Source organism: Lutra lutra, chromosome 2 (genome assembly GCF_902655055.1).
Source record: "Lutra lutra chromosome 2, mLutLut1.2, whole genome shotgun sequence".
Taxonomy (NCBI): domain Eukaryota; kingdom Metazoa; phylum Chordata; class Mammalia; order Carnivora; family Mustelidae; genus Lutra; species Lutra lutra.
In genome coordinates, this window is record NC_062279.1 from 137,978,946 (window position 1) to 138,247,300 (window position 268,355).

At 42.4% G+C, this 268,355-nt stretch overlaps 4 protein-coding genes and 1 non-coding gene across 12 annotated transcripts; 1 reads left to right on the forward strand and 4 right to left on the reverse strand.

The window, feature by feature from the left end:
- Positions 1-11,606: 11,606 nt before the first annotated feature.
- LOC125094139 (potassium/sodium hyperpolarization-activated cyclic nucleotide-gated channel 4-like) lies at positions 11,607-12,917 on the reverse strand. The gene is made up of 2 exons (XM_047719846.1): positions 12,881-12,917; positions 11,607-12,755 (listed from the first exon to the last, which is right to left on the reverse strand). Exons 1-2 carry the CDS (start codon positions 12,915-12,917, stop codon positions 12,217-12,219), a joined length of 576 nt encoding a protein of 191 aa, XP_047575802.1. The 3' UTR covers positions 11,607-12,216.
- ELMOD2 (ELMO domain containing 2) lies at positions 12,307-43,348 on the forward strand. 6 transcript variants are annotated; one of them, XM_047718503.1, is made up of 10 exons: positions 12,307-12,458; positions 13,613-13,765; positions 15,674-15,702; positions 25,106-25,203; positions 25,457-25,586; positions 27,800-27,933; positions 31,703-31,771; positions 32,546-32,679; positions 39,156-39,272; positions 42,678-43,348. In XM_047718503.1, exons 2-10 carry the CDS (start codon positions 13,624-13,626, stop codon positions 42,734-42,736), a joined length of 912 nt encoding a protein of 303 aa, XP_047574459.1. In that variant the 5' UTR covers positions 12,307-12,458; positions 13,613-13,623; the 3' UTR covers positions 42,737-43,348. The 6 variants fall into 6 exon arrangements, with proteins under 6 accessions (XP_047574459.1, XP_047574463.1, XP_047574462.1 ...); XM_047718505.1 differs by lacking the exon at positions 12,307-12,458 and adding an exon at positions 12,529-12,802; XM_047718504.1 differs by lacking the exon at positions 12,307-12,458 and adding an exon at positions 12,816-13,354.
- Positions 43,349-47,353: 4,005 nt separating this feature from the next.
- On the reverse strand, positions 47,354-56,750 carry UCP1 (uncoupling protein 1). Of its 2 annotated transcripts, XM_047718509.1 has the most exons (6): positions 56,625-56,750; positions 55,782-55,980; positions 51,841-52,041; positions 51,435-51,536; positions 50,488-50,668; positions 47,354-47,549 (listed from the first exon to the last, which is right to left on the reverse strand). In XM_047718509.1, exons 1-6 carry the CDS (start codon positions 56,748-56,750, stop codon positions 47,435-47,437), a joined length of 924 nt encoding a protein of 307 aa, XP_047574465.1. In that variant the 3' UTR covers positions 47,354-47,434. The 2 variants fall into 2 exon arrangements, with proteins under 2 accessions (XP_047574465.1, XP_047574466.1); XM_047718510.1 differs by lacking the exon at positions 51,841-52,041.
- A 22,817-nt stretch (positions 56,751-79,567) lies between these two features.
- TBC1D9 (TBC1 domain family member 9) lies at positions 79,568-202,728 on the reverse strand. 2 transcript variants are annotated; one of them, XM_047718511.1, is made up of 21 exons: positions 202,327-202,728; positions 150,962-151,072; positions 136,808-136,926; positions 129,254-129,482; positions 128,567-128,828; positions 126,671-126,878; positions 121,223-121,429; positions 120,178-120,348; positions 119,110-119,260; positions 116,189-116,403; positions 113,629-113,746; positions 111,879-112,164; positions 111,245-111,374; positions 97,571-97,669; positions 97,356-97,424; positions 92,606-92,846; positions 86,958-87,023; positions 86,069-86,155; positions 82,985-83,059; positions 82,787-82,890; positions 79,568-81,710 (listed from the first exon to the last, which is right to left on the reverse strand). In XM_047718511.1, the coding sequence occupies exons 1-21, from the start codon at positions 202,454-202,456 to the stop codon at positions 80,988-80,990; spliced, it is 3,801 nt and encodes a 1,266-aa protein (XP_047574467.1). In that variant the 5' UTR covers positions 202,457-202,728; the 3' UTR covers positions 79,568-80,987. The 2 variants fall into 2 exon arrangements, with proteins under 2 accessions (XP_047574467.1, XP_047574468.1); XM_047718512.1 differs by lacking the exon at positions 202,327-202,728 and adding an exon at positions 186,149-186,182.
- LOC125094549 (U6 spliceosomal RNA) lies at positions 115,330-115,433 on the reverse strand. The gene has a single exon (XR_007125570.1). It is a non-coding gene; the product is annotated as a U6 spliceosomal RNA (small nuclear RNA).
- Positions 202,729-268,355: the final 65,627 nt, after the last annotated feature.

Consider the following 268,355-nt stretch of genomic DNA (forward strand, 5'->3'; position numbering starts at 1 on the left):
CTATGCCAAGTTCAAGGTATCCGTTTCTCAGCCCCTTAAAAACTAAGCCTGGGAAATACTAGGAGAAAATCAGGGGGTGCATGGGTGGCTCAGTGGGTTAATCCTCTGCCTTTGGCTCAGGTCATGATCTCAGAGTCCTGTGCATCTGGCTCTCTGCTCAGCAGGGAGCCTGTTTCCCCCTTTCTCTCCCTGCCTTTCTGCCTACTTGCGATATCTCTCTGTCAAATAAAATCTTTAAAAAAAAAAAAGAAAGAAAGAAAATCAGTAGGTTGAGACTCTCTTTGGGGTCCTTGAACTGTGTTTTGCTATTTAGGTTCTCCCCACTGATCAATCTTCTTACTGGCCGGGTCTGGTAAAAAGTGTTCTTCAAACCAGCACTACACCACTGGCTGAGTTAGTTTCTGACTCCTCGAAAGAGAAAAAAGATTTGAACACATGCCAACCTGAGAATGCCTTTATAAGCTGTGTTTTCTCCTGTGCTGATGGCAGGAGTTGTGACCTTCCGTTGAGCAGTCACCCAGCCAGATCCCAGGATTGGGAGCCAATCCTCAACTCTATTCTCCCTCATCCCATTGGCTAAGCTCCTCTGGAAGCCACAGGGCCAGAAGTTCTCTAGTGTACTAGACCTTCCGACCTGTCTGCGGGGGAGGGGAGCGTGGAGCTGGGTGGAGAAAGACTAACCTGGGGGAAGAAGCTCTTCAGCACAGGAATCTCCAAATTCAGTATCTCACAGTCCTTTTACTTGGTCTCCAGTTTCACACTTTTAGCTTTGTGTTGAAAAACAACATCAGAATCCACTAGCAGTATACAGGGAAAGTTTTTAATCCTTTTTAAAGTAGGGGTCTTCAACAAAAAGATGACATGAAAAATACCTGTTCTAGGTTGCTGAGTTAAATAGCGCGTTCAAAGCCAATTCGCATATTCCTTGTCATTATGTAACACTCAATACATTTTGGTTCTCTGCTGTTGCTCATCAGAAACAGTATTAATTTTCTCACTAATTCTAATTATTTTTCCCCCACAAAGCAGTGGAGAACTGTCCCATAGTTTATGGCATTTAACTACCATTAATTATTTTTTTCTCTATTATTATTTTGAGCAGACCGCCTGCTCAAAAATCCTCCAGCAACTCTGTTAAAAGTGAAAAGTGTTGGGACGCCTGGGTGGCTCAGTTGGTTAAGCGGCTGCCTTCGGCTCAGGTCATGATCCCAGCGTCCTGGGATCGAGTCCCACATCGGGCTCCTTGCTGGGCAGGGAACCTGCTTCTCCCTCTGCCTCTGCCTGCCTCTCTGTCTGCCTGTGCTCGCTCGCTCTCACTCCCTCTGTCCCTGACAAATAAACTAAAAAAAAAAAAAAAAAAGTGAAAAGTGTTGGCGTGGAGTCCAGACCCTTGCACAGTCTGATTCCATCTACCTTTCCAGCTATCTTCCCTATTCCAGCTATGTACTTGCCTCTAATGTAGTACTCACAAGGTCTACTCCACTCAAACTCACCAAATACCATGTTTTCAAGATTCAGAAAAGCACTTTGCTCTCACATCTTAATGTTTTAGAAATCAGCATGTGTCTTCTAATTTTTCCATTTTGTATAATTATTTTTTTCCTTTTGTCTCTTTTCCAAAGAAAGGAAAAACCAAAATCTTGATAATCAGGAGTGCCTGGGTGGCTCAGTCAGTTAAGCATCTGCCTTTGGCTCAGGTCATGATCCTGGGGTCCTAGGATAGAGTCCTGCGTCCCCTCAGCAGGAAGTCCGATTCTCCCTCTCCCTCTGCCCTTTCCCCCCTGCTCTCTCTAGCTCAAATAAATAAATAAAATCTTTAAAAAACCCCATGATATGGGGCGCCTGGGTGGCTCAGTGGGTTAAGCCTTTGCCTTCAGCTCAGGTCATGATCTCAGAGTCTTGGGATTGAGCCCCACATTGGAATCTCTGCTCAGCAGGGAGCCTGCTTCCCCCTCTCTCTCTGCCTGCCTCTCTGCCTACTTGTGATCTCTGTCAAATAAATAAAATAAAATCTTTTTTTTTTTAAAACCCATGATAACTGGAAGAGACCATGCTGAGTGAAATAAGTCAAGCAGAGAGAGTCAATTATCATATGGTTTCACTTATTTGTGGACCATAACAAATAACATGGAGGACATGGGGAGATGGAGGGGAGAAGGGAGTTGAGGGAAATTGGAAGGGGAGGTGAACCATGAGAGACTATGGACTCTGAAAAACAACCTGAGGGTTTTGAAGGGGCGGGGGTGGGAGGTTGGGGGAACCAGGTGGTGGGTATTATGGAGGGTACGCATAGCATGGAGCACTAGGTGTGGTGCAAAAACAATGAATTCTGTTACACTGAAAAGAAATTAAAAAAAAAAAGTAAAACAAACAAACAAACGCGATAATCAGTCAATGGTTTGTCTATGAGTCAGAACACATGATTGTCACTCAACATCTCCTCTGTGCCGGTCACTGAACTAGGTACTGGAGATACAAATGGTCCCCTGCTGGTTCTGGGCTCTGCCTTCTTCATGCTCAAACATGGATGCACCACACACGCTCATGTCCCTACCTTCCAAAAGTGTTCAAGACTCAGCTGAAACGACACTACCTGAAGACTTAATTGACTATCCGTGTGTACAGAAATCTCTATCCTCTTTGAAAACTTGTAGCACTTAGGTCCTCTCTCAGGACACTCGACGTGCACCATATTTATTTGTTATGCACATATTTTCTTTCTTTTACCACGCTTTGAGTCCTTACAAGAGAAAGTTTGTGTCTTAATATTTCCATATCCTACTCCATATTGTACCTCACATATTTCCATATCCTACTCCCCCTTGTGGATTCCAGGGTGTCTTACAGATCAAAAGTAGTGATTGAAACACAAGCCTGTAGTACAACTGAGCGGTCTTCTCAACAAACTACCTGCAGTTGCTAGCTCCTTATGGTTCATGCCTACAATAAACACCACTCCAGGAAATCCAATGGATAAAGAATGCAGTAGCGTTCTCAAGGACCGTCAGACTTCCCTTTTGCGATTTGCTTTCTAAAATTAGTGGCACATTCAGACCATGGGAAGTAGAGAATTGCCAGGGCAAATAATGCTCAATATGTATAGGAATATTTATGGGAATAACAATGGGAATGGGGAGAGTATTCTCTGGGGGTATGACCAGCCTTAAAGCCATCAGGGCTTCTTGAGTTAAATTCGGTCTGAATGGTGGTCTCACGACTGTTAGGAGCAAAGAAAAATAAACTTAGTGGGGACGGATGTTTCTAGTTCTGTATATGTACGGGATATACAGGTGGAAAGAATCTGAAAGATAATAACTTGATAAAATGCCAGTTGTCCTGGCCCTGTTGTCTGTTTCATGTTATTTAGAAATAAGTCATCTGTACCCACCTGAGTGCCATCTGTTTGGCGCAATTCAGGAAAATGACAGCACTGAAAGGAACTTTTAAGGATCATCTATGACAGCCATTCTTCTTAAATAACAATCACTTGGAGGGATGCCTGGGCAGCTCAGTCAGTTAAGCGTCTGCCTTTGGCTCAGGTCAGGATCCCAGGATCTTGTGATCGAGTCCCCCTTAGGGGTCTCTGCTCAGTGGGGAGCCTGCTTTTCCCTCTCCCTCTTCCTCTGCCTGCTGCTCCCCTTGCTTATATGTGCGGGTGCTCCCTCTCCCCCTCTCTGACAAATAAATAAACTCTTTAAAAAAAAAAAAAAAGGAATCACCTGGAAACCTTGTTAGACAGTTCTGGGCACACCTTCAGTTTTGATTCAGTGGGGTAAGGCTGGGACCCCAGAAGGGGCGTTTCTAACAAGTCCCCGATGATACTGACAGTCCAAGGGATGACTCTTTTGGGAATCACTGCACAGCAGCCCTTTATAGAATCATAGGTTGGATTTGGGAAAAAGTATAGATTACCTAGCTTATTCTCTTTGCTCAAATCATTCCAAAATACCTATGTAATAAAGACACTACATTCTCTGCCATCAGTGTGTGTGTGGGGGGGGCGGGGTTCCATGATGTGCCCTGGTCGTTATATTCTAGATGTTAAATTTGTCTCATATCCCTGAATGTACCAAGACAAGCCTGATTAGGGGGGAAAAGGCTTCAAGTGTCTAGAATTGTCCCCTGAATTGAAAGACTATAGTCCTACCAAAGAGGCCTGCCTAGGTGAAGGCTGAGAACGGCGCATGCTCCAGCTGCACTCTGGTGCGGAACTGTTCAGAGCAAGGAAGGCATCTCATATTCATTCATACAAAAGCATCATGTAGGCTTCCGGAAGCTTCAACCAGGCATAGTTCTGGTCTTAACAAAAATGAGGAGGCCACCTAGATGACCACATCAGGTACCTAGAAAAGCAGCAGAAAAACCAGCACAGCTCATACGTCACAACCCAGATGATAGTACCAGTCTTCTACCATTGGGGCAGGAGCTCAGGGGTCCTGGGTCGCGGTTTTCTCCAGAAACTCCTGGCGGAGTTTACAGGCCAAACATGTGAATCTGCTTCAATCTAGTTTTCAGGGACAACAGATCTGAGGCCTGATCCTGTCATCAACCATGATGTGGCTTGTATGAGAAATCACTATAATAAGTGTTATTCTCTTACTACCAGACACTCTCTCTCTTTTAAGATTTTATTTATTTATTTGAGAGAGAGAAAGAGAGAGCACAAGTAAGGGGAGAGGGAGAAGCAGGCCCCCAGCTGAGCAGGGAGTTCGACATGGGGCTTGATCCCAGGACCCTGGGATCATGTCCTGAGCCTAAGGCAGATGCTCAACAGACTGAGTTTCCCAGGTGCCCCTACTATCAGTCACTCTAGAGGACTAAGTAACAGTCTCTTTCCCCAGCACCATCATTTACTTGTTCTCCTTCTTTTAACATTTCATCTTTTTTCCATTTATCACCTGTCAGAATATAGACTTAGTCTCCCCAGGCAAGGGCCTCTGGTTCAGCCACACTCTCAACCCACAAGGAGAGCAGCAGTTGGAAACTTGCCAGGGCCTCCCCTTTGTCCATTCCCAGGAGGAAGGGGTAGGATTGTCTCAGTCAAGTACAACAAAGTATATTCCCACTCTCTGAGGTCACTGGGAGAAACATATAGCCAATCCTTGCTTGGCTACATGATGTAAAGTCACTATCTAACACAGGAGGGTTCCTTAAAAATATGCACATTTATGTAGAAAGGAACGGAAATTGTGTCTTGGGCAGCAATTCTCCCTTCTCTGTCTTCCAAGTGAAATGTTGGACCCTAAAGCATGAGGTCCAGTAAAATAAGTGTGTACAATGGGAAAGAGAGAGTTCTCACCATCCCCCACCCCCTCATCCCCATGGCCATATTGTGATTTCTAATAAGAAATATATATTGTGTCTTTAGCCAGTCCTGGCACAGAGCTCCTAAGACCCTTGAAATTTCCTGAGAGAGAGTGATAAAAGTGATTTTTGTTAGGTTAATGAAGTCACTTTTGGAAAGCATGTAAGGCAGGGGTGTGAGGGGTGTTGAACATTCAGTCCTATCCCACCCCTGACCTCCGGGGATGGGAGAGGGGCAGGAGATTGAGTAAAATCACCAAGGGTGCCAGAGATTTAATCAATCATGCCTATGTAATAAAGCCTCCATAAACACCAGAATGGGTGGAATTAGGAGAGCTTCTGGGTTGGGGACCATGTGGAGACTGGGGGGAAATGGGGTGCTCAGAGAGTGTAGAAGCTTCGTGCCTCTTTCTCCACACACTGTCCTACGGATCTCTTCCATTTGGCTGTCCCTGAGTTAGATTCCCTTATAATAAAGGGACAAAACACACATTCACCTAACTGATGCACCCAGCCCTCTGTATCTTTACATTGTATTTTCAATACCAGCTCTAGTTTCAGTTTAACAGCTACTTTATAGACTGAGAAGAATCTGATGTGTCCCTATGTTAGGATTGGAGGGGCCGTTTTCTGCACACTGGAATGTAGAAGGCATTCTTTGGTCCAGAGTGTGGAGCAAGGTGAAAGCGCCCACAGTGACCACCATCAAGCCGAGTGCAAACAGGCTCTTTAAGTGACCCACCTGGAAATAGCTACAGGCCCTAAATGACCAATTCAACAAGGTAGGCACAGTTCGTAAGATTACCAAAAATAAATAAATAAATAAAAGGAAAATTCTGCACATCCCCGTACTCCCTCTCCCCCGCCCTATTACTAGGGCCCCTCACCATCACCTCCAGGCCTCTTCACCTCAGTCTCTCCTTTCTGCCCTGCCTGCCTGCTCCCTTGCAGTGTAGTCAAGAAACTTCTCTTTTCTGTTTTTTTAAAAAAATAGAATATTTTTTTAAAAAATTATATATTTTTTAAAAATATTTTATTTTTTTAGAGAGCACAAGCAGAAGCAGCAGCAGGCAGAGGGAGAGGAGAAGTAGACTCCTTGCTGAGCGGGGAGCCTGATGCAGGACTTGATCCCAGGACCCTGGGATTATGACCTGAGCTGAAGGCAGCCACTTAAGTGACTGAGCCACCCAGGCGTTCCAACTTTTATCTCTTTTGTTCTGCTTTGGATGAATCCTTTCACTGCCCGTGCCGCCCACGTTTGGTGTCCCCTCGTCCGAGCAGGACTCCCCACACAAAGGGAACCAAATAGCCCTGGACAGTGTTTGGGCTTTAGTCCAGGACAGAATAAATGTCAAACTCATTTGGATCCTACAGGGACTGCAAATAGTAATCCTGTATCCTCACTGGCTTTTATGCTTGGAGTCTTTTGCCCAGGAGATTTTCCTGAATGCCATCTTTAAATGGCTAATTTTGTTGTTGTCATTAGCAGTCAACAGTCTCCTACCACATTAGTGGCACAGGTGAGAGACAAGTGGAATAATACCATTATTCTTCCCGCTCTTGTCTCACTTTGGCACCACTGTACCCACATTATTACCCACATAGCTACTTCAAGAAATCGGCAGGGCATCACTTAGGCATTCCATTCCCCTGCTGAACCAACTCACTTCTTGTCGTAGGCATTTCTTTTATTTTCTTTAAAGATTTTATTTATTTATTAGAGAGAGAGAGACAGCAAGAGAGGGAACACAAGCAAGGGGAATGGGAGAGAGAGAAGCAGGCTTCTTGTTGAGCTGGGAGCCAGATCCGGGGCTCGATCCCAGGATACCGGGATCGTGACCTGAGCTGAAGGCAGACGCTTAACGACTGAGCCACCCAGGCACCCTGTCGTAGGCGTTCTATGATCCACTAAAATCCTCCTTGGGAAGCCTTGTGAGGCTTCCACAATTTTATCACCTACCCTGGGAGTATTCTTATATAAAGTTCCCTCACCGAGATTCTCATTTGGTGACTGGCCCACTACTCTTTGAACATGCGGACATTGCCCTGAGGTAGAAAAGAATTCTCCCCCCACTGTCAAGGATTCCGCCCTCATGGTGGCCCCTTGCCTGCACTTACCTTTGCCTTATTTCACTGGGTGTTTACCGCTTGTAGAGCAGATGGTGGCTGACTTTTACACTGCAGTTGTTACGGTACAGGACCCCTCATGGATAAACCAAGAAACTGGTTTTATTTTGGTGAAAGGAAAGTCATGAAGTTTAAACTGGTCAGCCAGAGAAGTGGACTATGAATTCATCTGAAAGCACAGATGCTATGCTCATGGGTCATGGGTGTGTTATAACTCCTCAGAGAACCCTCTCATGACACAAATTCCATTTTATTTGAGAACTTGTGCAGTTTCCTCTTTATCACAACTTCTTCCTGATATCACATATATCATATCACAGGTCGTTCAGGTCTTGATATTAATTTGCTCCTCTTAAGTTATGGGGAACTGTTTTCATTAGAGCCCAACAGTGTGCTGGTAAACCGGCTCTCTAGCGCCATCATCAGGAACTTTTGAGTAAAAAAATCCCAGTGGTCGCCACAAGGCGGCAGTATTATCTTATTCAAAGCCTCCAAACTGCTTGTATTCTGTGTCAGACTCTTGGAAAATTATGTGTGAATGTATAAGAATCAGAGGGTGTCGGAGCATACATGGACCATTGCCCGTTATATATTTTTCATAGCTTTCCAAATAGTTCATAAAGGGATTGTGCCTTCTTTTTATTGATAGAGTTCTGGAGAGAGAGTTATGTATTTATTTAGTGTTCATAGAATACCTCTGGTTGTCCAAAGTGATCTTTAGAAATTTCAAAGATTGCATTAAGTTCTAAATTTTATCTGGATTGATGAACCATTTGGTTAGTTATATTTGCCACTACATATCTCATATCTTCTGAGTTTCTTCCTTCAAAGGGGAAATGATCATAATGTTATCAATACAATGAATTAACTTAATTTTGATGGTAATCATATCTAAACTCAATCTCACCAATTGTGGCAGTGAGTTGGAGAGGTCAGATATCTTGGGGGAAGGACCATGAACAAATACTGCATTCCTTCTCGTGTACAAGAAAATGGTGCTTGAGTTCTGAGAGTGGGATCGAGAAGACAGCATTTACTGAAATGATCACAAAAATCCCAGTCCCAGTTGGCATACTGAACCTCTTCTAGTTTTTACAATGCCTGGAATAACAGACACTTGTTTAAATCATGGAAACTACTTTGGTTAAATCATAACGTTAACATGTTATTTTTAAGAGCCTTCTTTTTTCTTTTTCTTATTTCTTTCTTTCTTAGGCCACAGGATTAATGCAAACCATTAGTGGAGATTAGCTCTTCGGCTCCTGTGTTTCCTTAATGAAAGGTGAGATTTTCTGTGTCCTTCCAGAATCTGACACTGCCTTATATTTACTATAAAGGAAGGTTTGGGCAATTCTTAGGTCTTCTATTTTGCGTGTCCAATTAAAGCTACATGAAGGGCAGACTTCTCTGTCTCTTAAAAACATTTGGCTTTAAGCTGGTAGCGACAAGAATTATCCTCACATCGATTCTAATTATATATTCTGCTAAAGTCAAGAACTGGAAGTTCTTTCTTATTCTCCATCTCATTCTTCATCATTTTCTCATTCTTCCTCTTCCTCTTCAGCTTCATGGTGATCCCGGCGCTACCAAACTTGAATTTTCATACCTCAATATGGTCCTTCCATTCTTCAGCTGGTATTGCGCTACATTTTGCATCATCATTCACTAATCCCTAAAAGGTATTTCACTACCCTCTGCCACTCAAAATTAACTTCATCAAACAATGAAGGGTGCCTGGGTGGCTCAGTGGGTTAAGCTGCTGCCTTCAGCTCAGGTCATGATCTCAGGGTCCTGGGATCGAATCCCACATTGCTCTCTGCTCAGCAGGGAGCCTGCTTCCCTCTCTCTCTCTCTCTCTCTCTGCCTGCCTCTCTGTCTACTTGTGATCTCTTTCTGTCAAATAAATAAATAAAATCTTAAAAAAAAAAAAAAAAACTTGGACCTCCTACCAGGGATCAAATGAAGATTTATTGACCCTCCAGTTAATCGTCCTTTTCTCCCACAACCTTAATGGATGAATCAAAATCACCATCTTGTGCTAAACACTCTTTACCTCCCTATTTCCCTTTGGTATCATTGGCTTGAAACTCTCCCAGGCTGGGAAAACTGGAACAAATCTGACAGGTTAGCTTAGGTGAGGTGGATGAGGAGCTGGAGTAGGTGTCCCTCCTCTCAACTATTGCTATCAAATGTGCTACCAAGCCCCTGGAAGGTCATCCAATTTCCTGCTTCTCTCTTCCCTCTCACTCTCCCTTCTTTTTTTAAGCAATCATAGAAATCATTTAACCTGATTCAATATTTATTTCCTTTGTCCTGGTTACCTTTTTCACCCCAGTCCATTAGCTTAATTCTGAATAGTTTCAACTTTCTTTTCTTTCTTTTTTTTTTTTTTTAAAGATTTTTATTTTTTATTTATTATCTTGACAGAGAGAGAGAGATCACAAGTAGGCAGAGAGGCAGGCAGAGAGAGAGAGAGAGGAGGAAGCAGGCTTCATGCTGAGCAGAGAGCCCGATGCGGGGCTCGATCCCAGGACCCTGGGATCATGACCTGAGCTGAAGGCAGAGGCTTAACCCACTGAGCCACCCAGGCGCCCCTCAACTTTCTTTTCATCAGTAAAGCTCGGTACTAGGAGCTATGAGAATCAATCTGCTTTGGCATTCTGTATATTTCCTCTTCTCCCACTAAAAGAACCAAATGGGGAACCATATACTTATGAGGTGGTCCCCCTAATTACAGTGTATAAAATTTAAAATAGATTTAGAGAAGTATAGCACAAATCATCATACAAACAATCAGTGTTGCCACTGTCCTTAATATTTTTTGTCCTTCATATTTTTAATACTTCCACAGGAGAGAATCCATGTCACTGTTAATGAAAGGAGTATACAATTCTCCTTCTCACTATAAATTTGCTGCATTCCAGACCTCACACACTCCAAAAGGGGGCATTGATACTTAATTTGATTCCTCTATGGATCAAATGCTGAACATTGCAATGAGCTATTGATTAAGTCATGCCAAACAACCTTTCCATTAAGCAATTTCTAAAATCAACAGTGCTTGATTGTTTAGTCTAAGAATCTAAGAACACAAAGATTCCTTAGTACTATTGAAAAATATAACCAGACACCATTACACCATAAGCTTTGTTTTCCATTTAGGTTATTTGACAGAACCAGGTAAAAGCACACAGATTAGTTCAGAGACCTAAGTGGGGTCTCACCTTCTCCTTGAAGCCAGAATTCTAATCTTGAGTTAACCATCAGTTAGCCGGCCACATGGAAGAAGAAAACCAAAGAGAATGAGAGAGAAAGAGAGAAGGACGATCTTCCCTGAGAGACAAGAAGTGCTTAATATATTTGCCAGCTACATGCAAATGAATTAGTGAAAATAGAAGAGGCAATCATATGCACATGACATTTTTAAAATATATTTTTTTTAATTTGAGAAGAGCTTGTGGTCATTGTTGGGTCTCCTGGCTGGGGCACATGACATCTAATGTACAGTGACTTTGCTTCCAATAAAGTCAGTTCAATCAACTTTTCAGGTTCTAACCAAACAGGTTACCATTACTTTCTCTTGGAGGAAAACATAGATAGAAGTGGACCAACTAGGCAGCATGGAGACAAGAAGACAGCTTTTCTTTATACTCTGTACTCTCAGCATAGCAAATTTTAAAAGTAGAAGGATTAAGTAATGGTACTACAGGACTATCTCACTTTCAATTATACAAAGCACTTGTGTAATAATTGAAAGACCCTTAAATAGAAGTTTGTTTCCACTTCTTAATTTGCCAAATTGGCTGTATACTTTGCTTTTTTGAGTCTTTTCATGTACAACAAAAAATATTCAATGAGATCTTTGTTTCCTTCAAGATCTAAGATTCTATGATTCTATTATTATAGTACATGTCCAGTTTTCATGACCACGTTGGTTGTTGGTTGCTTCCATGGGGCTTCGGTGTCTAATGTTTTACAATTAGCACCTTTTGAAAAAATGCTGAAGTGTGGAAAAGTGTGTATTGCTGCTGCTATGTGTGTTAACACATAAGGGGATGCGGGAATTATACAAGCACACACTTGCATAAAATATTCCTGGAGGTATGAACAAGAAACTAATGCTGGTTGCTTTTGAGAAATGGGACTGAGGGCTCAGGAGTTGTGGGTGGGTGGGGGTAGGTTATTTCTCCACGGAAGCTGTCCTTTGTACTTAGATTTACTCTCCCCTTATCCTTTGCTTCTCCAGCTACACTGGCCTTCGTGCTCTTTCTCCCATTTATGAAGAATGCTCCTTCGCACTTGTGGTTTTCGTGCCTGGAAAGCACTTCCTCCAGATACTCTTGGGTTTTGGACAAAGTCCCAACTTCTTTACTCAACATAGCAGAGTTTTTGGTGTTTTTTTGTTTTGTTTTGTTTTTGTTTTTGTTTTGCCATGTATTAGCCATGGTCAAGTCATTAAACATAAATGCCGTTTCCTCATCCATAAAGTAGGGCTATTAATAAATACTTCGCAGAATTAATATTAAATGTAGGTGAAAGTGCTTTTGCAACCTTGGCGCTATGAAGGTTACCAAAAGTACGCTGTTTCTCCGTGAGTTCTTGGAGTTTAGGAGTAGCACACAATTCCAGACCGCGCAAACGACCTGAGGTTTAAGGCGAGAAGTACGGCCAGAGCGGCGCTTTTGACACACTAACCTTTGGCGCGGGGCGTGCCTCCAGGCAGTCGTTGCCAGGGAAACCGTTGGGCGTCCCTAGAATCCGAGCACGCGCGCCAGCGACTCAGAGCTACCTCCTTTTGGCGTTAGCAATTGGTGGAGCTCGGGCCAATCGGAGTGGCGGGAAGGGCGGGGCGGGGGCGGGCAGTGTCCCGGGGAGGGCGTTCCCGCGGCCTCCCCCCCCCCCGACTTCCGGGTCGCGGTGCTTGCAGGGAGTGTTCCGCGGGTAGCGTCGTTTCCGTTGCCGGCTGTTTGCAGTTGGGGAAACCGAGGCAGCTCCAGCTTCCCCCCTAGTTCTTCCGCTCCTGTGAGGTGGCTGCTGTTTCTTTTCCTCTCGGCCGGCGCTGCTTTGGCGCGGCTGTGCTGAGGGCGCGCGGGCTGGTTGAGCCCCTCGGTGTCTTAAGGAAAACCGTGGGGTGCCCAGGCCGGCGGGGCTTTGTGCGAGCCGTACTTTCCCACTCGCGGGCAGCGCGCGACCTGGGCTCGGCCAGGCTTCGGAAGGGGGGCTCCGCGCAGCGACTCCCCGAGGTTCGGGGAGGTCAGGCGCCTCGAGGCTGGCGTTCCCCGCGCTCGGCAGTTCTCGCTTCTTTTGTCCTATTGAGCGCGGACCTAGATGGATTCATTTTAAAGTCGCAGTTCTGCCCCCATATCTGACGGTGGGCGTTGCTTCTGCACTGACCTGCGGGGATTTCAAATTTGACAGTCCCTCGGGCCGGAGTCGAGAGACGATGTACCTGTGGGAATGTTGAAGGCAGGAAGGAGATAAAGCATTTTTATTTTAAAGTAACTTCTCACTGGTATTCCCCCTACCCCACCTCCCACCCCCCGCTTCATTGAGAAGTTCAAGATTTTTCTAATGGCGTCAAGATTCCGCTTTGTCGAGGGTGTAGTTTATTACTCTTCATTAGTATTTCTGCCCTTCACCTCTTAAATGGAAAATCAACAATTAGTCGGGGTGTGATCTACTCTGGGTTCAACTTATATACTTCAGTTTGTAAGCCATGTGTTGTGGTTTTATTCGCTGGAATCTCCTGACTGTAGGACAGATGTAACTGGAATTACACATCGGCTCAAAGAGCTCTTCGTTATACAAACCATTCAGATGTATGGCATATTTGATTTAATTGTATCTAAGTTGTGTCCCTTTTGTTCTTGAACTGTTGAGCCCCATTCTCAGAGAATATAGGGAACTGAGAAGTTGAAGCTAAGTAAGTAGTTTGATTTTTACAGTTAATTCCTAAAAAGTGAAAAATTGACTATTTGACCATCCATTATTTAACTGATCTAAATGGTATTTATTACATCTGTCATTGTTTTCTTACATGCCTAACTACTACTGGAAAGTAGACCCAGTGGAATAACATGATAGATACAATTTGGGATTTGATAAGTCGAAATAACTATTTTTTTTCCACTTTTAAATCTAATTTAAGGTCATTAAATCTGTCATATATTTCCTTCTCCAGGATTAAAAAAAATGTTTATTTCTTTGTGGGAGTTCTTCTATGGGCACTTTTTTCGCTTTTGGATGAAATGGCTCTTACGACAGATGACTGGAAAATGTGAATTGCAGCGAATTTTTGATACCTATGTAGGTGCACAAAGGACACACAGGATAGGTAATGTTATCTGAAAAAGAATAAATCAATTTTAACTCTGAATCAATATTTTTTCTCAATATTGTTAGTGACAGATGCACTCATTGTGTATCCTGATCAAGAATCTTCAATTTAGTTTTTTAGTCTTTGAAATCTAGCTTTGAATGATTCCAGTTCTAAAACTATGATTTGATAGAAAAGGAATCATAATTTCATTCCACATCTGTGCAAAAAATGATCTTCTCTGGCTCCTAAAATTCATCAGTTGTACCTTAGATTATAGCTACAACCTATTTTCCAGAGAAAAATCTCTATATTTCTATATCCTTGGAAATTTTCACTTACATGATGGGGAAGAGTGTCTGAATCTAGACCAGTTTTATATTCAGCACTCTTATCCGTCTTTTAGTCTTTTACGTAATTAGTGAAAGAACAATAATAGGTATCTAGTGATCCCTGATGAAGATTATTACAGTCAGAGTCTGTACTGTCCAGTGTTGTAGCCAGTAGCCACATGTGGCTATTGAGCACTTGAAATGTGATTAGTCTGAATTGAGATGTGCATAAAATGCACCCTGGATTTCAAAGACTCTATATGAAAAAGGAATATAGAAATACCTCATTAATAATTGTATATTCAGGATATGGTGAAATAATAATATTTTTGATGTATTGGGTTAAATATATAAATTTTATGTGTTTCTTTTATTGTGATGTGGCTACTAGAAAATTTTAAAGTACAAACATGGCTCACACTTCGGCTTGTGTTGTATTTCTTTTGCACAGTGGTGTTCTGTTACCTTCTAAAGTTCATCAGCTTTCAACGCTTAATTGAAAATATTGCTTTAAATTAGAACACAGAGGAGTGAGAAATGTGGTTGAGGTGATTACTCTTTGACCAGAGTAAGGAAGACCAGGGATTGGCTACAGTTCATGTTCATTATATTAAATGGAAAATCATGACTTAACTAAATCCTCCTTTTTGTTGAACAAGTGTACTTTAACTAAGAAATCCACCCCTGTGAGATCTGGGGAGTGGGCGTTGGTATCCAAGGCAACTTGGGAAGAATGAGAGCTATAAGGAGGGAGTAAACCTCAGGGCAGCTGGATGATTGAAGTTTCATTACTTCCCTAGTTTTTTTTTTTCACAACTTCGTGGCTGACTTCAGTTACTGCCTGTAGTTCTGATTTGCCCTTTTGGCTGCTCTAAGAACAAAGTACCTCTTGATAAGAAATCTTAGCAGTCATGGTTTATGTTTTGTACTATGGGGGAAGAACATAGGCACTAATTTGGCAAAACTGTTTTGCTTGAATTTTTCAAATTGCTGAGAATAAAGATACTTAGTAAATATGCCAAGAAAAAATGTTTAAATAGTCTAGTAGAAATGTTATAGTCATTCTTGAAACAGAAGACAAGAATGGAGAAGCTGCTTTTCTATCTCTATTCAGAAGATAGTTGGCCATATAATCTGAGTCATTACATGTTTGCCCTTTTGTTGTAAATCAGTCACTGGCTCCTCAAATCTAAATGCTTACTTCATAAGGCCAACAGATGAAGAAAATGTAGTAAAGCGCACTTTCCTTGTATGTTCTTTAGATGAGTTTCTGGGACCTAAGCTATTGTGAGGCAGCTATGAATGAATTTGCATTGGTTAGTAGACACCGGGGGTTTGCACAGAAACCTTGGGGAATTTAGAATGGTCTCAACTCTTTGGCTCTGGTGTTGTATTGGGTTGAGGATCTTGGAATCATATCTAGTTCTCTATACTGTGAGGATAACATTTAAAAATGTTTACTGTGTTATACAGGTAGAAATCACATTTTCTAGAACTATTAACTTATTACTGGCTTGATATTTATATTATTTGTTTATGGAGTAATTCACAAACAGCTTTTAAGTGGTAACATTCTTTTTTCTTTTTATTTCAGAAAATTCCTTGACATACTCCAAGAATAAGGTAGGATTATATCAAGGTGGTAATTCTAGAAAACTCAACCTGGAGATTCTTTTTCTTTAAAAGAATGCCTCAGGAAAAAAAAAGAATGCCTCAGTTTTAGCATTATTTTTAATGTGCTACTAGAAGAGTCTTTGCTGTAGAGTATTATGAAATTTCCCACTTTGAAAGTATTATTTTATTTTTAAAACATTTTCTGTGTGTGTGTGTGTGTGTGTGTGTGTGTGTGTGTGTGTTAGTGTGCTACTCATGCATAGAGAAGGTATTTGAATAATTTGTCCTTATCTGAGGTTTTGTTTGTTTATTTTGCCTCAACGCTTGACAGCCTTTGGGAAAGCATCTTCTTAAGGAAAAAAAAATCTCAGAAACTGTGTCCTTCAGATAGATTCTTATGTGAGATAAAAACAATTTTGGATAGTTACAAAAAAAAAAAAAACAACCAAAAACCCTGCATCACATGCCTTTTGATCCAAAATAAGTCCTACTTCATGCTGTTTATTAGTTAGCTTTTGCTGTGTTACAAACTTATAAAATCTCAGGGGCATATATAACAATACATTGTTTATTTCTTGCCCATGGCCTTCAGGCCAACTGGAGAGATTCTTCTTCAAGTAGGTCCCTAATTCAGGTTTGTTGCAATTGTGTTATTATTGCAACCCAGGTTGAAAATGTAGTGAGTACTTTGAGAATGTTCTCACAGTAGATCATTGAATGTCCAACCACAGAGACATATTTTTTAAGTTTCCTTCTGTCATGTCCATTAACATCCCATTGGGTAAAGTAAGTTGCATAGCCAGTCCAAGTCAAGAAGTGGACAAATACACTGTGCCCACTACGAAGCCATGGTAAGCATGTGAGTATATAATTTAATTGTAGGGGAGTGAAAAATTGGGACAAATGATTCAATCTGCTACATGCTGTACTTCTCTATAGTAGTTCACAATTTTTTCTCTTTCTATATATAGATAGATTTCTATATATATATAAAATTTGGTATGGGAAAGGTAGAGTATGGGTCATCTAGATCATTGTTTAAAATCCCATAGTAGGTCACAGCCAGCATTAAACAAAACAAAAGAAATAGAATACAAGATAATCATTGTTTATAAAAATTGTTTATAAAAATATTGTTTTATTAAATTTTAATTTTAGTTATCTGTGTGCATCTATTGATATTCTAGATATCTATAGGTGTGTTTGTACTTGGTCATGATCTACAATGTGGGTAAAAAATAGAATGAAAAACTGTTGACTTGTTATTATCTAGTGATACCAATAGGAGTTACTAATTCATGCCAGAAAGAAAATGGGCACTGTTGAATGTTGCAAGCATATCAGTTACATTCTGGGGAGTGACCTATAAAATAAGTGCCTTTACTGATTTAGTTACAGTCTTTTTTATGAATGGTCAAGGTAAGAATAACTCTTACATGAATATATATTGGGAACAGGAATCTGGAGTCTGACTCTTGTTTGGAATCCTAGAGAGTGATTAATATTCTTGTTCTTTTTAAAATAAGAATGTAGGGATCGAAAAGGTAACAAGTTGCTGTTTCTAAAAAAATTTTTTTTTTTAAAGATTTTATTTATTTGACAGAGAGAGATCACAAGTAGACGGAGAGGCAGGCAGAGAGAGAGAGAGAGAGGGAAGCAGGCTTCCTGCTGAGCAGAGAGCCCGATGTGGGACTCGATCCCAGGACCCTGAGATCATGACCTGAGCCGAAGGCAGCGGCTTAACCCACTGAGCCACCCAGGCGCCCCTGTTTCTAAAAATTTATCCACCCATATAGTTCTTCCATTAATTGAAACTTAAAGATGTGGGTGCCTGGGTGGCTCAATGGGTTAAGCCGCTGCCTTCGGCTCAGGTCATGATCTTAGGGTCCTGGAATCGAGTACCGCGTTGGGCTCTCTGCTTAGCAGGGAGTCTGCTTCCTCCTCTCTCTCTCTGCCTGCCTCTCTGCCTACTTGTGATCTTGCTCTGTCAAATAAATAAATAAAATCTTAAAAAAGCAAAAAACAAAAAACTTAAGATGCAGTGTCACAAAGTAACAATATCATAAACTGTGGGAGAACCTCTAGAGAAGTTCTGAAACTAGCAGCTCAGTGTCATAGCTGTCTGTGTAACTATTGTTACTACAACTGATTGTAACAACAGTTTTGGTCACAGATTTTACTAATGAGATTTTATATGTGGTATAATAATGCCAAACTTAAGTGGGACCGTACATAAGATCTTGCTTTTTAAGAACTTCAGTGCCTTGGTCAAATCCTTGATCAAAAATTTGAATGGTGCCATATGTTCAACAGGATCTTCGGGTCTTTGGGATATACAAAAGAAATAAAGAGCAGTGTTGAATGTAATTATGAATAAGCATTTAGAGAAGGTATAGGTAAACTTTACTGGGAACTTCAAGGTCATGGTAATGAGTTAAAGAAAAATACAGTGTTTATTCTTTTTTATCTGATTTACTGACTATGAAAAGCCCACTTGAAAAGTAAACATTAACATTGTATTGTTAACAGTTTTATTGGGACACCTAGATGGCTCAGTCCGATAAGTGCTGCCTTGGGCTGGGGTCATGGGGCTCGGGTCATGATTCCGGGTTCTTGGGGTCAAGTCCTGCATGGAGCTCCTTGCTCATCAGGGAATCTGCTTCTTCCTCTGACTGCTGCCCCCCACTGCTTGTGCACGCTCTCTCGCTCTCTCTGACAAATAAAATCTTTAAAAACAAACAAAAACCCCAACAATTTTTATTATTAAAAAGTGTAGATTGCTAATGGTATTTTGTAGGGCATACTGAAAAAAAGGATAGTCAGCGAATGGGTAGTTCCTTACTAAATTAAATCACAGAAGCTGGTTTTCTTGAAGTTTTAGATCTAAGGTAAACTTGTTAAACAAATGGAGGAAGCCTCATCAATTTAAACATACCATCTCTGGTATGTATTACATCTCACTTGTATATTTCCATTTACTTTGTGGAGTAAAATCAAATTTCAATTTTGTGATATATTTCTATTAATTTGATCTACTTTTTTATCAGTATGAGAAAAGTCCAAGTTCAAATCCTGATTTCATCACTTGCTCGTGGTTTGACTTACGTTGCAGGGTACTTATTTTCTCATCATAAAAGGAGGTGTTAATATCCACGTGATTGTTTTAGGATTGTAAATATTAATATGAAAGCAGTCTAAGAGAATACATAGTACATGATAGGTATATGACAAATAGTAGTTGTTAGTAATATTAATGATAATGATATTAAACCAATATATACTAGAAGATTTTTAGAAGTTTAAATATTCATGAACCCTTGTTAGGTATTTAAACACTTAACCGTGCTGATAATTGCTGTGAATAAAAGTGATTTTAGTCTATTAAGGCCACTTTATTCCTTAAAGCAGTGATAGTATGTTCCTACTGGGTTGTGAACTATTTCAGTGGAAATTCTTTGATTGTTAAAAATTGAGTCTCATTTGCTTATATTTTAGGCTAAGGACTACTTATTAATTGTATATTAAGGGTTACTAAACTTTAGGATTTATAAGCGAAAACGAAAACCTTATTGGAATTTGAGCAGTCTAATTCAGTATTGTTCTAACAAGTCTGGCTGCCATGCAGTGTACGGTAATGTTGCAAAACTCAACTGTACTAATGCATATACAGGCATTGGAAAAATTTGAAATTGAAAGAAAGAACACTTTGTCAGTCTAATAGTGTTTTTGACTGGCTGTGCTTTTCAATCATAGCTGCTATCTTGGCTTTTAAATAATAATGACAACATTCTCGCTGTTGAATGATAAATCAGTTTTATGGCATCAGTTCAGTTGTCTGTGGGTCGATGGTGTGGTCCAGTGATGGCGCTGTGGTTCACAAATGAAATGCTCATACTCTGTATATATAATCTCCCCGAATTTACTTGCATAGTGAAACTCACTGTTGATATTTGCTGCCTGGAAATATGTGTTAATCATGTAGTTTGTAACCTATTGTCAAGATAGGTGCAATAAAAAAGACCGTTTCACTTTTACGTTCATCAGATGCTGTTTAATAATAAAATCATACACAAAGCATATGTAATTTTCTTACAAAATATATGATAAGTGATTCATATTTGTTGTTTTCTTATTCTTTATTATCACTTACTTTTTCTTTAGTAAAAGTAAACAATATTGGGAAAATTGTGTTTGGGTGTGTACATGGCTCAAGCCAGGTTAAAAAAGAAAGTTTTGGAATTACTGATTTCAGAAATTCTGTCAGGACTATATATTCCAGTATTGAATATACCTTCAAATTGAACATAGAAAATGTTGTAATGGTTTATATTTATCCTCCATCCAGGCTGCTATTTTATTTTTGATGAGGAAACAAAGACCTACCCAAAAGTTAGAGAATAAGCCAGAGATTGACAGATGGATAAAAAAGTAAGACTCAATTAACTGAATGTTGTTTCAAAAAATATACTCTAAACATAAGGACACAAGTAGCAAAAAGATATGCCATGCAAACAAGCATGAAAAAGCTGTTGTGTCTTTGTTTCAGAAAATATAAACTTGGAATATTATCAGTGACTGAATTGTTTTTGTAATGATAACAGGGTTTATTTATTAAGAAAATGCAACAACATTAAAAGTACGTGCGCTTATTAACAAAGCTGCCAAATACTTGAAGGAAAAATGGACTCAACTAAAAGGAGAAATACATGAATCCACAGTTGTAGTTGGAAATTTTAATACATTTTTCTCAATAATTGACAGTACAAAAAGACCCACCCCCCCAAAAAAAAATCAGAAGGGGTGTATACCATTTGAACAATACTTTAAACAATACTTTTACAATACTTTCTTTTGACCTAAATGACATTTTTACAATGCTATACCCAATAAGTGTATAATATACATTCTCAAGTACATGTGGAATATTCATACAGGTACATCAATATATGGGTCTTTAAATAAGTCTCAATACATTTCAAAGGCTTGAACTTAAACAGAGTATGTTTTCTGTCCTCTATAGTACTAACTTAGAGAAGTGTGACATCTAGAAAATCCGCAAATATCTAGAAATTAAAAATTGAACTCTTGGATCAGAAAAGAACTCACAAGGGAAGTTTTTTAAAAAATTGAATTAAGTGATCTTTAAGGCCTCAAATATATGATTTGTGCTTACACCTTAAACCAGAAGAGAGCAAATTAAACCCAAAGTAAGTAAAAGAAAAGATATAAAAAGAAGATGAATTAGCAAAATGGTAAACAGACAAAAATAGGAAATAACAAACTCAAAAGTTGATTGTTTGAAAAGATTTGATTCTTTTTTTTTTTTTAAAGACTTTATTTGAGAGAGAGGCAGTGAGAGAGAACATGAGCGAGGAGAAGGTCAGAGGGAGAAGCAGACTCCCCATGGAGCTGGGAGCCCGATGCGGGATCGATCCCGGGACTCCGGGATCATGACCTGAGCCGAAGGCAGTCGTCCAACCAACTGAGCCACCCAGGCGTCCCGAAAAGATTTGATTCTTAGCAATATTAATAACCCTCTAGTAACACTGATCAAGAGAGAGAAAACCCAAATTACCAATATCAGGAATGATAGAAGAGACATCAGACTACAAATTAAAAAGTATTAGGGGATACTATGAATAATTTTATGCCAATAAATTCTGTAGCATAGATGAAAGGGACAAAGTCCTGGAAAAATACAATTTATCAAAATGAGTACATAACAAAATTTAAAAATATAAATAGCCACACACCTAATAAGCGGAATTTGTAATCTAAAAATTTTGCACCAAAAAACCCTCCTTTATTTTTTTTTTGTTGTATTGTTAGTCACCGTAAAATACATCATTAGTTTTTGATGCAGTATTCCAAGATTCATTAAAATCCTCCTTTACTAGTGAACTCTTATCAAACATTAGGAAGAAATAATACCACTATTATAAACTCCTAGAAAATCAAGTAGAGGGGCACCTGCGTGGCTCAGTCGTTGGGTGTCTTCTTTCAGCTCAGGTCAGGATCCTGGGGTCCTGGGATTGAGCCCTGCATTGGGCTCCCTGCTTGGCGGGAAGCCTGCTTTCTCCCTCTCCCACTAACCCTGCTTGTGTTCCCTCTCTGGCTGTGTCTCTCTCTGTCAAATAAATAAATAAAATCTTTGGGGGAAAAAAAAAGTCAAGTTAAAAAAACACACACACCCCCTGGGGATAAAAATATATGTTTAAAAAAAATAAAAAATAACAACAAAAAAAACCACACACACATTTTGTGAAGCCACTAAAACCCCGATACTAAAACCAGACAAGGACAGTGTAATACATGAAAATTAGTAAGCTGTATTCTTCATGTGCACAGATGCAAAAGTTCCTTATTAGCAAATTGATTCCAGTAATCTATAAAAAGGGTAATGTATCACAGTGGAGTTTTCAAAGTCAATGAATGTAACTCACCACATTGACAAAGTAAATGAGAAAAATAAAATCCTTTCAATAGATACTGAAAAACTATTTTGACAGAACTCAATACCCATTCATGATTAAAAACTCAACTAGGAATAGAAGGAACTTCATCCTAATAAAGCCATCAGTGAAAAAATGGAACTAACATGATATATAATACTGAAATATTGAATGCTCCCACATTGAATTGGGAACAAGGTAAAGAGGGTTGCTCTCTGAATTTTTTCAGCATTATGCTAGAGATCCTAGGTAGTCCAATAAGGAAAAGAAATCTAAAACAATGATGGAAAAGAAAACTGTTCATTAACACATGACATAGTTTGTGAGTGCAGAGAACCCTAAGAAGTCTACAAAAACTACTCACATTATCAATATAGGAGTTTAGCAATGTCTCAAGGCACAGTGTGCTTCTATAATTTAGCAACAAACTTGGAAAACAGGATAAAAAAACAGTCCCACTTACAGGAGCATTCAGAAATATAAAATATTTTATGACTAATGAAAGCTATACAACCCTTCTTCACTAAAACTCCTTTTCCTAAGAAAAGTTAAAAGTGGAAAGATACCGGATGGTCATCAATTGGAAGACTCGTGTTGTTAAGATGTTAATTCCCAGGGGCGCCTGTGTGGCTCCGTGGGTTAAGCCTCTGCCTTTGGCTCAGATCATGATACCAGGGTCCTGGGATGGAACCCCACATGGGCTCTCTGCCCATCGGGGAGCCTGCTTCTCCCTCTTCCTCTGCCTGCCTCTCTGCCTACTTGTGATCTTTCTCTGTCAGATAAATAAATAAAATCTTTAAAAAAAAAAAAGGTGTTAATTCCCAAATTGACCTATGGATTCGATGTAATTCCAGTCGAAATCCCAGCAAGCTATTTTTGGAGAAAATGACAAGATCATTCTGAAGTTGTTTTTTTTTTTTAAGACTTTATTTCTTTGTTTGACAGAGGGAGATCACAAGTAGACAGAGAGGCAGGCAGAGAGAGAAGGGGAAGCAGGCTCCCTGCTGAGCAGAGAGCCCGATGCGGGCTCGATCCCAGAACTCTGAGACCATGACCTGAGCCGAAGGCAGAGGCTTTAACCCACTGAGCCACCCAGGCACTCTGCATTCTGAAGTTTATACAGAAATGTAAGTTTCCTAGTATAGCCCTCATAATCTTAAGAGAATGAAGTTGGGGCTCCTGAGTGGTTCAGTCAGTGAAGCATCTGCCTTTGGCATAGGTCATGATCCCAGGGTCCTGGGATCGAGTCCCACATCAGGTTCCCTGCTCATTGGGGAGTCTGTTTCTCCCTCTTCTTCTGTCCCCCATGCCAGCCTGCTTGTGCTCTCTCTTGCGGGCATGACCTCTCAAATAAAATCTTACGAATAAATTTTTAAAAAGTCATAGAAGAGTGTCTACAGGAAAAGTATTTGCTGAGAGACTAGACATTATTTCTAATATGAAATCTGTCTCTAAGTTTATGTAGGCCTTGGGCAAGTTCATTTAATCAGTTATTCATTCCTTCATAATGTAAGAGCATGTAAGAGAGACAAAGGCCAGTGGCAAATCTGTAAAAGTAAGCAAATATATTGTCATAAGTACTCTTTCAGTGAGTATGAGCATGAAAGGGAGTAGCTAACTCCAGGGCTGAGGAAGTCCTTACAAAAGCAGGTGATATTTGACTAGGTTTTTCATGTTTCAGGAAGCAAAAGGTTTCTATCCATGGTAAAGACAACCCTTTAATTACCACTGGGGTGTAAGGTTCAAGTCATTTCCTGTAGCCATATTACCTCAGGGTTTGACCAATTAGACCTTGTTGACCATATGTGTTTCCTTACCAACTGTTAGTCTGATCATTTTCCTTCTCACTTTTTCATTTACTTTGAGGAGTCTTCTTTTTGTTTCCTTTTCTTCCTTTTTAAAAATAATCATATGCATTGCTGTGTCTTTTAGTGAAACAGTTGCCGTTCTTAAGGTTTTTATCTGCTAAATATCTCCGTTTAACAGTTATTTGGTCACTTATCTTTTACATGCAGGATAGGAAAAGAGGAGCTAGATACAATCTCTGTGCTTAAAGAATTTTCCACTTAATATACAAAAAGTAACTAATTTAGAAAGTAGAAAGCATCATAAAAAGGTTATAGATAAATCACTTTGGGGATTCCAAGAGAGGAGAGGTTAATTCCCCTTGAATAAAATCAGGGAAAACTTCTTGGGCCTGGTACATGAGCTCACTTAAAAATGGGCAGTGTTGATATGTTTAGTGATTGGGAAGGAACATTCCAGAAGAAAGGTCCAGGAGATGCAGAGGCATAACTTCAGCTATGATGAGAATATTTTGCCTGGGGTTATAAGGGATACCAGAGAGAATTTTGTTGGTAGTTTACAGAGTGATAAGAGTTAAACTTTTTAAAGATTAAAAAAGTCCTGAACTTGCCTATTTGTTAAAAGAAGGATCCAGTGGACATTTATAGGACATATGTAAGAAATCTGTTTAACGTGAATAGAAAAAAGACTAAGGATACCGGTTACCAGTGACTGTCTCTAGTGGTAGCAGATTAATTACAAGAATATTTGAGTTCTCTTCTTTTTGCTCTTCTGCATTTAAAAGGTTTTCTGACTTCTACATTAAAATTTTTGTACACATACATGTAATTTAAAAATTTTATAAGAAGTATCTTCACATACCCAGTATGGTGGCAGCTCGTATGTTAAGAACTTAACGGTTGAGAACCTATTGGTTTTCAGTTGAGGAAACCTTCATCACATCCTGCTGCTTCTGTTTTATGTATGTATGTATGTAGGCATGCTTGCATGTATGTATGTGGGTATGTATGTATGATTTTAGCCCTGGGGGAACAAATTTTGTTTCATTTTGCATTTTAATATATGCATTGTATGTTGACTAAATATCCCAAAACTCACTGTAGTGTTTCAGCTCTAAGAGATTTTCCTCATTCAGCTTTCTTTCACATAAACAGGTTTTGCAGAAAGCGACTCTTGTTGTCCAGAGTGAAGTGGACAAATGTGTAGAGGATATAATGAAGGAAAAGAATATTAACCCTGAGAAGGATACCAGGTATGTTGTTTTCATGGTGTTCTCTTTTATTATATACTTCTATTGTGAGGTGTGGAGATGACACACAGTCAATTGTAAAACATTGGAGCTGAAGGGGTTGTAGAGTTCATCCAGTTCAACCCTGTCACGCCAGTAGATGAGGCCTTGAAGAAATGCTTTCTAGATCAACATGTAACACACAAGCTGTGGAAGGCATTACTTTAGTGTGGTAAGAAGGAACGATTTTTAGAAATAATAATTTTCTCATTTTCAGTTTTAAAATCTGTATGAAGGCATGCTTACTGCAGATATCGGGTTATAAACAGCTCTATTTGGATGTAGAAAGTGTGAGGAAAAGGCCGTATGACTCTGATAACCTCCAACATGAAAAGTTGCTTCTCAAGGTAAATTTCTGTTTTCTCTATCTAAGCCAGTAAATTCTGTGTGCAGATTCTAGAGGCAAGTATTTGAATTTTCCTATTTCTTATTTCTAAAGTATAAATACATAAGGCCAGTGAGAGGACAAAAGTAGAGATTACTAAACCTGGAATAAGCTTTCCAGATCATCTAGCCTATCAGCTTCATTCTAATTTTAGGGATGAGGATTCTAAGGCTGGAGGAGATGAAGTAATTTGCTTTGGGGCCAATTTCATTTTTAAAGGGATAAAGTAAAGAACATAGCACATTGTACTTGGAGTTAGGAATTTGTTGTATCTAAAAGTGCTATGGAAAGAGACATTGATAATATCTAAGTAACAGATAATATCTAAGTAAACAGACAAGTTTTTTAAAAAAAAAACTTTTTTTCCTGAGAAAGTATAAACATACACTTCACCTAAAATTAAAAATAAATCTTGAGGGGCGCCTGGGTGGCTCAGTGGGTTAAGCCGCTGCCTTCGGCTCAGGTCATGATCCCAGGTCCTGGGTTCGAGCCCCACATCGGGCTTTCTGCTCAGCAGGGAGCCTGCTTCCTCCTCTCTCTCTCTGCCTGCCTCTCTGCTTACTTGTGATTTCTCTCTGTCAAATAAATAAATAAAATCTTTAAAAAAAAAAAAAAAAAAAAAAAATAAATCTTGATTTTGTAAAATGAGGATAATGAAAATACACACCTCAAAGGGCTGTTGGTGTAGACTGAACCTTTATATTTAACTGGAGGTTGGCCACCATTTATATCTTCATTGTTTTCATTATTCCCTTAATTTCTGACCTTTTCTACACAATACCTTCCCTTTAGAAGGGGTCAGATACACATCCTAGCATCTTGGTTCAAGGGAATTTTTATCTTGTTGATTCATTATGAGACTCCATTTTCAAGGTAGAGAGCCAGTTGCTGGCGGTGAATACTGTGCATACTCCACCGTGTTCGTGGGGAAAGAGCTAAGTAGGTACATGTTTCCTTAATCTGTAGTTTAAGGACCACCTTCACGAAAATTAACCAGCGTCTTATATTTACAGTGTAAGATTTCACATTTGCCCCATGAAATCAGAATCTCCAGGGGTAGAACCCAGAAATTTGATATTTGTGCATATTTAACTTGACTGTTACTGGTTTTCTTGTGTCTCTCCCCACATCACTGAGGCTTTATCACTGGCATAATCAAACCCCTTGCCGAACTCGTGGAGAGACACTGATGTGTTAGTAGAAAGAGAAGGGACCAGAGAAAAACCCAGTCTAATGATTGGATTAGCTTCAGGGCCAGAGTCCTGACCCTGTCTTAAAGTAAGGTCACAAGTCTTCACATTTTATTTTAGGTGACAGGATACTCCTTTCATTAGGAGTCCTTTACTCAACAATGCCTGAAATGGTAGTGAAATGGAAAAAAAATGCAAGTATTTCTGTTCTGCAAATATTTACACACTTTTTAATCAATTTTTGTAAGTCTGTTTTGTTTGATGACTTGTGGTGTTGAATTTAGAAAATGATTAAATTTTTTAAACTTTGTTTTACATTGGTTAGTCAGTTGCTAATCTGTGATTGCTGTTTTTAAATGCTCCGTGTTAAGGAACATATTTACTTAAAACCAAGCCATATTATTTTTTCTTTTAAAATTCTGAAAATTTGTAAAATAATAATTGTACGGATTCAAATGCTGTCAGTCTTACTTCTTTGTGATTCCCTCTGTTTCCCTTTTTCCGTTCAGGGACTAATCGCCCACCATTAGAGTAGAGCCTATTTAAGTATGTAGTATTTGAGTGAAGGGCCAAGTACCTAACACTGCTTTGTTTTGTTTTTTCTTAAGGAGGCAGTTTGCCAAGCCTGGTGTATATCTATCTATCTATCTATCTATCTATCTATATATATATATATATCTTTATTTGCTAAGTAATATATATATAGTAAATAAAGGTATCTCATTGTTTTAGATTTCTATATACTTGTCACTTTTTAAAATCTATTCTTAATATCAGTCTTTTAAGTTGGAATAAGTATGCTGCATTTTTAAGGGTAACTGAAAAGTTCTCTAAATATAGTCTTTGTTGAACTCCTATGATTTGTCTACTAAAGCTGTTTAATTGAAAGCATTCAGCTTACTTGTAAGTCAGCTGTGAGAAGAAAAATGTCTTAGTAAATTAAGAACATCACTATTATTTGTAATATGGAAGTATGTTTGTGCAGCTTTGGAATCTTCTAATGCCCACGAAAAAGCTGAAGGCTAGAATCTCCAAGCAGTGGGCTGATATTGGTTTCCAGGGTGATGATCCCAAAACAGACTTCAGAGGCATGGGGATACTTGGATTAATCAACCTTGTGTAAGTGAAATACATTCTTTCTTCTCTGAAATGACGCATAACCTCCAATATTGTTAAATTCTAATAAGAATTGATCTAGTTGTTTCATACAATCTCTGAATTTTAATACCTACAGTGCTTAAAGTATTTTCTCATGTCCTGGCAACAACATGAAGACATTGGAAACATTTTGTGTGTGTGTGATTTCTTTACTTACTGATATCTTTCTTCTTCCTTTCTCTTTCCTCCTCCTTTCTGATACCTCTTAAGGAAGCATGTATACTCTTATTCATTTTATCTTCTTGCCACTTCTCTCTTGGCTCTCCAGTTCCATTTTGGAAATATAGCTTGATACTAATAAAGTCTCTTCACATATACTCTTCACCATCTGTGATCAGTGATCTAAAGCCCTGACTTTTCAGAGCCTATATGAACTCTCTTTTTTTTTCCTCCCTTAATACTTATGCTTGGTCATACATATGAAATCCCCAAATATGTCATTAAAATCAGAATAGATGGCCAAAACTATTCTAGAAAGTAAACTGGAAGATTAGTATGGATGTGGATATGCAAATTAAGATTCCACTCTTAATGTCTGTCCTTGAATTGTGATCTATAGACCATAAAATGCCTAGAATGGAAAACCTAACCATTAGCATAGTTTGGATAATTGTTACTATGAAAAAATTAGTCCTGAAACTGTGCTAATATTATTAATAGGTCTGTATAGATAAAGCTATTTTGGGGGAAAATAGAAGACACAGTAGGGTTTTAATATCTATAATTTTTCCAGTCATAAAAGTATTTAATTTTCTGTAATACCTAAATTTTATAAGTATAAAGATTATAAAGATTCCCTATAAGTATACCTGCCAAAGATAAAACACAATACAAAAATAATAATTACACAGGCACTTGGGTGGCTCAGTCGGTTAAGGATCCAATTTCGGCTCAGGTTGAGATCCCAGGGTCCTGGGGTCAAGCCCTGCATTGGGCTCAGCGGGGAGCCTGCTTCTCCCTTTGCCCCTCCCCTCACTGTGCACTCTCTTTCTCTCTCAAATAAATAAATATAGTCTTTTAAAAAATTACAAAGTAATAATTTAAAAAATGAGATTGCCAGTTTTCTGCTTTGATAAACAAACTTGCAGTTGGAATTGAAGTAGAATAAATGCAGTTTGTTTCCAGTTGGAAAAATTATAGAATATTTTAAAATTCATTGTTTTTCAGAACACATGGATTCTTTGTTCATAGCCTTTAAAGACCATCTTTCTTCTTGGAACTTGTAAACTACACAGATATTTGAACCTCAGTTAATCAGACAATATTCTGGTGTTTCTGTTTTTTTCAAAGAGAGGGTGCATTTGGAGGGGGATGGGCGGGCAGCAGAGGGAGAGGGAGAAAGAATCATAAGCATGTGGAGTCCAACACAGGGTCAGTCTCACAACCCTGATACCATGACCTGAGTCGAAATCAAGAGTTGGATGATTGACTGAGTCACCCAGGCACCCCATAGTGTTTCCTTTCTTTTTATGAGTAACCTTGCTTCTAAGAAATCAAGATTTTTCAGCATTTGCCAGAGAAAGAATTTAATGTAGCTTAAAATTTAAGTGAGTAGGATTTGATTCAAGATTGTGGCAAGAGATTCTGATAGACCTTTAAGTGGTTTACAGATACTTATATTTAGAGTTGGTATCTACTGATTTAAAAAATGACAAAGACGACATTTATTAGTAATTACTTGATTGCCAGTGATGTACTCGAGATGGTTGAAAACATGAAAAATCCATTCTGATTCCCCCAGAATCATGTTTGTCATCCTGTGCATGGAGCTATGAGTCTTCAGGATGGAAGTAAAGATACAGTCAAGAACCAGACAAGCTGTTCAAACACCCTTGTGTGATTTATTTTTTAACTTTCTTGGCCTTTGTCATCTAATCTCCTGAGATATTTTGTTGCTTTAAAGGATAGCTGGTAGTTTGATGATGATACTTAGGTAAATGAATGTTGAGGCAGGTGTAGAAGAAAGGATATTGTACAGAAAATGAATCCAGGAGAGACTGAAGAAAGCGGAATAGATGAGGAAATAGAAGCAGCTAAGTTGAATATACTAATTAAGGCCAAATGTATGTAGGAAAGGAGAAGGAAGGAAAAGGAAGGCAGGCAGGCAAGAGGTGAGAGGGAAGGAGGGAAGCAGGGAAGGGGGGACGGAACTCTACAGATTATTGTAAGGAATAGTTTTCCTATTGCATAGATGTTCATTTTGTATAGATGCTGCTAAGGTAGGGGTTGACTAATTCATTAAGGAAATTAAAAGTTGTTCTGTGTTACAGATTGAATACTTTAGGAGTAGTTTGGTTATAAAAATATTAATACTGAATTGTATTAGTATCATGACAAGAAATGAAAGATAATTTAGTAAGGGCATCCTTAGAGTCAACCTAGGGATAAAGGAGAAAAATTAGTATATGTAAGGAAAGCATTGCACTAAAACAGGACTGTTTCCTGTTTGGGGAATTACATATCCCTTTGAGAATCTGGTGAAAGTTTTATATATTCTCTTCCCAGGAAATGTACACACAGAAAAATTTATGCATAATTTAAGGTGGTTCATGGATACCCCTTCATTCATGAATGATCCTTCATTCATGGAGTTCTAAATTAACAACCCTTTTTTTAATGGGTTGAAAATTAGTAAAGAAAAATAGAAGTCTACAGTATTAATCTATAGAAGGAAACTGTGAAAACTTGGTTAGAAATTTGTATGCTGTGTGAAAATTTCAGTGCTTGTGCCTTCTAAAATTTAAATGAGCCACTGAAAGTGGAAAGCCACTTTTTATTCTACTTTTTTTTAAAGATTTTTAAATTTTATTTTATTTATTTATTTGACAGAGAGAGAGCACAAGTAGGGGAGCAGCAAGCAGAGGAAGAGGGAGAAGCAGGCTCCCGCTGAGCAGGGAACCGATGTGGGGCTCTACCCCAGGACCCTGGGATCATAACCTGAGCCAAAGGCAGATACTTAACCGACTGAGCCACCCAGGCGCCCCTCTGTTTATTCTACTTCTTACCCTCATACAAACATCCAGTCAGTCATCATACATGTGTATGTGCATGAGTACCAGTGCGTCATGAGGTGACCCAGGAGGCTGAACAGAAGATTTAGTCCCGCTCTCGAAGAATCCAAAGAAGTTGCATTAGTGTAAGACAACAGGATGTATGAGCCTATGAATAGGTAGCTTCATATATTTCTCCATTGTACCTGCTAATACTTGAGTTTTATGGCCAGCATTTTAGTTATACCACTGATCAAGGAGGGCTTTTTTAGTGCAAAAGAAAGGTTATTGCCTTTCCTCTGTTTGCACAGAAAATGGCATTAAACAGTACAGACTCCAGTTGCAATAGAAAGCGTTAGCCTAGGAGAAAGGATGAATGTCCGTCCTAATAGGTACACACGCACTATTTTATAGAAAATTTAAAATAACAACAACAAAAAAGGACTTAGATTTTTTTTTTAAAGGTAGGTAGAAAGTCTCTTGTTAAATCATTTCTTTTTAAAATACTTCAAAGCGTTGCCAAGGGCCCGTGTCCTGTACTAACTAGATAGGCCTGATCCCTCAGAATTAAATGTTGATTCACAAGCATTTCCGAGTCACAGAAGGGATTTGAGATGGAGATTGGGATGATTGTGGCAGTCCTGGGACTATCCTGTTGACATTAGCTTTTTAAATTTCTTCTGGATATCTTCAATTTGAATAATGTGTTAATTTTATGGTTTTTCTTCAACTTTTTAAAGGTATTTCAGTGAAAATTATACCAGTGAAGCTCACCAGATTCTTTCCCGTTCAAATCATCCCAAATTAGGGTAAGCTGGATACCTCAAAGAAATTGTAAATTCTTGAATTTTAAAATGTTGATTAGATTATCTGAATTTGAAAGTATTTCATGGTATTTTTAAAAGTGAGATTATTTTTATTAATAAGAACTTCATAAAGATAGTACATGATCCATTATTTTTAAGGTGAAATGTGATCGCACACCAATTTTGTATTATTTCAATATATTTTTGTCACAAGATAGAGTTTGTCTAGAAAATGGAGGTAAGGAACTTTTTGAAAGTTTCTTGAGGAATAGATTTGAAAATAAAAATGCGAAATAGCTTTGATGGAGATACAGGAAAATGAGAAATAGCTTTGAAAATCGTAAAGTGAAATGCAGTTGAGGTCCGATTATCAGCTTAATCACAATTATTTTGTTTTTATATTCCAGTGATACCTACCTTTGAAAAAACATTATAACAATATTATATCATAAAAATAAATACCCTGATAATGGAGGAGAAAATGTCAGATTACCCAGTGTGTTTTAGAAACCAATGAGAGTGTACTCTTTTTAATTTTTTTTAAGGCTTTAAAAGGTTTTTGGTATTTGCATGACTAAAGTTTCATTATTACTTTTTAGATTATATCCAGAAAACCAAAGGCCTCTAAAAAAAAATAAAAATCTTTTATCTATTCATAAAACCAATACTGTATTAGAAATGCACCAAAGTAATTTTTCACTAATTTCTTGCATAATTTTAAATTTATCTCATGAGCTATTTGGCTAGCTGGTGTAACTGGTAATGTCTCTGATATAGGTACTCTTATGCAATAGTTGGAATCAACCTTACCGAGATGGCTTATAGCTTGCTGAAGAGTGAAGCTTTGAAGTTTCATCTCTACAACTTTGTTCCTGGTATACCAACGATGGAACACTTTCATCAGTTTTATTGTGCGTATTAAAATGAGTCAAAACTAGGGGCGCCTGGGTGGCCCATTGGGTTAAGCCGCTGCCTTCGGCTCAGGTCATGATCTCAGGGTCCTGGGATCGAGTCCCGCATCGGGCTCTCTGCTTAGCAGGGAGCCTGCTTCCCTCCCTCTCTCTCTCTCTCTCTCTCTCTGCCTGCCTCTCTGTCTACTTGTGATCTCTCTCTGTCGAATAAATAAATAAAAATCTTTAAAAAATAAAATAAAATAAAATGAGTCAAAACTAGATATTTCTAGACATATTTCTACTAAATATGTAATTTACGCTTGACATTTTATTTTATTAAGTTCTTTGAAAAACAGGGAAATAAGGAAGGGGCGCCTGGATGGCTCAGTCAGTTAAGTGTCTGACCCTTCATTGTAGCTCAGATCATGATATCAGGGTCGTGAGACTGAGCCCCATGTCGGGTCCATGCTGGGTGGGGAGTCTGCTTAAGATTCTCTCCCCCAGGGGTGCCTGGGTGGCTCAGTGGGTTAAAGCCTCTGCCTTTGGCTCAGGTCGTGATCCCAGAGTCCTGGGATTGAGCCCCGCATCGGGCTCTCTGCTCTGCAGGGAGCCTGCTTCCTCCCCTCTCTTTCTCTGCCTGCCTCTCTGCCTACTTGTGATCTCTCTCTCTCTCTGTCAAATAAATAAAATCTTAAAAAAAAAAAAAAAAAGATTCTCTCCCCCATCTCCCTCTGTTCCTCCCTGCTCATGTTCTTGCTCTCTCTCAAATAAATAAATCAACCTTAAGAAAAAAGAAAAGAAGGAAATAATGGAAAATGAGTCCCCAAGAATATTTCATCATCAGTGTCTATATTTGCTGAATAAAAAAATTCAGCAAGGTCATTTTTTCACATATATGTTAATTTAGGATTTATGCAGTTTACCTGTAGACATCCATTTTCCAGTCAACTATAAAATGAATTTTCCCTCTTGAAAACTTGTTAGCGAATGCTGTTGAGTCAAGGACAATCCATTTGCAGATTATTTTGTTGGTCTTATAAGGAAATCAAATTTATTTATTTATTTATTTTTTAAAGATTTTATTTATTTATTTGACAGAGAGAGATCACAAGTAGGCAGAGAGGCAGGCAGAGAGAGAGGGAGGAAGCAGGCTCCCTGCCGAGCAGAGAGCCCGATTCAGGGCTCGATCCCAGGACCCTGGGATCATGACCTGAGCCAAAGGCAGAGGCTTAACCCACTGAGCCACCCAGGCGCCCCAGGAAATCAAATTTAAAGGAACATTCTCCCCCATCCCCCACTTCAAGGCCAGGTTTTCTTGTGTTAGGTTGGGGGTACTTACTAACTGGTTCCCAATGCAGTCATTATTATCACTGTTCCATTAAGTTTTCTTGTGATTTGCACACTAAAGGTTTAATTAAATGAATTTATCTTGTGAAGCTATTGCTCAGAAGCAAAGACTTTAAACCTAGCTTCGTTTCACTTCTACTTTTCTTGATCTCTTTGTGTCTTTAGTATGCCATTTGCATGTTGGCAGAATGTAGGAAACTAATTGGTAATAAACGGCCAAATCATAACTTCTTCATCTCCACGTTGAAGGCATCATCCAAGTCTCTCCTTCCCACAGCCTCCTCTGCCTTCACTTAATCCCTTGTCCCAGGTTTGTCAGGTGCTGAATATCTCTTGCCTTTCTTTACTTTTTCCCATCCCCACTGTAACTGCACAGCACAAGGCCTTTTGTTAATGGGTTACTGTGACAGCTTTTTGAGTAGTCTCTCTGTGATGACCTTCTTCCAGTTCTTCTCCATGTTGCAGATAGAATGACTTCAAATGAAAATCAAATCATTTTGCTCCACCGCCTACAATTGTTGAAAAGGTTCCACTACAAGGCCTTTCATAATCCATACCTTGGTAACCTCTCCAGATTCATTCTCTTGCCAGACACCAACTCCCCACAGTCTGCAGTGTGGGCATCTGGCCTTTTAGTTGTGCAAATGTATTACGCTCTCTTTTGACTCTCGACCTCTCACTCGGCCTGGAACACCCTTTCTGCTTCTTCTTTCTGTCCAGGTGACACCTGCGCATCTTGCAAATCTCAGTTTAGACATGACCTTCTCTGGGAAGTCTTACCAGAGACTTTGTTCCTTCGGTTATCCATTTCTGCATTATTCTTCTTTCCTTCTCTTTTGGAGCATCCCTGTCAGACTACAGAATTCCATACCTCGCAATCAGGCATTCACGTACTTGGTGCCAGCTGCTGTTCGAGACACTGCGGAGAGAGCAGAAATGAGCCCAAAGTCTTAGCAGTTTTAAAGCTTTCATTTTCAAGACCAAACAATCCCTTCATGCAGCACTCACCTCCAGATACCACTCCAGTAATTCACTCATTTTAAGTATACGGTTCACCGAGTTTGGGTCAATTTGCTGAGTTACACAACCAACATCATAATCCAATTTTAGAACATTTTTGTTACCCCACAAGGCCCCTCAGGCCAGTTTACAGTCAATCCCTATTCCTGTGGTTCCCTTTGTGTGTGTGTGTGTGTGTGTGTGTGTGTGTGTGTGTGTGTGTGTGTGTGTGTTTGTTTTTTTTGAGATTTATTTACTTGAGAGAGAGAGAGCAAACAAGAGAGCACAAGCAGAGGGAGCAGCAGAGGGAGGAGGAGAAGCAGGCTTACTGCTGAGCACTGAGCCTGATGTGGGGCTTGATCCCAGGACCCCAGGTCCATGACCTGAGGCAAAGGAGCTGCTTAACCAACTGAGCCACCCAGGCACCCCTGGTTCCCTTATTTTTAACCCCTGTTGGAAAATATCCAGAGCCCCTGTGGCTTTGGTTAGAGACAGTAAAAGCACACAGGGAATTTTAAGGTTAGAAGTTTTGTGTGGGATTTCCATTGAGGCTAGTGTTTAAACCTCCTAGAGTCAAGAGGAAAATAGATGTGCTTTGTGGAAACAACTCTTTTCCATTCTTTCCCGCAAGGATTTCAGAGTCTATGTCATGTAAGGCCCTGCCAGCTAGCTTCCTATAATTTTGGTGTCATCTCCTGCAGTGTCTTGATGTCTCATCAACTTAGCCATTACAGTCTCAGGACCTTAAGCAGGTCTTTCTCTGAGACCAATTTACATTATAGACCAATAACCCAGCTCTGAAGCAAGAAATTTCTAGTACTTTATAATTGAGCAGCTTGTTCCAGACCTAAGTAATCATTTGCTGAGGACAGTAATGAAAAGCAGTTTTGGGATGCCTGGGTGGCTAAATTGGTTAAGCTCAGGTCTTGATCTCATGGTCATGAGTTCAAGCCCTGCATTGGGGTCCATGCCTAGTGTGGAACCCACATTAAAAAAAAAAAGCAATCTAAAGGACTTATAGGAATGGTAAATAGCTAAAACTCAATAGCCAAAAATACTAAAACAAAAATACCATAAAGTTTAGATAGATGTCTTATTTTTCATACTACCCAGATTATTAATCTCTAAATTTTTTATTGTACATACCTATTAATGTGATGGGAGTAGGGGTGGGGGGAGAGCAAAGATTCAATTTATACACGAATATATAATTTCTTTAGATGTACTATTGTTCCGCTATATACACAAGCTAAATTTTGAATGAAATAAAGATTAAAAATATACTTAAAAATAATTACAAGATTACCATTCTCAGTTTGTCTTTTGGGAATGAGAAGGAAGTAGCATCCCTCTGCCCAACGAGGCCTTATTCTTCACTTTTCTAACATATCCTAGTTAACAAAAATCTATTTTATCATATCAAGAGATTAATCTGAAATATTTTCTTAAATTGGTCTTCTTAGATATTTCAGTGTTGAAATGTCATGGTTCTTAACTGTTAATGTTTGCTTTATTTATGACTGATGTTCTAAAATAGAATTTACTTTGTTTTCATATTAAGTGATTATGATAGTCTTGCCACACTTTTATGCAGTCACTGTCTTTCCCTGCTCCATTTATCTGAAATAGGTCACTTCTGGGGCACCTGGGTGGCTCAGTGGGTTAAGCATCTGCCTTTGGCTCAGATCTCAGAGTTCTGGAATTGAGTCCCATATTGGGCTTCTTGCTCAGTGGCGAGTCTTCTTCTCTCTCTGCCCTGCTGCTCCCCCTGCTTGTGCTCTCTTTCTCTCTCTCTGTCAAATTAAAAAAAAAAAAAAAAAAATCACTTCTATCCCTTCTTAAAAGTCCTTTCAGAAGAGGAAATGAGATTCTGGTGGAAACAAAGTCTAACTTAGAACATAATAGAGACCACTTGTAAACTATGTGATTTGGACAAGTTATTTAAGCTCTGTGGGCACCTGGCTAGCTCAGTCAGTAGAGCATGCAACTCTTGATCTAAGGGTCGTGAGTTCTAGTCCCACACCGAGCACAGAAATTTCTTGGGGAAAAAAAAAGTAAACGCTCTCTGCACACTCCATTTCCTCTTCAGTAAAATGGGGATAAGGTAGTACTATGTCATAGGATTGCCGTGAGAGTACATCTGCACATGAGTACATGGCGACCACTATGATAATACTTGTTAAATAATATTAAATATATTTGGTTGAATCCAAGTACAGTTTAGGAATGGTTTTAAATTAATGTTTTTTCATTGTAAATATATCTATATGCATATTTATTAAGTATCGTTAACATTTTGATGGTTTATTTGGCTACTTTTATGAAGATACTGCAAAACAAAAATGTTAAGCCTACTATCTAGAATGCATATATATTTTTTTAACATTTTATTTATTTGAGAGAGAGAGAGAGTGCCCAAGCTGGTCGGGGTTGGAGGGGTGGTGCAGATGGATCCGAGGGACAGGCAGACTCCATGCTGAGCACAGAGCCCGATGTGGGGAGATCATGACCTGAGTCAAAATTAAGAGTCAGACGCTTAAACAATTGAGCCACCCAAGTGCCCCCCATATATTCTTTTTTAAAAAAATGAAGGTGTTGATTAATTTATTGAGGAAAACAGAAATAATTCTTAGATTTATAATGAAGTAGACTTCATTAAACTTTATGCTTATCTAATGTTTTAATGTACTTTATGCTTTCAATGTTTTCTCATTACTTTCATATTTGTGTTTCAGGGATCTCTGGGGATAACTTTTTCCTATCCCCAAGGTATTTTTTTGATAGTACTGTATCTCTTTACATTTGAGGGATTTTATTGACGTTTGAGACAAACGGTAGATATACTAAATATTTTATTGAAATTCCGGCTTATTTTGAACATACCAAAATATTCCTTTTTTTAAAAAGGTTTTTCCAGGTTTCTAGTAGGTTGTTTTTTTTTTTAAGATTTTATTTATTTGTTAAAGAGAGAGTACAAGCAGAAGGAGCAGCAGGCAGAGCGGAAAGCAGACTCCCCGCTGAGCAGAGAGCCCGATATGGGACTCACTCCCAGGACCCTGGGATCATAACCTGAGCCGAAGGCATGTACTTCACCAACTGAGTCACCCAGGCATCTCTCTAGTAGTTTATTAATATGATTTCTGATTATTATATCTTTTTAAAATTTTTTTATTTAAATTCGGTTTAGTTAACATACAGTGTAAAATTGGTTTCAGGGGTAGAATTTAGTGATTCATCAGTTGCTTCTAACACCTAGTACCCATTACATCAAGTGCCCTCCTTAATGCCCATCACCCAATTATCTGATCCTCCCACCCCCATCCCTTCCAGCAGCCCTCAGTTTGTTTCTCATAGTTAAGAGTCTCTTATGGTTTGCCTCCCTCTCTGTTTTCATCTTACTTCATTTTTCATTCCCTTCCCTTATGTTCATCTGTCTTGTTTCTTGAATTCCCCATTTGAGTGAAATCATATAGTATTTGTCTTTCTCTGACTTATTTCCCTTAGCATACTACCCTCTAGTTCCACTTGTGTTGTTGCAAATGGAAAGGTTTCATTCTTTTTGATGGCTATGTAATAGTCCATTTTATACACGCACACACGCGCATGCGCGCACGCACACACACACACACACACACACACACACACACACCTCTTCTTTATTCATTCACCTGTCAGTGGGTCAGTGGACATCTGGACTCTTTCCATAGTTTGGCGATTGTGGACATCGCTGCAATAAACATTGGGTGCAGATGCCTCTTCAGATCACTATTTTTGTATCCTTTGGATAAATACCTAGTAGTGCAAATGCTGGGTCATAGGGTCTGATTATATCTTATTATATCTTCATGTGGAATTTAAAGGAGGGTTCTGCATTTTTTTAAAAGATTTTATTAATTTATTTGACAGAGAGAGATCACAAGTAGGCAGAGAGGCAGGCAGGGGAGAGGGGGAAGCAGGTTCCCTGCTGTGCAGAGAGCCCAATGTGGGGCTCAATCCCAGGACCCCGAGATCATGACCTGAGCTGAAGGCAGAGGCTTTAAAACCCACTGAGCCACCCAGGCGCCCCTGGTTCTGCACTTTAAAATGAGATGCTTTGTTTGTGATTTCCTTTACTGAGCACTGTATTTATATTTTATTTTTCACTGCAGGTTACCTTGTCTATGAATTTGACAAGTTTTGGTTTGAAGAAAAGCCAGAAAGCATTATGTATTTCAACATGTATAGAGAGAAGTTTCATGAAAAGATTAAAGGACTCTTACTGGATTGTAATGTATCACTAACTTTAAAGATATGATTCCTCCATATTATCTTCTATTTCTACCACATTTTGCACACACAACAGAATTTATATGTTGTAATAGAAATTATCTGATCAATAACACTCGTTATATATAATTTCCTACTAAAATATTTCAGAAATTCTATTTAAGAAAGCTAGTGGACAATCAGTGTATGTTTACAGTCATTTATACACTGTCCTCCAAAGGTACCTTATCCTTCCAAAGATCCCTACTGTAGAGGCCTGCAAACTACAGTTTGGAACTTGGGACTTAGCCCATTTAGTGTAAAAGTATAAATCAGGTATTTGTATTAAATTGGTTGATTAAAATGTGTAAAAACCAGTGTTCATTTTTATGTATTGTTAACTATCAAGTCCATTTCTTTTCAGAGCTCTTTTCAGATTTTTCGTGTCTTAGTTTGGAAACGGTTGTTTTTTATTTCCTTTGTCTTGTTTTCTCCCTAGGTTAATTAACAGGAAGAGTAGCTCTTCAAGGCTTTCTTTCTTTCTTTGCATCTCAATCACATTCCTAATGTTGCTTCATTAGTAGCAGAAAGCTGAGCTATGTCAGACAAGATAAAGAAACATGGCCTCTTTTTAGTTTCTCTCATTAGCATAATCGCTAATGAGAGAATGATAGTATTGGTGACTAGGTTTTTTGTTTTTAAATACCATACTTGAAAATATCACAGTGGTATTTTAAAGCTTAAAGGCATTTTCTCATCTTCAGTGTTTGCTTTTCAGTCTGTTGTAGGAAAGAACTATAGTTAGTGCTCATTGTGAGGGCCTTTTATGAGGCTTCTCTGGCTCTGAGTGTTTATGAAAAGAGATGTATTTGCTAAGAAAATCTTGACTGTATTCAAAGGACAGTGGCTTACTTTCCATAAAGCTGTCTTTGAACCGAAACAAAGGGAAAACCTAAAGCTTCTTAAAAATATCCATGAAACATGGTTGGTTTATTTTACTCACTTTTTTTTTTTTTAAATTTTTATTTTTTCGGCATAACAATATTCATTATTTTTGCACCACACCCAGTGCTCTATGCAATCCGTGCCCTCTACAATACCCACCACCTGGTGCCCCCAACCTCCCACCCCCCACCCCTTCAAAATTCTCAGATCATTTTTCAGAGTCCATAGTCTCTCATGGTTCACCTCCCCTTCCAATTTCCCTCAACTCCCTTCTCCTCTCCATCTCCCCTTGTCCTCCATGCTATTTGTTATGCTCCACAAATAAGTGAAACCATATGATAATTGACTCTCTCTGTTTGACTTATTTCACTCAGCATAATCTCTTCCAGTCCCGTCCATGTTGCTACAAAACTTGGGTATTCATCCTTTCTTTTTTCTTTTCTTTTTTTTTTTTTTTTTACAGCTTTATAAACATATATTTTTATCCCCAGGGGTACAGGTCTGCGAATCGCCAGGTTTACACACTTCACAACACTCACCATAGCACATACCCTCCCCAATATCCATAACCCCACCCCCTCTCCCAACCCCCTCCCCCCATCAACCCTCAGTTTGTTTTGTGAGATTAAGAGTCACTTATGGTTTGTCTCCCTCCCAATCACTGTTGCTTCTTTTTGCTTTGCCTCCATAGTGTTTCTGGATAATGGCGTACGGACTTTATAGGTGTTCTTTGAGTTGATGATCTGTGGGATTCTAAAGTAGCCTGAGGATGATGACTGTGCATTTCGTATAGCTTTATTCTCCTCAAATCTCAGGAGGGCATCAAGTGCTGTCAAGGATTATATAGTGAGGAAATTCTAACGGGAATAATTTCTTCCTTGTGTGTTTTAGAAATCTGTACTCCTAGCAAAACTAAAAGAGTTTAAAGATAGGTTTGTCTGATTACTAAGTTCTCAAATCCTACAGAAAGCAGCCTATTAGAGACATCATTTAAACATGATGAGAGTTGGTGGATCTTTTAATGTGAATATCAAGTGTTTCAGGACTGACGCCTGTGGTATAGCAAGACCTGAGACTTGCAGTATTTGTTCCTGTCTGTTGACAGACCTCTCTCTGTAAACTTGCCAGAGAGAAAAGCGATGAAAAATACCCGAGTGGAAAATAACAGATGCGGTTTTGTATGGCACATACATTGAGAGCACAGCATTAACACTATTATTTTCTCAACAGGATAAAACTTCTAAAAATTGGATTCATTTTATTATAGTCATGGTGGTCTACCATCTCAGTATCACAGGAATTTAAAAATTGGCTTCTTGTAGGAGACTTCTCAACCTTGGGATTTTCTTTCTTTTATTTTGTTATTTTTATGTTTTTGGTGCTTTATTATCCAGCTCTAGAGTTCTAGGAGACGTAGGAAAATCCTGGTAAAGGTCGGGTGCTAACCATTAAAGTTTTAAGTGTCTACTCTTACATGGAAAGCAATTCTGTTAGTTTAATTTCCAAGCTGAAAATACTTACCTTAATATTTTGATCTTTCAATAGCTGAGGTCTTGAACTGATTTAAACCTTTGTCAATATGCTTAATAAAGAATGATCCAACTGTGGAAGGGGAAACTTTTAAAGCAAGTTTTTCCCCTTCTAGGGAGGAAAGTAACTTTAATGTTTTAAAAAGAATGTCATCAGAAAATTTGGTCAATAATATGTTCTTTAAGTCATCTCTGTTTGTACAATATAGATATTGTCCTGTTTTTGCTTAAAATAATCAGTAACCATTTCAGAAATTCTGTAGTGAATTGGTCTAAAAGCTACCAATAAATTGTAACGTTTGATAGTCTGGAAGCCGAAGCATCACCACTTGTAAATTAGAATGTAACATAGTGACATACATGAAAAGAAAAAACATAATTGTGTCTACCTTCCTACTTTTCCTTGCTTTCGACCTATGTATGTTAGAATTTTATGTAGTCTTAAAATCCATATTTAGAATCTTACCTGTTTCTATAATAATGAATGAAATACCAAAGTAGTGATAGAATTGAAGTAGCAGGAAAATTATGTTTGCTTTAGCATCAGAAAAGTGAATCAGTGTGGAAATCAATTTTTGTATGTGCCAGATCGAAGAGAGTGTGCCAGTGACAAGAATAGGGTAAACACAGTTACACTGGTTGTAGTTCAAATATGTTCTGAAAGACAATCTTTAAGGAAATAGGAGAAATCAGGGGATATCAGTATATCAGTGAACCTAGACCAGCCTCTCTTTGTATATACATATGGTGGTAGAGTTAGATATAAAATCAGTGTCTTACTGGCACCAGTTAGAAAACAAAATCTTTTTCTTGAAAACGCCCATCCTGTATTTTTTTTCCTCTCTTAACAACTGTTTGGATTTGTATGTATTTTTCTATCTGAAATTTATGTGTAGTCTTCATTTTTATTCCAGTATTAATAATTGTTTATATTACTGTTTCTCCCCTTAGCATTCAGTGAAATTGAACTTGGTCAAAGATTGCTCAAAGGAGCAGCATTACACGAGTGAAAAGTGGAATGCTCATTGCCAGAGCAGGAAATATTACACACTATCATGGCACAGAAGAGAAGAGGTTTGGCTTGGAGAGCAATAATGGTTATTATCTTCCTTGAAGTAAGGATTGGGGGCCAAGAGCTATTTTCTCAGGATAAACGGTCCACTCAACTTCTCTATGAATAAGTCTGGGGAGGCTTACTTTCCATTTTCACATTTAGGAACCTCTCCACACAGGCAGATTGTTAACGAAGATTAATGGACTTTAAACATCTGAGAGAAATCATGACTGAGCTTGTTTTGTTTTGTTTTGTTTTGTTTTCTGGCTTCAGCTTTTGACAAGAAAAAAAATTAAATGTACTTCAGCTAAGACCCAACTCTTATAGGGGAATTCTTTTTTTTTTTTTTCTCCCCAATTATAGGGCAGTTTTGTGTTTCTGTTAATGTATTCAAAAAATGAGCAGCGGCTTTCCCTGGGGGAAAAAGTGCTGGTTGGAAACGTAAAGAAATAGATTTTTGTCTACTTTGGATAAAACAATTAACTTCTTATGTAAAAGCAATAGTTGAAATGTGATGTTATTTTGTTCGGAATGTTGTGAACAAATTAAAAAAAAGTGTCACAATTGTTATAAGCCTTTCTGCTAATCCTTCCGTCTCTTCCCTTCCTCCGCATCCCTAATTTAAGTCACTTATTTCTATGAAATAGTGCCTTTCTTATTTAATCCTTTAATCATGTTCCTATAGATTTATCAGAATATACAGAAAATTTTTATTTTTATGACTTTAACTCATTCACTAATTATGTATTTAAGATGTTATTCGGTAACAACAGTTGGTTATAAGACCAGAAAAGAAGCTACCACTCCCATCTCCCATTCTTAGAAAGGATGGGAATAATTCATACTGCACTGTAGTATGTTTTACTTAATATTGCAGTGTATCTTAGATACATTTTTATATTAATACATAGCTTCCTTATTCTATTTATGTACAGCTGCAGAGCATTCTTCTTTGTGTGTGTGTGTGTGTGTGTGTGTGTGTATCTTATTTTAAGCTAAACAAACATACCACATATGTCACTGGTTGGATACAGCAAAAGCAGTACTTATTAAAGTTAGTACTAATAATAGCTTTAAATGTATATATTGAAAAAAGAATGGCTGAAAATTAAAGACAAAGTAATCATCTCAAGGAGTTTGGCAAAGAACAAAATAAACCTAAAGAAAATAAAGGAAATACTAAAAGCAAGAGCTCAGATGTATGGAGTAGAAATATATACCATAGACTCAACAAAAGTAAAAAGCTGTTGCTTGAAAAGACTAGTAATACTGATAAACCATGGTGAGATAAGGAAAAGCAAATAATGATATCAAGAATTAAATAGAAAACATCACTACAGATCCTGCAAACCTGAAAATATATTAAGGATCACCTCAAAAATTTGAAACTTTAGATGAAATATAAACATTTCTAGAAAAATATACTTATCAAAACAAAACTGTATAAGAAGAAATAGGGAAGCAGAAAGTCCTAGCACGGTTAGTGGATTCAGGAATTAAAAATCTTTCCATTAAAAAACCTACAGTTTACCTGTACCCCTGACACAAATAATACATTATATGTTAATTAAACAAAAAACACCCACAGTTCCACACTGGTAAGTTAACACATTTAAGAATAAAATAATGACAGGGACGCCTGGGTGGCTCAGTTGGTTGGACGACTGCCTTCGGCTCAGGTCATGATCCTGGAGTCCCGGGATCTAGTCCCGCATCAAGCTCCAAGCTCCATGGGGAGTCTGCTTCTCTCTCTGACCTTCTCCTAGCTCATGCTCTCTCACTGTCTCTCTCTCAAATAAATAAATAAAATCTTTAAAAAAAAAATAAAATGACAGTTTTCACAATCTCTTCTGCATAATGAAGGGTAGACACCCTTCATGAAACTTCATAGTGTTGATGACTCAAGTCCAACAAGAACAGAATGAAAAAGAATTATATGCCAGTGTCATTTTAGATGTTGTAATGCTAAATAAAATAGAAACTACTGAAGTCCAGAAATCAATATATTAAATAATAATGAACTACGTATAGATAGGTTGTTTTAATGTGTGATCAACTGCTGCTCAGGTTAATTCCCAAAATAAAATTAATGAAATTTACCACATTAACATTTGAAAACCACATAATCTTAAAAGTTGCAGAAAAGCATTTGGTAAAAATTCAACATCCATTCATGTTAAAAACTTAACAAATAAGAGATACAGGTTACTTTAATTTTATATCTATAATTTTATCTTATATCTATAATTATATCTATAAAATAAACACTAACCAATATATTTAATGGTAAAACATCAGGATCAGAATTAAGAAAGGATGTTACCACTTGTATCTGTTTTTGCCATAGTAACAACACATAACCAATCACGCAAAAATTTCAGTGGCTACAAAAAAAAAAAAAAATTCCCTCCTCACACATGGGTAGGCTAACCAGGCAGCTTTGCTAATCTCAGCTGGGTTCAGTGGGCCTTAAACCCAGATCATGTTTTTGGCTCCTGTCATCTTGATGTCATCTACTCATCTGGGACCAGTGGGCTACCTGAGGTATGCTCTTTAATGGTGCAGCAGAAACACAAGAAGTCCAATGGTTCACAGGTATTTCAAGCCTTTGCTCACATCATGTCCACTCACATTCCCTTGGTTGTATAGCAAATCACATGGTCAAGTCCAACATCCGTGGAACAGGGACATATATTCTATTAGGAAGGGCTAAAGAGTGAACATTTGATGAATAAATTGTCACAGCACATCTATTCAAAATTGTGCTAGAGTCCTGCCCAGTGCCATAAAACAAGTGGATGGAATGAAAGAAAAGTTAGTCATAAATGATCTAAATGTGTACATAGAAAATCCAAGAGAATTGATCCAATATCAAGGGTAGAGGAGGAATTTTTGATCAGTTATCAAGGGTGATCATTTATGAAGGGTGAGGGATCTGGCTAAACCTATCTAGCCTGATTCTTGTTAAATTGGTCTCTTGAAGACATGCCTAAGGAGTATTTAGTAGAAAAAGGCAGCTCAGAGAAGCCTGACTATAGTTTGATCAAGGGACAGTATCTTGTCACTACAGCCTACTTCCTGACTGCAAAGAAACGAACTTTTATGTTTTCTTCTATATTTGACAGAAACATGCTACTCTAAGGTTGTGGTTTGTCTTAGTTTGGATTCCTCCAGAATCAGACCTTGAATAAGGATTTGTCATTCATTTGGGCGGTGATCCCAGGAAACACTGGTAAGGGAGTGAGGGGACTGAAGTCATCCCATAAAGGGTTTTGTATTAAGCAAAATAACACTGTGTAACTGGATTTTGAGTACTTGGGTGAGGGCGAGGGGACTAAAGTATTTATGTACAAACTCCCATCAGTTACTGGGCAAGGGCGGCTCCCAGGGGGTGTGTTCTTTCCCGTTCTTCGAGCATGCCATGCGCAGGCGCACAGGGATGGCTCTGCTGGCCAGAAGACCCTAGAGAGATGCGGACAGGACAACAGGAAGTGAGGCGCGCATGCGCTAGAATGGTGCGATCAAAGAGACAGAGGAGGGATACCGCAGACCTCTGCTACAAGACCATTTCACAGTTAACAGCAGGGGAAATAAGCACCAGGGAGACCTCATAAAGTCAAGGGGGAAAAACACAACAGTAGATAAAATGCGGAGCTGATGAAAACAAATAGGATGACACCTGACAATCTGTAGGCTTCCTGGCCCTTCCGCCATTCTTCAGTTTTGGCTCAAAACAAGCCTGGGTTTTGTCTTACACTTCTTTTCTAATCTCTTGTTTATTCTTTCCCTATTTCTTCTGCACTCAGTTTGCGGGCATAAGAAAAAGGTTCCTACAGGTGTTAATGATGAATTTAGCTTGGCTGGAAAGATGCCACGAAGATTTGTTTTTATCTCACTAGGAATCCCAGACTGTTCTTCTGTCTAACCCAAGGTACCTTCTGCCTCAAAAATTCTGCACTTCTGAAACAGATATCATGATTGTAATAACAATATGCCCAAAAGATTATAGTGTCTTAGATTAGAGGTTATTATAAATGCCATAAAATACAGACTCCCAAAATTAGAAATCTGTACCAATTACATTTAAAGTAAGTTTATGCTTGTTGATTCTAAAGACCTTCACTTGCTAGAAGTGCACCGCAAATTGTACATTCAGAGATAGACCCCAAATGGCAAACATTCAAAGGTACTGGGAATACTTTACTGAATATATTAATTGACAACTGGGTTAATAAAAGGAAACAGCATTTTCTTGATAACTGTTCATCATTAAGTATTTATAAACATAAAATGCAGCCGTTTTCTTTTCTTATGAACTTGAATTATAATGAAAACATGTTAAATTTCTTCATATTCAATCATAAGACTCCCACCCTCTCAAAACAGCCAATCAAATGCAGTCACTTATTTGCACCTTGCATGAGCCAAGGTGCATACTGGGAATTTTGCTTTCTCCTTCCTGAGAAACTGAGAATAAAAGTCACAGGAAATAAATACTCATTTTTCTTTGAAAAGTCCAAAACTCTTTATCAGAACTCCTTTATCTTTTTAGGGTGAAATAAGGGGAAATAGGTGTTTTGTTTTCGTTTTTGATTTTAGTTATCCGGTCAGCAAAGATTCCCCCTGGTGTGTTACCGCCTTTTCCTGAAGGTGATTATGTGGCACAGTCCACGGTCTGTCCTGACTTCATCAGTTCTCGCTTCAGCTGTTCGAAGCACACAAACATGATGACGTTCCAGGATCCCAGTCGCAAGAAGGAAGGTACAAATCTAGAAGAGGGCATGTCATCATTCTCTTGAATTTGTTGGAATTCTTAAAGCTATTATCACACAGTTTCTGCTTCTCATTGCACCACTCTCCTCAAATAAAGACATTTAAAATGACCTATTCCTCCCCTTTCCAGCGATGCCTAAGATAATGTTTTATGTAGCCGTCTAATACTGCTTCAGAACCACAAAACCCCAAATGATCACATCTATCCAAATACATAAACGGCTTTCCTTCCCACCACACCAAAGCTCGTGTCCTTTCTGAAGGGGCATTTCCCATAACTCTCTTTTTTTGAGGAGCAAGGAAATTCTTGCTCTCTTTTGCTCTGCTTTCTGAATGGAAGGTAGGAATCTGTTGAAAGAGGAAGAGGAGAAAGCCAAGAAAAATCGATGACTAAGTGGACGATTTTCTAAAGTAAAGAAATTAGTGCTGTCCCGATCTTGGCAATTCTTGGCCTTAGACCGTCAAGGAGCTAAGTGTACTTTTCTTCTTTTTTTGGGGGAGGGGGAGGTTTGGGTGGTTTGTTTTGTTTTGTTTTGTTTTGTCGTTGTTGTTATGCTGTCAAACTGTGCAGACCAAATGATTGATTTTGAATGCCTGTTTGCAGCAATAAGACATTCAGAGAGAAAAAGATGTCATCAGTTAACTCTGTTTTGGACAGATTTTTTAAAAGAGATCTGGCCTATAAAAATCATGCCCCAAAGATTTTGGTTACTTTAAGGTCTCAATACATTTCTCCTGACTCCTGGATGTGTGTGTGTGTATTTTAATTGTGGTACATTGTTCATTAGTTTACCATTTTAACCATTTTAAGTGTATAATTCAGTAGCATTAAGTGCATTCACATTGGGAGCAACCGTCACCACTACCCCTCTCCAGAACCTTCTGGTCATCCCTAACTGAAACTGTACCTATTAAACAATAATTCCCAGGCACTTGGGTGGCTCAGTCAGTTAAGCATCTGTCTTCAGCTCAGGTCATGATCTCAGGGTCCTGGGATCAAGCCCCGTGTCAGGCTCCCTGCTCAGTAGGGGAGCCTAATTCTCCCTCTCCCTCTGCCCCTCCCCCAACCCCACTCAGGCTCCCATGCTCTCTCTAATAAATGAATAAAACCTAAAAAACAAAAAAATAATAATTCCCTACCCCCCCTCCACCTCCCCTCAGCCTCTGGTAATCACCATTCCACCTCTGTCTGTATGAATCTGACTACTCTAGATACCTCACATAAGTGAAATCATACAATATATGTCCTGTGTCTTGCCCATTTTATTCAGCATAATGTTTTGAGGGTTCATCCTTGCTGCAGCATATATCCCCCAAAGGTTTCAAGTTTGAAAAAAACGAAAGTATTGTTAAATGGTTAATGGTCAATAACTGAGATATCCATTTTGAATTAATTTTATAATATAACTCATTTGCATTCATATACCATTAGTGCTAATTATGGTGATTTGAAAAGCTTGTGTATAATGTGTATGGTGCATTTATGCTTATTTCATAAAGTTTGAGGCATTGCCTTACAATTTTAAAGGGTTATAGAAATGGCTATATTATCACCAGTTTAATCTTTACAGAGTGCATCCATACAGTAGCTCATACTGTACTTTCTCAGGTAGGTAGTAGTCAATGTAATACTACTTAACGGGAAAAGTGGTCTACTATGCAATACTGGTTTCAAGGTGAGCATAATAATTATTCAAACCACATCATTTTCTGCATGACTTTTCTAGGTCAGTGGCAATGATTTTTCTCTAGTTTTACTTTAATACAATAAAAAAATCTGAGTCCATCAAATTAAAACAGTGAAAATTACAGCAATCACATTACTGGATATTTACCCAAAGAATCCAAGAACACTAAATCAAAGGGATACATATACCCCTATGTTTATAGCAGCATTATTTACAAGAGCCAAGATATGGAAACAGCCCACATGTCCACTGATTGACGAAAATACGCATGCACACACACAAACACACACAGTAGAATGCTATTTAGCCATAAAAAAGAATGAAATCTTGCCATTTGCAATGACGCAGATGGAGCTTGAGAGGAAAACACTCTATGAAATAAGTCAGAGAAGACAAATACCATATAATTTGACTCATAGATGGAATTTAAAAAACAAGCAAGGGGGAAATGATGAGAGAGAGAGAGAGAGAGATCAAGAAGCAGAATCTTAACTATAGAGAATAAACTGATGGCTACCAGAGCGGAGGTGGGCAGGGGGGGTGGATTAAATGGCTGATGTGGATTAAGGAGGGCACTTGTGATGAGTGTTGGGGGATGTATGGAAGTGTGGAATCACTATATTGGACACCTGAAACTAATACAGCTCTAACTGGAATTAATTAACTGGAATTAAAATTTAAAAAATTTAAGAAATTCTCTCTTTTTTAAGATTTTATTTATTTATTTGACAGAGAGAGAGATCACAAGTAGGCAGAGAGGCAGGCAGAGAGAGGGGGGGAAGCAGGCTCCCCACCGAGCAGAGAGCCCGATGCGGGGCTCAGTCCCAGGACCCTGAGATCATGACCTGAGCCGAAGGCAGAGGCTTAACCCATTGAGCCACCCAGGCGCCTCTAAAATATTATTTTAATAGCAAAAATCACATCTTGTTTTTGTGTAGCCCTCTATTATGCTTTCCCTTCACTTTATAGTTCTCTAGTCCTGATCAAGCAAAATCCTGTCCTCTTCCCAATAGGTTGGGACCAAGAGAGAGGTCACCGAATTTAAACGAGCCTCTGATCGAGGCTGAGAACATTTTAATATCATAGTTTTCTGGCCCAGAGGAACTGGTGATAGTTATGACAAGGAAAAATAAACACTAAACATACGGCATAGACTAAGGCTGGTCGACTGTTTAGATGAGACAGCCTCCCAAAGCATACAGATAGGCTGAACACAGCATTACAGACAGAGAAGACTATATCCTACCCTTTGAAAAAAGCCAGCGGTCCTTCCTTGGTGAACATTGTCATGGCACAGTTGGGCACACTCGTGTACTGGCCTGGTGGAGAATTAACGAATCGGGTTTTTACCACATCCACTGGCGAGGATAGGACTGTTGTGCAAAATCCGGCGACAAGGGCTGACACGAAGTGGCAGGGTAAGTCATCTAAAAGAGATCAATGAAACAAATCAGCAGCAGACTTTTGGAAGAAGCTTCTAGTTTTTAGTTATCTATCAGATCCTCGGAAACCTGATGATATCAGAAGACCAATGTGGATGTCTCATCAATAAATAAAATATCCCAAGGAAGCTTTCACTTACCCTTACCAAAAACGATGACAAAGAGTACGTGGCACAGGGGATTGTTAGTGTTTTAGGAAAATATCCTGTGAGTCTGCTCTGTGCCCTTAGGGTATCGCATAATGCCCGAGACATAGGCATCTAATACTTCTTTGTTGAATTAAAGTCATTGTCCAGGGAGAATTTCAATGTCTCTAGAACCTGTTAGATTGTCTTAGGAACCTATCCAATGGTACTACTTTTGGATGAAAACACTGATGGGCTCCTTACCTAACCAGCTCATCTGGATAGAGTGTGGGATGTTATGCTATATAAAGAATAAGATGCTAACCCAAGTCCCATATACTAGTATTACCTGAGTATAATGCTGATGTAAGAATACTGTTACACTTTCTTTTTGTTGCAGAAAAAAAATTGGTTGCAGCAAACTTCTAAAAGTTGGTGTTTGGGGGTTTTGGTTTGTTTTTTCTTTTGTTCTGTTTTGTTTGCTTAAAAGTTCTATCTAGTGTTCAAAATTACTTAGTTTTTTCAACTATTACGATTAAGGGATTCAGTACAACATCCCTGGAGAATCTCCAGGATGAAACTGTAAATGTGTAGACCCACAGGTTACGTATCTAAGAGGAAGTTACCTGCCAGGAGTTTGTTTTTCACAAGGCTTTCCTTCATTAGGTCATATGTAACCAGCTCTGTACAATTGATGATGACATTTCTTGTCAGATTGGGAGTAGTTCCTAGAAAAAAGAAAATGTGTAATAACTTCATTATACGATAAGATGCTGACAGGATATATGTTCTTTTGAATTTAATTTATTTATTTCAGAGAGAGCTAGAGTGAAAGTGCGCAAGTTGGGGGAAGGGGAAGAGGGAGAGGGAGAGGGACAAGCAGACTCCTGGCTGAGGAGGGAGCCCAATGACAGGACTCTATTCCAATCATGACCTGAGCCGAAGGCAGATGCTTAACAGACTGGGCCACCAAGGCACCCCCTAAGATATATGTGTTTTAATAATGATCAGATTCACCTTGAAGTCAATTACCTTTCCAAAGGCCTATCAGGCCTTCTGTTGTCGCTATGACTCTGTAAGCATTGTAAGTCCCAGTGTAGCGAGGTTTGAGACCGTGCAGATGGCTCTGTGCTTGAAGTCTGACCTTCACGACCTCTGTGGGTTGCCCGATGAATACTGCCACCCCTCCAGTCGTCAGACCAGCTGAGATCTTGCTTCCTAAACTAGGTGTTGCTATCCGGAGAGAAAAGATACTTATCAAGCAAAAAAGAAATGGAAAAAAAAAAAAAGACCCAGAGGGCAACTCTATGTCTTTTTTAATTTTAGTGGTTACTATTACTGTATCTCTATATCTTTTCTATTTCCTTAATGCTTGTACATGCTGTGATTATGTACTGAGTATGAGCTAAATCACTTTAGGTCTAGAAACTTCGAAGTTGACTAGAATTAAAAAATAAATAAAGACTTTCAAGGACAAAGAAAATGCAATGCGTATTTAAGCCGTGCTTAGTTCTCTTCTATATTTAGCTCTCTTTTCCAGTATTTTCCAACTGGGAGCAGGTACCAGTCACCAATGATGCTTAGCCTTCCTCTTGTCAATGGTAATGTTAATTATAGGGCTTCAGGGTCTTAGGAAAATCCCAAGTGGACAAACGGCCCCCATATGGGATGTCGGTGGTATTAGGCTACAATCAGATTACAAAGGAAACAAAAATAAAAAGAAAGAAGTGTAGAAAGTGATTTTTGGCCTGAAAATTTGAAAAATTAGCTTAGGTTACTCAAGACAGATATTATTTAATAAACTATAAGTAGTCTTGGATCCATTAAAGTATGGCTCAAGAACATGTACTCATCAAGGACTTTCTCAGTCTGTCTGTTTCCTAATCTGTAAAATAGAGATAATATCTATCTCATACCAGTTATCATGTGAGTTAAAATAATATCAGTATAGCATATAACATACTGTTCTGCATATAGAAAGTACATAAGCTTTTTCATAACCATATGATTGTACTCTTTTCTCCTCACGCTTGTCCAGCAGCTGAGCATACAATAGATAACCATCTTTTAATGGGCAAGATCTGACAATTACAATCCCCTTCACTTGGGGCCACATTCATAATCGATTCTTGTGACACTCATTCCTGTCCACCAGTCCCTTCTCTTTTCCCTGTCAAGCCCTTTGAAAGAGAGGCTATATTTTCTGTCTTTACTTCTCAAGGCCCTTCTTATAGTTCCTCCTCAGTCCTCTATGATCCAGCTTCCATCTCTGCTACTCCCCCTCCGATGTTTTGGCAAAGGAAACCTATGGGTTCCTGTTGTTAGTCACATCCATCACGTTTCAGTCCTTTCCATGCTAGATCTCTCTGCTCTGTTTGACCCTACTGATGGTTCCACCTGTAACTATCTGGAGTCTAGCGCAGACATTTCTCCTAAGCTCATGGTGTTGACTGGATGTTACTTGTTTACACTTCTTCAAGTGTCAACCTTCCCTAAGGTTTACCTTCCCCCAAGACAGCTTCCATGTTCCTGCCCTCCATGAATGGAACCTTTTGCCAGGACCTCAGAGGCCATCTCCATCGCAGGCTTTCCCTCATCCTTACTGCCAGCTGCCTACCAAGTTCGGTCAGCTACACTTCCTAAATCTTTCTGATCTCTCTTCTCCTTCCCTATTGCCATTGTTGTAGCCTATCCCAGTTGTTTCTTACTTTCTAACTTACCCCCTTCTGGCCCTTTTTCTATAAATCCTCTAGATATTGCTGCCAAAGTGATCTTTCAAAAATATAAACGGTTTGTGACACTTTCCTGCTTAACATTTTTCAATGATTTCCCATCACTATAAGGACAAAATCTAAACTTCCTAGCAAGGTCTGCAAGGTTCCTTGTGATCTGGCTCCTTCCTGCCTGGGCTTTGCCTCTCCCTCCTTGCCAACAAGTCCTCCCTCTCTGCCCTGTGTGCTCTTGCCACTCCTCTCTGAGCCTCTGTACATGACCTTCACTCTCTTGGAAGGTCTTTCCTCACCACTTTACCTTATTAGGCTTATCAGTCCTTCAAGATTCGATTCAGACGTCAGTTCTTCAGGAAAATCTGGCCGGAACATGCCCCAAGGCTCGGTAAAATATTCCTCTTCAATGTGCCCAACATCCTGCCGTTACTTCTAAATGCTCTAAAGAGGATGTGTCATAGTACATAGCCATCTACCAACCTACTCAAAGCTCACAGATCTTGCCTAGACAGAAATCTATAATCCATGTATTGAACACGGTTTGGAGCACATGGCACCTCAATAAAGCTAACGAAATGCATGGAATTGGCATAACAGAGAATCCTGCCAAGATAGGTCCTATTAATTTAGTATCTGAAGTACTCACCAATTGGGCTGGACAATTAACTGTGACGGAAACTACCAGAATGGGCAGCTTTACGTCTTTTGTGATTCCTCTCTTGTTACATGTACAAACAGAACAATGCAGTATTGATCTTAAAGCATCTAGACTTTACTTTGAAACTGTATAAAATAAACTCATTCTATGTTTGTATGACTAATATTTATAACTTGTCCTATAAAGTTATGTAATCCTAAGGTGACTTTTTTTTTTTTTTTTTTTTTAAGAAAAACAGACTGCCACCACCAGTGCCTCATTTGGATGTGTCTGGAGTCTTGGAAGCTTGACTACACTACATACTCCTACCAATGGACCTTGAGAGCTTGTTTGGAAGTTTCTAGCAGGGGAATGCAGCTACTCCTATACCCTTGACTCAAGAATGGTCTTCCTGTATCGGGGAAGGTCATCCTCTTTGATCAAGGGTGCAGCTTTGGGAGGGACACACACAGAGCAGTGAGGGAGGAAAGGGACACCCATCTAGCCAGCCGGATCAATGGGGTGACAGATGTCGCAACCCGATCGCCCTTGCATCCATCCTAAAGTTACTTAAAGCAGAAGTGGTGAACTTTGCCCACGTAGTCACTTAACATATTCATTTTATCATCAGTCCATCTTCTCTCTGGATTGTCTGCTCCATAAGAAAGTGACTCTGATACATGCTAGCTGGGTGATCTTGATGTTACTTAACTATTCTGATCCTCAGTTTCCCTACCTGACTGTAGGGATAACACTTTGTATCTCACAACTCTGTTGGATTAAATGATGCCCAGAATCACATGTGGGGGCAGGACAGTGAAGTGGTTGAGAAACAGGTTAGCCGCCAGACTCCCTGGGTTTGAACTGGTGCTCTGCCCCTTTCCAACTATGTGACCTTGGGCACATTCTAAAACTTCTCTGTGCCTCAGTTTCCCCTCTTATTAAAGGATACAAATAATAGTATATTTCCAGCAGTGATGTATCTGAGGCACTTAGAATAAAGTCCAGCTCATAGTGTGGCCTCAAATAAATGCTGACTGAACTGACAGGAATTCTTGAAGAACAATGAGGAACCCCTTTCCCTGTCCTCTCAGCTCTCCTCATGAGGTCTGGTTTTCTACCCTTCAAACCAAGGTTTTCAAATCTGTGCCTGCCAAAAATTTCCAGGAAGCTTGTGAAAACATCCATCCCCTGGTCCCAACCTGAGCAGTTCAGATTCAGGGAACAGGGAACAGGGAACAGGGCAGTCCTCAGCACTTGGATTTTCAACACGCTCCTCAGATGTTCTTGTGAGACTTCACCGTTTGGGGAGCCTAAGAGTTACCCCTTACTCTTCAGTCCATCCGTCTTCTCCAGATGGATATCCAAATTATGCCCCAAACTTCCATGACTGATCAGGTGATTTTTATAAATATAAATGGGCATCTGAAAAATTGATTTTGCACATTTCCTTTTCTTTCTACAAACAGTGAGTATCAAGCTACTATTGGATGTCTGCTTGCCAGTTTGTTATGAAGACCACTACCCCGCATGTAACATTTGCTTGAACAGAGCTGGGCCCAGGGCATGTCTCCGGCTGTCTGCCCCACCCAGGGATGCTCATTGCTTACTTTCTTTTCCTGTGCTGAAGAACTCCTGGACCGTGTCGTAGAGGCCGATCCGAAGAGAGGCAAAGCTTATTTGTCTCTGGAGACCAGCAGGCAGCCCACTATAGAGTTTCACTGGCCCTTCTGTTTTTGCCAGAGTGGTGATTGTTCCCAGGACACCTTTATACCTGATGGCTCTGGAGGTCTGGCATTCACCTTGGATCTGGAAATGAGAAAGGTACAGGTCAGAGGGAAGTGAAAATTGAGTAAGGAGGTCCTAACTGGTGAGGAAAAAACAAAGACTGGCAACAGGCTGTCCTCTGTGGAGAAACCTGCAGCCAAGATCTTTCCCACTGTTTTTCTGCTCCCAGTTCCCTTTCCCTTCTCAGTAACATCTCCTCTAGATATCTCTATATCTCTCTAGGTGCATATATGGAGAGAGGTTAGCTACAATGCCCATTTTGAACATTCCCACCCTCCCTGTACAAATCCTCCAGAACCCCTAAACAGCCGATGGGAAGATGCCCCCACCAAAGTAAGGAAGGCAAAGAACTTGACATGGAGACTTGGGAGAGGCTTGATAGTCTTAGCTCTTAGAACACATAGTGCACCCTAACTCTGGGGGCTCTGGCAGTGGTCATGGTCAACCGATTTTCCTGGGGCTACTTGTGGTTCTTCAGTTAATGTCAGGTAAGTTCCGGTTCCCCACCCTAATGCGTCCAGTTCCGTGACAAGCCCACACTTTTAAGGCGGCCACCGGCCCCACCTGCGGAGTGGTTAAACCAAAGCCATTCCCAAAAGGGCGCACAGAATAGGTGTCCCCCCCTCTGTCCTGAGACACCTCCCCAGCCTCATCTCACTCGCTACCTGGAGCCGGACTTTGGCGGTGTCCAGCGGGAAGGTGATGGCATCCGCCACACAGGCCGCCACGCCAGCGGAGAAGATCTTGACCGTCATCGTCGGGGGCACGTCCAAGGCTGTGGGGCCCACCATCTTCGCTCAAAGAGCGGAGCGACGAGCGGGCGCAAGGACTGATGGACTCGGGCCCTCACAAGGTGGAATTTCCCGGACAGAAAACTGGCTTCTGACTTGACTTCGGGGGAGGGGGTGCGCGGGCAGCTGCTACACTGGAGCTGAGCCGGGCCGCGCCTCCCGCCTTCGCGCCGTAGTGCCAGGAGGACCCAGGACGCGTAGGCTGGCTGCGCCCGTGCACCCTGCCCGCGCCGGGTGACTTATATAGCTGGCCGCTCCCGGGCTGCGGCTCGCCGGGTCTCCGCGGACCCGGGCCTGGGAGCTGGCCGGGGCGTGTCCTGGGGCGCGTCCTGGGGCGCCTGGTCCCTCCCACGCGCATCCTCGCCACGCGCCTGGGGAGCCGCTCCCAGCGCGAGAGCCTTCGCAGCGCACCTGACCGTCTGCGCCGGCGTGTCCGAGGGAGGGCGCACCGCAGCAGCCGCCCACCGGCACCCCGAGCCTGGCTGCGTGCCCTTGGCTGGGGCAGCCTGACAAGCGCGGTCTCTCGGGGATCCTGGTAAAAGGTCCTGCCGAGCTGGAGCTCTCCCAAATGAGAATGGGGCGCCCCTTTTATTCCTCTGACTCCCCTAGAACCTTGCAGGCATCTTCTCAGCTTCCTTTTCTCTGCTACTAACTTTCTGCTTTCCAACCACCAAATCCAGACCCGGAAAATTCCCAGGCAGAAACCAAGAACACTCAGAACTTTTAAAAGACATAAAGTGTTTCGTTTGAACACTTTTTGTAAGAGGAAGTCGATTGAGATCATTGACATACTAGAAAGCAAATAGTAAATTGCTAAAGTGCTCTAAAATGTGAGCTATAGCTTGCTCCTTTTCTTTTTCTTTTCTCTTTTTTTTTTTCCTTTCCTTCCCTTCCCTTCCCTTCTCTTCTTTTCCTTATTCTTCCCTTCCCTTCCCCTCCCTTTTCTTAGGAGAGTGCGTTGGAAAAGACATTGGTAGGTTCCTTCGTAGCAGATGTAGCTCTGAGGCTTCCCTTCAGTGGGAAGTCATCTTTACTCCCACTTTTTTGCTTCCTTCTGAGTAAAATGTGTATCCAGAGACATCCCCAGGTGTGAAATCTACTACTAACTTACCTATATTGATAAATTAAATATTGCAAAGTGTGTTTGTTGTGGAAGGAGGAGCTTTTCCTACTTCTGTCCTTGTGCAAAGATTTATTGTGAGCATTCATTTATTCTTTTGGTTGAAGAGCAGGGAAAATGAGGCTCAACCCCCCTAGAGAATAATTTCCAAATACTCTGTGAGAACAGGTTGTAGGTACTGTACAGCTGTTCAAGAAGCCATTTCTAGGGGATGCTGGAGGTATGTTGAGGAAGTCAACTGTAAAGGTAGGATGGGCTCTGGAGAAACAGAGAGGAGAAGACGACAGTGGGTTTTCTCCTCTGCAAACACCTGTTGAAATAAAGAGCAATTGAGGCAAGTAAGTGGTATGTATGAAGGCAGAGATTTGGGGAAAGCGGGGCGAATATATGGGAATGTGATCTGTTGGCCTGCCTGAGACACTGGATGATGGGGAAGGAGAGAGGATAAGAAGTTGGTAAAAGATGAGACTGTAGAAGTCCAATGAGGCCAGCTTGAGGGTTGACCTTGAACATCTGCTCCAAATATGAATTCATGTTATCATCACCTTATGCATGGACAGTACTTTACAGACCATAAAATGTTCTCACATAAATGTCATGTTTAATATGGTAGACAGTACATCTTTATGAATGGTTCAGTATAGAGTCAAAAATTTTTCAGAGATGACTCTAAGTTTAAGAACATGGGTAGTAGCTTCAGGGGTGGTGACAGCTGATTGTCATGAGAGGGTAAGAAGAGGTGACTTTAGGGGCAAGAAGTTGAGATCAGCCTTTAGAGTCTTGGAATTCTTGGAAGAGAAGGGTATTTATTATAGTTAAGTAGTTACCATAGGAAACATCATATAACATGATAAAGGAGCAAGAAATCAGGGCTGGAAGGCATTTGGGAGTAAGTAAGATGGATGTGATGAAAGAGGGTACACTTTAAACAGGACTGAGAACAGCAGGACTAGGTCATGGGTCAAAATGTAGGGAAAATAGGGATTCCCAGAGTTCTGGTCTGGGAAGAAGGGCCTTCAAAGGTAAAATTATTGTGTATTGAGTCATGGAACCATGGTATTTGAGAAAACAATTTAAGGAGGGGTGGGGTGTTGACTAGGATGAAGTGTAGAAATGTCAAAGGAGGACAAAAGTGAAGAAAAGCCTGTAGGCTTTGGCTCTAAGGCTATTGGTCACTTGGGGAGTGCACAGGAGTGGAGTCATTAGGTTGAGTCTGATGGCTAAGCAGAGATTGCAAATGTTTGATATGGTGAGACTAGATGTAAAAGGAGTGAGGGCATTTTTCCCAGCTAATTCTAGCAAACAGCTGCTATCAACTGGTTAGTCCCCAACCCACAACCCAACCCTAACCTAAATTGTTCACGATGTTCCATCTGTAGTAGTTTTAAAGCATAATCACCAATTTCTCCCACTAAAAGGTGAGGGTCCATGACTCTTCCCCCTTGTATCTGGGCAGGCTTGTGAACGCTTGGACCAACAGAATGAGATGATGAACTGATTCTCTGTGGTTCTGAGGCTGGATCATAAAAGCCCTTTCAGCTTCTTAGTCCCTTGGAACACTTGGAGCCCTGGGCCACCATGTAAGAAATACAGCTCCTCTGAGTCTCTCACACACTGGAGAGGCCCCATGGAGGCCCTTCCAGCCTTCCCCACCAAGGTGCCAGACATAAGAATGCAGCTCTCTTGGATTCTACAGATAAACCCACCCAACTGCTAGATATCACCGAGTCACCTCTGTCCATGCCAGTAGGACAGAAGAATCATCCACTTGAGCATGACTCAAATTTTTGACTCATGAAATTATATCTGAGATATAATGGAATGGTGGGTGTTTGAAGAGGGAACACAACCTTTACTTTTTTGAGAAGTAAAATGGAGGGGGGCATGCACTGTCTCTTTGCTTATTCCTCCAACACTACCTACTTACCTTCCTGATGAAGGGTTGGAGGCAGTGGACTGGTATAGAATTTTTAGATTTGGACTACAAATTTTGGATTTGTACTATATACTACATTTTTGAAGGAGAAACAGGGAAAAAGGAAAGTTGTTTTGCTCCATGAGGCAGATGTTTCCATGTTTCCAAGGCAGGATATGATAAACCAGACCAGGGGGTGAAATGAAAGTCATTAGAAGGGAAGAAAATACGAGGAAAAGATCCATTAGAAATAGGAAAAGTGAGAACCAGTAAGAGCAGGTGGAAAGAGGGGACCTGTGGTGGGATAAAGAAACTGACTTATTTGAGACCATAGGAAGAAGGACAGCCTGAGCCTCTGGGATATTAATAGACAGGGTGAGAGAACTCTGCAGAAGACAGTGTCAGTTTAGTTCAATGATGACCGAGCACCTGAGATGTGCCAGACACGCTGCCAATACTAAGGGTCAAAGAAGCAGCAGAATTCAAAGGCCTCATATGAGGAGACCCTCAAGGGAGGGTTGCAGGAGTTCAAGAGGAAAATGGTTCTGGATTCCAAGGAGCAGGCTACCTCGCCCTTTCTGAGAGGCTCGGGGAAGTAGGAGAAAGTTTGCTTCAGGTTGGAGAGAACAGTAGGGTAGAGGGTGGCGTCCCCAAAGGATCAGACTGCTCTTCTGGCCCAAAGAAGACGTGAAGGATAGGTCAGTGTGAACAAGGGCAACAGCCCTTTTATGAAGTAGTTAAGGAGTAGCAGCAGGTTCCTCATGTACTAAACACCTGTTTCCTCTTTGAAAATGTAGAGTGACATTTACAATTGAACTCTTGCAAACTGTGGTCAGGAATCACTGAACAAAATGTCTCCATATTAAATAAAACAGGGTAATGCTGTGCATTTGAATAATGTTCTACAAGTTCCCATAATTCTCTCATTCACCACCAGTAGGAAATACCATGTTGTAGTTGTATAGATAACTGTGCAAATGATGGAAGGGACAATTTATAAAAGAAGAAATACAAATTATACAAATAGAGGGGATATATTTTACATTGTTAATAAAGTAATGTACCTTCTTTACCTAATAAATTAATACCTTGTCTCTACCAAAATTATAATTATAATAACATTTATATATACCTTTTCATATCATAAAGTTAATTTATAAATATACATAAATGACTGTTTTAATTACAAATTGTGAATGTGAAAAATATAATTATAATAGCAGTACTGTATTAATGATGGCATTATAAATTGCGTAATTCTTTTGGAAAACAGTTTAGCAGTATCCACTGAGCAAAGATAACATCCATATCCTTTGATCTAGTAATTCTACTTCTGGATATCGGCCCTAAAATGGTGAGCCAAAATGTGAAAAAAAAGTCTTATATAGGTTGATGCCCATTACAGCTTAATATTTATAATAGCAAATTACCAGGAGCACCTGTGTCAGTTGGGATCCAGATTTGTCTATCTGGGTTTGTCTGAAGAATTGTGCATAATAGTGATCCAGCCCAAAGACAGAGACCATCAAGCTGCGTGTTAAGGAAGAAAACACTCCATTGTCATTCCAAGGTGGCACAGCCCAGTAAATAAGAGAAAGAGGCCCACGCTCCAGTTCTATCCAAGATGCTCACTAGCTGAGCGAGTGGGGACAAAGTACTTCTCTGAACTCCAATTCTTCACTTTTAAGATGAGTCTTCCTGCGTCATTAGGTTATTCTTATTAATGGATCACTCTGTGTTTGGCACCAGGTGTACATAATTGTCTTAAGCCTCTGAAAGATGTACCCACTTCATTCACTTACCCGATTTGTACGGAGCCTCTAAGTGCTAGACGCTGTTCTAAGCACTTTACAAGATTTAACCCACATAAGTCCTTGCATGATAGCCCTTTGGAAAAAGTACTGTGTTATCCCACCTCGTAGGCGAGGAAACTCAGAGGCGCAGAGCGGTAAGAAGCTTCTCAATCATGTAACCACTCAATGGTGCACTTAGGGCTTGTCTGACCCTCAAACCTTCTGTCACTATGTGATACCCAAACCACCTTCCCAACATATTTATGACACGATATTTTCCTATGCTTTGAAGGTGTAGATTGGCTAGGTATACTCATATATTTTCTTAATAGGTCATAGAAAAAGTTTCCAAAAAGTCACATGAAATATATACTCTTTACTTGGTTTCTGTACATTATGAGGGGATTTACAAAGGAAAGAATAAACTTTGCAAAACTTCTAATTAAAAAAAAGTCACTTTCTTTTTTAAAATATTTTATTTATTTGAGAGAGAGAGAGAGAGAGAGTAGGAGAGAGAGCAGGAGAGGGAGGAGTGCCAGAGGGAGAGGGAGAAGCAGACTCCCTCTGAGCAGGGAGCCCGAAATGGCTCAATCTGGAATCACGACCTGAGCTGAAGGCAGACGCTTAACCAACCGAGCCCACCAGGCTCCCCTAAAATCACCTTTTTCCATTTCATCTTCAGGAGAAGCTGGTGGAAGACGTATGGAAGGTGATATATGAGACTTAGAAAAATGTGATTTATAGGGATTGAGGCCCAGTGGAGGGACCAGAGAATGAAAAGGAAGAGGTAGGTGACTTCGAGAACAGGACATTCCTGTCCTCAGACACTGGAAGGCAGATGCAGTGGGATGGTGAGATTTGTTCTGTACACAATTAAGGAAAGGCATTAATGCTGAGGCATGGAAAGTACAGGTGAACAGATTTCAGGTAAGTGTAAAGAATACGAGTCGATGTGATCAGAGATAGAAGGTGCTGCTACTTTAGGTAAGAGTTCTCATCACTCGAGGCATTGGGTTTTAAGCAGTTTGGTGTAATATCATTTAGGAGAAACAAACTTATTGTCCTGATTGTCAGAGGGACCTGGATTTGAATGTGCCATTTGCTATCGATGTGACCTCTGGTAACTTATTTAATCTCTTTACATGTGTTTTCCCGTGTGTAAAACGGGGATGGTCATCATAATTACACTTACGGTGGTATTGTGAGGATATAATTAATACTAGTAAGATTTTGGCACAATAACTATGAGTGGCACCTAGAAAAGGTATAATATATGTTCACTACTGCTACATTTTATTAGTAGAGTTTGCATGACCATTTTGCAGGCTGTCCTAGGGGACCAAGGCATTGAACTAAAAGGTTTTACTGAAAGATGTGAAAGGTCCCTTCACACTCTGAGATCTTGAGTTCCAGATTCCATGACCCTGGATGCAGCTATTATTCCGAAGGAGAAGCAGGACTGGAACCCAGGTCTCTTGACTGAGGACAGCCAGGAGCGGCATGAAGGTGAAATGAATGGGGCCATTGTAGCTGAGAGTCAGGCTTGAAGTTCCCAGGGTGTCAAGGTTACCGGGCTAGAGGTCACAGCCCAGTTTCAGGACCCTCTCCCTCCCCTATCCCTCCTCCCAATCTCCCAGACAAATGGAAATGTCAGCGCAGGGCATTCTGCCTGGCAGAGAGGACTCTGCGAAAGGTCAGGGATTGCAGCCCTAGTGTGAATGTGACTGGGACACTGGGGGAAGGAGCAAAGACTAACTGAGGTTAGTTTGGAAGCATTCTTTGTGAGGTCTGCGGGTGTTGCTTGGGTTTGCCTGTTTCCAACACCACACGGAAGGCAGAGACATGCCAAGAGGTCCTCTTGGCCAGTGAATTGCCCCATTGCCGTTCCTGTTGGCAAGATGTCTGGGAAAGACACAGCCCTGACGCTAATGAAAAGACGGGTTTATTTCATGCAGGGCGTGGCGGAGCAGGGACAAGTAAAGAAATGACCATCTTGAACTTTCGCTTTGAATTTTCACTTTGTTGTTTGAGTCTGGTGTGTCGTGAAATGCCAGGGGGTAGAGGATGGAGATCACCCACACCTGAGGGTCTGCAGGGAAGAAAACGAGGGAGAGCATCTGGAGTGGGGATCACGTGCAAACATGTTTGTGCGCTCACAATTCCGTAAACGTTCTCTCTTCTACACGTTCCTTGTGGGGCGAAAATGATCACTTGGGAACACACAGGTGGCTGGTTTTAAAATGTCTGAATTTCACAGATAAGAAAATATAGCTCCCTCTTCATTTTTTCCCTCTGATCTGTAGAACGACCTCTTGAAAATTCTCCTGTTTTCTTTGATGAACTGAGTTCTGTAACAAAAAAAGCTATCTTGGAGTTTCATTTCCTTAGAAGCTCTCCTTTAGGACTCCGCTCTGTTCCGCATTTCTGGGCCTGTCCCTTTTGAGGTGTGCCCTCTTTGCTCAGATTCTTTGCTAAACTCTCTTGTTGAGTAGTTCTTGGAAGGGGTGAAGGGGGTTGGCATTTGGGCAGAGCTGTTCCACCATTCTAGCTGTTCTACCTTTCTTGTTTATGCAATGAATGTGATTCCTCCACGTGCATTTATTGAGCACCCTCTGCATGCACTGTGCTAAGGTAGGAGCAGACAGACACATTAATACGTGATTACTGTATACTATGCTAAGTGCAGTGTTAGAGATGTACCCAGGTGATTGGAGAGCAGAGAAGAAGGGGATCTAATCCAGATCGCGGCCATTTGGGAGGCCTCCTGAGGAAGGCACGGATGGGATCCAAGTCTTGAAGAGTGAGTAGGAATTATCCAGGCAAGAGATACAGACGGCAAGGTCATGCCAAGCAGATGAGACAGCACAGCCAAGACATGGAGCCAAGGAACAGCCTAGTAAGTCTGGAGAAATAAAAGCCTCTTGGTGTTTCTGGACCATAAAAGCAAAGTGGGGTAAAGCAGGAGATGAGACTTGAGCTTAAGGAGACAGGGCAAATTGGGGAGGCCTTGATCCTAGCATCTTCTAATAAATGAGGAGGTTTTAAACATGGAATGGATAAAGTTAGTTTTATGTTTGAGATAGACTTACATGGCTTCAGGGTAGAAGTCTTGAGGATTATGAGTGAGAATATGTCCCGTGCTTCTCCCCACCCTTCTGGTACTTTGCTGCCTGTTTGGAGGTGGAAGAACCATCCTGATCTCTGCCTTCGCCTTTACATGGTGTCCTTGCATGTGTGTGTCTGTGTCCAAATTTTCCTTTTTATAAGGACACCAGTCCTACTGGATTAGGTCCCCCCTAATAATGTCACTTATTTTCTCATCTAATGAAGATTGTATATATTTAAGGTGTGCAACATGATGGGGGCACCTGGGTGGCTCAGTATGTTAAGCATCTGCCTTCGGCTCAGGTCATGATCTTGGGGTACTGGGATCGAGCCCTACATTGCATCGGGCTCCTGGCTCAGCTGGGAGTCTGCTTTGCCCTCTCCTTCTGCCCCCCACCCCCGCTTGTGCTCTCCCTCGCTTTCTCTCTCTCTCTCTTGTGCATGTGCATTCTCTCTTTAATAAGTAAATAATTTTTTTAATGTGTATAACATGGTAATTGATATATAAGCATACCTCAGAGATATTTCAGGTTGGGTCCCAGACCACTGCAGTAAAGCAAATGTCACAATAAAGCTAGTCAAATTTGGGATGCCTGGGTGGCTCAGAGGGTTAAGCCTCTGTCTTCGGCTCAGGTCATGGTCTCAGGGTCCTGGGATCAAGCCGCGCATCGGGCTTTCTGCTCGGCAGGGAGCCTGCTTCGCCCTCTCTCTCTATCTGCCTCTCTGCCTACTTGTGATCTCTCCCTGCTTCTCCCTCTCTCTCTACCTGCCTCTCTGCCTACTTGTGATCTCTCTGTGTCAAATAAATAAATAAAATCTTTAAAAAAAAAAAGCTAGTCAAATTAAATTTTTGGTTTTGCAGTGCATAGAAAAGTTATGCTTATACTGTATGCAATAGTACTTTTTAAAAATTAATGTACATACCACCCAGGCTCCCTAAATAAAATATTTCAAAAATTAAAAAAAAAAAATTCCTTCTGGGATTTCCATTTGAACTTCCTGGTTTTTATTTCCCTTGTTCAGTGAGAACGCTAGAAGGTCTGCTCAGCTTCTTAACCTCTTGGCCATATGCTGCTTAGCAATGAGCAGCACCTGATGTAGACTTGACTTCTCTTTGCTGCCATTCTGTCCGGAATCTGGGCTCCTTGTATCCTTGCTGCCTCATCATTCCTGCACTCCCATTTTTTTTCTCTCCAGCCTCAAGAGACTACCAAATGCTTTATTCAGCATCTTTCCTCGTTGCCACCATGTTCTACTTGGCTTCTCCGCCTCTCCGGCCCTCTACTGATTAATGGACAAATTCCTTAAGGGGAAAGCCTGGGAAGGGAGCTGGGATTAGCTCCATGCATATTCCTTCTTTCTAGGACTTTGGTCCCTAAAGTCCTAGTTGCCTTGATACCTTTCTTATGCCTTCAAACAGTTTTGTTTTTTGGTTTTTGGTATTTCACCCAGCTTTGCCAGTTGTTCTTTAATAAATAGGGCGGGTCTGACACAAACTACCCCATCTTAGTACTTAGAAGCAGAAGTCCTCAGTAAATGTTCTTTAAGAAGAGTAAAGAAGGGTGGGCGGCTGCTTTATCAGAAAGCCACTATTAAACTATAAAAATGAAAATAGACTGACACTTTTAAAATAGTCGATCGGAATTCGAACAAGTGATTTGTACTGGAAACACTTAAGGACATCAAATAATCTGAATCAGGTAAAGCATGTCTTTTTACACGCATTCTCTGAATGTTTTGTTTGCACATATGAAGCATTCGAAATCAAAATCTATACGAAAGCAATTAGACCGTCCTACACCTTCTGCGGTTGTAACTTGATAACTTAACTGGGCAACTGTTGCTGCCAGTTAAAAACAAAGGGGATACTTTTTACTGTAAATAGTAAGAAGCAGCAGAGAGATTTAAATTTCCTTTATAAAATGAATTCTGATGTTTCTTGGGGGCGAGGTGGCCTGCCGTCAGAGTGAGAGGATAATTGACACCCACTCCCAGCTGTCCAGCGTGTGCTAAGGGAAAGCACTTGGGACATAGACTTCCGGAGGAGAGGTTGCCTGGGGTCTCCCATCAGGGCTGTGGAGCAAAGCGCTGTGAGCTACTGGCACTTCTCAAAGGGAAAACCTGACTGTTCATATCTGTGCCTGACATATGTTTTGACAACTTGCAAAGTGTCCAAAGCTCTTTGAGTTTCTTTAAACACTGGGAAATAAAAAAGGTTGAAGCTGAAGATTGCCAGATTCACTTTTATTCCCTGCCCCACTTATGTATCCTGTTATGGTCTAATGGGTCCTTTATAAGTTGATTTCATAGTAATGAGTAAATAGTTATGGCTCCTTTCTGAAGGAAGATTGTCAACCTGAGAGTCGCACTGTAAGCATTTTTGGGTGCTGCCTTAAGCCTATCCCCTTCTCTTATCACCCCCTCTATAGCTCACCATGAGTGGCCTTGTGTGTGTGGTGTGATGCCCTGTCTTATACATGGGGGCTCCATAAACAATCCTTCCAACAGACGACTCACAGACACCTTCTGCTCTAGGATGCCCACATCTAGGACAGATGGATCTGCTCTCAGGAGGTTGGGGACCTGCCAGGCCCTGGCAGGGGCTTAAGGCTGGGTGGGCAGGGAATAATGGGGCTGGTTCTGGAATGTGCTCTAGAAGGGGAGGTTAATGCAGCCCCATGGAGCGTCTCAGGGGTTCTTCTGGAGCAGTATTTAGGGATCCATACAGCCTGAGTGGGTGGACAAAGCAGGGCGCTAAAGCATGGGGCCCCGGACAGGACACCAAGGGCCCATGTCTGAGGACAGTACTGGATCCAAATGGCTCTCTGATTCATGGCATTACAGGCCATATTATATTGACAATATGTATTTTTAAATACAGGCAGAGGAAAGATGAGTATTAGGGGTAGAGTCTTCCCATAAGTTTAGCTTTTCTGAGTGGTTTCACCAAATCTCCTTTCTTTCTCTTAGGAACCAGAGGGTTCACTAAAATCCCCAGGTTAGTTTTTTTCTCACAAGAGTTTGAATAGCACCTGCAGTTGGTGGCGGGGGTCGGGGGAGTGGGGGTGGGGGTTCTGGGGTGGGGAGAGAAAGACGATTAAGAGGGGGGGTGGATCTGGAAAGGGCAGAGGTGTGTGGGGGGAAGATGTTTATTCCCATAAGTAGTGGCTCCACCAATCTGCCCTCTGCTTGCCGACTCCCTGGCCTCATTGTTAGTCTTTTTTTTTTTTTTTCCCCACCAAGCTCTCAGGTAATTGACTCTATGCTGGGGAACAGTTTCCCTTCCGGTTTCCAAAGGCTCCATCTATGCATGGGAAGAGAGTCAGAGAAAACATGGCGGCGTGTCAGCTCGTGGTTGCCCTACTTGAGCCTACCTGGCCCTCAGCGCTGCCACACCCCGGCTCCTCAAGGTCAGGGGTGCCCATCAGAAATAGAACGGGGACATTATTAAGGGGGCAGCCTCCCTGACTCTTGATGTTTTTGAAACTCGGCATGGCTGTTTTACTCAGCGAGATCATATGTCCTGCCACGTATGTTCTCTTTCCCTCTTTCTACTTCTCTCTCCCCCCTCCCCTGTCTCCACATTTGGGAAAGAGCATTCGCAGCTTGTTTGCTGGTGTTGCCGTCTGTGAGCTCTCATGCTGAAGACCGACATGACATTGATACTCTGGCAAGATATTATTTCATTTTAAAGATTTTATTTTTAAGTAAGCGCTACACCCCACGTGGGGCTTGAACCTACAACCCCGAGATTAAGAGTGACAAACTCTACTGACTGAGCCAGCCAGGTGCTCCGAGGCTTTATTATTTTCACAGTAGCACCTTTGAGTCCTTAAAGGGTTGTTTCATTTAATTCGGATCATCTTGACATTTAAGTTTCTTCAGATTTTTCCAGCTTTTAAGGGAGCTTATATGGGTATGCCTGCCTTGGGCTCAGTTCATGATCCTAGGGTCCTGGGGTTGAATCCGGCATTGGTCTCCTTGCTCAGCAGGAAGCCTGCTCCTCCCTTTGCCTGCTGCTCTCCCTGACTGTTCACTTGCTCTCTCTCTCTGACAAATAAATAAAATCTTTAAAGGAGCTTTTATGAGAGCAACTGAAGTGGCCTCCTTTGCAGAGAAGATAAAAAGTGTGCAGCAAAAGGAAGTAACCTTGGAGACATGGAAGATCTTTCAAAGGCTGAAGAGTCACCCGAACTAGCTCAGCTTTGGTACATGACTTTCTACATGCGTTTGTACAGAAAACCGGCTTCTACCCACTGTGTTCTGAGCTTATGACTGTCAGGGGAGGCCACCAGGGGGTCACCTGTGTCTCGGGTCAGCTCCTGTTGGGAACGTGCCAGAGCACCGCAGCTGGGGAGGATGAACTCCAGGTCCCATGAGACCCGCTGGCGCTGGCAGGGATGCGAAGGGAAATTTTGCCAGCTTCAGGCCATGAACTCAAGAGGAAATTACATTTTAAGCAAAAATAAAATGCTGTGGAAATATTTAATGTTAGGTAATGTTTGCGTCAGGGATCACCTCCCTTCTGTTTAATCTTTTCTTCCTTCTGTCCTGTGGCTTCTCGTTCCTTCATAACAGAATACAGGGCATTGTCCGCGGAGCACTGTCTGAGGAACGCTTGTGTCAAGCCATTCTCGAAAATATCATTTCAGTTACACTTGAATTTGAGGCTCTGCCCTCCTTCTCGGCCCTGATTGTCTGGAGCATTAAGGGAAATGTATCCATTTAGTTTTGACTGGAGAAGTGAAACTTTAACCGGAATGCGTTAAATGTGGGTCTGAAATTCAGTCACAGGAAAAGTCACAGTCTTTAGCCCAACGTTACCCCCTAGTGGGACACAAAAGAATAGATGCTAACCAGGGTATATGGGATGTGAACAAGCAGGTGTAACTAGAGGTTTTGTGTCTGGTCTATGGCAAATACCGGGGCTCTTAAGAATGCAATTTATTTATTTATTTATTCTTAGATTTTATTTATTTCAGAGAGAAAGAGCAGGTACAAAAGTATGAGCAGAGGAGGTACAGAGGGAGAAGCAGACTCCGTGCTGAGCAGGGAGCCAGACTCAGGGCTCGATCCTAGGATCCTAGGATCCTGAGCCACCCAGGTGCCCCAAGAATACCACTTAAAAATACACTTCCGAAGGGTGCCTGGGTGGCTTGGTCAGTTGGGCATCTGCCTTCAGCCCGGGTCATGATCCCAGGGTCCTGGGATCAAGCCCCACATGGGACTCCTTGCTCAGCAGGGAGCCTGCTTCTCCCTCTCCCTCTGTTGCTCCCCAGCTTGTTCTCTCTCTATCAAATAAATAAAATCTTTAAAAAATATATACTTCCCACTTGGAAAGTCACTAGGCTTCAGAGAATGTGGAGCAATTTATTATGCTTAATAACCTGCTCGTTTTCTTTCATTTTATCCTCCTGTTTTTGCCATAGTGAATGGCATGCAAGAATTGGAGAAACAAAAACAGATCTGATCTTATGGAAATGATGCAATGTTGTAGAACGCAAGACACCAAAGGTTGGAAGATAAATCCAGAAGAAATCTAAAGGACTGGTAAACATTTCAAGAAATATTCAACTATCTCTATTATGAGAAAATTTCAACTTAAAATATCGTCTTTCACTGATCGGATTAATACAAATTAAAAGGTTGTGGAGGGGTCCCTGGGTGGCTCAGTTGGTTAAGCGGCTGCCTTCAGCTCAGGTCATGATCTCAGGGTCCTGGGATTGAGCCCCACATTGGGGGGTGGGGGTTCCCTGCTCAGCGGGGAGTCTGCTTCACCCTCTGCCAGTGCTGCTTCCCCAGGGTTGTGCTCGCTCTCTCTTTCAGATAAGTAAATGAAAGAAGTAAAAACAGAGCTACCCTATGACCCTGCAATTGGACTACTGGGTATTTACCTCAAAGATACAGGTCATCTGTACCCCAATGTTCATGGGGTACAGCAATGGCCAGTCACCAAACTGTGGAAACAACCATGATACCCTTCAATGGACATATGGATAAAGAAGATATGGTCCATATATATAACGGAGTATTATGCCTCCATCACAAAGGATGAATACCCAACTTTTGCTATCAACATGGATGGGACTGGAAGAGATTATGCTGAGTGAAATAAGTCAAGCAGAGGAAGTCAATTATCATACGGTTTTACTTCCTTGTGGAGCATAAGGAATAGCACGGAGGACATTGGGAGATGGAGAAGAGTAGTGAGTGGGGGAAAATGGAGGGGGAGACAAACCATGAGAGACTGTGGACTCTGAGAAACAAACTGAGGGTTTTGGAGGGGAGGGGTGTGGGGCGTCGGGTGAGCCTGGTGGTGGGTATTAAGGAGGGCAACTATTGCATGGAGCACCGGGTGTGGTGCATAAACAATAAATTCTGGGACACTGAAAAAAATTAAATTTTTTAAAAAATTAAAAAATAAAAGGTTGTTGACTTCAAAAGTTGAAGACATGGGAGAAGACAGCACTGGCTGTTGGTGGGAGTATGAGAGCAAGTAGATTGTTTTGAAAGGTGGTCTGGTGGCTATTTGTTACTTTTTTGATGGGCATTTTACTCCTTCAATTCTACCCCAAGGAAATATTCTTATATATGCCGCAATGTCTTTACAGTGATATTTTCTCCCACAGTGCTTATAATAAGAAGACTCTACTTATTATAAATAGTGAAATAATGAAATAGTGAAAGCCCACCAGCTGGGAGGGGGAAGGCAGGTGTGATATGGGATATTCCTTTTCTATGGAATATTGGGCTGTCATGAATATAAATGAGGTAGATTTACATATTTGAACAAGAATAGCTCTCTCTGACACTTAGGTGGAAAAAATGGAATCACAGAATAACTTTCAATTTGACCTCATTTTCCTTTTTTTTTTTAAATGCATGTGGATAAACGTGTTTATAAATTCATAGAACAAACGAGCCTCAATCCATCAAGGATACATACCTCCGTTAGGAAGTAGGATTTGAGGTGCTAGTTGAGGAAGACTTTCTTTCCACCTAATTTTCTGTTGTTGGGTATGGGTGTTCATTTTCAGTTGTTGCATCTGTGTATTCCTTGCATGTAAAAAGCAAATAAAATAGTTATTATGTGATGTTCATGCAGGTGCCCTAATGTCTACTGGAGCCTTCTTTACTGTATTGTATAGAGAGTTTCTATTTAACAAAGTAGAAGGCTGTGCAGTGACAAGTCTTTCCACCAAGTGTCGTTTTCCAAGAAATCTCAGTATGTGGTAAACATTTTTCTGGAGAAATGTGTGAATCTGTAATCTTCCAGAGAGTCCGTCCGAATCATTTCCTGGCTTGGTCACTGCCCAAGTCAGCCCTGTTGACCCAGGGCTTTGGACTGAGCAGTGGTGGGCCAGGTGGCAACAGAGTTCCAGCCTAAGGACCTCAGCCCTTATTCTCTTCACAGCAAACCCCTGAACCTCTTCAAGCCACTGAGGAGACAACTCGCTCTACAAAAATCCTCCATTTTGCTCTTCCCTATTCAGAAAGAAGAAGGAATTCCAAAGGAGATTCTGAAATCTCCATGTCAACCTGTGTGTTTTATGAAAGCTATTTCACAGACTACTTCCTTTTCAAAGGAGTTTGTAATTTTGTATTTTGCTTAAGTCTTTTGGAAAGTCCCCGTACTCCAGTTAACTCCACCAAAACAAGCATTTACAAATTCCCTGATTGCATAATCCCTCTTCTTCTTCTTCTTCTTCTTTTTAAAAGATTATTTATTTATTTATTTGACAGACAGAGATCACAAGTAGGCAGAAAGGCAGGCAGAGAGAGAGAGAGGGGGAAGCAGGCTCCCCGCAGAGCGGCGAGCCTGATGCAGGACTCGATATGCAGGGCTCGATCCCAGGACCCTGGGATCATGACCTGAGCTGAAGGCACCCACTGAGCCACCCAGGCACCCCTATAATGCCTCTTCTTCTTCATGAAACCAGCTGCTGAGGAAATCACCCATTGCCCCATTGCAAAATGTGTTGTGCTTTCATTTTTTTCATTAACTTTTCAAATGGTCTTCTCAGCTTCCATGAGCACTTCTTTGACTTCTTTCAAGAAGGACCCAGTGAGGGACCCCAGGGTGGCTCAGTCGATGAAGCGTCTGCCTTCGGCTCCGGTAATGATCCCAGGGTCCTGGGGATCGAGCCCTGAATTGGGCTCCCTGCTCAGTGGGAAGCCTACTTCTCCATCTCCCACCTCCCCTGCTTATGTTCCCTCTCTCACTGTCTCTCTCTCTCTCAAATAAATAAATAAGTAAATCTTTAAAAAAGAAAGACCCAGTGAATTCAGGTGTTACTTCTCTTTTTTTCCCCCTTGCTCTGATGTACAGTTCGTTACTTCTCATTGTGAGAAGAGATACTGCGTTATATCATGCTGGGCATACCTGATGGTTCAATTTATTTTATACAAGACTATCTTTATACAATTAATTTTATACAATAAATACAAATAACAAAAATAGGAATTTTTTTTAAGATTTTATTTATTTGCCACACAGAGAGAGAAATCACAAGTAGGCAGAGAGGCAGGCAGAGAGAGAGGAGGAAGCAGGCTCTCCGCTGAGGAGAGACCCCGACTTGGGGCTCGATTCCAGGACCCTGAAGTCATGACCTGAGCCAAAGGCAGAGGCCCAACCCACTGAGATACCCAGGTGCCCCCCAAAATACAAATAATTTTATACAAGTATTCAATTTATACAAAACTAATGTCCAAATACCAAATATTCACTTTTTGGCTCCTGATGAAATGTCATCTTGACCACATCCTATTTTATACCAAGATCTCTTTCACTTCCAAAACTTAAAAAGTCAACAGTTACCTTTACATCTCGAACTAGACCTAAAAAAGTTGCCACAGGAGTTGAGGGAGGGGTTCAGATAACATACATGGCTTACAGATTTTGACAGCACGACAGAGGATGCTGTAAATAATGCACCAAAACCAGCCAGTGGGGAAAATGAAAAAACTGTAGTACCTTACACTCTAGGTTCTTCTCCTCTCAGAATATGGACCAGTGCTGAGAAATCAGTTTCTATGTAGACAGGGAGTGACTGATCATAACTGTTCCTATGTGCTTGTTTATTTTTCTATAGGAAGTTGCGGAGGGAGGGGAACATGATTACACTGAAGTTTTAGAAAGATCATATAACGGCAGGTTAAAAGAGTAACTGAAGGGTATGAGGGAGACTAGAGGCAGAAAAATAAAGTGGCCACAATCCCGCAATCTTTGTCCTTTCAAACACTTGCCACAAACATGAATGTGCACTTATGAAAGTATGGCATCATGAACTGACAGACTTCATCATTTTCTTTCTTGTTAGCCAGTGATTAGAGGAGTAACTCTCATACTCAGCCTGACCAATAGCCAAGGGGCTACTGTGAATGACTGCCTTCCAGTTATTAAGAGAAACAGACCCTTAAGGAAAGTTGCACTGAGGTTGCAAGGGTCAGGGGCTATAAATCCATATGTAGCCTTTCATCAGACATCAGCCTCTGAGTCCCCCTTTTGGGTCACACTTTGAGGCATGAAGTTTGACCATCAGATAGTGTGCAAAGTTGTCAAGAAGAGTCAAGGTGCTGAGAACTTGCTTGACCACCATAGACTGAGCACGCTCTGTTCTTTTAAGTAAAAAGCAATAGAGCTTCTCAAGTCACGCAGCAGGCAGCTGGGATTGCTACTGTAGTTTAAGGATAACCTTTTTTTTTTTTTTTTAAGTGTAGTTCCGAGTGATGAGGATTGATCAAATATTAATATAAGCCTCATAAAATCTTGGACCAGGATGCCTGGGTGGTTCAGTGGGTTAAGCTTCTGCCTTCGGCTCAGGTCATGGTCCTGGGATCCTAGGATCGAGCCCCACATTGGGCTCCCTACTTAGCCGGGGAGCTGGCTTCTCCCTCTCCTTCTGCCCCTCCCCTGCTTATGCCCCTTCTCTCTCATAAACAAACAAAATCTTTAAAAAACAAAACAAAACCCAAAAAACTCTCTTGGACCTATTGACAAGTACAAAGCCAGACTGATTGCATACTTGGGAACAAAGAGAGGAATCCAGATTAAGAGGTGTTTAGAAGGGCACCTGGGTGGCTCATGCCTTTGGCTCAGGTTATGATCTCAGGTTTCTGGGATCCAGATCCACATCGGGCTCTTTGCTCAGCAGGGAGCCTGCTTCCCCCTTTCTTTCTGCCTGCCTCTCTGCCTACTTATGATCTCTCTCTGTGTGTCAAATAAATAAATAAATAAATAAATAAAATTTTTAAAAAAAGAGGTGTTTAGAAAAAACGATGGCTAGGTCTTGGTAACTAGAAGTGGATCACATGCTATCAGGAGGAATCAAAGATGACTCACATTTCACATCACATGACTTCAGGTCATCAAGCCATGACTCACATGGCTTCAGGTACCAATGGTTATCAGTGCACTTAAGCTAAGAAATAACAAAGGGGAATATGTTCTAGGGAGAACATAGTAAGCCCAGTTTTTCAGATGCATATGGTACATTCAGGAAATGAGAGTGCGGAAAAAGCTTGGAACTCCCAAGGCACTCAGTACACACTTGTTGAATGAAACAGTTCAGGAGAGAAGCTTGAGCTGAGATAACCTTCTCGAGTCAATAGCAGACAGATGAAGTTGAAACAGTTGAAGTGGGTGAGCTCCTTCAGGACAAGGAGTGGAGAAGACAGCCTTAGGGGATTGCTGTGGTACTCATTGCTTATGGGGTGGCAAAGGAAGGCAGGCCAGGACAACTGATGGAGGCTTTGTCTAAGAGAGAAAAAGGAATCTAGAAAATACTGGTTTCACAGAGACCAGGCAAGGGAGGAGGGAGTTTTAATGTGGGAATGTCAATAGATCTAAATGTCACAGAGAGAGGAATTAAGAACTGGAAAGCATCTATTGGGTTCAGGAATTTGGGAAAGCATGGGTGTTCTAAGCTTCAGTGCCCTGGTGAATCCCCAAGTCATACTGAAGTGAAGGGAAGTCAGATTGGAAGTGAAAACATGGAGGTGGAAGATGGCACTACTCTTTCATGATGTTTGGGGCTGTAATATTGTTGATAAATCCGTAAATAGAGTGTGTAAGAGAGCTAAGGAATTGAATATATGAAGATGCTCAAGACAAAAGAGGTAAAAGGATCCCAAATTTTCTCCAAAATGGAAGAAGGAGAAATCAGATTGCAGGTTCATATAAATTTGTAGTCGAGGGACTAAAAATGGAACGTTGCAACTGATAGCGTCAGTTCTATGTGTGAATCAAATTTTTTACCTAAGAGGGGGCAGGAGTTGGGATTGGGGGTCTTTAAGAAACCAGCCAAGAATTAAAGTAGCTATTTTGGGATTAGGAGGATTGGATTAAGGACCTGGAAAGGGATCGTTGAGTGGCAGTCGGTGCTCCTCTGAAAATTGTATTAGCACAGATCTATAGAGTGGAAACTCCCCCCACCCCCCAGCAGCTCAGATACAACTGAAGAGGGCAGATGCTTGTAATGATTCAAGATTTGGTGATCACAGAGTGGCCACCACAAGTGGTGGCCTCAGAAGGTGGAGGAAAATGGGGTCGAGCGAGCCGGGAAGACAGCGGTTGAAGAGACCGCCGCGAGATTGAATCTGGTGAGGAAATTCAGCGAAAGACATGGCAAACTAACTGAGGTTTAGAGGCGGGGGCGGGGGGGGGGGGCGTGCGCAGGTGCAGCAGGAGGCACGGAGCTGCGGAGATAGGTTGATGTTCTGAGACACAGCGAGGAGTTGAAACCACAGAAATCAAGTTTGGAGTCTTTGCTGGAATGTGTTGGAGTGTTCTTTCCACAGATGCTGAAGTTTCCCTGGTGGTGGCAAAAGGGGAGGGGGCAGAGAGGACGTCTGTGATGTGGATGCTAAGTACTTGGTGAATGCTGGCCAGGACTCAGGGAAATCCAGATTGGTAGAGGTGACAGGGGACCAGGGGGCCCAGTTCTCTGACACACCTCTCCCTGAGGCATAGAGTCTAGCACCCTCCATTTTGGTCCGACTGGGCCTGCGACTGCTTTAACCCCTGCGTGGATGGGCCCCTACTGCAGGAGTGAGGGCAGAGGAAAAAGCCATGGCCAGCTCTTAACCTGAAGCACGACAGTGATTCTTAACCTGCCCGCCCACTTCGACTGTTGCGCTTCTACCATGATTCTCACTCTCGTGCTCAGAATTAGTGCTCATCTAAGTCCGAACATGCCACCTCTGCTCCGGTCTGTAGGATGCTCCACCTCAGAGCAAAAAGCAAGAGTCTTTTCACTGGCCTCGGAGATCTTGTGAGCTCTGGTTCCCAGTTACCGCTCTGCCGCATGGCTAACGTCTTCCCTCTGCTCCTATACAGATCCTTCTTATGCCTCCAACTTGCCAGGCAGCCTCTTACTTCAGGGGCCTTTGTACTTATGGTTTCTTTCGTCTGAGATGCTCTTCCCTCAGGTATGGGCGTGGCTCACTCAAGAGGTACCTCTGTGAGGTCTTCCCCCAGCGTTCCAGCATTTCAAGTCCCTCGTCTTTATTTTTTTTAATTGCCCATGTCACTCACATAACATATATGGTGTTTATCTCATTTATTGTCTATTTCCCTTATCTGAGTGTAAATTTCTCTTAAGGACAGGGATTTCTGATCTGTGTCATTCGCTGCTGTACTCTGGGTGCCTAAAACAGCATAGGAGCTGGGCCATAATCATGAAATAACGTAAATTCACTAGCTCTTTTCCTGAGGGCTCAAAAGATTCTCTCTAGTCCAGTCCCAGCGACGTGACTTCAGTCTAGCTGGTACCTGCCCTTCAAGGAGTCTAAGGATTTCAGTTTGTAGAGTCAGATCTGGCCTCTCTGTGAAGGGGGAGGAGAGGAAGCAGCTGTGAACCCAGAAAGCCCTCATCTACAGCTTCGCCCTCAGCCACGTGCTTCTAGCTGTTTCTAGCTTCCTCCGGGCAACCAGGCACATCAACAAAGATCACAGGTAGAGAATCCTGGTCCTTACCTTCTAAGCTCAGCCTGTGCCCATCTGTTGATTCCTTTGTCTGGCTCCCTAAGCTTTCCCTAAGGAATTAGACTGTCAAGAATGTGTTCAACAAAAGGCACAGGGCCCTGAACGTTATGTAAAGAGTCATCTTAAAGCAGAAAATTGTGTGCAATGCTTTGTACGCACCACATCACCTGCTAAGAGTTCACTGTAACAGAAGCGCCTTCCTCTGGGATGGGGAGTGAAGAGTGCCCATTCAGTGGCTCTTTCCCCAGAGGTATCCAAAATGAGGCATCTTCGACACTCCCCATGAGTTTCTCTCCGTTAGACTCAAGAATGAAAGTAGCTCTACGTTTTGGCCCCTGAGACAAAGCTTCAGGCAGAGATCAGCTCACAACTGGGAAGCAGCTACTGAATCCCTGGGGACAGGAAAAGTACAAGCACCAAGAGCTGCCATCTGCCTGGCTGCCTGGCACCACATACCTCAGAGGGAGATGAGCAGGCTGTGGGCCCCTCATCCTTCTCATTGCCTTGCTGGCACTTCCACGTAGCTGCCCCCTTCTTCTCCGGAATCAGACTTGAAGTAACGCTGGATGGAATAAGGTTAGATCTGTGGTTTCTCTGGCCCACCCACTTCCCTAGCCTCTAGGCCCCAAGTGGTTTCTTCCTTTCCCCAGGCAGTAGCTTTTTCTTTGGAGTTTTCATAGGTAAAAGCTCCACTGAGGCCAAGGCCCAGCGGTCTGTAGCTCGGAGCTCACGGGGATGCCAGGTCAAGCCGTCGAGGGTAGACACAAGAGCCACCATCTGGAGGGTGTAATGAACATTAACCTGGGAATCTCGTCATCACAGAGCCGGCTCAAAGAGGACCACTTAGAGTCAATCACCGTCAGCTCAAGAGGAGAAACTAAAAAGACACAACAGAACCATTAAAACTTTAAACTTTTTTCAGAAAATGCTCTTTGAAATGCACTGCCCGCCTTCTGGAGGCTGAGGAGGGTGGGCTGACAGGCCTGTTTGTCTCATGGGCTAAGCTGTAAGTAACCAGCTCCAAGGCTCAGGGCTCCTGCGCATGGAGCCTCGAGAAGCAGGTGGACTACGCATGGCCATTACGGAGTGTGTTCCTTCGGTGACGCACTGTGAACCAGTGAGGGCGGTATTACAACCTGGCATCCACAGAGACATCCACTTTCAGGACACACCATTCAAAGCTCCTTTCTCAGCAGTCCTGGAGAATCCTGACTCCTCTGGTTTATCTGGGGCAAGACATTTAAACTCATTCTTACTCCCCTCCCAAATCCATCTTTGATTTTGGCGAGGTAGACGTGAGCAGAAATATCGGATTTCTTTCTCTTTCTCTTCCTTCCTTAGATTTTATTTGAGAGAGTGAGTGAGAGAGAGTGAGCATGAGTGGGGGAGGAGCAGAGGGAGAGGGAGAGGCAGACTCCCCGCTGAGCAAGGAGCCGGACATGGGGCTCGATCCCAAGACTCTAGAATCATGACCCCAGCCGAAGGCAGACGCCCAACTGACGGAGCCACCCAGGTGCCCCTAGAAAACATGTGATGTAATAATGTGTAACCATCTTAAAGTTAAATAAAATAAATTACTGGTCACTCAACTAGATAAAAACCAAATGGTACTACAGTGTATTAGTAAGGATGAAATGAGGGATTTTCATCCTTTAATCTCTTGCAGTTTAAGTTAAATAATTAGATAACTGGTAAGCATTCTCTTATTTTAAATATACCCATTCAAGCGTAGATCACTGCATATTTCTTATCTCAAAATATTTGCCTGTAAGCCCTGGTTTACTTAAAATGGTTGCCCAAATAGAACTGCGACCCCCACCCCCCCACCACCCACAACGTTGTGGAAAGAGTCACATTATTGCCTTAAGCAGGAACTCAAGCACTGAGATGAAAGCCGTATCTGAATATCTGAAGTATTTTATTTGTTCACATTGGTCCTACTTGAGGTTAACACTACTTCATTGGACAGTTTAAAAATCATTCTGTAAACAAAAAACAGCAGCAAGAGCTAAAATAAAAACACAAGGATTCATAAAGGAATGTGTTGACAGGAACGCCAAATAAGTAAAGAAAATGTGACCATGATGATGATTCAACAGGAGAGAACACCTTCAACATCTGTAAAAGGCAAAACTGTAATAGTAATAAAATTAAAAAAAAAAAAAAAAAAGCAAGAATCCAAAGTGCAGGTGCGCTAGTCTTCTTTTCCACATCCATTCAGGAAATAGATAGAGCATACTATTCTTTTAATAAAGTGACAAGTTCTGCTTTAAAACATTCAGGTACGTTATCTTGCAGATTTTTTTAAAGTTTACATGATCACTACTTTACATTGATTTAACTGGAAAGATGATCATAAGTGATACATGGCATGATTTCTTGAATCTATGGAGAGTATAGAAATGATAAAGTTTATTGTTTTAGTTTTTGCTTTATTTGCAGTAACAAGAAGCTGAAGATCCAGTATCAGAAGCATCAGTACTTTTTACTCTTTCCAGAAAAGAAAGAAAGAAAAAAAAAAAATCCTGAGCCCTCTGTCATCTTTGTTGCCATTTTCAGATTCTCTGTAACAAAAGACTGTTCATTTTCCCTGAATTCTGGTCAGCTGACTTAAATAATCAGAACAGTTTTCCAATGCAAAATCAGCCTGGTATTGGTCCAGATTGATCAAATAGAAGTGTCATTCTGGCATCATGTAAAAATCATTTACACGTTCATAATTGTTTAGAACCTCAAACATTTCCCCCTTGAAAGGAAACATTTGTCGAATATGATTTTTGAATAGAGGAATTTTATGAAATATATTTCAAATCTTAAAAAACATTTTGAATGCTCCCTCAGATGGTATAGGATTTCCCTCAGCTGACACTGCCTTTTCCTTTTGGAAACATTCTCGTGTTCGTGGCATTTCATTTTCCTATGGATCCAGCAGGTTCATTTAGAAAGCCCAAATACACAAATGGCCGTTGCCTTATTTAGCATTAAACAGCACTATTTTTTTTAAACCACGTATATAGCTCAACAGCAAGATTAAAATACACACATATCACGGACAGATTCATTTTTGTTTGGAATTCACGGAATAAACTGTATTCTGGTAAATCCCCCTCTCCCCAAGACAGTGTACCTACATTGAGGCATTTAAATATTTCTCCAACGGTTTTCATTGTATTATATTATGAAAACACGAGGCTTCAAGCCACGTACTAATAAATATTTAATTTAAAAGGAAGAAAGAAACCCCAACACAGAACATTTAAAAACAAAACAAAACCCTTCCCCTCCCCCACCCCACCCGTCCCCTGTGAAGGCGCAGGTGTCAGCCCGACATGGCAGAGATCTCATAGTCACTGGCCGAGGTCAGGGGCTTGCCCATCATCCGGATGTTTTTTGCACTGGTGATTCTGGCCATCATGCACACGGGCTTGTCAAAGTACTTCACCAGGGCCGGCTCAGTCAGGAGGGAGGCCAGGAACTGCTCGAAGGTGATGGCCCAGTCCCGGTCCAGGCTGGTGCTCCGGGGCAGTGCCGCCGTGCCCTGGCCGCTGCGCACCAGAACTGTGTCCTCCCCGATGTCCTCGCAATGCAGCTTGTCCTCCTCGTGGGAGCCGGCACTCAGCACTGAGTATGAGGACATGGAGCTGTCGTCCTTGGTGTCGTCGTCAGAAATCAGCATGGAGGAGCAGGCCCCGTTGTCCCGGGGAGAGGAGTCCTCCAGCTTAATGTCCTCCATCTGGCCTCCCAGGGAATGCTCCTCACCCTCCACCGTCAAGCTGGCCGGGAGGGGCTCAACAGACTCCACCACATACGCCTGGCTGGGCCCTTTCTTGGGGAAGAGCATGCCCGGGATGCCCGGGGGGCAGGTGGGCCCGCTGCCCCCGCTGCCGCCCTCCTTTGCAGGCTGGGTGACAAAGAGCTTGCCGACTTCCCCGATCTCCAGCAGGAGGCTGGTCACCGCTGCCGTGGCGTGGTAGAGCTCCTGCTCATTGGGGTCTTCGCTGAACATGTTGTACATTGTCTTACAGAGCTCGATAAACTGGCCCTGAAAAGTGATTCGGAAAAACACAAAGGATGTGAGCATCTCATGGGAGGCACAGAGGCAGGACTGAAGCAGGACTACGAAGCTATTTAATATTAAGGCTCCTGGGAGCGCCTGGGTGGCCCGATGGGTTAAACGTCTGTCTTCTGCTTAGGTCATGACCCCAGGGTCTTGGGATCAAGCCCCACATTGGGCTCCCTGCTCAGCGGGGAGCCTGCTTCTCCCTCTCCCTCTGCTGCCGTTCCCCCTGCTTGTGCTCTCTTTGTGTCAAATAAAATAAATAAAATCTTTAAAAAAAATATTAGGGCTCCTGAAAGACTGGAAAAGTCCCAGATGTCAGATGAATTGATGGGTTGTTTAAAGTCTCTTTATATTCATGTTTGCATTCCACTTAATTTAATTTTCCAACATCCATAAACATAGAAAGAATGAGATAATAACCGTTCACATACCTGTCACCTGGAGTCAAGCATGACGGTCAGACAATTGCTCCACTAACTCTTTCCTCCTCTGTTCAAGTACCATAAATAAATCCCAGATGTCACCTCACTTCACATCTACACACTTCGGTATGTAGCCCACGGGGAGGCTCCAAACCCCTCCCCCATGACACATCTGCTCGAGTCCCTGGACGCCCCACCCACATGGTTTATCTGCTCTCCCCACGGGAAAGTCAGCATTGTCATCCTGTGTTACAATTACTTACATTGTTTTATCTGTCGCCTGACGTTTCAGCTTTTTAAGAGCAAATGTGTTAGATACCTTTATAGTCAAGCACAGTGATTTGCAAACAGCATGAACTTGTCTTTAATCTGAGGGTATTTTTAATACCTGAAATGAGAATGCCTGTACTCTCAAAACTGAGTATTTTGTGACTCACATTTTCTCTGTGGGGTTCACCTCCTCACGACGGAGCCTATTTTTGATTCACAAAAACATGCACAAAATGGATCCAAACAGATCCTAATTTAATATCCTGAGTTACCATTCTCTTTGATGGGGACTTCTGTTACATTTTTCTATGACTGGAAAACAGCTTCAAGGTATGAAATGAGGAAACTGAAACGTTAAACACCTACCTGATTCAGTTTGGGTAAATCCTTTGCGTTCTTTGATTTTGATTTATTTTCTGGAGTCCAGAGTCTCAGATAATTACGATTTTCTTGAGAATTTGCCCTCTTCCCTAAAACCCAAGTGTTGAGAAATAAGCATTTAAAGGCCAAGAAGCAAGCGTCCAACCTACAGGAAGGTAAACATGCGGAGGACAGCATCCTCACCTCTGTCCGGCTGGAGACTCACTGTGACGAAGCCGTCATCTGCACCATGCTTCCTTCTGCTCTCCAACCCAACCACTGCCAAGAAATAGAAGAAAAAGAGCAAAAGGTTATACAATAAACCCAGAGGTCCAGCATTTGTAGTAGGAAATAGAGAAACCTCGAGGTCGGGTTGCCCGATTCAGCAAACCAAACCAAACCACACCAAAATCAAAATTCAGTACATGGAGCTAAATTTGAATTTGAGATAAATAACCAATAATGCTTCAGTAGAAGTGAATCTTAAATAGCACATGGAACATACGTGTGCTAAACAAATGATCTTTTCTCTATCTCAAACTTAGCTTTTATTAGGTGTTCCATGTTTTATCTGACAGCTCTATTTCTCGGTAATGTTTTCCCCCAGAGTTATTTTTCGCAACTGGGGTTCAGTGTAGAATTGGGAATTAAAGGAATGATGTCATGTGGTCTTCTGCACTTAAAAGAGTGGTGGTGTTGGCCCAATCAATGTTGATTTCCCCTCCCTCTCTGTTACATCCTCATCTTAACTTTGCCGACACGAGCCTCGCTTTCTGTCAAGCCCTGCAAAAGATCAAGAACTTTTGAAAAAAGAAATAAAAATCTATGTGGATAAAAAGTAAACCAAAAAATCCTACAATGTTCCTTACATTCATAATCTGGCATTTCAAAGATATGACTTTCAAGGAAACCACTTGTAATTGTTTTCCTTTTTCTTCTTAAAATGGGACATCACAGGGCACATAAGGCCTTCAAAGGGGAGAGGTGTAGAACCTCCTCCCCGTTCCCATTCAGTTTGTCAGCTGTCAGAATGCATTCCAGCATTCTTCCATCATCCAGAAGGTGGCTGGTTTGCCAGATATGGGACCTTCAGTGAATTCAGAATCATGTTAATCTCAGCAGCTTTTAAGATAAAGTGAGAACGACATACTATATGTCATCGAGAAGTTCTCCTCTTAATGTTGAAAATGATTTAGGAAACCAGCAGATATTAAGAAGTATTTAATATATGGAAAGTTCATACCATAGATATAATACAGCCATTTAAAAACCATGTTTTCAAAACAAACAAACAAGCAAAAAACCCCACATTTTCAGAGAATGTCTCATGACATGGCAACATCCTCACTGGATTTTTTTATATATAAACATACATATTATTATAATGACCTGTTATATGGAGAAAAATGACAGAAAAGAAATTATTTCAAGATATTGTCATCTTTGTATCACAAAATTTTAAGATTATCTTTAGCTTGTTTTATATATTATTATTTTTAGAATTTCAACACAAAGCAATAGTGGTTTTGGAGTTAGAAAACCATTTTTAGAAAAGCAACTTTTGGTGATGATTAATTGCTATTGGCATGTGAGCCCTGCTGAAGGATTCTGGAGGATTCCGAAACAAGTGGATCCTTTTCTGAAATGAGTGTTTACGAAGAAAGAGAGGGCTCACATTTTGCAGCCAAAATACTATTGCTAACAAAGCTAAGAATAGGGTAGGACATGCTAAGACACCATGCTAAAAGCCTTCCTGCATGATCTCATTAAATCCATACTACACCCAAGAGAGCAGCTTATCATCTCCATTTTCACAGAAGGAAATGGAGACTTGGAAATACCAGGACCCACCTGAGGTCACCTGGGCAAAAACATACAGAGCAGGAGAGTACATTCTGTCCACAGATCCTACCCTCAACTCCTACCGCCATAATAAGGCTAGATCCAGTGCACCCCTTTCTACTCAATCAGAATAATGGAGTTTGCTGATAGATGGTGACTACACTTACTGTGATGAGCACTGAGTGATAAACAGAATAAATCATGTTGTACAGCTGAAACTAATATTAATGCTATATGTTAATTATACTCCAATAATAATAATAATAATAAAGCTGGTCTATACTGCACTTATTTTGGAATGGCGAGATTTAAGAGCCAAGGGGACCTGGGAGCAACCACTTTTATTTTAGGACTTGGGTGAAGCCACGAAGCTTCACTGGTGATGTATGAGAAGGTGAGTAACTCGCTGCAGTGGCAAGTTGAGAGACACTGCTGAAATTCATACAGGACAAATAGTACGTGACAATATATAAATTTGGAGATGTGTACAATGAGTTGAATGACATCTGTGTAGATCTGACAACTACATAAAGCAGAAGTTGAGCACAAATTTTTTTTTTTTTTTTTTTTTTTTTTTTGTAAAGGGCCAGAGAGTCAATAGTTCAGGCTTTGCAGGCCTTATGGTCTCTCTCTCGACTACTCAATTCTACCCCTCTGTCATGAAAGTAGCCAGAGGCAATACACGAACGAACAGCTTGGCTGTGTTCCAATAAAACTTTATTCTAGGCACGAAAGTTTAAATTTCATATAATTTCCCCCCATGATGAAACATTATTTCACTTCTGATTTCTAAAAACCACTTAAAAATGTAAAAACCAGGGTGCCTGCGTGGCTTAGTGGGTTAAGCCTCTGCCTTCAGCTCCGGTCATGATCTCAGGGTCCTGGGATCGAGCCCCGCATGAGGGTCTCTGCTCAGCAGGGAGCCTGCTTTCCCCTCTCTTTCTGCCTGCCTCTCTGCCTACTTATGATTTCTGTCAAATAAATAAATAAAATCTTAAAAAAAAAAAAAAAGGAAAAAAAACACCCACTCTTCACAGGTTGTACAGACCGTGGGCCACATTTGGCCCATGGGCTGGAGTTTGCTGACGGCAAAGACAGAAACAAGGGAACTCTTTTTGGCAGACATGTCCTGATTCTGGAGAGCAACCTAATAATAGGAAGATGTTCTTAATGAGCCTGACTAGAGCAAGGACAAAAGAGCAAAATATATCATTCTTTGGGCCGTGTTTCCTCTAAGCCAGGGGACAAGGTGTACATGGTCCCTTCCGTGGGCCAAGGACCCACTCCCCAGTAGTTGGTTGCCTGACTTCAAATATATGAAAAGAAAGTAACACAGGCCACTGGATTGGTATACTTCTCTGACTGACTAGCTTTGGGGGCAACTGTTTCCTACAGGGGGCTGTGGAGAAAAGAAATACAGTACCCCTGGCGACGAAAGCTGCTTACCATGTGTACATTCTGGGGTGATGTCTTCAAAGAAGTACTGAGTTGCTTCAAAAGCAGAATCTGGCTCGTCTTGATCAGAGGATGGCTCTAGAGAGAGGAGGAGAGGTAACTGTCATATTGGCAAAGCTGTGACTCAATGAAAATGTGTGTTAGTTGTTAGAGAAGTGACAAGGGGGAGGGTGAGAAGCTGAAGGTACAAAGGTACAGTGGGGCACATCACCGGGGGCCCTGAACGCTTTATGGGGGTTGGGGGACTCACTCCATTTTCACTCCATATTCCTTTTTAACAACCTCACACCAAAGTGTCCCTTTACATCTTCCTTTTCATAAGATTTCCCTAAATTCTGTGAAATGCTGCTTCACAAACCAAATTTCAGAAACTGTTTGCAATTAAAGATAATTCTCATATCTATAGTTCTACCCTTTCTCTATCCTTAAGGCAAATCCCCCATTTTTAAAGTCTTTGCTAGCTATATCCCAGCTACAGGCCAACCTTTTTAAAAACCTGAGCTCAAAACCTCTCCATCTTTCCTACTTATTTCTGTCAGTGTTAAAACGGTTCCTTCTAAACTCAAAATCTCAGGTTCCTACCCTCTCTTCTCTTTTATAACCTTTGTATCCCATGAGTTACCAATGCTACCCTCTCTTGCAGAAGTCTGCTCTTTTCTTTTACAGTTTGTAGCTCAGACAGGTAAATGACCACAGATGCAAGCACGTACTGATTCAGGAACCTATGTAGGTAATTACTAACCAGATCACCGTTAGTGACCAGTGAGCGATTTTGTGTGTGTGTCAAATAGGATGCATATATACAAAAAAGATGTCAAACCAGGTCATAGTTAGGTACATAACTATAACTATAGTTAGGCTCCTACTGTAGCTCACTTACCAGGCAAGACGTGCATTTTGTACAGGAGTTTGAGTTTCTCTGTGAGGTCCCCGTGGCACGCAGCACCTAGAATCAAATCACATAAGTATCAATGTGAAATGGATTGTATGCACCACTAATACCTCTGGGCTTCACATTCCCCTGAAAAACCTACTTTTTGCAAATTGAAGTCAAGATATTGGGTGACAGGAAGTCTGGCCAGCACATATTTGGGCTAAGAGCTCTGGAACCAGGATGCCCGGTTTCAAATCCTTTGTACTTACCATATGCCCTTCAGAGAGTTAACCTACTTCAGTTTCCCCTATATAAGGCCTGATGATAGTAGAAGATTCTACCAGTGGTCTTGACATCAGGATCAAAGGAATACGAGAATTAAACATGCTAACATGTATAAAATGCTTAGAATAGTGGCTGACACATAATAAGAAAAATCATATGACTGGGTCTCAACACTTTAATGGAATTCAGAAATAATCTCAAAATATGTTTGAGATTCCTTCCAATAACTCATTGTAGAAATCCCTTTTAGTTGTTTTTGGGATGTCCTTAATGTTTCTTCAGTTTAATTCATCTGAATCTACCTGCCACTATATCACCATCACTTCGATTAAAAGAACCCTGTTACTTCTTCCTTTAAGGTCCATAAGTATTTCAGGAATCAGAAAATCCTCTGTTAAGTATCTAGTCTCAGAGCACCTAGTTGAAGATTAATCAGTTTTGGGAAAAGAGGAATCACAGAATCTGGGTTAGCAGGAACATCAGGGGTTTTCTTGTCTGTGTCCCCCTAAATGCAGGCATCTCACCTCCTCCACGAAAGCCAGGAAAGTCTAGCACCTGCTTGAACACTCTCAGAGACAGGGAGCTCATCACCACCAGAGGCATTCCATTCCACCAATGTATTCTTTACGTACTGAAAGTTCTGCAATTTTTGTTTTAGTCTTAGGATCCTTAACCTGCAACCTCAAGTTCAGAAAGTCCACGAAGCCCCTGAAATGTACAATTTTGTCTCTATGTGCATGTGTCATTTTGTGGGGGAGAAAACGTCCACAGTCCTTATTAGATCTCCAAGAGTCCATGACTCAAAAAAGATTTAGAACTGCTCTTCTTCCCCTTATTCGACTCTTGAAAGCCAAACAGAATAGGTCTGTTGCCTCAGTACAACAACCCTTCAGATTTTGATTATAACACACCTGTCTCCCTCAAGCTTCTTTTCAAGGCAAGTGTGTCTATTTTCCACTTTCCACCTTCCCTACTTTTATGCACGTCCACCTTACAGGTCAACTTGTCAATCAATATCTCTCTGGAGAGAGAGTTCCAGAAACCTCTAGTCCACTTCAGAGAATAATGGAGCTGTTCTTGACGCCTCTACTAATAGAGCCTGAGTCTGCATTCAATTTTTTATACTCTTTCACTGTGGAGTTTCATACTGACCACATGGTTAACTAAATCCCAAGATGTTTGCACACCAATTAATACTCATCATGAAAATGACAGACATATATTAATTACTTGCTTTGTGTTAAGTCTCATGTTAACATGTCAGTTCACTTTTCTCTCACAAGAATTCTATGAGATGGACATAAATATTATCCCAATTTTACAGATGAGGAAAGTTGAGCTTGTTGATGGTAAGTACTGTGTTCAAGGTCATAGGTTAGTAAGTAGCAAGCCCAGGATTTGGATTCAGATTTGTCTGACCCTCGATCCCATGCTTGAACCTACCATACCATATGTAAAAACTCTAGCTAGTTTTGGGTTTTGTTTTGTTTTTGTTTTTTAAGATTTTTTTTATTTTTAAGTAATCTCTACACCCAATATGGGACTCAAACTCACAACTCTAAGATCAAGAGTTATATATTCCATCGACTGAGCCAGTCAGGCACCCCTGAGTTTTGGGGTTTGTTTTTTTTTTTTTTATAATCATTTCTTAAAATTTAGGATTTCTGGTTTATCCTTACCAATCTGTTTTTGCCAATCATTTCTACCTGTCCTATTTTTTAAATCTTATTTTGTTATCTAATGTTTTGGCCGTCTCTCAGCTTCATGTAGCCCACACGTCAGCTGAGTAGGCCTCTTATCTCTCTCTCTCTCTCTTTTTTCCAGTTATAAAACTGCCAGGGTTGGCCTTTATTGAGTCAACTTCACATAGGAACTCATTCTTTCAGATCCTCATACTCAAAATATCAGATGTTAGACTTAGTTGGAAATTTTGGTGAGCAATATTGGTCTTTTTTTTTTTTTTTCTACAAGTTTTAATTTGGCTTTCTCCTTTTCTAGGACTTCAGTTGCTGACTAAGTCCAGTAGAGGGGGATGAAGAGTAATCATAGTAACAGTAATAACTAAGCCTTTTCAGTCAGGCACTGTTCCAGGAACTCTACTAGAAGTATTTAATATAATCTTGACAGTAACTCATTTGCAAATGAAGAAACGGTCAGAGGTTAAGAATCAGGCCCCATGGACTAGAGAACTCTCCCCTGACACTGATTTCATTAACCATCCCACATGGCAGGCAACGTTCAGCCAGTCACCCAATCACCAACTTCAATATACTCCTGCCTTTTTGGTTTATTTTTTTTAAGGTTTTGTTTTTGTTTTTGTTTTTAAATATTTTATTTATTTATTTGGCAGCGAGAGATACAGTGAGAGAGGAAACACAAATAGTGGGAGAGGGAGATGGAGAGGGAGAAACAGACTCCCCTGTTGAGCAGGGATCTGGATGCAGGGCTCCATCCTAGGACCCTGGGATCATGATCTGAGCCTAAGGCAGATGCTTAACGACTGCGCCACTCAGATACCCGTTGCCTTTTTGGTGTATACTGAGTTATCTGTCAAATGACCAGCTGCATCATGACATATTTAGAGATTGCCTTTCAGCAACACAACTGGAAAAGGAGACACAGCTCATTCGTGGCTTCTGATAGTAATCCTTCATTTTTAATTCCATGCAGACAATCTGTTCATGAATTTCTAGAGGGAACTTTCTAGGGACTGACATTAAAATTACTAATGCATCTTTTCCCAGAATTCATTTTTTAGTTTTTAAAGGCTGAACAGAATTTCTCTTTTTTTTCTGTCTCTGTAACTAATAATTGACCCACATAACTAGCAACAGTTTTGAGCATTCTCCCAGTATCTAGGGCGAGGCTTACTTACTTTGCTCAAGAATGCGATTGCATTCCGAGGAGCCTAAATACTCTTTCCTGGTATTTTCACTATCCCGGACAGCTTTCCTTTCTTGAAGATTTTGAAGGGAATTTTCCTTACTGGAGTCACCGAACTTAAGTTAAATATTTGTCTCTATCACTTTCTACATGCCACACTGGTCTCCTTTTCCTCTTTATCCTTGTCCAAAGCTAATTAAAAAAAAAAAAATCTCCTTTTGATAGCCACCAATCTGGTAATAAGTAGTTACCTTGGGGTGGAAAAGATGAAAAGAGGGGCAAAGGGGCCTTTAGCCCTCTTTGGACCGTTTCTTTTCTTTTCTTCTTCTTCTTTTTTTTAAGTGGAAGGTACTTATGTGCTACTTGTGTAATTAAAAACTGATAGCTCCCCCTTCCCTAAAAAATATCCTGTTGCTGTCATCAGCACAGAGTTATGAAAAAAGGATGAACGATCCACACAGAAATACCCTTGTCTGAATCCTGGGCCCAGCAGGTACGAGCTGTGCCGTTCAGTTCAATAAGAGGTTAAGTATCGACTTGCTGAAAACTAATGTCCCAGCAAGTTATTGAACCTTTCGGAGCTTTCATCTCTTTAACTGAAAATTGGGATGATAACAGTAAGCAGGTGGGTAATAAAGCATTATAGTGACAGCACAAACTGTGCCCTGGAGTGCCTGGGTCCAAACTCCAACTTTGTAGTTGTGCACCCGAGGCAGATTAAATGTACATAAAGCATTGGGTAAGCACCTGGAGAAGAGTAAATGCTGGGTAAACAGTAGTTACCATTACTATCCTCTCAAAAGGCCCCTGTTTGGATTTAGTGATCAAGCACAAGTTCTAAAGCATCCGAACATCATCTGCACTTAAAAATGGCTAGTTCTGGGGCACCGAGGTGGCTCAGTCAGTTAAGTGGCTGCCTTTGGCTCAGGTCAAGATCTCGGAGTCCTGGGATTGAGCCCCATGTCTCAGCAGAGAGCCTGTTTCTCCCCCTCCCCCTTGCTCGTGCTCTATCTCTCTCTCTCAAATAAATTAAAAAAAAAAAAAAAAAAGGCTAGTTTTTCCATGTCCCCTTTAAGCATATACATGAGCGCTTTACACAAATAATTTTTTCCTTCCTCAGGGCATCTCAGCTATACCCCTTTGCCTTTTTAAAAACCATCAGCTTCCTCTGGCCTCTAAGCCCTCTAGTCATTATTCTTAAAGAGTTAGAGCACTTTTTTGGCATCATCGTTGGCTCTATGACTAACCCCTTCGTCTTTCCTAGGGCATATCGTTTTAAAGTACATGGCCAAGGTCACAGAGTGGCATGACTAGAATCAACTTTTTTTTTCCTTCTCTCCTTCTGGCAGCCTGCCATAATGCGCACTACAACCACAACCTCCTATCTGGCAGGCCAGGCTCTACTATGCTATAGATCTTCTGCTCAGTTACAAACAGAGCAAGAGTTCAAAAGAACACAGGGCAGTCCTGCTAACGCAGAATCATGGTCAGGGAGGCCGATGGGCAGAAACCACGCACTGTTTGTGAGATGGGGTGTTCTCACTCGTGATGGACCGTCCTTCCTCCAGGTAAAATGGAGAGAAAAGACCTCCATTTAGACTGCAGCACTGCTGTGGTTTCTTCAACCCTTCATTAAAAACATTACAAAATGTTTTTATAAAATTTTATGAAATATAATGTAAATATAGTTTTTGTCCAAGAAAAACAATCCACCCAAATATTTCTTTTTCTCTTGGAAAGTTATCACAGCCTATGGTTTCAGTGTTTAACTTGACATTTTACTGTCTTGCAAATTCTCTGATAATGTATTTTAACTAGGGCTGAGAACTAACTCATGTAGAAGGCAATGCTTTAATCATAGAGTACCTCCATTCACTAAAAAGAAATGTTAGCAGCAGGGGTGGCTGGGTGGCTCCATCAGGTAAGTGTCTGCCTTCGACTCAGGTCATGATTGCAGGGGTCCTCAGATTTAACCCCACGTCGGGTTCCCTGCTCAGCAAGGAGTCTCTTCTCCCCTTCCTTCTGCCCCTCCCCCCAACCCGTGTGTGCATGGGTGCATGTGTGCACGCTCTAATAAATAAAATCTAAAATAAATAAATAAATAAAGAGGCAGGGATGCCTGGGTGCCTCAGTCGGTTAAGCGGCTGCCTTTGGCTCAGGTCATGATCCCAGGGTCCCTGGATCCCATCAGGCTCCTTACTCAGTAGGGAGCCTCCTTCTCTCTCTCTCCCTCTGCCTGCTGTTCCCACTGCCTGTGCAATCTCTGTCAAATAAATAATTAAAAAAACAAAACAAAAAAAAAACAAAAGAAAACATCACTGGCAGTCTGCAAACCTTAAAATGTGTTCCTTTGTCCTAGAAACCCAATCTTTGGAGGCAATGTGGGGCTGGGGCCCTGAGGGCAGCTCCAAGAGCCACCAGCAGTGGAGCAGGTCTTCCTGCCCCATCGGTCCCCTCCAAAGTCATGCAAAAACGTCACTGCTTACTTAGCCCAGAGACAAACTCTCGGAAGTTTATCAGAGAGTCTCCATTTTCATCTAATAACTGGAACAGGCGGGAGGCCAGCACTTCCGAGTGAGTTCCACAGGCCCAGGGAAAGAGGAGAGCAAACATCCCCTTGAACTGCTCAAAGTCAATGCGATACTGTTCAAGGTAAGGCAGGCTGGGGTCGTGCCGGTCCAGTGCATTGCTGCTCCCGCCCCAGTAGCAGCTGGTGAGATGCTCCGCCTGGAAAAGGAAAGAACAGGAGGATTTCTGGGGTTGTGATCTCATAGCAAGTAACAGGAAGAAAAGGCCCTGCCTGACGTTTGCAAAAGGGCTTTCGGTCAACCCGCCAACCCGTGTGCATCTCCTGGGGCGCGGAGTTCTGGTGTCAGCGCTCCTTGTCTTCTCCTTGCTCTACACAGATCTCCGCCAACCACCCCACTAACTCCACGTGGACCCCCTCTGCAGCTTACATCTGGTATGGAAGGTCCAGTTCCATTCCCGGAGGCAGGTGAAGAAAGGGACCGCCCCACCCACCCCACATCACTCTGTTTCTCCTCCTCACACACACACTCACAAGCATTAAAAAAAATAACTCCTGCGAAAATACACACAATTTTGGTATTTTAAAAAGTTAGATAGAATGTTAACGTGAAAAGGTTCTGTAATTTAATCAGACCACCATGTTTTCTAGGTGAGGATGAGGAAGCCCGGAGGCTGAGTGGGTCTCAGAAGGTCAACTCATTCCTCAGAGCAGAAGCATGATGATATTGGGGGTTTCTGAATTCCTAGTTCACTGTCCCATGCACCCCCTGAGTCTTGGTCACCGAAGTGACATAAATAGCATAGTCACAGTACTCAAGCTACAAATATGTTGTCTTCTTATTGCGCACATCTGAAAAGAGCTCTAGAAAAATTATGAGTAGGAACCACCAGGGTAAGGAGAATAGACCTCTGGAAAAAACAAAGAGCTTCCTGTTTCTGTCCTTGGAAACAAGGCAGCCTCTTATTCATGAAGTCGTATTAAATCTGGTAGATATATGTACCCATTCTAGGAAGACCACAAAGATAAAATTCGTAACAGAAAAGCCCAGAAGGAAACCCCTCCCTTGACATTTCCAGTTAGCTCTGGATGGTAGATGGGAGAGATGGGAGGGGCATGAAAAGGAGGACTTTATTTTTACCTTATTTCCTATTGTACTATCTGATTATTTCACAACAGTAACGTATAAATATTGCATTAGAAAAAAAGCACTTTCAAATCCAATCTTTCCCCCTTGCCTGGGAGTTGTGTAAGGGGGGAGTCAGTCGTTGTGCGTGGTACTTCGATTTTGCTCTCACTTCGAAAGCAGCAAAGCCCAAATGTCTCTTCACAATTGTTTACTGGGAATCATAGCTAATGAACTAAAAGAGAGAGAAGTGGGAGTAGGCGAGAGAGGAAGGAGGAGAGGTGGGAAGCAGAGCCAAAGCCAGGTTTCCACAAGGTTTCCTCAAGGCAGCCTCTGGAGAATGAAGGATGCAGTCAGATTTCAACAGGGCTTGGGGACTGCATTCCTGGTGGTGAGGTCAGAGGGTGGGCTGTCAGAGGGAGGCAAAGCTGAAACCAGAGAGGCTGCAAGGACTGAGCTGGAAGGGGATTCCCGAAAGCCCTCTGTTGGGGGGAGTGCGGGGTTGGTGATACCCCTCTCCCCAGGGGTCCTCTTTACCTGAGCTATGGATAAAGGTTGCCCAAAGCATTTCCTTCTAACTAAAGCATTCAAGTTACTCTACAACCAGGCTTGAATGTGGGTCCAGGCACTTTCACGCTGCTCCCAACCATCAGGAGAATACGAGCCTGTTCCTTGATTACCCCCATACTCTGTCATGTGGAGACCAGGGACATAGACATCCAAAAAGGACCAAAGGACATATTTAGATAGTTCAAGATAAACTAGGGCAAAGGGGCCTTGAACTACATTTTCCCATCAAATGTGCCTCAAGGTGGCAGCCTTTGCACCTTTTTCCTCCAAGTTTAACTTTTTGGTTTTTTATTATTATTTTTTTAAATTTTAGTATAGTTGACACACAATGTTACATTAGTTGCAGGTATAGGCTTAGTGGCTTGCCAAGTTTCTGAACTCCTCGAGAAAGGACTGCATCTTTCCTTTCTATCTACAGAAAACCCCCCACTCCACCCAGGAAACTAGCTGTTTGAAGGACTAAAGAGACTGGCAGAGGGTCTGATGAATACCGATGCCTCAATGTTTGTTCTAGTGATTTAAGGCCAATTAAAGTGTTTCGAAGACTCAAAAGAGAGTCCATAACTGAAGTTTTGTGTTTTTTTTGTTTTTTATTTATTTATTTGACAGACAGATCACAAGTAGGCAGAGAGGCAGGCAGAGAGAGACAGGAGGAGGCAGGCTCCCAGCTGAGCAGAGAGCCCGATGCGGGACTCGATCCCATAACCCTGAGATCATGACCTGAGCCGAAGGCAGAGGCTTTAACCACTGAGCCACCCAGGCGCCCCATAACTGAAGTTTTTTATCTTGGGTTCCATAGCATCTAGGCTCCTTCCCAGCCCCGACCCCGAGTCTTGGATTCTTTCTTGGGGAGCTGGGCAGATTTGGGGAACTCCTGTTTGGGAACACAGGCTTAGGGCAGGGCTTTGGAGTCTCAGGACAGCGTGTTTTCTTCAGGCATATCCTCAGGGTCCACAGGACACACCTGATACGTGATGGTGCGCAGACCAGACGGTGCAGGAGTGCCCAGGTAAGAAGTCATGGCTTCAGCAAACTCCACATCTGGGACTTGCACACAAGCGGCCTCATCCTTCTTTCCCGGGCGTCCCCCAAGGGCAGCCTACTCTTTCTAATGTCAATGTCCTTCCTGTCACCTGTTCATGGTCTTGCTGCCTCCAGCTGCTACTCCCACTTCTGTTCACTTACCCCAAAGCCCAGCTCTATCCCCTACCACCCCGCCAAGCACATTTCTTCTGGTCCTCAGCATCCCTTTAAAATCTGATCTTAACTGGATCCTTGTATCTCTTTTTTTGATCCAGGTTGGCTCATTGCATTTTTTCCTTTGTGAAACCAAGAGGGACCCTTTCTTAGGTATGACCTGCTTATACTGAGCAGTTAGTTATGGTGTATGGATAAAATATGAGTGGGCTGGCACACTAGAAAGACTTCATCACCAAGTGCCAAATGGAGGCTGGTGGGGGAGGGGGTGGGGTCCACGCTGCCGGTCACACTGCCGGGCTACGCGACGGGCATCACTAACCACCTGTGAGACCTCAATGTCTTTGCACCCACATCAGAAACAAGCAGAGATTATGCTAGATGAGTAACTGATCACTCATTTATCTATTCAACACACATGTTCAGAGCACCTGCCAGGCAGAGACACTACAGCAGGCACCAGTGACACAAGAAGAAATAAAATAGTGGCGGGGACGCCTGGGTGGCTCAGTCAGTTACAGCCTCTGCCTTCGGCTCAGGTCATGATCCCGGGGGTCCTGGGATGGAGCCCCGCGTCAGGCTTCCTGCTCAGTGGGGAGGGAGCCTGCTTCTCCCTCTGCACCTGCCCCTGCTTGCGCTCCCTCTCTCTCTCTCTCTTTGACAAATAAATAAAATACTTTAAAAAATGATGAAAATATAAAATAAAGGAGAGGTGCTCTTCAGTAGCTAACAAGCAAGCAGGAATATTAGCAAAAACATTCTCAGCTATCACACCCTCGATTCTAAGAGCTATTAGTATTCAATCCAGATCTTTGTTGTTGTATGCTTCCTGCTATCTTTGCAGTTTTCCAAACAGTCAAGTTTAGCTCCGGCAGAAAAAGGCACTACAAAAAAGAAGCTGCCCAATTAGAAATCAGGATAAACATGGCATCAGCATAAAAGACATCTGTTTAAAAGTTTTCTCCTGCTCACTGCCACATTTTTTTTTTTTAAGATTTTATTTATTTATTTGACAGAGAGAAATCACAAGTAGGCAGAGAGGCAGGCAGAGAGAGAGGAGGAAGCAGGCTCCCCGCTGAGCAGAAAGCCCAATGTGGGGCTCGAACCCAGGACCTGGGATCATGACCTGAGCTGAAGGCAGCGGCTTAACCCACTGAGCCACCCAGGCGCCCCTCACTGCCACATTTTTGCCTATGAGGTTGATAATGATAGGACAAAAGTATTTTTTTCTAGAAGAAAAAAAAAAAATCTACTTTGTATTATTTACTAATAAAATGTTTTTGTCATTCAGGACTAAGATTGGTATGGACTGAATTATGGAATGAAAACCACAGAAATTTAACCAACCAGCTTTTTCTTAGACAGTTGTACAGCCTTATTCTGACTCTAGCTACATAGTTCTTTTTCAGTGTGCTTTAACATAGCTTAAGATAGGAAAGCTCTAAAGGTGCTTTAATACAGCTTAAAATTAAAAAAAAAATCACAATTTACAATAATTTCAGGCAGCATTTAAACTCAGTTGCCATCATTCCCATGAGTATTATAAAGTGATACCCTTTTTGGTCAAGTCCAAGGAAACAGCTAAAATATTACATGGAGTGGAACAGAGCTACCACATTGGCTTAAATGACTGATAAGAATATGTTTACTTCTCATACTAAGCATTCCGCTCTTGTACTCTCAGCTCTACATATTTATGCATTTTGATCTTCATGCTGTCCCTTATCAATTTAACAGAAAAACCTAGAACTAACTGAATCATTAAAGTGAACTCTTTTATTCCCCTGGCTGTACATGGATTTGCTTTGAAACTCACCTTGAAAAGAGCATAGAGTTCTTCCAGCTCATCAATGGTAAAGGAAGTTTCCGTCACAATTGTTCGGACCTATAAGAAGGTAGACACAATGAATCACACAATTTCAAAGATATTATATTGGAAAAGTTCTGATTTTCTTCTTTTAAACCATCTCAGTCTGTCCAGCAGGAATTTATGGAGCGAGAAGGGCACCTGCTGTTTTTCAAAGGACTTACCACGTTCCGTTTCGTAGTATCCTCCAGCGTCTGGATCACCTTCAGTCTCTGTTTGAATCTCATCTGCTCAATCAAATCTGCCCGGATGGTTCCAAATTTCTAGAAAGGAGCAATAGTGGTGTTTCTGAGAAATCTGCCAAAGTACATAGTATCATATCTGGAAGATTTATGGAGACACAATCCAGATACAGAGAAGACATTTCTTGTGAAAGGACAGGCATCCTAGCCTATACCTTCATTCATTCAAAAACAATTTATTTAAAAAACAATTTAGCAACCAGAGTAAATAACAGGAAATTCTCATGCTTCTTAACTGAAATACATGTCAAAGTCAAATGGGTCTTGCTCAAATCGACAGCACTTAACAGGGAAGAAAAGGTTAAATAAGCCTACAACGGCCATTTGTGTAAGAAAAAAATGCTCCAAAGGAAGAATTTTCTTGACAAGAACAAAGGAAGTATCTGAGGCTTGCTATTAGCCCGGGAGGTCAGAAGAAATGTTTGTGTGAGGTTCCCTGTTCCTGTTCTCCAGCTCAGTAGCATTTGTCCTCATTCAGAAACCCACATTACCTCTGGATGGCAGACACTGTGAGCTAGCTACCTTTCCAAACCCCAAAATGCCTCCTATGACCTGAATGTTTGTTGAATGAAATTTCAAAAGCCAAATGAGCCTTTCAATCTGAAGACTGAGAAAGAATATGCAAAGTTTTCTATCTGCTAGTGGTGCAAAAGAAAAACAAAGAAGTTCTGCTTAAAGCATGAAGTGTGACCAATGGAAGGAATGGCTACCATGGTTCAACACACTGGATGGATAAAGAAAAAGTTGACAGATAATATCAAGTGTTGACAAGGTTATGGTACAACCAAAGCCCTCATATGTTGCCGCTCAGAGTATCAGTTGGTACAACCATTTGGGAAATCTGTCTGCAGTATCTACTAAATCTGAGTAGATAGATATACCTACGACACACCAATTCCTAAGTACCTCCCCGGAAAAGTATATATGTTTTTACCAAAGACATATGCCAGAATATTCACAATGCCACTGTTAGCCAAAAGCAAGTGAGTACTAAAAATGCTTGTTAACAGCAGAGCAGATAAATAAATTGTGGCATTATCACACAATACATTACTACACAGCAATGAAAATGAGCCATTCGGATAAACCTCACAATCATAATGTTAAGCAAAATAAACCAGAACCCAAAGAGCTCATTCAACCGAAATGGAATTATACATTTGTGAAGGATGTTCAAATGCAAACACAATTAGCCTACGGTATTAAAAGTCAGGAGATTACTGACTTTGGATGGATGGACGGTGACAGGAAGAGGACACAAAGGGCATTTCTAGGATGCTCGGATTGATCTGGGTAACAGTTATAGGACTATGTTAAACAGAGGGTTTAAACACAGGCCTATGGACATCTGTACCACAGAATCCAACCCAAGAAATAGGATTAAAAAAAAAAACCACAAGTATTTTATACAAAATAACTAGGATGCACCTCATAGAAATTATAATGAAGAAAAAAGACATCTCAAAAGACTGCATATCATGTATTTTGTTTATGTAATAATCATGAAATAACATTATTATAGAGAGACAGAATAAATTAATGTGTGCCAGGATTAGCAATAGGGTGAGGGAAGGGTGGATGCGGCTATAAAGGGTAATATGAGAGAGTCTTGTGGTGATGGTACACTTGAGTATACTTGAGTATCCTGACTATTGTGGTTGTTAAGCAAGGCTATGCACATGACAAAACTGCATAGAGCTACGCACACACACACACACACACACACACACACACACACACATGCATATGTAACTGGTGAGATCTGAATAAGGTTGTTTGGGTTGTTAGCACTGGGGCAGGGGGTGGTGGTGGGAGCTGGGGGAAAAGTGCTCATGACTTCTTTGTACAATTCTTTGTTACCTCCCTTGAATCTATAATTATTTCTAAGTGAAAGAGCGGCTTTGAAGTTATGGTGTAACATTTTAGGACAGAACATGATGGATCAATCTGAAAAGTGAGTGATAATCAGGGAGTTGAGAAATTACTGTTGAGTTTAAGGATACATCAGTAGAGAGAGTGCTGCATTTTTGAAATTATGAAATGAGGGCTGGTGTTATCTAGCCATCGCAATTGTGAGACAAACCTAATGGTTGTCACACAGACTGGCAGTTGTCTCCCCAATCTGTTCTCCCTTCATGTATATAGTTCAAAATTTTGGTGATTACCCAGATCTTCAGCGAGAGACTGTATTTTCCAGCTTCCCCTGTGGCTTGTGGCCAGGTGACTAGATCCTGGCTAATAGAATGTGAGTAGAAACTTCATGGACAAGGGCCCATGAAAGGAACGGAGCACACCCACCCTATCTCCTTCCTGTGGGGATAAGACATTTCTTAAGAGTGAATAAGAAAAAGCCTGGGTCCCTGATACCACTGAGCTGCGCACCAGCCCTGAGCCACCTATGCGGACTGAAAGTGAGAGACAAACAAATTTCTATCCTGTTTAACTCTATTTTGGAGTCGGTTGTTACAAATGCCTAGTCTGCATTCCAAGTAATACAAGATCTAACACTTACGAGCTGCTTCTTAGAGTGCCTGGCAAAGTTTATGGTTCTGTCTTAATTCCACTTAATCCCATCCTCCAGGTTCTCCTCATTCCTCACTGGCTACTTCTTCTGTCTCCTCTGCACAACTTCCCCCTCTCTAAACCCTAGGGAGCTCCAGGATTTTGTCTTTAGACCTCTTCTATCAGCACCTACTCCCTGGGACTCCCGTCACTGCTGACCCCCTCTCCTGTCACCACGCTAGTCTAAGCCTCTCTTGCTCTTACCATAGCCTCCGAACTGACCTTGCTCCCTCGAAGCCTTGCACCTTTCTATTTCTTCCAGAAGTTAGAGTGTTCTGTCTAAAGCCTGTGTCTGATGACACTATTTTGCTGAAAACACCAGGTGCTTTACAGCAGGTTGGATTCCAAGTCTTCACCAAGGCTAACAAGCCCCACACACTCTCCCTGCTTCAGCAGCTACCTCTCCGGTCACCTGCCACCAGCCCTTTGCTCCTTCCTCCAGGCACAGCGGCTCCTGCTGCTCCGCAAATGTGTCATGCAGGCTCCCTTGCCAGCCGGGGTCTGGGGGCTGTCTGACACCTCGACCCGGCACATGCAATCCATGGGCTTACTTCCCCACATCATTTGGATCCTGGCTAAGTATCACGTCACCAGAACAAACCTTCAGAGAAACAGCACATCTACCTTTTACTCTGCTGTGCTTCTCCTTCAACTTATCATTTGACCTTATGTTTGGTTTTTACTTCTTATACCTATACCGCGCTCCCCCCGACCCCTGCTCACTAAATGAGAGCAGACGCTGTGTCCCCTGGAGCGGAGGACAGGGCTGATTTAGTAAGTGTTTGACAAATAGTCGCTGAATACATCGAATACCCATGATAATACCAGGAAAAAAGCGCTTTCCTTCTCCCATTTCAGAGATAAGCAATCACAAGTTTAACAGAAACTATTAACTCGCCCGTCTACAGAGCTGGTAAAGTGTTCACTGAAACGTACATGCTAACGACAGAGAGCTGGGGTTACTTCAAACGGGGCCATAGTATGCCTATGATTAACAATGAGAAAACATAGTTGTGAGACAGAAGGTAACTCAATTTTATTATACCTACAACTAGCAGAGCCATTATAGGCCATGTCATGGACTCCTTACCATAACCTTGTGAGTTACCACCACCACCATTCTCTCCGACGGTAAGTTCTTCCCTGTCTCTGCATAGATCAGAACATAGATTTTTGGAGCTATACAAAATCTGATTCAGATTCATGTTCTTTGACTAATTAATTGTTGTGACTCTACACAATCCAGTTGGGTCCTTTGAACCTCAGCATGTTACTCTATAAAATGAGATCCCAAAACTGTCCTGTACAACAGCTGTTAGAGACAGATGTATTAAGTACCAATATAGATGTATTAAAGTACCAACATAGGGACACCTGGGTGGCTCAGCTGGTTAAGCATCTGCCTTCAGCTCAGGTTGTGATCTCACGGTTCTGAGATTGAGTCCCGAGTTGGGTTTCCTGCTCAGTGGGGAGTCTGCTTCTCCCTCTCCCTCTGCCCCACCCTCTGCTCATGCTCTCACTCTTATAAATAATAAATAAATAAATAAAATCTTTAAAAATAAAATTAAAAATAAATTAAAAAAATAAAGTAACCATTAATAGTAACTAATATTAAACACTGACTTGATAATCTTTGCAGATTGCTTGAGAAAGAATTATTTCCCCCTAAGCCTGACCTTCAAAGAGCCCTATATATGTATATTTAATGAACTAGATCTAGTTGTTCCTAACCATTAATAGTAACTAATATTAAACACTGACTTGATAATCTTTGCAGATTGCTTGAGAAAGAATTATTTCCCCCTAAGCCTGACCTTCAAAGAGCCCTATATATGTATATTTAATGAACTAGATCTAGTTGTTCCTCAACTAGAAATGGATCCCGCTGTTTGGTAGGCAGGACCCTCTCTCTGGGACTGGCCACAGACGGAACACAATGGAAATAAAAGGACTCTTCCATCTGAAGCAAACAGCCCCAACCTAAAAGGAAACCACGGACTCCAAGTTCCTGACTGGCTATTTCTGGAGGGTGTCTCAAGGAAATGAGCAATGAGAATGACTGGGTCCCTCTCTCTTCCCTCCTCCCCCTTTTTCTCTCCCACCTTTTGCAAGGGCTCTGACAGAATGAAATGCGAAAGACAGGGCAAACAAAAGGTGGCTCGGTAGATCCTGGAGCCAACATTCCCCATTACCGGAAACAAGGGCCCGGGTGTAATACTCTCTCCCAGATGTGGCACGTTTCAGTTCCGTGAAAAGAACTAATTCACTAATGTAATGATCCTTTTCTAACAGATAGAATTTAGTGATGAGGGTGAAGGAGCCTAAAATTATTTTATTTTTTCTAAAACTCTACTCTTCTTTAGACACTAAACAAAATAATCCGTCTCATGTACATCTCTTCTCCCACTCAATTTTTATCCAAATATTTCTGTAGCCTGTTTCTAACCTTCCAATCGAATTTCTAACGTCTTCATGAGCTGAGAGGCATCTTCAATGCAGGCAGAGCTTCCTCTTTTTGCCACGTTGCCCCACTCCCCCAGGTTGCCTAGACCGGCTAACAGCTAGGCATTTGGCCCTTTATCATTTCATTCCACTTCACCCCTCCTGTATGCACACGTTCCCACTTTCGCTGCACAGACTTGGGACAAGGAGCAAGTGGCTCAGATAAAGGAATGATGTGGGGACCGGTTTGTCTCAAGTTCCCAGTTCACGTTCTCTGGTGTTTCCCGGCCCCACCACGGTTCCTGAGCAGACAAGAGCTCCCTTGGCCTTCCCTATGACTTCCTTCCTCCTGGGCAGCCTCCCTGTGACTTCCTTCATCCCTCCAAGCTTTCCCTTGTGTTGCTGGGAAGACAGGGATGATGGAGAACAGAGACAGATTTGAGAAAGAGACCACAAGGCCCGGTCTCCACCAACTTCAATAGGTGGAGTTTCTTTTTCCTTCCTTTCTTTTTTTTCTTCTTTCTTTTTCCTTCCTTTTTTTTTTTTAAAGATTGTATTTTTATTTATTTATCAGAGAGAGAGAGGGAGAGAGAGAGAGAGATCACAAGGAGGCAGAGAGGCAGGCAAAGAGAGAGGGGGAAGCGGGCTCCCTGCCGAGCAAGAAGCCCGATGCAGGACTCGATCCCAGGACCCTGGGATCATGACCTGAGCCGAAGGCAGAGGCTTAACCCGCTGAGCCACCCAGGCATCCCTAGGCTCCACCTTTCCTCCAGAGAGGGCTAGAAATATTCAAATGCTGCAGCCTAAAACCAAACCAAAACAAAACAACCAAAAAACCCCCATGAGAAACAAAAAAACAAAACAAACAAACACAAAACTTAGTTCAGGCCGTAAGTCCACAGAAGGATCTGAACAAATCTGCCTACCACAGGGAAATTTATGGAAACAAAAAGGTAGCATCATTTCCAAAACAGCTTTTGTTTTTATGTAAGAGTATTTCATTGAAACTATGCTCAAAAGTGCCTCTTCAATGTTTCTTAATTTATGGGTACTTACTTTCCTGGGATTAGCCAAAGGACTGAACCCCATTCGCACCTGAGGGTCTAGGTGAGTGAGGCTTTGCTTTGGAAGAGTGGGTTGGAGGTGAGAGGAGGAACAGATGGGATGTGAGCCTCAAAAAACAGCGTGAAATTGTGGGAGGCTGGGACCAAGGGATGGGTGATAGATTCTCAAACAGCTGAAGGAGTACTTCCCCCAAACTGCCCCCTGCCTTCTTCTGGGGTGGTGGCATCTGTCTGTCCCGTGCATGTGTGCATTGGGTGGGGCGGTGGTATTCAGGTGGAGGAAAGAGAAGGATGAGGAGGAAGATAAGAAGGAATCAGGATACGACGTCAGTGTGAACACTTTGCTTCTTGGAGTCGCATGTTTGCTGAATGGGTTGCCTCTCCAGAGTCCTCTGACCTTTAAAGCACTCTCAACTCGGGACAGTATTCATATCCATGCAACACCTTCATCATGCCTTGTCAGAAAGCAGGGCCTTATTTTATAACCAAATCTGTGCTCCTCAAGGTACTAAATCTCTCGAGATCTCTGCCTAGCAGAAAGGCTTAGAAAAGCCATGGTCATACGAGAAAAAGTTTGTAGAAAAAACACTTTGGTCAGCTTCATTGTAAAATAGCTCAGGTGAACTGACTGATTATCAGCTAGCTTGAGCCTGCTAGTTAAAACGTAAGAAGTGACGAGAGCAGAAGAGACAAACAGGACTGGGATCTGAATCTCAGCTCCAACATACCGGGAAACTTTGGACAAGCTACTTAACCTCTCTGAGTTCTATCATCTGCAAAATGGGCAGAAAAATACATCCTGACTCTCAGTCTTGTGATCATTGATTCTGATAGGGCATGGAAAAGTGAAAGCAGAATGCCCTTTACCATTACATATTTACCTAGAATGAATGAACGAATGAATGGATTTAATTTTCAAAAGATTTTATTTATTTGTCCGACAGAGGAGAGAGCACAAGCAGGGACAGTGGCAAGCAGAGAGACAAGCAGGGTCCATGCTGAGACGCTTAACTGACCGAGCCACCCAGGTGTCCCAAATTTATTTTAAAAGTTGTAGAAGGTGGGCGCCTGGGTGGCTCAGTGGGTTAAGCCGCTGCCTTCGGCTCAGGTCATGATCTCAGGGTCCTGGGATCGAGTCCCACATCGGGCTCTCTGCTCAGCAAGAAGCCTGCTTCCCTCTCTCTCTCTCTCTGCCTTCCTCTCCGTCTACTTGTGATCTCTCTGTGTCAAATAAATAAATAAAATCTTTAAAAAAAAAAAAAAAGTTGTAGAAGGTATAAAGAGGCAGCCAGTAGGCTAGAGAGACCGTGGCATGTTTGGCAAAGAGAGTATTTTGAAAATTAGGACAATTCAAATAAAATCATGACCTCTGAGTTCTCTTGAAAAATCAGAGGTTCCGGCAACCGTGGCTCCTCATCTCCAGGGGCAGAGAGACTGCCCCACCGCCAAGCAGGCCTTCACCACCTGGCACCCCAAGGCCACTTTTCCCCACTCCTTCACCTGCTGCCCACTTGGGTGTCTGCCCACGTGCACAATTATGGGACCTTGCCACCTGCTCTACAGCATCTTCTTTAAAAAATACACCAGGGGCGCCTGGGTGGCTCAGTGGGTTAAGGCCTCTGCCTTCGGCTCAGGTCATGATCCCAGGGTCCTGGGATAGAGCCCCAAATCGGGCTCTCTGCTCAGCAGGGAGCCTGCTTCCTCCTTTCTCTCTGCCTGCCTCTCTGCCTACTTGTGATCTCTGTCTGTCAAATAAATAAATAAAATCTTAAAAAAAAAATACACCATTGGGGCGCCTGGCAGCTCAGTCTGTTAAGTGTCTGACTCTTGATTTTGGCTCAGGTCGTGATCTCAGGGTCGTGAGAGGGAGCCCCTCGTCAGGCTCTGCACTGGGTGTGGAGCCTGCTTAAGATTCTCTCTCTTCCTCTTCCTCTCCCTCTCCCCCACACTCCCTCTTCCTCTCTAAAAAACAAAACAAAACCCCCAAATCCACAAGTCTGTTAATACAAACTTTGGCTTCTATAAGGGAGACAGCTTCTGACAGCTGGGTATCATAGCGAGGCTACAATGTCATGGTCAGATAGGGATGCAAGTCTCACATTCCACAGAAGTTTCATGAAAACTGATGAGACTCAGCTTCCTTATCAGCAAAGGAGGGAAAATTACTTCTACCTCTTTGGGTTGGGTAAGGAGTCTGTGAGTTACACAGGCAAAACAACTATTATATGGTAGCTGTTATTACTCCTAGGAATGTTGGCAAACACACAAGAAAAAAGGCATCTATCTATAGATCAGGCAAAATGCACTAATGTAATAGCTTAGGTTTCATTAACAACTGGTATTGACTAATTTAGCTACATTTCTTTTTTTTTGAGGGAAGAATAGGCTTTTAAGAATTAAACTTGGGGGGCACCTGGGTGGCTCAATTGGATAAGCCTCTGCCTTCGGCTCAGGTCAGGATCCCAGGGTCCTGGGATAGAGCCCCGCATGGGTCTCCCTGCTCAGCGGGGAGCCTACTTCTCCCGTTCCCTCTGCCTGCCTCTCTGCCTACTTGTGCTCTCTGTCAAATAAATAAATAAAAATCTTTTTTAAAAAAAGAATTAAACTTGGAGGAAAAAAAAAGAATTAAACTTGGAAGTCAAAGCCAGGCATTAGCAATAAAGGGCCCAAATCCTTCCCGTTAGAGATACATAAAGAAGGGTTTACAAGTAAAATAGTATACTGTCTAGAGTTTGCTTGAAAACACTCCAGAAAAAAAAAAAAAGTGACTTAGATGAGAGAGGTCAGAAAAATGTTGATTAACTGTTAGACTGTGTGATGGGTTATAGAAATACATCGGGTTAACCTTGGGATTTCTACTATGCTGGAAAACCTCTACACATTAAAGATCAAGAAAGAAAAAATATTCACACCAGGTGTTGATAATGTATGCTCAGGGCCTGGGATAAGATAAGCACTTTTAACATCTTAAATATTTTTTCAACAAATGGATAGACAAACAGTGTTTCTTGTATCTCCCGGGTTTTCCCCCGCTGACACAACTATAATACCTTCTTTGCTAGCCTATTCCTTCAGGTCTCCCCACTCCAATTTATTGCACGGGGAGCAGAACTAATGTCCTTGAAGAAAAACTCTCCTCAGCTTCCAAGGGGCTGTTCAGTGCCTTGCAAATCAATCAGTGGTTTCAAGACTCCCCACTTGCCAGCCTCTCCTGGACTAACTGACCTCATGTCCATATGTACCCTTACAATTCCAGATCCGTTCTATCCAGACAAATCCCATGGGTTCTAGCTTTAATGTTAGAGAGCCACTTCCCAACTGTGTGGTCTGGAAAAACTAACTCAATGTCTCTTCCATTTTCACCTTAAAAATGGGTTACTACTGGGGCACCTGGGTGGCTCAGTGGGTTAAGCCTCTGCCTTCGGCTCAGGTCATGATCTCAGGGTCCTGGATTGAGCCCTGCATAGGGCTCTCTGCTCAGCAGGGAGCCTGTTTCCCCCTCTCTCTGCCTACCTCTCTGCCTACTTGTGATCTCTCTCTGTCACATAAATAAATAAAAAAAATCTTTAATTTAAAAAAAATGGGTTACTATTTACTTGGTGGGGCTATCCGGGAAGCACCCAGCACCCTGCCCAAAGTAGGCTTTCAATGAGAGATAACTTTTGTGGTTATCATTAATAAGCTCAACACACTATTTGGGACTTCCGTAAGTACATGTCCGGCACAAACGCCTCCTTGTGTTTTATTAGCCACATCCTTTCCCTGCTTTTCTCAGATTCGACCCACTGGGTTGGGTTGTCTGGAACATGAGGAAATTCCATGGTGGTCGTGTGTCTGCTGTAAGGTTATTCATGTGCCCCTGTGCCTGTGAGGAGGGTCACCTTGGTCTATGGGTCAACCCCGAAGGCGGGGCGTTGTGTCGCACTTCTGTATAACTCTGATGACTGCAGAGCCTCACACATGGGGCCCACAAAGGATAACACTACCTTTCAAACTGTACAATTCCTTCCAGGAGGGTCTCGGGAGAACTTAAAATGAGCAAGAATTTCTCCATGAGACATTTATGAATAAAGTTATCTCATCGGGAGAAATCTGATCCGTACCTAACCAACCTCCAGCCACCGGGGGAGTCCTTGACGAGACCTCAAAGCTGAAAGTACTTTCAGTGTTTTTCCTACTTTTCTGTCTTCCTAGCTGAGTATCCTGAAGCACGGGAATAAATGTACCGCGTGCCTCAGAGGACTGGCGTCGTGCCTCAGTTCAAACCAGGTTATCAACAGCTTCCGCGACTAGTGGCCCCATTCTGCATGTAGGGCAGGGATTCTCAACCCTCACCGGGTACTGGGACCATCTGGGGAACTTCCAAAAAAGACTTATTTCTTAGGCCTCATGCCAAAGATATGGATTTAATAGGTCTGGAATGGAACCTGGGAATTCACTTGACTTTGAAAAAAAATGTAAGTGATTTTAATGCACAGGCGAGACTGAGAACCACCAATCTAATGGTTAGGAGGGAAAAAGAGAGATAAGCAAGGGTTTGTGGTGGTCTCTTTAGGATGAATTGTAAGGCACTGGGGAGCCATGAGAGACCCTACGAGCAATGCGGGGATGCGAAGTAGAGAAAAAAAAAAAAACAGTCATTATGCATTCAAAGACCAGGTAATACAGGTGTTGGTATAAATAAAAGGGCTTTATCCAGGCAAAGGAAGGAAACTGCTGCTGTATCCTGTGACAGGATGTTTGGCAACCAAAGGGCCACCATTAGGGATCCGGAGAGGATGTAAGTGAAAACCAACCCTTGGTCTTCCCTCCATTCTCTTCTCTTTCTCTTAAAATTGGCTCAATTGCTGACCTCAGCATGTTGTTGGCATATCTGCTGTCAAGAATAAAGCTGAGTTTCCACATACTAAGATTTATGACTTTGGTCCAGAAATCTCTTAACAATAAAGGTTCCAGGGGATGCCTTTAGAAAAACAACCCGCTGCTATGATAATAACCATTGCCTTTAATCACATGGGCTCTTTTTCTGGAAAAATAATCATCCACAATTTCCAACATGGTGTTACCCAAAAGTGCTGAGGCAATGATGTTTCTTTATTGTATTATGATAATAACCAGTTCTGGAGAGACTGAAGTGAAATAGCCATCCTTAATCTCCACTGGTGGAAATACAAATTGGAATAATCTTTATAGAAATTGGACAGTGTATGCTAGGAGCTTGGAAATAATTCATACTTTTTGATCTATTGCTATAGATCTATTCCTTAGAATTGACTTTAAAAAAATAATCAGAGATGTGATATTTGCAAACAAGTTTATCATAGAATACAGAATATGTATCAAAATATAACATATATATATAATCATACCATATAAGTTTGCCATAAAATACTGAAAATTTGGAAGTAAACAAAATAAACGTCCAACAAAAGTGACCAGTTAAATAAATTTTGGTACTTCATTAAAACAGAATATTAATAATCTACTAAAATTATGGCTTTACAACTGAAGGAAAGAGCCCAGATGTCCATCAACAGATGAATGAGTAAAGAAGATGTGGTTTATACATACACACACACACACACACACACACACACACACACACACACACACCATGGAATACTACTCAGCCATCAAAAATGAAATCTTGGGGTGCCTGGGTGGCTCAGTGGGTTAAAGCCTCTGCCTTTGGCTCAGATCATGATCTCAGGGTCCTGGGATCGAGCCCCACATCGGGCTCTCTGCTGAGCAGGGAGCCTGTTTCCTCCCCTCTCTCTCTCTGCCTGCCTCTCTGCCTGCTTGTGATTTCTCTCTCTGTGTGTCAAATAAATAAAATCTTTAAAAAAAAAAAAAAGAAATCTTGCCATTTGCAACAACACAGATAGGACTAGAGAGTACTATGCTAAGTGAAATAAAGTCAGTCAGAGAAAGACAATTATCATACGATCTCACTGATATGCACAACTTAAGAAACAAGGCAGAGGATCACAGGGGAAGAGAGGGAAAAAAATGAAACAAGAAGAAACCAGAGACGTAGACAAGTCATAAGAGACTCTAAATCACAGGAAATGAACTGAGGGTTGTTGGAGGGAAGCGGGGGGTGAATGTATGGGGTAACTGGGTGACGACACCGGGGAGGGCACGTGATGTAATGAGCACTGGGTATTATGTAAGACTGATGAATCACCGAACTCTGCCTCTGAAACTAATAATACTATATTTAATTGAATTTAATTTTTTTAAAAATTATGGCTTTAATTAATATTTAATATATTAGAGAGTGTTCACGGTATGTTTTAAGTGAAAAATAGAATGTTTCACAGCACTTTTTAGTAGAAGCTTATTTTTTTCAATGTATTTTGCAAATACAGGAACATACTTGAAGGAAAATATGATATAGTTTATAGAATGAAGTTTATTCTTCCCCATTTTTCCACAGTTTCTACATTTTTAAAAATAAACATGCATTACTTTTAGGATTCTAAAAGATATAAAAAGTGTTTTGTTTTTAATATGTATTGTCAATGAAAATTTTAAAAAAAATAATAAATGATCAGTCTTGCCCCTTTTATGAGTAAAAGGACATATATTTCTGAAAAGATCTCTGAATCTATACCAATATTTTCAAAAGCACCAAATTTTTTATTCTCTTTAAGAGAGGCTTTTTCTGACCGCAGCTTGTCCCTCACTCTTTCTCCCTTAATGCAGGCTGTTCCTGGTTGGAATGCTGACAATTGTCCTACAGCTCCAAAACACCTGTGAGGGCCAAGTGTGCTCAGCAGAAGAGTCACGCTCTTTCTTACTGATCATTTCTATAAAAGCTTTCTGAGCCAAGGATCAGGAAATGAAGAAATGATTAGGTATTATGGACACTTGAGTCCTTGGGGCTCCATAGCACCAAATGCCACTGGGCACATAACACTGCCTCCTTCGCCCCTAGAAGCTCATTAGTTCTGAAAATCAGGACTAGATCCAGGGTCATTGTGAACCAGAAGGCCTCCTCCCCCACAGAGGCCAAGCAATTTTAGAGAAGCACAAGGACTCTTGTTCTTCTCTAGGATGGTACAGACTATTCCATGTGTCTTGGACTCAAGAGAATTGGTTTGTTTTCTTCAGAGAAGACCTACGTACTTGGCATGAGAACAGGAAGTGAATTGATGTGGACAGGTCAACCTCACGATGCCTGCTCTCCACAGCCTTTCCGCAGTAGGCCCAGAGATGAATCTGAGCTGCTACTTGGTCCGGCTTCAGGGTGGGCATGGCAGAGGACCAGGTCAGAGCTTGTCATGCCATCTGCTCTACGGCCTGAGACCCAGCAGGAGTCCTAGGCTCCCATTCAGTTCCCATCTCTGGAGCTCAAAGCTGTCAGCTGGAAGGCAGCTGTTCACTTTGGCAATTAGTTCTCCGAAGGTGAAAGGAAGCAGGTATACACGTAGTTAGCGATGGAAGTGGGTGCCACACATCCAGCAGAGAGTCCCACCCAGCACCCTCAGAGCACTGTGACACTCAGGCAGGAAACGAAACCCACCTCATAAGACGTTCTGATGAGTCTGAAGATGTCTACCTCAGGGTAGGGCTCCACGTCATCACTGAGCAGGGAGTGGAGGTGAGGGATGGGAGGCAGCGTGCTGTCTTTGTTGGTCACACTGTCTAAATACCTGAACAAAGAAATGAATCAGAAGTCACCAGAGGCTAGTTAGGAATTCTCCCATTATAGTTCTCTACGTGCGTTCTACAAACTCAGCATTTTAGAAAAGACTAGACTTTCCTTAAGAACAGAATGAAATTCTTCTGGAGACACAGTGCATGAAAATAAATCCTCAGCCACAGACAAAAGTTGGTGCTCTGATTTCCATCAAGCCCATTAAGACTCAGGAAACCAAGGAGAAAGACAGAAGGTGAATTCTAAGAAGAAACCAGAGGTGGTTTTCAAAGCGAGGCTTAAGGGACACCTCGGTGGCTCATTCGGTTCAGCACCTGACTCATGATTTTGGCTCAGGTCATGATCTCAGGGTCATGAGATCAAGCCCTGAGGCCCCGCATGGAGTCTGCCTGTCCCTCTTCCTCTGCTCCTCCCCCTGCTTGCGTAAGCTCTCTCTCTCTCAAATAAATAAAATCTTTTAAAAACAATAACAACAGCGAAGTGAGGCTTTGTCCATTACCTTCCCAAAACGGTCATGGCCTCCCCGTCATCCTTGCAACTCAACAGCTTGTCCACGTTCGCATCCAGCACAGCCAGGGCCAACTGGAATATCACCTTGATTCCTTCATAGAAGAAACAGTCCACGACCACAACTGCACTCTCAAAGGGCATCACGCTGAGAAATAGCGTGAGGAACCAAGACAGGGAGATGGTAGAAATCACGCCCAGGTCCTGCATGCAGTCATACAGCTGGGGGACATAGTCTCGTGCTAGTTCCTCGAAGACACCCTGGTCCACCAGTGCGCCTGCAGCAGGGGTGGGCACAAAAGGCCACAGGTGAACCCAACACACCTTCTTTCTGAGGGACCCCACCAATCGGCCTGGTTAAGACAGTCGAGCTCCTAGCTGCCGCTGAGACAACTTGGCTCCTTTCTCTTGACAGTTCTGCGGCTACCCTGATATTAGTTACTATGTTACTAGACCAAGGTATCAACACACTGCGGTCAGCAGATTAGTTCTGGGTGCTTCTTCTCCTTCCAGTTTTCCTGCCCTGCTTCCCTACCACAAAAGGGCAATAACACAACCATAAGGGTTGTTGGAAAAGTCAGTTTAGAAAGATCTCATTGTGTGGTTAGGCATGAAACATATAGGACTCCATTTCTTGGCAAACTTATTTAAAAAAATAAGTAGCTTTTCTGGATGAACTATCCCCACATATGAGTTTTGTGGGGTTTTTCTGTTTTTTTGTTTGTTTGTTTTAATTCATGTTTTTAAAACTGAAAAGCATTCCAGCAATGCCTGGCTGGCTTGGTCGGTAAATATGAGACTGCTGATCTCAGGGCTTTAAGCTCGAGGCCCACATTGAATGTAGAGATTACTTAAAAAAGAAAAAATTCTTGGGCGCCTGGGTGGCTCAGTGGGTTAAGCCACTGCCTTCGGCTCAGGTCATGATCTCAGGGTCCTGGGATTGAGTCCTGCATCGGGCTCTCTGCTCAGCGGGGAGCCTGCTTTCTCTATCTGCCTGCCTCTCTGCCTACTTGTGATCTCTCTCTGTCAAATAAATAAATAAAATCTTTAAAAAAAAAATTTTCTTAAAAAAAAAAAAAGCATTCCAGTTGTACATACACACTCATGATCAACTTACTGATATTTCTGGAGAATTTTTCCAGTGAATCATATTAGTGTGAAAAGGCTTAGAAATGAGCACAAGAGGGAAGCATAAAGCATACACTTTACTACTAGCAATAAAAAGCTTGTCCTGCTGAAATGGAATGTCTAACACTCAAGAGGATTATAAGGAGTTAAGAGTGATACTTTGTTTAAATGCTTACAGTCATGGTTTGCTTGCAATGAAATCAGTTCTGAAAAATACTGCAGGAACTTAGTTTGGGGTACATTTTTATATGCCTTTTTTTTTTTTTTTTACATACTTCGGCTGTCCACAGATTCCATCCGCTTCATGAAAAAATTTTTTGTCAAATCTGACGAGTTTGGTACAGTTCCCAATGCCACAGTGACACCTACACTGAGTGTTTTCTACAATAATTTCTCCAACAGTGATACATGTATATTCTCTTAAGCTCCATGGGGCTCCTTTATGTACAATCCATATGAATTCAAGCCCCCTCATTCCCATTTTGGGAAACTGGAGTAGTCTGAAACTCTTTTGGCTAAGGGTGACTGGAAACGGTGTTCTAGCCCGTATCCTGGCTCTGGAAACATCTTCGCGATGAGACGTGGGTTAACATGTTAACCACCTCCCCACATACCGACAACTCTGGTGTTGTAGTAATCAGGAAGCATGCGCTCACACAGAGCCACCAGCAGCCAGAAAGCTTCCTCCTCTTTGGCATAAAGCAGCAGCACGGATGTGACAATATTCATGGCCTGAAGGCATGAAAAAGGGTGTCATCAAATAGATTTTAAATACATCAAACACAGGTTAACATAAGAAATTTTGTGAACCTAAAAAATCACTGAGTTAGTCTCACAGGGCCAGCAAACTTTTTCAGCAGAAGGCCAGATAATTAACACCTAAAGCATCTGCAAGGTCCACATGCATATTCGTCTAAATTTTGTTTGGTTTTTATAATTTAGAGCCCCTTAAAAATGTACCAACCGTTAGTCCTTGAGCCTGCAACTCTTGAATCTTGATGAACACCAATACTTACCAAAGACCGAGCCCTGACACAAGGCAAGCCCTCATTCAAAACCTTTGCCTGAAGGCTATCTGACCAAGCTTTTAACCTGCTACAATCTCAGTGTTTCTAACCCTTCATTCACAAGATAAACATTTCCTTTTTAATCTTCCATAATGGTTCCTATAACCCAGTACACATGGCCTGGAGGCTCTCCTCTGAGAACAATAAAACCTTTCAAATTTGGAGTCTTCACCCACTATTTTCATCTGGATAAGGATGGCAGAGATAAGTAACAGTGATTTAAATTCTAAAGTAACCCACTTTATTAAAAGATATGATCACCTAGCTCATAACCACTCAGGGCTCAACTATTTTAATAGTCCTCTTAATTAAAAAGAGAAAGATCAAAGGATAAATATGATTTCTATAATTGCAGAGGCCAACTAACTCCTGGACTTCATTTTGATCTTTTACAAACCAGTAATTGTTCGTGGGACTTCTACAGTATAAATACCAAAAAAAAAAAAGGATTTTTGGTTTAATAGGCTTTTTCTTTCTTGTAAGTCATAATATTTTCCCAAGTGAAATCATTAATAAAATTCTGCTTGAGAATTAACCTGCCGATTCTAGTACACGATCACGGTCACCGTTAGCTCCTTAGTCATTCAGTCAAGTTAAGTTTATAACAGGCTCTGGACGAAGTACTGGGGGATAGGAAGGGGGGTGATAGAGTGGTGAAAAGTCTCACAGGACTTAAATGCTGATGTCAGAGAGACAGAATAAAGATGTAAAGGTTAATCAGTTTTGGGGTGTATTTAAGTTAAGTGCTATCAAAGAGATTAAATAAAGTGGTATAGAAAGACCTATACTGTGTGTGTGTGTGTGTGTGTGTGTGTGTGTGCGCGCGCACGCGCGCAAAGGAATTAAGCATGCTTTAGCATTTATCTATCTACCTATTTAGCTTTCCTTCTATTTTTGTGTTCAACATTTAGTAAAAAATATATTTATAATATATTATAAATATACTACAATATATTTATATAATTATATTATACCATATATAATATATATCATAATATATATCCATCTTTCTGGATTTGGGAGACGTTTGAGGTATTTGTCAACATAGCTGACAAATTGCTAGTTGTGATTTCACATTTTTTTTGAGTACAGTTGATTCAAGTCTCTACCTTAGGCTACATTCATCACAAGCGTCCTGACAGCTACACTGATACATGGCTATCACAGTATCAATGACTATATTCCTTATGCTGTGTCTTCTATTCCCATCACTTACGGACTCCATTACTGAAGGCCTATATTTCCCACTAAAATACGGAACGTTTCCCATATTCGCATGTCATCCTTGCACAGGGGTCATGCTAATCTCTGTATCGTTGCAATTTTGGTACCCGTGCTGCTGAAGCGAGCACAAGCCTGCTTTAGCTTTTAGCTGGATGGTCCAAGAAGGCCTCTCTGAATATGTGGTCTTTAAGTCTAGAGTCACACGATCTTGGAGCTTCCCTAATTGTGGTGGATGTATTAGTACAAGAGATAATTTTAGCTGCTTTGGGGGCAACATTTTTTGAACACCAATTAAGCATTTATTTTAATGGGTATTAAAGTATTATCATAGCATATAAAAGTTACATTCTCAAGTATGTTCTTGCTTAGAAGGCAGGGCAGAAGCACCGTAGAATTCAGAATCCAGAATTACAGGCCAGGTGCTCAGGCACACTCTCTTTTACCTCCGGGAGGGAAGAGAGGCAGCTCGGAGGGTAATCAGAAGCACCTTGAAGGTCACCCAGATATGAGGTGAGGTGGTGGATCCAGAAAGGGTGTTCTTGTCTCCCAGCTCCTCCGCTCAGTGCTGGGGTCTCAACCCAGGGAGATTTTGCTCCCCAGGGGCTATCCAGCAATGTTTAAAGGCAGTTTGGCTGTCCCAACTAGGGAGTTTGTGGAGAGAGGTTATTAAATGTGTTACTAAACAGGAATGTTATTAAACATCCTCCAAAGCATGGGACAACCCCGAACAAAGAATTACCCAGACCACGAGGTCTCTAGTGCCAAGGTCAAGAAACTTAGGCGCAGGGATGGTTCTGTTAACCATTTCTCTTACTGACTTGCTGGTTAACAAACAGTCCAAAAAAAAAAAAGAAAAAAAATCTAAACCACCTGTGTCATTTACCTGGCAATATCCTATGTTAGGATTTCGAAAAGCATAAGCTGTTAAGACTCTCCTTAGAGCAGCAATGCCCATTTCATTCTGGAAAGCTGGGTGTTCTGGAAGGGAGCGGTGTAAATCCCTCTCAATCTCCTCTGTGGCAAGATTATACTTCCCCATGGACTTCTCCACTAGGTCTTCGTAGTACCCGGGATGCGTGGCCTTCTCATTGATGGCACCTAGGAAATACCCAACAGATACAACATCCAAAGGGGCGGGCCCTGACCTCGGTCACAAACACAGCTGACCCAGTGAACCTTTTCGTGTTCCTTACCGCGCAAAGGACACCTGCGAGATAACGACAGCCCGCGGGTGAGGTGGGCTGTTGCAACTGTGGCCAGTTTGGTAAATTTACTTTCGGCCTGCTGCCCTCCTTCAGCTCCACCATAAGCCAAATTAGAGGTCCGCGAGCTAAACATCTGTGTTTCACAGAACTTCCACGGATGATCCAGGGGCTACTTTAGGGAAGAGGAGGAAGGAACGCAAATAAACCAAAGTATCTTCGTCTCAGCCAGAGCAGTTTTGCTGGTATTTTACTAGGGTTCTCCTTAAGATTTCCCTTGAAAAAGAAAGTTCTGCCTCCCCAAATAAGTTTGAAAACCGAACGCAAAAGCATAGGGTTTGAAGAGTTCAAATAGCCATACTGAGGAGTAGAGGAGGTGTTACAATGTATGCAAGGATTTTAGAGCTGCAGTGGGTGGTGTGGGCATTCCTCACAGTAAGCATGTTACGGCTGGCAGTTTCTCAGGTGTTGGGGATGAGCATGGAGAAATGGGCTGAGAATCACTGGTTTGAGATATTTGCATTTTAAGATTCTTAAAGACAGAAAACACTGTACAAAAATATCCAAATCTAAATAAATAGAACTTATGTAATTATAAATATATAGACAGACACAAATACACATATAACACACACACACACACACACACACACACACACACACACTAAATGACAAGATAAACTGATCTGTATTTCACGGATTAGAAACTAGAACCCCTGGGCTAGCCTGGACCATGTCAATGACAGCCACCCAGAAGAGACAACCTTACCACTCACACCCTGGAAAAGGCATTTGGGTTGACAGCAACTTAACACTGGCTTTTGCTTTGTTCTCAAGGGAGATATGCAAAGATATCATATCTTCTGGCTGGCACTTTACTTCACTGGGTGCACTGAGCCTGGTCCTGGTATAGTGACCCTAGAGTCTCAGGGAGCAGGACAGGACCCAGGCGGGGCTCCTAGACCAGGAGCTGGGCTCTGCCCATGGATGAGCTGGCTTGCATCCTACCACACGTATCCTGCCCCCAGTCAGCTGGGTAGAAATATGAGCTGTAGGCCGCCCCACCCCTGGCCTCACATCGTCCATCACCATTAAAGAAAATATACAGTCCAACTCTCTATGTGTCTCTACAACAGTGCTGTGTACTATTATGTACTATTTCTTGGCTTTCACTTTGAGTTTCATTTTCATCCAAAATGGGGCTGCAAGTAACTTCTAATTTGAATGAGGATGAAAACAGAATTTTTCATTTACTGTATCAGTGATCTGAATGAGTCTGTCAAGGTGACTAGCCCCCCAAACACAAGGAAGACGGAAGACGGGACAGTAAGGCTCTTCTTGGGTTGGGTTTGTAATCAGATATCATTTGACTCAAATTTGGATTTCTAGATGAGGAGCTAAGGCTCGTCTACTTAAGGAAAATAAGCCAGGTAAATGAGGCTAGAACAAGCTAGTTTTATATGAAACAGATAAAGCCAATTATTTTTTAGGATTCTACCCCCCCAACTGCTGAGACGTTAATACATCTCATCACAGGCAATTACCATTAATAGCTGTTTTTAGAAAGAGCTATGAGTTTGTTTGGTTGGTTTTTTAAAAAGGCTTTCCTGTAAGTGTGGCAACTATTCTTTTAATTTTGATGTCGTTTAAAATAAAAGGTTTTGATAACAGCACTTGTGTTGGACCATCTTAGGTTCAAATAAAAATATTCACATAAGTTTATCTAACATGATTATATCTCAGGCCTCTAGTCAGAAAAGCAATTAACTTATAAAGATTGGTGACAAAACAAAAAAATTCCCTGGACGTTCATGACAGAACAGACCCCTGGGATACACTGGACGCTTTGGGCCAGGAGATAGGCATGCTGGGGCTAGCCTGAAGAACCTACAGTCTGAAGCAGGACTCAAATGTCTGACCCCACAGGGCTCTGCTGGGGCTGTGCACCAGTGAAGGCGGCCACATTCTTCCCACCGCTCCTTGACACACCCCCACCTCCGTCCTTCCTGATGTCTCCAGCTTGGAGTATAAGTGTGGTCTAAGCCTCCAGTTCTGGTGCACATTCTGGCTTCTCTTTCACATCTCCAAGTGACAACCACCAAATTCAGGAGATGGCAAACACCAAGAACGAGGCTTTCTCATTCCTCCCTCTCCCTGCTTCAATGGGGCTCTGACCACGTGCCGCCCTTCAGCATTCTCAATGAGATATATTCTCGTCATGTGTTCTCATCCAATGGACACAGCCAGGAAAAGGCAAAAAACAAACAAACAAACAAAAAAACCCAACAACAACAAACTCCTCAAATCACAAAGAATTATACACTTTCCCATAGGTTCTCTTTTCTCCTATGTAGTGTTAGTGAAGGGGGTGGAAGAGGTTATGCAGACTTGGGGGATGATGGCTTCCATATCTGGACAGTTGTATATGTGTTCTGTGTTTTCACTGAGGGACTGTAACACTTGGGGCAGGAAAGGCTATTTAGTGCTGAAGGGCAGTGCTGCATTTTTTGAAAGAGCCCAGATGCATGACAGGAGGCAGAAAAGTAGCGCTGAGGTCCCGCCCACCCCAGGGTCAGGGCCACCAGCCCAAGCCCGGCTGTACCTGACAGCAGCAGCCAGAGTTCTCCACGCATGCTCTCCGGTATACCCTTCAACACCAGCTCCCGCGTTTTTTCTGTGCGATACATGCAGATCCCTTGCCCGTACTCAGCAAAGTGAATTTTCCAAGCTTGCTCCTTCAAAAACTCTTTGGCCTGAAAGGAATAAATGAAACATTACTACGTCCCCAAGTACTTTGAGGATGGAAAGGGGAAGTTGGGCATAAAGGCAGAATATCTCCCCTACTGAATAGAGTCGTTATGTTCTGGACAGAGCTCTGGGGAACAAAGAACTCAGATTTTCCGCAGTCTTTCCTTCATTTGACATGTGAACCTAATTTGAAGGCTGGGTTCTGCTTTGAAGCTTTCTGGCCCTGAATCAGAATTCCATTTACCTGAAATGGGTCAGCAGAATGTGAATTTATGGCTTTATGTAGTGAAAATGACTTGGGTGTTTTTGAAATGTGCGCTGAGAAATTATGTACCTACTTGTTGGCTGACTCAAACAATAGTTAAAAACAAGACAAAAGCCCAGATGGAGCCCTGCATCAGGCTCTCTGCTCAGCAGGGAGTCTGCTTCTCCCTCTCTACCTGCCTCTCCCCCAGCTCATGGTCTCTCTCAAATAAATAAATAAAATCTTTGATAAGAAAAAAAAAGACAAAATGTCACCTGTACGCTGTATAACTCATCTCCTTCTGTGAAGCCATTCTAAAATCCAATGAGAGATTTACATAAAAATCTATTTTGCTTATAGGAAAATATTTATTTACACAGATATTTATGAGTTAACTTTGATTAAAAAACCTTTTTAAATGTTATTGTTCTAGGGGCACCTGGGTGGCTCAGCCGTTAAGTGTCTGACTTCAGCTCTGGTCATGATCCCGGGGTCCTGGGGTCAAGCCCCGCATCGGGCTCCCTGCTGCTTGGGGAGCCTGCTTCTCCCTCTCCCACTCCCCCTGCTGTGTTCCCTCTCTCACTGTCTCTCTCTATCCAATAAGTGAAATCTTTAAAAAATAAATCAATCACTGTGACTGTTCTAATAAAGTTTCAGGCAAGAGCAGGAGACACCCACCAGTTTCGGGTTGAACTCCTCTGGGGACCGCCGCCGGTACATGGTCATCAGGGTCTGTGTGGCCGTGGGGACACTGTTGCCGTTCAGGTTAAACTGGCGCTCTCCGTCGGCATCAGAGCTCGTGCTTCTCTGGGGACTGGAGGAGACGAGGCTGCTAGGCCGAGAACACACCTGCCAACACACAGAGGAACAGACGCTGAAACAGCACAGGCCACACAACCCACTTCTTCAGTGTCCTCTGCACAGACCCAGTAGCTGCATCACGGTGCCCAACAGATCTCTCACTATGTGAAAACACAGGAGGAAGGCAGAAAGCCAGTGCTTTGGCGGAGATGAGATAGGTGTGCTGGTCCTAAGCCATGAAACCGCAATACTCAAAACAGGTCTCCTCTTATTTTGGACGCATTTTTGCAGCAAACTGGTTGGCTGTTAGTTTCTGATTAGCATGCAAGGAAACATGACACGGCTGAATCAGCTGCTTATGGGGCCGCCTCCTCGTGCCGGCTCCAGTTTCTGACGCTCCCATGAGCTTGGACCAGGTGGACTGGGGCGGGCTTGCTCCCTGTGAGGTCAACATCTTTATGGTACATTTCAGCTGCCAGTAATTGCTCTGTCATTTGTGCTGGACACCTATCTTCCCAGACTCTGACTTCCCTGGATGTTGCCCAGGGCCTAATTTGAAAGGGACACAATATGTATTTGATCATAATAAAGTCATCATCATGATGTTGCCTCTCAGATTCGAGACTACAGTGACCTCTGTACACTCCCAACAATGTCACTATGTGGAAACTGTTGCATAAACAGGACCAATTACTTAGTAATTTCTTCAACTATGAAATACGGTTAGACCAGATGATCTACAGGGCTCTGTCCAGCTTTGTGATCTCAAAGACAAACTCCAGAGCTGAGACACTGCTCTGGGCATCAGGGTAAGTGCCTTATCTTAGCACAGCTTGAGGATCCGACAGAATGGACAAGGAGGGCCCACTCTCAGGCAGAGCACTAGGACGAATGCAAACACCCTCAGGCAGATCCCACAGACCTCATCATCTGAGCTGTTGTAGCTGCCTGCAAACTCCTTGTCGGAGTATATTTTGGAGGTCGTCTGCTGCAGGAAATCCGAGATCCTCTGCACTAGAAAGTCTCTATCTTTCAAATTGGCAAACAGGAAGGTCATCCTGTTCCTGGTGCTGATGGATAAAGGACTGGGGAGTACGCTGGAGCTGTCTGCCTTTTCCACAATTGTCACCTGAAAGAAATGTGAAACAAAGAGCATTGTTTTCCAGGGATCACAGCAGCCTCTGAGCAGCACCAAACAGGGAACGCAACACTTCTACGTCCTGTAGGAACCACCCCATCTTACTGAGGCAAAGATGAGACTCTCTGCCTCTGCTCCAGTAAAATAGAATCGCTTCCTAACAACTCAAATTGGAGTTCAGAAGCTGGAATTATCGTGCTGGTCTTTCTAAATCAGCAATTCTACCTCGGGAGGGATTTTGTTCCCCCGGAGACATCTGGCAACACCTAGAGGTGTTTCTGGTTGTCAGAAGTGGAGGGGACCAGCAGCATCCAGTTGGTGGAGGCCAGGGATGTCGCTGGCCAGCGTGCAGTGCAGAACAGCTGACCCCCAACAGAGTCTGGCCCACGATGTCAACAGGGCTAAGGTTTAGAAAACTCCTTGTGAAGAAACTCCCTGATATTCATCAACATTGCACGAGTCCTAAGGGAGAGGACTCCTCACTGCCCCATCATGCCTAAGAGAAGCAACCCTTTAGGACTCCTCACTGCCCCATCATGCCTAAGAGAAGCAACCCGTGATACTCGTGCCTTTTTACCAAGCTTCATGTTGGGATGGTTTTCAAAACCTCACTCATCTTTCAAACGTCTCCTTCGAACTCCAGGGCTTTGCAACCTCTCCTCCTACCACCTGATCGTTTTAAAGGCTCCATTCGAAACAGACAGGAGGTAAACAGCTTAATCCCAACCCCACCGGCAATGGCGGACCATGTGCGCATGCGTGTGGTGAAGTAAATCGACCACATGAGGAAATGAGCAAGAAAGAAGCATGTATGTTCTAGCTCTGAACTGAAGACATGCAGTTGGGGCTTTAGAATAGGATTTTCATCAATTAGAAACCAGGGTAAATGCATGAAAATATTTTTCTTTACCACATAGGAAAAAAAAAAAAAATCTCAAGGCCAGCCCTAGATAAATGGTTTACTTGCAGCAGCTCTGACTATATCCTTGAAGTTCAGTTTCTCTTCCCCTCTTCATTTCCATCTGTAAGCAGTCTGGACAGGTTCAACTCTACTTCATGAACATTTTCATGTAAAATACATTTTCTCCAAAGCAGAATTTTAAAAATCCTTTTCCCCTTCAAGGCAAGAAACCTTTTGGAGTTGCCCAAAAAGTTGAATGGCCCCAAGTGTAAAATGGGGACAACTGGGATCCACAGAGGGAAAACTGCAGGATCTGGTGTCTACTCTAGGATTTTATCAATACATACAATCAATACAATACATATAACCATACATACACACACACACACACACACACACACACACACACACACACATTCTTTTAAAAAGGATTTTATTTATTTGAAAGAGAGAGAGTGAGTGGGAGGGAGAGACAGTCTGAGGGAGACTCTGCGCTAAGCACAGAGCCTGACATGGGGCTTGATCCCACGACCCCAAGACCATGACTTGAGCTAAAACCAAGACTCGGACGCTTAATCAACTGAGCCACCCAGGTGCCCCTATATTTATATACTTTTAAAGGAATGTATTGAGGTACTTGGAGTTGTACATAGAAGTGGGGTTTTTTCCTAATGCAAAAGCTAGAGAAATGGCAAAAAAATTTATCATGAATTTTCCCATAGCACTTAAAACATGCTAAACAATACCTATTTTTAAAAGACCTATGAAAACTCCTTTTTTTACAACATTTTTAAAAAAAATTCTTTTGGTCACCAGATGTCTCAGACCAAATGACAAATGCCAAGGGAACTAAAGGCTCAAGTTTCACACCCAAAACCCAGAGAGCCATGTGGATCTTGATGAGGTCAAAGTGAAAGTCCTTTAGCTAGATCACAAATACACAAACTACCCAAAAGCTCCTACATAAAACATGAATGCTCATATGCACTACAAAATAATTTTTGCTGACAGATTATTTCTGGTAGAATCCGATCCCATAAGCTCAGTGACACCAGCAAAGGGTAACAGCCACATTTGAGTATTCTAGTTTAATGAGGCACATTTCATTACCAACTTGGGTTATAAAAATAGACTGGAATTTAGGCAAAGCTTTATGTTTCATATGTAATATCTGCAAGGTAATTTATGATTTTTAGAAAAAGAGAGATTTCATCTGGAATCTCTATCTAAAGAAGAATCTGATCTGTTCACTTTATCTCCCTGCTTTGCAATTTCTTCAAAATCTGTAGTAACTTGATTCTGTGTCTATTTGATCTACCTTAAGTCTATCTGTGGAATATACATGAACAATCTCCAGTCAATATTTTAGTTTAGGTTGTAAAAAATTAAATGAAACAACAATTCCTAGTTTATATCACCCTAAAGTAGCCATTTCAAGTAGGATGTTGCCATGAAGGCTGCTGCTCATCAGTCAGCTTAACTGGGGTCTAAAAGGTACCCAGTTCACGGAGAGACGCCTCTCCGCTCAGACAGACCCTATGTCGGGGGGCAGGGCGGGGAGAGGGGGGAGAGGAAGGAGGCCACCCCATTGCTTTTCTGTCATTAAGGTAACATAAAGGTTGTAAAAGGTACACTGAGTCCTTTGCTTCCTCCATTAGTTGGGATTAGGGAATCTGTCCTCATCTGTCTTGGAGATCCATCAGGTTAAGGGAAGCCCACTGCTGCCTTCTTTAAAGTTGCATCCATCAACCATAACACGCTTTATTTCTCGATGCTACTACTTCCACTATTATTCCTCCTCTGATTTACCCTGAAATACAACCGAATGATCTCTGCTCTACCAGCTGTTAGGGAAAACAAGCAAGCCAGAAACGGGCTGAGAATATCAACCCCCATTCTCCCAGTTGCCCTGAACTCTCACTATCATACTGGATCCGGCACTGAATGGTGAAGAGCGGTGAACAGGAGAGCGGACAGCAGACATCCTGATCCCTCCCCACTCCTTATCTCCCTTCGGATCAACAGTGATGACTCGCTCCATCCACCAGTACAGAGCCTTCATCCTGGAACCGGTAGCCCTAGCTGTTGCAGGTAATTTGCTTTGGGGTCGTATGTGATGGAAGAAAACTAGAAATGAAGAAAATTAAGTTTGGCAATAGTCTATGGCAAAGAAGGTCCATTTGCTGGCAAAAGTTACGAAATCCATTCCAGAGCCAAATGTAGTACTTGCCGAATTATCCACCTCAAAACTGACCCCCACCACGTATCTCCTCAAACAATGTCACAACACTAGTTAGCTCATCTTAGAAGAAGTGGAACCAGATTTGTCAACTGCCTATGTTTTGCATTCTTTTGGACCCACCCATTCAGCTTCTAGGAACTTATAATTCATATTTGAAGCAAAAATCATACATACAACTGGAAGAAAACTAAAAACAATGCACAGGTCTAACCACAAGTAACTAAAATAAATTTTATAGATCCAGTTAATAGAATTAGAGGCAGTCATTTAAAACTGTACTATCAAAGAGCATTGAATGATACAGGGGAAAGTTTAATATACACTCAGTGTTGGGAGAAATAAGCAAAAACTAAAAATTCACTATGTTTTATAGCTAAAGAATATAAATGACATACACAGCCAAGTATAGAAAAAGCCTGGGTACAGCTGTACAGCTGAATAATGGGCTATCTGACCGGTGGGACTAGGGATGTATTTTATTTTCCTTTGATTTGTACTTTCACAAATTTTCTGTGGTAATGGTGAATTATTATTTAAACAGAAGAAAATAACAACAACAATAAGAAAAAACCCCAAAAAATCTGTTTATATAAATGTTCTCTCTGAAATAGAAAAGAAGGCAGAGGGATACTTGAATCCTTTACGCTAGGGAATCTTAACCAAGGGTCAATCTTAATTACATAACCGAAGTTTCTAACCACCCTTCACTTCTAGAAAAGGACCAGGGCAGGTTAAAGTGGTCTCCGGGACTAGAAGCTGTAGGACTTCCAGCCCCCAGCAGCCTAACCTGGAGCTCCTTCTCAACTCCGAACCTCAAGGCAAGGTCTCCGTGTAAGTCCCAGAACCACCTAGCACCGTGGAGATAGGACAGAAGCCACCTCCTCCCCTGAAACAGTAAGAATGTGGAGAGAGTAAGAATGTACAATGTCTTCATTGTGCAGGAGGATGGGCCTGGGACTTTATTAAAATACAGATTCCAGAATTTGCAGGTCGGGCTCAGGAGCCTGTTTCTATGGCCAGCAGCCCCGTGGTTCTCTTGCTGGTAATTGGCAGACCCAAGCTGATGCCTGGCTTTCTGATTCACAATCTAGACTGCTCCCTTGGGACTAAGCTGCTCTCTGGCTGTGGGTAGGTATAGTAACTACATTTTCTCGATTTTGTATTTGAGGCTTTGATACCCTTGCGGACCCTGGCAGGGCCACCTTCCCAAAGCTGGCCAACTCCTAGAGATAATAAAGGACTCACCCGGGAGCACGACGATCCTACGCAAACCAAGTGTGCAGAGCCCGCCACACTGCCTCCACCGCCTTTAATCCAGCTCTCACACTCAGGGTCAGTGACTCTTGTTCTAGTCACCCCGGGGGCAGGGGCAGATCCCAGATAGCTATGGATGGCCCCTATACCCCAGAGCCTGCTGAAATTATTCCAGCCAGCCCATTCTAAACCTGCTTACCCTCCCTCGCCTGTTTCTTCCCATAGAAATCACATTAAAGGCCCTTGCCCCCGTTTCTCGACTCCCTCGGCCTATGAACCAACCGTGGTGCTTCCCCAGTGGGTCCCCACAGCCTCTCCCAGAAGGATGGTGAGTACAACAAGCTCTTTCCAGTAGCAGCCACCTCCTGATGTGTTGGCCTCACCACACCTGAATAACAGTAAAATCTCCATTTTAAAACTCTAGGCTGGAGGCGCTTGGGTGGCTCAGCATGATCCCGGGGTCCTGTCCTGGGATAGAGTCCCGCATCAGGCTCCCTGCTCAGTGGGGAGTCTGCTTCTCCCTCTTCCCTTGTCCCTCCCCACTACTGATGCTCCCTCTTGCGCTCTCCCTCTCTCTCAAATAAAGAAATAAAATCTTAAAAAAGCCCCAAAAAACTCCAGGCTGCCTTTTCTAGGAAGAAAAGCTCTTTCAAGTCACCAACAGCAATGACAACACACAAAAGGAAGCGTCCGGAGCCACCAAAGAATTACAAACATTCACCTAAGTTTTTAAAAAAAAAAAAAAAAGTAAAATGCTGGTAAAAACCTCTGTGGTTCACACAGAAAAGTATTACAAAGGAAACACTTAGGAGATCCACCTTCACCCGACACACACCTCACGGAGTGGGATGATGAGGCTACACACGTTCTCCCCCTTGCTGGTGAAGCAGATGTAATTCGTGGACACAAACATCTGCCCCAAAATGTGCATTTTGTTGAATGGAGTCCAGAGGGTGCAGTCCGTGTGGCCGTCCAGTTTTTCATCTTTGGGCAGCCGGAAGAGTGCACGGTACCTCTCGCTCTTCGCCCTGGCATCGAGATCGCTGGAAGGCAAGAACAGGATCACCTCGCGTGAGAGAAACGTTTCAGTGGCATCTGAAGGACGCAGCAGGGAGGCCTTGCAGCCCAGCTCTCCGCTTCTCCACCCTGTCACTCATCCCCACCTTCTTGGCTTTCTACTGGAGCTAACCCCAACCTGTGACCCAGAAGCACAAAAGAATTACTTTAATCTACATAGGTCCCGTGGGCAGTCATTTTACAATCAGTATCTGTAAATGTTGAAGACATCTGTGGAAGACTAGGCCTGGATAGGAAATCCACTGTTCTCTAAAGGAATGTGGTAATTTCTAAAGAGATTATTACATTCATACTTCTCCAGAGCCACTTTTGGGGCCTTAACTCTTAAGAAAGACCTAAGGAGAGTGCAAACATGCCTCATGAATCTCCTGGCTATCACGGTCTGCCCTCAAAAGACAACAAAACTGCCTGAAACACAGGAACAACCCACCTCTTGTCCCTTTGAGTTTCCAACCTCAGCTCAGTTTTTCTCCCCTTTTTCCTGTTTATCAAGTCAAACCTCTCAAGCTTCTATGCCACCTTAGCCGCTGGGTGGGAGAGTCTCTGGCTTCCCAGAACAAAGCCAGGCTCCCCCCGCCCCGCCTCCGGTGCCCTCCCTCTTACTGCCAATTTGCTTCCATCCTCACCTGCTCTTACTTCCTTTCCATTGCAGAGGGAGAAGTATGAGCACACACAATTTTCTCCATGCCCCATTGGATGTCACTCCTAAAATGACTGGTTTTCTTATAGCTTTAGCTCTGTGCCCCCTCCTTCCCTGCACCTACCTTCACCACAAGCCTTTTCCCTTCCGTCCTATATTCAAATCTTCTGCATCCTAAGAAGAGCAATCCTTCCTCCTTTAGCACTGAATCTCTTGAAAGAGCAGTCTACTCCTGCCTAATGCCCATTCCTTGCCTTTCATTTGTGATTCAGTCCACTGCAGTAACACCCTTCACCCTCAAACACTCCACTGAAACACGCCTCAGAGCAGCAGACATCTTCAGTGCCGTGATCTCTTGTCAGGTTCCAATACCAGCTGAACGCCAGGGATTTCCAGTTCCATCTACGCTATGGCATAGCCCTCGTATGTGCTCTCCCTCTCTCACTCCCCATCTCAGTTCCAGACAATTCCATGCATACACTCCCACTTGAGAGCCTCAACGTTTCCTTCGCCCTCTCTCTAGCTCCACTCCCACATCCAGACTTCCAGGCTTTTCTACAGCCTCTCCTCATCACATGCCTCACCACTCTCCAGACATTGATGGACTTAATCCCCTCTGGCCTTTTCCCCTGTGATTCCTGCATCGTGTTATTGCCTCTGCCTGAAATATCCATCTGACTGAAACTGTATGGGTGACTTCTATTACCTCTGGAGAGACCACTCCAAGCAGCGTCCTGTGAGGGCTTTACCCACCACCCTGCCCCATCTCCCCCCAGCACCCTGCCCATAGGCACCCTGCCCCCAGGACCAGAAGAGTTCCCGTCACTTTGTGTCAGAGCTGGCTGTGTCTGCCTCACTCATTGACCTTTGAGTGCTTCAGACAGTTTTTTTTCAGTTCTGCATCTATACCCAGAAAACTGTTCAGACCCCTTGCAATGGTTCAGAAAAGGTTACATTTCACAGAAGAATGTAAGAGTCTCTTGTTTCTGAAGCGTGTAAGACTTTGTCACCTACCGTTTCAGGGCTGACACTTTTTTAGGAGACTTCTTTTTCAGTTTGGGCAGGGATCTGTCCTGTTCAAATCCCTCATTGTCTAAGAGTTGCCTCATGGCTATGTTCGCCAGCTGCTCCATTAACTTGAAGGTCTCATTGATGTTGAGAAAGACGGAGAAGAAATGTTCACTGGACCTCGTGCTCACTTTGATCACATCAGGCAGGAGCAGTGTGGCGCTCTTCTCCAGCTGTGTGATGTCCACCCACCGGATCACCAGCTTGGCTGGGCACAGGGAACAAGCTGGTCAACACCTGGCTCCTTAAAATCCCCAAAGAATCCTTCAGTCTCACCACCCAGCCCTCCATCTCGCTGAACTCCTCTGAGTTTGCATGTGCCATATTTGTTACTGTTTGGCTTGTTTGAGAGACAAATTCAGACCCCATAAATTCTGAAGTCATCCTTATTATGGACTGAAGTCCATGTCAACAATGTTTATTACAGCTTTGGGGACTCTCTATTATTTAATAAACTTTTTTTTTTTTTTTTTTAATAATGAGAATAGACTTCACTTGTTACATAGTTAAAACACAGTGTAGACTGAGTCATCACTACTAATCTATTTGGGGCATTCTGATGTGGTTTACGAGTTTGGGGCAATACCTCAGCAGACTTTCCCAAGCTTCCCTCTGACGTTCTAGACAGCTCACCTTCCCTTCCCATAAGGAAAGAATAAAAGCAAAGGTGGTTAATACTGAGGTACATCCAGCCCTGGCGGGGGACCTTCCCCTTCCAGTAGCTGCAAGAGTAATAGTTGACGAGTTTCTCTTCCTCGGGCATCCCGAACAGCCTGTGGAATTTCACAATGGCTTCTTTGAACTTCTCCGTGTCATCATCTTCCTTCACGTCGTTGATCTTGTTATACTCTGCAATGATGCCCTGGAGCAAGGAGAAAATGAGGCACACGAGTATTAACAAGACTAGGGCTGCTTTTTTTCTGCATGCTATAAATATTGGAAAGAAAAAAAAAACAATTACTCATGCTAGAATATTTTTTAATTGATGAATTATTTTTCAAAGGTAGCCCCCAATTCTAAGCCCATTACCGGGAAGCACTTGTGTACTAAAAGATCTTCAAATAACAATATCGATTTGATTATCTGTTTATGGGTGTTAATCGTTTTAAGACGGTCACTTAGAATGAAGCCTGTGGTCTTAGTCTACAAATGAGGAGATAAAAAAATTTTGCAAATTCTACTGCTTTCCTAGCTCATCATGATAAAGTCACCCCAAAGGTCAGTTTCTGCTTTTCTCAAGATTACTACTTCATTAAGAGAACAGAGAGGACTGGCTTTCATGGAGTCCAGGGGAGATCCATTTGGAACCGAGGCCTTGGGGATGAGCAGGCTTTGGGAGTGTGCTGTGTTAGGGGACTTCAGACAACCATGAGGGGGCACGAGGGCACTAGACCTCTGGGTGGGGAGAAGGAGCCACTTCAGAAGAAGGATGTACAAACCTTTCCCAGTTGGCAAATATACCTACAGCCCACGTGACATTTCAAATTATCAATGCCTTTAGAGAGGTATTTAAAATACATATATAGGGGGGCCTGGGTGGCTCAGTGGGTTGAGCCGCTGCCTTCGGCTCAGGTCGTGATCTCAGGGTCCTGGGATCAAGTCCCGCATTGGGCTCTCTGCTCAGCAGGGAGCCTGCTTCCCTCTCTCTCTCTCTCTGCCTGCCTCTCCGTCTACTTGTGATCCCTCTCTGTCAAATAAATAAATAAAATCTTTAAAAAAATAAAATAAAATACATATATATTATATATTATATAAATTATATATATATGAAATAAGTGAATAAATAAAAGTGAAATAAATAAATAAATAAATAAATAAATAAAATAAAATAAAAGTAGCAGTTGGGTTTCTAGGCAACCCCAATAACCAATCAACTTAGAGTAAGCCTGGACACCGTCAGGTGGGATAATACCTGTTCCCCTGGACCACTTAGCAGGGCTCTGACCTGAAGTCAGAATAAGAGCATTAGAAGGGAGTGATGTATAACAAACCAAATGACGGCCATATTTTAAGTGGACAAACATTCAAATTGCATTATCCCAGATCTACTAAATACCAGGCTAGAATGTTCATCTAAATTTTAAAAACAATATGTCTCTAATATGAGAGGATTTATGAGGCTGTAGAACTGAGAAACAACACTGGAACACTCCAAGGCCTAGTATATAATATCAATATGCTGGGTCTTGCCAACCAACTTCAACAGTAAAGGTAAGAGTCCCTTCAAGGTTCACTTCCCAACTTCTCCACCTTTAAGAAGAGAGAGGATCCAGAAGGCAGAACCTCTCCCTAGTTTGCTTATAATTTTTGTAGCCAAGTGGACCAGCTGATGGAGCAAAGGGAAGAAACATCTCCCTCTTCTACGTTCTACAGGTACTACATCACATAAAACAGGTTTTCCCGATTCCAGGCAACAGCTCCACATAACTTTGAAAAATCACTACCATCCAAATATTTGGGATGCCCAATACAAATTCAAATACACAAAGGACAATGACACGGAATTCACAAAAAGGAAAATTAACTTAGCAAACATGAAAAAATGTTCAACCTTATAATCAAAGACAGAAAATTCAAACAGTAAGAGCCCAACTTTTACCTATTAAATCTGGGAAACCGTTTAAACAACCAGAATACTGAAAAGTGAGCAATGATGTAATTGCACAGGGATTCTAATATACTGACAACCTCTACTAAGGGCCACTAAAAAGGTGTAAACTTAATAATCAACGTTTTATAATCTGTAATCTATCCCAAAGGAATGAAACAAAAACTCTAGAAGAACTTATATGAACAAGTGTTCACTGTATGCTATTACTGTTTGTGCCTACCCCAACTGGTCTAGAATCTAAGGAGACTTCTAGAAAGAGAGGAATGGTATAGTCAATAGTGGGATGATGTTACATTATTAAAATAACAACGAAAAATTATGTAACAATACCAGTCAAGGAGACAAAGACGTGATATAAAATTATATGCACAGTAAGACTATTACGATAAAATGCACTCAAGAAATCTAGAAATAAATACACAAAATATTATCTATGGGTTTGAGTTATGGTTGCCTCTGCAGTTAATTATTACATTTATAATTTATAAAAGTTAATTAAATCTCAAAACAAATATATTTGTTGGTTCCCTTCATGATTGGACAACTGGGAATGCTTAAAGCATTCATTTGCACATGAATGACATTCTTTCACACATAATTGCATTAATAGCAATTCCTTCCTCATAATTGGTTTCAGGGGAATTAAATGTGACATTTTTGGTGTAATAAAAACAGTGAGAAGAACAGCTATTTGACATAATTGGTCTTTGTTTTATTTTCTGGTTTTTTTGTGTGTTTGTTTTTGTTTTCCTCCTGGCTATTGTCACTTCTAAGTAATTTGTATCTAGTATCCAAACACGGACCATCTGAGGGAGGACTAGCAAGACCTAACTGAGGACCTCAGAAGTGCCTCCTGCACGGGGAAGAAGCCTGACGACCGTCCCCACACCAGTCAGCTGCCCCCTGCGACACGGTCAGATGAAGGACCTCACACTCTCTGTTTCCATTACTTCCCAGAAATTCAGACAAGTGACTCAGAAATGAAATGAAGAAGTTATAAAAATCAGAAGCGTTTTATCAATAAAACAACCCTCGGGTATTCGAGAATATTTTTTTGTTTGGAAACTCCTACATCCTCCTAGCTTCAAACTGACCCTTTCCAGCATCTTCCCTGCTCCCATCTTCACCCTCTTCACTATCTGTCTGGTTTCGTTAATCATGACCATGGAGTAGAAACTGAAATCAGCCATCCTGAAGCAGGGAAAAATATCCATCTTGAGGGGCAAAGGGTGGGGAAAAGGGAAGAGGGTGATATGTTACATGTGTTTTTGTGCTGTTCAACCCTCCCTAATTTTATGTGGTCCAGTTAAAATTCAGTTCACTCCCTCAAAAATAGCAGACCCTAAAAAGCAATGATATTCCACTTTTTTTTCTGATTATAAAACTACTACTTGAGGGGCGCCTGGGTGGCTCAGTGGGTTAAAGCTTCTGCCTTCAGCTTGGGTCATGATCTCTGGGTCGTGGGACTGAGCCCCACATCCGGTTCTCTGCTTAGTGGGGAGCTGCTTCCCTCTCACTCTCTGCCTGCCTCTCTGCCTACTTGTGATCTCTGTCTGTCAAATAAATAAATAAACTCTTTAAAACTACTACTTGTTCGTGTAAAAGTTTAGTGAAAGAGAAGAAATCAGGTAGAAATTGGCCGTCCTGTATAATTTTAATGAGAAATGAACTATCAGATCACTTCCTAGAATTCTTCCTTAATTCAGGTATAAAGAAAGGCTTTCTAACAACGACTAAAAATCTGGAAAGAATTTCTAATTTTGACTAAATAAAACATTTACATGTTCCATGGCAGAAACTATCATGAGCAAAGTCAAAAAGCAAATGACAAACTTAGGGAAAGTATCTGTGGTATATATCACCAACAAAAGGCTGGTGGCCGGGCGCCTGGCTGGCTCAGTTGGTTAAGCTACTGCCTTCAGCTCAGGTCATGATCCCGGAGTCCCCAGATCAGGCTCCCAGCTCTGCGGGGAGTCTGCTTCTCCCTCTGACCTTCTCCCCTCTCACACTCTCTCTCACTCTCTCTCAAATAAATAAAATCTTTTTTTAAAAAAGGCTAATGGCCTTTATATAAAAGAACTTAAAAATTAAGAAAAATAAGACCAAAATCCCATAGAAAAATAGGTGAAAGAAATGAGCGGGCATTCTACAGATATAAAAATGGCCCATTAAGGATTTAAAAAGATATTCAACTTCATTCGTAAGTGAGATAAATGCAAATTAAAATAACACTAAAATATTTCCCCCCATCAGATTGGCAAAAACTCAAAAGCCTGGTAATCTACTTTTTTGGTGAAGTTGTAGGAAAACAGGCATTCCCATATATGCCAGTGGGAATGTAAAATGGTACAATTCCTGTGTGTGTGTGGGGGGGAGGAGGATATGGCAATATTAAGCAAAATGAAATTCATTTACCCCTAGATCTGGCAATCTCACTGCTAACAGTTTATCTTAAAGACAGATCCCCATAAAACAAACACACACACAAATGTATATGTATATACACACATACACATATCCATGTATGTTATTATATGTGTGAATTTTAATTCATGCATATACTGTATGTTTGTGTGTGTATATATATATATAATTATTTATAATTGCAAAATATTGGAAACTACTTAAATATCCAAGTGTAGAGGAGTGCTGAATTCTTTACAGTACATATACACATAATATTCACCTATTCGGAAGAATCAGGCACTCAGTGTAATGTGGGATCCTGGAATAGATCATGGGATAAAAAGACGTGAAGCAGAAAAACTGGTAAAATCCAAATAAAGTCTGTAGTAAACAATATTTTCTTTCTAAAGATCTATTTTTTTATTTGAGAGAGAGAGAGAGAGTGCACGCATGCACCATGAGGGGGTGAGCAAGGGGAGGAGCTGAGGGAGAGAATCTTCAGCAGACTCCACACTGAGTGCAGAGCCTGATAAGGGGCTCAATCTCATAGTCTTGAGTTTGTGACCTGAGCAGAAACCAAGAGTCAGATGTTTAACTGACTGAGCCACCCTTGTTCCCCTGTAGTTAAATAATATTGCATTACTGTTCATTTCTTAGTTTCGATAAATATGCTATAGTTACAGAAGATGCTAATATTAATGACAGCTAAGTGGTAGGGTCTACGGGAATTCTCTGTCCTATCTTTACAGTTCTCTTGTAAAACTAAAAATTAATATTTCTTTTTTTTTTAAGATTTTATTTATTTATTTGACAGACAGAGATCACAAGTAGGCAGAGAGGCAGGCAGAGAGAGTGGAAGGGAAGCAGGCTCCCCGTGGAGAAGAGAACCCGATGAGGGGCTCGATCCCAGAACCCTGGGATCATGACCCAAGCCAAAGGCAGAGGCTTTAACCCACTGAGCCACCAACGTGCCCCAAAACTTAATATTTCAAAATAAAAACAAAACTATTAAAATGTTTTTTTAAAAAACAAACAGCAGGGGTATCTGGGTGGCTCAGTGGGTTAAAGCCTCTGCCTTTGGCTCAGGTCATGATCTCGGGGTCCTGGGATCGAGCCCCGCATCGGGCTCTCTGCTCCGCGGGGAGCCTGCTTCCCGCCCCCCCACCCCGCCCCGCCTGCCTCTCTGCCCACTTACGATCTCTGTCTGTTCAATAAAGAAATAAATTTAAAATTCTTAAAAAAATAAAAAATAAAAAACAAACAACATGTGGATACTCTCTATGAACCAATACAAAGTGTTACCCAAGAGTTACTGAGTGAAAAGAGCAAATGCAGAGGAGAATATATACATTAAGGCTTATGTATAAGATTTAAAGAGAAATAGGAAAAATACATACATCTGCCTCTTTTTACAAAAAGAAACACAGGAAGGATAGATAGACCAGATAACAAGGAAGTTAGTTAACTACAAGGGGTTGGGGAGAACAAGGTAGCAAGAATGCAGGAGAGAGTAATTTAAACCTTTGGAAGTTTGGGAAATTTAAACTTTTGGAAGCATGCTAATATTTTTTACCTGCAAAAAATATTAAACTAACATAAATTAACAATGTTAGAAGAAAGGGCCTGAAACTGAAAGCAAATGGAAACAGGGCTGATTCCAGGACTGGGACAGAGAAAGTACAAGATGAGTCTGGGACACAGGGTGCCTGGGTGACTCCTTTGGTTAAATGTCAGCCTTCGGCTCAGGTCATGATCCCAGAGTCCCGGAATCAAACCCTACATCAGGCTCTCCACTAAGCGGTGAGTCTCCTTCTCCTTCTATGATTTCTCTCACTTTCATTCTCTCTCAAATAAATAAAATCTTTTTTAAAAAATGATGAGTCTGGGATATCCTGCTATAGCTGAAGTAAACAAGTGTTCAAAAAAGTAACAAGGACATGACACGAGGATGAAGAAGGCACGCTGTTAGGTTTGGGACAGTGTGAGCAGCAAAATAATTAAGTCTAGGAGGGAAACGTAAACAACTGAAAACCAGAGGAATCCATGAGTCCGTAACAAAAATAAATCGATGAATAAATGCCAAGAGAGCTCTTGCTTATAACAGAATAACAGGTGCCAAATGATAAATTTGAGAGAATGCTGGGGTTGGGAAACGATTGTTTTGTAAAAACGTCACAGCCAAGATTGGTTCAGACAAAAAAAAAATCATGAATGGACACTAACTCACGGGGAAATTTTGATAAGGAGTGGGATATCTGTGTAGCCTTAAATGAAGTGTTTTCTCACAGAAAATTTCAAATTGTTTATTATTGGAAAAGGCAAGATTAGTAACTCTACAGTGGAGAACTCAGGTAGGTAATGCCTTTCTGGCTTTCTATCCTCCACGAGGAGAGATACCACGTCCCTCCAGAAATGCTCCTCTGACAAGGACGTAAGTGTTCCACCTGGGCATGCATCATCGGAATCAGATCCTAGGAAACGTGACAAAACCCAAAATGGAAAATGTCCCGTTTAAAAAAACGAACAAACAGAACTACATACTTAAAAATATGAATGTCCTAAAAGACAAAGAAAGGCAATGGAAACATTCTAGATTGAAGGACACAAGAGATGAAAACAAATTCAACAGCCTCCCAGACTGGATCTTGAACTGGACTGAAAGGGAAAAAATGGTAGACACTGATCAATTAACAAGACAGGGATATGTACCAAATATTAGAGTAGAACGTTAATGTTCAGTCTATACCGCAGTGTTATTATTTAACAGAATATTCTTAGAAATACACACTGAAGTATTAGGGAGGAAATTCCACTCAAATAAAAAGTAAATGAGCACTCAAATGATAACATAAATGGGGTAAACGTTAAGACCAGGAGAGTATGCAAAAGGTCTACAAGGCTCTTATTTTATAACTTTTTTGTAAATCTGAAACTATTTCCAATTAAAAGTTAAAACAAAACAAACAGGGGCGCCTGGGTGGCTCAGTGGGTTAAGCCTCTGCCTTCGGCCCAGGACATGATCTCAGGGTCTTGGGATCAAGCCTCGTGTCAGGCTCTCTGCTCAGCAGGGAGTCTGCTTCCCCCTCTCTCTCTTCCTGCCTCTCTGCCTATTTGTGATCTCTGTCAAATAAACAAATAAAGCTTTAAAAACAAAACAAACAGCCCATTACCTGTATTTTTCCTCTCACAAATGTGGTGATATCGTTCTCGTTTTCAAAGATGGAGAGGGTCTGCAGTAGATTCTGCTCCAGCCATTCCCAGTGCTCGGTGATTTCTTTTCTGGAACCACCTGTATGAATAATAAGATGATTTAAAAAATGATAATAAAATTTGTGAATTTAAAAGATACTTAAACAGGCTCACTTCATCAAGATGCACTAAAGGAGACCCCCGTCCCAACAGCTCTGCCTTGAAATGCTTTGTCCCTTTCCGAAGAGACCCAGAAGACTCATAAGGATATGGAAACCCAAGAGTAAGCACTGTGTCAGAGTCAAGTGTGACCAGGTGGGTTCAGAAACTTCTCTGACACTGTCTCCAGTTAGAAGGTAGCAATGTTTCTCCCACTCATTCTCTGAATTGGGACTTGAACACGACCCTCCACTAATCTCCCTCCTAGAACCTCCATGCATGTCACAGGCTAACCTAGATCTCCCTAGGGGCCTAGGTTACAGTTGTTAAATTGCAATAATCTGAGAGTTCTGGTGTGCCACTGGAGGTCTGCGGTAACCACCTCCTATAATGGGCAAAAAAGATCCTCGCTCACTTCAATTATGAATGAGATGTGACAGGGGACAATTGCTAGGGAACAGCGGCCTGGCTCTCGCGAGCACCGCTGCCTTGAAATGTAATGGGATGAGGTCACCCTCAGAGCCTCTGAGCAAGTCATTCCCTTTCGGTCAGGGCTAAGAAGCATTAAGTCACCTCTCCTAGCAGGCTCCGCACTCAAACCACCCCGGCCTTGTAGCCTATGTAATAGGCACCGCTCTCCCCTCGCCACTGCGGGGCATCCCATGGATGAACGGCGTCAGGATGTGCTTGGAAAGACACTGAGCTAAATTCCTTTCCCTTCCCCTTTTATTCTTGCTCTGGGATTGTTAACGATCTTGCAGAAAACCAGGTTGTATAAATCATTCATAGACATATATATAGATGGTAGGTACCGCTCATTCCAGAATTAAGGAACGATTTTCTGATTCCACTGATTCATCAACCTCCAGGCCTCTCCTCAGATTTCCAAGCTTTCTTCTCCTTGATTTCTTAACAGTGTCTTTGCTACTCTTTGTTCTCTGTCACCAGTAATTCAAGGGAAGTCAGAATCTCACTCTGACTCCTGACAAAGAAGGGCGGGAGACACGAATGGGTCTACAATGATACTCAGAATCGCAGAACTAAAATCTCCTTGAGGCGAGGTCTCAGAACTGCTGTTTAAGGAGAGGGAAAACCAAACCAAAGCCAAGTTCATTTTCTTTTAAGACTAAACACCAGAACTGCCTAAATGGAATACCGACCAATGGAGAGGACGAGAAGCCGATTTGTTAGTGGAAAGGCAGTCCTGTGAAAGCATGGAGAAACAGACTGCAGCTCTCTGTGGGCTTTACCCATGGCCATTGTCAACCACATGTAAAGGCAACTGAAGACTGTACTACAATGTCACGGAGAAAGCTAGGACTCAGGACACGTGGGTCCACTCCCGTTGCCATTAGCCAGCTGGATGACTTTAGACAGTTTGTTTAATCTGTAAAATGGAGATAAATGAAACACACACACACACACACCTTTCCATCTCAGAGCAATGCTATAGAAATCCCAAGGAAGGGCGCCTGGGTGGCTCAGTGGGTTAAGCCGCTGCCTTCGGCTCAGGTCATGATCTCAGGGTCCTGGGATCGAGTCCCACATTGGGTTCTCTGCTCGGCGGAGATCCTGCTTCCCTCTCTCTCTCTCTCTCTGCCTGCCTCTCCATCTACTTGTGATCTCTCTCTGTCAAATAAATAAATAAAATCTTTAAAAAAAATAAAAAATAAATAAAAAAAGAAATCCCAAGGAATAATGTCCACAGAGATACTTTGGAAAATAGAAAATATTTTTCAGATGCAAAGAACAATGATCGTTTGGAATATTTAGGGGAATGAGTCATTCTGGAGTCTACCAGAGAGCTTTCAAACATTTTAGAGTTTAAATTTTTCAGTAGTCACTGAAAAAAATTTTTTTTAAAGATTTCATTTATTTGGGAGAGAACAAGCGAGTGAGCATGGGCAGGGGAAGGGCAGAGGGAGAGGGAGGAGAAGACTTCCAGCTAAGCAGGGGGCCCGACGCAGAGCTCGATCCCAGGACCCTGAGATCAGCATGACCTGAGCCCAAGGCAGATGTCTAACCGACTGAGCCACCCAGATGCCCCGGCTGCTGGAAAAATTTCTAAAATATACTGTTTGCCCTTCATTGTCTGAAAAGAGGTTGCTACCATCCTCGGCTGCCAGGAGCCCTCCACCCCGGCCACCTGTGCTCGTTGGCACTGGCAGGTGTGGGCACCTGAGGACAATCTTGGAGACCCACGGGACTGCTGAGCTTCTGCAGACCTGTCGAGCACAATTCCCAGCGTCTGTCTGATCTTGCTTCTTCTTTTGCCCCTGCCTATGCTGACTGCAGATGTGCCTTCCAGAGGCTGGTTTTCACGTGCTATCTCACCAAGCTCTGCCCTTGACCAGGTAGTCACTCCAGGTACTTGAATTTAGAGCCCCTGTTACATTGGCTCTGGAATTCAACCTCCACTCAACCTCACTAATCCTCAATCATCCTGGATAGAAAAGTCCATCAGCCACAAGACCTAGAATGGAACAGGTGTGCCTTCAGCTTTGCACATGCTTCAAAGTGTTCTTTCTGCACATATTCACGTAAGAACACCCACCCATGCACACACACAGGGTAAAAATGGCGTATGCATGCATATACTCATTCAACAAACACCTACTCATAATTCCAATTGCCGTGGATAGAATACAAAGATATTATGGCTAATTCCCATCCTTTTTTTTTTTTTAATATATTTTTTAAGGTTTTATTTATTCCTTTTATAGATAGAGGGAGCAGGGGAGGGGGCAGGGGAGAGGCAGAGGGAGAGGAAGAGGGGGAGAAGTGCTCTCCACTGGGCATGGAGCCCGACACACAGGACTCCATCCCACAACCCCGAGATCATGACCTAAGATGAAACCAACTGGATGCCTAATTGCTTAACCAATTCTGCCACTCAGGTGCCCCTCCCATCTTTAAGTAAGCCAGCCGAGTACTATGGTACTAAAGTTCAGATTTACTACAAACATTGTTTCCCCACCTACTGCCTTCTCTGCTATCCTAGGATCTGCTGTGACCCACCCCATCGCACTGTCCATCATTTCCATGATCCCCACCTTCTACCACCTAACACCATTTGCACCATTGGCTTTTCTCCCTACTTCTTGTTGCCCAGGATGTAAATCCCCACCTTTCTATCTTCGATTACTGCCCCTGCCCCCCACCGATGCTGCTAGTGAGGTTTCCATTCTGCTCTCCATCTCCTGTTGCTTCTCCCATACTTGTGAGTGTCACAGGAAAAGGCTAGGTTTCTAGAGTTATCCTGAGCCACTCACTGCTCCCACATAGGAAAGGAGCTGCCACTGCATATCTCCACATCTTTCAGCATGCTCGGCACCTTGGGTCTGCTTCTGTACTACGGAACAGGTTTTGGCGGTTTCTTCTGGCTCTATCTACATCTAAGATTTCAAAGTTCCCAAAGACTGAGATCTAGATACAGAAGGACTTTGTGTACCATGATATGAAAGCTTTATCACCATATACTATTTGAAGAGAGAAAAGATACAAACGCCATCAGCCAATGGTAGTTTCAGGAATTAACTATGGATACTTATCTATACCCAAAAGATACTTCCTAGGGCAAGTAATGAAATATTCCTTTTAAGTTTATTGCTTCCTATAGAACAGCACCACATTCTCTGAACTCTTCCCTAAACACCCCAGGTTCTGGGGACTAGAAGTATGATCAATATCGATAAAGTAGAGCTGGAGTCCGTGACCCAGCCGATGAGACAAATTCTGAAGATGCCACCCTTGTAAAAAGTATTTCTGGAATCAGGCGCCCATTTCTGCCCACTTCTCACTCCAGACCAGGGCCCACATTACCTCTCAGAGATCACAGAGCAAACGTCCTGTTAACTGAGACCCACTGTCCTTCTGCCGGACCGCTCTTCAGGAATGAGTGAAACTCTGCAGGAAAAAGGTTGGTATCCTACAGGTTCCTTATAATAGCTCTTTCCTTTCTCAAGACACTAAATACAAGGGCTGCCTATTTAAGATCTTGGAAGTTTCCTTCTGTTACTTTTTAAGGTGAGGTAACACATGGAGCTCTTGTGCTGTGAATAGGGACTGGTCTGTTCGCCCAGCAGTTCGAACAGAAGGTGTTAGAAGCTCAGAACAAGAAAGGGAGGGCCTGGCGGTCCATTTTCTGGAAACGCTTCATTTATAGAGATACAGCAGGACAAACAAGTTGACCCGACTGTGTGATCAGCTGGAACTACAAAGAGAGCTGGTGCTGGGCATGCGAACCACTCAGAAAATCCAAGTCAATCCAGGTTGCAGCATCCTGCTGTGGTAAAAACTAGATCAACACCTGATGGGCTTAAGATTACTTAGAAATTAATTGTGGGAAAATGGGAATCTTTATCTCTTGGACTGGTGGTTTTTGTCTTGTTTGTTTGGTTTTTAAGAACACTAGCCACAGGCCCTGTTGCACCTATCTGTGCAAAATCGGAACATGATTTAAGATGACGAAAAATACAAAATCATCCTAGTCTAGTGTCTCATCTAACTTTACATGTATCTTCAAGTACCTAAGGACTACTTGAAATAAGAAGGAAGAAGCATTAAGATGGACCCACGATTTGATTCTCCCATATCTAGCCTTTGAGGATTAAGAACAAAGGTTTACAGCCCTACCGATACATAATCAGCAGGTATTTCTTTGTGCTGCACGGTCACCTAACTTCAAAACCTATACTGAAGGATAAGTAGCTACCATTTATATCCACGTGGACGGGACTGGAGGAGATTCTGCTAAGTGAAATAAGTCAAGCAAAGAAAACTATTGTATGGTGTCACTCATATGTGGAACATAAGGAATAGTGCAGAGGATCAGAGGGGAAGGGAGGGAAAACAATGGGAGGAAATCAGAAGGAAGACAAGCCATGAAAGACCCTTGACTCTGGAAAACAAGCTGAGTGAGGGCTACAGAAGGGAGGGGGGTGGGGGGATGGGGTAACTGTGATGGGTATTAAGGAGGGCATGTGACATAATGAGCACTGGGTGTTGTATGCAACTGATGAATTATTGAACACTGCATCTGAAACTAATGATATACTATATGTTGGCTAACTGATTTTTTTAAGAAAAGGATGTTTGTTGGAAAAACAAAACAAAACCCCCCAAAAAACAAAACCTACTTGGGGTGCCTGGGTGGCTCAGTGGGTTAAGCCGCTGCCTTCGGCTCAGGTCATGATCCCAGGTCCTGGGTTCGAGCCCCGCATCGGGCTTTCTGCTCGGCGGGGAGCCTGCTTCCTCCTCTCTCTCTGCCTGCCTCTCTGCCTACTTGTGATTTCTCTCTGTCAAATAAATAAATAAAATCTTTAAAAAAAAAAAACAAAACCTACTTAAGTGCAATAAGTAGGGCTGGAGGTTAGATTATCTGGAATAAGAAGAAGCCTGGTTATTATGGAGACAATATCACACCATAGATCAGAACACAGGCTTTGATGTCAAAAAAAGTAGAGCTGGTTTCAAAAGTGCACACACTGACTTTGTGATCGTAGGTAAAGTACTTAATTTCTTTGTGCTGCAAATACCTCATCTGTAATATGCAGGTAACAACACTTGCCACATCGGTTTGTGCTGGGGATTAAAGAAGAGAGTACACACACGTGAAGTCCCGAGCACAGGTCTAGAATATACAAAGCACTAAATAAACAGTTGTTTTTGCTATTACCATCGTGAGCAATAGACAAAGATCTCATCTTGACATGTGATGCAGGAGGTATTTCTAACTTCTGATGTCAGGGTGCTAAAACATTAGCTGTTTAACCCTTGCCTGACTAACATGCATTCAGCAGAAATCTCTCCAGCTAGGGCATCATTATGTTTGGCATCATTATGTTTGGACTGCAAAGTGTACACATTACTAGAGCAAGGCGTTCATAGAACAACTTGTGTAACTACTGTAAGCTTTTTACATAACTCTGCTTAAATCTCTTATGGGTCATAACAACATGCTCATAGCTTCACAACCACATTTATTTTTTTAAGATTTTATTTATTTGTCAGAGAGAGAGCACAAGCAGAGGGAGCCGCTGAGGGAGAGGGAGAAGCAGACTCCCTGCTGAGCAGAGAGCCCGACCTGGGACTTGGATCCCAGGACCCTGGGATCATGACCTGAGCCAAAGGCAGACGTTTCATCAACTGAGCCGCTCAACCAATGTACCCAGGCACCCCGCTTTATAACCACTTTGAGAAAAGAGAAGACCAGGTAACTCACCCAGCCTCGACTTAAGATTCTTACAGTCCTAAATGTGGTTGATGTGCTTATTTTATGTATTTCACTTAAGCACCAAGGTCCTTTCCCACTCTGAATGGGAGAAAGTAAATGGCTATCTTTCTGGAAGGCATTCGAGCTAGGGGCACTAAAAGCCATACAGATACGTATACTTTTTGACTCAGCATATCTGTTTCTATAAACTCATCCTCAAGTAATAATTAAAAGAATGTGAAAAGTTTTTTTTTCCCAGAGGATATTGATTAAGGTTGTTCAAAATGCAATTAACGTAAGGGGGGAAAAGACTCCTGTTTTCGATAATAGCATATCAGATAAATTATGTTATACACACAATAAAATATTATCTACTTATTAAAAATGACATTACAGAAATAGGTTTTATTAACATGGAAAGTCTATACATATATGTACACACATATAGGCATATGTCTGTGTGTATGTATGTAAACACACACACACGTTTATATAAAGTCTAAAAGGTGACTTGGAGGGGCCCCTGGGTTCTTCAGTCAGTTAAGCACCCAACTCTTGGTTTTGGCTCAGGTCGTGATCTCAGGGTCTTAAGATCAAGCCCCACGTGGGGAACTCAGCAAAGAGTTCTGCTAAAATTTCTTTCTCCCTCTCTCTCTCTGCCATCCTCAACACTTGTGTGCTCCTGCTTTCTCTAAAATAAACAAATCTTTAAAAAATATAAAAATAGGGCATCTGGGTGGCTCAGTCAGTTAAGCGGCTGCCTTCATCTCAGGTCATGATCCCAGGGTCCTGGGAATCGAGCCCTGCATTGGGCTCCCTGCTCAGCGGAGAGCCTGCTTCTCCCTCTCCCTTTGCCTGCTGCTCTGCCTACTTGTACTCTCTGTCAAATAAATAAATAAAATCTTTAAAAAACATATATATAGAGGCGCCTGGGTGGCTCAGTGGGTTAAAGCCTCTGTCTTCAGCTCAGGTCATGATCTCAGGGTGCTGGGATTGAGCCCTGCATTGGGTTCCCTGCTCAGCAGGGAGCCTGCTTCCCCCTCTCTCTCTCTGCCTGCCTCTCTGCCTACTTGTGATTTCTATCAAATAAATAAATAAAATCTTAAAATATATATATACATATATAAAATAAAAGGTGATTTGGAGTATGGTATTTTTTTTTTAAATTTGCTCTTTTTTTCTTATCTACATTTTCTACTTTTTAAAATGACCATATATTACTTTACAGAAAAAAAAAGTTCTTCTTTCTTTTTTTTTTAGAAGGTTTATTTATTCTAGAGAGAAAGCCAGTGAGCACAAGTGAGAAGGGCAGAGGGAGAAGAAGAGAGAATTTCAAGCAGACTCCCTGCTGAGCATAGAGTCTGACATGGGGCTCAACCCCACAATCCTAAGACCATGACCTGAGCCCAAATCAGGTGCACCACAAGCTCTTCTTTTTAAGCTGCCGTGTTTCCAAAGATACAAGAACAGTTCTTGTAGATATCCCGAACAAGGAAGGATTATAACATGCCAACTTCCGCATTACAAGCATTTCATGTGGATGGCAACTTAATTACCCCACATCTTCTCTCTCCCTTGTAGAGAAATGCCAGAAGCAGAACCCGCTAGCAATCTTTAATGAAACTCTGGGTCTTCCCAGCTGCTGACTAAAAGAATGCTTAATCATGAAAGCCAGTAGGGCGCTGCTCAGAAAGTCCTGGGCTAGGAAGGGGGAGACCTAAGAGTTAGGTCTCAGCTCTGCACTAGCTAGCTACAACTAGCTTGTGAACTTGAACAATTCACCTTGCCTTTGCATCCTAGTAAAATAAAACTGTGAGGCACGATGGTGGCTCACAGAGCTTGCGGGTCTGAAAATGAATGACCTCTAGGCCCAGATGAAATTCTGGGATGGTAAAGAAAAGAGAAACTAAACCAACAGGCAGACAAACCACGGCACCACGCCGGGCTGTGTCCTCTGTGAAGTGCCCATCAAACACACAGTCCCCTACAGTCCTGCTGGAAAGTCACATGTATCCAGAGGAAATTGTCATCAGCTCCTTCTTTCTTTCTGTTTGTCCCTTGTCTCGGTGGTCCCAGAGCTGCTCTGTAGACAAACGTTCTTGGAGTCACCAGCATTTTTATGTGTCTGTATTGTCATTGAGGCTGTATAACCCTTCTTACCATTAGAACCTTCTAGCTCTTCTAATGGGGAGAGCCAAACGGGCTGCCTTCTGCTGAAATCCACTGAAGGCTAAGGAGAGCAGTGGACTGGGCTCTCTCCTGGCTCTGGGGAACCAAGTCCAAAACACCAGCTGCTAAGGGAAGACCTGTCACTGTTTAGCTCCCTAATGAGAGGCTCAGATGCAAAATAGTCCAGTCAACTGACTGGTAGGGGAGAAGGGGAGACTGTCTGCATATAATGAGCTCAGCAAAGCTGGCTAGACAAATTCCTACGGTATTGCTTTCTTTATGTTCTTAGAGACAGCAAAAGGTATAATTCTGCATAAAGCACCGAGCAAAATGCAATTCAGCAGGCTAGAACTGACGGCACAAAGGGATAGCAACCAAAGAGAAAGATGGTCGGGACGCCTGGGCCGTTCAGTCGGTTCAGCACCCACCTTCAGCTCAGGTCATGATCCCAGGGTCCTGGGATTGAGTTCCTCATTGGGCTCCCTGCTCGGCGGGAAGCCTGCTTCTCCCTTTGCCTGCCACTCCCCCTGCTTATGCTCACACGTACTCTCTCTCTCTCTCTCTCTCTCAGACAAATAAATAAATAAATTCTTTAAAAAATTTAAAAAAAAAAAGCAAAGAGAATGGTGGCTTCATTTTGGGTAGTAGTGAAAAGAAACAGTCATTACTTGGGAATGTTTTTGGCTTCCTCTCCCAATGAAAGGACTCAATGCCAAGGAGAAGTTAAAAAAAAAAAAATCAAACCAATCTGGATACAGCCATTAGATTAGAAGCAGCATATGAAAATAATGTTCATAATGTTCCACCAAATAACTCTTGCTTTTTTTTCCCAGTCTTCTTTCTGTATGGATCACATGATTGCCAAGGGCCAGGTGACTGACCGCTCTATTGAGAGGAAGTGAGACTCGATGCAGAAGACCCTCCCCCCCACCTGGCTCTTTGTGGCTCAAGTCTAAGTCAAGTCAAACAACTAGGATTCCCCACTGCTCTTCTACAGAAAGTGGTCTACGTGCAGACACCGCTGCAAGGTGCTCCCTTGAATCCCGCTGACTGGGTGCGGATTCACGAGTATCGTGCACACCAATATTTCGCAATCCCGTAACTTCCACAAGGCAGTGAGTTAGACTCACCCGGTTTTCTGCTGACAATTCTCTACGGCAAAGATTCATGAAAGTCAAGCAGATTAAAAAGTTCTTGACACACTGCCACCAAATACTAACTTTGTAGTTTATAAAAAAAAAAAAATTAAAATTACAAACGGAAAGGTCAGCATATCAGAGAAATCTGAAAGCTGGCAGCTTCCGCTCTTAAAATCCTCCCCTGAAAGGGAGCCAGCAATTTAGGTTTTAAATGGAAATCGATAAGAAGGACTAATGGGTGAATGGGACCTTCACGCTGGTTGTCACTTCCGTGGAGTCTTCCACAAGGAAATTTTGCAGGTAACTCTATGGGTAATCAATATATACAAAAGCTAAAACGGTTCTGGGCTTATTATAATGAGATCATGCCATTGTGACAGGCATTATTTACTGGGAAAATGAAAGTACACCTCTTCGTGGTATAAATTATGCCATCAGCATGTCCTTCCTCGTGTTTTTTAGCCTTGGCTTGGCAAATAATTCAAGAATAATTCAGCTTTGTAACTCTGGGCTCTTTCCTACATGAGCGTTCACAGGAGCATCTGCATCAGAGAGTGGCAATGCCCCAGAAACTAACTGAGGAGTAGTGATGTCAGGTCACAGGGAAGAAGGAAAGGTTAGGGCCGAGGGGGGAAGAATAAAAGTCACAGTGACACCCAGGAGCACCTGGGTGGCTCAGTGGTTAAAGCCTCTGCCTTTGGCTCAGGTCATGATCTCAAGGTCCTGGGATCAAGCCCCACATCGGGCTCTCTGCTCAGCAGGGAACCTGCTTCCCCCTCCCCCTCTGCCTTCCTCTCTGCCAACTTGTGATCTCTGTCTGTCAAATAAATAAATAAAATCTTTTAAAAAAAGAAGAAGAAGAAGTCACAGTGACACAACCAGCAATGCAAACATACGCTGACTGGCAAGGTCCCGCTCCTAGAATTGCTGTAAGGAGAGAGAAGAGAGCTTTAAGGAGCTCCAGGCTCCAAAGATCTCAAAACCCTCTGGACACAAGTAGCAGACAGGCTGGAAGGTGAGAGAGAATGTGTCAGAGTGTCTAGTCATACCCCTGTTAAGTCAAGTGGTTAAGGGGCTCTGCCTGATTTCTAATTCCCTTTCTTTTTACTTCTTCACTTGCTGGCTACAGTGTCTATTTTAACACATTCTAGAATGTTCATGGACTAAGCGTGACCCTTTCTCCACCAACCACCCCAGGGTACTTCTCCCTCTAAGGTAGCTATTGGGTCCTGTGTATTGAGTGAATGGCCATGGAGTGCTGGCTTAGAGGAGCCTGCGTGGTTCGGTAAGCCTGTCTTCTTCAGAGTTCCAGCTTTCCTCTTCCTTTAACCTTGATCTCCTTCGTCTCACTCCAATCCCCACCCTTCGCTCCTCGGTGGTTTTCTCCATGCCCTGCACCCTGATGCCATTCCTTCATTCGCCAGATTGCATAAATGACTGATACATATATTCCATCATTTCTTATGGGGCTGTTTGCATCTTAACCAGAAGAACTTGAAAGGGATACAACACTACAATGTCAAAATTTCAGGTACCATTAAATCCTTGGGGGCACACTCCAGGACCTTCTGGCAGCTGGAAATCACACCCAGATAACCTCTCCTACCTATGTAAAAGGCCATTCTTGCATTTAGCTGGGCACCCTGGGATCAGCTGGCACTGCAAGGTACTGGTTCACTCTGGGCTATAATTGAATATTTACTTATGTTCTCAAGAGCAGAGACCGGATCTAATTATCGTTATATCTTTAGATCCTAGCACAGCACTTCCCACCGAGCAGAGATCAATTTAAAGACTGAGCAAAGTCAACTGAAAGAGCTCCCAATGGCCAAAGCTGGAATGATTTGAGCAACAAAATAAAGTAGCATTGGACTCCTCCAAAGTATAAAATCAATATGCATTATTCCATACTGATAAAAATAATTGAATAAATTAAAACTCCTCACTCCTTAAGGGTGGGCTGTGCATAGTGACTTCCGGAGAGTAACAGCATGGAAAGGGGAAGAAAATAGTTACATAATAGTGGAGGAACCCAAAAAATACTACTTCAGCTGGGTGATTGAGGAAAACCTCATTAGTCATAAATTAACAATATGTATGCTTGCTTGACACAATTTGATAAAAATAGCACTTTATCTCTGTGATCTCCTTCAAGAAAAATCTTTGCCTAATCATGAGAAAAACATCAAATTCCAATAGAGGGACATTCTACAATATACCTGGCTAGTAACTTCCTTCAAACCTGGCAGAGTCATCTAAGACAAGCAAAGCCTGAGAAACTTCCACAGCCAAGAAGAGCCTGAAGAGACATGACAACGAAATATAATATAGTATCCTGGATAGGATCTTGGAACAGAAAAAGGATATTAGGTGAAATTTAAATAAACTGTGGCTTTTGTTTAATAATAGTGTATCAAGGGGAGCCTGGGTGGCTCAGTCAGTTAGGTGTCTGCCTTCAGTTCAGGTCATGATCCCAGGGTCCTGGGATCTACTCCAATATCAGGTTCCTTACTCAGCAGGGAGCCTGCTTCTCCCTCTCCCTCTGCCTGCTGCTACCCCTGCTTGTGTTCCCTCTCTCTCTGTCAAATAAATATTTTTTTAAAAAAAGTAATAGTGTATTTATATGGGTTCATTAACTAAAACATACTAAGATGTTAATAATAAGGGACACTGTATGTGGAGGGTAGATGGGAGGTCTCTGGACTATCTGCCCAACTTTTCTATAAATCTAAACTGTTGTAAAAAATAAAGTCTATTAATAATAATTTTTAAAAAATCAAGTGGAGGTGAAAAAATGTAAAAAATTAAATGCTTGGTGCCCTTGCTTTTTCTATAGTTATATGCAAAGCTAAATAACTAAAAACAAATAACTAAAAATAACTTAAAAAATAACTAAAAACAAATAACTAAAAAAATCTTGGCCACTTTGGATTAAAAATCCTTGTGAGAGATCCAATAATGAATGGCAGGGCTGCTGACCACCATTTTAAACACAGGACATTATTATAGATTATGATCAGAGAAAAAAAAAGATCCCTACTCAAGTAGGAAGTACTGTGCTTGGATATGTAAGTATTACTGAGGACGCCCAAGTAGTCCCCATGTTCCTCTTCATTTCCCAACTGCCCATGGAGTTAAGTTGGGGGTCATGTGACTGGTTCTCGTCAACATAGTATGAGTGGTATGTGACACGTCTGGGCCTAGGGAGTTAAATGTGCCTCCCCCAGTGTTTAGAGCAGCAATGTCCACAATAGCCAAACTATGGAAAGAACCTAGATGTCCATCAACACATGAATGGATAAAGCAAATTTGGTATATAGATACAATGGAATACTATGCAGCCATCAAAAAGATGAAATCTTGCCATTTGCAACAACATGGATGGAACTAGAGGGCATTATGCTAAGCGAAATACGTCAATCGGAGAAAGACAATTATCATATGATCTGATACGAGGAATTTGAGGCAGGGCGGAGGGCTCATGGGGGAAAAGGGAGGGAAAAATGAAAGAAGAGGGGACCAGGGAGGGAGACAAACTATAAGAGACTCTTTTTTTTTTTTTTAAGATTTTATTTATTTGACAGAGAGAGATCACAAGTAGAGAGAGAGAGAGAGAGAGAGGAGGAAGCAGGCTCACTGCCTAGCAGAGAGCCCGATGTGGGACTTGATCCCAGGACCCTGAAATCATGACCTGAGCTGAAGGCAGAGGCTTAACCCACTGAGCCACCCAGGCAGCCCCCCATAAGAGACTCTTAATCTCAGGAAACAAACTGAGGGCTGCTGGATGGGGTTGGGAGGAGGGATAGGGTGGCGGGGTGATGGACATTGGGCAGGGTATGTGCTATGGTGAGTGCTGTGAATTGTGTAAGATTGATGATTCATGGGTGCCTGGGTGGTTCAGCTGGTTAAGCCACTGCCTTCAGCTCAGGTCATGATCCTGGGGTCGCAGGATCCAGTCCCATATTAGGCTTCCTGCTCAGCAGGGATTCTGCTTCTCCCTCTGACCTTCTCCCCTCTCAGGCTCTCTCTCTCACTCTCAAGTAAATAAATAAAATCTTTAAGAAAAAAAAAAAGACTGATGATTCATAGACCTGTACCCCTGAAAAATACATTATATGTTAATAAAAAAATTTTTTTTAAAAATTAGAACACTCTGGGAAAAAAACATGGGTGTGTCTCTATCTCCTACTTTTCCCGTCTAAGTTGTCCTCCCATAGAGGCTTTGTCTCGTGATAGATGGAGAAGACCACAGGACCCAAAGGAGACTTTGCCAGAGTGAGAAAAAAACCTTTATCATGTTAAGCCATTAAGATTTGGAGTTCACCTGCTGAAGTGGCTATGTTTAATTACCCTAAAATACCAAGCAACTGTATTCCCAAACAAAGGTTCCTTCCCTTCTGGCAGAAAGTTGTTAATCATACGGTTTCTCCATTCTTCTGAATATGGCTACTTACCACAGGCGATGGTCCAATAGACCAAAGAGTCTGGAGTCTGGTACAGGATTCGGTAAGGAGCCACCCGAGCACTGGAGTCCAGCACGACATCAAGGGTACCCACAAGAAGGCCTGAGGGTGGAGAAGGGGAGGAGAATGCTTAAGGGTTTCCGCATGCTTCCCCCAAATTCCCAGAGGCAGTGTCAACACACCCTTTCTGTTGGACCTCCCAACGGTCTTCCCCTACAACCCTTCTCGATGGCCCCTATCCTGTTGCACTCCACGCTGACAAGTCTTCATCTTAAACAGGCTGATGTTGGCTCCACTGTTTCTTGTTCCAACAACCTCCAAGAGGAACTGCCTAAGTTGGAAGGCAGTCTGTTGGTGTCAAAACTAATGGGAGGCTGGCAAAACTGGGAGCCCAGTCCCTGGGAGATGCTGGTATTTACAAATGCCTATTGAAAATAAAAATAGGGGGGCGCCTGGGTGGCTCAGTGGGTTAAGCCGCTGCCTTCGGCTCAGGTCATGATCCCAGGTCCTGGGTTCAAGCCCCACATCGGGCTGTCTGCTCAGTGGGGAGCCTGCTTCCTCCTCTCTCTCTGCCTGCCTCTCTGCCTACTTGTGATTTCTCTCTGTCAAAAAAAAAAAAAAAAATTGTATTTAAAAAAAAAAAAAAAGAAAAGAAAAATAGGGAAGGTAGGGGCGCCTGGGTGGCTCAGTGGGTTAAGCCGCTGCCTTCGGCTCAGGTCATGATCCCAGGTCCTGGGTTCGAGCCCCACATAGGGCTTTCTGCTCAGCAGGGAGCCTGCTTCCTCCTCTCTCTCTGCCTGCCTCTATGCTTACTTGTGATTTCTCTCTGTCAAATAAATAAATAAAATCTTTAAAAAAAAAATAGGGAAGGTATTAAGCACCTATGTGTTGGTGTCTCTGCTTTATCTACATTAGGCCCAATATGCATTATCTCCTCCCCCTTTTCACCGAAGAAATAAATCCTTGAGAAGCAGTCATGTCTATCTGAGTCAGTGTGCCAGGCTGGCCTACATATTATTTTTTTTTAAAGATTTTATTTATTTATTTGACAGACAGAGATCACAAGTAGGCAGAGAGGCAGGCAGAGAGAGAGGAGGAAGCAGGCTCTCCACTGAGTGGAGAGCCCGATGCGGGGCTCGATCCCAGGACCCTGGGTTCATGACCTGAGCCGAAGGCAGAAGCCCAACCCACTGAGCCACCCAGGCGCCCTGGCCTACATATTATTTTAAACTGTCCCACTTTTCTTTGTATTGAAAAAAGTATAGGTCAGCTCGGTAAACATCAAGTAAGTACCTACTATGTGCAAGGCAAACCCCGTTCGCAAAAAACACAGTAGGACAGAGTTCTTAAGGTATTTATAATCTAGTAGGGGAGTCATCTAACACTTGTTTAGGAGTGAACAAGGGCTGGGAAACAAGCATTTTCACATCTCAGTGGCAGAGTCCTTTGGCATTTATCACATCCATCATTAAAACCAGAGATGGCTGTAGATGAGTGCCCTCTGCAAGGATGCAGGAATTAGGCTGAGGATCAGGAAAGGCTTTGGGGTAGCATATGGTGGCATTCCGTGGGTTAGGAACCTCACTGATCTGGCCAGATCCTGAGGGAAAGAAACTCGCCCACGTCATCCAAGTCCAGGAAGCCTGAACAGTGAGCAAATGAATTTACCTATTAGTTTGTGAGAAATGCAAATACTCAGTACACCAGTGCTCACTTAAGAAGAGGCAGTGTCTTTCGTTTTCAGGAGTGCAAATCTATCTTATAACCACCATTCCTCCAAGTCCCCCCCTCCCCCAGGAAAGTGTGCCTCTTTATCTATCCGAAACTGAGATTAGGCACCAAAGGTTTTCTCCGCTATTCTAAAATAACATGGACACACCCACAAATTCTACAAACTCAAATAAACTAGATCCCTTACTTGGCAGGATGAATCCAAAAGATTCCCATAAAGTAAATGCCCGTAATTATTCCAAAGTCAGACAGAAATCGGCACAGAGCGGGATGTGGACTCAGAAGAACCAATTAGGAACTCTGGCTAGTTTTCATCTCAGAGCAAGACATCTTATTTTCAATGCCTTGGTTTTCTCAAGGATAAGATACAGACAATATCACAGTTACAAGATTGTTCTTGTAATAAGACTGAATATAATAGGATTTAAGGGCAAGAGACTGAGTGGAAAAAGGGGTTAAGAAACCTGTCTGGAACTTGCCAAGACACTCCTTTATTTAATTTGACTTCTACTTAGACGGCATGTTTATTAAAAATGGTTTGGGATACTGCTGATAGTGCTTGAGGCTGAGAGGGGAGGCTAACCGTCCCCAGGCTCCCTTGCTCGGCTCCTGCTGAAAATAAGCAGCATACTGGGAAGTACAAAGCCCAGCGCCTGGCTCACAACAGGATTTTCATGAAGTTCTGCCGAATCTGAACCTAAGTTCTTCTGAAACTGTCACCACAAGTATCTCTTGAAGTGTTGTCTTGTAACAATGTCTTGTGGTTTTGGGTCCCACCATATCACCATATCATACCTTGATGTGTGCGATACCAGTGAAATTCACTTCCTTCTGCCCTGGCAGCCTTGGGTCATGGAAAGAACTAGATCGCTGAGTTCAGGAGAGCTCAGTTCTGGCTCTGACTCTGTAATAACCAGTTCTGTGGTGTGAACATGCCACTTCACTTCTTGTTGCTTTGACTGGTTCAGTTGTAAAGGGATCGATCGTCATAGCACTTGCCTTCCTGAACTGGCGTTATTCATCAAGAAGCCCTACGGAAGGTTTAACCATGGGCAAGTCCTACAGCTGTCCTTGGTCTTTGTCCAAGGACAGGAACCCATCTGGGTTTACTCCAAACCACAGTGACCATAGCCGATCTGAACATACCAGGAAAAAAACTTTCACTCAAGTGGAAATTAATTCATTTGTTAGATCTGGCCTGTACGAAATACAATATGGCCTGTAGTCTTCTAAGGGGTAAACTTCCACATAATGCCACACATGTATGCCTTTTTGTTTTCTCTACCGTGGCGTGGATTTACTGCAAAGGCTTCTAATTACTTTTCAGTTATCTGCAGATGGAAGAGTACATTAACAGGAAAAGCAGAAAAGAGTGCCGGCTAAGCTGGATTCCCTCCAATGTTAACTAGAAATACAAGCACATCATTTGTCACTGAGTGTTTGTAATACTTCAATCTTCTTGAATCAAAAGAAGAAATGAAATCCCCACAATACTGGAAAGGTCATATACGTTGGTTCTAAGGAACACATACTTCATTCTGGGCTTAGGGAATTCAGTCAAGGATCAGCCCACATGGTTCAATGAGTCTCTAGAAGAGTGTCATCACAGATAAAGCTTCTTCTGAGGGCAACCGCAGCTCACTGGGCAGAGCAGCCAACAGAAGCGGTCCCAGTTCTGGAATACTTCATGCCACCACCCCACTCTCACACCCAGCCTCCCTGAGCCTCAGTTTCCCCATCCTTCATGTCTCCCTAGACTTCTATCCCCTGTAAGACACAGTAGGGAGAGACTCCGGAAAGGTTCAACTTAATACACTCATCTTGACCACCACAGAGTTCCCCAACTGAAAACCATCTCCAATACTCATTATCCTACGTAACAAAATCTCCAGTGTCACCCAGGAACAAAGAAAACTGAGCTGTTTAAAGAAGACCCCCCAGAGTGAGGGCTTCGGATGGGACACCAGCTCATCAACGCCGAGTGTGAATTTACAACTGGCACCACCAGCTTCCACTAAGATTTAGATGAAAACAAACAGTTTTTCATACCAACCAGAGGGTCCATGCTGAAAATATTTTAAACCACAGACAGTATGATATTGTAACACTCGCATGAGGAGAACGCACAATTAGAAAACTGTTGTGAAAATTCTTTGAAAACTGAAGGTACTAGATATTCAGACAGAAAGTAATACTGTGAATCGAGGTACGCAGTTGGCCTGCCGAATCAGTTCATACAGTTTTCTTCCACATTAACCCAGATGTGCCCTTTCCCTCTGTAACACTGACCAGAATTTTCCCTCTTTTCGGAATGTCGTGTTTATCAGTCAATTCTCACTTCCCACTGCCTGAAATGACAAACTCCCATGTATTTAATACCTCTCCTTCTATCCCTCCTCCCCTCCAAGTTCTGCTTCTGTAGTACCTATTGAATTTATTTAAAATTGCTTGTACATTTTGCCTCTTTCCACAGGACCTCTTAGGGTGGACGCTGACTCTGACTCCTGGGTCCTGGACTTTGCTTGGAGCACACACAGTGAGCCCTGAACACACGTTTGATCCACGGATGAGTTTGCTAGTTTTCGAAAACCTGCAGAAGTCATCACTGTGCTGCTCAAGCTCTACGGATACGAAGAGCCACGACTCTGGGAGAGGGGAAATATTCCTCCCATAGCCCCCATCCATACAGAATCCTGGAAGATGGGACATCTGAGCCAGAGAATCCAATGCCCCCCTCCACTCCCCACCCCCCCCCAAAAAAACCAACCCAGCAATCAAGATTTTCTTAGAAGTTTTATTACTCATTCCTCTGAAATGACTGTCAAAATACTGAACCTTTTATCATTTCCCACACGAAGTGCTGTTCTAGCAGCTGCTCTAGTCAGCTATTTCTGGTGTTAAACAATCTTTGATTGCCTCGGATAACTGAGTCAAATTATGGCTCTCAAAATAACTCTTCCCCACATCTACCTACTGTATTAGTTCGGGGGCGTCTTGTAACATAAAAATGCTGTTTTCAAGGAGACTCAGAAAACACTACAAAACTGGTACGTTTCGGCTTCCCATCTGCCTGCGGGCACTGGAGGGTGTGTGATACACACAGAGGACTCGCTCGCTCTTCTCCGGCGTCAGGAGCGTGCTGGACATGTAGGAACGTGCCCAGGACAATGATTGATCACCTCCTGACGATCTTGAAATAACTTAATGTCAAAGTGGACGAGATACTAAAGCTCATTCGGCCTTCCTCTACCCCCTCAGCCATGCAACCAGTCGGAGGTCTACAATGAAAATGGCAGCAGAAAGGTCAAGGACACAGGCAATCATAGCCCCTCCGCAGAGAGTGCCACGGACCCCTAAGCACTATTGTTCAACAACGTATTTCAAAACCACAGAAGAGTATAGGAAATTACAAATACATGCGCCACTACTCTTTTAACATCTGGCCTTATATGTTTTTTTGTTTTGTTTTTAAATAAGGAAAATATAACACACATAGGAAAGGTCCCTTTAATGCCTCTCTGATCCTATTTCCCTCTCTCCCTCTCACCACTGTCGGGTTGTTTCATATTCTCCCCATCCAGGTCCTTATACTTTTATTGCCCGACGTGTATATACGTGAATGCACACTTGACACTGATGTGCACTTTAAAATTTACCGTAATGAGAAGAGTAGATAATGCCTGGTAACCTGTTTTTCTTTTTACCCAATAAAATGATTATAAAATTTACCCAGGTTAGACTCGTAAATTTGATTCACTCATTTAAAATGCTGTATAATATCCACAGTATAAATAGAAGTTACTCTTTTTCCTAATAAAGGACACTTGGGTTTACCTCCAATTTTTTTCCTGTAATAGGCACTACAATCATTTTCTTTGTATATGATGTTTTAAGCATATGAAGACATTTTAGAATGCAATTGCTGGGTCACAGGGTAAGTACGTCTTTAAACCTTATCAGACATTACAAAATTGCTCTCCAAAGTGACTGTGCCAACATACTCTTACCAGGAAAGCTAGACAATATGTTTTTCCACAATGGTCCCAACACTTAGTATTATCAGTGTTCTGGGTTGTTTTTTTTCCACCAGTCTTCTTCAGGATGAGAAATAGTATCCATTTGTTTTTGCTTTTTAAGTAAGCTCTACCCCCAGCATTGGGGGCTTGAACTCACAACTCTGAGAGCAAGCATTGCATGCTCTACCAAGAGAGCAAGTCAGGGGCCCCTTCATTTGTTGTTTAAATTTGCATTTTTCTGAATATTAAGGAGTTTGAGTACCTCTTCCTGTTTATTGGCTCTTCCGGTTTCCTATTCTTTGAGCTATTTGCCCTTCCCATGGAACTGACTTGTGCTGAAGATCCAGCTCAGAGTCAGACTTTAGAGGCTCCCAAGAATATATACCCCGATCAATTCGTTTCACCAAATACCCACTGATCTCCCTAAAGCCAGACAGGCAGTATGCTCAGACTTGCTTCTTTATATATATATTCTATTTAAATGGAGGAATTTGGGATCAGTATTTGCAAACCCCCTCTGCATCACTCCCATGGAAAGTTTCTGCAGGTCACAGGCTCCCACCTTCTCCCACCTCCTGCTCCCAAGGTGTCATTGATACATCCCCTGTGGTCTTAGCACTGACATAGGGTTACCTGCTCTTAGGCAGAAGTAATTACACAGTAACACCCAGAAGCAGCAGCAGACAGAATTATAACCTCCAGGCAACACCGTAATTTTTTCACTTCTTTTAAAGAATCTTGTTGGTAGTTTCTTCCCACCAGTTTGTGAGCTCCTGGAGAGGAGGCCCAGCCTTGTTTACCTTGGAATTCCCAAAGCCTCCAGTTTAAGTCCCTCAAGTTATGCTGAATATTTGTAAATTGGGCCACGAAGTTTTCACTTTGATGGACATTGGGAGAAACCCAGAATTATTTTCCAACTTTATTCAGCTACCATAGCTGAATACCTTAGTTCTAGCAAAGTGACCTTAAATAATTAAAATTGTCTAAGCATCATTCAATGAATGGAGACCACTACTTGAGAAAAGGCTGGAAAATCCCACCTCGGAGAGTGCGAGGTCATACAGCTCAAACTCACATCTAAACTTTTTACCATGGGAGATCAAATTCTCTAATTTCGGAAGTAATCTGAAAATTTTTTTGATGAATATTGAGACTTATCTGGAATTAAGGTGGATCAAAAGCAGAGATCTTTAGGGAAAGCACAAGTCTTTTTTTTTTTTTTTAAAGATTTTATTTATTTATTTGACAGAGAGAGATCACAAGTAGACAGAGAGTCAGGCAGAGAGAGAGAGAGAGAGAGAGAGAGAGAGAGAGAGAGGGAAGCAGGCCCCCTGCCGAGCAGAGAGCCTGATGCGGGCCTCGATCCCAGGACCCTGAGATCATGACCTGAGCCGAAGGCAGCGGCTTAACCCACTGAGCCACCCAGGCGCCCACACAAGTCTTTTTTTTATTCTCCTACTTTCGGAAACTAGTCCAGAGATTGGCAGTTGTTGCCAAAAGACCATAAAATTACTTTAAGGTTGAACCAGTTGAAACTCCTGCACCCACACTCAGACTAGTAAACAATTTGTTTTGCATTCCAGGGGGCCAGGTGAGAGATCAGGAAAACCATCCTGCGTACACAGCAGTGATGGGGAGGGGAATGCTGGAATTGCCAGGTAAGGCTCAGCTCCAGAGAGCTCTAAACGTACCCGAGTTCATAGTACCACCATGGACGATGTAAAGTACTCAGACCAGCTACAGTGTCCCTGAGAGGGGTCATGTCTGGGTAAGGAGCTGAGGAACGTAGGTTTGTTGGGAGAGATGGCTGGGGCTGGAGATGGGGGCCGTGAGTTTCCTCAGTTTCCTCCAAGAGTCTAACAGCCTTTCTCAAGTACTGGCTAAAAGGGAGAGACCCGTCCCAGTACTGGAATTCTACCGTCAGTGTAGAACTGTCTCGGCATGTTTTTATCTTAAGTGTTGCTTACTTTCTGCCCCCACTAGAGGGTTTAGGTAAAGACAGTTTTTCAACGCAGTCAAACCACTGTTGCTGCTTCAACAGGCCGTCCACAATTCTCTCCCCTCAACCTCAATAGCTGTCTGTCACGACATCATCCCAGCCACACATATCATGGCCGCCGTACAGTACAACGCCTCTCTCTTGAGGGGACAGAGGGGAGAGCCGTCTTATACACATACACACACACACACAAAAAACACAGGGATTTGTCACCATTTATGGAAAGATGAACCAAAGAGCAGTCTGGTAGTGTAGGAAATACACTGCCAGCTCTGTCAATTAGGACAGGACTCCTCAAACTGTTTCTGATCAAAAATGAGTTTGGGTTTGGTTTCCAATCTGTTACAGACTGATACTTCTGTCAAATAGGGTACATGTGAAATACTCTATCTCTAGAATATGAAAAAAAGACAAAAAGAAGTCTCCAATTTTTTTTATTATTTAATTCAACAAATTGCTCTAGGTTTCTAAATGCTTAATCTCAATTTCTGTTCTTTAGCTCAAGGCAGTGGTAACACACAGGTTGCAAACCAGTACTTTAAATAAATAGCATTAAGTTAGGGACGGGAAGGCTGGAGGGCAGTAATTCTCTCAGGACTGTGTTTATTAGAATCATACGCATAGTTTTAAAGAGCACATTCAATCTGTAATACACATTTTTTACTTGGGAAATTAAAACAATTGTCTACCCACTGCAAACTAAAAGGAAACTCGACAAAAATCATTTCTTAAATGAAGGCAAGAAGACAGGAATGTGGGAGGCATGAGGTTTTTGTTGTGTATTTATCCCAAGGGCACTGGTTTAGAAGTGTGGAAAATCTACAATCCTGCATCAGCTGAGCCTGGGAGACCCCTGATGCATTTCTTACCAAGAGAGGGGCAGGCTCTGGGGTAGAAAGACGAAGCTCGGAGAGGCAGACTACTCCCTCTGTAGTATTTCAGACTAATTCTGGATTGCAGGGTCTTTGAAATTCAGGCTTGCTTGTATGAGTATGGTAGTTCCCTATCCATGGTTTCACTTTCTCCCCAGTCAACTGCCATCAGAAACAGACGACCCGCCTTCCGATCTGTGGTCAGAAGGTCGACAGTAGCCTCATGCTATGGCACAATGTGTACATCATGTTTCGCTTCATCTCGCCACGCAGACCTCTTCTCATCTCACATTATCACAGGGAGGAGGTGAGTGAGCACAGAACGAGATGCTATGTCAAGTGTGGGACACGTGTATTCTTATAATCGTTCTATTCTGTTAGCAGTAATTGTTGCTAGGCCCTTTCTGTGCCTAATTCATAAATTGACTTAATCACAGGTATGTATGTCCAGGAAAAACCCAGTGTGTACCTGGGGTTTAGGGCTAGCCACAGCACCGGGCATCCACGGGGACCTTAGACTGTATCCCCCACAGACATGGGAAGGTACTGCCCACAGAAAGTGAGGGTTCGAACAGACAGAAAGCAGCCGTGACTTTCCTACTTTCCACCACAGAAGAGAAAGCACACAGGCAGGCTTATACCTAAAGCAACTGCAAAACACTGGAATCGGAAGAGCATTTCCTCAGCAGAGCCTTCGTCACACAGCCAATTAGCATGTGCTGCTCAAGTATGCCAAGCACCCCTGAAGGCCCGGGCTTCTAGGAGCTGCTCCATTCTACCCCTTAGGCCACACACGCCTCCTCCTACAAAAACAGAGGGCTGTTGGAATGGACTTTTCCTTCTCTTTGGGGCCGTGTCTGAGAAGGAATCACTAAGATATTTCAATACCTTCCCTAACACCCTGGTTAGGACGACCTACATAATTTGCAGGCCCCTGGCAAAAAGAAAATGCAAGTCCCCTTGCTCAAAATTCTGAAGAATTTCAAGACCACTAGTGGAACATTCAGCCAACATCAGAGCCCTTTGAAATGCGGGTTCCTGGGCTACACAGCACAAGACCACATCCCCAGGAGGCTGGTCCTGACCCCAGTGCTGCCGTGGCGATTTCATCCTCACAGACAAGCTTGTTCTCAGCCTTTCATCAGGGATTCAAGTTTGCTATGATATAGACCAAGGCGTACAATGAACTGAACTCATTCAGAAAACACTGTGGGCACCTGTGTGTTCTGATTCCACAAACAAGCGTTGGTGGTATAGTGGTGAGCATAGGTGCCTTCCGATTATGCAAACAAGCCCTCAACCCAAGAGGAAGGTAGATTCACTTTTGTTACATTGCCAGCTGCTTCCATATATGCAGCAGCAAGGTGTCCTGGTGCTAATCTTGACTATAGAGGCAGGTATGAAAACTTGAGACTGATGTTTCAGGGCTGGCCAAGGTTAGCCTGCAGAGCAAAGACAGAGGGGTCTTTCTGGTGCTGGGTGGAGTTGTTCACTGTGAAGCCCACCGTTTCTAAGAGGCAAGCCACATCCACCACCGCAGGGAAGCCTGGGCACGATGCCCCCCATCTACCTTCTCCCAGATGGGCCACATTCATAGGTACCACTCACTCGGTCCCAAGATCATTGCCAACCCTCTTGATTCACGTAACCCCTTCTCCACAATGAATTAATATCCTGAAATAGAAGCAATTATGAATTTTAAATTACATTTAGGTAATGACCTAGTATATACAAATAATTGTATTTATGCAATGATAGACATTTAAAATCATGCCCTTGGGGCGCCTGGGGGGCTCAGTTGGTTAAGCGTTGGACTTCAGCCCAGGTCATGATCTCAGAGTCTGGGATCCAGGCCTGCACCTAGATCCCTGCTCAGCAGGGAGTCTGCTTCTCCCTTTCCCCCTGCTCCCAACTTGTGCTCTCTCTTTAAATAAATAAAAAATTTTTAAAATAAAAAATAAAATCATGCCCTCAAATGATTATCCAATGATATGGTGAAACATATCTAGTACATCATGTGAAGCAAAACTAAAATTTTTGTTCCATATATTTCCAATCAAAGTAGAAGTATAATAGTATTACATTATAAACTATAATACATGCATTATCTTTTAAACTTTATTTTTTCAGTGTTCCAAGATTCATTGTTTATGCACCACACCCAGTGTTCCATGCAATATGTGCCGTCCTTAATACCCACCACCAGGCTCACCCAACCCCCGATCCCCCTCCCCTCCAAAACCCTCAGTTTGTTTCTCAGAGTCCTCAGTCTCTTATGGTTTGTCTACCTCTCCGATTTCCCCCAACTCACTTCTCCTCTCCATTTCCCAATGTCCTCCATGTTATTCCTTATGCTCCACAAGTAAATGAAAACATATGATAATTGACTCTCTCTGCTTGACTTATTTCACTCAGCATAATCCCCTCCAGTCCCGTCCATGTTGATACAAAAGTTGGGTATTCAGGGGTGCCTGGGTGGCTCACTGAGTTAAGCCTCAGCCTTCAGCTCACGTCATGATCTCAGGGTCCTGGGATCAAGCCCCACATCAGGCTCTCTGCTCAGCAGGGAGCCTGCTTCCCCCCTCTCTCTCTGCCTTTCTGCCTACTTGTGATCTCTCTCTTTCAAATGAATGGATAAAATCTTTAAAAAAAAAAAAAGTTGGGTATTTATCCTTTCTGATGGAGGAATACATGCATTATTTTTAAAGACTATAAAATTATTGGTAGGTTAAAAAAAAAATCTCTTTCCTGTCCTGTTCTGGTTTCCAAAACTTTTTCAAATGTACATCCAATACTTTTATGATTCAAAAAAAATTTTATCTCCATTACTTCCAACCTTCTATTTTAGGTTTTCATAAGAGAGTTAATAGTCTTTTTTTTTTTTTTTAAAGATTTTATTTATTTATTTATTTGACAGACAGAGATCACAAGCAGGCAGAGAGAGAGGAAGAAGCAGGCTCCCCGCTGAGCAGAGAGCCCGACGCGGGGCTCGATCCCAGGACCCCGAGATCATGACCTGAGCCGAAGGCAGCGGCTCAACCCACTGAGCCACCCAGGCGCCCCGAGAGTTAATAGTCTTAAGCAAATAAATGGTCACCATGTTTATAATAAAACTGCTAATTCCTTCAAGATGGTCCAGGTTAGTCATTTCATTGTTAGAATGAAATCCCACAGGTAGGAGGGTCAATATCTAAAAGAGTGGCATCCTCAAAATCACACTCTGATGGAGGGTCCTGGCTTTATCCTTTAGAAATTTGTTTAAAGTTTGTTTTTTCCTTCTTGTATACAAAGTGCATCAATACCATAAGCTGATACATCTTCAATCACAAAGTACCAAATTATTTAACTCAATGATAGGGACTACTACATACATAAACAACTAGCTTAAGTCAGGAAGTTTATATTCCCCAAATAAAAACTACAAACACTGGGGTACCTGGGAGGCTAAGGTGGTTAAGTGTCTGCCTTCAGCTCAGGTCATGATCCCAGGGTCCTGGGATCGAGCCCTGAGTTGGGTTCCTCGTTCACCAGGGAGTCTGCTTCTCCCTCTGCCTCTGCTGCTCCCCCGGCTTGTGCTCTCTCCCTCTCTCTCTCAAATAAATAAATTCTTTAAAAATAAATAAATAAATACACAAACAAACTACAAGTATTAAATGGATGAAATTAGTTTTGCTACTTTCAATACGGAGTCTTTGTTATAATGGTAAATACTCATGGCGCTGCCTTTGGCCGTATGTAAGTGAGGCAAAGAAAGAGGCTATGTGTGCTTGTATGTACCTAGGAAATGTCCAGGAAAGATGTACATTGAACAGCTAATAACGGTTACTTCTGGGAAAGACATTGATACGGGGAGATACCCCACTGGGAAGAAATCAGACTCCTCTATTAGAACTGTATTTTTAAAAGTAATTTTTAATGCTGTTGGAACTATGTAAAACCAGACTCTTGCACATGTATTATAATAAAGTAATAATACAACAACTATTAAAGGGGAAAAAATACCACAATGAATATCCTGCTCTAAGACTTTATAAAAGATGAAACTCTGTAACCAATCAGCTCCTGGTACTCTCTGTGCGGGCCAGAAACATGGCACCTGCCCTCAGCACACCGTGACTGGGGACAGAGAGCAGGACTGTCATGCTGGACCAGACAAGACTGCCTTTCACCAGGGACTACGGTCGAGGCTAACACACAGGGCTCAGAGGTGGCCTGCAGGGAAAGATGAGGCAGACCAGTCACATCCTCTTCCAGGGAAACTGAGCTGAGAAACGCTAAGAGAAAAGTCAAGTAGCTACAGAAGCAGAAGAGTAAAGGATTGCAAAGCAAAGGAACTTAGCACACAAGACAGATGACAGATGACAGGGAAGCAGAAACACTGAGGTCAAGGAAAGATAGAAAGCAGAGGTCAAGAAAGCCAGCCGTGGGCAAAAAGAGAGGGGGACAGAAATGAAGAGGGCAGACAAGCAGTGCACGCAACCCCCAGCAGCTGGGAGGGGAGGAAGGAGAGGAGCCCCTTCCCCACAGCTGCCTGGCTTCCTGTCAGCTTTCCAAGCCTGGTTCCAGTTTCCGCGCATCTTGGCTGCCCACACCAGGTACCACAGGCCCGAGTTTCTTGCAGCCCAAAGCGCCCAACGAAAACCCTAACTAACTCCTTTGGCTCATCTAGGATGAACTGAGTAAACATTCCCTTCTGTATGGCAGGAAGACTAGTGTTATATAACCAAGTATCAAGGCATTAACAGCAATTTAATAATATGCTTTCCAGCCCTGCATCCCAATATTCTAGAACAGACAAAAATAGCAGCTACAGAACTGTAATTAAAATAAACATGCTACTTACAAGGGAGAGATAACAGGAGCAGGCCAGTTTGATCACTGGGAATTCTGTCTGACTCTGATCACCTGGAAGGCATGCGCCTCCCCTTGCATTCCCTCTTCAGAAGAATTCTGGTCTGGGATGCCTCGATGGCTCAGTTGGTTGGGCAGCCGACTCTTGGTTTCAGCTCCTGTTATGATCTCAGGGTTCTGGGATGGAGCCCTGCGTCTTTATCTGCAGGCTCTCTGCTCAGTGGGGAGTTGGCTGGAGGATTCTCTCTGTGCCCCTCTCCCCTGCTAGCACATGCACTCTCTCTCAAATAAATAGATTGGTATCTAGATAGAAGAATTCCAGGTCTAGCTCAGCCTTAATGCACCTGGATAAGGTTAAGGGGATATTTCACAGAACACATACAGCTTGTGATACGTCAAGTGAGAACAACCCTCACCTAAGTTCCAGATAAAGCTTCAAAGAGAAAAATGAGCAGGGAAGACCTGAACATAAAGAGGCTATCGTGGCACCAACGACTGGAGAAACTAAACAAGGACGCTTACCAAATATGGTTTCACTTTGCAACGCCAGGTGGATAGCCGCAAGTAAGGGCCTCATTTTGTCAAGTTGTTCATTATAATATTATGCATTTTTCCATATATACAAATGACCTACATATGCAGATGAGTCCCTTATGGAATACATGAGATCCAGCTGAGGTGTCCTAATAGTTCAGGTGTGGCCTAGAAATAGCCCACGAACTGTCTGGAAAAATACTGAAATGGATGGAAAAAGGAATCAATGACAATGACAAAAGCAGTATACTGAGGTGGGGGAGCATTCCATTGCAAAGTGATTTTAAAGTCATTTCCAACAAACTGTTCGTTTCTCGTGTTATAAACAAGGTCATGACACAAGAGATACAGAGCCATATGACCACCAACAATATGATACCAGCAATGTCACCGCCTCATACACCCTCAATTAATTAGGGACTGAAGAACAAAGATGAAAGGCAAGGGAATTTACTTTCTTTCTTTCTTTTTTTTTAAGATTTATTTATCTGACAGAAAGAGCAAGAGTGCACACAAACAGGTTGAGCTGCAGGCAGAGGGAGAGGGAGAAGCAGACTCCCCGCTGAGCGGGGAGCCCAATGTGGGGCTCCAGCCCAGGACCCTGGGATCATAACCTGAGCTGAAGGCAGAGGCTTAACCTACTGAGCCACCCAGGTGCCCTGGAAATGGATTTTTCATATGATTGTTTCACTAATGAATGGGGAAATTAAAGGAATAAAGGTCTTGTTATGTTTCTTCCCCTCTGAATTATATTATACCTGGCTCCTTAATTGGTAAGCAAATGACATATGTTCACATATATGTATATACATACATACATATATAGTATACAGACATATAAGCACACACACACATACTATAATACAATATGCTTATTGAAGGTATTCTCGTTTCAATTGAGTATAGACTAGTGTGGGCTCTAAAGACCCCTGGAAGTCTGGTTTCCATCTTTGGACTTAATGAAACACAATGATTCAAGGAAAGAATAAGGTTACATCAAAATAAACACTTTCAAACTTTTAAAAAAGACAATCACATGCAAGAATTCCTTTCATACCAGTGTCTCTCAACCAATATACTCTCCAAATAAACAAAAATCTCATTCTTTCCCTCAGATTGTTATGCCACCCTAAACATGATTTTGTCAAGCATTGCCTTATGCTCCCCGAATGGAGAAGATATAGACAGAAGATTTTTAGGCTCTTTCCACAGTTTGGCTATTGTGGATATGGCTGCTATAAACCCACAGGTGCACCTGCCCCTTCAGATTACTACATTTGTATCTTTAGCCTAGATGTCCATCAACAGATGAATGGATAAAGAAGATGTGGTATATATATCTACAATGGAATACTACGCAGGCATCAAAAAATGAAATCTTGCCATTTGCAACAATGAGGATGGAACCAGAGGTTTTAGCTAAGTGAAATAAGTCAATCAGAGAAAGACAATTATCATATGATCTCTCTGATATGAGGAATTTGAGAGGCAGGGCGGGGGAGGGGGGAGGGGTGGGAAAAATGAAACAAGACTGTACCGGGAAGGGAGACAAACCAACAGAGACTCTTAATCTCAGGAAACAAACTGAGGGCTGCTGGAGGGGAGGGGAATGGAAGGGATGGGTTGGCAGGGTGATGGACACTGGGGAGGGTATGTGCTATGGTGAGCACTGTGAATTGTGTAACTGGTGATTCACAGACCTATACCCCTGAAACAAATAATACATTACATGTTAATAAAAAAAAGACTTTTGCCCCAACTTTCCTTTCTGTCATTTGCTTGAGAGAGACAGAGAGAGAAACAGAAATAGAGAGGGATAGAGAAAAGGCCTGTTTAAAAAAAAATTATCAGTTACAAAATAACAGTATTTAAAAATGTTTTATTTGAGAGAGAGAAAGAGAGAGAGCGCGCACACAAGTAGGGAGAGGGGTAGGAGAGGGAGAGGCAGAGAATCCAATGCTGACTCCCGCTGAGCACGGAGCCCAACATGGGGCTCCATCTCACAACTCAGATCATAACCTGAGCTGAAATCAAGCGTCAGACACTAAACCAACGGAGCCACCCATGAGCCCCTAACACAACAATATTTAAGATTCTTCTTCAGACTGTACCAACTGTCCTCTCCTAGCTACTACATCAATGATTCAAGAATGCCAGCAATTGTTCTCTGACGGCGAAATTCACGATCCCTTATCCTTTTAGACATGCCAGCGCCATGTCCCTGTTAGGACAGTTGATGGCTGTCAAGTTCATTTCCCAGCAGCATGTCCACTGGACCCACTGACGGCAGGGGCGGGGACCATTCCGGGCACAGAAAGTTGCAGCAAATGCTCCGCTGAGAAAGGCTGAGGCACAGTGGGTCATTGCATCCCAGCACTCCCAGGCTTTAAAACACTTGTCCTTCACGGCTCCAAGGCCAGGGCCTCTGAAATCTAGAGCATGGATAAGGAAAAGAGATTCTTTCCATAGCTCGATCACATCAGTAAGTCACGCCCTCGGGAAAGGCACGAGTTTCCGGCACCCTCACAGTTTCCACTGGGAGCAATCCAGGGCAATCTACGGGCAACAGGAAAGCCAGGCCCTGGGTTCCCAGGTGCCCACCCCAGAATTCTGTCTGCTAGGCCATGAGATGGTGACAAGTGTCGTTTGGGCTTCTGCATTTTTAGAGCATTATTGAATAGACAGGCCATTCTCAAGGGTTTTTGTGGAAGACAAACCATGCCGCTCAAGTCTAGTTTTGAAATACACTTTCAGCATTGGAGAGACCCAGGGGTTCCTCAGCCCTTGGTGGAGCTGACTGGGGTCTTCCCCTGTGTGTCCTGCTCATACTACTATTTGCCAAGTGCAGGGATGTGAAAATAGGTGGGAAGCTCTGTGTTAGACAAAATAAAGCACAACAAGCCTTCAGGTCGCAGCACATTACACTACAAAATTTCTATATGTTGAATCTCAGTGCACACAGACATCATTCAGGTAACAATATGTAGCTGTCCCATAGTTTGTGTATAAAGCTGTACTAAATGTGCTTCCGTTTACTTACATACAATAGGTGCACTGTTCTTTTTTAAGAAAGAAAAATAGGGGCACCTGGGTGTCCCAGTCGGTTAAGTGTCCCACTCTTGGTTTCGGCTCAGGTCATGATCTCAGGGTCGTTAGATCAAGCCCCACGTCGGGCTCTGCCCTCAGCGGGGAGTCTGCTTGAGATTCTCTCCCTTTTCTTCTGCCCCTTCCCCAGCTCATGCTCTCTTTCTCAAATAAATAAATAAATTTTTTTAGAAAGAAAAAAATACACCTAAATTTGTAAAATGGGAGGTGACTCATGTGATATTTGCCTGATCTTTACTTCTCTTTATGCTAGTTCTTGGGAAATTTTTATTAAGATTAAAAAAGTCTCCCCTAAAGTGTTGGAATCTCAAACCCTTTTCTTCAGTCTTCTGAAGGGACCCTGAGGAAGTGACCCAGGGCCATATAACCGGTGGCCAGATCTCAGGCCTCCAGTCCCCCAGCCAGAGTCTCCAATGAACAACCACTGTGACTGATCACCTTCACCTGAACAAGCCAAATGATTAGGAAATTCCTAATAGGATTACTTCAAACCATTTTCAAAAACATCACCAGGAAAACCCCTTAGAAAACCTCAGCTCTTTTAACTTAAATCTGGGAGAGTACCCGGGAATCCAAGGGAAACATTTAGATGTTTGTACTGGCCTACTTCCTTGATGGAACAGGAACATTTCTAACATGGCAGGGCCCATGCCGTGTCATGCAAAATGATCACAGGCAGTGGGTTAGGTTCCTACTTCCCCATTCAGGAGCTGTGTGGATTCAGGCAAGTCACTCAGCCTCTCTGGGCCATAGTTTCCTGACATTAAGTCGGGAACAATTTATCTTCTCTGTCTCCCAGGGTTGCTGATAAGTCTGGCAACATGTAGAATATCTTGCCAGTGAAATGTATCTAGACTTTTTTGAAATAATATATAATTTTAGAGCGAGAGAAGCTTTAGGGGGCTCCTGGGTGGCTCAGTGGGTTAAAGCCTCTGCCTTAGGCTCAGGTCATGATCCCAGGGTCCCAGGATTGAGCCCCGAATTGAGAGCAGGGAGCCTGCTTCTCCCGCTCTCTCTCTGCCTGCCTCTCTGCCCCCTTGTGATCTCTGCTGGTCAAATAAATAAATAAAATCTTTAAAAAAAAAGAGAGAGAGAGAGAAGCATTAGGTCATACATTTCCATCTTCCTGTATTACAGAGAAGGAGACTGAACATTAGATGACAAAGTACTTGCCAATGTTATGTTTTGAATCTTACTAAGTAGTCACCATGGTTATTACCGTCTAGAACAGGTGGATGAATAAATATGGTCTCAGTCCTGGATATGTGTGTTTTCATCCTTATCCTCATCAAACAGAAACTGAGCACCTGTGAAGAGGACACTTTGTTGGGCCCTGGAGATATCATCTATCTCTGCCCCCTTGGAGGAAAGCAGGATCTGACTGGGAAGACAGAGGTAGCTCATGCAGACAAGAACTACTAAAATGACCATTTGCTCCTTTAGTTCAAGGACGCACATTAAGAGATGCTATGGGGACGACTGCCCAGGGCTTGGGAGCTGATGCAAGAGACAGTTTTGAACAGTGTCCTGGAGTTGGGCTTTGGTAGAAGGTAACATTTAAAAGCACTGAAATAAAACTTGCTAAGAAAGTCAAGTTCACACCACAAGAAAAAAAAATGTTCTCATAACTATGTATGGTAAAGACCTGACTTATTACGGCGATCACTTTGCAGTAATTACAAATATCAGATCATTACATTGTACAGCTGAAACTATATAATGTTGTATGTTGATTATACCTCAAATATATAAGTAAACACATACATTCATAAATACATAAATAGCTAGCATGGAGAACCCAAGTGGAATCCCAGTCTGACTACATCCTAGGGTCAGGAAGGAACAAGGCATACAATTTATAAAAACCCCAACTTCTTCACCTAGACAGGGTTGCAGTAAGGACTAAAGGATGTGATGCATCAGAAACATGTAAACAGCGCCGGCTGCTTTGTAAGTGTTCAATAACAAGACCTACTGTGGTTGCTGAAGTGTGGCAGCATAGCCCAGCCAAGAGGGAAGGTATGGGGCATAGAGACCAGATTGTGGCTGGGCAGCCCTGTGCTACACTGTTTGGATTTTATCCTACCCATGACAGCTCTTGGGCTGGAGCTACATATGCCGTTCAGAAATCCCTCTGATGGCAGTTTGCAGTAGTTGGGAAAGGGGAAGCAGAAGTCGGAAGGCAAACTAGGAATTTTTTATGAGGAGGAGATTCATCGAGCCCCTCCTTTTATACCAAGAACTTTCCTTACACAGAACCACCTCTTTAATCCTTGTGAACCCACAGCAAGTTCTTACCCCATTTCACAGATGAGGCAATAGAGGCTCAGAGAGACTAAGAGATGAAGCTAAGATCTGTTAACTGTCCACAGGAGTTCATGGTGGTGCTTCCCCTGTACAGGCTGATAAGGGCCAGTGACCACCAGCTGCAGCCAGGGAAACCGAATCTGCTTCATTACTTGGACGGTAATACTGGCCACTGCAGGGAAGGTGGAAAATTCTCTGCTGTTTTTATTTCCAACGGGGCCAAATTGTCTTAATCCACTCTTTCTGGGTGTGGGGGGTTGAGGGGTGGGAACTAGCCTTTGAAGAGCTGATTTCTAAAGTGACCCATAAGCTTCTACCACTAATGGCAAGTTCGGTCCTCACAAGTTTGATATTTCCAACTTACTCTCCAGAAGGGAAAATGGACCCTTGTAGCTGGGCCCACAGAACAGCTCCTTGTGTGTGCACCCAGAGGGGAGTCACTGTGGCCCCAGCAGCAAACACAGCTCCTTTCCTGGTTTCTTGTGAACTTTTCCCAGACAGAAAAGCACTTCTAGAAGGTGCTTTTCTGTCTGGGATAAATGTCCTCACCGTAGCTCAGCCAGACTTCAAAGGAAGTTTCCAGAATTACCCTGGCACCTAACAACAGATAACTAGACCCAAAGGGAGGTCCTTAGGGTCTGGGAAATAGAACCCACTTTCCACTAGAAGCCTATTTGTACTCTGGTTAGAGAAATGAAGTGAAAATCGCTATACATACCAAGCAGACATATTATTCCAATGGACCCCTGAAACCACCACCAGATTATCACCAATAATGGCTAACAGCGGTGACATGCCAGCTGCTGTCTTTATCACTTTATATGCACTTTCTAATTTAATCCTCACAACATCCTATGCTAGATATAGATAGATAGATAGATAGATAGATAGATATATCATCCCTATTTGATGGATGAGAACACCGGTGCCCAGAGAAGTAGAGAAACTTGCCCAGTGGGCATGTAGCTTAGACAGCAACTCTGGTCACTAGGCCCAAGGCAAGAGAACTCTAAAGCCTGAGACAGTTCACTGTATCAGCTTCTAGAATTATTTCCTTAAGGGAGTGGAGGTACTCAGAAGGAAGTAGTACAAATAAAAAGAGTAATCATCAGAACCTTCTCTAGTTTCCAGGAAATTCAACCTTATTTCAGTCCTTATGGACTTAAGATCCTATCCTTATCATTTCGATGATTTTTTTTAACTGACAATCTATAAAAACTGTGGTATTCTCCTCAACCTACACTTGTGGAACTGTCAGAAATTCTCATATATAACGATGATTTACAGTCAAGAAGAAATACAATAGGCATTCTCTTGGCAACTGTGAGTCAGCTTTTGAATACTGGTTAGCCTGATTTAGTATTCTGCGTATGAGCCTATAGTGGTCCTTCATCTCTCTCTCTTCATCTTCCTAAATCCTAGAGTGGCAGGAGGGGGAGCACTGGTACTTGGCTATCAGCCATGTTTTGTGACAAAGAGAGAGTACTTGAGGAACACCCATCTTCCTGCTGGGATAACAAGGTCATTTTGACTCAGTGTCTAGAATTCTTCTCCAGTGGCTGAATGGCTGTCTTGGTGTCTTGCCCAGCATCCCAATTCCCTTGGTACATAGTCTTCCTACTTGCTAACACCTGTTCATCTCTGCCTATATCTTAACTAAATGCCTTTTGCTAAGATGTTTCCAGAAACATGCCTAGCCTCAGGGAGTCTAAATGTCTACCTCCATTCTCCCAGGACCAGCCTCTCCCACCACCAACCCAGGATTTAGCCCTTCCCTGCCTGGATTCCCACAAGGCCTGGAGCCTGTTTTTCAATCAATGGAATTAATAACTCATGCCGAATCCATGGGAGCAAGGGGCCTTTGGGGGATGAGAAAAAGTTTACTCAAGCCAAGCTTCAAATGACACAAAATTAAAGTGTTATGAGATGACCTGGGCATATGAGCCAATTATTGTTTGCCAAAGTGATCACCACATATGCCATGATGAAACAGGTATTTGGTCATTTGAGAAGTTCCACTGCTCACTGATCATTCACCTCTACTCATTTCCCATAAAAAACAAAAGCACTCAGAAATCTAGAAGGAACGGTGACCGTGCATGCTGCACCAAGTGTGTTTACTGAAATCCTTTCATTGAAGCTTTCCACCTGGTTCTACAAAGACGTAAGTCACTGTCATGAAAAAGCCAAGGCCACACTTATTTTTACTCAGTCTGAACTTAGGTTAGAGATCCAAACATGCCCCAAATCGATCATTCGTTTATCAATTCAATCATTCATTCATCCTGCAAACATTTACACAGTGACTCACCAGATGTCTAGTATGGGGCTGAGTCATGGCAATGCTATGTTGATCTTAACAAAACCCAAGGTTAATGGGGACTAACTAATTTAGTAAATAATGGAAGTAGATCACACTATGATTCTGGCCTAAAATTAATTCTCAAAAGTAATACCATTCTGGGGCGCCTGGGTGGCTCAGTCGGTTAAATGTCTGCCTTTGACTCAGGTCATAATCTTAGGGTCCTGGGATCAAGTACCACATCAGGCTCCCTGCTCAGCAGAGAGCTTGCCTCTCCCTCTCTCTCTGCCCCTCGCCTGGTTGTGCTCTCTTGCTTCTTCCCTGTCAAATAAAATCTTTCAAAAAATTTTTAAAAAATTTAAAAAAGGTAATACCATTCTCAACCTTTCACTCTTCAGCTATTATTAAAACAATTAAACCACTATTTTCTGCTCCATGCTACTGTTACTTATTTGGTGTTTTTTCTATATTACTTTGAAAAGATTCTCATCACCATTTTGTCTGAAATGTCACTCTCATCCCCTCCAAGGTGCATCTCTGATTCCCCCCCTTCTTTCTTTCTCAGACATTGGATTTTGCCAGTAATTCTCCTTCCTATCAATGAATTATGACTAATTACTCTTTAGGCTTTCTCTTATCATCTTTCATGCCTGCCCTCATCCCTGCTTTTCTCCCTCTTCTTCATTTATTTCAACTTCCTTTGGGAGTAGGTGAGCTTTTCAATTTTTCTTAGACCATCAAATTATATTGCATGATGGAAAACACAGTATCTACTCATTAGAGTCCTTTCAAATGAGAAAGGCCTTACTATGTCTGAGTGATTATGGCATCTTGAATTACAAACTCTAATAACTCCTGGTAATCACCCCTTATATGCTGTGCACTCACTCTCAGCTTCTCTTCTCAAGACCCTGGCAGGCTGACATAAGTAAAAGGTGTCCATACACCACAACTTAATCATTACGGCCTTCCTTCAAGGACTTATTATGAAGAAGGTATCACCAACAGACTCAGTCTTAAACTAACCAATTTTTATCATGACCGCCCAGTCTCAGACAGCTTCCTTCCGATCTGGATAGGCATTTAGAATTACTGAAATGAGAATATTTTAACATACAGGCTCCATAAAAGTGTCAAATTTAACGATCAAAAATGCTGCTTTTCAGAGGCGCCTGGGTGGCTCAGCTGGTTGAGCATCCAACTCGATTTTGGCTCAGGCCAGGATCTCAGGGTCATGAGATCCAGCCCTGCGTCAGGCTCCGTGCTGGTCGTGGAGCCTGCTTAGGATTCTCTCGTTCTCCCTGTTCCTCTCCCACACTAAGAAAAAAAAAAAAATGCTGCTTTTCAATTACATAGGTAGCATTACTTTCTGACTAAATTTAGGATAATCAAAATCACAAAGATAGCAAGTGATGGTAATTTGTGAAATGAGACCAAATGGACCTGATTAATGCAAGGTCACTGGGCAGTTTCCAGGGTCAGCTGGCCATTTCTGCTCTACCCTTCTCTCTTACCAGTCCTTCAAAAAGTGCTAAGGATGGGATGCCTGGGTAGCTCAGTGGGTTAAGCCGCTGCCTTTGGCGCAGGTCATGATCCCAGCATCCTGGGATCGAGTCCCGCGTCAGGCTCCTTGTTCGGCAGGGAGCCTGCTTCTCTCTCTGCCTCTGCCTGTGTGCTCTCTCTTTCTGACAAATAAATAAAATCTTAAAAAAAAAAAAAAGTGCTAAGGAAAAGAAACCGGATACAGGCTAAAGCCAGAGTTGGTCTATTACTGGTTCGATAGGCACCTAAAACACCCTTGTCCAGCGTCAGCTCTGTGGAGTGCAGTAGGTAAGAACGATGTAGGAAGTACCACAGGAGCTCCAATATCACAAGGCTATGATGTAGCCTAGAAGGGCAGCCTTATCAGCACTGCCAGCTACATGTCTTTGAAGGCTTTTTCAACATTCCCTTTGAATCTGGAGTAGGAAGGCTTTCTATGATTCATAATCCAGAAACCGCTTTTTTTAAACCCCCAAATCTCTACATGCCAAAAATACCCTAAGTTACAAAAGACAGATGGGGAAAAAAGATGCAACTCAGATCACAGACAAAAAGACTCATGTCCTTAATATATAAATAGTTCCTAAATGCTAGTAAGGAAAAGAGCAGCCACCCAATAGAAAGTGAGCAAAGAACAATAACGGACAATTTACTGAAGAGGAAGGAGAAATCATTTATAAATACATAAAAAATGTTCAACATCACTTATAGGAGAAAGGCAAGTTAAAAACATACTGAGATACCATTTTCACTTATCAGAATGGGAAGAATCCAAAATGTGGTAGCACATTCTCTTTATAATGAGCCTGGGAAAAAAAGGCAGTCCTCACATATTGCCTGGGAGAGAGAGGAACTCGGTAAAACCCCAAGGGAGGGCGACTTAGCAACAGGTATGGACATTCCAAATACAAGTATTATTCCACAGCTCTGAAATTTCACTTCTTGGTATTTATCCTACAGGTCTGTTTCACTTGGCCAAATAACATTAGAGCAGCATTAGTTTGATGTTAAATGTCTGAAAACAACAAAGGGGAGAAGTTAAATAAACGATGGCTCTGTCATATAATGGAATAACAGGCAGCCCTAAAAAAAGAAAATTGGCAGCATTCTATGTCCTGAGAGAGGAAGAGATACTATTCACTGAAAAAGCGTAACGTATTCACAGAAAAGCCTTTCTGTACCAGGAGTTGAGCCCACAAGGTGGGCTAAAGCCATATACTGGTGTTGGCTTGTATATGCAGAAAAGAATCTGGGGAAGATACACAAAAAAATAGGGGCCACCAAGAGGGAAGAATGGGGCTGAGAGATAGTGCAGTGTAAACCTTCTAATATCTATGGGTCTTTGAATCATAGAAATGTATTATTATTTGAAACATTTAAATTTTAAGAAGTGTCTTCTTCTTGTTAAAGACATTCTTTGCTGAGAATAGTAATAAATCATTAACCTCAAGAATTAGAGGATACCTAAGGGAAAACTGCTAAGGGTCATCATTTGTAGTCTCTTCTTGTCTAGTATAGCTTCCCAAACATGAGTTATGGACCTCTCACAACCCCCACCCCTAGTAGTACCTTTCCTTAAAATGGCATTACTTACATACACACAAGCTCAGAACCGAGTATAAACTTCTTAGGCTCAAAGCTCATTTACTATTCTAAAACCAAAATGTATTTTCAAATTAAATTCAGCAAAATTATAGAACCAAGAAATATCTAAAATAACTACAGTGTAACTGAAAGATGAGGTTGAGTTGTGTGAACTATAGGGTCCCTCGCAGCAAGAATCCTGTGTAGGCTCTCTGGGATTCAGCCCAATGCGTACGGTGGACTCTACCACCATGGTACTCTATTCACATTTAGGAAACCTTTGTATGTATAGTGTGTTGAGAAATCAGCATATCTTCCTCTGATCAAATGTACCTTTGAGGTATTCAACTCCTCTGTCACTTTCTCAGTGGCTGAAAACAGCTGATACAGAAGTACCAGACATAAATCCAAGTGCTCCCTGAGTACTGAAATTGGAATCGTTCATAAGGTGGTCACTCCAATAACCTGGGATCAAGTTGTATTAAGATTATTTTATTCACATCACTAATTTTTAACATCAGTGTGCTTCCTATATCAGGATATAGAACATCATCATTCTATGGCTAAGTGTCTGCCTTCTGCTCGGGTCATGATCCCAGCGTCCTGGGATCAAGTACCACATCCCACTCCTTGCTCAGCAGGGAGCCTGCTTCTCCCTCTGCCTCTGCCTGCCACTCTGCCTCCCTGTGCTCGCTCGCTCTCTCTCTCTCTGACAAATAAATAAAATCTAAAAAAAAAAAAAAAAAGACTGTCACCATTCTTGTGTTTTTTTCTGTCTCTCATTTCATTATATGGCAATTCTATCATGTATTTAACCTTTCTCCTATGAAGAGACATTTATGGGGTTTTCAAACACTTACAATAAAACTAATGCTGTGAAATGAAAATACCAAATTTAAAAATTATGACCAGAACTCAAGCTGAGAGTGAACCCAGGCCCTAGGACACAAAAGACAACAGTAATCAGTTACTATGTTTGTGAGATGCTACCTCTATTCATTGCCCCAGCTGAAGACTGCCCTAGTTTTCGGGCCTCTGAGGGGTCAACTCTGGCCCAAGTCGGGCTTCACCTTCGATGCCCTCTTTGTGTCACTGCCCACAGCTGTGGAATGAGCCTGGTCCCATTCCAGTGCCCACTCCCAGGCTTTCAAACCCCAGCCTGGGGCAGAGTCTGGAACTACTTATGGGCTAGGATGAGAGTATGGACAATCCATGATGACATAATCCCCATTTAGTACAAATAACAAATCTCCACAGAGGGCACATGCATTTCAATCTGCATTTCAACATCTCTCTCATTAAGTCTTAACCAAAACCAAGAAACTAATTTCAGCATAAAACATCTGTGCAGATTCTTGCTGAATCCAGTCTCTCTAGAGTAGGGGTGATGTCATACATTTTTGCATCTTCGGTGCCTAACAGGTGGTTAACACCTAAATCTTGAGTGAGTCAATGGATGAAAAATTGAATGAGCGAGTAGTGAATTAGCAGAGAGTAGAAATAGGGAAAAGGCCAAAAACCACTCCTCCAACTCTACCACGTGCTGGTAGGCTCCACTTGAGACATGAGCTGGCCTCTCCTTTATGGGTCTAATACCTCTTTGATTACACAGAAGCAGTATTACCGTTTTCTAATTAAAATCTTTCTCCACTTCTAATGTTCTTTATCCTATTTTTCCGACAGACTATGCTTTTTAGAGTTTTTGTATGCATTTATTTGCGAAGCATTTGCAGGTATATTAGAGACAGCAATCTGACATTTGGCCCTCACCAAGACTAAAGATAAAACAAGTAGATTCTACCGGACTTCAGTTAATAAAGAATGTAATGTGGTAAACACTTTTCCATCAAATGGTACTGTGATTATAAAGGTCACTGGCTACATACTTCAGGCACATTCTTTTGATACCACGTTCAACATCAGTCAGGAATGTTGGCCACAGTCCAATCCAAGGAAGAAAGGAAACAATTTTCTCTCAAGTTCAAACAGCCTCTGAGCTACATGAAGGTCTGCATTTACTTATTTATTTTACTTCAAATGGTAGAGAATTAACGGTTCTGCCAAAGCTTTTGATTAAGTTAGCCACTTTAAGAAAAGGTAGAAATCTACTTCCTTTGATGAAAATGTAAGCATATGTAATACAAATAAATGGGAGTATTTACTGCCATTCTGGGGTCCATACCAGATTCTTCAGGCATTGCTTTGTTCCCCTTTGAATCTTTCTTCTTTTTGGGTTTTCTGTATGTCACAGTCCTCATTCACCATTGCTATGCACGCGCCATTAACCAGTTGCCCCATCTCTCCATTGACATTTCGGGTTTCACATGGTAACACAGTGAAACCATCTCAGTGGATCTCAGAATGCAAAACCCTCATAGAAGTAATGGGTTAAGGGTGTACCTTAGCGAATCTGCTTTCCCTAAGATGTCAGGGACACATGTGGTTTGAACAAATCCCAGTTTTGTTTTTTTTTTTTTTTTTTTGTTTTTAGATTTTATTTATTTATTTGACAGACAGAGATCACAAGTAAGCAGAGAGGCAGGCAGAGAGAGAGGGGAAAGCAGGCTCCCCGCCGAGCAGAGAGCCCGATGCAGGGCTCAATCCCAGGACCCTGAGATCACCACCCAAGCCGAAGGCAGAGGATCAAACTCACTGAGCCACCCAGGTGTCCCACAAATCCCAGTTTTGTTTTTTTTTTAAAGATTTTATTTATTTATTTGACAGAGAGATCACAAGCAGGCAGAGAGGCAGGCAGAGAGAGAGGAAGCAGGCTCCCTGCTGAGCAGAGAGCCCGATGCGGGGCTCAATCCCAGGACTCTGAGATCATGACCTGAGCCGAAGGCAGCGGCTTAACCCACTGAGCCACCCAGGCGCCCCCAAATCCCAGTTTTAAGGTGACTTAACTACCACTAGAAGACTCTGATGATGTGGACATGAGGCTGCATGCAACCATATTCCCCAAGTTCAACTTGTCCATCACAACAGCCAAGAGCCCACTGACGGCACTAGGGAAGGTGGTCATTTCCCTTCTGTGAAAGAAGCTCTACTTTCAGGGCACCTGGGTGGCTCAGTGGGTTAAAGCCTCTGCCTTCGGCTCAGGTCCTCGGAATCAGGCTCTCTGCTCGGCAGGGAGCCTGCTTCCTCCTTTCTCTCTGCCTGCCTCTCTGCCTACTTGTGATCTCTGTCTGTCAAATAAATAAATAAAATCTTAAAAAAAAAAAAAAGAAGCTCTACTTTCCTTCCTCCTGGTTTTCAAAGTAGAATAAAAAACAATGATGCAACAGGATTTTCTCCCTTACAGTGTTCCTTTGTAAAAAAAAAAAAAAAAAAAAAATCTCCCTTTTAGGCAATTATTTCACTTGGGATTTGAGCAAGCACTCTATTTTGGAGGCACATCATCACTGACTCTCCCAGACATTTTTGTCATGACCTCTATGGTGCCAAAAATCTCAGTGTTAGTGAGTGGCAGATACTATGTCTTCCCCCACAGACACTCTTGGCTACTTTAGACAGAAAAAACTTTCACCTGCTTGGTCTCTTCCCATAACTTCATAGAGCTTCACCTTTTAGTCCCACTCTTCCTGGAGGCACTAAAAGCTTTCACCTGAGTGTTCAGCCTTTGATAAGATTAGCAAGGTTGCTTGGGTCCATCAATGAGCAGCTCTCCCTCACCAGACCACTTTGACAATTAACACCTCTCTAACAGCCTGGTGTGTGCAAGCGGGCCACTCCGAGGACAAAAGCACCTGGTCAGGAAGAAGGCCTCCGGTCTAAGCTGTTGGAATCAGGGGAAATCAAACATCAGATACTCTGACAAATGACAGATCAGGGCACTGTCTACCTGAAACAGCTACAAGAAACAGAACACGCATTTGCTTGCACACCAAAGCCACCAACACACAATGGTAAGGAGCTGAGCACCACAGGTGGCAAATACAAATGATGGGTCCTCCCCATCCCAAAATGGAGAACACTGTAGATAGGCCTTTTTACTGCCAGAACAATCATTGTCCACCCTCAAGAGACTTTGAACTGCTATTCTAAACAATCAGTCAGGGGCACGTGGGTGGCTCATATGGTCGGACATCTGCCTTCAGCTCAGGTCTAGACCTCCAGGTCCTAGGATTGAGCCTTATGTCAGGCTTCTGACTCAATAGGGAGTCTGCTTCTCTCTCTCCCTCTCCCTCTGCCTCTCCCCCCTGCTTGTGTTCTCTCCATCTCTCTCTCTCAAATGAATAAAGAGAATCTTTAAAAAATAAAATAAAGAGTCAAACACTACTTACCAGTCTTCAACGAATTCAAGTTTTAAATGATACCTATCCATTACCCAAAGATGGTCAACCACATTGGTACCCTGACCGTGGCACCATTTAAACTTGCTTCCAGAAATGCAGGGGAGACAGGAGGTAGGCTGCGTAGTGTTTCAGCAGGTGGGGTCAAGGCAGACTGCTGGGGTTCACACACCGCTAGCACAAGCCCTTACTGAGTGACTGGGCTCAGTCTCCTCCGCCAAAAAGCAGGAATCATGGTAAGTGCTACTTTTGGGGGTTGTTCTGATGATCAAAGGAGCACACCAGACTCTCAATAAGTATTCAACTGGTATTACATATCATCATTATTAAGATCACTAATTATTATGAGGAGTCTCACTGCCCAAATCTAGACACTGTCCTCTGATTAGCCCATTTTAAAAAAAAAACAAAAAACAAAAAACACAAGCCTTTGAAATCACCAGAATGACTGATTCACCAAAGGGTAGATGGTTTGCAAGCTGGTGCCTGTTTCGTGACAGAATACCAGGTCTAAAACCTGGGTCCTAGCTCACAGGAAAACAATACTAAGCTAAATGTTGGCGAAGCACCTCAGTGCATCCAGACTCCTAATACATACAATCTTAGTGAAAATCCCAAGGAGCAGTTATCTTTCTCACCTTACACCTGCAGGAAAAAAGACCCGGAATTGGTAGAACTGGGGCTCAGAGCCCCATTTCTCTCTTATTCCAAATCCTCTTCTTCCACTACATCAGGAAGTGAAAATGATTCCTAACTGGTGCTTTGGAACTCGAGGCTGAATCCAGTCAGAAGCAAGGCTCCTTGGGGCCTCCACTGCTTTTTGATAACAGAACCTGTCTACTGCCGAAAGGAGCTGAGTTCCATGGGGTGAACCTCCCCACTCTCACTGCCCGTTCTGGAACTCCTCTTCATCAGAGCCATGATTTACTGAGCTCTTGCTAGGCTCCAAGTGCTGTCCTCAACGCTTGCCATTTGTCATTGTAAACAACTCCAGTACAAGGGTACTTGGACCCTTCTTTTAAAGATGAGAAGACTGAGGCAGGGAAATGCAATTTGTCTCAAATCACACCAGCTTGGAAGTGAGTAGATTTCCAACTCAAGCACAGGGCTCTTTCAGGTCTCAGAGCAATGTCTGCATTGCAAAAAGGTACCTGGGTAAGAGGGATGGGTGGTAAGTGGTGCTAAAATGTAGCCTCAGCTCCATCTAAGGTGGGGGGGAGGGGCTGTGCTTTCCCAGCTACATGGCTCAGAAGGGATACCTTGACCTGCTCAGGGAGCAGCTTCAAAGCCATGCTCTTAAACACAACTCTATACTCTTAAACACTACACCACGGTCCCTATGGGGAGTACCCGATGAAAACACAAACTCAAAAGAGCACTGATGTGTGTATGAATAATGCAATAAGAAGTAATGGATTCTGAGTCATTAAAGGGGAGTGGAATTTAGAGGCATGGGCTAGATCATATATACCTTAATCTTCCCCTGGCTAACTTCCAAGACAGCAAGTCTCCACGGACAGTTGCTTATCCTTGTCAGACACCTGCCACAGGCCTTGTTTGGAAAGAAAACCACACACTAACCGGTACCTTTGTACAGCAACAGATATATTCCATTATGTAAATGTGTTCTGCCCTAATAGGGAGATACTCCTATAAGACGTCTCAAATACACAAAGACCTTTGGGAAATCAGAACTCCTTTCCCAATTAGGACACTCTCATTGTTTCTTCATCCAAGTTCTCAAACAAACCATTGCTCAGTTCCCATCTCATCTCATTAAGTGTTTATTTCATTAACTGAAATAAAATCTGGTCTTGGTAAGCTTGCTTCAGCCACACTGCCACCAGCTAAAACCGGTTTCGATACCCAACTCAGGTCTTTCCAGAGCTGTTTATACCACAGGATGTTACACTCCACCGAGCCCCAGAATTCCTTCAGTGTTATCAGGAGACCAGGTTTTCTATGGAAAGTGTGATTATTAGAATCAGTAACCCTTTGGGGCTAATTTCAAAGCTGTTGAATAAATAGCAGGGAATGAACATTCCTACTGATACATTCCGACCAACAGCATCTACTTGTAAACTGTCATAACGGGCATCATGGTGAAACTGTACAGTGCCAGTGTAAGTAACAGCCTGAGACTAGCCGGCTCCATGAGGCGTGGGTTCGCCACTCTGCCCTGGTCCCATCGCTCTTGATTGTCTTCCTGACGCCGGGATGAAGACCAGCTTCCACTTAGCACCTCGCACTAAAAAAAAACTACAGTTATTGTTCATAGTAATGAAATGTATCTCTATAACCATAAACTACATCTCTATTAAAGCTAGAAAAACAAAGAAAGAGAAAAAACAAAAACAGGCTGAGAGGCCTGTATGTTTCAAAATATTTGGGAAAAGGTATTTCTTTCTGCAATAAAGAATCTTCCTAAGTGTTTAACATTTTTAAAAAACTGACCTTTCTTATATAGACAATATCCCTCTTCCCTCCACTCCCTCCTTCCTCAGGCCCCTTCAAAAAGCATTATTTGAGTTTAAAATGCCAGGAGTTATTAAACATCCAGTTACTAATCCCTCCTTTATTTAGCTGGTGTCAAGATCAGACTTGCCCTGGGGAAAATAAGAAACAGTCTTCCCAGAGAAATTTTTTTTTTTTTTTAAGATTTTATTTATTTATTTCACAGACAGAGATCACAAGTAGGCAGAGCAGCAGGCAGAGGCGGGGGTGGGGGGGTGGGGGGGTGGGAACAGGCTCCCTGCTGAGCAGAGAGCCGAATGCGGGGCTTGATCCCAGGACCCTGAGACCATGACCTGAACCGAAGGCAGAGGTTTTAACCCACTGAGCCACCCAGGCACCCCAAAATTTCTCTTTCTGAGAGTTGTTTCCTAGATCCTTCAGGGGCTTGGGGGAGGGAAGGACTGTAAGTCCTTCTTAATGCCTGGAGCTTCATTTTCCCTTAAATTTCAGCAAAGAACCCAACAACTTCAAACTACACAACACTAAATTCTTAGTGTGTGTGTTTACACTCATTTCTTCCCGATTGTCCCTGGGAGCCTGGGAAGCTGGACAAAGGGCTGCCCAAGAACAGGGAGGCAGGCTTCCTCCGCACTTCCTGCTTTGATTGTCCCAGAATGAAATCATAACAAGGTACATGGAACTGTCTGACTGTGTGGGACGTAAAAATCATGCGTGATCTACTCCCGAAGAAATAAGGAATAGTCCGTCAGTTTCGCTTAGATTTAAAAAATACAGGACCTGACAACTGGCCACTCCAGACAGTTACTGAAACCAAACATTTTTCTTTTCTTTTCCTTTTTCTTCTCTTCTTTCCTCCCCTTCCTTTCTTTCCTTCCTTCTTTCTAAGGAACTTCTGTCTGCTCCTGCAGGCAAGTCTGTCTTGTGTACGCACTATTTCCACTTGGTGCTTGCTGTCACCAAGGTGAGGGCTGCCCAGTGGGTTCAGGATACTGTCACTGCGGCTATTGCTGATTTGGCAGAGGGGATGGAGGATTCCTTGGAAATACAAAATCTGGACCCCATATGAAACCTGACAGATGCTTTCAGCTTCCCAAGCACTTTCAGTAGCTCATTTGATCCTCACAATGAAGATGTCAGGTGGCTGGGGGGAACCACTCTCCTTTTCAGAAAGAAAATAGTCCCAAGGAAGTTAAGAGTCATGGTCACACATTTAAGAGCTAGTATGGGGGCGCCTGGATGGCTCAGTGGGTTAAAGCCTCAGCTTTCAGCTCAGGTCATGATCCCAGGGTCCTGGGATCAAGCCCTACATCAGGCTTTCTGCTCAGTGAGGAGCCTCCTTCCTCCTCTCTCTCTGCCTGCCTCTCTGCCTACTTGTGGTCTTTGCCTGTCAAATAAATAAATAAAATCTTTACAAAATTAAAAAAAAAAAACTTAAAAAAAAAAAAAAGAGCTAGCATGGCTGGGTCTCCTTCCATTCTAGAAATCCCTTGAAGATAGCAACCACCAAGAATGTTTAAGCTCTCTTACTCTGAGTATAATTTTCAATGAAAGGCAAATACATAATTTCTTATCAAACTCTTTCTCTCTGCCACAAACAATCTCAAACAGCAACAAATATTCTCTGTGACATTTACATTCTATTTGAAGAGCATCTCCAAGGCCCCTTCAGAGATAACTAGGCCAATGACTAAAAAACCTTTTTGAAAATACTCTTGCTCCTCTGTTTAAGCATTAGGGATCCTTTAAGACAAAGTTCAAGCTGGTAAATATGAACAAGGAAAAGAAAGTGCTGAGCTAAGGACGTTAAAAATCTGTGTGTTCTTCTACACTTTAAAAATGTCCATTATCCTCCCTCTCCCACTCCCCCTGCTTATGTTCTCTCTCTCTCTCTCGCTCTCTGTCAATAAAAAAATCTTAAAATGTGGGTTATAAGCATAAGAGAAATAGAAACCTGCAGGAGGCTTTTAAAAGCACACATGCTAAAGCTTAGCACAGCTGTGACATCCAATTGTATACAGTCCCAGTAACAAACTGAAATGTCCACAAAAGGCAAAAGAGCAAGGAGGTGTCCTCTGCAGCCCAAAGTTTCTATTGGCACTAAGGAAGGGGAGACAGATCAAAATACTTTCTAGATATTTCTCTACCCAGGGTACAAGTGAAGTTATTTAAGTTGTGAAAAAGTCCTAGGGTGTTTGTGTGGTCAAACACATCCCTGAAGTTGGCATCATAAGGACAAAATTAGCAGGACCCCAAAACAGAACAGCCCATACGTTTATGAATCTTTTCAAAAACAAAATGACATGAGGCCTTTATGGAATCTGCCATGAAGATGGGGTTGTCAGGAGAGGGGGAAACTGGCTCTTACCGGGGAGAGTGCAAGGAAGAAGGGGACAGTGGGCTCTCAGATACACAGACAAGAACAGACAAATGGTTAAAGTCACAGAGCAGATGGCACCCCGTCCTCAAGATCCCAGGTTACACTGGGGCAGTAACCTCGGGCCAGGACTGAGAGACTAGAGATGACCCAGCTGAAACACAGAGAACAGGAAGAAAGAGGAGTTTGCAGTTCTTAGATTTTGAGGATTAGCTTCTGGCAGTTAAGCGAGGTGGGGGGGGGCAGGCTCTGTAATGATTAGCCAGGCCATCTGCTTAGAACTGCACAAACACGGTCTGATAGCAGACCTGAAGGGGGCAAAAGGGAAATGTCAACTCACTGTTGTGTATTTAGACCCCATTTCTCTCTGCCCTTGCCCACGGAGGAGGAGAAATGATAAGGGAGAAACAGGGGAGTTACCTGTTAGAGCTGTGAGCTCTACATTACAGAGCATCCCAGGGAGGGCTGCCTGCAAAGGGCATCTAGAAGGAAGGGAAAAACCAGCTCCCTCCCTTCCTGGGCCCTTCCCTCTCCCCCTACACACACACACACACACACACACACACACGCACACGCACACGCACACGCCGCCCCCAGGGTCCTCCCCACCATAACAAACTGAGAATTGTGGTTGAACAGTCCCACATCTGGGTATCAGGATAAGAGTAAAAGAAGCAAGAGCATTTTTATCACTGTATTCAAGGACACTGATGTATTACCATTGTTTAAACAATATACAGCCACAGAATTACCTAAAAATGGATACAACTTCTTACAGTGCATAGTAATCCTGGTAAAAGCAACAGCAATAAATTTCTGACAACTGCTTTGGTGGGAAATTCGGCACTGAGAAAGGTAAGACTGTAGGGTATGAGCTCTTCCTTTATTTGGTTCACAATCCCCTTTAAGCAGCTAATGAAGTGGCAGAGCCTCTGCTCTAGAAAAACACACACTCCTAATGAATTCCGTAAGTCTTATGTACAATTTCAGGCCATTCAAGGACCTCCTCAAATCCCCACCAGCTTAAGTATTTCTAAAAGGAAAAAAGGTCTGAGAAGTATGATCCCACTGAAATCTCAATATTTTTATACCCCCACAGAGAAAAGCAGATACTAAGCAGAGAAAATCTTTATGATATTTGACATAAATTACATTACTCAAAAATCAAGACTGTATGTCAAGTTTACATTTTACCTCCTTGGCGGCCATACATTCTTTGAGATTGACCTCATTCGTGATATGCATGGATACTGGTTTTCTTTGTGGAATAGTCATACAAAGAGGCCTTGCCCTTGTCTGTCCTTCACCCAGAGTGTCAATGCTTCTTAACTTGAATGGCTCCATATTGTGGTCCCAAAGACAGCTTGCTAGAAAACTGGAAATGGGAAAAGTTTGGAAACCCTTTTAGGAAAATCCAGAGATGGTGTTTGGATTTCCACCCTGGTGTATAGAAGTCATGTAAAGTGTCACCCATGACAGCCGCTAGTCAGTGACATCACAGCCCAGGAAAAGGGGCAGGCTTGCTCCTCCTGCTCCCTTCATTTCCACACTCAAGCCTGCATTTCTAAGACTGGGGCTCACTTTGCTCCAGCTTCCTTTAGCTTTCCAAATGCTTCCTCCTCTCTCCTTTTTTATCTTCCTTCTCCCTTTCCAAATTCAATCAAACTCAAGTACAAATCCAAGCTGTTAGTGGCAAGGTCTCCTCAAGGATCTTACTTCTTGAAGCATTCAGTTTCTTCATCTATAATAGAAGGAACATCTAACCTACAGGGTTGTTCTGAAAATCAAATTTGTGACATACAATGAGTTCTCAGCAGAATGCCTGAACCACAGAAGGATTTCAGCAAATGTTAGCTCCTCTGCCTTTATACTTTATGATATTTATAAAATTAATTTAAAAAATACATAATCAAGTGTTAATTTAAAAATATGACAAAAAAACTCAGAGCGTTTCTCCTAAGATCAGGAACATGGCAGGGATGTCAACTATCACCACGGCTATTCAACGTAATACTAGAAGTCCTAGCCTCAGCAATCAGACAACAAAAAGAAATTAAAGGTATCCAGATCAGCAAAGAAGAAGTCAAACTCTCACTCTTTGCAGACGATATGATTCTTTAAGAATCCACTCCAAAACTGCTAGAACTTGTACAGGAAATCAGTGAAGTGTCAGGATATAAAATCAATGCACAGAAATCAGTTTCATCTTTACACCAACAACACGACAAAAGAAAGAGAAATTAAGGAGTGGATCCCATTTACAGTTATATCCAAAACCATAAGATATCTAGGAATAAACCTAACCAAAGAGACAAAGAATCTCTACACAGAAAACTACAGAGTACTCACGAAAGAAATTGAGGATGACACAAAGAAATGGAAAAAAGTTCCATGCTCATGGGTTAGAACAACAAATACTGTGAAAATGTCTATGCTATCTAGAGTAATCTATACATTTAATGCAATCCCTATCAAAATACTATCAACTTTTTTCAAAGAAATGGAACAAATAATCCTAAAATTTGTATGGAACCAGAAAAGACCCTGAATAGCCAGAAGAATACTGAAAAAGAAAACCAAAGCTGGTGGTATCCCAATTCCGGACATCAAACTCTATTACAGAGCTGTAATCATTAAGATAGTAGGTACTGCCACAAAAACAGACACATAGATCAATGCAACAGAATAGAGAGCCCAGAAATAGACCCTCAACTCTATGGTCAACTAATCTTTGACAAAGCAGGAAAGAATGTCCAGTGGAAAAAAGACAGTCTCTTCAACAACTGGGAAAACTGGACAGCCACATGCAGAAGAATGAAACTAGACCATTTCCTTAAATCATACACAAAAATAGACTCAAAATGGATGAAAGACCTCAATTTGAGACAGGAATCCATCAAAATCCTAGAGAATACAAGCAGCAACCTCTGTGACCTTAGCTGTAGCAACTTCTTACTAGACACGTCTCCAAAGGCAAGGGAAACAAAGGCCAAAATGAACTACTGGGAGTTCATTAAGATAAAAAGCTTCTGCACAGCAAAGCAAACAGTCAATAAAACCAAAAGACAGCCGACAGAATGGGAGAAGATATTTGTAAATGACATCAGATAAAGGGCTAATATACAAAATCTATAAGGAATTTATCAAAGTCAACACCCAAAGAATAAACATCCAATCAAGAAATGGGCAGAAGACATGAACAGGCATTTATGCAAAGAAGACATCCAAATGGCCAATAGACACATGAAAGAGTGCTCAACATCACCTGGCATCAGGGAAGTACAAATCAAAACACAGTGAGATACCACCTCACACCAGCCAGAATGGCTAAAATTAACAAGTCAGAAAACGACAGGTGTTGGCAAGGATGCTGAGAAAGAAGAACCCTCCTACACTTTTGGTGGGAATGCAGGCTGGTGCAGCCACTCTGGAAAACAGTATGGAGGTTCCTCAAAAAGTTGAAAATAGAGCTCCCTATGACCCAGCAATCGCACTACTAGGTATTTACCCCAAAGATACAAATGTAGTGATCCGAAGGGCCACCTGCACAGCAATGTTTATAGCAGGAATGTCTACAATAGCTAAACTATGGGAAGAATCTAGATGTCCATCAAGTGATGAACAGACAAAGATGTGGTGTATGTATATACAATGGAATAATACGCATCCATCAAAACCCTGAAATCTTGCCATTTGCAAGACATGGAAAGAACAAGACGGTATTATGCTAAGCAAAATAAGTCAATCAGAGAAAGACAATTATATGATCTCACTGATATGAGGAATTTCAGAAAAAAGACAGAAGATCATAGGGGGAGGGAGGGAAAAATGAAATAAGATGAAACCAGAGACAGAGACAAACCATAAGAGACTCTTAATCTCAGGAAACAAACTGAGGGTTTGTGGAATGGAGGGGGATGGGAGGGATGGGGTGGTGTTGGGGAGGGTATGTGCTATGGTGAGTGCTGTGAATTGTGTAAGATTGATGAATCAGAGACCTGTACCCCTGAAATAAATAATACATTGTATGTTAATACAGAAAACAATATGGCCATAATAACAATGCTTTGAAATTTAGCTTTTGACCATATATATGAAATTTTATTACAAAGATGTTCTTAAAAACACTGTATTTTCTATTATTTACTATAGCAATAGATACGTAAATGTTATAAAATGCCAGTGGGGTGAGAGATAGTAAATGAATCAATGATTTCTTCTTTTTATGCTTTAATGAAAAAAAGTCCAAATACAGGTCTGTTAAGTCTTGTTCAATTTCATTAAGGACTACCTTGGTTCCTAAGTTAACAGGGATTAAAAAGACTAATTGGTACTACTGAAATGGAAATAGTTTTCCTTATTAAGAAATATTACACGCAGGTAATTTAGGAAAAAACTAAATGTGATCAATAAGCGTTCACTTTTTTGTTGTTCGGAGTGTAAACAGAGATGAGTCTTTAACTCTTAGAATGATGCAGGTGAGAGGGGGTGTTTCATAGACCTCACCTCTTGGACTAGACAGTTACCTGTCCAGCTTTGTGCTCCTAGGACCCACACAGAAAGTTAAGAGTTGATTCATCTAAATGCCAGTTCCAGTGCCTTCTTAGCGCAGTAGGCAGCGTGTCAGTCTCATAAATGCCAGTTCCTAGTCCAGATCTCCAGAGGAGTTAGAAGAACCTAAATGGAACTCTAGAATGGATCCCAGCTCTCTTGAAAGGACACGTGAATAACCTAGGAGCAAAAGTGTGAAGGGAGATTGAAGAAAGCTAGATGCCGGTGGCAACTTTAGAACACTTTTAAAAATGAGTGGTCTTGGGGTGCCTGGGTGGATCAGTGGGTTAAGCCTCTGCCTTCGGCTCAGGTCATGATCCCAGGATCCTGGGAACAAGCCCCGCATCTGGTTCTCTGCTCAGCAGGGAGCCGGCTTCCCCCTCTCTCTCTGCCTGCTGCTCTGCCTACTTGTGATCTCTCTCTCTCTCTCTCTCTCTGTTAAATAAATAAATAAAATCTTTTAAAAAAAAAAAAAAGAGTGGTCTATCCTCTCTGAGCTGTCTAGAACATACATCTGACAGGAAAGGAAAACAAAGAAATGGGGAAGGTAGGTGAAGGACTTCTTTGTCATTCTCCAGTTTAACTATTAGAATCCATGTTTCTAAATTACAAACTCCTGACTAATCAACCACTTATCCATATAGAGAGAAAAGGTAGCCCCTCTCTGGCTCCTACCCCAGTCTTTTCCTTAGAAGTCCCCCTTGCCGAAGTCAGAGAGAATCATTTGCGCACAGAGAGAGGAGAGGAAAGAGGGACAGAGGAAAGAGGCAGGACAGTGGGAGAGAGTACTAGGTTTCCTGACAGTTTTCAAAAAGTGCCTGTCCTGAAGGGAAGGGGGAGAAGGAGGGAGGGGGAAAAGGGAGGTATATAGAAACAACTTAAAGTTGTTGATCAAAAGTCACATTTAAAGAAAATTTCCATCTTCCAAAAAGCCTGAATATGACTTTGCTTTTTTAAGCTGCCTAAATATCAGTCATCCATTTGCTTTAACAGCGCCCTTTGAAAAAGGCAATGTCTCTGTAAACTGCGGACTTTTCTGGGGCTCACACACTGGTGTGAATTAGTTAGAGGTCAGTTGCTTTCTCACACCTTCCCTAGATCCTCCGCAAGGGTAGAACAAGGATGGGCCATCATCTGTGAATGGCTCTTTATGCTTCCTGTACTTTACATATCTTAGCTTAAATAGAATCTTCACAACAGGCACCTAAGGATTATTAAGCCATTTTACATAAAGAAATCAAGTTCAGAAAGGAAGAGAAACTTCCCAAATGCTATCTCTTGGTAATAGATGGGGCTGGGATTTGAATCCCAAGGTCTGCTTACCAAGGGATGGACTGGAAAAGACCAGAGGTCACTACACAGGTAGTGACCATGAAGTTGTACAAAGAGCAATCCTGGTGGTTTTCCAATTTTCCTGTGGCATTCCCTACATTCTGCTGTGCCCTGGAGCACACACGGGCTTTGGCCTCTGACACCCAGAACTCAAGGTGGTACCTACCAGAGCTATTGGCATAAGCTACCCAGTTCCGAATGACAAAAGTCCTGATTTGTACACAACTACAAAACAGGCTTTGTGTAGGCTTTTGTGCAGGTGTGGGAACCATCCCACAATTGAGAACCTGATCTTTTCATAAGGTGGGATCCCCATGCATGACGGCAAAGCAGAATGTATACATAGTGTCCCTAGAAGAGGTCAGCACCAACCCCTCAAATTTATGAAGGAAACCCTGGAGTAAATATTCCCCTCCCCCCTTTTTAAAAAATTTATTTATTTATGTATTTATGTATGTACGTATGTATGTATGTAATCTCTACCCCCAGTGTTGGAACTCAAACTCACACCCCATGATCAAGAGTCAAACACTCCTCTGACCGAGCCAGCCAGGTGCCCCCACCACCCCCTACTTTTTGAGACCAGTTTACAAAAACCTAAAGATGTCAAAAGCCATCTCAAATCCTACACAAATTATATGCATTCAACTTTGAGCTTCTTTGTAGAATAAGGTAAAGTCTCAAGACAAATTGGAATGGGTGATTAAAGCATTCTGCGGACAGGGGCACCTGGATGGCTCAGTGGGTTAAACCCCTGCCTTTGGCTCAGGTCATGATCTCAGGGTCCTGAGATGGAGACCCACATCGGGCTCTCTGCTCATAGGGAGCCTGCTTCCTCCTCCTCTCTCTCTCTCTCTCTCTCTCTGCCTGCCTCTCCACCTACTTGAGATTGAAATAAATATTATCTTTAAAAAAAAAAAAAGCATTCTGCGGACAAAATTCTTTTAAAGTTCATCCTAACAAGCAGAGAGGGGGGAGAAATTCATGGAACAAGCAAGCAACACCTGCTTTTACCTAATCATGCTCCTTGCTAGTAATGCTTGTTTATTTGTATTATGAGCCAACTCCATACACAGCTGTAGAGGACCGCCCATCCCGATGCAGAATCACCAGTTGTAACATTAGACTTCATTAGGAACTAACATAAATTTTACTTGCTTTTATATATAAACGAATCTACAAAGAAAAACTTTTACTGCTAAATGCAACTAGAGCCAACTTTGCTTAGCCAACAGTACTTATGAATTAGCAACATGAAAGCATTTACCCTAAAAGCAGGCACCTGTTTACCAGTGAGGGCTTTAAGAGCATTGTTTTGTTATTTCTCTCACCACTGGGAGTTCTTCATGCAGGGGAAGAAAAATTTTCCTTGACTCTCTTAGGATCCCTAGCTGGGTGTGAAAATTAAACTGACAAAGGTAAAAGGGAAAAAAAAATACAAATTTTACTGAATTTGTACATGTACATGGAAGCCTTCACAGGAGATTAAAGAAAGAAAGAAGTGGCCAGAGCAGGAGCTTTTATACCTTTTAGTCAAACTATACTTTGTGAAAGACTGACAGAACATGAGGGTTTGGGCTAGGAGTAATCCAACTAGAGCTAGACAGTCCTCATCTTTCTTAACTAGGAAGGTAAGGGTTATTTTAACAAGGTTTATTTACAAACTCCTCTGGTGCTTCTCTGGGCTAATAGGAGTCTGTCTCCAGGAAAAGGGGAATTTATTTCCTGCCTTAAAGTGAAAGTGAGAGCTTTTTCCATGTTTATTGCTTCTTAATTGCTTTTAGCTCAAAATAATTCCTGTGTCAAAGAGACACGTTTTTAGGGGACAGCCTGGTTTTCTTCATCAGAAAGCAAGTGGGGTATTTCTCTAGTTGCAAAGGTCTCCCTGTGATTAAAAAATCCAATTCCTGGGCAGTCTAGTGCTGAATCTCCAAAGTAAACAATCTGAGAACCTTAGTCTTCACTAGAATCATTATCTCCATGCATATGTTCTTACTTCTCCCAAATTTATTGATACAGGTTTGATCACGAGGTTAATAATGAATGGCTCCGCAAGAGAATCTTGCCTTTGCCTTCCTTGTATATCTTTATCAAGTTCAGCACTCATAATAGCTGGTACTCAAACACATTTCTGACAGAACTGCCTACAGTGGATATTACACTTTTGATTTCCTTAATGAGAAATTGTCTTGATCTTTTGGTGACATCCTCTAACTTGAAGCATTTATGTACTAATTCACTTGGGATTCACAGAACTCCTGAAATTGCATATAAATTTTGGGGGTGTTTTCATTTTTCTGGAGATAGCATCAACAGTTTAATATTTATTAGATTGTCAAGGAGAATAGTAAAGAAGGTAAGATTAGTCCACACCATTATAATTAGTTTTGTAAAGAAAAATAAATACAAAATCTAATAGGCCTTTAACTTACTAGCCGTGACCATGGCAAGTCATACCATCTTTCTGACACCTTATTTTCTTTTTGTAGAAAATGGAAATAATAATAGCAGCCACCTTATAATGGCGCACAAGGTAATTTGCTACTAAGGACAACTATACAAAAGAAATAAAATATACCTTAAAATATCAAAAAATTTTTAAAAAGAGAAATTACTTCACTTAGGACAGAGAGCAGCTCAAAGAGAAGAGCCTTACATATGGGATAGCTATTATTTTGGGAAGCCTCAGACTCTTCTAGAAGGCACTGCTGAGTGGCTAAAAGTCTGGATGTGCTTTTAACAGATTAACAGATTAACAGAATCAGAGATTGGGAAGACAAGGATAGGAATCAGTGCCACCAAAGAGGTAGAGAAACCAATGATGCTTCCCTCTCTTTCCTTTGGGATCTGCAAGATCTACAACCTAATCACAAGTGTGAGTCTTAAGTAGGCAAAAATCACTGTGGTTAGAGCTCAGTTTTGAAATATATCAATACCTAAAAGTAACATGATTTTGGTTTGCAACTGCAAGAAAAAAATTCTCTCATATCGATCATCTTTTACTTCAGATTACTTCTGCAAAGTAGAAGTACAATGTCCAGCACATAATCAAAAGTAGCCAGGCATACAGGAAAACATAACAGCATGAATGAAAACTGGAGGAACAAGAGACAACAAAACAAACCCATGTGGGCTTTGGGATATGGGAGAGAACAGAGACTGTAAAATAACTATGCTAGCCATACTCAAGACAGATTTTTTTTTTTTAAAGATTTATTTGTTTGAGAGAGAGAGAGAGAGAGCAGGGAAAGGAGCAGAAGGAGAGGGAGATACTCTCAAGCAGAATCCCCGCTGAGCACAGAGCTCAATGAAGGGCTTGATTTCACAACCCTAAGATCATGACCTGAGCCAAAACCAAGTCAGACACTCAACCAACTGAGCCACCCAGGTGCCCCCAAGATAGATTTTTTTTTTTTTTAAATATTAAGAGTTTTGATAGATAACTGGAATTTATAAAAATGAGCCAAATGGGAATTTTCAAATTTAAAAAGTAATTCAGAACGGGTAGGCTTAACAGACTATATACAGTTAAAGAGATGGTAAATTAAAACATATACCAAAAGAAAGTAACCAAGATGAAAGCAAGTAAAAATCAGAAAGTAACAGACATGAAAGATACAATGAAAAGATCTAATATACACATAATGGGTATGCCATAAAGATGATAAGAATGATTTAAAGAGACAGTGGATGAGAAGTCTACAAAACTAATGAAAGAAGTGCTACTACATGAAGCAGGACTTTTAAAAATTCACAAACAGCTGGGTCATAATAAAACTGCAGAAACCCAGAGGGTGGGAGGAGATGGGGGGAGGGTGGGGAATAGGGTACCTAGGTGATGGGCATTAAGGAAGGCATGTGATGTAATAAGCACTGGGTGTTATATGCAACTGATGTATCACTAAACTCTACCTCTGAAACTTATAATACACTAGATGTTGATTAATTGAATTTAAGTAAAATAAATTTTTTAAAAACTGCAGAAAGCCAAAATCAAAGAGAAAACCTTAAAGGCAGCTAGAGAAAAAGGCATGTTATCTACAAAGGAATATTAATTCAGAGTGACAATTTACTCCTCAAAAAAAAAAAAAAAAAAAAAGAAAAGGAAAAAAAAGGAAATCATTAGACAATAGAACAATATCTTAACCATACTTACAAAAATATTAACTGCCAATCATTCAAAACAACAATATCCTTCAAGAATGAAAGGAGAATGAATACATTTTCAAACATAAAAAACAAAATTCCTCAGCAGCAGGAAGCAGGCTCTCACTAAGAGAAATAGAAAAGTTTTTTTTTCCCCAGACAATAGAAAAATGATCCCCAAAAAAGCACAGAAATGGAAGAAGGTACAACAAAAACTATAAACATATGTGGAAATGTAACTGAATACAGACTTAAAAATAGTAGTAATTATATGTTTTCATATTAAAATATATAAGAATTAAAATACACTAAAACAATGGTATACAAGTTGGGAGTGGGGGGCTGGTAAATGGAGTTAAAGTATTCCAACGTCCTTATGTTATCTGAGAAAAAATTAAAAGTACCAGTTTTTAAAAGTTAAATAAAATGAAAGTACCAATGAATAATATACTTTATAAATTAGGAATGCATTATAATCTCCAGAGTAACCACTAAAAGAATAGTGAAATGTATAATTTCTAGCTAATAAGAGGCTTGAAAATGTAATCATTAAAAAAAATCCCATAGCCTACCAAAAGGTAAGAAAAATAAAAAATAGAGCAGAGAAAGCACTTAATAAGATAGTAGAGTTACACCAAAGTCACATGTACACTGACTAAATAATCAAATTAGGAGGCAAAAATTTAAGCTGGATTGGGGAAAAAAAAAAACTCTTATTTATAAAAGACACCTAAAATATCACTGTACATCCTACAGATATTAAAAATGAGATTATAAAAATGAGAATATTAACAAATTTATGCCAAAATATTTGAAAATCTAGATGAAAAAGATAAATCTAAGAAATAGCTTATAAAACTGACAATAAAAGAAAATTTTAAATTATTTGAATAGTTGTCATACAATTCAACAAACCCACAAATAAAAGTTCAAGGCTAGACTTCTTCACCAGTGAATTTTGCCAAACATTTCAGGATGAAATAATATTGCTATCACACAAACTCTTCTAGAAAACTGAACATAGTAAGCTCTCTCCAACTTACCTTTTTTTTTTTTTAAAGATTTATTTATTTATTTGAGAGAGAGAAGAGCACAGGGGTAAGGGCAGAGGGAGACAGAGAGAGTCTCAACCTGACTCTGTTAAGTATGAAGCCCCAGGAAGGGCTGGATCTCACTACTAGGGGTCACGACCTGAGCTGAAACCAAGAATCAGAAAGATGCTTAACCAACTGCGCCACCTAGGTGCCCCTCTCCAACTTAATTTTTAAGGCCAGTATAATCTTGATACCACATTTCAGAACAATGTTATGAAAAAGAAAAAGTACAATCCAATCCTACTAATTTATAAGGATGCAAATTTCTTAAATAAGAGATTAGCCAAGTGAGGGAGCCTGGATATAAGGTCAATATAAAAAATAACAACAATGTCTAGAGGTCAACAAAGAAATGATTAGAAAATAAAATATTAGAGAATTTTTTTTTTAAAGTAAGCTCCACAGCCAGTGTGGAGCCCAACATGGAGCTTGAACTCACACCCCTGAGATCAAGACCTGAGCTAAGATCAAGAATCAGAAGCCCAACCAACTGAGCTGCCCAGGAATCCTAGATACTTATTTCCTTTTTTGAAGGATTTTATTTATTTATTTGAAAGAGAGTGGGGGAAGGAGCAGAGGGAGAGGGACAAGCAGACTTGGCACTGAGCACAGAGCCTAACTCAGGGCTGGATCCCATGACACTGAAATCATGACCTGAGCTGAAACTAAGAGTTAATGCTCAACTGACTGAGCCAACCAGTCACCCCCAGGCACCCTAGAAAATGAAATTTTAGAAAGATAAAATATACAGTAGAGTGAAAAAATACAAAATATCTAGGAATAAATCTAATAAAATATGTGTAAACCCTCTCACAGAGAACTATGAAACATCATTGAGAGAAATTTTAACAGATCTAAACAGAGGAACATACCATGTTCATGGACCAGAAGACTTCTGATACTATAAAGATATCAGTTTTCTCCAAATTTATTTATAGACTCAATGCAATTGCAATCAAAATCCCAACAGTTTAAGTCTTTATTGCTGCTGTGGTTTGGTTTTGTTTTGTTTCGGTGGAACTTTAATACTTTGATTCTAAAATGCTGTGTAAATGTAAAAGACTAAGATAGTTGAGAAACTCTTAACAAAAAAACAAGATAAGAATACTTGATCAAGGGGCACCTGGGTGGCTCAGTGGGTTAAGCCGCTGCCTTCTGCTCGGGTCATGATCTCAGGGTCCTGGGATTGAGTCCCACGTCGGGCTCTCTGCTCAGCAGGGAGCCTGCTTCCCTTCCTCTCTCTCTGCCTGCCTCTCTGCCTTCTTGTGATCTCTCTCTGTCAAATAAATAAATAAAATCTTTAAAAAAAAAAAAAAAGAAAAAAAGAATACTTGATCAAATTGGGGCACCTAGGGGGCTCAGTGGGTTAAAGCCTCTGCCTTCGGCTCAGGTCATGGTCTCAGGGTCCTGGGATCAAGCCCCACATGGGGCTCTCTGCTCAGTAGGGAGCCTGCTTCCTCCTCTCTCCCTGCCTGCCTCTCTGCCTACTTGTGATCTCTGTCTGTCAAATAAATAAATAAAATCTTTTAAAAAAATAAATACTTGATTAAATGAATGTAAACTCTTACTATAAAACTACAGTGTGGTCCTGGAGCAAGAATATTTTAATAAATAAAAGAAAGAGGCTAGAGTCCTCAAACAAGTCAATTGTCATGTATCTGGTCACTTGACTTATGACCAAGGTAGCCCTACAGAACAGTAACAACAGATTTACCAATATTCATGCTGAGACAACTGGATGTCCACATAAATTTTTTAAAAATAAAACTTGACCCCTATCTCACACAATATGCGAAAATTAATTCCCAGTTACCTGTAAATATAAATTTAGATGTTAAAACTGAAAAATTCCTAGAAGATAACATTTACCTCAATCTAGAAAAAGACTTCTTGAATAGGACATAATAAAACACCAACCACAAAGGAAATGGAACCTTTAAAGAATTTGGACATTAAAATTAAGCAAGAAATCACTCTCTCCTTAAGAGAGTGAATAGGCAGGCAAGCAACAGAATGACGATTTTGCCATTCGTAGAACCAACTATGAACTCATCACCAGAATATATTTTTAAAAAATTACTGATAATCAGTAAGAAAAAGACAAACGATCCAACTGAAAAGTGGGCAAAGACTCAATCATGTCAGAATATTTCAGATGATCAATTAACATGACAAGGTGCTCAACCGCATCAGTTAGGAAAAAGCAAATGAACTCCACAATGTGATATTACTATAAAACCACACGAATGGTAAAAATTACAAAGACTGATGATATTGTTAAGAATATTGTTAAGGATATGGAGCAGGGGAAATTCCCAAATACTCCCTGCTGTTGGGAGTATACTGGTACAACCACTCTGGAAAAGAGTTTGGTATTATCTGCTGAAGTTGATGATACACATAACCTATGAGCTAGTAATTCCTCTCCTGGGTACAGACCAAATAGAAATGTATGCCCACAGGCAACAGAAACACACACAAGAAAGATCATAGCTACCTTGCCTTTAATGCCCCCAAACAAATCAAAGATTCACCAACAATACAATGGATAAATATGAACAAATGACTGTGGTATACTCATGTAATAGTATCCCATACAGCACAGAAAAATAAACTAGACCCATAAGAAACAACATTCATAAATAGCACAACTGCAATGCTGAGCAAAGAATCCAAACACATGAATGCATACTCTGATTACATTCATTCCTCGTTCAAAACACAGGCAAAACCAAAACATGTGTTTAGAGATACGTTGTCAAAAACAAAAAACTATAAAGAAAAGTAGAAAACTGTTAACAAAAAAACACAAGGATAGTTGTTAGTTTTTTGTTGTTGTTGTTTTATTTGATTTTTTTTTAACCTTTGGGACAGGGTGAATAATGACTGGGAGAGGGTTACAAGGAGGAGCTTTGGGGGCAATGTTCTATTTATTATCCTGGTATTAGTTATAAGGTGTCACTCTGTGATAAGTCACTGTGCTCTGGATCTTTATTTTGTGTACTTTTCTGTAGACGTATGAAATCTCAGTTAAAGGAGATTAAGTTAAGTAAATTAAATTTAAGTAAGTTAAGTAAATAAATCTAATGCATCTCCAGTAAAAAAAAAAAAACAAAACAAACTTCATTGCCTCAATACCTATGTATATTGCCTGGGATGGGGAAGGGAATAGCTTAATTTAAAAAATAAAACCAACAGGGACACCTGGGTGGCTCAGTGGGTTAAGCCACTGCCTTTGGCTCAGGTCATGATCCCAGGGTCCTGGGACTGAGTCCTGCATCCGGCTCCTTGCTCAGCGGGGAACCTGCTTCTCTCGCTGCCTCTGCCTGCCTCTATGCCTGCTTCTGTGTACTCGCTTGCTCTCTCTCTCTCTCTCTCTCTGGCAAATAAATAAAAAATCTTTAAAAAAAAAAAAAATAAAGTACCTCTGGTTTTCTTTAAAAAAATAAAATAAAATAAAACAAACAAAAAAAAGCAAAGGTCTTCACTGTGACCCATTATTTTTTAAAGCTTTTGCGCCAACATCTCCCCAAACACTATGGACTACTGAGCACTCTTGGCCAGTTCCCACCGAGCAGGCCAGTTTCCATTCATCCTCTCATCATCATCATCACCTTAATGAGTGCACTGGTACAGATAATATACATTATATAAAGGTCCAGAGATCTTCCAGAAAAATCTCCAACAACTGACACCCAACACTGGGTCTTCCCTCCTCTCCTCACAGGCTGATCTTTTCCTTCCTTCAGTTCTCACTCAGCTCAAGTGTCACTTCTTCAGGGAAATGTTCCTTGCCCCCATGCCCACCCCCTTTCTCCAAGTAGGGTAACCAACACATGTTCCTCTCTTTTTGATCAGGACCAGTCATTCTCAGTTTGTTCCTACCTTCCAAATCCATCCTTCAGAGGCTGATCCCTAGGGACTAGATCACCAGAACATCCTATATAGCTGGCTTTCTTGGGTGCCACAGATCAAAGACAGTGGCAGAAGCTAACACGGTATGAGAGGAGAAGTCAGGCATGTCCTCTCCATTTCCTTTTTGCTGTGCTCTGTGTTTCTTTCTAGCACAGTCTGCTTCTTAGGAGGCCCAAACTCCTCCTGCCTGGGTTCAGCACACAAGACTTCCAGTAACATCATCCCTGCCACCTGGGCGGGGTGGGGGGGTTGGGAGTGGGTAACAGTCCCCCCCCCACTGGGCCTTTCTCTGATTCGGGTAACCCTGCCTCCATCTTTCTAAGTTGTCTTTTCACCTATTCTCTTCATTTGGACTAGGTTTGGTTCTATTTTCTGCTGGGACCCTGTGGAGTAGCAAATATATATTAATTTATATTAATTTATGTGATTATTTTATCAACACTTGTCCGCTCCACAAGGCTGTGAGCTTCACAACACTGGCGCTTCAGACACTGCCAATAAATATTTGTTAAATGATTTAGTAAGTTGATGAACGCATGAAGGAACTCACGTTAGGATCGAAATATGCTATACATAGTTCAAGGATTTCTAAAACGTTCCTGCTACATTTAAGGTGGCACCAATCTATCTGAGCAGACATTTTTCCTCCTGTAGTTGAAAAAAAGCCTTGGTTGGCAGGAATATTTTTACTCGTGATAATAATTTCAATCACTCTAGCAATGACTGCAATAGCTGTAAAAAGATGTAACTTTATCTTTCTGAAGTAAGTTATCAATAATGAGATTCCAGGTGGACTGTGGTTAGTTACAGTTCTGAGCCAGGAAGAACATAATAAAAATATTAACTAGGAAAAGAAAGCTCTGGCATTTCTGAATTTTTCATAACCTACAGCATATGACTCTAGAAAAGAAATACTACTTAGTAGTTATACAGTGTAGGATGGTTAACTCCAGGCAGGAAATGTTCTTTGTTAATACAATAAACTACCTACTTTACGTTGTTGTTTTAGGCTCAAAGGACAATCTACATACTAGTGTATATAGTTAGATAACTTCTACAAAATGAACTGGAAAATTCTGATTCTACCCCACTAATCAGAATTTCCAGAATAGGGTCTGGAGTTCAGCATACTGCCTTCTCTTTTATGGCAGAAAAAATGTAGAAAAACCATTAGGTATAGGCAATATGATATACTAGCAAAATCCTTTAAACCCACATATGCCATAAAATGTGTCCCTTAAATTTTAATCTTGAGGAAACTAGTCTGTAAACTATAATCGTAACTAAATACATACCATATCAAAAATTTTTAGTTCATAGCACAAAACTTTGAAAGCAAAAATTTAGCTAGCAGGCAAGCTCCCAGAGGGTGATATATTTTGGACCCTTAAGAGGTCAAAGTTCATCTCTTTTCTGCAGTCTCTTTCCTAGTTAAACCTCTCCTATTTCTTCTGCTAACTTCATGGTGAAAAGTATCCCAGTTCTCTTTCTGCTAACCACCATGGAGAGGGGGAAGGTCCAATTTCTCCAATATGGTATGAGTTCAAGATTATTTGTAACCTCCCAAACAAGCAAACTAGTTAGTTAATAACGAAGGCTTTTCTAATATGGCACTACCTGGGATATGGGTTTGACTTTACAATCCCGAAACTATAGGGCAGGGGGTTTTAGTAGTAGTTACGTTATTAATAATAACTTGTGAGGGGGTTCAGCTAAGTGATTGAGTTAAAATAGTTAAAATGCAGACATACCGGTAATTCTTTTTACAACCAGATAACTTGCTTTATTATGTCGAATTAGGTACAACAACAACAAAAATCTTTTTTCATTCTCTTCGGTCAAAACTAATACGCGAAATGACCACACCAGCCTCTTACTGATTGCCTCCCTGGAAACAAAAGAGCATTTTATACCTGATCCTGCCGTGATCAGCAAAAAGAAGGCAGGAAAAATTAATCATCCTCTACCTCTCTTGCCCATATACAAAGCGGCATTTTTAAGGGGGAATAGGCAGGGGTGGGGGGCGGGTAGGGAGGAGTACTGCATTCAATGCATAAGGGCTGCTCCCTCCCCCCCAATCTCCATTCTCATCAACATCACCCACTTAGGGGCGCCCGGTACTCGAAGGGCCCCCTAGCCTGACAAGGTAAGAGAAGAATCACTCTCTCACAGACTGAAAAATCACGACTCCTGATGCCTTCCACGCACCCAAGTGGGGTGGGCCGCCCAGCCCCAGGGGACCGGGCGGCGTCCCGGGTGCCCGCAGCCCAGGGCCGCGGGCGGCGCCGCAGCGCTCGGGGCCCCCTCCAGCACCGACTGGCCCCGGGTCCTTACCCGCGAGTCCGCCGCCGCCGCCTCCGTCGCCCGCGTGCCCCTTCCTCCGCTGCAGGATGAAGTAGGGGTTGGCCCTCTCGGTGATCCACAGCGCGTTAGCCAGCAGCACCTCTTCGGGGTTCACCCACATGTTCCCGGGCGCCGAGGGCCGACACACAATGGGGCCGCGGGTCGGGTCCTGCACACACCGGCGCGCACTGGCGCGCACTCCCGGGCACACGCGCGCCCTCTCCCCCGCTAGGTGCGGCGGCGGAGAGCTACTTCACCAGCCGGCCGCCCGCGGCGCCCGGGCCACAACAAAGCCCCCGCGGGAGGCCGGGGAGGACGGCGAGGACGCGGGCGCGGCGAGCAGCATCCTCCCCGCGGCGGCGCCGCCCCCCGCGAGCCCGGGGCCGCAGACGCCCAGGCCCGCCGCCCCGCAGCCCGACTCCCGCCCGCCGCGGCGCGAGGAGCGGGAGGAGGAAGTGGCGGCGCTCAGTCCCGGGATCCGGGCCCGCGGCGGGCAGGGCTGCGGGCGACAGAAGCGCACACGGCCCCGCGGCGAGGGCCGAGCTGGGCTGCGCCGCGGCTGCTCTCGGAGCACCGAGCCGAGCTCCGGGCCGCCTCCGACTCTGGCCGCTCCGCGCAGTCGAGGTCACCGCGCGCTAACACTCCACGTCCCGGCCACTGGCACAAGCAGCGAAGCCCAGCTCGCCGCTGGAAGGACGCTCCGGACGCGACGAATGAATGACGCGAGCGCGGTTCACTGGGACCGGGCCCGGGTGACACCAGTTTCCGCGGACGCGGGGCCTCCGTGGGTCCCGAGCGCCGAGCCTAGACTCTGCGGCCGGCTTTGGGGCAACCTTCGGGGGACCGTGGGCCAAGCGCTCGGCCCCACGCCCATTTCAGCAAGGAGGACGCTGCCAGCCTCCGCGGGGGTGTGTGTATGTGTGTGAGTGTGCGCGCGCTGCGTGTTTATGGTTGACGGTCTGTAGGCTAGCGCCACCCCTCTTCCCAGGAAATTAGTGTTTCAAGGTTCCAGACTAGGAGCTAGATACCCGGTCGGAAGTGGACGCAGCCAATGGTTGGCCGTGTTTTTGTTTCCTGCATCCCTAGGGCAAGTCATGCGCTAAACTTGTCACCGCCTATAACCCCTCCCCCTCTCCATTGCATTGTAATTAAAGTGGCACAGCTAAGTGCATTACATCACTTCTTTCCTTGACCTGTGGGGCATGAGCAATAGCGAAGTTGGAAGCAGCCCAAGAGCTTAGGCCAACTAATTCACACTACAGCTGTTCCTATATCAGGCATTTGGAGCTCTGAGGATCCGGCACAGCAGAATTCAGGGATTTATTCCTACTTAATAGAAAAAATTTTTATAAATCATTGAAATCAGAGACACACAAAGGCCGGCTTTATCCCTGAACGGTTTTCGTTCCCCCAATACTTAAAGCCTCTGGGGATCACAGCTGATCTACCTATATATCTGATGACCTTTTTTCACCTCTTTTTACACCTGGGAGATCTGCAGACAGCCAGATCAGCAGAAAGAGGCTCTACTTCCCAAATGATGGGAATTCACCAAGCTCTGCTTTGCTGTGGAAGCTGGACGTCCTAGAGACGTCTTCCTTTCCAAATAAGCAAAGCAAAAACATTCTCAAAGCAAATGAGACTTTGTGTGGACTGAAGCAATTTTGCTTCTGTAGCTCTCATTTGTACCGCTGAATTCCTTCAATAGCAAAGTAATTTTTAAATTACCCAGCCATTTTTTAAAAGATTATATTTATTTGTCAGAGAGAGAAAGGGAGAGAGCACAAGCAGGGGGAGCTGCAGGCAGAGGGAGGAACAGGCTCCTTGCTGAGCAAGGAGCCCAGTGGGGAACTGGATCCCAGGACTCTGAGATCATGACCTGAGCCAAAAGGCAGATGCTTAACTGACTGAGCCACCCAGGCGTCCCTATCCCAGCCATTTTAATGAGGCTGCCCCTGTGCCTGTTGGTTTCTACTCGGTGAGCTCTCAAACTCTTTCCCTTACCACATTGACCTTCTGCCTCTTAGGAAGCATTTTAGACCTCTGGGTATTTGTGGAAACTTCACATATTTAACACAGACTCCAAAATGTCATTTGGATCTTTGGCCATAGCACAGTGCCTTTAGTCAGAGAATCTATTGCAAGTCAAGCGCAATAAACATTAAGATTGCAAATCATACATAGGTAAAAACTTAATAATATAATTTATATAACTTTGAATATTTATGTAATTAGCATTTTTAAAACTCCACTAAGTACCTTCATATTGTCTCTTTTTTTTAAGATTTTATTTATTTATTTGTCAGAGAGAGAGAGAGAATACAAGCAGGGGTAGTGGCAGGCAGAGGGAGAAACAAACTCCCCACTGAGCAAGGGACTCCATCCCAGGACCCTGGATCATGACATGAGCCAAAGGCAGACACTTAACAGACTGAGCGACCCAGGCGTCCCATATTGTCTTTTTTTTTTTAAGATTTTATTTATTTATTTATTTGAGAGAGAAGGGGGTGTGCACAGAGGGAGAGTGCGAAGGAGAAGCAGACTCCCAGTTCAGCAGAAAGCCTTATACGGGGCTCTATCAGAGGACCCTGAGATCATGTCCCCAGACACAGGCAGATGCTTAACAGACTGAGCCACCCACTCACCCCCCTTCATATTGTCTTTTAGAGTATCCTTATCATACTGCTCAACGTTGTGACTTGGTAGCTCCCATAATCCTAAAGTGTGATTTTAGTTTAGCATTTTTTATCTATTGGTACCAAAATGCTACTTACTTATAATCCATGTGTTCATTCATTCACTCATTCATTTAACACATAATTATTGAATGCCTACTATACTCTAGGCCCTGGGGATAACAAGCAAACAAAGCATTTAAAAATCTTTGCCTTCATGAAGAGTAAAATGTAAAATTAATAATAAAAAACAAATTTACAAAAAGTTGGTCTTTAGCTATTTTCTAGTTTCTTTTAAGAGTTAGAGCCCATTCTTCCCAGGAAATCAGGGTTTCCATTATTATCATAAATTATATTACCTGTAGCAGAAGGCATTGCAAAGAATCAGAGAAGCTACAAGGAGTTTATGGCAACTTGCTGGTCTCATACTGTGAACTAACCACTTTAATAACCACTTTTTAATAAAAGCGTAGCTTTGTTTAAAAAAAAAAAACAAAAAGACAATCAAATATACCTGAACCAGAAATAATACAAAGAGAACCTAATTAATCCAACCAGTTCCTCAGTGAGATAGGTATTTTTAGCCTCAATTCATTCTCACTGGTTTTAAGCCCAAGGATCATCTCATACCACTTAAAGAAGAAAAGGATGTAACAGATGCCTAGATAAAGTAGGGGTAAATGATGTCAGTCTTTGTGTCTCACTGAGATCATCTGCCCTCCCCTCCCCTGCATAGAAAGAATCAATTCTAACAGGGTTTTGATACCCCCACCTTGGAGCAACCCATGGGCTGACTGCTTAGTGGGCACATCTAACTGAAACAAAATTGTGAGGGTAGTAAATTCGTCTTTGGCAGTTCTCAACTCCATCCCCGCCCCCCATTCCCACAATGTTTCTACTTTTTCTGCTTTTCACCTTTGCCCTGGTGTGTTTTCCTCCCTGTCCTCAGCCCTCTCGAAATAAGTCTTTATCCCTAAAATCCTTTTTAGGGATTTCCCCAGCTTTGGAAGTTCTGTGGAGTCTTGGGCACTTTTTTCTGCCCATCTCCTCTCACCTCTCAACTCCAGCAACTTCAACAGTGGGCACGTCCATAGAAAATTCAGGTCTAGTCTCAGCAGAGAAGACTCCCAGAGCCGAGTTAGAAAGTACGAATGCTCCCCTGGGGAAAACCAACTCCTCCCCTAGCTTTCTACGTGAAGGTAACATTTTGATAGGATCCACTTTTTTAAAAGATTTTATTTATTTATTTGACAGAGAGAAAGACAGCAAGAGCAGGAACACAAGCAGGCGGAGTGGGAGAGGGAGAAGCAGGCTTCCCACTGACAGGGAACCCCATGCAGGGCTCAATCCCAGGACCCTGGGATCATGACCTGAGCTGAAGGTAGATACTTAATGACTAAGCCACCCAGGGGCCCCCAAAACCATTTTTTTAAGTGCCCATATTTTTCTTGTCCAACCTGGAAGGGCAGTAGCTACGGTAGGACATTTGGAATTTCTAGTGTTAACACCAGGTTACCAGTTGTAGTAAAGAAGGGTTTCAAAGATCCAAGATGTTATGTAGCTTTGATATCTGAAGACACCTTCACAGTGGATCTCAGTTCTAATCCAACTGGAAAAACCAGATCAACCAGTCACCACAATGTCTACTCTGCAAGCAATAGAGCTCATTGATGATACAGAATTCACAGTTTGGTTCTTTCAGCACTGAGCGGCTAAACTGATCTGTAGCCAAGACCATCCTTACATAGAGTGCACGCTGAGGAAAAGGGCCTTTAAAAGAGCTCGGATCTGTAAGAGTACCGCCCGGCCTCTATTCAGTGAATCAGTCCACCTTGTGAATTCTGAGATGCTCTGGAAATCAAAAATGAATAAAACATTATTTCCTTCCATGTTGAAGAACTGTGACCATATGACCTCTGTCAAATGCTGTTTCTGGAATGAAGAAAGGAGAGAAGACAAGTTGTGGACGGGGCGGGGTAGGGGGGGAGCGGAGGATATGAAGCAAGGTATCGCACTGATTCGTTTTCTCATGAAATGTCATTAAAGAGGGCACGTTTTAATTGTTGAGAGTGATAGGGAGCCTGGGTGGCTCAGTGGGTTAAAGCCTCTGCCTTCGGCTCAGGTCATGATCCCGGTCTCCTGGGATCGAGCCCCGAATCGGGCTTTCTGCTCGGCGGGGAGCCTGCTTCCTCCTCTGTCTCTGCCTGCCTCTCTGCTTACTTGTGACCTCTGTCTGTCAAATAAATAAATAAGATCTTTTAAAAAAAAAATTGTTGGGAGTGATAAGGTCAAGAGCTTAGACCATAGGAAAAGGAAGGGAGACGCTTTGCCTACTTCAAAATCATGCATTGTCAGTTTCCTGAGGGCCGACTGTGAAAAGATCATTGTTATAACCCTGGGCGTAGCACCTGCACCTCTGAAAATGCCCAACAAGGAGATACATACTTAACTGCTGAATTTCAAATTTAGGAAACGTTTAGAGATTTAGGAAGGAAGAGAGACCCTGATTACAGTTACATTCAGCTCCTCATATTATATACAAGGAAACTAAAGCTCAGAGAAAGGAAAGGGCTTGATTCAGGTCCCTTAGATAATTCAGAGCAGAGTTGGAAGTTCATTTTTTTTTTTTAATTTAGGAGGCTATTATGGCCCCAAATCTTAATGACAACTTTTCCTTCTTTCTCCACATATTATTTGTCACATTCTTCTCAAAAATTAAAGTGATTCATAATTATATGAGGCTGTCCTGGCTGTTATATATCACTGCAGTCTCAGAATCCACTGATGGCTAGACCTGAGTCACATGCCTGCCCTGGAAAGGTGGTGACAGCAGTGAGGGGTCAGTGGGTGTGGGATAGTCCCCAAAGGAAAATCAAAGAACTGTTATCAAAATAAGGTGAGAGGGTTGTGGGCAAGCCTGAAGAACAGAGGTATATGAAACAACCTACTACTGACAATTTGTTTTTCAATGACTAAATCCTCTCGATTGTAATTTTCTATCGCATAAATATAACATACTTTGGTTTTGTTTTCTGCTAAAACCTAGTGGTTTGACCCTTTTGATAATTAAGGTCAAAGATCATTTAATTTACCAGAGGGATGGATAAAGGAAGGAAGAGAGAATTTTTTGTAAGGAGTCACTTACAAAACCTTTTACAGAAACCTTCAGGAAGCTCTGGGACCAGCCTCTCAGCCTCTCTCTTGCACTAGCATGCTCTCTCACTCTCTCCCTCCCTCTCTCGGAATCTCTGCTTTTCTTCACACATGTGTTTTAGTATCTTTCCCCCACTGAACAGCCTCCTTTCGTTACCCATAGTTTCTGTTCCTCCTAACTTAAGCAGGTGCATGACTCATGACAGCTTCTCCAGTTCCACCTTTTGTCATTGCTTTCAAGCTTTAGCTCCCACCATGAGCTAAAAACGTTAGGTATTTCACAGCTATAATTCATGAGAGGGAAATTGATTGACTCACCTAATCTTTTTGTCAAGGACCAGGTTACTCCAGCCTATGACTGGCTGCCATTTTGTCAGATTACCAAGACATGGCAGCTCTGTATTATGCTTATTGTGTGCGACTGATAACTTCACACAGTCTCACTATAAGTTCATCTTTTAATTTAAAAAATTCGTCATTTTGAAAATTGACCCATTACTTGGCCTTCAGATACTCCACTAGCTGGGAAATGTCTGACATCTCCCCTGTTTTGCATAAGGCAATCGGCCATATCAACAAAGGCAAACACTCTTTAATCTGATCTATAGCTATGGGCTCCAATGATCCAGGATATTAAAACAATCTCATTTCTTTTAAGGATGAAGTTTTTTTCCCCACACTCATGCTGTCCTCTTTTTTTTTTTTTTTTTTTAAGATTTTATTTATTTATCTGACAGAGAGAGCACAAGCAGGCAGAATGACGGAGAGAAGCAGGCTCCCCGCCAAGCAAGGAGCCCAAACGGGACTCAAGGAACCTGGGATCATGACCTATGCCAAAGGCAGCGGCTTAACCGACTAAGCCACCCAGGCGTCCCTCATGCTGTTCTCCTGCCAGTGACGAATTTGTCCATTTTCTTGCTTGTTAAAAACATGCAAAAACCCCATCAACAGAATTTTTTAAACATGTGATTTTTCTAAAGGTGAATTTTTTTAAACATATGAATATAGGGAAAAAGTAGATTGGTACATTGATATTAAGGTAATAATAGTGTTTCTTCTGAACATAAAAACCTAGTGCATGTAAACCTAATAAGTAGATTTTTCTTTTTTTAAATTGAAGAATACGACTTTTTTTCCCTCTGAGGATAAAAACTAACATTTTTTCTGATCTTTTTGAAATAAAGAATTTTGATTCACACATTTATGTTTTTATGAAAGAAAATGGTCAATTTTCCACAGATTCTTTAATTAAAAAATTGAAGGAATAAGTGCAGTTTCCTTTTTAATATGACAACTCAGCTGTCTTTTTATTATACTGGTAACATTCTTATTATAGAAATACTGTACTTTATATTGAATCTCAAATCTTTTAAACATTTTAATATACTTGACTAGATGATTTAAAAGAAAGAGCAATATCTAGGTATCAATACTCACACAAAATAACAATGTATCACCTAAACTCCTTTCATTATCAACTATATTTAAACCCTTTACAAGGCGCTGGGGTGACTCAGTGGGTTAAGCCTCTGCTTAACTCCAGCTTCTCAGATCTTTAGATTACAGATCATAAAACAGGATAAAATCTGAAGATTGTAAATCTTTGAAAAACTGTACATATAAAACATTGAGAGAAAAAAGAAAAAAAAAAAGCTTACTGTCTGCACCAAGGGAGAAATAGTTCAGATCACTTAAGTCCTAAAGGATAATCACGAGCGTTGGCTGTTAAGCTACCTTTATCAGAACTGGGGAAAAGGCAAAAAATAAATCACCCTTTATTTGTCCCCAGGGCTCTTAACACTCTCATTAGGCATTTATCACTGAGGTTTGTTTTTTTTTTACAGAATGTATTGCCCTTCAGTGATGTCTTTGATTTCTTCTATAAAATATAGACCTAAACAGGCATTTTCATCATAAAATTGTACTGGTGAGAATTTTGCCTTTTATTTATTTATTTTTTTTGTCACTTGTGATCCTCTTATAGGCTGTGAAATGCAATCTTCCATAAAAAGGGATGTGTTAAATCACGCTGATTTCTATTCCAATGAAAATTACAGTTTGCTTTTAATGGGAATGACTCAGTCAATCAAATTGGAAGCTTAGACATTCTATCCCCGAACGAGACCTTAAAACATAATTCCTCCTTTCTTCCTTTATGCAGAGCCAACCTTCACTCACCTAAAGAACACGAAGTGTAAGGCATATATCTAAAATACAAAAATATATATCTTTGGAATGCATCCTTGTCTACAAACTGTGGCCCTTGGATTTTAACTTGAAGTCTCAATTAAAAAGCCTTTGGAAAGAAAGGAGAAAATCACTCCCAGATGTGCTGATAGAAAATCACAGAATTGTAGACAGAGACAGCTAGCTGGTGGTTAAATGAAACAGTGCTATATTAGAGATTACATTGGATTGAGTCAACTCTATAAAAATATTTTTATGGCTACAGTGGGATTCCATGGCCAGGTGCAATTTTGAGATAATATGGCTTTGCTTCTGTCCTTGGAAGTTTCTTAGATCCGTGTTCCGTATGCAGAGTTAAAGGAAGGATGAGAACTGCGATCACGGCCTCTTTCCCTCAGAGAGTACAAGTGGGGGAAAGAGGTCTCTTTATGCTTTACTTCTTCTATCTATATGGGTGGAGGAGGGCTTGGGAAGATCAGGATAGTGAAGGCAAAGTTTGGTTGAATACCCCAGCATCTTGCTCAAACTTAAGAGGGAAATACAGCCAATCCGAGCGATTCTAAATTTTCCCCTTTAGAAGAGACCCAGGATTCCTATGTGATCCATGTGGTGAGCTCTTTCTGCGGTTGCCAACGCAGACACAGTGTTTCCTAAGAAGAAGGGTCACCTGCTAGCACAGCTGCTCCACAGTGTTTTGATGAATCTGGCATATTTTGAAAACGGATGGCTTCTAGAACCTCATTCGACAGCTAAAAATATCGGCATTTAATGCCATTTTAGTAGTTTTCTCCTTAGCCTATGTGTTAGGATAGGCTCTTCTCCTTAAATGTGGTTTTGCCAACGTTGTACTTTTTATGGGAATTGATGACCCTCCTTGCGGAGGGGTTGCTAGCCAAAGAGACCCAGGGTGAACCTTTGTCTTTCTGGCTGCTCATTACCTGAGCATTCTTCCTCTTCCCAGGGAAGCCCCTCAGATGGTCACCGGGCTTTCTCAGCCCACTTCGCTCCTTGGCATTGGTGACCTCCCAGGTGTAGCTGGGTCCACACCCAGCCCTGGAGTCGGCCACACCACATCCTTCTGATGAAACTTTCCTTCTCCCAGTCACAGGAAGCCCTTCCAGGTCTGCTGGAAATGTTTATTTCTCACTGGTGTTCAAGTGGCAGAGGGGGAAGAATGGGAAGACAGAAATTTTTGGACCCCTCTCTGCTTCTGGGAGGGTCTGCTTCTCACCACAGACACAACACGACTCCACTTGTTATACCTGCTTCAACGTGTTCGGGGGTGGTGTTACTGAGGGGAGAGAGAAAGCCAGGGTGGGGGTGGGGGGCGTCTTCTCACTGAGGCATATAGTGTCACTGGAAGAGGCCCTCATTTTCTTTCTGTTGTGTTTTAAACTTACAGCGGGAGCTCTGCTGTCACAGTACCTGGGATTCAATGTGGGGATGCCATGGGGGCAAAACAACGTGTGTGTGTGGCAGGGGGAGTGTATTTATGCACATGTCCTGCATATTATATGGTTAGTATTTATTGAGCATGAACTATGTGCCAAAGCTATATGTATTATTGCATTTAATCCTCACAACAACTCTATGTGGGAGGAACTGAGTAAACTATTATTATAATTATTTTTAAAAATTTTATTTATTTGACAGAGACACAGCGAGAGAGGGAACACAATCAGGGGAAGCGGGAGTGGGAGAAGCAGATGTCCTGGCGAGCGGGGAACCTGATTTGGGACTCGGTCCCAGGACCCTGGGATCATGACCTGAGCCAAAGGTAGACCCCTATGGATTCTTGAATGGACTAGAATATGTGGTATTTTAGTAAACTATAAAGCCCCTGACACGTCTGTACTTCAAAGTGCCAAATCAAGTTTTAAAACATCACAGGAATCTAATAAGAATTGATCAGGGTTTATTTCTCACTTATCCGGGAGATCCACTTGAGCTAGGAAAAATATCTAGAGTTGGGAAAATGCTCATACTCTCAGGTCTAGAAGAGTTTATTAGCACAAATTGTTCTTAGCACTTTCCTCTTCCTCTGAGGGAAAATGGACACTAAAGCTAAAAGACCTTTAACTCATGTGAGCAAAACTGGTGTGATCTGCTGGAGCAGGCCAGCTCTGTTCCAAGTGCCAATAAAGACACTGAACATTTTCTCAAGAAAATAGTCTTCTCTCCACAAAGCTTATTAAAGAAAATGAAGCACATTTCCCTAGGGCGTGGGAGTGAAATACAGCCCTTAATTTATACTTCTTTTCTCTGCTCTTCCTAGGTAGAAAATGAGAAGAATTTGAAAAATTGAGTCACAACACTTCCCATAGCAGCGGGTTGGAAGAGATCAAGAGTCCCAGGGGCATGCGTAGTAACAGAGGGAAGGCCTCTTTGCTCAACAGATCAGGTGACTTCTTTGGAGACCCAGCATTCCAGGATTATTCCCTAGGTTCAAGTTCAGGAAGAAGTTAGTCATATGGCATTTAGGTATATGGAGGTTGTTTAGCAAAGACTTTTGATAATAACATCATGGAGAGGTAGAGCCTGGTAAGCCAACCTAAATGCCCCCAGCTATCTCTGAAAGTTGGCAGAACATCTGCATTTGGCAATTTTTATAAAATAAATATAAAATATTTAAAAATGCAAATGTTTTTGAAGCAGAATCTCATTTCTAAGTGTTTTACACATACATACGTATCAAAGATGAACGTACACCTATTTTACTATGATACGATTTGTATCAAAGCACAAAGATTGAAAAACCCTAAATGTCCTTTCAACAGAATACCAGTTATATAAATTGTGCTATAATCTTATAAATGGTATAAATCACAACTGTTAAAATATGACACCCCTCTACATGTATATCTACTATGAAATGAGTTTATGTGAGGGGCGCCTGGGTGGCTCAGTCATTAAGTGTCAGACTTCAGCTCAGGTCATGATCTTGGGGTCCTGGGATGGAGCCCCACATAGGGCTTCCTGCTCAGTGGGTAGCCTGCTTCTCCCTCTGCCTCAGCTGCACCCCCTGCTTCTGTTCTCTCTCTCTCCTCCCTCCCTCTCTCCCTCTCTGCCAAATAAATAAAATGTTTTTTGAAATGAGTTTATGTGAAATACTGATAAGTAAAAAAAAGATTCAAGATGGTATATGTCAAATGTACTGATTTATATAAAAAGAGGGGTTATCTCTATCTATCCATCTGTCTATATTCTAGTCTATTAATAGTGATTATATTTAGACAGTCATTTCCTCTGGGATAGGAGGACTGGGATAGCAGTGAGGGTCTGAGACGAGAAGAAGAATTTAAATGTCCTCAAATCCCATATGTATTATAGGAACATTTTACTATGCCCGTGTGTGTTTCTTATACCATTTTTTAAAAAAGTTTTTTGGGGGTGCCTGGATAGCTCTGTCGTTAAGCATCTGCCTTCGGATCAGGACATGGTCCCAGGGTTCTGAGATCGAGCCCCGCATCGGGCTCCCTGCTCCCCCGGGGAGCCTGCTTCTCCCTCTTCCACTCTTCCTGCTTGTGTTCCTTCTCTCGCTGTATCTCTCTGTCAAATAAATAAATAAAATCTTAAAAAAAAAAGTCTTTTTGTTTGTGTTTTTTTGTTTGTGTCAGAAAGAAGGACCTGACTGTGTGTATTGCCAGTCTACTCCAACATTGGTTAGGCTCTTCGAATTCTGCAAGGCAGAGGTTACATTAATTGCATTGATAACCCTACTGTATTAGTCACCTCAGGCTGCCATAGCCAGTATCCTAGACTCAGTGGCTTCAACAACAGAAATTTATTTTATTCTGGTTATGGAAGCTGAAAGTCCAAATCGGGGTATCATCAGGTTTGGTTTCTGCTGAGATCTCTCTCCTTGGCTTGTAGGCAGCCGCCTTCTCACTATGTACTCACATAGTCTCTGTAGATGAGTAGAGAGGTATCTGTCGTGTCTCTTCCTCCTCTTATAAGGACACCAGTCCTACGGATCAGGGTCCCATCTTCTATGTTTTCCTTCAATTATCTCCTTAAAGGGCCTATCTCCAAATTCAGTCACACTGGAGATAAGGGCATCAACACATGAATTTTGGATGGAGACAGTTCAGCCCATAGCAGCTGGTGTTTCAGAGGATCTACATATTTTCAAATCAACCTGGCCTTTCACACTTCCAAGAGCCCTCTTTGTGCTCCGTTGAGCACCAATAGAAGCCGGTGAGGAAGTAAGAACTAGAGTAAGGGATTGTTGAGGGGGTTGGAGGTCATTAACTCTGAAGCTGATACTGCTTGTGACCTCCGTTTTTTATCAGCACCACAGCCCCCTCTCCAGCCCCTCTGGTCCCAAAACAGCTGGGACAGATGATCACAAACCACATCCAACTTCAGTGCTTCCAGAACAGAAGGATGATCTACAACAAAGTATTGATAAAATAAAACAAGCTCTGAAAGAGTGCATTGTCTCCTTTTTTTTTTTTTTGAGTGAAAAGTCTTTTCTTTTCTCCTCTTTGGATCTTAATGGGCTTAGGTGAAGTGTTAAGCATACAGTTTGAATGTAATGATTGAGGCCTTTGGCATTTTCCCTGTGAATGTCCTGGATTTTATCAGCACGGTCTAGCCTGTGAACCGTATTGCATTGGAAAGAAACTTGTTCCATACAGATAATATATAAAGGCTCTGGGGGGAGAAAATGTGATTGTCTAAGCTGGCCAACTGTCACTGATGGTTCTTTCTGAAGCATAGTAAACCCACTCCAGCGCGCATAAGACATCCACAGAGGTTAAGGATGAGGAAATGGAGAGGTCAAAGGGAGAGTCAGAGGCACTGCGACAAGCACCATTGGCCCTTAGAATCCTTTAGTGGTTCACCACAGCTTTCCAAAGCAAGTCCTAGTCTAGCCTGTCTAGGAGGCCACTCGTCTCTCCGTCAGCTTCATCCCCCACATTCCCACCCTACAGGCTCCAGCAATAAGGAGCAGGTTGCTGACATCTACTTGTGTCATGTTGACTCCAGATTCTTTGCCTCTACTCTGAGCTGTTTGCCCAGCCTGACATTTCCTTTCTCCATGACTTGGCTTTGATAATTCTACCTCATTTTTCAACATTCAGTGGAAGAGTCGTCACCTCTGGGAATCCATTGGGCTAAGTATCCCTCTTCTGTGTTTCCTCAGCTCGGACCCCTTACTATCACTCTTTCTCTCTGTCTCTTTCTCTCTCTGTCTTTCTGTCCTTCTCTTTCTCTCAATTTCTCCTCTCTCATCATGGACTTTTGTATCCTAACCAGTTGGCACAGTGCCTGGTGTAAGGTTTCGCAGGCGAGGTAAACCTGACACCAGGCGAAGTAGGCGCAAGGCAAGATTTATTAAAGGCACTCTCCCGTTAAGTTTCGGGGCTCAGGAGAAGGGGAGCCAGGAAAGTCGCGCCCGGAAGAGGTGGGCGCCCTCGGGCGAGGTTCCTCGACTCCAGAAAGAGAAGTGGGGGAAGTCGCACTGGGAGGGAGTTGGTGGTTTATCGGTCCAAGTTTAGGGCTTGGGCTCACATCCATATATGGTAGGGTATGGAGGTCATTTCTATTGTTCCTCAGGCACTCCCGGGAGCCACCGACCCAACACCTGGCACACAAGTATTTTTAAAAATGCATTTTGAACTAAACAGTCCAATTTATTTTTTTTAAGATTTATTTATTTATTTATTTATCTGACACAGAGAGAGAGAGAGAGAGAGAGAGATCACAAGTAGGCAGAGCAGCAGGCAGAGAGGGGGAAGCAGGCTCCCTGCTAAGCAGAGAGCGCGATGCAGGGCTCCATCCCAGGACCCTGGGATCATGACCTGAGCCAAAGGCAGAGGCTTAACCCACTGAGCCACCCAGGCGCCCCTGAACAGTCCAATTTAATAATTTATCTGCCACGTCTGATATCTCTTCACAGTGCCCAGAACTTTCTCCTGGCTAAACTGGTAGTTGGAGAAGACTAGACTTGGGACTCTCTATAGACGATATTATTCCTCTCTCAGGGTTCAGGGCACAAAGGTGCCTGCCTGCTTGCCTGTCTGTTTGCCTTCTGGAAGTAAAACTGAAGGACCACCACACGGCAGGAGCAGGAAGAATAGGGCTGGAAACAAGAGCTCTTAGCCCTGGAGCAGGGTTAATGCTCACTCATACATCCATTTTTTGCAGCCTTACCTTCAGGCAAGCCGAGTACTACACGCAGGAAACAAGACACAGACTCAGCCCTGCTGGAATTCCCAATCTTGTTTGGCTGATAGCTGTGTCAACAAACACTGCGGATTCTTCTCCTGAGGCATTTAAGGTTTACTGTTTTGATCTGAGAGCACATGATAAGCGGTGATTTGTCTTCCTGCTGAAGCCAAGTGTCAGAGAAAATGAACTCTTAGCTAGTGACTGAGCCTAACCGGCAACCCAACATCTCAGCCTGTATTGCCTTCCATCTTCAGCGTTCGCTTCTCAAAATTGAGATTGCGGTATGTCCCCGAGGGTGGTAAATTTAAAATTGTATTATACTGAATTTTACAAAGAAAATATGTTTTATCATCGTTTTTGAGAATTTGGACACTTCCTGAAGAGATTTGAAACCTGTCCCTGTAACTACTGTGCACTGTGATATGTACATATTTACTATCTTAAGGCTATTTCTTAGGGAAGGGGTAGACAGATAGTAGAGGTTTTATAAGGAAAATAGCGAATAAAGCAAAGATTCCATTTTCAGCATGAAAAGCATTTCCTGTTTTCTCCAAAAAGCCAGCCCCCTAGCAAGACTTAAGTGATGCAAATATTGTCTTCAAAAGAGGAGACTCCCGCCCCCCCCCGCCCCCCCCCCCCCCCCCCCCCCCCCCCCGAGTGTTATTAGGGCTAGTTCTGAAACCTGGGGCACACCTTCTTTTAAGAAATGCATTCTTGACTCTAGAGAATAAAAAATGTTACCCACCTGACTATTCCAGTGGGCTCTGGGCCCTGGAAAGCTCCTTGATGCAGCTGGTAGGGGGAGAAAAATAGGCCAGTTGGCAGTCAGGGCTAAAGGTGGTGAAATCAGGGGAAAGAAACCTGGATCAAGGGCGCCTGGGTGGCTCAGTGGGTTAAGCCTCTGCCTTTGGCTCCGGTCATGATCCCAGCGTCCTGGGATCGAGTTCCACATCGGGCTTTCTGCTTAGCAGGGAGCCTGCTTACTCCTCTCTCTCTCTGCCCGACTCTCTGCCTCCTTGTGATCTCTCTGTGTCAAATGAAAGAAAGAAAGAAAGAAAGAAAGAAAGAAAGAAAGAAAGAAAGAAAGAAAGAAAGACCTGGATCGAGCTTCCAGGTCCTTCCCCTATTTAAAATGGTCTCCTTGTATGAGGGCAGATTTCAATGGCATACCCAACTCTTTAAGTTAAGCACAGATAAGAGCATTGCTTTGCACCTACAAAAAGTGTATTTGACTTATACTATGTGAGCATAATGAAAATACTTTGTTTTGAGTGGTTTCAACTAGGCAATTTGTGAGTTTATAGCAAATTGAATGTTGAGTTTGAGTTGTGTGAATTTGGAAAATCTTGTGTAAATTGTGGAGTTAGATTTCTTTCCCTGAAAAATGTAATTTTGTGGCAGGCATTTTTCATCATTTGCAACATTTTTAGTGTTTGAGAACTGGAATACTTATATACTTTGTTAAAGAATAAAAAAGAGCAATACCAACTTTGGTAAATTCTACTCTTCCTAATTAGGTCAGTCATCGTTGTTTTTCCTCTAGAACATCCTGTAAACTTCAATTGCCCTGAGTTCAGTCTAATATGGTCTCCTGGCTTAGAAAAAATGTCATTGCGTTCAAAGGAATCTAAAGGTTTGACTGATCTAATGAAATGTAGTTCTGGTAATCAGATCCCATGAATAATTCAAATGGTAAATCTGGTTTCCTTTTTTTTTTTTTTTTTTGTAAGAGTTACTCATTCATTTATTTGACAGAGAGAGGGATTACAAGTACACAGAAAGGCAGGCAGAGAGAGAGGGAAGCAGGCTCCCCGCTGAGCAGAGAGCCCGACGCAGGGCTCCATCCCAGGACCCCAGGACCACGACCGGAGCCAAAGGCAGAGGCCCAACCTGCTGAGCCACCCAGGCGCCCGCCCCAACTTGGTGCCTTTTAACAGCGCTTAAAGTGTCCATGTTAACCAAATCCCATATTTATCCTGAAAATATGTCAACAACTTATGGAAGGAGATTTGCTGTGAATGAGATTGTCTTTTTCAAACAATTTGTGAGTTTGCATGTGGATCAGTTATTTTGACAGATAAACTCATTCTTGTTAATCTAACACCAACTCGATTCAGATAACTGACTTGATTGGTGTTTTTCATTGAGTTGGCTTAAAACATTTGGCCAAATTGACTTCTTGATTTGGTAATTGGTAGTCATGACTAAAGAAGTTCATTAACTACACCAGCAATTTTTAAAAATTTTTTCAAGATTTTATTTATTTATTTGACAGACAGAGATCACAAGAAGGCAGAGACGCACGCAGAAAGAGAGAGAGGAAAACAGGCTCCCTGCTGAGCAGAGAGCACAATGCAGGTCTCGAACGCAGGACCCCAGGATCATGACCTAAGCCGAAGGCAGAGGTCATGTTAACTTTAACCCACCCAGCCACCCAGGTGCCCCTAAACTAGCAGTTTTTAAAGGCTCCATCAAATAACAGCCCCTTTCTAGGCTCTACAGAGCACTTACCATCAACCAGGAAACTGGTCAACCTGACAAGCAGTTTTAGAACATTTCATATGTTTATTCAGGTAGCAAACCATGACTAATTTTCCTATTTTTTTCCCACTGATACAAAGAAAACAAGCAACTCTTCACTGAGATGCTCTCCTCCAACACAATGCATTCTATTTCTGAAGAGATGTTAATCCATGTTAAAATGAATTAACAGGGTAAAAGGGTACATTCAGTATTCAAGTGGCTAGGTACACTGTAGAATAGTGCACAGAATCCTGAGGGCTAATTATAGTTAAGAATTCAAGAACTATTTATTGGGCATTGAGCATAATAGGTGTGTGAGATAAGACATAATGTCTGTACCTTTAGTTTCAGTTCAGTAGAGGGAGTTAAAATAAGCGTAATAATGGGATGGAGGCCACAGGCCAAAGACCAGTGAAAGAACATTTGATTTAAGGTACAACTTTGGCCATGTTAACTTTAACTATGATTTTGTTCTCTTGCACCTAAAATTGCCCAAATAATATGAAATTTCCATTGCTGCAAGATTTCAAAGAACATGCTTACATGAGAGAACTTTGGTAGTTGAGACCTACACCAACTTACTGTCATATACGCCACGTGCACATGAGTCAGTATCATACATATATGTATCCTACATGTATGCATATATAGATACCATATTATGTAGAAAAAAGGGAAATAGAATACGATGGGATTTCAAAAGCACTGGTATCTGGAGAATTTCTAAGACCAATGATTTACCTCTGTTCCCCTCCCCACTCCTCCTCACTGAATTGATGGTCAAATTCTTTAACTGTTGTAACTGAGATGGAATTCAATTAGGAATGCAAGCAGGGTTCTAGGGCCCTAATATGAATTCTATCATTGTCAATCCCGTTTCCCTGTCCATGGAAGATTTCTTTTTGCTAGACTAAAAGAAAAAACCATCCACAGAGTAAATTACTGAGGAAGTAGGGAAGAGGAAAGAGGAAATGGAAAAATGTCCACTTGGAAGGTGGACAGAGTGTCTTCTTCTGAAAAAGATGTAGTACAGGGGTGTGTGCACAATGAGTGAAACCAAGTGTTTGGGTGCTAAAATGTATGGGATAAAAGGTTTTATGTTAGATGTATGTACTTAAAATGTGGCAGCAAGGGGTGAGGGGGTGTTCAGGAGTTCTGGGGTTGATGGACACCAGGAAGATCATTGCAACTCCAGAGATGTTTTCTGACCGACCTAGGGAGGTGGCAATGGAGGACAAGAGACAAGAGTGGTGAAGAATGAAGCCATGTGCTATTTCTCTCCTGAAGACTCTGAGCTGCTAAAAATTTTCTGTGGATCTATTTAAGGTTTGATTCACAATGTAGATAAGCCAAGATGGCCAGAGTGATTTCCACATGATTTTAAAGCTGACTCCAGCATATGGAGAAAGCCAGAGGACAGAGTCAGGGGACAGCATTCTGCAATATGTAGAGTACAAGATTTCTTAAGGAGGAAAAACTAGAAGTGCGCTGTTACATTGCTAAACGCTTATTAGGTCATTACTAACTTCCTTCATAACCGAAGCTGGAATGCTCATGCTTGCAGTAGGTGTTGTCATTTCACAATGAAATGTGCAAAGTGTCTAACAGAGCTGTGAGCCTGTGAGTAATCAAAGCGTTCTGTTTGACACGAGGCAGATGATGCATTGTGACAAACGAGGGATACATTCCATCCTGGTTTTAATAAAGTGAAGCTAGGAGGAAAGGAGGATGAAGCCACATACACAACACATTTTTTAAAAATTGTGTCTTCTGTTCCAGGTACTTTGCTTATGGTCATCTATGTGAGCATGAGAAAGGAAGTATGAGGCGGGATTTGAATCAGGCTTCTTTCTAAGTGGGTCATTAGCTTAAATGAGAGTGGTTCATCCCTCAGTGAGGAGGAGGGAGTAGGGGGAGAGGAGCACAAAGGACATTTCCCAAGTGCGTATTTTGTGCCAGGCATGGTGCTGGGCACTTCACCGGTGGCGTCACTGACTGGGAGTGGCGGGACAGGCAGTGCAAGGAAAGGACTCCAGGAGAATGCCACTGGCTGAGGTCATGGCTCAGCCACTTACTCTGATTTTGGACAAGTTATCTACTGTTTCTGGCAACTAACACTCCTTTACACTGTAGGCAGGAGGCAAGGGTTTCCTTCCTTCCTTCCTTCCTTCCTTCCTTCCTTCCTTCCTTCCTTCCTTCCCTTTCTCTCTCTCTCTCTTTCTGATCCTCACAGCACCCTTAGACTCAGAGACTGTTACTGTTATTTCGAAGACACTGAAGTAAAGAGAAGTTAAAGGAGGAAGAATGTAACCATCAAAAAGCATTTGGTTGTACAGCAACAGCGCTGGCATTCCCATCCCAGCCAGACTACTTAGTGGCTGGGCTAGCTTCCCTGAGTTATTGAACCTCTCTCTCTCTCTCTTTTTAAAAGATTTTATTTATTTATTTGACAGAGAGAGAGATCACAGTAGGCAGAGAGGCAGGCAGAGAGATGGGGGTGGGGGGGGGGGGAAGCAGGCTCCCGCTGAGCAGAGAGCCGGATGCAGGACTCAATTCCAGGACCCTGAAATCATGACCTGAGCCAAAGGCAGAGGCTTAACCTACTGAGCCACCCAGGTGTCCTATTGAACCTCTCTTGAGCCCTGTAGAGCATGCTTTCAACAGTGCTTGGCACGTAGGAAAAGCTTCGTAAATATCAGCTGTTACGGTAATTCAGTGAAACGGCAGCGACCCTGTTCGTGAAGTACATTTACTGACGGGTCTTGAGTAACCGAGAGGGGGAACAGTATTTTGTTTTGTAGGACAGGGATCTGAGGCCAGTCATTGCCCCGCACACACTGGGATCTGTGGATGGATATTTAGGGACACGCATGCGCTCTCCGTCCTTCTCCCCTCCACCAAGGCATGTGTTCCTCTTTCATTTCCCCTTTGGCTTGGGGTGGAGAGGGGTGGGGAGGGGAGGGGAGGGGGACCACAGCCTTGTGATGTTTCTGAAGAATGAATCAAGGCTGCGGTAGTGGGCATTACAGAGAGCTGGGACTCGCTTCTTCCAGAGCCAGACCAGGTCCTCGGCCACTTTGGCGATCTGAAGAGTGAGGTCTTTGGCTTGGCAGCCCCCAAAAGCCTGTGAGCTGCTAAAGACCTGTCATCAAAAAAAAAAAAAAAAAAAAAAAAAAGACACGTCGTCAGGGGACGCTTCCCCTTTTCTGTTTTTTTTTTTAAGATTTTATTTATTTATTTGAGAGAGAGACAGTGAGAGAGAGCATGAGCGAGGAGAAGGTCAGAGAGAGAAGCAGACTCCCCGCGTAGCCGGGAGTCCGATGCGGGACTCGATCCGGGGACTCCAGGATCATGACCTGAGCCGAAGGCAGTCATCCAACCAACTGAGCCACCCAGGCATCCCCCCTTTTTCTGTTTTGATGTTGCTGCCTATTTCTTTCCTTAGCCCAAGCCTTCTCCAGGGCTGAACTCCAGCCTGTTATGATATAGGCTTGGCCTGGCCACAAGGAACAATCTCCAAAGGAAGAATGAATGATCTTGAGAACAAAAGGGCACTATCATTTGCATGGTATCCATGCATCTCCTTTGGGGATGTCTGAGCATGTCCTACGTGATGGGGATGGTTCAAAACACAGCATGCAGTGTGTCTTATTGAACTGTAGTTGGGTGTTCTTGAGATGGCCGTGGTAATCTGGTTTGAATTACAAAAGGGCCTGTTTAAAGCCAACTAGTATAAAGAAGGTATATCCTCAGGTGTAGAGTGTGACCAATATTGGTTCCTTTCTAAAAACAACATTTTCTGTTTCCAGAGTGAAAATAGAACACAAATTTAAAATGAGCTGGTAAGGATCATCAAAGTGCATGCGAAAGTTAAAGAATAATTTCCCAATAAGTTAAACCGTAAGTAATATTTAAGATTAATAGTATTTTCTGACTTCATAATCAGCTTAATATCCTATGAATACAAAAGTAGTAAAATAAAATCTTGTAAAATAAGGTGAGATTATTCTCTAAAAATCAGAAAACAAATGATCAAAGATTAAACGAAATGGCTTCTGAACACTGCTGCAATGGCTAATTTGTTTCTGGTAGGCTGGGTTCCAACTCTGAAGGGGTTGGAACTTACGGCAGGGTTGAGAACTGGCCCTTCTCTCTGTCTCAGTGTTCCTGCCCTGCTTCTCTTACTCACCCTCTTGCAACAGGCAGGAGGGCTTAGAGGAGCCTCACGTTGACATGGGCTCGGGGTGGGACAGGAGAAGAAGCCTCCCCTTTTGTATGAATGGCTGCTGCAGAGGAAGCCCCCTGGAGCCCCTTCTCCTTCCACCAGGCTCGTAGAGATGACAGAGAGAGAAAGAGAGGGAAAGGTAGAGAGAGAGTTGGGGGGGAGGGAGGAAGAGAGAGAGGGAGAAAGAGTAAGATGGTAGTAGGCATGATGTCTTCCCTCGGCTGAGGTTGTGGTGTGCCCTTGGAGCTCAGGTGCATGTGCCATCCTTCCCCCTACCCCTCTCTGTGCACTCCAGAGACCTCAACCAGCAGAGTTGGCAGGCCTTAGGAAAAACTTACTTCTATTGCTTCCTCTGGCATCTGCAGAAGCTCCATTAACAGCTCTGGTACCTTTGGCATTGAGGCAACTGCCCAACCATACTTGGAAAAAACAAAATTATCAGTGTGTCAAGGTGAAAAACGAGATAGAAATGCATTGACAGCACCCCTCACCTCTCCAACCTACAGACGATCCTTTGCCTGTTCCTTTGCTCCCAGGCTTTTGCAATACTGTTTGGAGGTGTCAAACCGAAAGAGCCCAGGACCGCTCTTGGGCATGGTCCCAGGGTCCCGAGATTGAATCCCGTGTTGGTCTTGCTCTGGGAGCCAGCTTCTCTCTCTCCGTCCCTGCTCCCTCTCTGCTCATGAGCTCTCTCTCTGTCAAGTAAATATATAAAATCTTAAAAAAAAAAAAAATGCCCCTCTATAGGAGAAGGCACAGGGAGGAAAATTCGGGAAGGATGAGGGGGTAGGGAGGAAATAAACAAGTCAAACATGACAGGAGTTTTAGACCACCATGGGTGGTGATATCCTATCCCTCCCCTGGTGGCTGTATCCCAGTGATTCTCGTTCAAGATCATATATCTTATTCCTTTACATTTAAAAAAAAATTTAAATCTGTTATTTTAAACATTTAAAAAATAACTGTCAGGGCGCCTGAGTGGATCAGCCAGTTAAAGCCTCTGCCTTCGGCTCAGGTCATGATCCCGGGGTCCTGGGATGGAGCCCCCCCATGGGGCTCTCTGCTCAGCGGGGAGCCTGCTTCCTCCTCTCTCACTGCCTGCCTCTCTGCCTACTTGTGATCTCTGTCTGTCAAATAAATAAATAAAATCTTAAAAAAAAAAGAAAGAAAGAAAAAGAAAAACAATTGTTGCATAATATTCCATGGTATGGATATACTACATTTTATTTAAGTACTTCCCCAGTGGGAGTTGGACAGTTATCTCCCCCCATTTTTTACCTTTTCAAACGATGCTTCAGTGACCATCTTCATACATATTTCCTGTGTATCCGTATGAGTATTTTTCAAAGGTATACTCTGAAAAGTAGACATACTGGGTCATATACAAAATACAATTACAATTTTATTAGAATTGCCATTTTGGTATCTAGTAGTATATCTAGTAGTAGTAGTAGTAGTATATCTGGTAGTATATCTACTAATCATACTAATCACTATATCTACTAATCATTCATGAGGAATCTTATTTTCTCAAATATCATGGTCCCAAAATAATGGTACTTATAGAAAAAAATGGACTAGGGCAGATGACTCAAAGTCTCTGCAGCTTTATAACCAGAGGACTAACAAAAACAAAAACTTTCTTCAGTCACCCGTTCCAGGCCTGACCTTCAGCCTATTATGATACAGGCTTGGCCTGGCTACGTAGAACAATTTTCCTGGACAGCCCAGGAAGATAGGTCTTCAAGGCTAGAGGCTACATAAAGGAGATGTTAGAAATGCACACAAAAAGCTCTGAGCCAGGGGACTTCCCTGAATGGAGACACAGGAAGTAGAACCTGTCACAAGCCCAGCCCTATACAAAGATGGGGATGTACCTCTCAAGGCAAGAAGGGAGGATGTGGGTCCTGAGGTCATTTGTTTATTGGATGGGGCTGAAAAGACTATAGCCTGTGTGCAACGGTTGATCTGAGCACTTTTGTCTTTCTTCTAGAAGGTTATTAATGCTATTTCCACTCTTCTAGCTTTCTTTGCTTAGGGAAAGCTGTGTATGACCCAACATAACTCTGTTGTCATGCTGACATCATCACCCTGGTTATCAATCATGAAAGAGCTAATGGATGTTCATGCTCTAGCAATGAACAGATTATTGCTCATTTGCTTTCAAAAGCATTGATGCCAATGATATACCCCCGATCAGTTCACCACCTTCACTTGTGGAATCAGATTTATGTTGCTTTTCGGTACATCACCCACCATGACAGGCTCAAGTGGACCTGATGTCCTCAGGTAACTACAGCAACAGGATGATTTATTCTGCATGTCTCTCAAAATGATGAAACTTAATTCCTTTGGAATATGACATTCATTTAGAGGTTTTCTCTTAAATTTCCTACTTTTTCTTTCTTTTTGGGGGGTTAAAATTCTCTCTTACTCCTGGGGTACCTGGCTGGCTCAGTTGGTAGAGCATGCTTGGCACTGTGGGTTTGAGCTCCATGTTGGGTGTAAAGATTACTTAAAAATAACATCGTTTTTAAAGGATTTTATTCATATATTTAACAGAAAGAGAGCACAAGCTGTGGTAGGGGTAGAGGGAGAGGGAGAAGCAGACTCCCCATCTGAGTAGGAAGCCCGGCGTGGGGCTCAATTCCAGGACCCCGAGATCCTGACCCAAGCTGAAGGCAGATGCCCAACTGACTGAGCCACCCAGGCACCCCTTAAAAATAAAATCTTAAAAAGAAAATTTCTCCTACTCCCTTCCAAACTGAAGATCATTTTCTTTAACAGAAAAGATGAAGCAAAGTAAGAATTGAATAATCCTGACTTTTACTGTGACATTGAGTTTATGTTGCTAGGGACGATCTTGATTTATAAGAAGATAGTATATATTGCAAAAAATAGAAAAGAAATTCAAAATGTCTGATTTCTTTTTTTTTTTTAAAGAAATAATAGAAAGAACAATGCAGGGAGGAAATAATTATCAACAGATTGCTAGGGAGGAAGAATATTAATGTATTACAGAGTATGGCAAAGACCATTAGTTATTCCTCAGTGCTATGGGTTGAAGTGTGTCTTCCCCCAAATTCATATGTGGGAGTCTTGATTTCCCAGTGCCTCAGAATGTGACCTTATTTGGAGATAGGTTATTTACAAGATAATCAAGTTTAAATGAAGTCATTAGAATGGGTCCTAACGTAATATGACTGATGTTCTTAGGAAAAGGGGAAATTTGGGCATGGAGACAGGCCAAAAGGAAGATGATGTGGAGACATGGAGAGAAGAGACAGCTATCTACATGTCAAGGAGAGAGGCCTGGAACAGAGCTTCCCCTCACAGCCATAGGAAGGAGCCACACTGGCTGTCACCTTGATTTTGGACTTCTAGCCTCCAGAGCTGTGAGACAGTAAGTTTTTGTTTCTTCTGGAAAGGGGTTTATGGTTCCTTGTTATGGGAGCCCTAGCAAGTGAATGCACTCAATCACTCCCAGTGGTGACCTCCAATGAACCATGTCTCCCAGGATCTATGCCCTTATCACTCCACTCCCCTGGAATGTGTGCTGGGTCCATGGCTGGCTGTAACCCACAGAAGGTCACTGCAGTGATGCTGGGTCAGGTCTGGACCTAAGCCCTGGGAAGGCTTGGTGCTTAAAGTGTTGCACTTTGGGGAGGCCTGAGTGGCCATTTAAGGAGTTGGGCTACCCTGCTGGAGAGACCACATGGAAAGGCCTTGTGGAAAGGGAGAGATCTTGAATCTACATGGAGAGAGAAACGTCCAGCTGTCCATGCTTGTCAGCTAAAGACAGCCTTCCAGCTATCCCTGCCAGAGAGCCACAGAGTTGAGTAAGCCATCTTGGACATTACAGTTGCAGCTGCTGTCTGACTACAACTACACAGGAGATCAGCTGAAGAACCACCACTTGATTTAGGGTTGTGAGTGAAAAAAAAAAAAAAAAGTTATGTCTTAAGCCACTGAGTATTGGAGTAGTTTTGTTACATAGCCATAGATAATTGAGATATTCCTTTATTTTACAGCAACAGAATCTCCAGTAGACCAAGTACTGGCCAATGGGATGTTAGGAGAAATAGTAAGTCCTACTTCTAGAACATGTCCTTAAACCCCTTTCCTCTAACCTGCTCTCTGAAATGTAGACATGCTGTCCATCTCAGACAATGAGTGAGGAATGTCCTAGAGATCACTGAGCACCAAGATAGCCTGGGCCCCCACCAGGCCAGCTCTAAACTGGTTCATGAGAGAGAAACAAACTTGTTGACTATTACTCGGGCTTCACTTACAGCAACAAACCCATATCCTAATTAATACATAAGGAATAATTTATTGATGAAAACATTTTACAATCTTTTTCTCAGAAGTTCTCTCAGCACGTTTTCCAATCTTTCCCTCAGGAGGCTGTTTCTCCACACTGCAGTGAATTAGGACATTGCCTTAAATGAAAGAAGGAAATACAGGATGATAACATTGGATCATACATGCATCTAGATGATGACTTTGTTCAGATATGATCCTTGTAATATTTATTCAATGTACTTAGTTTGTAGTTCCATGAAAGGTGAAATAAAATGGAGTCACTTACATCAAGGGATTTTAAAAATGGATCCAGGAGGCCATTAGGAGATGGGCCATATGCACATTCTCACTGGTAGAACCATGGACTTTTAAACTGGGCCAAAACACAAATATTCCAAGGACTCCACCTGAACACCAGCAACTTGGTACATTAAGAGACTTTGCTTAGTGATACCTTGACAAGCAATTATATTTAACCAGGATTAGCTTTCTGCCAACAATACCAATCAAAACTTCTTCATAAACAACGTATACAAGCATTTCCTCTCTCTTTAAAAACCCCTAACTTTTGCACCTTAATGGAACACTATCTAGGTTGTTACCCAAATCTATGTACCCTGATTCGCAATTCTTTAAGCTCAAATAAATGTTCTTGCTTAATATTTGTTTCCTGACAACTTTAGGTTGACAGTTCCTAGGAGAGCTCAGAAAGAGTTTGGAAAGATGGCAGACCATGTCCATCTTCTATCTAGAGACTTGCAATGCACAGGAATCTTTAAAAATTCTGCAGTACCGGGCGCCTGGGTGGCTCAGTGGGTTGGGCCACTGCCTTCAGCTCGGGTCGTGATCTCAGGGTCCTGGGATCGAGTCCCGTATCGGGCTCTCTGCTCACCAGGGAGCCTGCTTCCCTCTCTCTCTCTCTGCCTGCCTCTCTGTCTACTTGTGATCTCTGTCTGTCAAATATATAAATAAAATCTTACAAAAAAAAATTCTGCAGTACCTAGATGTGTTCCATTCAGCTAGGACCCCATGGAACTCCCTTTGGGAAACAGTGATCTGGAAGGGAATAGATTGGTTTGTGTTAACACTGTGTATATTTTTATGAGGATAAAAACTAGAATCTAAAAAAAAAAAAAAAAATTCCATGCAAGACTGAGTTGTGTTACTTGAAAGGTTTCCTGAAAAAAATCTCTGCTTTTCCTTTCAATAGGTCTTTGATTTTTATCTTCAGACTGTGGTTGCTTTAAGAACCCAACAGGCACCTAAAAGGCTGTCTTTCCAGCCTCTGGGCTCTTCCATAGGTCAGATGCCTCTTTCTCCACCACAATAGCCCCAGCAAGATCTTTTCCCATTTTTCCCTAGTCCAGTTCTCCTTCTTTGCTTTCTTTACCCAGACTTTGTTTGCAATGGAGTTCTTGCTCACTTCTTTCTTACCAAATCTTGGCCCTGGGCCAGCTCCATTCCTAGCTTCCCGTGCCTTAGCCTGGGCAGTATCACTGTCCGTGAGCCTGCGGAGGGAATTTGATCTTCAGCAAGTCTTTTAGCTGTGAGATAGAGGGAACAATGGAAGGAATTAAAGTTGTATAGGAGTAACACTGCCGAACCTCCAGAGGGGTCCACTAGGTGTTTGGATCACTGTTTGGGTCAACGCAGGGGCATTGGCGCTACCCTGTCTACCTGAACGAATCTCTGCTCCCCTGTAGAAGGAAAGATCGAAATAGCTACTGCAGAGTCACAGACCTGGAAAGGGCTGCCAGAAGGGATCAAGGTTCATCATTTAGTCCGAGTCGAACTCACACACGTCACAGAGCCAGCCAGTTGTCAGAAGATCGTTCTGCTAGTTCCTCTTTTTCCCATAGCTCATTTCCCCCTTTTTGAAGAATCTCTTCCTTCTGCTTAATATCTGTTTATGTCCTCCTATAAAACCATTGGCTAAAAACTATAGGCCCAAGGAGATAAAAAAAAAATCAAGGCATTCGAAAACTTTCTGTGGCGGGATCCCAACAAGGACCTTGACAAACTCTGGTCAGGCTGCTTGGAACTCACTTCTGGACTAAGCTTCAAACTTGGTCTATAAAAACGGAGACTTCCTCTCACCCTATGTGTGCCCAGCCTTCCAGGGGTGTGCGTGTGCACACATGTGCGCACACACACACACACACACACACGAAGAGACTTGAACAAACACTGGCCTGGTATGTAGCAGTTCAAGCCCACATCCCTGGGATCACTCTAGCTCCCCTCAAGATGCCTGCATGCTTGAGAAAGCTCAGTGCTGCGAGGAGAATTCACTCTTTACTCCAGCCCAAACTGGTAAAAGGCAGACAGGTGACTGAATTCTCTCATACAGCAGTGACTTTAGAAAACTTTAATTATAAATCCTTTCTCTGACCCCTTGAGCCATAATCCTACCACCTAGAACTGTCTTTTCGAGGACCTGAGAGCTGTTTGAAATGCAGACATTCGGGGGGATAATGTCACTCTGCTGTGCTCTCGTGTGCGCCCTGCTCAAACTTGTATCATCGCCTTTTGTCGTAAACCTACAAGAGGTGTGCTTCTTTTTTTTTTTTTTTAATATTTTATTTATTTATTTGAGAGAGAGAGAGAGACAGTGAGAGAGAGCATGAGCGAGGAGAAGGTCAGAGGGAGAAGCAGACTCCCCGTGGAGCTGGGAGCCTGATGCGGGACTCAATCCCAGGACTCCAGGATCATGACCTGAGCTGAAGGCAGTCGCTTAACCAACTGAGCCACCCAGGTGCCCCAAGAGGTGTGCTTCTTGACTGGGTAAGGGCCACTGAATGATCCCAGAGGTTCTAGTCACATGGACCAACTCTTGTTACAATGCTCAGTACCTTTCCTTCAGCATCTCCGCCTCCCAGGCTTTAAAAGGTTTCCTGTCTTTTGTTTCAGCCAAGTTGAGTTCAGTCAATGCCAGACTGTTTCTCTGTCGCAACAGTTATTATTGAATGACTCTGCCCTTGCTGCTCTAACGAGAGTCCAGCTCTGTTTACCCTTGAGAGTCAGAGCATTGTTTGCCTTCAGCTTCTCCTGACCTCCACATGCTCTTGACTTGTCCTCATTCCTTCCGCGTTTTCATTTCTTTTTCCCATTATACTGGAAGTGCCATGGTCAGACTGTCCTGACAAAGACCGAACCTGGTTCCCAATGAAGCCCGGTAGAGGATGGGTGTAGCGCTGTGGCTAGGTGATAGTCATCAGCATATTATCCGATTTCCTTCTGAAAGATTGACTCCACTGTTGGGTAAGGCTTAATAAAAACTCATTTTCTCTGGGCTCTTTTCTTTCTCCTTTTCTCACCCTTTTCTATTCTTCCTGCTTATCCTTTCCACACACATCAGGGCACACCCAGAATATTACATTGGGAGGTTTCTTTTCTTTTTTTTTTTTTTTTAAGATTTTATTTATTTATTTGTCAGAGAGAGAGAGAGAACACATGCTTGCACAAGCAGGGGGAGCAGCAAGCTTTTGGAGAAGCAGGCTCCCCGCTGAGCAGGGAGCCCCATGTGGTGCTGGTCCCAGGACCCGGGATAATGACCTGAGCTAAAGACAGGCACTCCACCGACCTTGAGCCACCCAGGAGTCCATACATTGGGGGTTTTCAATTACATTTGATGTGTGAACTAAAATGCAAACTTTCTGAGCTCTAACTGTCTGCTAACCATGGCGGCTCAGGAGAACCAAAGGAAGGCTCAGGGTAGGAACTTCCAGGACACTGCTCTGCTTGTGATTCTGTGTGGAGTATTGTCAGTTGAGGCCAGAGCTGACTGGGTTTCTTGCTGAGTGCTTCATAAGAACCACTGTGGGAGTGGGATGACTTGACTGGATGTGTTGCCAACCCTGTTGTGGCCCCTTCTGGAAGGGACACCCGGTGTGACCGCTAAGACGCTGGAGGATTTGGGTGAATATCCAGCCACGCATCTGTAATTCAAGCTCATGATGGCAGATCTTCCGGACTTCCCTGTCCACACTAACAGGCCCTTATGTGGCTGTGGTTGTCACAGACAAGCTACCAGAAAGGCACCATGGCAGCCGGACCAGTGAAACCAAGACTGAGGAGTAAAATACAAGGAAAAAAAAAAATCCAAACTTCCAGGTGGACAACATTCTTCATCCCACAACCGTAGGTACCTCCAGGAAATCCCGTAAGAAGCTAAAAAAAAAAAAAAAAAAAAAAAAGTAAACACCCAGTAAATATTAACTATGCACAGGCACTATGGTAAACACTTTACAAACATTATCTCATTTCAACCTCTCAAGCTCCTTGGTGGGTTGGTTCCATTACTACCTCTATTTATGAAGAAAATGTAACTGAGAGGAGATTGCTGATTTGCTGAAGGTCAAACTCCTAACAAGTGGCTGAGCAAAGACTTGGACTCTTGATCTGTCTCTACCTCTGATTTTACATCCTTTCCAGGTGATCTGTTGGACACACCAAGCCAAGCACATTCGCTTTGACACCTGAGCTCAGGCTCTCCTTCTGTCTGGATTCCTCGGCCCTCAGGTAACATGTGGGCTTCTTCCTCCTCCCACCCAGGTCTCGGTTGAAAAGCATGTCTTCAAGTCTTCTTTAACTCTCCTCTCTACAGTGTTATCTACCTCCCCTCCTTGTCAATCTTATCTCCAAATCCTGCATTATTTTTCCCTCTTGCAATTATTCAGCCTGGAACACAGCCCTGAAGTCCAGACTGTGATGACCAGTTGTCCAGCTGACGTCTGCACTTGGCTATCTATCGGTCTCCTCAAACTCACCGGAGCTATACCCAACACGAGCTTTGGTCCCCCTTCCACTGCACCCCCCCCCCCCAATCTGTTATCCTCCTTATTTCAATGAATGGCAACTCTATTCTTCCAATCCCGGAGGGCAAAACCTTTGAGTCACTTTTCAGGTCTTTTCTTTCCTCACACCTTTCCTGCCCAGTCTGTCAGCAAATCCTGTGCCCTACCTTCAAGATAAATCCTGACTCCAACCACTTCTCATCACCTCTAGGCTGCCTCCTGGCCTAATCCCCATTGCTTCCCACCCCAGTTAACGCAATCATCTCCTCACCGAGCTCCCTGCTTTTCTGCTCTAGGTCTTTTCAGTTTGATTTCCACACAGCCCCCAAAGCGATCTTCTTAAACTATTAGACTGTGTCTCCTGCTTCTCTCTCGTAAAAGAGATTTCACAGCTTTGTGTTTATCTTCTATGCTAATGGTTATCAAACCTAATATTTTAAGTTCCACATGAATTTTCAAACAGCTGCTGTGATGAGGCCTGGTCCTTGAGAACGAAGTAAAAAACCCATGCTGGGTGTCAGCACAGAAGGCTGCAGCCAGTATAGGTTAGTTCCTTGTCTCTTCTCAGGACAAAGGAAAGGCAAACATCCATTTAGCTTGCAGCACAGGTGGGGAGGGGGTTAGGGACCGAGGAGTGGGGGGGGGGGTGTCTGTGACCAGCTGAACAGCTCTTTTGTTTTACTACCATCCTATAGGCTTCCTCTCATTTGCATCAAGCTTCAAAACACAGAATTAAAAATCTGTCCCCAGCCACCTCACTCCCCCTCGAGAGCTTCTACTTCCTGTCCTGTAAGAACAGGTGCCCCTTCCTCTCTGGAAAGGATTCTCAGCTGAGGGAGCCACACGTGCATTTTTTGGGCATGTCCTTTCTGAATGTTTCAGTGGGAGTAGACTTTCAGCTACTCTCCTGGCTAGCTCTGTGATGCACATCATGTCTCTTTTTTCCCTTTTGCAAAAATGGGTTTCTCATCTGTAGAATAGGTATATTATTTGCTCTGCCTAGTATTGAGTGTTTCAAATGAGAGAATAGGGTGCAATAGTAGTTTGAAGATATTAGATGGGTATAGTTTTCATTTGCAACAGACTAAGAGGATTATATCATAAAATAGAAAAGATGTTCCTGGAAACTGGGGGTGGGGGAAACAGGGAGAAGTCTGTAAAGTCTGCTTCTGTCCTCCTCACACCTCCTCCTTTCCCTTCTGTGACCAATCTCCTCTGTTTCCTCTTAGAAGGACACTTGTGATTGCATTTAGGGCCACCTGGATAATCCATGATACTTTATGATCCACATCACCAAATCCTTACTTTCAGCTATCTGATGAATAAGGTCTGAAGAAGTTCTAATGCAAAGCATGGTATTTACAGTTGGATAATATGGTTATTGTATAATTGAAATTTGCTAAGAGAGTAGAACTTAAAGGTTTTCACCAAGAAAAGAAAACGGTAAGCGTGTGAGGAGATGTGCATATTAATGTGTTAAGTAATTGCATGGGACAAATCCTTTCATGATGTACACATATATCAGCTCATCACTTTATACTTTAAATGTCTTACAAAATTTTATGTCAATTATGCCTCAATAAAGCTGGAATTTAAAAAATAAAATAAGAAAATACAAAATTTATAATCTATTTTTTTTTTAAGATTTTTATTTACTTGAGAGAGAGAGAGGGTGTGTGTGCACCAGCAGGGGGAGGGGGAGAAGCAGACTCCCCACTGAGCAGAGAGCCCCATGTGGGATTCAGTCCGAGGACCCTGGCATCATGACCAGAGCTGAAGGCAGACACCACCCAGGCGCCTCAGCGCTTACAATCCATTAAATCCTCCTTGGTAAGAATCCAGTCCTATCTCAGAAACAGAAGTGCTAGCTTCGCAGAGTAACAGGCTGCATTGCTCCCCTCCTCCTCAGCCCCTCCCAAAAGCATTTATTGAAATTTGAGACTTTTCCCCAAGATTTCTAGGATCTTTACAGACCAAAAGAGCAGATGTTTTTCCAACCTGAGATCTGTTCTGAACTTTCTTTTTATAGCTCAATAATACTTCCGTTGATTTTTTCAAGTTTCGTGCTTGTTATTGGTAAGATGTAATAAAATATAGTACAACATTTTAACAAGATTTAACTTTTTTTTTAAAAGATTTTATTTATTTATTTGACAGAGAGAGATCACAAGTAGACGGAGAGGCAGGCAGAGAGAGAGAGAGGGAAGCAGGCTCCCTGCTGAGCAGAGAGCCTGATGTGGGACTCGATCCCAGGACCCTGAGATCATGACCTGAGCCGAAGGCAGCGGCTTAACCCACTGAGCCACCCAGGCGCCCCTTAACAAGATTTAACTTAAAGAAAATACAATGTATTCATTTTCTTTGGCTGCTGTAACAAATTACCATAAATTCGGTGGTTTAGGAACATCACACATTGATTCTCTTGCAGTTCCGGGACCGGAAGTTCAAAACCAGTTTCTCTGGGCTAAAGTGAAAATGTCGTGGGCCTGTGCTCTCTCTGGAGCTTCTAGGGGAGAAACTGTTTCCTGGCCCTTTCCACCATCTGGTGGCTGCTGGGATCTCTTGGTTCACAGCCCCTTCCCCTCTCTGCAAAGCCATCCTTTCAGCATCGCCAAATCTCCCTCTGCTGGGGTGCCTGGGTGGCTCAGTGGGTTAAGCCTCTGCCTTCGGCTCAGGTCATGATCTCCAGGCCCTGGGATCAAGCCCCGCATCGGGCTCTCTGCTCAGCAAGGAGCCTGCTTCCTCCTCTCTCTCTGCCTGCCTCTCTGCCTACTTGTGATCTCTGTCTGTCAAATAAATAAAATCTTAAAAAAAAAAAAAATCTCCCTCTGCTTCTGTCCTCCTCACACCTCCTCCTTTCCCTTCTGTGACCAATCTCCTCTGTTTCCTCTTAGAAGGACACTTGTGATTGCATTTAGGGCCACCTGGATAATCCATGATACTTTATGATCCACATCACCAAATCCTTACTTTAATCCCATCTACAAAAACTCCTTTTCTTTGTAAGATAATATTCAAAGACTCCATGGATTAATCCTGGGTATATCTGGGATCATTATTCAGCCCAGCACTGGAAGGTCACTATTATTTTTAAAATAAAAAGTTCAAAAAATATTTTTTCAAATAATAATAGTAATAGTAATAATAATACACTGCATTCTATGTGCTGGACACTGTTTTAAGCATTTGGGGGTGTGAATGTGTGTGTGTGTGTGTGTGTGTAGTCATGTGTTTCTCACTTTGGGGATTTTTGACTCAGGTCTGTTCAGGAAATCAAGAGACACTTTCGACTACCTACATCTCCTGCTTCAATTTTGTGCTGGTAAAATAGTTACTTCAGCAATAGGAGTGAAAATTTATTATTAAAGAAATTTACAGGGAAAAGGGAGGTGGAAGGATTGTTGACTCACTTAGGGGGAAGGATTGTTGACTCATTTATGTTTCCATTAGGAGTACAATTATTTAAACTTGAAATGTACTATCTATCTACCTTAAAATATAATTACTGGAAAGTTATAAGCCCCCCAAATGTTGATGCAACAGCTTAACAATACACAAGTTAATTACAGAAGCAACCATAAACTATGTGGATAGCAAGGAAGCGAAACTAATGGGAATTTATGGCTAAAGGAACAAAAAGAGCCACAGTAGAAAATTTAACCATCTCAGAATAACACTGATGACAAGATGTGCTTCTGGAGAACAGCAAGAATCCCATCCCACACAGGTGGGTGTACATGGGCAGTAGGAACTTTGATTGAGTAACAAGCACTGCCTAGCAACTAGTCTAGGGGACGCCTGGGTGGCTCAGTTGTTAATCATCTACCTTTGTTCAGGTCCTGATTCCAGGGTCCTGGGATTGAGCCCTGCATCAGACTCTCTGCTCAGCGGGAAGCCTGCTACTCCCTCTCCCTCTCCCACTCTCCCTGCTTGTGCTTGGGTTCCCTCTCTTGCTGTCTCTCTATCAAATAAATAAATAAAGTAAAAAAAAAACCAAAAACCCAAAACTAGTCTACTGAATTACAGTCTTTAGTAAGTGATAGAATATGATAATTTCCACTACAAATACTGACTTTTATTAATTCTCAGAGGTTTACTGTAATTAGCTGGTCTTGGTGATAATGATGATGAAACTTACATGTTTGAGCCTTTACTCTGTGGAAAGCACTGAGCTAAATACTTTCGTGCATTAATTTCTTAATCTCGTAATGAATAGGAAGTAAAATTTGAGGTACAGTGGAATCAAGCACCTTGTTCCATCACACAGCTAAAAAGCAGTAGAACTGGGGGAGGATCTGAAGCAGCCCTTAAGAATAAAAATCAAAGGCTATGAAATAGTTGGGGCCAATCTTTGAGAATCATTGTTTTAGACATTAAGACCACTGCTTCTTCCAGAGTTAATATATACAACTATACGCCCTTTTATAACCTCTACTCAAGTCAGCTTTAGGATTGGATTATAGTTACCATTTATCTATAGATTTCCTCCATGAAATTGTCAGCACCTAGAGATCAGAGAAGTCATCTTGTTCTTTTGTTTTCTATGGCCCTAGAGAGACGTCTAGCACATCTTTGTGTCTCAAGGTCTGTTAGCACTCTTCCTTTAACTGTTTCATGTGGTAGAGCTGACCACTATATTTTACTTCTCTGCTGATCTCCACAAATTAGTTTAGTAGATATGTATCCAAGACTAGGCTCAGTCATGGGATAACGTGGTGATAAACTTGTGTGTGATGCTCCCTTCCAGGAGTTTATATCCAATGGGGGAGAGAGGCGTTGAAGGAGACATTAATATAATAACAAAAAGATATGACATTCGACCATGTTCTAAAGGATCTACTTCTACAGGAAGGTCAGGGAAGGACTTGTGGGCAAGTGTTTAAGGTAGGTGAGTGTTTAAGGTTGAGAGCTGAAAGCTGAGGGGGTGGTAAGTCAGGTCAGAAGGGGGAGGGAGAAATGGGGAGGACAGAGAGAGTATCCTAGGTGGAGGAACGGTGTGTTGAAAGGTGCAGAAATAAGAAGCATGAAGCACTTGAGGGCCTAAAACAACTCCGCCAAGTTCTTGAGCCTATAGGACAAGAGGGCAAAAGGCCACCAAGAGGTGTGGGTTGGCTCTGAGAGGGCCGTGTTATGGATTTTATCCCAAGGTACTGGGAAAATAGTGAAGGGTTTTGAACAAGGTTTGTGTCTTTCTAGGATTTATATCCAGAATGATGTCGTTTGTTGTGGCTCAGAGAAAGGCTTGTAAGAAATAAAACAGAAGGCAGGGAGACCTGTCAGAGGTTATTTCAGGGGTCTGGGTGACAGAGGATGACAATGGTGGGGATGGAAAGAAGCTTCGGAAACAAATGCCTGGTCAACTGATTAGGTCAACCACGTTCCTAATTAAAGTATTAGAAAAGAAAAACTTTCTCCAACTGCATCACTAATCTCATCCTCTGTGATCTTTGGGAGGGAAGAGTATATGACTTAATATTATTGTGATTTTTTTTTGTTTTATTTTATTTATTAATTTGAGAGAAAGAGAGAGATAGCAAGCACAACGAGGGGGAGGGGCAGAGGGAGAGAGGCTCAAGCCGACCTGGTGCTGAGCGTAGAGCCTGATGTGGGGCTTGACATGGGGCTCGATCTCAAGACTCTTGAGATTATGACCTGAGCCAAAATCAAGAGTCAGATGCTTAACCCACAGAGCCACCCAGATTCCCCAGTATTGCTGTGATTCTGAACTCCATGCTGAAGGTCAAGAGAGTAGTGTCAGCTCCACAGTGAGGATGAATCAGGCCGTGGTGTTTAAGAGGTCCACCATGGTGAGGGAATGGGGAACAACCAAAAGGCCAGTGGCTAAACACGGCAGTTTTCAGCGAGAGCTGTGCATCTGAACCAGGTGTAGAGCCCAGGGCCCCATTCCAGGTCTACTGACTCACACCCTGCAGAAGTGCTTTCAATGCCCTTCAGTTAAGAACTTGGTGTCTAGGGCAGGAAGAACTGAGGGCCTGAATAGGGCTTTTTAGAGAAGAGTGATGTGGGAATTATCGAGGAGGTATAATTTCCAGGACTTGGCAACCAATTGGATGTGACACAAAGAGAAGAGAAAGAAGGTTTCATAGATAAAGGATTCTGCAATTGTCCTCTAGGGCCTTTCTGACCTGGGATTTTGTGAGAAGTGGATAAAGTCACCCGTACGGCACAGGTTGGATTTCAGTGCCCCGTCGTTCCCTCTGCAGGGTGTTCCCCTCCTCGCATCAGTCCCATGCGGCAGCTCTGGTTTCCCACCCGGAAACTTGAGACCTAGACTGCGTGGGAGGTGGGCAGGTGAACAGAGAGGGGGTAGGTTTGGTTCAAATCATGGTCTGTTTGGTATGCAGTCAGATATCCATCCATCTGCAGGATTAGAGCAGGTAAGTGGACATGGGGTCGGCTGCTTTTTTAAGACCAAAGCTGGAGCTAAGAGCTCTTAGTATAGCGGCAAAGGCCAAAAGCAGGACATTGGCTGGTATTGCCAAAGGCATGGTTACACATAAAAAGCAGATTCTGGGCACCTGGGTGGTAATTGTCTGCCTTCGGCTCAGGTCATGATCCTGGGGTCCTGGGATCCAACCCCTCACTGAACTCCCTGCTCAGCGGGGAGCCTGCCTCTCCCTCTCCCACTCTCCCGGCTTGTGTTCCCTTTCTCGCTGTGTCTCTCCCTGTCAAATAAATAAATAAAATCTTAAAAAAAAAAAAAAAGAAATAAAAAAATAAAAAGCAGAGTTCCCTATTACTTAAGTGTTAGCCGTGGCAGTTAAGTTAAATTCAGTGGGAATAAACGGGCACTTAGATACTAACCAATACTAGAACAGAATTCTCTCCCTAAAACTAAAAGGTTGTTTTCCTGAAACTTGGCTTACACAATAGCAAGAAATGCTATGTTTGGGTCATTTAAGGCCTTAGGGAGAAAACAGGCCAGAGGAGCCAACCTTGTGGGAACTTGCAGATATTACCACACGTGTAAACTCAAATAGCGGAGTGCATAAGGACTAAATAGACCACCAGAGACATTACACAGGGCCTAAGTCCAAAGGCTCTGGACAGTTCTTTGTCATGTACCGACTCCTGCTTGTGAGATGCTTTTCAGGATTTCTCCCCCATTTACCTGAGATGGTTAGAAATTCACTTTGCACCATTGCAGATAATGTTTATTTGCATTTTAAGATGTTTCCTTTCGTCCCCCCCCCCCCCCCCCCCCCGCCGTATCTGGTTTCCTGCTCAAGTGTCCAGCCCTTTCTGATTTGGAATTGTTCTCTTCTGCTTCCTAGAATAACTCAGACCTTTGTGAAGAAACGTTTGCATAACTGAGTAGGTTATTTCTCACAGTCAAAACAGAGCACAGCTTTGCAGCCTGGGTCTGCCAGTTCCTCTTACAGGTTTCAGTTCTCCTGTCTGAGCACGGCTAGTATTAAAAATCAACACTCTTTGGACATTTCTGCGCACTTGGTCTGGGGGCCGGTGTTCTACCCTTACAATAACACTGGGAAGGGGGGGGGTATGGTTATCACCATTTAAAAAATGGGGAAACTAACCCAGAGCTTAAAAATTTGGGTCAAGGTAATCTCACCAGTGTAGACAGAGATTTGAAATCAGGTTCAGCTGACTCTAAAGCCAGAATTTTTTTTTTTTCAAATTATGATTATGGGCATATACTATCCATATAATATAACATGTTATATGTAACATAAATTTACCACGTTAAGCATTTTTAAGTACACAGGTTAGTGGCATTGGGGACCTACATGCTGTCGTGGGACCATCCTCTTCCCATCCACCCCCAGAACCTTTTCGTCTTCCCAAACTAAAACTCGGTACCCACCAAACAGTAATTCCCGGCACCCCTCCCACTCCCCCCTGGAAACCACCGTTCTACTTTCTGTCTCTATGAATATAATGACTCTAGTTACCTCACGTAAGTAGGGTCGTGCAGTATCCGTGCTTTTGTACCTGGCTGATCTCACTCAGCGTCTCAAGCGTTTCCTAGGTCGTAGCATGCGTCAGGACTCGCTGCCCTTTAATGGCTGAATGATAGCGTGTTATATACCACATTTGGGGATGGGCGTTTGGGTCGTTTAGGCCTTCTCACATTGTAAATAATGTCACTGTGAACCCTGTCCCTGCTTTCAGGGTCCTTAATTCTATACATTGATCCACGGAGCAGCAAGACCACAGCTCAGAGACCAGGGCTTGATAGGCACGCAGTTTTCTTTACAGAATCCAGAGCCACACGTCTCCCACATGACAGAGAGGAAAGGAGAGAGTACAGGAGCTTTGCTTCCCTCCTGACAAATTCCCGGCAGAAGAACAGGGGCTGCTATTATCCACCTGATCCTACCTGGAGTCAGTCATGAAACATAAGTCACGGTTCTTCTTTTCACAGTAAAAACCAAAACAAACCACCCTCACGTTCTTACCAGTATGAAAAATGCCTTTTCTTTCTTTCTTTTTTTTTTTTTAAGATTTTATTTATTTATTTGACAGAGAGAGATCACAAGTAGGCAGAGAGGCAGGCAGAGAGAGAGGAAGGGAAGCAAAGCAGGCTCCCTGCTGAGCAGAGAGCTCGATGCGGTACTCGATCCCAGGACCCTGAGATCATGACCTGAGCCGAAGGCAGCGGCTCAACCCACTGAGCCACCCAGGCGCCCAACCTTTTCTTTCTTTTTAAAGAAAAACCCTGCTCTTTGCTGTAATTTATATGACCGTGTCATTTCAACCACCCTCCTGCCCCCTCTGCCCCCCACCTGCCTGGTTCTCTCCCCGTCTGTCTGTGGGCTTTCTGGCTCATGCTGATATTTGCACAGATCTGTTTGCTGGGAATACACATTTCTCACTCTCCTTCAGTCATTTTCTATCTTGATGGAGCAGGAATGGCTTTATTTCTTGGTAATTAATTAGCAAACTGTGAAAACGAAACTTTCTCTCCTGGTTCTCCTTGGTAATCTCTCAGTGCCAACCTCCTCAGCATCCCCTATATGTTCTCTCTCCCTCTCTCCAAGCCCCCCACAGCCCCTTCCTGACGTGGCTGGTTCAGGAGGGTCCCCGGGAGAGGCTGGACGGAAATCACCAGTGTGTCAGGGATTGGGGAGCCCCCAGGTTCCAGGGGAGAGACCCACCAGTACTTCACTCCTGCTGCAGGTACCAAAGCTGCTCTCCCCACCTCCCTGCCCTCTGCCCAGCACTCCGCTCCACACTTCTCCAGTGCTCTGTCATAGGAATTACGAAAATCCACAGGGATGTGCTCCTAGATTCTTATGATTGAGGGAGAGGGATACGGAGCTAAATGGGAGGGCTAGATCTTTCTAGCTCCTCTCTGCCAGCGAGGAGGTAGCTAGCTGTCACTTATTTGGAACGACAGGGCCAAGAAAAGTGGTGTCTAAGATCGCAAACCGAGGTGAGAGAGAACCAGGGTATGAAGTTGGTAGACTAACAAAAAAAAAATACGAAGCAGGCTTTAGATTGGGGGTTGGGAGTGTGAAGCCAGGGGACAGAAGAATCCTTTAGGGATTTAGGGAAGGTTACACGATAAAGAGAACTTGAGCTGTGGTCCTTCCTTGTGAGGCCCAAGCTGTGGGCTAAGGGTCCAGCATAGAGTCCATAATATTCCTCCTAGTGTTCTGAAGAGCAGGTAGGAGAAATGACAGTGATATACCTGAACGTCTCCCCTGGGGTAGTTTCCATCTGCCTTTTCAAGGCTAAACTGGCCGTGAAGAGAAAAACGATCAAAGAAATCTTAGAAGGGTGGGTTATTTTTATTCAGTCACTGTTTTGTTTTTTTTTTTTTTTTTTTTTTTTAAAGGAAGAAAGTCCGAGCGGGATGAGAGGGGCAGAGGGAAAGAGAGAGAGAGAAAATCTTAAACAGACCCTGTGCTGAGTGTGGAGCCCAATGTGGGGCTCGATCTCACAACCCTGAGATCATGACCTGAGCTGAAATCAAGAGTCAGATGCTTAACCAACATAGCCACCCAGGCTCCTGACTTTTTTTTCACATTTATTTAAGTAATCTCTACACCCAATGTGGGGCTCAAACTCACAACTCCGAGACTCAGCATCACATTCTCTTTGAGCCAGCCAGGTACCCCTGGTCACGTTTTTTTTTTTTTTTTAAAGATTTTATTTATTTGCGGGGTGCCTGGGTGGCTCAGTGGGTTAAGGCCTCTGCCTTCGGCTCAGGTCATGATCCCAGGGTCCTGGGATCGAGCCCCGCATCGGGCTCTCTGCTCGGCGGGGAGCCTGCTTCCTCCAATCTCTCTCTCTCTGCCTACTTGTGATTTCTGTCTGTCAAATAAATAAATAAAAATCTTTAAAAATTTTTTTTATTTATTTGACAGAGAGAGACAGAGTGAGGGAGGGAATGTTGAGAGGGAGAAGCAGGCTTTCCGTTGATCAAGGAGCCTGATTCGGGGCTCGATCCCAGGACCCTGGGATCATGACCTGAGCTGAAGGCAGATGCTTAAAGGCTGAGCCACCCAGGCACCCCTCACTTTTTGTTCTTTTTTTTTTTTTTAAGATTTTATTTATTTATTGGACAGAGATCACAAGTAGGCAGAGAAGTAGGCAGAGAGAGAGAGATGGGGGGAAGCAGGCTCACTTCTGAGCAGAGAGCCCGATGCAGGGCTGGATCCCAAGATCCTGGGATCATGACCTGAGCTAAAGGCAGAGGCTTTAACCCACTGAGCCACCCAGGCGCCCTCACTTTTTGTTCTTAAGGAGAATTTCTACTATAGTCCAACTCCATGTATTTATGCACTAAGACATCCACCTTTTGGTGTTAGGATCAATGTTCCTTTGAATATTTTAGGCTGCAGGTGGAAAACCTTATTAGGGGCTTCACCGGACAGGAAATTGGAATTCAAGGGAATAGATATTGACTTTGAAATGGAATACAGTTTAAAGGGGCTTCCTGGAGGCTTTGGCTCCCTGGCAGTTAGGCATTTAAAAGCTCTTGCCATCAGCCCAGCTCCTCCCTCCCCAACCAAGTGAAGTTTCTCTGGCTCTTCTCCCAGCTGTGTTCCAGACATAGCTCAGTGTCCACTTTTCCAAGAAAGCAGTCCCAGGGACTTCTCCCCTCCTTCCACCACACTGCTACATGACCCATGCTCCCACATGAACACTCTCGGGCCTCAGACCCAGAAGACACGACACCTTCAGAGAGATCCTTTTGCCTTCTGTATTCTGGGTGGTAAGTGTTGTTCCTCATGAAGAAGGTTCACTTGAGGGAAGCAGAGTCCTTGTGTTATGTTCTCCATAGGTAGGTCCAGCCCAGTGCTTGGCCCCAAACTGGTCCTCAGAAATGATCTGTTGACTCGATCCTCAGGAAATTGGGGATGGAGGGCCTTTCTTCAATTGTTACACCCCAGCGCCATGGTTTTGCAAAACCATTGAGAGGAATGGGAATCCCAGATTTCCTCTTCCACGCTCTTGGTTAGCTCCTTCAGTGGTGACAGAGGGGGAAGGGGGGTGTATTTGATTTCTACAGAGAAACAGAGCCAACCGAAAGAGCAACAGTGAGAGGAGGGGGTTGATTTTAAAGGATAGGTTCAGGTAATTGCCGGAGCTTCAGTAGGCCAGCAGGTTGGAGACTCAAGGAGGCATAGCAATCTCAGTCCAAAGGCAGTCAGCTAGCAGAATTCCTCCTTACTTGGGGGAGGTCAGTCTTTGTCCTCTTAAGGCCTTCAACTGATCTGATGAGACCCACCCACATAGTACAGGGTAATCCACTTTACCCAAAGTCTATGAATTTAAATTTTAATCTCATCAAAAAGCACCCCACAGAAGCATCCGGAGTGTTTAACCAAATAGGGGACTTGCCCCGTCTGCTGGATCGACTAGCAACTTGAGGCTTTAGTGGACCAGCCTCTGAGCAGTATTTCCTAGTGAGACTAGAAAACAAGCAATTCTCTCAACGGGAAGAGGTCAAAAGGGAGAAGCACCATGCAGATATAGGCTAAATATTTGCACAGGAAAGGGAAGAGATGGGAAAACCTCCCGGTGGCAATAGAAGGCACCTCTCTCTGGGAGGCCAGACACAGCTGTTGAGGGCTCCTGAGAGACACTGGTGCACCCAGCTGGGGGTATCCTCTGTCGAACTGGTTCTGCCCCCCAACCCCTCCCAGGACCCATTCACTCTGGGGATCCAGCCTGAGCCACAGGCTTGGACATAGAGTGTTCCATACCTTGGAGAACCCCAGCTGTCCTCTGAGCCTTTCCTCCTGTGCCTCGAGCAGATCCTTCTTCTCTCTTTCTCCTCCGGGGAACACTTGTACCTTTCTTCCAGGTGCTGCTCAACCGCCACGTGCAGCGTGACGTTGGTGCTGACGTCTATAAGCATTTCTCCTCTTCTGTGATGCTGTCTCTGACACTGTGCAGCACGTCACCAGGCTCTAAGTACAGTCTGTGGGACTGTTGGAACCAAATACCGCACACCGGGGGGCTTACATGGCACACACAGCCTTTCTCACAATTCTGAGGGCTAGGAGCCCAAGATCAAGTGTTGTCAGGGAAGGTTTCGTCTGCGGCTTCTCTCCTTTGCTGCTAGGCAGCCATCTTCTCCCTGTGTCTTCATTCATATTGTCTTCACTCTGTATGTGTTTGTGTCCAAATTTCCTCTTCTTTTTTTTTTAATAGCTTTTAGAAAATATTTTATTTATTTATTTGAGAGAGAGAGAGAGAGCATAAGTGGGGAGTAAGGGGCAGAAGGAGAGGGAGAAGCAGACTGTCCGCTGAGCAGGGCACCTGTTATGGGACTGGATCCAAGGACCCTGGGATCATGATCTGAGCCGAAGGCAGACGCTTAACCAACTGAGCCCCACTAGGTGTCCTAAATTTCCTCTTCTTTTTTTTTTTTTAATTTTATTTATTTATTTGACAGAGAGAGATCACAAGTAGACAGAGAGGCAGGCAGAGAGAGAGAGAGAGAAAGAGGGAAGCAGGCTCCCCGCTGAGCAGAGAGCCCGACGCGGGGCTGGATCCCAGGACCCTGAGATCATGACCTGAGCCGAAGGCAGCGGCTTAACCCACTGAGCCACCCAGGCGCCCCTTAAATTTCCTCTTCTTATAAGGACATTAGTCATATTAGATTAGGGTCCACCCTTAGGATCTCCTCTTAATTTAATCATCTCTGTGATTACACATCTCCTAAGTCACTTACCTCCCAAACAAAGTCTCACATTTGAAGGGCTGGAGCTTAGGACTTCAACATATGAATTTGAGGGGGCACACGATTCAGCCCATGATAGTGTCTTGGGCAAACGGCACAACAGTTCAGTTTTTTCACTTGCACAAGGGGGGGGTAATAGGAATGGCTGTTCCACATCGCTTTCGCAAAGCTGAAATGAGTTGATGTAAGTAAAGGAATTAGCAGAGATCCTGACAAGTGATCGTTATAATACACGACGGTTGCTTTACTAATACTACTTAACAATTCTTACTATTTATTAAATGTCTTTTTAAAAATTTTATTTATTTATTTGACAGACAGAAATCACAAGTAGGCAGGGAGGCAGGCAGAGAGAGAGAGAGAGGTGGGAGCGGGGGAGAAGTCTCCCTGCTGAGCAAAGAGCCTGATGCCCGGCTCCATCCCAGGACCCTAGGATCATGCCCTGAGCCAAAGGCAGAGGCTTTAATCCACTGAGCCACCCAGGTGCCCCTATTTATTAAATGTCTTATTTAGTAATTTAAAAATATTTTTTAAGGCACCTGTCTGGCTCAGTCAGTAGAGTGTGTAGCTCTCGATCTCAGGGTTGTGAGTTCGAGTCCCATGTTGGGTATAGAGATTACTTAAAAATAAAACCCTTAAACAATATATATTTTTAAAAGTTTAACACTCAGGTGCCTGGGTGGCTCAGTGGGTTAAGCCTCTGCCTTTGGCTCAGGTCATGATCTCAGGGTCCTGGGATTGAATCCCAAATTGGGCTCTCTGCTCGGCAGGGAGCCTGCTTCCCCCTCTCTCTCTGCCTGCCTCTCTGCCTACTTGTGATCTCTCTCTGTCAAATAAATAAATACTTAAAAAAATTTAAGAAAAAAAGTTTAACACTTAGGGGATGCCTGCGTGGCTCAGTAGGTTAAGCTACTGCCTTCAGCTCAGGTCATGATCCTAGGGTCGTGGGGTTGAGTCCCACACTGGGCTCCTCGCTCAGCAGGGAGCCTGCTTCTCTCCCTGCCTCTGCCTGCCACTCTGCCTGCTTGTGCGTGCGCGTGCGTGCTCTCTCTCTCTCTGACAAATAAATAAATAAAATCTTAAAAAAAAGGTTTAACACTTCGAGTTGTTCTTATTACTATAGGAATTAATAATGACAACACTGAGTTAAAATTGTGGGCTTTGAAGTTATGCAGAAATGGATTCCCGGAACCAGTAGTTGCTTGATCAGGGGCAAGGTACTCAATCTGCTTGTCTGTGTATCTCTCTTTTTTTTTTTTTTAAGTAGGCACCAGGCCTAGCATGGAGCCCAGTGGGGGCCTCAGTAGCTGAACACTTAACCAACTGGACCAGCCAGGCGCCCCTGTGTCTCAGTGTTTTGATCTGTGGAGTGGGGATATGAAATTACTACATCACAGAACAATGTAAAGACCTGCTGAGCTGATGTATAAGAAACACATGTTAACCATTCAGTAAACGGTAGCCCCAACAGTCCTATTAAAACTAAGCCAGATATTGAAAACACAGTGCTTAAAGAAGGTAACAGTGAGCCAGCCAGACTGAGAAGGATGGCAGCCCTCTGCACTGCAAGGTTGGCGGCATGCTAGGTCCCTTCCCTTTTGTTCTCTGCTGTCCCAGGGTGTCGTCCTCATCTGCACAAAGTGGGGTTTGCCGCAGGGTCCCGTTACAGCCAGTGGGTGGGAGAAAGAGAAAATCTGGCATAAGCAACTTTCCTTTAAGCAAATGACACACATATACTTTTTCTCATCTGTACTAAGAACTTGGTCACATGGCCATCACTAACTCTCAGGGAAGCTGAGAGATAGTCTCTAGCTTGACAGCCTGTGCTGAGCCGGAATTAGTTTGTTATCATGGAAGGAGGAAAGAATGGGTTTGGCTGGGGGAGGGAGGTGGGCGATGAAAGGAGTCTGCAAAAGAAGCTTCTGTATTATTACTGTGTGGCTTAAAAACAACACTGGCATGCCTTCATTTTCTCCCCACTGTAATTACACTATATGGTCCTGGAAGGCCGGGATGTCACCTACCGCTTCAGTTCCTCTCAATACATCTCCAGAGCCAAGCCATAGATGCAACTGCACTAGTCGTTTGAACAAAAACTTGGATTTGGTTGTATGTGTCAACAACACAGCATTAATGGTTATACCATGAAATCAAGTATCTTTTCATTTTTGAAAATGATATCCTCAAATTATGTTGTCTAGAAAATAAGTAACATTTTTTTTCTAGTTTATTTCCATTACAAACTCTAGAGGTATTCCCGAGAGAAGAAACCAATCTGATTAGCAAAGGAAAATGAGGGTCCATGCAGGGTTTTGCAAAAGGATGTGATGTGAAAACAATGAATTCCTTGATTGAGAACAAGTAAGAATTTAAAAAAACTGATATTTGATATAAGATGTTTTTAAAGGGGTGCCTGGGTGGCACAGTGGGTTAAGCCTCTGCTCTTGGCTCAGGTCTTGATCTCAGGGTCCTGTGATGGAGCCCCACATCGGACTCTGCTTCAGAGAGCCTGCTTCCCTTCCTCTTTCTCTGCCTGCCTCTCTGCCTACTTGTGATCTCTCTCTCTGTGTCAAATAAATACATTTTAAAAAATCTTTAAAAAAAATGTTTTTAAAATAGTTCAGCGGTAACATGTAGCAAGTGTTCTCCCCTGTCCCTAGCACAGTGTTGGTGTTTCCCCTTACATTTATGTGTCATTGTTTCCACCTATGTCTTTGACCACAGTTTGCCAGTTTCTCGAGCTCTTATTTTTCTGTCTGCCCCATCAACATGTTTCATAGTCACCAAGATTTTGCCATTCATCCTCTCCTTTTCTTTTCTTTTTTAAAAGATTTTATTTATTTACTGGAGAGAGGATAAGAGTGACAGAGAGAGCACAGAGGAAGAAGCAGAAGCAGGTTCCCGCTGAGCAGAAAGCCCAACATGGGGCTCAAACCCAGGACCCTGACATCATGATCTGAGCGGAAGGCGGATGCTTAACCCACTGAGCCACCCAGGCACTCCATCCTCTCCTTTTCTTATCTACTCTTTCAGGTGGTCCTATTCGTTCTAATACATTCTGTATAGCCAGGCTCATGTTTGCTTGTTTGTTTAAAGATTTTATTTATTTATTCGACAGAGAGAGAGAGAGATCACAAGTAGGCAAAGAGGCAGACAGAGAGAGAGGAGGAAGCAGGCTCCCCACTGAGCAGAGAGCCTGAATGGGGGCTCGATCCCAGGACCCTGAGATCATGACCTGACCCGAAGGCAGAGGCTTAACCCACTGAGCCACCCAGGAGCCCCCAGACTCATGTTTTGTATTGAATTCCAGCTTACAATTTCCAAGGGCCGATCTGACACATGCCCCCAAATGTCCCACAGCTAGCCCCTGCACTACCGCCTGAAGTTGACCTTGTCATTTGACCTGTCCGCCTGCTCCTTCTGTGTTATCCACAGCAGGTAGGAACATTACCATCCCCTCTAGACTCCAAGCTAGAAAGTCTGGACTTACCCTTCTTCATTTCTACCCTTTGCCCTTCTAACCCTGCTCCCTAGAATCCAACTAGTCACCAATACCTGCCATTTCTAACTTCATGACGACTTTTGAATCATTTCCCTCCTCTTCATCTTTTCTATCACTTCACTGCCATAGACTTTTTTTTTTTTTAAATCATCTCAGGCAGTATCAAGAGACTGGTTCTAGTCTTTACTCAGCTGCTCTCTGAAATATACATCTGAGCTTGTTATTTCCCGTCAAATGATTGTTTGTGGCTTTTAATGGCTCTTGGAGGACTGGGTAAATTCTCTGGCAAGAGATTCAGTAGTGATTGTACTGTGGCTCGTCCCTTACCGTCTTATCTCCTCTACTGCTTAGTATGCAACCCACAGTCTGCCTGTTTGCCTCTCTGACATCTCCCCAAAGTGCTTTAGAAAGTCCTATTTCTGTACTTTTGTTCATACTCGTTCCTCTACCTGGAACATATGAGAAAACCTGTAAGTGCCATGAGGGGTGAGGAAAGAAGGGGATCACTGTTGTCTAGTATCCTTAACAAAACATTGCTTTGGGGCATGGATGTGCAATGGGGAATAATGAGGCACATAGTCTTGGATCTTTGTCGTAGGGAAAATTCACAGATGACACAGCACATCACGGGGAGTTTGCAAATACACGCTTTACTATTTTGAGCCATTTAACTTTGGGCAGACTTCTTTACCTTCGTAGAATCTCAGTTGTATCAACTAAACCGAGGAAAAAGAGAACATTATTCAGCTAATAATGCCCCCCTTGAAGAGATAAATGTCTCAGGCTTTCTGAAGGTTAGTGCTAAATGGAAAACAACACAACACAAAACCAAATAAAACCCTCGTCCCTACCCCCGAGGAGCTTGAAGCTAACCAAATCAGCACCGAGGCAGGTGGCTTTCCTGATGGAAAGCAGTGGGTTTCCTGATGACTCTAAGAGGAGCACAGTGTCAGATAAGAAACTGGAAACCAAGTGAGTCCTTTTTGCTAATCCTTCTCCTTGAGACGGTCCCGTCTTCTTGACAGTGACCAGTCCTTCTGGAAGGTGGTAGAATCAGCGTTTCCCTGGGCCTTGGATGGCTCCTACAGAGCCTCCCTGCTGGTGGTGAGCCCCATGGGGACAAGATGATGAAGCGCCTCACAGGATGAATGAGGGATGAGGAAGGCAGCTTCTGTCACACATTGGCAGTATCCTTTAGATATCTGGATATGACGGCATGACTATAGGGCCAATGAGATGTCTCCCTACGTGGGAGACTGCTTCTCCCTCTCCCTCTGCCCCTTCCCTGACTCATGCTCTCTCTCTCTCGAACAAATAAAATTTTAAAAAAGAAGGATTTTCTCACATCCTACAAAGCACTATTCTAATGTTAAGGAGATTTGTTTTGCTTGGACATTTTGGTTTACAGAACTTAACATCTTTGATTGGGGAAAGAGATGGAACTGGAATTCATTTTAGCCAAATGCATGTGAAGAACTGTTTTCAGGGGTGCCTGGTTGGCTCAGTGGGTTAAGCCTCTGCCTTCGGCTCAGGTCATGATCCCAGGGTCCTGGGGTCCAGAGCCCTGCATTGAGCTCTCTGCTCAGCAGGGAGACTGCTTCCCCCTCTATCTCTCTGCCTGCTTGTGATCTCTCTCTCTGTCAAGTAAATAAAAAATAAAAAAATCTTAAAAAAAAAAAGAACTGTTTTCAGAACATCACTGGACTGTGACTCATGGACATGGTTTGGATTTCAGCACCAGGAGAAGAAAATTTGGAAGAAAATCCTACAAATAATGGAAATCTAACACCTATGCTGGGATTGTGTTAGTTTTTGCCAGAACCCAAGCTAGCACTTCCTCTTCTACTCACTGCTGCTTCCGGTGACCCAGCCTCTGCCATCAGGCTGACACCAGAATGGACCAGATTTGGGATGCTGGTGATGAGGGAGTGACTAAGTATTTACAATGGTCATTTAGCAAAAGCTTTAGTGAAACTCAAAGGTTCATCAGAGTGAGCTGATTTTGGAGCAATAGCTGAAGCAAGGCCCTGAGGTAGTTGGTCAGAAGATGTGAGAAAACCATCAGGATAGGACCAAGGGGATGAGAATTTGGAGGAGGGTATTGGCTCTCCTTCAGTTTCTCCTGCTAATCCCATGGATTTGTGCCTTGGTCTCAGATGGGACAGACAATGAGCAGAAATGTAAAGGATGGTTTTCACACACAGGTCACTGCATGGCACTGGGCACCAAAGGCAAGTCTCGTCCGGAACCATGGTGACAGAGGGTAGCACAAAAAGGACGTGCCCCACTTCCACACAGCTGTTCTGAAGCCGATCTCTGTGGGCTCAGTGTGATTTTGATGGCCAACCTGGGTGGTAGAGGAAAAGCATCCTCATTCGGCTTTGCCCGCAAAATTGTGGAAGAGAGCCAGAGCAGAAGAAAAAAAAAAAGAGAGAGAGAAAAAGGAAATAACAAATGTCCACAAGTGGCATAAAGTATTTGTCTGGGGGGTTCTCTCCCAGGCCCGGCATGGCTTGAGTGGGGGAGCAGAAGGCCTCACCCAAGGAGGTGAAAGTGAACCAGATAAATGTGTTCTAGCGAACCACCAAAATAAAGTCTCCCGAATACCCATCAACCGGTGCCAAATCTCAAGTCGTGACATCACTAAAAAGACTGCTTGCTGTTCCTTTTCCAGTTTAATTTGGAGGCTTGGAGATTTCATTGGACACAATCCTCTTAGATTTCAACAAAGCTTCCGCATGCTGCTGTAAATTTGCTCTTCCACAAAAAGATTGCAAAGACGTAGCTTGTTTTTCTAATGGATTTCTTCCAAAGAAAGGTATTAAAAGATGAACTTCCTATCTTCAGGATTCCACTGTGTGTGTGTGTGTGTGTGTGTGTGTGTAATTTATTTTGTTCTTATTAGGAAGGATGTCTTCACCCCGTGAGAGCAGCTAGGTTCCTTTTGTGTATGCATCTGCTATCACCCGGACTTCTCAGGGATCACTGTCAGCAATTTCTAAGTATCCTTTCTTGCTATTACTAATAATTGCACATTTTTGTAATGTTCTTAAGCTCACAGAGCCACACTGACCTAACAACTGAATGCATTTTTTTATAAGAAAATAGGGACTACATTTTATGGATGAGGAAACTAAGGCTTGACTATCTTCCTCAAGGACTAGCTGCTTATGGGACATATGCTATCCAAACCAAAGTTTCCTGATGTTCAACCTTTATTTTCTTATCTATTCAGAGGGACATTGTGCTAACAGTAAGCGTTATTCACAAATCATTTCTCAAATGTAATTTTATCCCGACTTTATCAACCAAGCTGTTAAGCTGGAAAAAAGTAAGAGTTCCCTCCCTCTGATGTAATTGAGAAAACAGACCAAAATGTAGCCAGCAGGAAGAAAGGACACGCTAAGAAAACTGAGGCTGTACTTTCGGTGTCTGTTTCCCAGACGGAAATGGTACTGTTGGGTGGTCCTTACTGCTCCTAGGGCATTGGTATCCCATAGCGAGGACACGGCTCAGGGCTGGCTCTCTTTCTGTGAACTAGCTGTCTTCTGTTGCGTCTGTCCTCAGCTGAAAGCTGGGCATGGTGCAAGGAAGACTGGTCTCCCTAATGTTAACACAGCATGCCTGCAGCCAGTAAACCTACAAGCCATCACCCTGTAAAAACCACAAGGCCAAGTGTGTGTGGCCCACCACTCTTGCTGGGTCACCCCCAAAACTCTGCCTTGTCTGATTCTTCCTCCCCTTCAACACCAGTTGTGGTCTTCGCTTTAATGAGCTAGCCCTCTTCTGAAAATGTGAGAGGTAGCCCCATGGTTTTGGATGTTCCCATTAGAATATATTGTCTTTAAAAAACTCACTTGACTCCCCGTTGTCAAGGTGAGTGCTCCTATGTTTGGCGTGGATAAAAGTGTTGGAAACCATGGTGCCTTGTCACTGATCACTTCTGGACTCTGGCAAGCTAACTTCTCCCTGGCTATTTTTGGGGCGATGACTCACCGTCAGTTCAGTAACAGAGGAGAACTCCTTAAGGGCCAATAGCAAGGCACAGAGTGGAGTCGGAGCATCTCCTACCATTTGGGTGGTTACCGAGACTATTTCAAGACGTTCGTTAAGCAAGGCCAGGTGCACTCCTGTTGTCCAGATCATTTCAGTATCAACTGTGCTGTTTTCGTTTCTAACATCGAAAAGCAGGGGTGATGTATGAAAAAAAATGCACATTTGTTTACTAGTTAGAGCACCTTCTGTTTTTCCGACTGTGGTTGGCTCGGTTCCCCTAATTCAGTTCCGGTTTATGTGCACATGCCTCGTGGTGAGCTGGAGGCACAGACCGTGCAAGGGTCTCCGCGGTGGGTTTGGCCTGATGGGTGGTCTCCTCCTGGGCTTGGCTTCACTCTGGAGCTGTTGTTCACTTGCGTTAAGAGGGGCCGGTTCCTTCCCATGAAGCTGGAGCTATGGAAAGCCGCATATAGATGCAGAAATCGGGGGTCTCTTAATACTGACTTTATATTAGTAACGTCTTTACATTTCTTCTTCTTCTTTATTTTTTCTTTTTAGATTTTTATTTATTTATTTATTTATTTATCAGAGAGAGAGAGAGAAAGAGAGAGAGAGAGCGCAAGCAGGCAGAGCGGCAGGCAGAGGCGGCAGAGAGAAGCAGGCTCCCTGCCCAGCAAGGAACCCCATGCGGGACTCGATCCTAGGACCCTGGGATCATGACCTGAGCGGAAGGCAGCGGTTTAACCGACTGAGCCACCCAGGCATCCCATGCCTTTACATTTCTATCTGAGATAAATATATGTAACAAAACACTTTCGAGTTGCAAAATATTTTGGATTTCCTAAGAATCCTATTGCCAGCAAGGGTGATTATCCAGAGTTCACAGATCAAAGAACTGAGGACCCTAGGTGTAAATAATCAGCTCAATAAGAATAAAGCTGAGGTCTTGCTACCATTTTTCCAGCACCTCCTCTGTGCCAGGCATGGTGGCAGCTACTCTACTTGCATAACCACTGATTCGGTGTCAACCCTGCTAGGGACTTCCCGAACCCGATTCCACGGACAAAGAATCTGGTGCTCTGTTGCTCAATGAGGTTGTTACTTGCCTCAGTCTACACAGAAAGCACCAAAACTGGGTGTACACCTAAGATCTTCTGGTCTCAAATCCCAGGATCTCTCCACCATATCATACTTAAGATGATTCACTTAAGGAACTGAGGTATTCCCACTATAAATTTAATTTGCTTTCCATTGCATTGAGATATGCCTATTCTAAAATTCACCCTGGATTGCTATTCCCTTTCAAATTCCCTTTCTCATAAGCCTGGATTTCCCTACTTAAGAGTGTCTGATTAAAAAACCCACTATGGGGGTGCCTGGGCAGCTCAGTGGGTTAAGCCGCTGCCTTCGGCTCAGGTCATGATCCCAGGTCCTGGGTTCGAGCCCCACATCGGGCTTTCTGCTCAGCAGGGAGCCTGCTTCCTCCTCTCTCTCTGCCTGCCTCTCTGCCTACTTGTGATTTCTCTCTGTCAAATAAATAATAAATAAAATCTTTAAAAAAAAAAAAAAAACCACTATGTCCTAAGACGGCTTGCTAGTGCCTCAGGTTATAGTCCATTCTCTCAAGTCATGACATACTCAAAATGGAAGGGAGGCTAATTGCCTTTTTTAGAAAAAGGAAATACTTATCAGAAACAAGGAAATTATGTGCTGAAATATTATCCCAGGCAGGTTTTGGAACACATGCACTACTATTAGCGAGGGCTCTTTTGCTGCAATGACTGAAGACCAACTCAGAATGTTTTTTAGCAAAAAGGCATTTATTAGCTCAGGTTCCTGAAAGGTCTTGGGTAGATCCTGAGGAAAAACTACATGCAGGGCTCTGTCTTTACCATTTCTCACCTCTGTTTTCCTGTGTGTCACCTTTCTTCTCTGTCAGGCTCTCTCTGAGGGCTGGTGTATTATCTTGCTTGGGCTGCCATGACAAAGTACCACAGACTTGTTTCAAACACCAGACACTTACTTTCTCACAATTCTGGAGGCTCAAAGTCCAAGATCAGGGTTAGTTCCTTCTGGGAACGAGGAGCAAAGGACTGGTTCCAGACTTCTGCTCTGTGCAAGGGCAGTCTGGTGAGGGAACAGCATGAAGAAAGTCACTGTGTCGTGGTGTATTTGAGAAATAACCCACAGTCCAATGCAGTTGGGGCACAGAATGTGTTGAGAAATTTCTTTCTCCAGATCTTTGTGGTAGCTTGAGAGGACAACTCTGGTCTTATTTCTGCTGGATTTGGGTCTATAGTTCATTGGATTATTATCTTTAGTTCTTCATTTCTTTGTTTTATGTAGTTCTTGGTCCTCATATGCCATAGGAAAGTGGCTTTAATGGGCCTGAGAATTCTCTAGTTCTAGGGAGAAGCAGAGATTAAAAAGAGGAACAGAGAAAAATGAGAAGCTTCTGTGTCGGTCTAATTCCCTCTGAAAGGGGAAAGCAAGTCCCCTTTGGGAGGTTGGAGGTCATAGGGTTGCCTTGAAATTCTGCTGTGCAAAATTGAGTTAGTTAATGTAATTGTCCTAGCCAAGTTTAAAGTTAATCAGCATCTTCAGCTTCCTCTGAAATGAATTCATACTGTTGACGATTTTAACTTTGGTCAGTCCCCTCCCAATATACATGATTTAGTAGCCATTTTATAGTCAATTTAGCAGGAGTCTGTAGGTAGTAAACTCTCTCAGTATTCATTCATTCACTTATTTAGAAAGCATCTTTATTTAGACCACAGATTAAGGACCAGGAGAAAATGCTCAAGTACGAGTTCTGTCTCCCAGCTTGCTTAGTCTCTGATACTTTTCATTGGTCTCTCAACATTTCCTTATTCTCATTTACTAACTGTTTATGTGAGACCATTTTAAGTGCCTTATATTCTCCCGTGCCAAACCTGCTTTTGATGTACCACTTACATTAGGACTGTCTCCGAAATTTCTCAGAGGATTGTACCTTTCCTTAAAGAATGTACTCAAGAGATTGCATACACAGGGCTGTGAAAGTTGATTTGTAAATGGTGAAGCCAACTGAAAAATTAGTTCACATAAGCCATAATCTAGACTTCACCACTGGCCTCTCATTTTCAAAAATAAACTTTTTATCTGGGAATATTTTTAGATTACATATAAATTGCAAAGATGATACAGTAAATTCTTGTATGCCCCCACCAGATTCAGTTTCCTCTAATGTTATCATCCTGCATTTCCCAGATCCATTTATCAAAACCGAGAAACCTACCTTGGTATGTTGCTATTAACTAAACTTCACACCTTATTCAGATTTCATTAGATTTTGCACTAATGCCCCTTTTCTGTTCTAGGCTCCCATCGAGGATATCATATTATATTCAATCATCATGTCTCCTTAGTCTCCTCTGCTTTGTGACAGTTTCTCGAAGACTGATTGTGACTGGGGTGCCAGGGTGGCTCAGTCAGTTAAGCATCTGACTCTGATTTCAACTGGGGTCGTGATCTCAGGGTTGTGGGATTCAGCCCCGTGACCAGCTCTGTGCTTGGAGGGGAGTCTGCTTGAGATTCTCTCCCTCTCCCTCTGCCCCTCGTTCTGCTCTTTCTCTCTCAAATATATGAATAAATATATCTTTAAAAAAAAAAAGAAGACCAATTGTGACCATTTTTGAAGAGTACTAATCAGACATTTTGTAGGATGTCCCTCAGTTTGTCAGAATTTGTAACATACGATTAGAATGGGTTTACAGGTTTGGGGGAAGACCACCACAGTGGTGAATTGCCTTTCTTACTATATCATATCAGGAGGTATGTTGGTTTATCATTTTAGAGAATCTATTTCTTCTCTTAAAACCTGGTCTTCACCTAATATAGCACATGTAAATCTTTCCTTCTGATCTGACTCTGTACAATCTAGTTGCAAAAATTCTCTAATTTCCTTCACACTTTTTGATAATCTTTTTCTTTAATCCTGCTCTTTCCTCAAGATACGTGTGTCCCTCTTCATCTTTCCCTCTCTTCCTCTCTCTCTGCCACCTCTTTATCTCCCTTCAGAACATCAGTTTACTCCCTCATTTACTTGCCACTTGGACTGAGCCCCCTCCTGCCTTCTGATTTGTTCCCCAGTGATCTATAATGACCATCAAATCTTATGAAGGAGTAAGAGAAATCAGGAAATGAGACTGAGAAAGACTAGAAAAGACAATGCGACATCATGGAAAAAGCATAGAGGCCAGAAGAGTCAAATTGAAAAGACCGCCCTTTCATTTGCCAATTTGTTCTTTATATGCACCCCACTCTCTGTCCAGGTGGAATCATCATCTTCTGTAAGAGACTCTACTGTTTCAAACTGCATGCCATTGCATGTGACCCCCGCCCCATTTGCCCAAGATACTCTTCTCTCCCTCCCTGCCCATCCTTTCTGGGATCCAATAATCTGGTAAACTTCCAACTCATCCTTCTGGAGATCTAATGTCGGCATGATGATGATAGTTAACAATACTGTACTGTGTACTGAAATTTGCTAAAAGGGAATCGATCTGAAGCACTCTCACCATACAAATGGAAACTATGTGAAGTGACAGATATGCTAACTAGCTTGATTGTGCTAATCATTTCACAACGTATACATATATCAAAACATCATGTTGTATACCTTAAAAATACATGATTTTTATTGGCCAAACATACCATAATAAGGCTAGAAAAAAAAAGAATAAATTTCTGAGTATTTTTTAGGTCCTCTGGAAAAGTTCATCATTCCCTCCTTTGGGTTATCAAGTATTCTCTGCACACCTTACAGTCTCTAACACATTGGACTGCAAGGTCTATTGATCTATTTACTGTTTATTTAATGTATTAAACTATTTCGGGTTCTCTGAGGACACTTACTATGGCTTACTATTAAGCTTACTTAATATAAGCCATAGGTACTGATCTTTTCTTTTGTACCAATCACAGGTACATATTTGACTGTTAAAATTTTTACTGAATGACTAGATTGATTAGTACTTAATGTTGGATTAGCCAAATGGTATCATCCTTAGGACTACTGTAAAGATCGAATGAGACAGTTGAGGAAGCACCCAGTGAAGTGTGAAGTTATTAAGTAATTTGTTATTATAATCCAGTGTCACTTATTTCTTATTCTTGTGAGCCCCCTCTATTCCAAATACTTTCTTTTTATCACTCATGTGCCACTAACCTCACCATATTTTGTTTGAGGGTAGATCATGTGTATTAGTTATCTACTGTTGCATAACAAATAACCCCAAAACTCAGTGGCTTAAAATAACAAACACTTATCCTATCATACTTTCTTTCTTTCTTTTTGAAGATTTTATTTATTTATTTAACGGGAGAGAGAGACAGAGAGAGAGTGCACACGAGTAGGGACAGTGGCATGCAGAGGGACAGAGAGAAGAAGGCTTTCTGCTGAGTGGGAAGCCCAATGTGGGACTCGATCCCAGGACCCTGGGATCATGACCTGAGCCAAAGGCAGCTGCTTAACCAACTGAACCACCCAGGCACCCCCTATCATAATTTCTGAGAGTCAAAAACCTAGGCACAGATCAGGGCTTCTCAGAGACTACAATCGAGGTATTGCTGGGGCCCTGGTCTTCTCAAAGCTCAACTGTAAAAAGCATCCGCTTCAAAGCTCACTCACCTGGAGCGGGGCGGCCTCAAGTCTTTGCAGGCTATTATTGGTCAGAGACACCCCTTCCTTACCATGGGGACCTCTCCATGGGACCACACACAACATGGCAGTTTGCTTCCCCAGAGCAAGGGCTAGAGAGAGAGAAAACAGAAAGTGAGAGATGATGAGCAAGACTGAAGTTAGAGTCTTTTTGTAATGTAATCTTGAAAGTGATCCATCATCCCTTTTGCCATATTGGATTTGTTTAGAGATGAGGCAGTTACTAGATCCCACCCACACTCAAAAGAACAGGCTTACATAGGGCATGACTATCAGGAGGCAATGATCATTAGGACCATTCTAGAGGCTGCCTTCCACTGCACACAACCTAACTTCCATCACTCTAGGACTTAGCCCTGGCTAGCTTAAAATAGGCATGGCATAAGTACTTCATAAGTTAATTTAAAGAGAACAAAGCTGTGGACACCCCCCAAGATAAAACAGGTGTTACCACTGGAGAAATGTTCCCAAGTACCTCCCTTTCTCCCAGCACCAGTGATGTAGACTTCTGGGCTGGGCACCCAGAACCCCTGCTGAGCACAGCAGGAAGATGAAGGTCAATTCAGGAAACCAGCACAGCATACTTGAAGCATTGCTCCGATGTCCTTGGGCACTGTGTCTCCAACTGCACATTATTTATGGATAGCAAGTAATCGTTTAGTCCTTCACTCAACAAAGATTGATCGAGTGGTTTCTACATGCCAGGCTCTAGAAATGTAGTGGTAAAGAAAAGGAAGTCCTGGCTCAAGACTGTACTGTAGTGATTATTTTTCCCTTGGAGCTTGACATGGTTTCTCTATTCATTTTGGGGGAAAAGAGCCAGACTTGATCGCACACTGACTGCTCCATCGTGAAGGTCCCGGGAGGAATATCTGAAAAGCTATTAACTCATAGCAGGAGGGCTGCTCCTTTCCTAACTCCCTCAGTTTCTTCAAGTCTTTGCTCACTTATTTAATAAGGCTTGGCCTGACCATCCTTTTTAATGGTGTGGATGGAGCCCTCCACATCCACTCCCAATTCCCCCTGACCCTCTCCTACTTTCTTTTTGTCCTCATCACTTATTTTCTTCCAACATCATTTACTTACTACCTCTGCTCCCTAGCATCCCTAACCCTGTTTGAATCTAAAGTCCCACAAGTTTTGGGATCTTTATTTATTTTCTCTCTGCTGTATCCCCCAAAGCCTGGAACTGTGCTAGGAACCTAGTTGGTGCTCAATAAACATTTGTTGAAGAAATGAACGGAGTCCCTCCAAGTCAGGCTTCCTTTCTAGACCCCACTTTGGAGTTTGGGAAATTTTTCATGAAGGAAGAGAGATGCAAAGAGAGCGAATGATGCTCTTAGTGGCAGGTATTGGCTCCAAGGAAGGGAATTAAGTTTAATCTGTTGGTGGGGCTGAGAGATGAGATGTGATTAGTAAGTGGCAAATTGGTGCGTGATGGATGTGTGGCCATCACTTTCTCCTGCTCACTTTTCCATGCTGTCCATCCCCCAACTGTCTGGTGTTCACTCTGGGTCAGTGAGTTGTGTACACAGGCTGAGCGGGCAGAGGAATGAGGGCCTGGGGCTACCTGGTGTTTTGGAGTGACTTGTGCCTAATTGGAACAGAATCAGCACCCCCGACTCTTTATCCCCCAAAGACTGGGGAACTGTTGTACTCCCCAGTCAGTTCAGAAAGCTTAATGCTGCAATTTTTCTAGACCTTACAGATAATAGGAAGTGATTATGGGAAGTGAAACTACTTTGGCTGATCTCTCCTTTTGAGTGTAACTTTGTTCTCACTTCTATCTTACTCACTGTGCTCTTTATGTATGATGGTTTTGAATTAAGCATAATTCTTTAGCTAAACCCTTAACATTCCGATGGGTGGGGAGAAGTTTTACTTCAATTTTGAGCTAAGTTCATATACACACATTGAGGGGGGATGGGAGACAGATCTCTGCTTCTCTCCTCTGACAGCTTTAATCTACACTGCGTCAACCTCAGAAGGAAGGAAGGAAGGAGTCATCTGCTGTTGTCTTCCCATCTCCTTCCTTGTCTGCCTAGCCTCAAAGCCTCACTTCTGCTTCTTCCTTCTCTGGCCCAGGCTGTCATTCATTTATTTCAGTTCATCTGTTTTCCCTTGGAAGTGGTGTTAAGTCACAAGCAGATAATAAAGAAATGAAGGAAAAAGGACTTTGAGGCCAAACTTGCTGCCAGTATGATTAACACACCTTAGCAGAATTCTACGTGTTTCTTCTCTAGAACTCCTCCCTTTTTCTTATAAAATAGGACAGGGGCCAGAAATGATGCCGACATGTGTCCATGCCGACATGTTTCCACCAGAAGAGGGTGGAAACAGAGAAAGACCCTTCCTGTAGTATGCATTTGAACGGAAATAAAATCTGAAACTCCGGTGGGTATGTGTTCTCTTTAGGGGGCCAGAAGTGCTAGGGGAAGGTATTAATGATGATACATAACCGTATCTTTAATCTAAGAGTCTGTAAAATCTAGTGAACTGGAGGCTCACTTAATATTAGTTTCAATTTTTAAATTGATATTTATTTTTATGCCTTAAGGTGAAATAAGTTCATTAATATACACTGAATAACTGAATTAACATAAATTGAAGAAAAGCACAGAAGAGAGTACAAACATAAAATCAAATGTATTATCCATCACTTGAAGATAACTAATATTAACATTTTGTCATACTTCCCTGCAGTCTTTTTTTAAAAATGATTGTAACTATCATGATTACATAACTGTAACTCTATAATTCCTGTTATACTGTATCCTCTTGTCTTCTCATAGTATGAAACATTTTTTCTTTCTTTTCTTCTTTTTTTTTTCTTAACAAACTTCCCATGAACATTTTTCTCACGGGATGCAAAATAGTCCAGGAGTCATATTGGGTGTAGTTTACTAAACCAATCCCCAAATTGAAACTAGGAATGAGCATACTCTTTCTATAAAGGGCCAGGTAAATGTTTTTGGCTTTGTGAGACATACATCTCTTTTACAACTACTCAGTATTGCCAGGCTGGTACAAAGCAGCCACGAACAATATGTAAACAAATAAATGTGGCTATGTTCCAATAAAACTTTATTTAAAAAAAAAGCAAGGGTTTCCTGGGTGGCTCAGTGGGTTAAAGCCTCTGCTTTTGGCTCAGGTCATGATCCCAGGGTCCTGGGATCGAGCCCTGCATCGGGCTCTCTGCTCCACAGGGAGCCTGCTTCCCCCTCTCTCTCTGCCTGCCTCTCTGCCTAGTTGTGATTTCTCTCTGTCAAATAAATAAAACATTTTAATTAAAAAAAAAAAAAGCAAGCCAAGCAACAACAACAACAACAAACAAGCCATGGGCCACGTCTTTGTGTTCATTCTTGTTCTTTTAGATTCTATGATGATCACTGTGCTTCCTCAACTAGGATCACTTCCTTAGAAAACATTAGAAGCAAAACTGAAATGAAGAAAAAGCCTTTGAAAAGATATAAGTCTCTCCGAATTGCCAGATTTCTTCTTCCAAGGGCACAGCCGTCAGCAATGTGGGATACTGCCAATTTTGTCACTTTTTTTTTCAGTATTTATTTTACTCATTTCATTCAAAGTCATGTTTAGAAGATAAATTGCTAAGTGGGAAAAAGCAGGCTAAAAATAATGTGTGAAAAATGTAAAATTTACAGCGAATAAAGAAATCTGTCATTTTGATGGGCAAAAATATGAAATGTCATTATTGTTTTAAACTGCATTGCCTGGAGGCTGAGCGATCTCCGTATTTGCTATTCTGTTGCATTTCCTCTTTTATGACATGTCTGCTTATGTCTTTGCTCACTTGGAAACTGATGCGTTAGCTGCTCCATCTAACTATGTTGAAAAAGTTTTATTTATTTTTTAATATTTTATTTATTTATTTGACAGAGAGCGATACAGCGAGAGAGGGAATACAAGCAGCAGAAGTGGGAGAGGGAGAAGCACGCTTTCCACCGGCAGGGAGCCTGATGTGGGGCTCCATCCTGGGACCGTGGGATCATGACCCCATCGAAAGGCAGACGCTTAATGACTGAGGCACCCAGGTGCCCTGTTGAATAAGTTTTAAAGGAGTCCTCTAGGACCACCAAAGGACATTGTAAGAGGAATGTTTAAATACATTTTGGAGGGGTGCCTGGGTGGCTCAGTGGGTTAAAGCCTTTGCCTTTGGCTCAGGTCATGATCCCAGGGTCCTGGGATTGAGCTCCACATCGGGCTCTCTGCTCAGCAGGGAGCCTGCTTCTCTGCCTACTTGTGATCTCTGTCTGTCAAATAAATAAATAAAATCTTTAAAAAAAAATACATTTTGGAATATAACTAACAATGGCATTTTATGTGACTATTGTCAGTGTTTTGTTTGTTTTGTTGTCCTTTGAGGACTGTGAGTGAACCGAATTTCGTGGTCTACCTGCCTCCCTTCATAGCCATCTGTAATCATACATCCATGTAAAGTGACTTTTTTATCTTTTTATTTTCCTTCTTCTTTGCTCATTTCCTGTGGCAGCTATAACACATGAGCACAAACTTAGTGGCTTGAAACAACAGAAATTGATTCTATCCCAGTTCCCGAGACCGGAAGTCTGAAATCAATATTCCCAGGGTGGGAATCAAGGGGCTGTCGGGCCACATTCTCTCTAGAGGCTTTATGGAGCCTTTTCCAGCCTCTGGGGGCTCTTGCATTCCTTAGCTATGGCCACATCACCCCAGTCTTCAAGATCGGCAGCTTCAAATCTCTCTGCTCCATCTTCTATCACCCTCTCCTTTGCGTGTTTCAAATCTCCCTCTGCCTCCGCTTCTAAGGACACTTGTGGTTGTACTTAGGGCCCAGCTGATCACCCAGGTTGCTCTCCCCTTGCCAAGATCCTTAAGTGAATCACATCGGCAAAGCCCCTTCTTTCAGCTAAGGGGACAGTTACAGGTTCCAGGGACTGGGGAGTGGTGTCTTTGGAGGGAGGCGTTTCCCAGCCAGAGCCATCTCCCATTTATATGCCCATTCTTGTCCCTTGCTTAGTGAAGCACTTCCACCTATTTCATGTTTTCTTCCCATCTACCTTGCAAACATGTATTTCTATATTTCTAGCCCCAAGAAATGTGTCATGTGCTTGTTTCTATCTTCTAATATTTTAATTTTTTCAATGTTTTAATTTTTTAAACATACATGATATTGTGCCATAAAAACCTCTCTGTTTCTTATTTTCCCTTCAACATTATATTTTTGAAATCTCTCTGGTTTGTGATTGTAGCTCTCATTCTTGTTTGGCTGCTACATTTTTCTTTTTCTTTTTTTTTAAATTACATTTTTTCTTTTCTTTTTACAGTAATTTTTTTTCTTTGACACAGATAGATCACAAGTAGGCGGAAAGGCAGGCAGAGAGAGAGGGGAAGCAGACTCCATGGCAGTGTAGATGTGTGTGTGTGTGTGTGTGTGTGTGTGTGTGTGTGTGTGTGTGTATTTGTGTACAGGAGGTTTCTTGAATGGGGCCGTGCCTATGAACTTGCTCCCCTCACAGCAGGCACGATCTGGCTGCGGGTCTGAGATTCACATTCCTTGCTTTGGTTGCTTTGGCCTCTCTGCCTTGACTCTCTATTCTTTATTCTGAACATAAAGCATCAAAAACAATTGCCAAGATCTACACATTTGAACCCCCAAACAGCTCTCAAAATCATTTCTTAATTTTTCCCCAATGAATATTTCTTCTCTTTGTGGTTTTAAAAATGTAATAAATGCTCATTCAGTGCTTATTCTGTCCAGGCAGTGTTCTAAATCCACAAATATTAACTCAAGGTTTTGTTCAACTCAGTGAGGTAGGTATTATTATTTCTTCTACATTTAGGATAAAAAACAAAAGCACAGAGAAGTTAAGTAAGTTGCCTGAGGTCACACAGGAGTTGAGGTTTAATCCTGGCACTCTGTAGATATGAAGCTTTCTTTTTTTTTTTTTTTTTAAGATTTTATTTATTTATCTAACAGAGAAAGACACAGTGAGAGAGGAAACACAAGCAGGGGGAGCAGCAGAGAGAGGGGGGGAATCGGGCTTCCCACTGAGCAGGGAGTCCAATGCAGGGCTCTATCCCAGGACCCTGGGATTATGACCTGAGCTGGAGGCAGATGCTTAACCGACTGAGCCACCCAGGTGCTCCAGTATGAAGCTTTCAGCTACTACGTTTGCTGTCTTCCTCCCCTCTGTTCTCTCTTTCTCTCTCTCCTTATTCCTTCCCTCTTTTCTTTTCTTCCTTTCAATTAGCAAATTTCTCTGTTAAACTAAGGATATATCAGTGAAGAAAGCAGTTGCCCTTATGCATGGCTGGCGGGAAAGATACCCATAAACCAAAGCAAACAAACAAAACCAACATTTATGATTAATTAAGGAAACTTCAGGGTGCTGTGACTTGCTCTTCCCCCAGGCAAATCTTAGCATTTTAAAATGAACTACATTATAGAACCCACCACATTTTTTTTGCAGCTCTTCTGGAAGTATTTGCATACAGATCTTACCTGTCTTCACATGGGTCAAATTCCAAGTATTGGGCTCTTTTTTTTTTTTTTTTTCTTCTATGCTCAGTACTAGGGACGCAGTGAACATACCAAATAAGTATGAGCTGGATCAAAGGATTGATGGAGTAGCTTCAGTCAGTGCAAAACCTGTGCACTGGTGACTGGTTATCCTTAGGTTCTCAGGTCAGTGCTGGGGCCCTGGCCCATGGCTGAGTCAGCATCCGGCACATTGATGCGGGGGTGGGGGGGAGTGGGGAGGGTGGGGGAGCGGCGGGAGGGGGTCGTGGAGGCGGGGCCTCACAGTCCAGCAAAAATCTGTAGACACTTTTGAGCAAGGCAAGGAATTCGTGCCCAGCTTTACATAAGGAAGGCCTATCTGAGGTACTGTTCACTGTTCTGGATACTCTTACTTTTGGGGTTTCGTTCAGGATTCTGTGAGTCCTTTAGCACGTAAAGCGGGTTGGGCTGAGCTCTGAGAGAATCTGCTATAAGCAGCACAAATTGTTTTGAATCCCGCAAAGCTGGCTAGGGCTAAGACATTATAGTAATGAGCAACATGGCGATTATTTAGTTTCTAGGAGAAAGTAAGTCCTCTTTTTAAAAAAGATTGATTGATTGATTGATTGATTGATCTGAGAGAGAGAGAGCACACAGAGAAAGGGACAGGGAGAAACAGACTCTCTATTGAGCAGGGAGCCCAATGTGGGGCTCGATCCCAGGACACTGGGATCATGACTCGAGTCAAAGGCAGATGCTTAACAGACTGAGCCACCCAGCTGCCCCAGTAGGCCCTCTTAATGCCAGAAAAATAAAGTCAAAACCAAGTTCCCTCTGTGTCTGCAGCACTGCCTTCTAAAATGGGGGAAATTGCTCAAATGACATCAGTGGGCAGTGCATGAGAGGCAGACCAGGACATGTCACTGAATTTAAAAAACGCAAGTTTATGCCTTTGAAGTCCAGAAGCCAGGCCAGCCTGAGGCTTGTCACTGCTCTCCTCTGTCCAGCTGCCTTCTCCCATGTCACCGTTTGCGGTAGGGTGGGCTTTTTTTTTTTTTTTTCTTCTTCTTCTATGCTCAGTACTAGGGATGCAGTGAACATACCAAATAAGTATGAGCTGGATCAAAGGATTGATGGAGTAGCTTCAGTCAGTGCAAAACCTGTGCACTGGTGACTGGCATTCCCTGAGGCCTTGGAAGTATGGCCAGTCTTGGTCTGCTGCCATCATAATGAAGATTCTCTGCAGGCAATTTCTAGAAAATGTCAATTTCCCTCTTTTAGTAAACAGTTTATGATTCTGTGCTTTGATGTACATAGGAGACAATCCGTGTGTCAGTCGCATAGAGCTTGTGAAAAGGAAAAAGCCGTGTAGACATCATTCCTACTTCCATGTGACATTCACCTGTGTCCAGAAAATAACAAATCTCCCAGGAGGAAGAGAGTGCTTTCTACCTCAAAGGAAGCCATCACACCTGCCTCTGAGTGCCTCCACCTCAGCCTGGAATATTGTCACCATCTCTAAAAGTGCACTTGTCTTGGCCTAAGGCCAGAGACCTGGGTGTCAGGCTTCCTGAACACCAGAAAGGATGACTCATCCTTTCTTCTCTTTCCTCCACTCTCAGCCTCTTACAGAAATCTACACGATAGCAGATTGTGTCCATAAAGAGCTCAGCTGGGGAGGGACCCCAGATTCCATGGGGTCCCAAAAGAGTTTACCTTTCATTCACAAAGCATCATTCATTAACATATATGTAAAGCTAGCAAAGTCATGGAACCTTCCAGCTCTTTGTTTTTCCTCCTAGATTCCAAGAACTTCTTACTCATCTTGGGCTTCATTGTCCGGGAGAGAGCCTAGCACAAGGTATGCCTTCAGTGGCTATTTGTTCAATGAGTAAATCAGTAAGAAATGCTTTGTTTAATAAATGGAAATGTCTTTGATATACTTGCTGATTATAAAAAGTCTGAAAATTCATGGAAAGAAACAGCAACAAAACAGCAACTCATAAGTATATAGAAATCTCTAACACAGTATCCTCTTCTAGAGGTAACAACTAGTAGTCTGAGGTTTATACCCACATACCCACAGAGTATGCCTCCCAGAAAGAAACAAGAAAGGAAGGAAGAAAGAAAGAATGTGATAGAAGATTTTTCCTTTAACATCTTTTTTTTATATGATGTATTGGGCCTATTTTCAAGGCAGTCCATATGGAATTTGTGACAAGGGAAAAAAACCTTGTAGAAAATATTTATGTTGCCATGTGACATTGACCTGGGTTCAGAAAATAACAAATCTCCTAGGAAGATTTTCTTAGTACCTTTGTAAAACTTTGTATTTAGCAAAATAAAATGAACAAAAGTCACTATTGTTGGACTCTAGATTGTTTCCAGTTCTTACGATGATAAACAATGTTGTAATGAACATCCTTGTTGGTAAACACATTTTTTTCACACTTGTCTGGTTATCTTCTTAGAATAAACTCTGGAAGTAGAGTTGTGAGGTCAAGAGTATATATTCAAATTTTTTATATTTTCAGATCACCCTCCAGATAATCTGAAATTTCAACTAATTTTATTTTTAACAACTCAAAAATTATTACATGACTATTACTAATAAGTAATAAGTTTATTGAAGTAATAATTCTAACTCAATGATTCTGTCAAGGTGTTTCCCCATATCCTCATCAATGCTGAACATTTTCAGTCTTAAGACTTTGCCAAGATGATGGATCTCATTGTTTTCCTTTACAATCCCATCATTGTTTATGAGACTAAGCATATTTTCACATTAGTCTTTAGCACTGTTTTCTTCCTTGATTTTCTTGTTTTATATTTCATATATTTCAAATTTCTGGATTGTTCCTTTTTTTTTTTTTTAAGATTTTATTTATTAATTTGCCAGAGAGAGAGAGAGTGAGCACGTGTTAGCTCACAGCAGGGGGAACAGTGGGCAGAGGGAGAGTGAGAAGCAGGTTTGCCCAGAGCAGGGAGCCTGTTGTGGGACTCGGTCCCAGCACCCTGGGATCATAACCTGAGCCGAAGTCAGATGCTTAATGACTGAGCCAACCAGGCGTCCCTGGATTGTTCCTTTAAAAAGACCT

Coding starts and splice junctions, on each gene's coding strand:
- LOC125094139 (XM_047719846.1), bottom strand. CDS start 12,917: ATGCTTTATCTCCTTCCTGCCTTCAACATTCCCACAG. Junction 12,756..12,880: donor TGCCTTCAACATTCCCACAG/GTACATCGTCTC, acceptor GAATCCATCTAG/GTCCGCGCTCAATAGGACAA.
- ELMOD2 (XM_047718503.1), top strand. CDS start 13,624: ATGTTTATTTCTTTGTGGGAGTTCTTCTATGGGCACTTTTTTCGCTTT. Junction 15,703..25,105: donor TGACATACTCCAAGAATAAG/GTAGGATTATAT, acceptor TCACATAAACAG/GTTTTGCAGAAAGCGACTCT. Junction 32,680..39,155: donor ACACTTTCATCAGTTTTATT/GTGCGTATTAAA, acceptor TTTTCACTGCAG/GTTACCTTGTCTATGAATTT.
- UCP1 (XM_047718509.1), bottom strand. CDS start 56,750: ATGGTGGGCCCCACAGCCTTGGACGTGCCCCCGACGATGACGGTCAAG. Junction 52,042..55,781: donor CTTCAGCACAGGAAAAGAAA/GTAAGCAATGAG, acceptor CTCTCCGGATAG/CAACACCTAGTTTAGGAAGC. Junction 47,550..50,487: donor CCGCTGGCTTTTTTCAAAGG/GTAGGATATAGT, acceptor GCCCTCTTCTAG/ATTTGTACCTTCCTTCTTGC.
- TBC1D9 (XM_047718511.1), bottom strand. CDS start 202,456: ATGTGGGTGAACCCCGAAGAGGTGCTGCTGGCTAACGCGCTGTGGATC. Junction 121,430..126,670: donor TCATCATCCCACTCCGTGAG/GTGTGTGTCGGG, acceptor CATTTCTTTCAG/GTGACAATTGTGGAAAAGGC. Junction 92,847..97,355: donor AACTCTATGCTCTTTTCAAG/GTGAGTTTCAAA, acceptor TTCCTTTTCCAG/GCGGAGCATCTCACCAGCTG.